Source organism: Danio aesculapii, chromosome 2 (assembly GCF_903798145.1).
Source record: "Danio aesculapii chromosome 2, fDanAes4.1, whole genome shotgun sequence".
In the NCBI taxonomy this organism is placed as follows: Eukaryota; Metazoa; Chordata; class Actinopteri; order Cypriniformes; family Danionidae; genus Danio; species Danio aesculapii.
The window spans coordinates 16,945,145-17,233,502 of NC_079436.1; the positions used below are offsets into that span (position 1 = coordinate 16,945,145).

Here is a 288,358-nt window from a genome sequence, read left to right on the forward strand (position 1 = left end):
CTACTTGCCTAGGAGTAAGCTTATCCTGGTTTAGACCTTCCCACGCTGTATGCACCTGCTGAACGCGGGGAAATGCATCTCGCAGCCCACATATCATCCCGATCATCTGATTCGTCAAGTCATTTCCGGGTTGACCTCAGCTAGGGTGGTCATGAGATGGTTCAGGACCATCCGAACCCCTAGCACCTCCGGGACCTGGGTTTCCTCCACCCTCTCGCCTATCAGCCATGGATGCCGAAAAATTTCAGAAAACAGCTGGAATCTTTGAAAACAATGAGTGTGTGTATATATATATATATATATATATATATATATATATATATATATATATATATATATATATATATATATGTATATGTATATATATATATTGTGAGTGGTTTGTCTCCCTCTCTCTCTCTCTCTCTCTCTCTCTCTCTCTCTCTCTCAATTCAATTAAATTCAATAATTGCATTATTGGCATGACAAATGTTACAAATGTATTGCCAAAGCAGTTATAAAGTTTACATAAAAATAAAAGAACATACATATTTAATAAAAACAGAGTAAACAGTAGTAGTAAAAAAAGATGTATACATATAATAATTTTAAAAATATATAAGTAATATATAATATTATTCAGTATATATTATTATTCAACATATTATTATTCAATATATCACATTATTATTCAATATATCATATTCATATCAGATTATTCATTTTAATCAATTACAGTTATTTTAACAGATTGTACATTTAACAATCAACATTTTAGGAGAAAACAGTAATAAAAACAGTAATAATCAGTTTATTTACAATGACTCAATTATAATCATCTAGGTGTGTGTATGTGTGTGTGTGCACCTGTGTGCCTGTGTGTTTGCAAGCGGTTTTTTTTTTTTTTGGTTGCGTCATCATTTTATTGGTCTGCTCTCTCTTTTTGTGACAGGCATTAATGTATTGCACCGCTAGAAGGACACAGTAAGATTTTTCCCCTAGTAAATATTGCAGTTGTGTTTTATTGTCTGACTCAATGGGTAAATGCTCTGGAATTTGGAGTAGAATGTTTCTCTGATGTGGTGATAGTTTGTGCAGCGGATAAGGACGTGCTCCTTCATCTCCACCTCTGCCTGGGCACAGTGTGGGCAGATCAAAAAAAATAACTTCAATTCTCCTGCAAAATGAAACTTTACATTCAAAGCAATGTAATTTCTTCTCAAAATGGTATTTTGTTTTCAAATGAAGCACACAAACCATCACATGAATAAACATTTATAAGAACCAGTTGATCACCCAGATAGCATATGAATGTGGGCCACTTTAGGCAGTTATGCAGCACTGGTGGTATTCATTCGGCCCAGACAAAATGAATGTGAGCCTGAAGTGGCCCACCTGTACAATGGCAAAGGGGGGCCAAAGATTCAAATTCATATTTGGGCCATTTAAGGCAAAGATTTGGCACTTATGCCAAAATGACATCTGAATGTGAGCCTAATGTGGCCCATGTGGAAGATGGTAAATTTGGCCCAAATGATGGAGGACAAATGTGGGCCACAATTGGCATAAATGTGGCATAGTCATTTACGGGTAATCTGGGTCTAAACCTAAAGTGGCTCACGTGTGTAAGTGGAAATGTGGTACAGTTATCTTAAGACATACGTGGGCCACTTATGGCAAATATTTGGCACAGTACGCTCTGGCTAATGCAGCCGTTAGCCTATAGTGGCCCAGAGAACATATGAAAAATGTGGCCCAGTTATCTTAAAACATATGTGGGCCACTTTTGGCAACTATTCAACACAGTCAGCTATGGCTAATGTGGATTTGAGCCTATAGTGGCCCAGAGAAGATATGGCAAATGTGGTCCAGTTATCTTAAAACATATGTGGACCGCATAGACTAAAGTCACCATCATGGAGAAAAGTGTGTGCTTTAGTTGGGCTCATAGCCCTGAACCTCTTAATATAAATTATCTTTTGGGCTGCTGTAACTTTTAAGAACTTTGCTTGAAAAGTTTATTCATTACAGCAAACAAGGAAATAAAAAAAATTGAATTAAGTGAGGCACAACGTGATGAAATGATATAATTGTAACGCCACGCCAGCAGAGGGAGCCCTCGCCCGAGTACTGACTCCGCTCCCTGTGCAGTCATTTCCTGTTTGTGTAGTATTTCAGTGAGAGCTAAGGCCATGCTTCCGGGCAAAGTATTGCCAGTCTACCTGCACTACCAAGCGTTCTCCAAGAGCCTTTCATGACTGCCTGCCTGTGTATGACCCTGCCTGCCTTGATCAAGTACGTTATCTGTCTTTGCCCTCTTTTGGACTGTTTGTTGTTATACTGAACCTCTGCCTGCACTCTCACTACGTTGTCTGGATTTGCCCCTGTGTTTGTTGACTGGACTGGACTGCTTATGTGTTGCCGACTTTCCGCCTGTTTACTCATTGATGTCTCTGCCTAAACCCTTTAATAAAACTTCTGCATATGGATTCTAACACAGCCTAAGCCTCCACGTTACAGAATACTTCACCTCCCTTGAATCCAGCAGAAGTTTCAAGCCTGCAAGCTACTGAAAAGTAGACCCAGCCATGAACCCAGTAGCCAAAATTTTTGATCTGACTCAAGGCCAGAGGACTATTGAGCACTATGTTGCTGATTTTTGTGAACTTTGTGGCCTGGTAGATTTTAATGAAGTGGGGTTGAAAGATATTTTTCGCAATGGACTTAATGAACCATGGAGATCAAGGCTGCCAGGGGGGAAAATACATTTTTCACCGGCCCAGTACATTGACTATGCGTTATTGATCAGTGGTTCTTCTCTCACTGTGGTCCAGTGGAAGAACACGGCAAAACCTCTGCTCCCACCACGCCAGGGCCTGTTCCAGTCACACCAGGGCCCGCTCAAGCTATGCAATGGCCTGCTCAAGCCACGCCAGTGCCTGCTCAAGCCATGCCAGGGTCTTCTATAGCTCACAAGATGGTCGTCTTCAGTCTTCCAGCTCACAAGATGGCCACCTCCATTTCTCCAGCTCACAAGATGGCTGTCTCCAGTCCTCCAGTTCACAAGATTGCTGTCTCCAGTCCTCCAGTTCACAAGATTGCTGCCTCCAGTCCTCCAGCTCAAAAGATGGCTGTCTCAAATCCTCCAGTTCACAAAATGGTCACCACCAGTCCTCCAGCTCACAAGATGGCCGCTGCCATTTCTCCAGCTCACAAGATGGCCGACTCCAGTCCTCCAGCTCAAGATGGCTCCCTGTTCCAAGTCTGTTCCTGCTATAGTTCCAGTCCAAGTTCATGTTCCTAAAATGCCATCACCTGAGCCACCAGAATGGCCACCACAACCTGAGTTGCCAACGCTGCTGCCACCACCAGAGCTGTCGCCGCCAGAGCTGCCAGAGTTGCCGCCAGAGCTGCCAAAGTCGCCGCCGTCGCCACCAGAGTCGCCGTCAGAGCTGCCAGAGTCGCCGCCAGAGCCTGAACTTCCTGATTGGTCGGTGCCAGAATCCTCTGAATCCCTCGAATGGCGGGCGCCAGACACTATTGAATTCCTTGAATGGTGGGCACTAGGATCCTCTGAATTCCTCGAATGGCAGGCATCAGACACCTCTGAAATCCTCGAATGGCCAGGGGTACGAGACCCACTTGAGTCCCACAAAAGGCCAGAGCAGTCACCTGAGTCCCATGAAAGGCCAGAGCAGTCACCTGAGTCCCACGATAGGCCAGAGCAGTCACCTGAGTCCCACGAAAAGGCCAGAGCAGTCAGCTAAGTCCCACGAAAGGCCAGAGCAGTCACCTGAGTCCCACAAAAGGCCAGAGCCGTCACCTGAGTTCCACAAAGGGCTAGAATTACCACCTGAGTCCCACAAAAGGCCAGAGCCATCACCTGAGTTCCGAAAAGGGCTAGAATTACCACCTGAATCCCACAAAAGGCCAGAGCCGTCACCTGAGTTCCACAATGGGCCAGAATACCACCTTAGTTCTACGAATGGCTGCCAGAGCCATGTGATTTCCCAAAGCTGCCTAAACTGTTTGAACCCAAGTCCCCTGATTCACTGGGGTTATACAAACTGCCAGTGTCTCCTGAACCCAAGCCTTCTGACCCACTGGAGTTAAATGAACGGCCCGTGTCCCCTGAACCCAAGCCTCCTGACCCACTCGTGTTAAATGAACTACCAGTGTTTCCTGAACCCAAGCCTCCTGACCCACAGGAGTTAAAGGAACTGCCAGTGGCTCCTGAACCCAAGCCTTCTGACCCACTGGGGTTGAATACATGCCAAGTGCCTTCTGAACCTAAGCCTCCTGACTCACTGTGGGTATATAACACGTCTATGCCTGCTGAACCAAAGCCTCCAGACATATCTCAGCTCTACTCATCAGGCCTTCACCAGATCCATGCTCCAGGCCCTCCGCAGCCCCACTCTCCAGGCCCTCCGCAGCTCCATGCACCAGGCCCTCCGCAGCTCCATGCTTCAGGTAGACCTCTGCTCCATGCACCAGGCCCTCCGCAGCTCCATGCTTCAGGTACACCTCTGCTCCACGTCCAAGGCCCGCCTCTGCTCCACGCCCCAGGCCCGCCTCTGCTCCATGGCCCAGGCCCGCCTCCACTCCACGAACCAGGAGCATGTTCTCTTCATGGTCCTGGCCCTCCATCCTACCCCCTGAACTCCTCCCTTCCACATCGAGCTTCAGGAGTCTCTCCTAGAGGGGGGGGGGGGTTTCTTTAACGCCACGCCAACAGAGGGAGCCCTCGCCCGACTACTGACTCAGTTCCGCTCCCTCTGCAGTCACTTCCTGTTTGTTTAGTATTTCAGTGAGAGCTAAGGTCATGCCTCTGGGCGAAGTATTGCCAGTCTACCTGCACTACCAAGCGTTTTCCAAGAGACTTTCATGACTGCCTGTCTGTGTATGACCCTGCCTCCTTTGATTAAGTACGTTATCTGTCTTTGCCCTCCTGCTCTGTTTTGGACTGTTTGTTTTTATACTGAACCTCTGCCTGCACTCTCACTACGTCGTCTGGATTTGCCCCTGTGTTTGTTGACTCGATTGGACTGCTTATGTGTTGCCGACTTTCTGCCTGTTTACTCACTGATGTCTCTGCCTAAACCCTTTAATAAAACTTCTGCATATGGATTCTAACACAGCCTCAGCCTCCACGTTACAATAATTCACTGATGTTAACTAATGTTTTATCCATCATTAGAAGTAATGTAATAGCATGCTTGCACATGCCACAGAATTAATAAGGTTTATAATGGCCCGTTTCCACTGAGTGGTACGGTTCGTTTTGGTTTGGTACGCTTTTATGGCCGTTTCCACTGTCAAAAAGTGTACAGAACCGAGCCATACCATACCACTTTTTCAGCACCCTTTCGAAAGTGTACCAAACATGAGAAAGGGTACCAAAAGGTGGAGCTACACATGCAGCTGAACACTGATTGGTTACAGAGATACATCACGAGCTCGTGGAGCTAGACAGAATGAAAACAAAGAAACGGCCATGTTCTAATACACAGCCGAGACATTACACGGAAATTCTATATGCAAATAATAACGAGCCATGGATGACCCGAGCTCTAACAAACCTTGTCATTGTCTTGATGTACAGACACAAAGCAAATAAGAAAAAATTTGCCATGTCCTGTTGTTGCTTTACGAGGCCGTCTAACGTAAAAGTGCGAGCGGTTTTCGCTTTCTTCCGGGAGCTCGTGATCGGATCTAAATTTGATATAATGAACTTCTTGAGCTGATGATAATGTTCGTGATTATTGAAGTGTCTCCGTCATCTGATCCAGTCAGAAAGAAAAAGACAAACGCGAGAGTGAAGCGGAAAAAAAAGAGAAGCCAGACAAAACACAGGATCAAAATTGATTCAGCAAACTGAATCACAAACAGCCATGTTTATCATCACCTATTGGACTATTATGAACTAGGAATGACAGAATTACTCACTAACAGAGTTTACATGTGCTGGTGAAGATTACAGACAGAGATGAGAGGTTTGCACTGACTGTGGGCCATATTGCGTGTGTTTTTGAACTCAAATAAGGACAAAATGTCTGCTGTTTGTATTTTATCTGTAACTGGTAACATATTGGAGACTGTAAGGGTCTGTATGTGTTCATTTATGTTGCATTTATTTATTTAATATAAGTGTAGACGTTACAGTAGGCTATTTCGCACTGTCATTGATCTGCAGTTATAATCAAACTATGTTCATGGAAAAGTTAGTAATAAACATTTATACTGAAGTATTTATGTTTATAAAGCATCTGTTTTGTGAGAAGTGCTTCTCATATGATATGTGAACGACCTGTAATGTTACAGCTTTACTGTAGACATTTGTTCGAGCAAGCATGACGTCGACTGAAACTTTCTGTCATGTACCACGCCCACCAAAAGGGTACCCTTGGTAGTGGAAACGCAAGCCTGATAAAGGTGACTCGTACCGACCCGAACCGTACCATACTTTACCACTCAATGGAAACGAGCCATAAACTAAAAAAATTCTACGGTTTAACTTCTGCTCACAGAGACATCAATAATCAGCGTATGAACCTCAACAATGGTGACAATTAACAAAATGAACAAAACTCACAAACAGGATACTAAAAGTGAAAAAATCAACAACGTCAACATAAACAGCAGAATCAAAAGCAAATCATGAAAACTGTAGCATCAATAAGCCAATAATCAATAATGTATTCATACTGTAATGCATGCTGGGATTTTTTACCTTGGCCACACCCAGCAAGTGTAAGGCCAGATCTGGGCCAGAATAAAAGCAAATTGTGGCCCAGAATAGGGTCAGTTCTGGTTCATCTGGTTGAATTCTGGCTAATATGTGGTATTGCTTTGAATTATTTGTGGCCCAGTTCTGACAAACAGGAGCGGACCGCCCTAGAGCCATCATTCCATTCAGTATGCGGTCCAGATGTAAGTGTCTGGTGTGGGCTGGATTTGAGCCACATGAATTTTGCTAGCTGGGCACTGATATACTTAATGTAAAACACTATTTCTTCTCCATTAATCATAATGACTTACTGTAAGTCTTTTTGTTCAGTGTTACACTACAGATAGTACACAGGCCTACATAAGTGCATTGTAAAATATTTCAGAATATTGTTTTATACAGAACACACTAATACACGGTATCAAATACATTTTACTGTATTTTTCCCACAAAAACAGTGTACACAGTGTTCATCCCAACCAACACAAAGTTGCACATAACGTGGTCTACATATACCATCAACAGAAGTATTTACAAAATACAGTTACAGTAAAAAAAAAAAGTGTGTATTTTGATCATACACTTTCCATCCACAGGCAGAAACAAATTCCTCAATAGGATTGAGGAATGGAGAATATGGAGTGAGATAAACAACTAAAAAACGTGGGTGGGCAATGAACTAGATGAGCTCTGATTTCTAAATTGCAAATATGTGTGACAATTTTGAATGACAGTGTGTTCCTTGTGAAAACAAGATATTTTATGCCTAAAAATTGTGCCAAATGCAGAGAATTGTGTGTAGTGTGTTTTAAACCTGCAATCTGAGTGTAAAGCATGAATTGTGCTTGTAGTTTAGCAGAATTGTAATTTACTGTCCTTTACTGCACTCAGATATGTTGCTGTCGTATAATCTCTGTTTAGGGTAAATAGCATTGAAGTTTACTTTGTTTTTTTGCTGCTTCATTCCAGTAAATCAGATACTCTTCTTTTCGTGCATTTATTATTTGATTGGGCTTAATTCTGTGGATGAGCATGTCCGTGTCCTGATGCTGCCTGCTGTTAGTCATATTTGCTATGTTGGTTTGTGTTTGTAGCTTCAGGACCAGCTGAATCAGGGAGCTTTTTTCAATGTCTATTTTTTGGGTTTTGAGGGCTTTAAAATGATAAAAGTTGGGGTCACTCATTTTTACGTTTCTCCAAAATTTGAGGGCTCGTTTCTCAATGCGCATGAGTAGAGGATACTGGCCTAATTTTGCCCTGCACCCAGCATGCTGGGTGTGTTCCTCTGTACCCTGAGGATGCTCCTACAGAACTCTGCATGTAAGCTTTCAATTGGATTCTTATCCCAATTTTCAAACTCATGAAGGAAAGGACCCCATACTTCACTCCCGTATAGCACTATAGGTTTAATCACCGACTGGAAAGTTTTGAGCCAGATTCAACCTGGAATTTCTATTTGTTTTGATTTTTTAATGGCGTAAAAGGCCCTTCTTGCTTTTTCTTTCAGTTCATTCACAGCCAAATTTAGTTTTCCATTAGCACTTATTTTTAATCCAAAGTATGTGTAGCTTGTGGCAGGTTCACTTTTTGTCATGCCAAGGGTGAAACTGTATCTTTCCCTGACATCTGGGCTTTTTCTGGAATATTAAGTTTTTGGTTTTCTTTGGGTTAACCGTCAGGGCCCAGGTCTGACAGAAGCTGTGCAGGATATCCAGCTGTTGCTGTAGACCCTCTTCTGTTGGCAACAGCAGCACCAGATCATCTGTAAACAGCAGGAACTTTACACTGGAATCGTATAGTGTGAGACCTGGCATATCTGCTTGCTTTAAGAGCATTGCCAATTGATTGATGTAAATATTGAAGAGGGTTGGTGACAGTGGACAGCCTGTCTCACACCCCGCCCCTAAGTGCAGAATTATTTTAGCTTATTTCCTATTTTAATTGCTATTTAATTTTATTTCTCTCTCTCTCTCTCTCTCTCTCTCTCTCTCTCTCTCTCTCTCTCTCTCTCTCTCTCTCTCCCTGGTTTCCTGTTTCTGTTTGTGTGCGAGTGTGTGTGCATGGAGAGCTAGCGTCTCCTTTTTGTTTGATAATTACATGGTTGTGGGAATCTTGTGTTTCTATCTACACGCATGTAAAAGGTAAGACATCATGTATTGTTCATTTGTTACTAGATACAGTAAGAATTTAGTAAAAGTGGTATTGATTGAAAATTTTGCGGCAAATGGCATCCGTAGTGATGCTGCCACTGTCCATTGGACACGGGGCTCGGTTTATTACGGAACCCGGGGCTACAATGGAAAAGACTTTGCTTGCGGTAAGTGAACAGGTTGGATATGATAACATAGTTATGCATCTAGAATGAATAAAGATACTGTTGTTTTTTTGAAAGAAGAGGCTTTTGTCTATACTCTGATTGAGAATGGGGTGTTCATCAACAGTATGTTTGTTCAAGTATCACCGTTATTGGTGCCTTCAACTAGAGTGGTTATTTCAGGAGTTCCACCGTTCATTCCAAATGAATTGATTGAACAAGAATTGCGTAGGTTTGGTAAACTTGCAAGTGGTTTTAAAACAGTGACTCTTGGATGTAAAAATGCTCATTTAAAACATGTAATCTCGCTAAGGAGGCAATTTTTCATTTTTTTGGAATCTCAGACACAGTCATTGGATGTTTCTTTTAAGATCCAACACGGAGGGGGATATTATACGGTGTATGCTACCTCATGGACTATGAAGTGTTTTAAATGCGGAGATGTGGGGCATAAACATATTTTTTGTCCTCATAGGGAACAGGTAGAGCGTGTGGAAAGATCTGATGAAAAATGAATGAAGGAGATAGAGAAGAAGATGTAGCATCAGGCAGCAGTTGTACTACAAAGAACGAACAGGCATCTAACATGGCTAATGACATGGAAGTTTACAACGCTAGCAGAGAAAATAATGTTGAACATGCAGAGCAGATGACTTTGGCGGATGATAAGGTGAGCACAAAAAGTGCTAAAAAAAAAAAGGAGCGAGAAGGAATGTTAGTGATGATGCAGGTGAAGTTGTGCCAGACATGCAGGAGACTGTGGTTGTTAACAAAGGAAGGATGTAGAAACAATGCCGATCGATATTTGAAATAATGCAAAAAATTCATCAGGTCGGTTGCATTTTTGCAAAAAACTGTCAGTCTTGATTTGCTAGATGATAAGAAACATTTGAACAAAGTCTCAAATTTAAATAGAACTCGAAAATGTAAAAGGGTCCTTGCAAAATATAAGTGATGTCTTTAGCATGTCACATGGTTTGGTATCCTTTTGTTTCTGTCTGTCCCTTTCTCTTATAATATTAATGGGTAGTTTGAGAATTGGCTCTTTAAATATTAATGGGGGGAGGGAAAAGCAGAAAAGAGAAATGGTAAAGCAAATAGTTAATATTAATGAACTTGACGTAATATTTCTTCAGGAGACATATAGCACTGTGAAAGAGGAAGTTGAATGGGATATAAATTGGGGTGGTCAAGTATTTTAAAGTCGTGGGAGTAATGTTAGTGGAAGTGTGGCTGTACTTTTTTCTAAAAGTTTAAAAGTGAATATTTTGAATTGTCTCACAATTGTTAATGGTCAGGGTTTAATGGTTAAAGCTGAAATAAAAGGTTTAAGTTATTTGTTTATTAATGTTTATTCACCTAATATTGGGACCAAAAGAGTGGAATTTTTTTTAAACATTAAAAGGGTGAGTGCAGCTAGGCTAGACAGATTTTATGTGTCACAAGGGCTTAAACCTAAATAAATAGATAGCTCTATTAGACCAGTGGGCTTCACAGATCATCATCTTATTACTGTGACTTTTCTGTTAAAGCAAGACGTCAATAGATCTTAGTGGTATTTTAATCAGTGGTGGGAGATTGGGAAAGCTCAAATTAGAGTTTTTTGCCAACAATATACCTCTTTTTCATCAGTTTTTTTTAAACAAGTTATAGAAGTGGTAATAAGAATTGAAAATTCGTTTTTAAATGATGAAGAAACTGGGCAAAATGATCAAGAGCTGCATACAAAAAGACTGGAGTTAAGCTTTCTGTTACAGGAAAAAGTGAAAGGAGCTCTTGTGAGGTCACGATATATGCAATTAAAAGAAATGGATGCTTCAAGTACTTTCTTCCTCAATTTGGAGAAAAAATCAGCGAGAGATCAGTATATGACATGTCTTAAATGTCCAGATGGATCTTTAACAACAGATGGTGAAAAGATGTGCTATAGACTTTTATACCAAGCTGTATGAAAAAGACCAATGCAATGAGCAGTGCGTTATGGAACTTTTAGAAGATCTCGCTCAACTTACTACTACGGAACAAGTTGAACTGTATACAGAATTGAGTTATGAAGAACTTACTCTTGCTGTTAATCAGCTGGTTTCTGGACGTGCACCTGGAATAGATGGATTGACTATTGACTTTTATAAACATTTTTGGGAATACATTGGACCTGAACTATCTGGGTTTAAAGAGATCTTATAAAGAAAATGCACTACCTTTCTCATGTAGAAAAGATGTTTTGACATTGTTGCCTAAAAAAGGAGATTTAACCGAACTAAGAAATTGGAGACCTGTTGCTCTGCTATGTACAGATTATAAAGTGCTTTCAAGAGCCTTGTCTAATAGGTTAAAACCTTTTATAGGTTTAATTGTACACATGGACCAAACTTATTGTATCCCAGATCAGACTGTAACAGACAACTTGTTTTTAATAAGAGATGTGATGGATGTATGTAAAGCTTATAAACAGAGGGTTGGAAATTTTATCATTAGATCAGGACAAAGCCTAGTTAGTTTACCATCTTCTATAAATGAATCACCTTTAGTTGTTTCTGCTTATGCTGACGGCATTAATATATTTATCACAAATGACAATGACGTATTTGAAACTGTTAAAGCTTTAAATAAGCATGAAAAGGACTCTTCATCAAAGGTCAATTGGGATAAAAGTGAAGCTTTAATTATACTGTAGGTCACTGGAGAGAGGAAAACATGTCTAAGTTACCAAGTGGTTTGTAGTAGGGGGAAAATGGTATAAAAATTGAAGGGGGGGGGGGGGGGGATGGGGTTCTGAGCACAGAACAATTTCAAGAAAAAAATTGGGAAGGGATAATGGCGAAGGTATCTGTGAAATTTGCTAAATGGAAATGGTTGATCCCTCAGATGTCATATCGCGGATGGGTTTCAGTAGCAAACAATTTGATTGCTTCTATTCTTTGGCATAAAGTTATGGTATTAAATCCACCTAAGTGTTTGATTGAAAAGGTGCAGAAAGAAATTTTGGATTTTTTTTGGTCAGGGTTAGAGCTGTTGTACTCTATATTCCACTCTGTGTGGGAGGTCAAGGTCTTGTTGAAACATCTTCTAGAATAGCAGCTTTTAGATTAAAAACGGCACAAAGATTTTTATATGTAAATAGTTTGAGATGGCATGAAGCCGCGAAATTGCTTTTACAGAAGGCAGGGAAGTTGGGGTATGACAGACAACTTTTTTTGCTAAACCCTGAAAAGGTACATATTACAGATCTAACATCCTTTTATGATTCAGTATTGCAGGCGTGGCAAGTTTTAAAAGTGTCAAGAGATCCTAAATTTTTTTCAGGAATGTAGATCTTTGAGGAGCCACTTTTTTTACAATGATTTTTTGAGTGTAAATTCTTTAAATTCTGCTAGTATTCATGTGGCATTGAGAGAAGCAGGCTGTACAAAGTTGGGCCATTTATTAAAAGCTACGCAGTCTTCTATTACCGTTCTGAGCCAATTGGTGAAAATAAGAGGTAACACTTTATAATAACTACACACTATAAATAATTTACTTAGCATTAGCATCTAGTGAATTCATTATTTGTTAAGCACTAACTCTACATTAATAAACGTTAGTAAGCAGTTTTTAACTGCAGCTAAAAATACTTTATTCTTGACATATAAGCACCTATATAATGTGCTTAATGATTGTATTTTCATACTTAGTTAATGATTTATTTTTCATTACTAAATTAAGTATTGCATTGTTTACAAACCAGTTGTATTTAAGAGTAGTTGAGGGTTTTTAGGGTAATTCAGAATGAGTTAGTAAATGATTAATAAACTATTGAAATCAACATTTATATATCTTATTATTCAGGCATATACTAATAGTTAACTAATATGTTAATAAATGCTTTATTAACTCAACTTCACGCAATTTTGTGACCTAATCTAAAGTGAGGACTATTTATGCTTTATAAATCCCTTATAAATGACAATTAAAGGCTCAGAATCAAATGAACAATGATCTTTGCGATCTTTTCTAAAAAATAAAATTACTGTAAAGTTTAAACATTGCTGAATTACAGGAGTATCAAAATACGACATAAAACTGGATAAAACAACAACATTTTAACAATAATTTAACACCATAATAAGATGCAATGTTTAAACTCTACAGTTATTTTATTTTAGATAAGGTTGCAAAGATTTACTTTTCATTTGAAGTACAGTTTTATTTGTGTATCTTTAAATGAAAAGAAACGAATAATGTCATTTTTCCTGTTTAGAATTTAACTGAGCCGTTGTTTATCATTTATAAGGGATTTATGAAGCATAAACAGTCCTCACTTTAGATTAGGTCACAAAACTAGATGAAGTTGAGTTAATGAAGCATTTATTAACATACATAGTAACCCTTAACATATGCCTGAATAATAAGACATATAAACATTGATTTTAACAGTTTATTAATCATTTACTAACTCATTCTGAATGATCCTAAAAACCCTCAACTACTTTTAAATACAAATGGTTTGTAAATAATGCAATACTTAATTTAGTAATAAAAAATAAATCATTAACAAATTATGAAAATACAAGTATTAATCACATTATAAATATGTTTGTAAGCCAAGAATACAGCATTTGTAGCTACAGTTATAAACTGCTTACTAACGCTTATTAATGTAGAGTTAATGCTTAACAGATAATGAAGTCACTATTTGCTAATGCTTAATAAATGATTTATAGTGTGTTGTTATTATAAAGTATTACCAAATAAGATCAGAAAGACTAGCCTTAAGCCTTGTATTAAACCCGGCCAAAATCCTATATTACACTAACAAAATTAACAACACTTCAGAAACCTGCAAATTATTTAGGATGTTCAATACTCTGCTCTGTCCTCCTCTACCACCTCATTATCAGACTATGATGATTTGGCCTTATTTTTTAGGTAGCAGGTTCTAAATCATCCATTCTATTTTCAATGGACCCGTCTGCTGCGTTTGATACAGTGAATTATTATCAGCTAGCCACTGGAGTACTCTGTTCTAGGTCCCTTATTATTCTCTATTTACACCACATAACTAGGAGCATCATCCAATCGCATGGTTTCTCTTATCATTGCTATGCCGATGACACACAGCTCTATCTTTCATTTTATCCATCTGAAGAATATCTCGGCTTGGATGAATGAGCCAGAGCCACTACCGCCAGTACTGCCAGAGCCGCTGCCGCTGCCAGAGCCACTGCCACCAGAGCTGCCAGAGCCACTGCCGCCAGAGCTGCTGCCGCCTGAGTCCCACAGAAGACCTGAGCCACTGCCTGAGTATAACGAAGGGTTCAAGCTGCCGCCTGAGTCTCACGAAGGGTCTGAGCTGCCGCTTGAGTCTCACTAAGGGTCCGAGCCGCCGCCTGAGTCTCACAAAGGGTCCGAGCCGCCGCCTGAGTCACATGAAGGGTACGAGCCGCCACCTGAGTCACACGAAGGGTCCAAGCCACCGCCTGAGTCACACGAATGGCTGCCCAGGCCTCAGGACTTCCCAGAGCTGCCAGAGCCAGGTGATTTCTCTATGGTCCTTGAATCCAAGCCTCCTGAACCACTGGGGTTGAAAAAACTACCAGTACTCCTTGAACCCAAGCCTCCTGATCCACTGGAGTTAAAAGAACTGCCAGTACTCCTTGAATCCAAGCCTCTTGACCCCCTTGCAGTCCCATGATCCAGCGATCACCAGCGATCATAAGTCCTGGATCTCACTCACAATAACTTTTGATCTACAAATCTGCCGTTTCGGGACTACATTTCCATACATGCACTTTGCTCACACACATACACACATGCTTCCTCATTCTGACTGAATACACTTGCACCACCTGAGGATTGTCAAAGACTGATTACACACACTATTTAAGCAACACACACACTCACTTCCATTGCCGAGTCTTGTTTTCTGTTATCTGTATAGTGACACTACAACGTGTTTTCCTTCTCTTGTTTTCCTGTGTATTTACCTCACCTTGTTTAATTAGTTATCCTTGTCTGCTGCCTGCCTTCCGACCTCTCACCTGTTATTCTAACTACAATTCTGAGCTGCCTTTATATATCTGTTTGCACCCGTGTTGACCATTGCTTGCCTGACCATCCAATAAACCTACATGTGGATCTGAACCCAGTTGTCTGTCACTCCCCGTGTTACAATATATATATATATTATGTATATATATATATATATATGTGTGTATATATATGTGTGTGTGTGTATATATATATATATATATATATATATATATATATATATATATATATATATATATATATATATATATGTGTGTGTATATATACATATATATATATATATATATATATATATATATATATATATATATATATATATATATATATATATATATATATATATATATATACACATATATATACACATATATATACACACACACACACACACACACATATATATATATATATATATATATATATATATATATATATATATATATATATATATATATATATATATCTACACATATATACATATATATATATACACACACACAACACACACATATTTAATTTGATGCAGACACAGCAACATACAAAAAATCACACTACTCATTAAACAATTACAAATCAAAACGCGTTTCACATATTCCTCTTTTTAATCTCATTTGTCAATTTTTTGACAAACAGAATTGTGCAACACAACACATGTTGCAACATAACAGAAGTTTAATACTGAAATTTTTTTACATAATAATACTAATAAATATAATAATAGAGATAACAGTGACTTCACCAGTGAAATCACAGTTGTTCTACAGTGTGAATATTCATCATTGGCATTACAATGACAAACATGAGTAAAAACTTAGAGAGTGAGTAAAAAGTTATAGCTTTACATTGTAACCTTAACATTAAATTGGGTGAAACTGTGGGAAACTGTAGTCAGACTTCTATAAATAATTGTCCTCCATTTATTGAAAACAAAACAAAAAAATCTTATTAACAGAAAGAGTAATCAAAAGCAAACAGAGTAGTGAGGAAAAAAGGACATGATTCGATCGATTTAATAAAGACTAATGTCAGTCAGAGTGACATGTTCACCAAATCCTGTTCCTGACCAGTAAGAACATACATCAAGAGGAACCACATTGTTTGACATAAACAATTGTGTATTTGACGTTTATTGTTCTGTGAATATTAAACGCTTATATTCTAAGAAATTAAACATGTAAAAGGGTTCAAATTTATTTGACAAAGATGTATTATAATGACATTAAAAGACAGAGGTGTTTTTTTTTTTTTGTAAATATATACAGTAGCACATTAGTTTGTTACAAATCACTTATCAGGTTAAAGTCATTAAGTATGGGAATGTTTGTCTCACATATTAAAGTAGCTTAAAAAGATGGATCTGGGATTAGAACTAGTGGTAATATCTGTTACCGCAGAAAAATATAGTTGGAATTGTCTGTTTTTTTAAGCAAAAAGCACAGCTACAATAAATTGTCTGCAACTGTAATTCCTTACTGTATTTATACAGGGGTAATGACTCTTATAATGTTAGTACAATTAAGCCTACCATACAAATGAACTTGTCATAGAAAAAAATTAATGGTTTTCTTTGGCAATCAACATAATCACCACAAATATGGTCAAATTTCTATTTACACCAGAATTCTCCTTTAAAAGAAAACTCTTTGGATCCTGTTTTTATTTAATACGACATAAAACGTCAAATTAAACGTACCAGAAGAATCACCTGATAAGAACGCCTTTTAAAAGAGAAATTATTTGTTATAAAGTACAAAGATTTTGTATTACTTCAATAAAGTATGCTGGCACAAGAATGGAATTATTCTGTTCTTCAAATTTCGGAAGACTGCATTCCCAATACACAACTGGGAATTACATACTATTGCTTTCACACATATGAAAGCAGGTTTCACACACACAGTATGATGACAGCAAAAAGGTCATAAAACACACAAGTAGAAAATAGTAGCAACTTTTTTTTTTTTACAAAAAGTCTCTTTGATGTTGTAGTACAAATCCCTCTGATAAGAGGTCCACGTTTCTTCTTCACAAAAACCATGTCAACATTCAAATTGAAGGTTAATTTGCATTGATTCTGTAGGATGTTAATTTGCTCCTTTTTTGGGCTATGTAGAATAGGCAAAGTCCCAAGACACAGTAATCCTCTGAGGGGTTCTCAGGTAGCAGGAGAATAACATTGCTCCACTTACTTAAATAAGGTCAACCAAACAGCCATTGTAGAAGCTGTTTACATGCTACGTCTCAGAAGATAAAGTAGAATGCGTCACTATCTCAACACAGTCTGTCTTTGAGAGGTTCTTGGTATCCTGCTTAGCTCCTTCCTCAACCTCTAACTCAAACTGAAACTTGTCTCCACTGGGACTTCCTGCTTCAAAGAAAGGAGGGGAGGGACTTTGTGGTATCATGCTGTAGTACCAGTTCCTGTTCTCCTCTAAAGTGTCCAGAATATCCTGGGCATCTGGATGCACCAGGTCTGCCCAAGTCTCCCACAGCGGGTGCACAATGTAATCAATGAAACCAACCTAGTAGGAAAGCAAACACACAATACATTTCTCATAGAATCAGTCTGATTAGACCAGTGCTTCTTTAAAAACGTTTTCATTTTATTAAATGTGGACGTGCCTGGCATCTTAAAAATATATATTTTAGAAATCTGTGCCAGTTCATTTTTTACAAAAAAAGAGCTGCATACCTGTGACTTCTCAACTGATGCAGTGTGTTTGTCACACATTGGGCTGATCTCCATACCACGCTCTCTCTCTCTGTCACCCTGGTGAAAAAACTCTTGCATAATGCGGTCTGTCCATTGCTTGTACAGATCTAATGGCTTTGTGGGATTACTGAGATCAGCACAGTGAACCATATTTCTTAAGACCTGCAGAGACAGAGTAAATCCAGGGTAAATTTGATGCCACCTTTTAGTTTTTTGAACTTACAGTTTCTGAATTTCTTAATTCAATTTAACATGGTACACTGTTTTAAATAGTCTGTAAGTTGACTTAACTAAAGTGTTTGCCAACTCAATAAAAAAAAAAACTTATTGTGAGCTGAGTTTGTCCTAACAATATCTTTGTAAAGACCATTATTTAGCTTCCCAGAAATCCTTGCATGATACTTCACTTTTTTGTTGACATTATTATGATTCTTTTTTAGTTTTTTCAAATCAGTCATGTGCCAGTGTCGTGTATTTGTGCTCTGTCCCGGACTGGGATATTTTAATTGTGTCGATCTTGTCATGGACTTGTGTGGATGTAGACTCGGATTTGACTCGTACTCGTACATAAAATAGTTCATGCTTACTGCTGTATGTTAATATTTCTTTAAATTGATGTTTTCTCGACATGTCTAATAATTGGTGATTGTCTTGTGTGCAACATTTTCTGGTCTCGGTTTAGACTCTCTCTACTTGGTCTCACATTCAAGTTTTATGTTACATCTAATTTTTTAAATGAAGTTTATTGCATTACTTGTGTGAATGACACTGAGCGCCTTCTAATTATTAAGTATGTCTCTCCGCTTTTGGGAAAAGTTGTCTGTGATAATCATATGACTTTCACATCCCCACATGCTTATTGTACTGCACTGTAAAAAAAATAGAAAAAGAAAAAAGTTGACTCAACTTAAAATTGTAAGGCAACTCTCTGAAGGGCTTTTTAAGTGCAGTACTTGGGTACAACTCAAAAAAAGCTCTGCAGCAAGTTGCCTTACAGTTTTGAGTTGAGCCAATTTTTTTACAGTGTGTTTTTGTCTGTGTAACAAAGTACAGTGTGTAGACTAGTTAGTACTTTAAAACATGGGTGAATAACTTAAAAAATTTATGAAATATTGAAATGTCCCTTTTTCTTTGTAAATTGTAAATTTACAGAATGTTTTCATAGTATAGATTAAGTTGTTGCGAACACAAATGTTCAAGAGACATCTTGAAAATGTATTTCAACTAAACTTTGCAAGTTCCAGTTTACTTGGTCAACTATTCAATTCTATCAGCTAAACATTTTAAGATAAAAGCAAAAAGATAACTAATTAAAGTTTTTAAAATTTTTTACAGTGTACATGGGGATTAGAGAGTACTAAAGAACCACAAGTTGTTTATAACACACAAAGGCCGGACTTACTTGTATCCTGTCTGTATAGTTGTCAAGCAGCAACACTCCTGAACTGGTCACCTTCTTGGTCTCAACCATTGTTTTCAAGTCAGCCAGTAAGCTCATGTGCTTGGACATATCTGTTGCAAGCACCTATAGAAATAGATGTGGACTTAGGGTACAATGTACAAACAAAAAAATTGGATTTTAAACCTTTTGCTTACAGATGACAATGTTGTCAAAACTATCCTCAATCACAAACATTTTTCACTACTACAGTACATGCCAGGGCAGTTGGCAATGTCACTTTGTAAATAAATGTGCTGTGTGCATGTGGACATACAGGCCTTTCTTGGTTTATTGTTAAGTAACTGAAATGCACACATTTAAAATGCAAAGTAGCAAAGTATAAATAAGTTACTGCAATTGAGTAGTTTTTCTCAAGTTTGTACTTATTGTTTGTACTTGTACTTATATAGCATTAATGCTATATTAATAGCCATTATTAAGCAGTTTATAAATACAGCTACAAAGGCTGCATTCTTGACTTATAAGCTATATAAAACTGCACACTGTAATTCATTTAAGCAAATAGTTCATTCATAATTTCTTAAGCATTAATGCTATATTAATAGCCATTATTAAGCAGTTTATAAATACAGCTACAAATGCTGCATTCATGACTTATAAGCGCATGTATAATTTGCCTAATGATTTATTTGTGATTTATTAATTATGTATTTTCATACTTTGTTAATGATTAATTTTTTATTACTAAATCAAGTATTGCATTATTTACAAACCAGTTTTTAAGAGGTTTTAAAGATTTTTCAGTATGAGTAAATAAATGTATAAACGTATAAACTTATAAACTATTTAATCGAACATATTTACAACATAAAATCCAGGGGTATAGTAATAGTTATTTTGAATGTTTATAAATGCTTTATTAACTCAACTACCTTATTCCAACTACAACTTTAGTGACCCAGTAAAGTGAGGGCTATTTATGCTTTTTTAAATCCCTTATAAATGACAACTGAAACAGAAATAATGACCAAAATATAAATTTCAAGATGCACAAATTAAACTATATCAAATGAAAAATAAATCTTTGCAATTTTATCTAAAATGAAATTACGCTATTTCTATTTTAAATTGCGCGGTGGCGCAGTGGGTAGTGCTGTTCGAGAAGAAGGTCGCTGGTTTGAGCCCCGGCTGGATTAGTTGGCATTTCTGTTCAGTTTGCATGTTCTCCCCATGTTTGTGTGGGTTTCCTCCAGGTGATCCGGTTTTCCCCACAGTCCAAAGACATGTGGTAGAGGTGAATTGAATAAGCTAAATAAGTCGTTGTGTATGTGTGAGCGAATGCAAGAGTGTATGGGTGTTTCCCATACGCAGCTGGAAGGGCATCCGCTCCGTAAAACATATGCTGGATAAATTGGCGGTTCATTCCGCTGTGGCGAACCCTGATTAATAAAGGGACTAAGTCGAAAAAGAAAATGAATGAATGAATATTGTTGTTGTTTCATCAAACTGTATGCTGTATTTTGCTGTTTTTCAGCAATGATTAAACTGTACAGTAATTTATTTTTTAAAGGTACAATTGCAAAGATTTATTATCCATTTGATACTAAAGCTGCGGTCATACTCCAGTTTGAGCATGTGTAATTCTGTAGCTGCGAAAAGGGGTGGGATTAAACAAGATGATTAGACATTTATAAAAGCAAGCGATTGGTCCATATTTTAAATTTCTGTCCAGAGAGGTCATGTTTTGATCCTCAATTGGTCTCACACAGTCAAGTGTTGCGATTTCGCAGGTCAGAGTTCACCAAGCTTGAACTTTGCTATGCATTCGCTTGCGTATGAATGAAAGTCTATGGGGAGAAAAGTCTAGTGTGAACGCAGATCTAGACTTTAATTGTTATTTATGAGGGATTTACAAAGCATAAATAGTCCTTACTTTAGAATATGTCTTGCATGATGCTGTGTTGATAAATTATTTATTATCATACAAAGTAATTATTACTATATGACTGAATAATAAGATATATAAATGCTAATTTGAACAGTGTAATAATCATTTACTTACTCGTTCTGAATGATCTTTAAAACCACCAACAACTGTTACTATGTAGTAAACTGTTACTGTTTACTATGAACGCAATAATTAATTTAGTATCGAAAAATTATCCATTAACAAAGTATGAAAATACAAACATTAACCACCTTACATGTTTGATATAGTTTCATTTGTGTATCTTGAAATTAATATTTTTGTCATTGTTTTCTCTGTTTAGAATATGAGCCATTAATAATAATAATAAGAGATTGTCATATGAGGGATTTACAAATCATAAAATATCCTCATTTTACTGGGTCACAAAACTGCATGTATTTGAGTCAATAAAGCATTTATTAACATACAAATTAGCTATTACTATTATTCTGAATATTAATATATACAAATTTGAATTTAAATTTTATTAATCATTTACTATACTCACTCTGAACAATCTTAATGCGATACTCAATTTAGTAACAAAATATTCAACATTAACAAAGTATGAAAGTACAACCATTAAGCACCTTAAACATGTTTATACATGCATATATAAATAAAACAAATGCTGAGTTAATTATTATTATTATTATTATTATTATTATTATTATTATTATTATTATTATTATTATTATTATTATTATTATTATTATTATTATTATTATTATTATTAATATTAAGTGTTACCTGGATGTTTTTTTGTTTGTTTGTTTGTTTGTTTGTTTGTTTGTTTGTTTGTTTGTTTGTTTTTTTAATGCAGCAAACATATACTGTGTGAAAGCAATTCAAAGTGTCCAAGAATGCAAAACATTGTTACATGCATTGGCCAACAGACTGCATGTCTGCAGAAATCATAAAATGGTCTTAAACAATTACTAAAAGCACTACAAAATGTTACATTTTCAAAAACATGCAATTTGTCAGTACTGCAAAAACTGCTGGACACTCATAGCTTGTTAGTCAGGGTTCAAAGTGTAAAACATAAGTGTTAACAAATCGGTAGATTTTTGCCCCTTAGGTTACACATTTTTCGCTCCGCATGTAAACGCACCAACCTGCCTTCTGTTGGCATATTATAGGTGCATATATTAATGGATTGTGATCTCACATTAATTAATTTTACATTTTAAATGTATAGTCCAAGAATGGCAAATCATTTTACTTACACTTGAAAACCATTGAACACCCTTGAATGAACTATTAAGTCACAGGGTATACAGTGGAATACAGCGTCATCCTCACTACTGTACTCACTATTCTTGAGTACATTAAGAAGGGCCATCTTTTACTCTGAGTACTTTGAGTAGTTTTGACAGACACTTTTACTCTACTTGCACTGCAATGTTTTGTCAATAATACTTGAGTATGATTTTTCAGTATCTTTCCACCACTGCATATTATGTGTATATCTGTGTATGAATATTATAATACTTATTTTAATATACTCTACTTTAAAATAAATTGCTTTTGCTACATTAACCATAGTTTAACAATATTCTTTGCAGTCAAACAGGAGTTATACAAATGGTCATGAGGTGTGGGAGGTTTATGTGAGGGCAAACCAAAACTTTTCCCAAGCAGCAAAATGTTGGCCAGCAATGCCTACCATGTCAATAACCATTTTCCTGAGAGTCTGCCGCTCCTTCTTGGAGAGGTTTTGGAAGAGATCACAGTTTTCCCCTTGCAAGAGTTTGAAACCAACTGCTAGGTGATGGTTTTCGAGAACAGACTCATCATTGTACATGAGTGCAAGCTCAGAGTCTGCAGTAAAAATAAGCATGATGTTTATAAGAAACATGAAACAGCAATAATTTTCAGTCTTTGTTCTTCCACATGATTTGAGTGCCAATGATTCCAGCTGCTTGGAGCCATAAACAAGCAATATTTAAAGGGAGGTGTAGATTAAAAATACACTTACTTGTATTAATTAGGAACTGGTTTGAGACCCCTGGGTGGTCCACATCATGGATGGCTGCTGCGAAGAGAGCTGCTTGGATCTCCAGGTCAGTAAAGACCGCCTGTAAATAACAGTAAAGGACAGTGTTACATGACAAGGTGACCATTTTCTAAATGCATTTAACTTGTTAACTGGTTTAAATGATGACCTTTAATAAAAGAAAACATTGTATGTGTTGAGATGTGGGGAAAAAAACAGTTGTTGACAAAACATTGGACAGTGTTTAGAGATTAGATGGATGATGCATGAGGAAAAAACAGCAAACAATACAATAACACAATAAACAATAAACAGAAAAAGTTATTTTATTTTTATCTTATTATATTTGTTTTTTTTATATATTTTTATTATTTATTTAAATTATTATTTTATTAGTACAGAGTGACCATTGTAAATCATTGTCAGGATTGTAGTTTTTATTCCTATATTGTTCTTTTGTTTTAAACTTTTTGATTGTTTTTTAAATGCTATTTCTCTTTTATTCTGTTAGATATACTGAAATGAAATATTTAATAGAAATATATTAAAAAGTATTAAACATTATATCTGGCACAGTGGGTAGCATGATCGCCTCACAGCAAGAAGGTCGCTGGTTCGAGCCTCGGCTGGGTCAGTTGGGATTTCTGTGTGGAGTTCTCCCCGTGTTCGCATGGGTTTTCTCCGGGTGCTCCGGTTTCCTCCACAGTCCAAAGACATGCGCTATAGGTGAATTGGGTATGCTAAAATTGACCATAGTGTATGTGTGTGAATGAGTGTTTATGGGTGTTTCCCAGTAATGGGTTGCAGCTGGAAGGGCATCCGCTGCGTAAAAACATGTGCTAGATAAGTTGGCGGTTCATTCCGCTGTGGCAACCCCAGATTAATAAAGGGACTAAGCTGAAAAGAAAATTAATGAATGAATAAACATTATATTCAATGTATCTTACATCCAGTGCAGGTGTGGACAGCAGGATGTGTGTAGATTGGGCCACATCAGCTGCATGTAGACTGTTGTGATAGGCCACGTCTGCATGGTAGTGGTCTTCAAGGGTCATCATGTATGTCACAAAGGTGTCCACTGGAATCTTAAATGTCTTCATCAAATCTCTCTCCTGGAGAAAAAAAACCCAGTTGCCTTTCATGTAATAAACACTTCTCTAGACTTGTTAGATAAGCTTTTTTGTGCACAAACCTGAAAGATGGCATACATTATGCAGGCTAGTGGGCGTTGGTGCGAGTGCTCTGCCACTTTGAAGATGTTCAAACCCCACTTGTTGATGTCCTCCAGGTCCTACAAAAACAGTAGACAATGATGCCAAAACCTTAAGCAATGCACAATATACAAAGTGTTCTGTAGTGAGCAGATCACTTCATAGTAAATGTATTACACACACAGACACCACCTTTTTGAAATGTACACTACATATACATAACATACACATGTTAACTATGTTAAATATGTTAAACTATGTTAAATATGCAACACATGTAAACTATGTATATATACTGTTCTCCCTCTACTCAACACCTTAACTCGTTCTGATTTGGATTGTAATGTAATAATGTGCACCTTTTGTGAAGCTGCTTTGGAGTGATAATTATTGTTAAAAGCCGATACAAATAAACCTGAACTGAACTGATTTGAATATTCATACAATTACACTACAATAATTGCACACAGATTCAGGAGATGGTGAATATACCTTTGAGAGCAGGTCGTCCAAGTCGGTTTTCACACCGAAGCGTGTCGTACTACAGCTGCTGGATAGACCTGATCCATGCGTGACCTTTCTCACCCCGCTGATCTGAGTCATTAGCTGCTGCTGCCTCTTCTTCCTCTCCCGTGATTTTGGAGTAGACAATGGAATCTCCAGTTCATTCTGTTTGTCTACAGACAGAAAGGTTTTTACCTTTTACTTATGTGACTGTTCTTTTCAGCACTCACACATTCAATTTACAACAGCAGTTTTGACACTTCAGACTCTATGAGTATGAGTTTACAGGTCAACTGTTGATTTTAGTTCAGCTGTTGATGTTGTGGCTTATGCTGGTACCAAAGATGGATACACACACATACAGATGCATGTGAAAAAGTTAAGACACCCTTTTAAATGAAAAAAAGAAAACGTTCCATATAAAAAATAATCTGATCTTTGGCAGGTCTTAACATTTGGAAAATAAAACCTCAGATGAACAACAACAACATACAGCATTAACACAAATATGTCAGGCAGTTTATTGATCTGGAGATTTCAGGTGTATGTGAACACAATGCCCATGCCAGAGCTAAAGTTTAGGCAAAATCTACAACAGTACTAAACCTGAGAAAGAAGAAAAATTGTGGTGTTGTAATAGTTCAGTCAAAGTGCAGAGCTCATTCTGACTGAATTGATGTAGTGAAAATCTCAAAAACTTAAAACAAGAAACATTTATTCCAGTAATTACTGCTAAGTGTGGATCTACAAGCATCTGAACCATGGGATGACCTATATTTGTCAACCAAGGCTTTTCTATTTTGGCTTTATTTTATAGTGAAACAATAATGTTGTTTAGCTGAGTTTTTATATGAACCTAGCCATTTCCCGATTCAGAAAACATATTACATTTTTCACATGCCAATCTTTTTAAAAATGAAATCATTTTATTCATGGTATGATAGTCACCATCACACTCTAATGTTAATTCTACTGTTGTCTTTCAAGAAAAACACTAAACAAAAGTGACTTTAATAATACTATGTGTGGAAAAGCAAATAAACATTCACGTCTTTTGAGATGACTGAAAAATATGTTGACTTTTCTTTTGCAGTGACATCAGTTTGAGCTCTCAGTAACACTGCATATAATGAGCGTTTGCCTCAAATCTTCCTATTGATGTCCGTATAAGTAAGTGTGTAGGCTGTAGGGCTCTGAACGACAGGGTTTGGGGAGAACAGTGACCCTGTGGCATCTGACGCAGACTGCAGTTTCATCCGTCTTTTCCCTCACACACTGATGTCAGACCAGATCAGACTGGTTTGTGAAACAGCGTTGCAGGCCAGTAACAGGCATTCCATCCTCTTTAGCTTTCATAGTTTTCATGGAGGAGCTAGAAAGCCTCTCTTACAGTGTTTTTTTCTCAATCACCTTTTAAAGTAGATCAAGCTTTTAAAAGACTCTGTGTGCACACGTATGACCTCATTACATCATAATACTGCTGTTTGTTGCTGCTCCCCCACCCCGTCTAAAATAAGTTGATTTGCGCCTGGGTATGGAAGTCAGAGGGAATTTCATTTAAAAGTTTTCTGTTTCAGGGATGGTACTGTATTTTCATTGAGTTCTTATAGACATGTTTGCACTGCGCTGAGAATTGTTCCTACCAACACAAGTAAGCTTTTCTAGCAAAAACATGTTGTGACTATTTGTTTTGTATTGCATTGCATATTTATGTATAGAAATAATATTATGTAACATTCATTTCTGTAATGTATTATTAAATTTCACAGCTTAAGAATGAGGTTACTGAAAATTTACACATATACTGCCATTAAGCACATTTATGGTTGATTTTTTCTTAAACAAATGTTTTTAAAAGTCTTTTATTTTTCATTTATTGGATCAAAATAGTAATGTTGTAAATAGTTTTTATCATTTAAATTAACATTTTTCATATTCACAATTGTGCAATTATTACTAACTGTTTGCTAGTTATTTTGCATGCTGCTTTAATGATTTGGGATTAAAGTACAATACTTTAAGGGAGTGACCTCACAGCAAGAAGGTCACTAATTCGAGCCTCGGCTATTTTATTGAATAAACTAAATTGGCCGTAGTGTATGCGTGTGGATGAGTGTGTATGGATGTTTTCCAGTACTAGGTTGCTGCTGGAATGGCATCCGCTGTGTAAAACATATGCTGGATAAGTTGGTGGTTCATTCCACTCTAGTGACCCCTGATGAATACAGGGAATAAACCAAAGGAAATGAACGTATGTACAATACTTTAAATGTTATTATTTAAAACGATTATAAATATTGCATATTTATTAAATTCAACTGCAAAATTATTGATTGTTCGTTGATGCCAAAAATTATTCAAATATTAAGCAAATATCATGCTTCATTAATACATTTAGTAAATTTCCAATTGTAAATATATAATGTTTTGTATTAGTAATATGCATTGACAAGATATTTATTTTGAAAACTTGAAAATAACTCTCTCAATATTAGATGTAACCCCCATATATCAGATTTTAAACAGTTGTATCTAGGCTAAATACTGTTCCATCCAAAGAAACCATACATCAATACAAGTCTTATTTATTCAGTTGAAATGTGATGTACCTGTATAAATCTCAATTTCCAAAAACCTATGGGACTTGTGGTTCAGAATCACATGTATGATAACATTTTCATGTTTACTTTCAACCTGTTTTTTGATTTTGAATTATCCTTTAAAGACCATGAAAAGGAAGTTCAGACTCACCTAAGAATGTATTGGAAATGAACTCAGACACCTGGTTTCCAGAGCGACTCATCTCAGACAGATGTGTCAGTTCCCGATTCAACATCCTCTTGAACTAAAACCACAAAATAGGTCTTGTTACAGAAATTCTACATAAATAGTACAAGATTTCTGTTTATATACAATATCAATCCTTGTCATGCTTCTTTTAAACTAGCATTAAAAAGAAATTTGCCATCCAAGAAAACCGATAATCACAATAATCTGTTCCGCTTCATATTTTTGACAAAAACACACACCTTAATGTAACCCCAGGAAACCGAGAACAGGTAATTGACTTCAGACATGTTGGAGGTTTTGGCTATAGTTGCTTAAAAAGTGAATTGATCTCTTCATTCAAGTTACACAAATCTTTTGTAACACGGACAAAATCCTATCACTGACTTGTCAGTCCACCGTTTTTCCTAATCCTGATCTCATCCCCCTGTATTCCCTTTCACATCCTAGCAATGTCAGAAGAAAAAAAACTGCAACCAGAATGAAAAACCAAGACAGAAATCTTCAATTTTAAAATCCAGTCTGTTTTTCCTCTCCTTTGCCATCCCTCTTCTCTCTCTCTATTCTTCTTTGCTCTCTACATCCTCTGCAGCATATATGGATTCATGTAAACACAAAAATCACACAATTCTGGCCTGCTGTTATTTTAAAAATCATCCTATTCAATAAAGTTGAAAGAACAGAGCGTTTCCATTAAAAAAAAAAGCATACACAGAAATATACATTATTAATTAGTCCTGCACACCTAATGCCAAGTCCTACATCAGTTTCTATCAACTGAATATTTATGCAATATTTTGTTCTGCTAGACAACTGTGAACAAGGTTTTGCAACAGCCCATTTTTCCTGAAACTCAAGAATTAATTAAGCATGGTGTTAGCAAAAGCAAGGTCATGGAGCTAATTCCCAGAAAATGTCAAATAAGAACGTATCAGTTACATCTTACACTTTTAATGCACTTCACTGGACTTCACTAAACAGAACTAGACACTGCTGAACCAATGCCTCTTAAATGTCATATTAAATGTTTTAAAATAAATTAAGTTAAATTGATTTATTTAAAATTGTTCTATTTAATATAAATTTAACATTTAATTGTATTAATATTTAATTAATTTAATGTCCATACTGTTCATTTTAATATATTTTTTACAATAAGTATACAGTAAAAAATAATATTAGATTACTTCAGTTTTAAACATTACATTTAAAAGTATAGTTTTTGCATACATTCAAGTCAAACTAAATGCAACATAAAAGTTGAGCAAGTGAAACTTCAGCCATATGACCATTTTAATTAAATGTTCTTGCACAAATCGAAACATATTCAAATCTCTAAAGATGTAGGAGAAAAACTAAAAGCTTATGTTCTCAACATAAAGTACCTTAGGTAACATGAATCTTAACCAAGACATTTGAAATCATTTCAGCATTATACTTGCTTTTGATTTCACTTACATATTAGTCAAAATATTAGTCAAAATTATTTCATGGAACACAAACTCACAACGAGCAGAATGTTTACTAAAAAAAGTTAGCGATGATGAATATTTTATTACAGCGCTTTTATTACAAAAGTATTGCTCATCATTAGTTAATTCATCAAGGTAACTTATGAACCTCACCGCAATGTGTCACCTTTAAATAAAACATGAAAAGCAATCTCCAATATCCAGCGCTGATTAACCAGCAATAAAAATGTATCACACAAAACTTGCACTCACTCACCTCTTTATTTAGCACACCAAACTTTCTCCTTTTCTCTGAGTAGCATAGTCCCATTGTTGCAGTGATGATGTGCTGTGCGCTACTTGTGTAAAGGCAGTGCATGTAAGCTCACTTTGACTGGTGTCAGGAAGTGCGTTAGACAAAGTGCTGACTGATTCACCACTCACTGCTCCTCCCTCTCTCTTTCTACAGCGTCGGGTACAGGCGTTATAAGATCTCACCACTCATGATCTGACTAAACTGAACTGTTGATGACGTAAACTGAGTACTTGCACTGTGTAGCTGAATTTCAGAATGTGTTGCCTTTCCAGAAAAGAAAAAAAAATGATACAAATAATAAAGTAACAATATATGGGTTGTTGACATGATGTTGAATTTTCACTGTCAAGCATGACATAAAAAAAATAAACAGTAAATGGTTAAACATTTATTTGTCCTCCATGGTTAAAAAAACTGCTGTGTTAATACATTATTTACATTTTTTAACCAAATCTCAAAACGTTCCTATTGTGCGACTGTTTCAGACATAGTTCAATAAATTACAGCTCTAATAAATTAAAAAGTCAGCTTTACAATTTGTAACTGAAAGCCATGTCCTCTGGTGTGACACGCTAATCCAATTCAACTGAAAACTTTAAGTAGTTGAAGGAACCCATTCAAGATCATGTGACCGAAGCTCCCTGTGAAGCCAATGACGTACATCGGTTCATTTGTTTGTCTTCGAATTTTATACCTCATAAATACCGGATGTCAATGGTGGTGTTTTACAATTAAAAAAAGCCTTTTTTCTAGCTGTCTATTTGCCAACTATCTTATTTAAATACATATTTTTATTAATACGTTTTAATATAATATAGGACAAAATAATTATATTAATGTCTTGGTGATTTCTGAAGGATCATTTGCAACATTGTACCACAAACCCAGTTTTATGTTGCACTAGCCAAAAACACATTGTATGGGTCAAAATGATACATTTTAAGTTTGATTTATGTCAACAATCATTAGAAAAAGTAACTCTCTCAAATAAAGGCAATATTCATGATACTAAAAATAGTTTTTTGTTCACAAATGTAAATCAACATAATCATGATGGTCTCTATATTCATCCAAACAAAATAAACCTTTCAAGAGATCTTTGTCAAATGTTCAAGCAGCAACTATAGTTGCCGGAGGGCAAATACCTTGTAAGTACATAAATCATTGGGAATTAGGAAATAATGCGTTTAAGTTTATAAATCAAGGTTATTGGTCTTGTTTAATGATTCTTGCTTTCATAATACCCCATATAAACATAACTTAAGCCCTGCTGTCCACATTAATTGCAGCCTTTTTCTACACAAAAACACAGTATTAGGTCACTGAAAACCCTTTTTTTTTAAACTCTTGTCAGGGTGAAGATTTTCAAAAGCACCAGGGACTGTGTTTTTTTTTTTTAGAAAATTGAGAAAAAAAGTGTGTACATGTGGACATGGCCTTAGGAACTCAACTGAAAACTCAATAAATCTCTCAAAATCTCAGCTCATCAGCACAAACACTCCATGAACAGAATCAGCAGCTTTACTTGTTACTAAGCTGTCTGACAATTTCTGTCAGATGTGTACAAACTGTGTGTAGTGAGATTCACTGAAAATACTTGTTTTGTTAGATGACACTATTGTGGTATTTGTTTATTTTTGTGTATTTACACCAGTATTTACTTTACTTTTTGACCTTTTGATTTTTATCTTCTTCCTTGACTGCTGTAACTCTGTAGTGTTGGACCAAATACTCTCTACCCTTGGGATTTTGCTGTGTAGGGAATAAGATATTAAAACTGTTGAAATATTTAATATATATTACTATTTGTATTATTTATTAATTATAATTAATTATTGCAATTCTTTTTCATTTATCTTTTTGACACACAGTAATCTGTTGGGAAAACTAATGTGTTTAATCACTTTAAGACAAATGGATTAGTTCTTTGTGTTTTCATATTCAATTAATTTTATGATAGACAATTTTCAAGGGGTTCATATCTAATGGTTTTCTAATTATAATCATAGTAATTATGTTTATGAATATGACTTGATCTTTTGAAAGCAGTTGTTTTGAGTTAGAATGTGAAATGTTCTCCTCCTATCAAATTTTACATTGAAGAGTTCTTACAACGTATTTTCCCATCGGCAACTATAGCAGGGTTTCTGCAGATATCGTAATGTCAAATTTAGGACTTTTTAATACATTTTTAAGGCCATTAAGTATTAAATTTAAGACCTATATCACAATATCAAAAACACGTGAGACAAAATGCAAAATCACAAAATTTGTGGTAAAATAAAATTATTTAAATTGAACAGTACTAAAGACAGGTTAGATGCACCACTGAACTACAGAAAAAAACCATCTTAAGCTGGATTTATACTTTCACCTGGTGCCGCATTGCACACCTCCGCTGACTGCGCACACACCTCACGAAACGAACGAGGCTTTTATACTTGCCCTGTTCACTGTTGTGATATTCTTCAAAATGACAAAAGAAACCCACTGTAAAGTCAGACGAATTAACAAAGAAGTAGAAAGTTTTCAGAACTTTGTCATAACATTAATAACATTCAAGATTTTTTTAATGATGATTATAAAGTTTTATAACCATTCAAGATTTTTTAACTCTAACTTTGATGCATCACTTTCTTTTGTTCATATCTCAGACAGTTCTGACTATTAAAGTTAAATATTAATGACAAGAGAAAATGGGTTGATCTACAATAATTTTTTATTATGGCAAGAATAAAAGCAAAAAACTAATTAAAAATACTGATGTTTTTTATTTTTTTATTTTGCCCACTCTATAATTCACACATTATTGTCTGGCTAGTTTCTGTCCTCTTCTTAAATGCTAAAAGGGCAATAACGGTCCAACAATCTTGTCCATTATCACCAATAAAGCCTAGAAAAACAGGGCATCAGTATACTGTAAACTGGTTCAAATATTCTATTCCATTTAACAAAGACATAATTTGTTACTTAATTTTAGTTTGTAGCTATTAGTTTTAACGGCAAAACTGTACTATATATCAGTGTAAAACCTATAAAATGGTGGAAAAACATGTTCTGTAATATTAAAACCACATGGTTCTCCACTTTTGCCATGGCATCTTTTTTTGTTTTATTTTAACAAACTTATCCCTTAGGTTTTTCCAAACTTTTACAAAAACTGTCCTCCTTTCCCACTGCAATTTTAGCCAATAATTATTCGTCATCTGGTTATCTCTATGATGATCACGCATGGAAGGATCATTAAGATGTGTGTACAGGCGTACTTGTTACAGACAAAATCTCTTCAAAGTGTTTCATATTCAACTCAAATCAAATGCACGAACTGTAACCCCAAAATCTGTTCACTCCGCCAGCCGAAATCATGTCGTGCTCACCGAATGCTAACGTCCACAAACACAGCGATGACGTAACATTCGCTGCGCGCACTGTGTTCAATAACCGAAAGCTGATTGGCTACTGCATGCTGGTCTCATTTGTAGTTGTAATACCACAAACTACAATAGGACTTGTGTAATAAAGAACTACAATGTAAAGTTTTTTTATTCAAATTATTTCATTTTATACTAAATAGAGAATAAAATAAGACATCAAATTAAACTATTAAAAATATCTATTAAATGTTTTATACAGTATAATTCTAATACTATGCTGCACTTAATAGAGATAAGATAAGATAAGATGATAAAATACAATCCTCAACTGTACTGCATTACATATATAGCACAGCCTAAGACCAGAAAGCTTCAATGTGCCAGTAATGTATTGTGTGTGTGTGTGTCTTCTATAGCTCCGTGATTTCTGCTTACATCTAATTAGATATCAGGGCAAACAAAACAATGTGGAAATGCTCAAATAAAGTTTAAAGTCGTAAACTTCACTATTCACATCATTTGACCAGTATTGACTACTCAGTACTGGTAGACCAACATGTTCTATTTTTAGATAAGCAACAGTAAATTGTAATACTGTAAATGATGCTTCAGTATTGTGTGCAGAACGTCACAAGAGGGTATCAAATCTCATTTCCTCTGTAGCTATTTACTGTATATCCCAACAAAAATGTATTATGCTTTGAATGATAAAAAAAGTTAAAATGTGCTTGTATGTCTTTCTGAGTAAGAACTGTTTAAAGACTTTTGATACATGCATTTCTTTTATGATATTAATAAAGATTGTTATAATGTTTTAAAAGAAAAAAGTACTATTTTAGTCTTTGTACTTAACTGTCACTTCATGTTTGATTCAGTGTTGTTTACTGTAATTATATGTAAAAATTACTGACAATATGTGTTAGAATGAGTTTGTTTTCAGTAAATTGTGGGAGTATGTTTTAAAGGGAAATATAATTTCAGTCCTATGTGACTGAAATTAGTGTTTTATTCAGCGCTACTTCCTGTTTCTTTGTAATTATTTGTGAATTGCAAGTTTCAGAGAAAAACCTGTTTGAGAGTATAATAATTTTTCAGTTTAAATAAAAAACATTGGACCATATTTTACTCTAAGATATTATTTGAGGACACTATTAAAGTATTTCATCAAATGTACTTCAAAATTTTACATTTAATTCAATATACCTTTTTTTGACTGCAATATTTTACACTGAACATTCTAAAGACATAAATAAAATAAAAAAAAAATCTGTATACTCATCTAAAATAAACCTCTCAAACAAATAAAGCATGAAATAAATTGTGAAATAAATTGATTATATTTACAAACATCCAGTTAGCCTTCGAGAGCAATTCTCGGGTTGACGAGGCAGTGAATGAACCTCACCTTGTTGGAAGCCATGTCACTGACAGAGCGGTACGTCTGGATGGTCTCCAGCTGGTCCAGGCACCAGTCGAGCTCCTCCATGGTCTCCAGGGCCAGCTTCTGGTAAGATTCATCTGGTAAGAGACACACAGATATGTATTTAGGATCTAGTCTCTGTCTGGTGGGAGCGATGCAGAGAGACAAGCTATGTACTTTCATGGTGGGCTGGCTTCTACTGATAGAGTCATTGTGCACTGGTACATGCTGGATTACTAGCTCACTGCTAGCTTAGCCTTTTCATCATGGAACCTACTGGGTCTCATAACTCATAGCCATGGTCGCAGTCAGTCTCTATCTGCTAACATAATGCTGGTGTGTCAATAAGCCCCAGATCCTGGACAGCTAGTGGGAGGGACTCTACTACTCATTAGAGGAGTTCTATATAATCCATTATAGGTTTTTAGAGTGTAAATTAAACATCTCTTAAAGTTGCCATTACTTCGTTTCATTTCAATAATACCTCTGAACAGTTCACCTTTGAACTGAATGTGTTTCCCATTGAACTTGTTTCACTCTGATGACACCTCATTTATGATTTTCTTTGTAGTTTTTCTTTCTTTTTTCTTTGTAAAATACTAATCAAAATGTAGTTTTAACATATTTAGAGTAGAACATCTACAAGATATTTCAAATGTATTTTGGTATAAAAGAAAAGTAATTTTGACCCATTCAATGTACACTGTTAAAAATTGTCCCGTTAAAAACAGTAAGTAACTGGCAGCATGATTGCCAGCAAGTTAATGTTAAATTAACAGCATCTAGCTGTGGCTCTGTAAATGAACAGTAAGAGCTACAATACTCAAGTGAACTCATTTTGTTCACTGAAAGCGACTGCCTCAAATTGGCCAACTGAAGTATTGTACCATATATGCTTATAAGTATATTCACAATAATTACTTATTTTAGTTAGTTAGAATTTTTTTTTGTTTAACCCAAATGTCCTAAAACTCACAGCAGCACACATACATGTAAAGCTGGAATTAACACAAAGATCAACAACTTACTGCCCCAGCAACTACTGCTTTAAAGCTAATGGCTTTAAATAAGAAACATGCAGAACAACATCAACATTTCTTTGTTCAATTTTGACTCAAATGCTGGCTCTACTCTGCTCCACAAGGGTGACACATTAAAAAGGACAGAATAAATTTGATCAGGTTTTACAGAAAAAATATTGCTTTTTCCTTGATTTCACAGTAAACTACTGGCAGCTGTGGTTGCCAGCAATCTACTGTTTTTTACAGTCTACTTCAGTAGTTTAAATTAACATTGTATTACTGTTAAAATAATAATGTTCACACTGATTTTACGTCTCACACTTTTAACCCTTTAAACGCCATTGCAAATTCCTCAGTTTTAACTGAACACTTCCAAGTGTCCACACTACTGAGTGTTCAAGAAACATAGAGCAAAGCTGAAGTAAATTTATAACTTAAATGACTAATTAAATTATAATTGAGGATTAGCGATTGTTTAGGTACAAGTTCTGATTCTTTGTTTTTTGTTTTGTCCATATACAATAACTATTACAATTCAGCACAATTCATCTAGTATGGTTTTGGTTACACAATCTGATCACTGTTGGTAAAAATTACTTCCTCTATCTTTCTCTGTAACACCGGAGTGGAATTAATCTTGCACTAAAAGAGCTTACACACGCTTGGACTGTATCAAAAAGGTTATGATTATCGTGGTTCATCATACTGACAAATGTGTCCATCATTCTATCATGTGCAATCTCTTCTATAGTAGGTAGTGCACACCCGACAACAGAACCTGCCCTTTTATAAGCTTATTTAATTTGTTTTTCTCCTTCTCCAACAGTCCCCCTCCCCAGCAGGTTACAGCAAACAGGATAACAGAAGTCACCACAGAATCATAAAAAGTTTTTAACAGTGTCTGACACACACCACTGCAACTTAATAAATGAATGCGTCTCTGACCCTTCTTATACATCTGAATTGTGTATTCAGACCAATCGAGCTTGTTGTTCAGATATACACCCATGTACCCATATGATTCACGAGGTCTGAGTGTGTCTTTGACGTAACTGAAGTGTTTTGTGTTTTAATTCTGTAAAAGAATTAGGTATTTTTCCTGTTTCAACTTGTCTTAAATAAAAATAAACATCTGCAACTAAACTATTGCATGAGGCCAGTCGTCCAGACCTTTAAAAAAACACATTTATCAGAGCAAAACTAGATTTATCTAACTATTGACTTTCCAATTATTCCAACTATTGAAAAATGTTGTATAAACTGTGTTACAGCAGTTGGAGAAACTAAATTTATGATTTCAAGAGTGAAGAGCCCAAATAAGCCAGTCCCTCACTCCATTACGATGACACACACACGCACGCACGCACGCACGCACGCACACACACACACACACACACACACAAACTTCTAAACTTCTGTTAATTCTCAATTGCGGGCAGTAATAAGTGAATCAGCTGATGTTGTTGAGTTGTTTAGTGATCCTCTGTTGGGACTAAAAGTGTTTTATTTTAGTTGACTTTATTCAATGTTAACTGAAGTCACTGTTTGTGTTTATTTCTCTTTCCTTCAGTGATTGTGATTATTAACAGCGGGTGTTCATCTGTCTGAATTCACTCATTAGTGTTCATAACTCTGTCAAGTGAACTATATTAGTGAACTAGTGTACATAATAGTGAACTTCAAATGTTGACTCTGAGCTCTGTTAATTTACAGTTTACTGGTTACTTTCTCGAAAACAAAAATATTAACCAGAATGTACTGTTTTACAGAATATCACTGTTTTATTGATAGAAAACTGTATTTTCCTGTAGAATCTGACCATTTTTTAACAGCAATTTTTTACAGTGTATTTTTGGTTATTGCCCGTGCAACATAATGCATACTTCTGTGGTCTAGGGTCACTTGTAATAATTATTCAAGAAATATATATATGTATATACATATGTATGTGTGAGTGTGTGTGTGTGTGAGAGAGAGAGAGGCCTAAAGCATAAAAGAAAGAATTATGGCTACAAATTGTGCAGAAAAATGTCTGTAATGTACATCAATTCCAATGACAGCACAACCCAAATCTCCCACCACCTTCATCTGATCCTGACAGGGCTAATGAGGTGAAGGTATGAAATCAAAGTTAGCGCTGAGTGTTGCAGGAGCAATCCGAGAGGCAAACTTTACTCCCCTTGCTGGCCAACATCCAGTCAAAGCTTGACAGGAGCCAAGCACAGTAAACGGCTTCCTCTGAGGCTGAGATGCCGTTAAATTTTGGAACAGATTTCTATGCAACTTTCAGGCTGCAGTCTTCCCTCAGGTTGCAGTTCACTTTTAATAAAGACAGAATGAAATGTTGCCTATGAATTTGTATTCCCTGCAACACCCTGGGAAATGTTGCTCTAACAGGTCAAACTGCGCTCACAGATCTGAATTACACAACTACACATATAGTATCTAATGACAGACATGCTGTACACATGTGTGAGATTGTCTGATCAGTGCTTGATTATTGCATGATCTTTACTAGCATGATTACATTTAACATATTTACCAATCCCAATGAGACCCACAAATTTTTCCCATTTTCCTATTTTTCCTACATGTAACACTGTAAAAACTAAAGGTTCCTGGACGCACTTTTTGGGGTTTTTCACATTGCCACACCGGCGGAACCTCTAGGCACCATTTCAAAATGGGCAGTTCTCTGAGAAACTTCAAGGGTTCCTGGAGGAACCCTCTTATTAACACTGTAAAAATGAAAGGTTCCTGGAGGCACTTTTTGGGGTTCTTCACACTGCTTCGCCAGCGGAACCCTCTAAAAAACCTCTAGGCAGCATTTCAAAAGGAGGAGGTTTCCTGGAGGAACCATCTTATTAAGAAAGACCAGGAACCACCTTGAGTGCTTTGAAACACCATTTTATTTTTTATCGCTTGTTTTGCCTATCCCTCCTTAATTTATGGTTTGTGCAAACATGTTTAATCACAAATTCAATAGACATCTATCTATCTATCTATCTATCTATCTATCTATCTATCTATCTATCTATCTATCTATCTATCTATCTATCTATCTATCTATCTATCTATCTATCTATCTATCTATCTATCTATCTATACATGTTTATAGATTTAAAAAAAATACAATCGCATTTTTCATAAATAATCACTTTTATTAACCATATACATCACAATTACATACACATAATATGATTATAATGTAATATACATTTTAATGCAAACAATCAAGTTTAAATAATGTCTAGCAATAACAGCCAGCAACATCTTTAGCTGTCCACTGCTTCACATTGGAGGTGTCCCTATAAAAGTAAATTAAAAAGTAGTTAACCTGAGAAGTTATGAAAAAAAAGGAAATTCACAATATTACCAGAGCCATTTTTTTACTTATCAAGACATATTCACAAAAGATATGCAGAACATTTCTGAATAACAAAAGGAAACATCAATAAAGTTAGAAATTGTCTCAATTTATATAAAAGGATTTTTTTCACTGCTTGCAGAGTGCCCATATACATCAATAAAGGCAAAATCCATAAAATGTAAACCTCTCAAATATCTGAGCACAAGCAGAAATAAGACAACACAAAAGCTGTGTCTGAAACCACTCCCTCCTTAGTGCACCCTACATATTTTCCCACTCATTCACACAGATAATGCACTATAATTTTGAGTGTACTGCATTTGCGATATTGTTATTTTATTCAGGTTGTAGTTATCAGCTTTTTTTTAATTAACCATTAGTTGATTAAAAACACATTAAATAAAGAGAAAATTATATGAGTTAAAAATTTTAATCAATTATGCATGAAGGTCAAATATTGTTTTTGGAATAAATTTAAGTGGCCTTTTAAATACAGAAATTAATATTACAGGGCTCAACAATAAGGACTGCCCAATCACCTGGGGCCAGCGTGAGAGATGTTTGGGACAGTAGAGAGAATCGTTACTGGCCCGATCAGGCCAGTGCTGCCTTGTCACAGAATTTTAATTTGCCTGCGACTATTTGTCAATTGCGTGTAAATACAGTCTTAGGTTCGAGAAACAATTTGTGCTTTTAAGTCTTTGAATGCTACCTTTTCTGTGAATTCGTAAACACTATATTGCTTTTCGGTTCCTTTTATCTGATTGGATGTTGTAAGCACGTTATTTTTTTCCACAACCTGGTAAAAACCAGAACAGTGAAGAGACGGCAACATGACAGCAACATCAAATTATGAGGCTAAAAGGAAACGTCTGTTTCTACTTTGTGGAAACAGATATTTACATGGGTACAACACGACGCAAAAAATTAAGTGATGTTTTGCATAGTTTTTTTTTTTTTTAAGTTTTTTAAATCAGCCACCTTTAGTTTTGCAATAAAATACCTGCACATTTTCTATACTGCTATATTTTACTGCTAAATATTTTAACATTTTAAAAATATTTAAATTCTAGATTCACAGACATTATTTTTGACACATTATTTCAAATATGTGGCTATTTTTTATTTTTATTTATTTATTTTGATGGGGCCAGTGAACATTTTGGTAGGACAAGTAAAAATCTGAACCGGGCCAGTAGAAAATGTCCCTAGCGTTGAACCCTGTATTAGTTGCATTTACATGCAGATGAATAAAAAAGTACAATGTAAAAACATGTGTATACAGTACTTAATAAGTGCATTGTACCATATTATTAATTTAACTTTAAGTACTGTGGTTAAGGTGCCTTAATATAAAGTTGGTCTTGTTTTTTAAAATATATAAATGAAAGTAAAGCAGTCTGTCAAGTTTACATTATTTTGCGAATTGTTTTCTACATTAATGAAAATATATATTACAAACTCGATTAATGTAACCATTTTGAAGAAAATGTCATGTTTTACTGTAGTTTTTAGAGCTAGGGTGCAGGTATTTTGGAATGTCGCTGTGTCTGACGTCACGGGGTTGGTTCCGTTCCCTCAACTGAACTGATATCGTGGAAGTAATGGACTGAACATGAAGACTGAAAAGCCTAATTTAACACAATAAGTGAAGTTGTGGACATGCATCGCATTGCTGGTACAAATACAAGGAACAGACTTGTGTCTAAAATATAAACTTTTTTTATATGTTTACTATTTTTCTTTTTTTTTTAAATACTGTTCATTTGATGTGCTTTGGTCTACTCTCTCACACTGGTACAGTGCTGCCTGGCACGGTGATTTACATTCAGACTAATTTAATGATTAAAATAATCTTTCAACATTGAATATGAAGCACGAAAAAACCTGTGAAGTGAAAAACGACACCGATCTTAGTTTGGTTTGAACATGGACATAAGTGAGTGGCTATATAGTGAAAAGTGGAAGTACCCGCCTCCATTACGTCAGGCACCAGATCTTGTTAAAGACATTGAGGGCAGTCAGGCATCATAATACAGAGAGTGGACCAAAGCACATCAATCGATCGGTAATAAAAGAAAAATTTTAAAATGTTGAATACAGTTGAAGTCAGAATTATTAGCCCCACTGAATTATTAGCACCCTTGTTTATTTTTTTTCCCTAATTTCCAAATTGTTTAACACATTTCTAAACATAATAGTTTTAATAACTCATTTCTAATAACTGTTTTATTTTATCTTTGCCATGATGGGAGAAAATAATATTTTACTAGATATTTTTCATAACACTAGTATTCAGCTTAAAGTGACATTTAAAGGCTTAACTGGGTTAATTAGGTTAACTAGGCAGGTTAGGGTAATTAGGCAAGTTATTGTATAACAATGGTTTGTTCTGTAAACTACTGAAAAAATATAACTTAAATGGGCTAATAATATTGACCTTAAAATGGCTATAAAAAAATTAAAAACAGCTTTTATTCTAGCTGAAATAAAACAAATAAGACTTTCTCCAGAAGAAAAAATATTAGAGGAAATACTGTGAAAATTTCCTTCCTCTGCTAAACATAATTTGGGAAATATTTAAAAAAAGATAAAAAATATATATTATTTAACTGTAAATGTAATGTTTGTATTTGCACCAGTGATGCACATCCAAAACTTCACGCATTGTGTTAAATTAGGCTTTCCAGTCTCCGTGTTTAGTCCATTACTTCAACTGTATCTGTTCAGTTGAGGGAACGGAACCAACCTCGTGATGTCAGACAGTGACATTCCAAAATAGCTGCACCCTAGCTCTAAAAGTTTAAACTATTGTAAAACATGACATTTTCTTCAATAATGGTTACATTAATCCAGTTTGTTTAATATATTTTCACTAAACTGGAAATCAATTTACAAATTAATGTAAACTTGACTGAGTGCTTCACTTCCACTTTAAAGAGAAATTAAAAAAATAATTCTGTCATCATTTACTCAACCTTCACTTGTTCCAATCCTGTTTAAGTTTCTTTCATCTGTTGAACTGAAAACAGAAAACCTATAACCACAATCCATACTTTTGTTATACTTGTTATAATTTATTTTTAACGGTTAAAAATTTTCAGCTTCAATCAAAATATAATGTTTTGTGCTCAACTAAAGAAAGAAAATCAAACAGGTTTGGAACATATATGAGTGGGTAATGGTGGAATATGGTGGGTAAATGATGACAAAATTTTAATTTACTTTAAACCATGTTTATTTGTGAGGTGGTATTAACTAACTCACTACTCTGTAAAAAAAGTATAATTTGGTGGACACTTTATAAATATTATTTTAATTGAACTATTAATTTTAAATGTATTACGCAAGCATTATGTTGCTTTATTTAATATTAAATATAATTTAATTAAATTCAAGTTCAACGCGGCTTCGTTTTAAACTAACATACTGTAGTCATTTTGTTTAAGCCAGGTTTCAGTAAGACATTAAGATTAGGATTATTAGTGCATTAAGATTGTTGTCTGTTCATTTACAATACGTGCTTTAGGTACAAGTGGCCTGACGTTTAGAAGACCAAACTTAAAAAAAAAAAAAAGTATTTTCACTTATTTAACATTTTTCTGGTTTGATTTTTAATAGATTTATTCTAGAACACATAGTAAATTAAATTCTTGATCTAATAATACGAGGAACAGACACAGTTTCTATGGAGTTAGCCAGATATGCATTACTGTGATTAAAGTGGGACGAGCAAAAGTCTACATGGCTAAAATGTGGATTTTCACTTACTAGTCAAAGAATCCTGAAGATGTTGTCCGACAGGAATTCAGCTCCAGTACTGCTGTGGTGCAGCCCATCAGCATGGGAAAGCCTAGGATGATCCCAGTAAAGATCCCAATTGTTAATAAAGAGCAGCTTTTGTTTTTCACACCATGTTAATAGCCATTCATTCAGAGCAAAAAGTCTACTGAACCTTTCATGTCCACAGCAGTAAGTAGAAAACTGTCCAGAAATGATGATCTGCATTGCAAGTGAAGTGCATCGGACTGTTTCAACCTGGCTCCTAAAGTCCTTCTGCTACCTGGATTTGATACAGCAAACTTTACATTTCTAGTCTATATCTGTCACAATGATTCACACCTAATATGGATACATCAGAAAAAAGCAAATGAGAAAATAAGTGAGTGATTTTAGACACTTAAAAGGTTAAAAGTTTAATGTCATTAGTTCAGTGTTACCCAGCTGGAAAATGATTATCATATAATGTTGTTTGTTAAATGAAGTATTTTTACATTTATTTCCAATTCAGTTAGTTACTAAAAAAAACTTACATTTGAGTTGACTCAAACGGCTGTTTGAGAGAGAATAGTCAACAATTTTAGGGTTTATGTGGATGTTCTGAGAAGGAAAAAAGCAGGCTTTATGTACATTATTTGTGTGAATGAATAAATAATGTATTGAAGTACATAACTTAGTGTCATGATTACCAGCGATCTCTAACCACCAGAGGTCGCTGGTAAGCACTCACCCTCACAATAACTTATGGACTACAAATCACAAGATGGCCGCTTCCAGTCCTCCAGCTCACAAGATGGCCGCTTCCAGTCCTCCAGCTCACAAGATGGCCGCTTCCAGTCCTCCAGCTCACAAGATGGCCGCTTCCAGTCCTCCAGCTCACAAGATGGCCGCTTCCAGTCCTCCAGCTCACAAGATGGCTGCTTCCAGTCCTCCAGCTCACAAGATGGCCGCTTCCAGTCCTCCGGCTCACAAGATGGCCGCTTCCAGTTCTCCGGCTCACAAGATGGTTTCCTGTTCCGAGTCTGTTCCTGCCTTTGTTCCTGCCATAGTTCCTGAAAGATCATCGCCAGAGCCACTGCTGCCAGAGCTGCTGCCGCCGCCTGAGCTTTCTGAATGGTCGCCGCTGCTGCCTCCTGAACTTCCTGAATGGCCGCCGCCGCCTGAGCTTTCTGAATGGTCGCCGCCGCCGCCTGAGCTTCCTGAATGGTCGCCGCCGCGGCCTGAGCTTCCTGAATAGTCGCCGCCGCTGCCTGAGCTTCCTGAATGGTCGCCGCCGCCGCCTGAGCTTCCTGAATGGCCGCCGCCGCCTGAGCTTCCTGAATGGCCGCCGCCTGAGCTTCCTGAATGGCCTCCGCCGCCTGAGCTTCCTGAATGGCCGCCGCCTGAGCTTCCTGAATGGCCGCCGCCTGCTCTTCCTGAATGGCCGCCGCCTGCGCTTCCTGAATGGCCGCCGCCTGCGCTTCCTGAATGGCCGCCGCCTGAGCTCCCTGAATGGCCGCTGACGCCTGAGTTTCCTGAATGGCTGCCACCGCCGCCTGAGCTTTCTGAATGGCCGCCGCCTGAGCTCCCTGAATGGCCGCTGACGCCTGAGTTTCCCGAATGGCTGCCACCGCCGCCTGAGCTTCCTGAATGGCCGCCGCCGCCTGAGCTTCCTGAATGGCCGCCGCCGCCTGAGCTTCCTGAATGGCCTCCGCCGCCTGAGCTTCCTGAATGGCCGCCGCCTGAGCTCCCTGAATGGCCGCCGCCTGAGCTTCCTGAATGGCCGCCGCCTGCTCTTCCTGAATGGCCGCCGCCTGAGCTTCCTGAATGGCCGCCGCCTGCGCTTCCTGAATGGCCGCCGCCTGAGCTCCCTGAATGGCCGCTGAAGCCTGAGTTTCCTGAATGGCTGCCACCGCCGCCTGAGCTTTCTGAATGGCCGCCGCCTGAGCTCCCTGAATGGCCGCTGACGCCTGAGTTTCCCGAATGGCTGCCACCGCCGCCTGAGCTTTCTGAATGGCCGCCGCCTGCGCTTTTTGAATGGCCGCCGCCTGCGCTTTCTGAATGGCCACCGCCAGCGCTTTCTGAATGGCCGCCGCCTGCGCTTCCTGAATGGCCGCCGCCTGAGCTCCCTGAATGGCCGCTGACGCCTGAGTTTCCTGAATGGCTGCCACCGCCGCCTGCGCTTCCTGAATGGCCGCCGCCTGCGCTTCCTGAATGGCCGCCGCCTGCGCTTCCTGAATGGCCTGCGCTTCCTGAATGACCGCCGCCTGCACTTCCTGAATGGCTGCCGCCTAAGCTTCCTGAATGGCCACCAGGTTCATATGACCCGCCGATGTCTGCTGAAAGTAAGGCTCCAGGCTCTCTACAGCTCCATGATCCAGGGCCACTGCAGCTCCATGCTCCAGGCCCTCCAGAGCTCCACTCTCCAGGCCCTCCGCAGCTCCATGCCCCAGGCCCTCCGCAGCTCCACTCTCCAGGCCCTCCGCAGCTCCACTCTCCAGGCCCTCCGCAGCTCCACTCTCCAGGCCCTCCGCAGCTCCACTCGCCAGGCCCTCCGCAGCTCCACTCGCCAGGCCCTCCGCAGCTCCATGCTCCAGGTCCTCCGCAGCTCCATGCTCCAGGCCCTCCTCAGCTCCATGCTTCAGGTACGCCTCCTCTACATGGTCCTGGCCCTCCATCCCTCCCCCTCTTCCGCCTCCGCTCCACCTCCCGCCTGATCTGTATTAGGAGTGTCTGGAAGCCACTCCTAGAAGGGGGGGCTCTGTCATGATTACCAGCGATCTCTAACCACCAGAGGTCGCTGGTAAGCACTCACCCTCACAATAACTTATGGACTACAAATCCGCCATTCATGGACTACATTTTCATACATGCACTCAGTTCACAAACACACATGCTTCCTCATTTAGACTGATTACATTTGCACCAGCTGAGGATTGTCAAAGACTGATTACACACACTATTTAAACATCACACACACTCCCTGCCTTTGCCGAGTCTTGTTTGTGTTGAACTGTAAAGTGACAATTCAACGCGTTTTCTTAGTCTTGTTTCTCCGTGTGTTTACCCTAGCCTTGTTTATCTACTAATCCTTGTCTGCCGCCTGCCTTCCGACCTCTCGCATGTGACTGATTACGATTCTGGACTGCCTATATACATCTGTTTGCACCTGTGTTGACCATTGCCTCCCTGACATCGAATAAACCTGCACGTGGATCCAAACCTCAATTGTCTCTGTCACTCCCCGTGTTACACTTAGACACAATTTGTCACACAGGTAACTGTTTAAGAAACGCAAATAATAACAAATGCGTAATATTACTCACAAATAATATGAGGACAGAATATTAGATAGCATTGCGGCTAGAAAATAATGCAAGCAACCCTGCTCAAGACACTTGCTACACACTGAATATGTAAGGGAAGACAATAAATAAATAAATAAATATATTTGTGGAAATAAGCCATCTAATAAGCAGTACGAATGTATAATGTTGTCTGTTTAATTTGAAATTAACGGTCGCTTGCAATGGCTTTCATGGAAGCTTCGTGTTCAATGACAAAAAATATTTAGACAAATCAATATTTTACATCAAATTATTTATATTTGTGTGAGGTAGACGTGAAATTGTGATTATGATAATGAGTGATTATGTATATCCAGCCGATTGTTATTGAAAAATAAATGTTTACCCAATCTTATACAACCGCAATAGCTTCGCGAGACGTTCCTAAAACAGGTTACACGACATAATAATGCGTGTAAGTGTAGATATTTGTGTGAAAATCGTATCTTATTGGTATATTTATTTTGCCAACTTACTCACCTTCCGTGTGTTAGAGATGACAGCAGTCACGAAATGGAGAGATGGAGCCATTACAAAGCGCTATTTGAAAACGCTCCTGGCGACCTGCACCTGCGCGTGCATGATGACTAGAGAGATCCAAGCACGTGTGTCCGCGTCATGTTTATATTATTTTGTTAGTTCCGGTTAATTTTTTTCTTTTTTTTGGCAACACAATTAATTCCATTCCATTAATCCAAGAAACAGATGAAAAAAAAACATTTAATTCAGAAATTTTTTTTACAAAATACTGCATTCATTAGCAAGTTATCTTTGTTGGTTTAAACAAACTGGAGGAATGCTTTTTATTAATAAACCAGAGCCCATAGCCCATATACTTAAGTTTAGGAATATCTTAAATATTTTTCATGAGTGGATTTTTGAAGAACTGTGTTATATAGTTCTATTTTTATAAAAATAACAAGAATAATAATAATAGCTTATTATTATTATTATTATTATTATTATTATTATTATTATTATTATTGTTAATATTATTATTGCAGCAGTTGTTGTTGTTATTATTATTGTTGTAAATGTCAAAATTCAAGGGTCTAATGAGTTTAAGTGACAGAAAATTGAATTAGTCCCCTATAATAATTATCATTTTCATAATTGTACACTGTGCATGTTTTTGTCTCTTTTTTTCCTCTATTGTGGCTCATTTGTATTTTATCCTCCAAAATTACTTTGACATTTTCAATTTTTTTCACATTTTCCCAGTCAGTCTCCTAACTGCAATCAAGTTAACATTTAGACTCTTATCAATGATATTCTTATGTGTTCACAGTGAGTGCCACACAAAAAAGAAAAGCACACACCAAATTTCATATCATTCTAAAAGCACAAATAACTAAGTAAATATTAAGTAAATGAACATCCATCTCATTTTCTGGTCACCACAATTGGCTATTTAATTATTACAAAAAAAATCTCTTGCTTCCTTTAAGTGCTAGCTTTTAAAGGAGAGCTCCACCAGGAACCATTATATAAGTTTATAGATCTTACAGTAACTCTTTTTTGACATTTGAGTTCCTCCAATAACTTTCAAAGTGCTTTGAGGTCTTAGTGTAAGGATACAGTGACTCCAGAACCTCAGAATTGACAAAAAGTGCTTGTAGGATCCCAGTTACAGCTAAAGGGTCCTGCAAGTACTGCAAAGACTGTCAGTGGTTCCTCAAGGAACCCCTTTTTGAGAGAAAGAGCTTTGAGGCACTTAAAATACATTTTTAAGTTCCTTGAGTACTCAACAAGGTACTTGAAGCACCTTTACTTTTTACAGTGAAGGATATTTGTGTATAATCTCAATAACAACAAAACACTGTATCTAAAATAAAGAAAACCCAGAGCAAACATATTCTCACTTTCTTTATTTTATTTATATAAAAAAGTAAACTAGTTAATTATTAGCCACATATTCAGTACTATAATATCAAATGCTGTAGTATTCCCATTAAAATTTGCTAAAATCGAAATAAAACCTAAATAGAACATGACTGCAAAGTTTTTTTATGTTGTTGTTTTTTATGTTGTTGTTTTTTATGTCAGATGCATTATTTTGCACATTAATGTTCATTTCACAAATCGACTAGCAGCTTACTTATATTATCACCACATGAAAAAATACTATAGTAATTTATAATAAATACTATACTGTTTTGATCCATACTATTCCTCATTTTCCTTCAGCTTAGTCCTTTATTTATCAAAGGTTGCCACAGCAAAATTAACTGCCAACGATTCCAACATCGTTTCCAACACCCTTCCAGCTACAACATAGTACCGAGAAACAACCAAACACTCACTCATTCACACACACACACACGCACACACACACACGCACACACACACACACACACACACACACACACACACACGCATGCACACATACACTATGACCAATTTAGTTTATCCAATTCATCTATACTGCACGCCTTTGGACTGTGGGGGAAACCCGGAGGAAACCCACACGAACACGGGGAGAACATGCAAACTCTAAACAGAACTGGCTTAGCTGGGACTCGAGCAAGTGACTTTCTTTCTGTGAGGAGACAGTGTTAATCACTGAGCCACCGTGCTACTACAGTTTTGGATCATATGTTTATTACTAGTAGTTGCTGCATTACCATAGCATTTATAGAATCACCTCAACAGATTTGTCCAAGCATTCTTCAAGTATAAATGTCAAATATAAAAATAACATGCTATATGTTTACTAAAAGTTACTATAGTGTTTTTATATGAGTTTGAAAATTTTGATAGCAGAAATTCTGTTTATTGCTCCTCTGCGGCTCAAATCCTCATTGCCTTGCACGAACCAGTGGGTGGAGCTAAAGGATCAGGCATTGTCATTATTTGGAGAAGGTAGCATTTACCCTATCTGTAGAGAACGGGAATGTGTCATAACAGCACAATACAATCTGAGTATTTAGGACAAGCTTGATTGACATTGATCTCTATTGATTTATTCGTATATGCCCTCATCAGCAACAAACTGTAAGTGCTCGTACTACAAATAATGAAAAAAATCATATCTGGAACTGTTTTCTTGCTGCAGCTCATCGATACCCTGTTACGGATAAACTCATTCATTTATTTGATCCACTCCAGGTCTGCCCTCTCTGCATCTGTGCTTAACTACTTTGGTTACACTTTACTGCTAGAGACAGAATGTTATAAAATGCATATAATCAGCTTCAATTCTTCATCAATTCTTCTGTGTATAGGATTAAGGAAAAAAATTGCTCTTATCTGAAATTAAAATCTGAAAATGCACTCCCTGTTTTTTACTTAGTTAAATTCTCAATTATGTGATTTAACATACTTAACCATGCCACCCAACTGTCAATTTTGACAACAAACAGAAATGGTGAGGAGGAGGAGGTGTCGGTTATAATAACTCTTCTAAAACCCATTTCCCAATCTTTCTAATGATATGTCTACTTTACTACATCTATTCAGCTTGCAGTAAAAAAAAAAAAGCCACTTCCAGTGTTTTCTCATTTAATATTTCATTTCTCTAGGAACTGCGTCACAATATGAAAAAAAAATTGTCGCAGCTTCCGGTTCATGTGTACTTTAATGTGTGGAGTTATTTTTTGGAGCTAATAGGTTGTGTTAAACTCATTGAAATCTGTTTTGGAGGCCAAGCACACGATTTTCTCTGCCATGGCTCATTGGCTCTTACAGAGGGTTTTTTGTAGGTTTTTTGACCTTTATTGCTCCTACGAAACATACTCAGGGGTCTTACTTTCACTGTCTTTAAAAGTGTTTTTTTTTATTTATTTCAACCTACATTTGATACTGTATCTCCGTCAGACAACTCTTTCCACACACCCCCTCTGTTTGCTGCCTTTTATTCTTCATATTTTCTCTTTTACATGTGCAACTCATCTTGTGCTTGTTTGACAGCCTCCAGAATGTACCATTGAGAGCTCTTGACTAGAAATTACTTTAGGGAAGAAACATCAGTCAGTTTTACATCTCTGCTGACATCAATGGTTATAACGCTGTGGAGGAATTTTGGTACAAATCTTTGCTGAATTGTTGTAATTAAGCCACACTGGGAGGGGGGGGGGGTCTTCATTTTGTTTTTCTTCAGCTATTTAAAAGTGGACTTGCTGGTGTTGTTGCAGTGTTACTTTTACGCCACACATTTTGAGACACATCCCTTTCAAAAATATTTGTCTTGTCAGTCCACAGAGTATTTTCCTAAAAGTCTTGGGGATTATCAAGATGTTTTCTAACAAAACTGAGACAAGTCTTTGTTATTTTTGCTCAGTAGTGTTACTACTCTTGTTACTACTCATCACTCTTAGTAATTTTTTTAATAATCAGGCCTGGGTGTGGCTAGAGAAATTCTCAGGTATGATAAGCCAGAGTTAAGATTTCATACAGGGCTATGCATTTTGCATTTTGTTTTCCCTTAATAATAACTGCATGATGTGATTCCTTGTATTATCTTTGACTGATATTTAAATTTGTTTGATGATCCGATTTGTTTAATGAACATTAATGAGTGACAAACATGCCAAAAAATTATATCTATTTTGTCATACTTAAATCTGTGTTTTTAAACTTAAAATGTTGCTTTCCTTCTGGTTTAACAACTTCATCTTGTTTGAGAATACATATAGGTTGATTTGATGATGTTTAACGTTTTTGACTTTAATAAATAGATACAATATAACAAATTAGTAAGTAGTAAGTAAAAAAAGAAACAAATAACATTTTCCTACATTCATTCATTTTCTTTTCGGCTCAGTCCCTTTATTAATCAAAGGTCGCCACAGCAGAATGAACCACTAACTTATCCAGCATTTGTTTTACGCAGCAGATGCCCTTCCAGCTGCAACCCATCACTGGGAAACATCCGTACACACTCATTCCCACACAAACACTATGGACAATTTAGCTTACCTAATTCACCTATACCACATGTTTTTGGGCTTGTGGGGGAAACCAGAGCATCCGGAGGAAACCCACGCCAACACAGGGAGAACATGCAAACTCCACACAGAAATGTAAGTGTGATTCCATTCTGAAGGGAGTGAACATGTTCAGTTGGAAAGGCATTGCATCATTTTGCAGGAAGTAGGGAGGGAAATTTATCCACCACTCATTGTCATTAATGCTATAAGAAAAAGAATGGTGATGAGGCTCTGATGCCATTATTGAGTTTAATACTATCAGATGTGAGTGGTATGTCATTGTGATCTAATTTAACAATATTAATGAAAGAACAATAAAAATAATAAGAGTAATAAGAAGATAAAGAAGAAGTAAAAGAAAAAGGTCCATAAAGTGGAAGTTAATTTAAGTTATGTTTAATACTGATTCATTTTTTATAATTTTTAATAATTTTCAATAATTTTCAACAATTTATTAAGAACAAGCAGCAAGAATCAGTAGAGGCGAGTAATTCTGGGAGTATGAACATATATTTTAAGAGAAACAGAACAGCAACATCCTCATACTGTTATTACATGCACAACAGGACTGGACGACATTTGATTTGATATACTCTGATTTCCTCTGGCTTATTTAATAGGATTATTCATCCCAAGTGAGCAGAGTATTCTACTGTTTTTCAGTGTTTGAATGTGTCTGTTTATTTCTGCTAAGAACATGAGGTATCTGTTCTTTCAAACACACAGGAAGTGAAGGTACTAGTAGGTGGGTGGTGACTGACGTCAATGAGGCTAAAAGGCCTTTGAAACAGGAACCAAAACATCCCACAATTCTTTTCCCCCTCTTATCAACCCTCAGCTAAGTAGATCAAATGAAACAAAACATAATGTCACATAATTTTGCAATGAATATGCTGTTTCAACACTCATATGAACAAAGCATCTGGCAGTCAGTTTTTGAGTTAACTAAACACGAGTGGACTTTGCATCGCAGAGCCCCTGCACATTGGTGCTCATGACAAGAATAGCATGTGTGGTTATCTTTTGACCTAATTGAGTGAATTAGGTTTAAATTGATATTTGTGCACTTTTACACATATTAATCCATCTTGCTCACATACACACAATATAATATAATGCAATTCATTTAGCATTTGAGAAAAAAGAATTACACTTCACCTATACTGCATGTCTTTGGATTGTGGGGGTAAGCGGAGCACCCGGAGGAGACCCACACGAACATGGGGAGAACATGCAAACTCCGAACAGAAACAGCAACTAGTCCAGCCAGAACTCAAACCAGTGACCTTCTTGCTGTGAGGAGACAATGCTAACCACTGAGCCACCACACCACCCTTCTAAAGGAGCTGTTACCATGAAATTGACTTAGATTTTGGTAAAAACCCAAAAATCCAAACATACAAGAAAAACAACAGAGAAAGAATTCAGAAATTAGAATGACAAGAAGACGGTACTGAACTATTGAACTGTATTTACTACTTTGTATAAAAGGCTTTTTTGGTAATGGACAGCTTAAGGATGCCTCTTGTATGGAGAATGGAGTAGGATGCATTGCTCAGGTGGGATATGTTTCCCTGTACTTCAAAAGAGTCAAAAAATGTTATGGTTCTGTGGGTCTCATTTATCAACTGATCTTTAGTTCTCATTTTCAATTGGAGTCATTCCATGATCGGCTGGGCTATTCTGGCAGGTTTATTTTCTTTTTTTAAACCAACGGAGAGTTTCTTTGGGTGTTTGGAATCATTGTTTTGCTGAAATGTCCACATTGGTTTCATATTCTTCATCCTGGTGATGTAAGTGTTGGGACTGAAGCAACTAATTTAAAGGGCACCTTTGATGCAAAATCAACTTTTGGAAGCTGTTTGGACAGAACTGTGTGTAGATTTAGTGTGTAAATGTAAAATTTCCTGACATAAAAGTAGGATCCAAACCCCAGCAATTTTGAGACTCGCTGTAACGTGATATAGAAATGTGGGTTTTACTCGACACACTGAAATGATTGACAGATGTCTCCATAGTAATTTGTATAAAAATATCCACAAGAGTGCACTTGCTGGGACTAAAAGAAAGATCTGTTAAGGTTCATTCACCACGATGGTGTTGATAAGTAATAATGGAGCTCTCTGGAATGATTGTTAATAAAAATGCATTGTTGCCTTGGTAATGCAAGCATAATGTAAACAAAAGTAACCAATAATCTAAAAGTGCTCAATTGTTAAAATGTGTTGACATAATTATTATCAGCATATGTAATTGGTTGAGACTGTTAAGTCAATATGTAAAACAGAAAAAAGGGAGGTTTAAACACTTTCTCTCTTTATTTTTCTTAAACATTTTATTTGAACATACAATTTTAAAAATACCCTACTTTTATTTAATTAATGAGAGAACATAAAAATCCACAGTAATTTGTGTGAAGCCTGTTGCATTGTCTGGTGTTTGTTACCCAATAAATATCTTTATTTTTTCTTTGAAATTGTCTGTGCTCATTTTTTCTGAACTTAACACAAACCATACCAAATAAACAAATTATGCGATTCAGGTTTTTCCCCAGTATCATCATCGGGCTGTCAGTGATCTACGTGACCTAGCTGAGGGGCCCCTGGAAGTTGAAGTCAAAATTAATGCGCGGCTGATTCAAGCCCCTGCTGGACTTTGGCAGCACAGTTAGCCTGATACAGGCACAGATCCTTGCACCCCAGATTGGGTCAAAAACCTCCTTGCCCATCACCTGTGTCCATGGAAACACCTGCCAGGAGCCCATAGTCTACCACCCCCAGATGGATAGCTGGGTGGAGCGCTTTAATCAACCCTCAAATAGATGCGGAGGTGGGTTACTGTGAAGGACAAGCATGATTGGTACTTCAAGTTGCATCTGTGTAGTCCCCCAGGCTTCTGGTTTCACAACATTCAAGGTCATCTTCGGCCCACAAACCCAGGGCCTCCTGGATGTGGCGAAGGAGGCCTGGGAGCAGCAGACTGCAGTCCATTATTCCATCATGGAGCACATAAAACAAATGAGTGAGAAGATCAACCATGTCATGCCATTAGTCTGGAAATACGTCGTCAGAGCACAACATTCCCACGTCACTATATATAACTATAACGCACACTATAACCAAGCAGTCCAACCATAGGAATTCCAACCTGGAAACTGAGTCATGGTCCTAGTCCCAAATGCTGCCTCAAGGTTTCTGGCCTTCGGGCAGGGTCCCTATGCAGCACTGGAGAGAATTGAACCTGTTACCTACCATGTATGGCAGCAGGGATAAAGAAGAACTGACCAGTTGTACCACATCAACCTCCTGAAGAAGTCATGACTAGAGAGCTTGTTGCTCTCCACCTCTGATCCCTTGGTTGTAAACATCAACCCTCATCTCTTGGCTGCTCAGAAGGGGAGCTGCAATACCAGATTGGTCAGTTTTCTGATGTGTTCTCCTGATGTGTCTCCCATAAAGACTAACATTCACCAACACAATGTCCAGACACCAATCTACTGTGTCCCTGAAACTAGTTGGCAATGAGTTGCTGGATTGCATGGAAAGGGCTTAGTACATCTTTACCCTTGACCTCACTAAAGGCTACTGGCAGGTACCACTTTTTGATGACGCAAAACACTCCAGAATTTAGTTGCCCCTTCCTGCTGCAGATGGATGCCTCCGACACAGGACTGGGAGCTGTCCCAGGAAGCTGACTTCAGACAAGAGAAACTAGACTGCAGTGGGGAAGAAAGCCCTGGCCATCAAGTGGGCAGTACTGTCTAACCAGCCATAAGTTCACCCTGGTCACAAACAAGCTCCACTAGAGTGGATAGCCAGAGTGAAAAACACTAATGCAAGGGTGCAACAGTGGTTCCACATGCTCCAAAGTTCCACTTTATTGTGTGTCATCGGGCCGGAGCCACCAGCGCCAATGATGCTGGCCTTTATAAAATCTGGGCAGCTTTTGTAGATCTGTCAGGTCTCTGTCAGGTCCACACCCGAGGAGTCATCAGCCTTGCCCTGGAAAAGAACAAGGAATACACGCACACTCTCTCTCTACAGTACCAGAAATAAGTTGTAGACTGATCACCCTGAAGCACAACATGGACACCTGGCACCCAGAGGAAGAGAGCACATCATGAACCAGAACACCACCTTTAACCTTACACTTTGTTGTTACTATTGTAAATAAATCCAGCTCCTGGGGCCTGCACTTTAATGTTCATTGTCACATGATTCTTCACCTCATAACAATATTAATATTATTACCCCATGACTATATTTATATTACAGGTATATATTTATGCACACACATACATACACATATACATCATACATACTGTCCATACATTCATATTCCTTTGGTTTGGTCTCTGATTTATCAGGGATTGCCACAGCAGAATGAACAGCATATTTTTTACACAGCAGATGCCCTTCCATCCATAAGCCATCAATGGGAAACAACCATACACTCTCTCATTAACACACTACAGCCAATTTAGTTCATCCAATTCACCTATACTGCATGACTTAGGCCTGTGGGGGGAAATAGAGCACCCAGAGAGGAAACCCCCACAAATAGAGGGAGAACATGTAAATTCCACACAGAAATGCCAACTGGCCAGCAACCAGCAACCTTCTTGCTGTAAGGTAACAGTGCTAACCACAAAAGCCACCATGCCATGATGGTACACTGATGCTACAGTTCATTACATACCTTGATTTTGAGGTCAGGAGCCATTGCCAAAATAACCTGTTTCAAACATGGGTAGAGCCAAAGGACCACACCAATGAGGAAAACAGCTGCTAAGGGTCATACCTTATGATGTGTGGTTACGGAGCATGACCCAGTTTGCATTGGTTGTAGCTAGACAGATTGGACTCTATTTTAACAATCTAGGTGCAAAGTCTAAACTGCATGGCGCAAAAGCATTAAGGGAATATCTGAATGCACTTTTGCTATTTTAAGGATAGAAAAATACGCTTTGCGCCATGGTGCATGGTCTAACAGGGTTGTGTTTATTCTCTTAATGAGTTATGGGTGTGTTTTGAGCATAACGTGCATTAAACAATCAGAATCTCCCATTCCGTTTAAGAGTCAGTTGCATCGCACCATGGTGCATTCGCTATTTACATGGCAGACTTTGTAAGAGGAAAAACAGAATGCTTCACTAGCGAGGAAACAATTAAACAGACCATCTGCAGTGTGAGGATAAAGAATGAGCCTCCTCCATTTGACCTCTTTACTTTCTCGTTCTCTTTACTTTTACTCTTTTCTTTACTCCTTTACTTTTGTGGATAAGTAAACGGTTTTGTATGCACTGCGCTGAAGACATCCATTAGCCTACATATTTAATTTAGTTTTTTAAGCACAAAGATTGTTTCAAAACTATTTCTAAATTCAGTTCTAATTTATTGCAAATGAATAAATGAACAATAATGACAAAGTGTGGTCAAAAAACAGAGTTATGTCCAAACACACATCCTATTCTTATGCCCCCATATAGTGATGCATACATCTCCAAAACCGACAGGTTGACAAATATAAACTTGTTTTTATTAAAACAAATATAAAATATAGCTGCAAGCAGCCATTAAGGGGCCAAGCACTTTACAGCCAGAATGAGCAAAGCAGTTCAGAGCCAGAATGAGCAAAGCAGTCCAGAGGCCAAAAATGGTGGCAGAGTTACAAATTTGATGTGTTGTTGTCAGTGTTAGGTGACAATGAAGAACCTAAAGTTGGGTGTCAATATATTTAAGCAATGCAGAGAGACAGCCTCAGATGCAGTTTGACATTATACCAGCACATTTGTCGATGCTTTAAACAAAAAATGTTTTGCCTATTGACATGAATTTCACAACACTTAGTTATCGTGGCCTGACAATGATCCGAGTTAAATTTGGTGATATTTCGGTATACGTTCTAGCAGGAGTTTGCAAAAGAGTTTTTTTAAACAAAATCAATAGGAAGTTTAGCCAGATATGGCATATTTGGTATCAATGTTCTCGGCATGACCCAAGGAACCCATGACCCATTTTTATGACAATAAACATATGCAGACTAAAGGTATTAGCAAATTTATGAATCATTATTGATGGTTAGTGAACGGTTGATAACTCGTGACCACTAGGTGGCGCTGTTACCAGATTTATGTGTTGGGGTCATTGTGAGTTGCCAATGACGGACCTAAAGATCAATGTCAATATGTTTAAGTATTGCAGAGTCGCAGGCTCAGATGCACATTGACATTGTGCTAACAAATTTGTTGATGCCGTAAACGACAACCGTTTTGCTAATTGATATGATTTCCGTAACTTTTTGTCAGCATGGTCTGAAGATGATCGGAGTCAAATTTGGTGAAAATTGAATCAACGATCGAGGAGGAGTTCACAAAAACTGGCGGACAGGAAGTTTGCTGTAATATGGCATGTTTAATATGTTCTCAGCATGACCCAAGAAATAATTTGATGTCAAATTTACCACATTAAACCTATGCAATCCACATTTTTTTGCAATTTTGGAAGATTCATTATTGATGGTTAGTTAAGGGTTTAGAACACACAACCACTAGGTGGCGCTGAATTTTGTTGCCAAATTTATGTGTGGTGGTTATTGTGAGGCGCCAATGACACACCTAAAGTTCAGCGCCAATATGTTCAAACATTGCAGAATTACATTCTCAGACGATCTTTGACATTGTGCCAGCACATCAACATGAATTCCATAAATTTGCATGGAACGCTCAGCATGGTATGGAGAACATCGGAGTAAAATTTGGTGAAATCGGAAAAACGGTCTAGGAGGAGTTCGAAAAATAGGTTTTCAACCAAAAACAAAATAGCGGACAGGAAGTTCATTTTCATTTTGGCATATTTGATATCAATGGTCTCGGCATGATCCAGGTAATATAAAAAGACACATGTCATGTCATTAAAGAATGTTTATAAGAGTTATTAGCATTTTTCAAAAATTTATTATAACTGTTGGCCACAAGGTGTCGCTGCTTCAGAAATTTTTGAGTACCTTCAGGGCATGATGTTGAAGATGCAAAACATGTTTTGTAATGATACGTGAATATGTTTGTGGAATATAGCATTTTTTATCAAAAATCTAAATGGGCGGTGCCCAAAATGGCTGACCTGGGAAAAATGGACATTATTCGACTTGGCATGCTCTGTCGGATGTGAGGAGAGCAGTTTTATGAGTTTTAGACGAAGGCCTGAGAAGATATAAGCAAAAAAAGCTATTTTCTGTATCTCCAGACCACTAGGGGCTAGTGCTCCGAAACGCTGCAGATAACCTCAGACCATGGTTGTCATAACTCACACCAAGTTTGGTGTAATACGTCAATGCGTTATGACGATATCTCTTCAAGTTGATTTTGCTGATTTTGTTGGTGCTAGGTGACTTCAACATTCACATTGAAAGACCTCAAGCTGCTGACTCCCAGACTCTGCTTGCATCTTTTGACCTCAAAAGAGCACCTTCTTCTGCTACTCACAAATCAGATAATCAGCTAGACCTTATTTACACTCGACATTGCCTTGCTGATCAAACACTAGTAACTCCACTACAAACATCGGATCATTTCCTTCTCTCTCTCAACATCCACATTACTCCTGAGCCGCCACACACTCCAACTCTAGTTGCCTTTCGCAGAAACCTACGCTCTCTCTCACCCAATAGACTATCCACCATTGTTTCAAACTCTCTGCCTCCATCTTGCAAACTCTCTGCACTTGACACGAACAGTGCCACTGATACACTCTGCTCCACGCTAGCATCATGTCTAGACAGACTATGTCCTCTTACTTCCAGGCCAGCCCGGGCCAGTCCTCCTGCACCCTGGCTCTCTGATGTTCTCCGTTAGCATCGCTCAAAACTTCGGGCTGCTGAGAGAATTTGGCGAAAAACTAAAAATCCTGAACAGCTCATAACATACCAAACTCTTCTGTCTTCTTTCTCGGCTGAGGTTACTTCTGCAAAGCAGACATACTTCCGTCAGAAAGTCAATAGTGCCACCAATCCTCGCTTGCTTTTTAAAACATTTTCCTCCCTCCTCTATCCTCCTCCTCCACCCGCATGCTCCACACTCACTACTGATGACTTTGCTACATTCTTTTGCACCAAAACTGCAAAAATCAGTGCTCAATTTGCTGCACCTACAACAAACACACAAGATACACCACCAACACCACACACACTCACCTCTTTTTCCCAGCTCTCTGAGTCTGAGGTGTCCAATCTCGTGCTATCAAGCCATGCAACCACCTGTCCGCTTGATCCCATTCCCTCTCATCTCTTGCAAGCCATTTCTCCTGCAGTCATACCAACATTGACTCACATAATTAACACATCTCTTGACTCTGGTCTATTCCCTACTTCATTTAAGCAGGCTAGGGTAACCCCACTGCTAAAGAAACCCAACCTGGATCAAACGCTACTTGAAAATTACCGACCGGTATGCCTGCTTCCATTTATGGCCAAGATTTTGAAGAAAGTAGTGTTCAATCAGGTCCTGGGCTTTCTTACTCAAAACAACCTCATGGACAACAAGCAATCTGGCTTTAAGAAAGGCCACTCAACTGAGACTGCCCTGCTCTCGGTCGTGGAGGATCTCAGACTGGCTAAAGCAGACTCTAAATCATCTGTCCTCATCTTGCTGGATTTATCAGCTGCTTTTGACACTGTAAACCACCAGATCCTGCTATCTACGCTGGAGTCACTGGGCGTCGCAGGCACTGTTATTCAATGGTTCAGTTCTTACCTCTCGGACAGGTCATTCAGGGTGTCGTGGAGGGGAGAGGTGTCCAACCTACAGCATCTAAACACTAGGGTACCTCAGGGCTCTGTTCTTGGGCCACTTCTCTTCTCTATCTACATGGCATCTTTAGGAACAGTCATCCAGAAACATGGATTTTCCTACCACTGCTATGCTGATGATATCCAGCTATACCTCTCTTTTCACCCTGATGATCCCTCGGTTCCAGCTCGCATTTCAGCCTGCCTGTCAGACATTTCACACTGGATGAAAGATCATCATCTTCAGCTTAACCTCGCGAAAACGGAATTGCTTGAAGTTTCTGCCATCCCGACTCTACACCATAACTTTTCAATCCAGATGGATGGAGCAACCATCACTGCATCCAAAATGGTAAAAAGCCTTGGAGTAACGATTGATGACCAACTAAACTTCTCTGACCACATTTCTAGAACTGCTCGATCTTGCAGATTTGCACTCTATAACATCAGAAAGGTCCGACCCTTCCTATATGAACATACAGCTCAACTCATTGTTCAAGCTCTTGTTCTCTCCAAACTGGACTATTGCAACTCTCTGCTAGCCGGGCTTCCAGCTAATTCTATCAAACCTCTTCAGAACGCAGCAGCACGAGTGGTCTTTGATGAACCCAAAAGAGCACATGTCACTCCGCTACTCACCCGTTTGCACTGGCTGCCAGTTGCTGCTCGCATCAAATTCAAAGCTCTGATGTTTGCTTACAAAGTGACCTCTGGCTTTGCTCCTTCGTATCTGCTCTCATATCTGCAGATATATGTGCCCTCCAGAAACTTGCGTTCTGTGAATGAACGTCGCCTCGTTGTTCCATCACTAAGAGGGAAGAAATCACTTTCCCGAACTCTCACATTCAATCTGCCCAGTTGGTGGAATGAACTCCCTAACTACATCAGAACAACAGAGTCACTTGCTGCCTTCAAGGAACGACTAAAAACTCAACTGTATAGTCTCAACTTTCCTTCCTAATCTTAACTGCCTCTCTGGCTATACCACTAACTGTACTCTCTCTCACAAAAAAAAAAAAAATTTACTAATGCTCAGCTTCTTAGACTTTACACACCTGAAACTTGTCTATAGCACTTGTTCACTGCTGCTCTTATAGTTGTGTAAACTGCTTCCTTGTCCTCATTTGTAAGTCGCTTTGGATAAAAGCGTCTGCTAAATGACTAAATGTAAATGTAAATGTGAATTTTCGCAAGCTCTACATTAGATTTGTTCGCAAGTTAAACAAAAACGGTTGGTCGAATCAACTTGAATTCCATAACTTTTGTCAGCATGGTCTGTAGATCATGTGATTTAATTTTGGTGAAAATTGGATGAACGGCCTGGGACGAGTTCGATCAAACATGTTTTGCAAAAAATTCAATATAGTGAAAAAAACATTTCATGACGGAAAATAACGTTATAGGGTGCCTTCAGAGGAAAAAAGATTTTTGACTGTGGCCCATTCGGTTCAAAAGTTATAATGATAAACATAAGTGAAACTTTGGATAAGTGGTGGCGCTAGATAGTTTGAGTTAGAGATTTCAGGTTTGCTGCTGTTCATGTTGACACTGCCTTCTATCTTTCTGCCAAATTATACAACTTTATACAACCATTACCTTCTATCTTTCTGCCATATTATACAACTTTATACAACCATGTACGGTTATATGGGCTGCCATTCAAATCCCGTGGAAGAAGAAGAAGAAGCGAAAGAAGAAGAATAATAGGAACGCATAATTCGCAGCTTTGCTGTTTGGCCCCTAATAAGCTTATAATAAATACTGCTAATAATAATAACAACATTATAGAAATGCAAATTGTCATGAATGAAATGATTAAAAGGCATGGAAGCATGAAGAAGGCATTGAGGTAGTGGTTTTTATATTTATGTAGAAAATAATAATTTTTGTAACATTTTAATCCATTAATTCATCACACCCTGTTATGTATTTAGCAATGAGTAAGCATTTGAAACTGCATAGGCGCATAACTAATGTGCTCTGCGCTGGACTTTAGACCAGCTTTCAGTTGGTCAATGGCGTGATCTATTTCAGTTTTTCAAAATAGCAACAAGCCAACAATGCGCATTAACAGACCTCTATTTTAGACCAACATGCCCATGAGTCCACAAAGTGGCACAAATGGATTTGCTATTTAAACAAGCTGGCGCAAAACATGAAAATTAGGGTTGCGCTGGCCTGAAAATTCCGACAAATCATGCGAAAACACGTCTTGTGCCTTATTGAGCCAGATGTATGATAGAGCCCATTGACTTTGAAATTAACTCACTGAGTTAGACAATTTACAATGTGTTAAAGAACAATCCTTACAGGAATTATTGGACAATGGAAACTCTATACTGAAATCGAGTTATGTTATAGATTTTGACACACTGCCTTACAGTCATTAATTGGACACTGAAAGCTGTATGTCTATGTTGAAATCAATTTTGATTAGGGGTGTAACAATTCACCTGACTCAAGATGTGATCTGATTCATGATACTTACCTCACGATTGACGATTTAGTTACAATTTTTTAACAAAATTATTTGAGACAAATTTAAGGTGAACAAGAGCACTAAATTGGAATTTTAAAACAAAATCCAAATAAAAAAAGTACATAATATAAGCTAGAGAGGATTATTTAATATAAACAAACTAAACCTTTGACTGCAACTAAATTGCAAATTTAAAATGAATTTCAAACCAAGAATGAATAATACAAATTAAAGAAGGCTCTTTAATATAAACAAACTGTGACTGTGCTGGGATTTAAAAAATTTTATAAGAAATATCAGATTTTTTTTGTCTTCTGGCATAAGCTGAGATCTTTGCACATCTACAATGTCCCTTGCTGATGAAAAAACTCTTTCACTGGGGACTGAGATGGCTGGTGAGGAGAGGAAAGCCTTTCCTAAACAAGAGAGCAGTGTGTACAGATGTGGTCAGAGGTACAGAGGTGGTCAATACGCCTTCTGCTCCAGGGCAATGGCAACTGGCATAATTTACTGATTATAATATATCATATATGATATTATAAGCAAATTATGAAAAGATACAAAAACTAAATTGAAAAGGAACAATCTAATACCTGGTTCTGTAACAGCACAGCTTCCTCTTTCAATCTGAAAAAGATTTTCACATTTTCGCTATTGATGCACCGTGTAATTTCTATACCATCAGCATTTGACGGAGCAAGCGGAGATGCTAATCCTCCAGTCTGCGTGGTTTGGCCTATTAAGAGTTTTTTGCATTTAGACGTCTGTGACAGTTGTTTGTCACTGTGCTGCATTACATTCATTGTTCTGTTAGTGTAAGTAAGTGTCTTTTTGCAGTATTTGTCATTTTAGTCTGCTACCCCACCTCTTGTTTACCGCTGATGTGCAGTTAAAGCAAGTTTGTGCCTATAAACACAGCGCCCTCTCTGTTCAAAACATGTATCGTGATTCATTCAACATTTCTACCGGTTTGAATCGTCACATATTTTAATCGATTTTCAACCAGCTTATGGTGAATCGTTGCATCCCTAATTTTGATGACTGAACAATGCCTGTTGTGATGTGAAGCAGTACCATGGAGACAGTTACTGATGGGAGTACAAGAGCGAAGAAAGCTTGCAAGTGTTTAATTAGGGTTTAATTACTAAACTGTGCAGAGTTATGGCCCTCCAGGAAATGAGTTTGACACGTGTGTGCTAAACTGTTGTCATACTCGTCTTCCACTAAACACTCACAGTATCATGAACTGTCCATCTGGACAACAAAAGACATTTACATGCATCAGTTTACACTTTCACAGGTCAACAGTTTATAGTTATGTACAGACACACTGCAACACATGCAATCCATTGCAACCTGCCACTGAGATTTTTGAACCAGACCCATTGCCACAGACATCACGGGGCTGTCATGTCATGTCATTTTCATCTGCTTATCCAGGGCCAGGTTGCGGGGGCAGCAGTCTTAGGAGAGAACCCCAGACTTCCCTCTCCCTATACACTTCCTCCAGCTCCTCCGGGGGAATCCCGAGGCATTTCCAGGCCAGCCGAGAGACATAGCCCATCAAGGAAACTCATTTCGGCCGCTTGTATCTGATATCTTGTCCTTTCGGTCATGACCCAAAGCTCATGACCACAGGTGAGAGTAGAAACATAGATTGACCGGTAAATCGAGAGCTTTGCCTTTCGGCTCAGCTCCTTCTTTACCACAACGCACCGGTACATCGACCGCATTACAGCTGCCGCTGCACTAATCCACCTGTCTGACGGTCTATTCTTCAGTCACTCATTAACAAAAGCCCAAGATACTTGAACTCCTCCACCTGGGGTAAGGATTTTCCTCCAACATTTCGCTTCAGTCACATAAATCTTTCGCCTTTTTTTTTTACATCACGGGGCTGTTGGAAAAAAAATCAGTGCAAATTACCAGTACATCTTTGTAATTGGTCACTATGCAATGAGGCATCCAAAACCATCCATTCCCCTGTCCAACTCTATATGGTAGGATTACTAGAGGGAATCTTGACAGATCAAGACACCAACTTCACCAAAACTTAAAAAATTTGCTGCAGAGATTTGTCACAGACACAGGGCGAAACTGGAACAAATGACTATGTTTTGTTATATTCACCAACAAAATACATTCCCTCAAGCCAACAGGTTTCTCACCATTTTGAACTCCTCTATGGTTAGCAAGTACAAGGACCACAGGACAGGCAGTGAAAAAGCTGAATGGAGAGTCCTGCAACCAAGAGAAAGGACAAACGCATCTTACAGTGTGTGCTAGAGATGATAGACTGTCTGAAACAGTACTGGGAACAAGCAAGAGAAACAGCAAGCACAAAAACATCGCTACATTTACATGTAAGCATGTTGCAGACAACTTTATCAAGAACAACTCACACCCATGAACCAAACACCCATAGCAGTGTGCTGCCTGCGGAGCAGTTAAGGATTCAGTGCCTTGTTCAGGGGAATCATGCCTTGATATTGAGGGTAGAGGGGAGTGCTGGAAAAGCCCCAAATCCACCTTTGAATCACAAGTCCAACTCTTACCATTAGGCCACACCATCAGCATGCAAGGCTAAACCAGCTGCTGACAAAATGACAAGGACCTGAAGATGGGATCAGTAACTTACGAGATTCACTATCCCGAGAAGTGGAACTCCAAGCAAACCTACCATGTCACCCTGCTATAAGAGTGGTAGGAATTGTCTGAATAGAAACCTTAGACTTTTGACGGTAAAAAAGTTGAAGGATGTGGAGGAAAAAATGGTGAATAATCAATGATTATTAAAAAAATAATAATTATTCATTGTAGTAATATCCTGCATGATTGAGTGACTTAAACAGCATTATACTGTATAAAAAACCTGAGGTTAACCACAATAATTACACTGTAAAAATATCTATTAATTAACAGTTTCCGTATTTTGTGTTTTCCATTTATTTATGGTTGTAAAATGCATTATAGGAAGTTAATCTCTGCTCTGTTGACTTTTGATGATGAAAATTCAACTCTGCAGTTTAACAAAGTAACTTTTATTGACGTTTCAGTAGTTTGAGACAACATATTGTTTAAGAAACAATATCGTCACCTTGGAATTATAAGGTTCTATCTGCGTTTGAACCTGCGTTTAAACTTTGAGATATTGAGCTTGAAAGTTTTTGCATTCCATACAGCAAACAATGTGTGTAACAGTTCTCTTTCACACATTAACATGACAGAGACCCTAAATGTACTCTACATGTAAAGTTCTCTTACATTTGCAAATTTGAGTAAATAAACCACGGTAAATGCACGTAGAACCTTCTAATTCTGAAAAGTCATTTTCCGCTTGCAATTATAAGGTTCTATCTTGCAGATCATTCATTGAAGCATTACTTTTCCAGAAATACAATAAAAATATATAAATTGGTGTTTTAACAATATTTTGATGCTTGAGAAAGTAAATTTTTTGCTTTCTATATCATTTATTTCATGTTTTAGGATGAATATTTTTTCTTGCACAAATATATCATACAAGGCTGTGCTAAATATTTTGTCCAGTGCAGATGTTAATTTTATCAAATCAATATGTTAATATTTATTAAATTTTATGCTTTATATTAATTACTGAATTATATTTTTTGAAAGTTAAGTATTTGTCCTTCAAGGCTTACTATCAAATTTAAAGGCTTTAAAAGAAAACAGACAATAAGCAAATGAGTTTAATAAACACTGAATGTTTCACTGACTATACATACACAAATAAAAATATTTCACACTTAATATATTACATTTTTTTAATAACTGTTTTTTTTTCAACAATGTAAAATATAACATTTCATTCCAATGTTAAAAAATGCCTCTAAATCATCACATTTACATACATCTTTTCAGTTTCAGGTTTCTTCTCAATTTTGTGTGGTGCATTATTTAGTCGACTGTGATTTTGTGTAATTTTGTCTTTCTGGTCTTTCCCCGCTGTCAATGGAGCAGTCCGGCAAAATTACAAAGAAAGCTGATCCTGATTGATCTTCGCACATGCATTAAAAAATGCTGATTGGCTAACAGACAGAACTTTATAGAACCAAGCTAGAGTTCAACTTTGTAGATAAACCGTTTTTGTTTTTTAAATAAAAAGTCTTAAAACGTAACTTCTAAAAAAAACATTCCATAATGTAAATAAGTTGTCATTTAATAAAAATATGTCAATAACTCAATTTTGACAAAAAAAATGTCAGATAGAACCTTATAATTCTAAGGTGACGATATATAGAGAAATGAGTCTGTAAAATAACAGAAAATGTACTGTCAGCTTATTACTAGGTTTTTGCAGCATAACATTAAAACACCAACCCAGACGATACATCACTTTATATTACAACATATTAAAAATGTTCATATAAATCACTTTCGCAAACATTTTAAGGTTAAAAGTTGTTGGAGGAAAGACACGATCCCATAGTGCAATTCAAAAGCCTAAATAAGTAAAAAAAAACATGAATCACAAAATATGGAAAAACTGTCAATTTACTGATATTTTTTACAGTGTATATTGCAACAATATACAAAACAACAGTGAAAAAATTTACTTGAATAAAATTATATTTAGCCAAAAAATATTTTTAATTTATAAATTGATTTAGTTTTTAGAATTAATAAGCATGCATTCTCTGGCAGATTTCATGAAATGCCTGTAGGTGGCTTTTTTACAAAAAAAAAAAAAAAACATTACTCACAGTTTATATATTAAAACAAGTTTTATAAATATATATAAAATGTGTAGTAATCTTCAATTACCAAGATGGTAACTAGGTGTGTTAAGCTATATATTATCTTTAATGAAAAAAAAGGTTTGTCTGAATCGTCAGTATTATTTTTACTTTAATACATTTAAGTTGCATTTGGGATAGGTTTCACTTGCCAAATGGTTTGCACTAGAATTACTTTACTTACACTAGAAATGTTCTGTTAACTCTGCTTTACTATAATTACGAAAACTAAACCTTATATAGGATGGCACGTTGACTGAAGAAGGTTGCTGGTTCGAGTCCTGGTTGAATCAGTTGGCATTTCCGTGTGGAAACTAAATTGGCTATAGAGTATGAGTGTGTGTGAATGAGAGAGTGTATAGGTGTTTCCCAGTACTGGGTTGCAGCTGGAGTGGCATCCTTTGCATAAAACAAATGCCGGAATAGTTGGCGGTTGATTTCACTGTGGTGACCCCTGATAAATAATGGACTAAGCCAAAGAAAAAATGACTTTAACTTTATATAAAAACTAAACAGCATGTGTTAATGCAATTAACTAAAATGACACTTTCATTTAGAGTAAATTTAAAACAAATTTTTAAATAAAACTAGTTTAAAACTATAATAACATTGACACACACACAGACAGAATTGTCTTCCTATCTTACTCAGACTTTCATTGTTTTTATTTAAGGTTAATGATACTGTCTGTGGTCAACCCCTACGCCTAAACCCAACCCTCACAGATACATGTGCCAAAGACTAGACACCAATAAAAACATATAGTAAGTCAAGATATGAAAATTACCATCCAGTGAGGACATTTCACTGGTCCTCACTGATTAAAAAGATAACTAAAGATTTGCGAGAACATAAGTGGGTACCATTGAGCCCCCAACCCAGAGATGTAGTGAAATCATTTTTAATTGTTTTGCTTCTTATAATTAAGCATGCTTGAGCACACATCACTGTACACACCCACATACACATTTTTTATGCACTCCTGTGCTGAATTAACATAGATAACATCACTGTGGTTTGTGTGTGTAAGTGTGAGAGGGGTCAAACAAGCATGTCAACTTACTCAAACTTTCATTCCTCCCCTTCAACCCTACGCCTCATTTCTCTTTTCTTCAGAGCAGTGGAAATTTTATGCTACTCAAATTGAGAGAGAGTTGTGGAGACCATCTACGTAGTGTAAGAGATTTTAAAAATTGATGGAAACATTTATTTATTTATAACACAGATCACTGTATTCCCTTAATAATGTTTTGGTATTCAACTAAATATTATGATGAGCAGCTGTGGCTGTGTAATTAGAGATTAAAGTCACATTGATGCTTACCAGCACTGCATAGGAATTTTCCACAGTGTAATATCTGTTAACAACAGTGTTGTGCAAGTTACTTCCAAACTGTAATATATTACAGATTACTTATTACTGTGATTTAAAAGTAATCCCTTACCTTACAATATTACTGTCTCAAAATTGTAATATGTTACATTACTCTTATATTACTTTTTAGTTACTTTCACCAAAATAACTACAGAATTAGAACTTAACATTCTAAAATGACTAAATGTACTGCAGAGCATTTTACATCCAGTAGAAAGCGATATGATGTAGCAGAATGACGGTGACCTATCCAGGCTACTAACAATATAGTATATATTTGGCAACGTGAAGGCTCAAGACAATGCAAGAAAGGCTAAGAGCCAGAATCACAAATGATCAAAGTCTGTTGAAAGTATGGTAAAGGTAAAGTGATTATCTGACAATATCTGTGAATAGCTTGGCTATTTTCATATTAGACACAACAGGCCTATATGTAAACTCCAATGCCATGACGAGATGCATTTTTTTCTTAATCTTGCCATTATTCTATTCACTTTAAATTCAGGTTCACAACACAAAACTGTCATGCACAAAGTGAGCATGATGAACATAGCTTTCTCAATATAATGCTCATGCATTATATTTGTACACTATTTATTAACAATAACCAAAATACTAAAATAGACTTACATATAAAAAATTTTATCGAATCCACTATAACCTTTTTTGTTGTTTGTTATATGATGAAATATTTCCAATTTCAAACACTTAAGACACAGAGAAAAGAAGTTGAATGCAAAGAATACATTTTTAAAAAACATTTATTAAACATCCAAAAGGTGCACCATACTAATCAAATAAAACAACTTTAAACAAAAATATAACGAATGCAAGCAGAAATGTAACCGATAAAAATAGGGGAAAACTTAATGAGGTATTATAGCCTACTGAACTATTCACTACTCAAATAAATCTCACTATCAATCCCATTTTATCAAGGCAACTAAAATAAATTGAACACGTCTGTTGTCTTCCACATTGCTGATGAGATTGTGGAGGACATTTTCCCTGTCATGTACAGTGTTTTGAACAGTTCTACAGTAAAGTACTTCAATTAATCAGTTGTGCTAATACTAGTTGCTATGGTAACACAAGCGTAATATAAACAAATTACCCAGTGCTGTAGTTTTTTTTTTTACAATATAGGGTATACTATACTACAATTCACCACACTTTACTGTAGTAAAACTACACTTTGTATTTCATTTTATCAGTTCACTATTCTTAATACTACAGTATGCTGAAGCATTCATTAACAAATTGTAAATAATACTAGCCTAAAACATAGGCAGTATATCTAACACTCAAAAACACAAGTATTTATTATAGAATTTATCATAACCTTTTAGTGTTTCGTGTATTGCTAATAAATACCGTAGCAATATATAAACCATATCAACATTCTTGGGATAACCAATTGAACAGGAGGATCTCTGGAGAGCAAAAGCACGAAAAGAAGAGTAAACATGAGGCACAAAATGTGAGTCTGCATCATCTGACGGAGCCAGAGCAGATCATGATGGAATGATTCGCACGTGAGCAGTCGTGTTTTGAGTGCATGCGACTGAGAAAAAAAAAATTGCGGTCGAGTTGTCCACGAACAGAGAATTACATGAATGCGCTCTTGTAAAACTGCGCTTACGACTGTTGTCAGTGAAATAACGCCATATGCACATACGTCCATCTCGCGAATGTACTGTCTTCTGCTCATCTATTTTGCCGCTCTTCCGCTGCACGTCAGGGCTTGACTTTACTGTGAACCGGGCTGAGCCAATAGCCTCGGACCTCGAGCTCAGAGGCTGAAATCATTCAGCGTTCAAAGTAAAAAAGTTCCAATAGCCAGAGGGATATTAATGACAAAACGCGCATATATTCACTAACCACGAACAGAAAATAGAACTTACTTGCGGTATTTTTTATTTGGTAATGTCTTGTGGGCGAAAAGTTTGTTGTAACGCACGCGTTACTGAACATGTACCGAGTAAAATATTACTGAAAATGTATAAGTAATGCCTTACACTACTGCGTTACTGGAAAATGTAATACATTACTGTAATACATTACTTTTGTAACGTATTACTCCCAACACTGGTTAACAATCCTAGAAAATCTTACCTGACAGGTTGACTTTGGTCACTGGTCCTTGACTGCTGATTGGTGATCTTCTGTTAAGTGAGGCAAAAAAAAAATGCATGAGGAAATAATCAGACTATCTATATGAAATATATATATATAAGGGGCTAATAATTTTGACCTTAAAATGGTGTTTAAAATTTTTTAACTGCTTTTATTATAGCTGAAATAAAACAAATTAGACTTTCTCCAGAAGAGAAAATATTATCAGACATACTGTGAAAAAAAAATCCTTGCTCTGTTAAACATAATTTGGGAAATATTTAAAAAAGAAAACAAAATTCAAAGGGGGGCTAATAATTCTGACTTAAACTATATATATATATATACACACGTCAACGACCAGAGTGAGAGGTGGCAGTAAAGAACCAAAAAGTTTGTTGTCAACCATCGTAAAACATGTAGAAGAAGAAATTATCATTCTCGCCATCATATGGATTTACCTTCATCGGCTAGACATATATATATGTGTATATATATATATATATATATATATATATATGTGTATATATATATATACATACATATACATACATACATACATACATATATATACATATGTATATACATATATATATATATATATATATATATATATATATATATATATATATATATATATATATATATATATATATATATATATATATATAATTTCTTTTCTTTTTTTCAAACATATATGAACATAGATGTAATTCCGGTGATTTAAAAAAAATGTAAACCGGGTTTTATATACACTGTTTTATATATGTGAAATTGTCAGGGTTCTAAAATTAGTGTCAAATCAATTGTAAAAAAAAAAAAAAAAAATTCGAAGAATAAGCCATATAAATTAATCTGTGCCCTCTTGTGGTATTACGTCATATTACATGCAAATGTAACTTACTTGCTTGAGGGACATGGCACGTTTGTCAGGATGCTGAAATTATTCCTAACAGTGCGAAGGCTTGCAAGTACCTGTACAAAAATCACAGGAGTAGAAATACTGCATAAAATCAGGACATCAAAAGTATGCAAACACAGTGTTTTTTGCCAAAAAGTTGCAAAAAGTTGCCAAAAGCAATTAGTAAACATACCTGAGCAAAAGGAGTGACAATCAGGTCTTCGCCATGTCTGACAACAATCAAAATAAGAAAAAAAGACAGTACTGTTGTTTACATCACACTTCATGTAAAAGACATTAACTAATATGTCAAGAACATACTGTCTCTCAGGTTCAAGCATGATACGATAAGCATTAATTCATCATTGCTTCTGTAGTTTCTCTCATTTCATTTTACAGCTGCTTTGATTTTCTTGACTTTGGGTATGTTTGCACAACAATGTTATGAAAAAGGAAAGCTTTTTCTAATGTTCCACATACAGTGTATATAGTGTTGTCAAAATGATCCTCTCTCCTCAGTCACATTTTCAGGTGCCCTTGAAAAATTTCCATTGTTTTCCCTGCTACTTACATGTGTTGTGTGAAATATTTTTTTTAAATTCACGAGACTGCATTGTGTTGCGTTGCATTGTGTTTTTTAATTTGCATCTTATTTTGCATTGTGAGAATTTGCAGCATGTTTTCTTAATGTTTTTGCGGTGTGAGAATTTGCAACACATATGCTCTCAAACTGATAAAGATCTTTTCTCAATTTGCTGGTGTTTTTTTTTTTTTTTTGGTGTTTTGTAATTGCATGTTTTCTTAAATTGCAGCATGTTACGCTCTCTCGGACACCGTATTTTTTTTTAAAGTATTAATTATAGTCCATAATTATACCTAAATATTTAAAATGATCAAAATTACTTAGCACTTCTCCATTAAGTTAAATATCAGAGCAAGGCTCCTCGTTTTTCTTGATTGAAAACAAAAACAATAAAACATTTCCACAGTTTTACTTAAATCGAGGGTAAGACATGAACGACATAAACAATCTGAACTTTGAGTGCAGCAGAAAGTTTGTTAGCAGCTTGTTCTTTGTTTTTTTTTTGTTTTTGTTTTTTTGTGTGAGTGTATACTACTGTGTCGTCTGCATACATCTGAATCTGAACTTCTGGACACACTGCAGGCAAATCTTAGTCAAATTTTAGATATGACTCCTTTCAGTTTGCAGCTTGCAGTCTCCGTAGCTCTAAATCCAAACTGCATAGAGTGTATTGGAAATTTAATTTAATTGAAATGCTCTACCAGGTGATTACAAACAACCTTTTCAAATATTTTAGAGGCAATTGATGGCCCTTTAAATTAATCAGATTAGCAGGATCACCAGTCTTAAATATGGGTGTTATTACTGCTGACTTCCAGCACTTGGAACATAATGTCTTATTGGTAAGTTAAAGGTGTACTGAAAACATTTGCATTCTTAAAAAAAAAGAGTCACATTCAAAAGCATTTTTAGCTCTAGTGACTTAAATTTTAGTACAAAAGACTCAGATACCTCAGAAATATTAAAAAAAGTCATAGTTTGCTAATATAATGTCTTTACTTCTCAATAATCCCTTGTGCTAAATCTTGCACTAAATCTATAAAAAAATTAAATACCCTAGCAATTTGATATTTTCTTGAATTAAATTTCCTGAGATTGTAATTCAAAAGTTTTATCATTAATATATGTATATATATATATATATATATATATATATATATATATATATATATATATATATATATATATATATATATATATATATATATACATATATATATATATATATATATATATATATATATATATATATATATATATATATATATATATATATATATATATATATATATATATATATATATATTGGGGCCCTAATATGCTCTAATAGTAGAGTATAGCTAATGCAAACCGGCTTTTGCTTATTAAGCAATCTCTAATAAAGTGACCAGTGATTCCTACTTTCCACTGCGGTTGGGCGATGTCGACCAATTTGGCATCGTACGATGTCTAATGTGAAACATCGCAATGGACAATGGTATCATCGTTACAGGCAGCGGTGAATTAATTATTTAGCAAAAGCGAAAATCTAAAGCGAAAGATTGATTGGGTCTATTTAAAGGTATTTCTTTTTTTAAGTGAGATTAAGTAAGAGATTTGTGCGCTGCATGTGTGCTGTGCCCTGCGTTTTCGCAGTTTAAAAACACGCACACGTCATTTCCTATTGGTGTACACAAGCCGCCTGAGCACATACGCACTATGTAAGCTTTGTCTGTAAAACCGGTAAAAGATCAAATATTTCATTTAAGTAGATGAAGTTTATTAATCTCTAAATGGCAATTTTTAATAAATGTGCTAGATTATGTCTTTAACATCATCATTCCTGCTTAAAAGCTAAAATTGATCAGGGCTTTGTGTGTGCCAAATTCTGTCGTATGGCGCAGCGAAAAGGGGCGGGATTAAACAAGATGATTAGACATTAAAAAAGCAAGCGATTGCTCCATGTTTTAAATTTCTGTCCAGAGAGGTCCTGTTTTGATCCTCGATTGGTCTCACGCAGTCAAGTGATGCGATTTCCCAGGTTCGAGTTCACCAAGCTTGAACTTTGCACCCCAGCGACATGCAAAACTTGACGCATGACCTTGCTTTTCCGGTCTGACGCATTCGCATGCGTATGAATGGAAGTCTATGGGAGGAAAAGCCCCGTGTGACCACAGCTTAAAATGTCTGTTCAGTTTGCTAGGATCATCAATCATCATCAAATGTAATCAAGAAGCATTTTAAGAGAGTTTTACAAGTTTAAAATGTTTTAAAACAGTGCATGTGTGTAATGAATTACAGCGATTTACTTCAGCTTTACTTCATCAGCACAGCCGCATGTCAGAACAATTATAAAGGAAGATGCTTCAATCTCAGTTTGTGGATGTTAAATCAGGTTTATTTTGTACATTAACATAACAGATATCCATAGAGCAGTGGAGATTAACCTGTATCCTGTCACATTCATGTGCAAAAAGAATGCAAAGCTAATGTGCGTATCATGTCCGTGCTGGGTCTGTGTGTGTTTGTCTGTGTGTGTGCGCGTGAACTTTGTAATGACATTGTGTGTGACTCATCGTTGTAACTTAACACAACACATGCATCAAATACTCATTGGTAAAGTTTTTACTGTAGTATTTCTCACAAACGCTACGTTAGATCTGCTGCCTTTATTTCTTTTTGTTGTCTGACACAGCCGAGGGAGGAGATTAAGGCATGCAAAAAGGCAATTAGAAACGGTGGGCGGGGAGGACTAGCCTTAAAGGCGCAGTACAGCAAAACAGCCACCCACTGCAAAAATGTATAAAATAGAATCTTATAAAAGTTATAATAAAAAATCTGATGGGTGTTTTAAGCTGAAACTTTACAAACACATTCTGGAGACACAAAAGATTCATAATAAATCTGAAAAAAGGGGTAACCTAGGTGCCCTTTAATGTTTGTTTCAATCATGTATGGCCTGAATGTAAGTAAATTAAAAGAAGATTTTCCTCATGCATGGATGCACTCTGGTTTGTAGAAGCACTGAGCAATTTTATTCATTAGACCAGTATTGCAGTATCATGGTGTTAGTAAAGGAGCAAAGAAAAGCTTTTGTTTTTACTTACAGTTGTTCTCCGACAAGGGAGGAGTTACGAGAAGTGGATTTGGGTGACAGGTCATAGTCACTGTCTGAGCGGTAAAGGAAAGACTCACGCCGCTGACAGTGACTGGCCATACTGGGATGCAGGATTAAACCAGAGGCTGGTGACGCTTGTAGATCCAGTGGACTGCAGCCAATAGATGGTCCATTCTCCACTTCTAGACTATACAAAAAGACACACAGAGTCTACATGGTAATTACATCAATAAAACAAAAACAAAAACAGTTATGGGACTGCAAATGGAAAACAATTACTGTACTGTATAAAAAAAAAAAAATTGAAGTGCCTTTATTACTGTTTTTTTTAGATATTATATTTCATGCACTGTGTAATAACGAGGCACCAGTCACAGTTTTCACTGTGGCAATAAATAACAAAAGTTTGTTGAAATGAATTTTTGAAGGAGTTTATTATCTGGCCAAATCTGTAGGATAGTGAGATTATCTGACTTGTAAAAAAGTATTTATTAACAAAAGAATAAGCAAAAGAAACTAAAATTTTTAAATATACAATAATGAAGTGCATAGGCATGAGTCATGAAGGTGATTAAGTTGAGGATTAACAGGCTAGAGTATAATAAAGTAAACATAATTCTAAAACAATCAACAAGTGAGAAAGTTTTTTGTTATGAATGAATATCAGATACAAACATCTAATTAGAATTAGAATATCTTATACTGAAACACATTTTGTGTATAGTGATATGTTTACGCTTCTGCTGTTAATGCAGTGGTTGGAGGAAGTTGGATCTTCCTGCAGGTCTTGATGCACGGAGCAAGCAAATGTGGGCCTTCGAGTTTTCAGAAGAGGAAATCTGACTAATCTGGAATGCGCAGATATATATATATATATATATATATATATATATATATATATATATATATATATATATATATATATATATATATATATATATACATATATATACACACACACACACACACCCACACACACACACACACACACATACACATACACACACACACACACACACACACACGTTAATAAGCAAGGTTTCATGCAGTGCAGCATTTCAAACAGCTCATATTATATATACTGTATATACATGATTGTTTAAATGTAAAGTTGGAGCAAATGGAGCGGAATATTCCATTTTGAGACCACTCCATGAGATAGAATATTTTGTAATCTATGGTCTCCAATTTTTTTTTTTTAAATGTCAAAACAGATGGTGGATGGTGGGTCTTTTTTGCTGTCTGGAACAATGTTAAAGTTGTGATCATCAAACTCTCACTTGGGGGATGGTGGGTCTCACTGGAACGGCCAGCTGAGGGTCTTTTTTGAGTGCTAAGCTAACTAAAATACACGCTTCAGTCGTTTATTCAGAGGCCAAAGTGCCAGGCCATTCCCGTCAGGCAGTCTCCGTTCCTGACTTAGGGGTTGGGATGTCCCATGCCTGGAGGTATGCGCTCTCACCCTAAATTTCTCTGACGTGCCATCGGGGATATGGAAAAGGGCTTTGGTCACCTAATCTCAATCTTCAAATTCGGCTGACTCTCTAGAGAGGGCACGGAGAAGCACCAGGTGCTCTCAAAATACTCAATGGCTCAAATGTGAGGTGAGGTTGCCCCAGAGCTAACCCCAAAATTGAATGCTTTGAGTGGTGGAACTACAAATGGTTGTTGTTCCAGAGCCAACTTGGAACTTGGCGGTAGAGCCACAAGCAGTGGATGCACCAGAGCCAGCTCGGAACTTTTAAGGAGAGGTGGTAGAACTATGAGTTGGTGCCTCAAAGGGCTTGCCACTCCAGTGCACCAATGGCACGTATAGCTGGTGTGTGCAATTAACTTTCAGAGCTTAAGTGTGTGGGGTGTCCAGGAAATGCTGGAAAACTGGTGTTCTTTCAGGGACCCCTACAGGGCTCGTGCTTGCTCCGGAGAAGGTGATGCTTTCCCGGCCAGAGTTAGGCTCAGTTCAGCCATGGAAGAAATTCTCTGGAAGCGGGGCCTTAAGAACTGTGACACGATTCCTAGTCATGCTTTGCTCAGGTGAGGTCACTGGCAGCCAAAGCAAAGCCCAGAAAGCGCGACTGGGCCCGAGCTTTGCTCGGGTGAAAGCCCTTGAAAGTTCATTCAAAGGGGGCCCTTGGAACTAAAAGGAAGATAGAGCCGGAGGCCTGTGGAGGAGCTGGGTGATGGCAGGTCTCTCTGGAAGGAAGAGACAACGTTCACTGCTTCAATCTTTCTCCCAGCCAAAACGCCAGGCTGTCTGCCAAGCGGCCCCCGTTCCCAGGTTATTTGTCAGAACGTCCTGCGCCTGGTGGTATGTGCCCTGACCCCGGTTTTCTCTGACCTCCCATCAAGTTTTTGATGATATGTAATTTCGTGGACTTACTCTTATGAATGAAGGGTCATACCATGGATCCTTTGAAAGGAAAGAATAGCCATTTCAAGTCCCACACGGCCGTCGCAGTACCTCTTCGGTCCTGAATTCAGATGTCCTGAAAGGGGGATGGTGGGTACAATGACAATTTTTTTTCTTGCTTTAGGGCACCAACAAAACTTAGTTAAACCATTCATGGTGTTTGAGGCATGTTGGAAAAGTCTAGTCTGATTGCTAGGGGAAACTGGCTTTTGCCAGATCACCTCGAGTCCAGCCCAGACATCAGTGGCGGTTTTGTGGATTCATGACGGGTTACTTGACCGCTGTGGCGTGCTCCCGAATCTGACCATCCAGGAGATCAAAACAGCCTCCAGAAGCCCGGACAGGTCTGCCTATGTCATCAACGTGAGTGTGACTCCTTGGCTCTGTGGGTGGGGGACACCAGTAGTATGCACTCACTCACTTATCTTCTCTTTCTTTATCGCACATTTATCGATATTTATTGCTATGCAGTCTTTATTGGGTTGGGCTGAAGAGCAGTGTACTCGAAACATTACACGCTTTGTGTCAGCTATTTTAATTTTTAAAAATTGCATTTTTGGAGCTTTGGTGTTGCCCACTGTCTGACTGCATTTGGGGATTCCAAGCTGTGTTTGGGGTAGAGGACCAAAGCAGGATGTAGTAGGTTAGGTTTCTAAAGTAAAGTAAAGTAGGTTTCAAATAAGCCTGATTTACTTAATTATAGTTTGATCAGGTTTGTTTAATTAGAGTTGAAACTAAAATGTGCAGAGCTGTGGCCCTCCAAGAGTTTGACACCAGTGATCTAGATGCAGAAGGTTCTGACAACAGATAGAAAGAGACATGAAAAAAGCAACGGACTGATTACCAGTCAGCGAAACACCGGCTGTATAAATAGGCACCTAAAAACACACACATCTGCACACCACAAACACACCACATAGAACATAAGGTACAGAAAAATCACACAGACCCATAAACCATAACAAAATTTGAATTATTAACTTAATATTATTACCTAAATTGATTATGGAGCCAGAAAAGGGGTCTACAGAGTATACTATTTCACAGATTTCTTGGGAAAAGGCAGAACAACCAGCAGCCCAGACAATAACCAGCAAATCACTCAAAGCTTTGGCATTAACCCTCTAGGGTCTGAGGGTGTTTTGGGGCCCTGGATATGTTCTGATGTGCTCAGACATTTGTGCTTTTTCAGTTACTTATAAACATATGAGCAGCAAAAAGTGTAATGTAGGGGATCAATGTATGTTAAAAGATAAATCAGGAATTTATTAGCTCATTTCAAGGAATCGAATCTTGAAGATTCGAATCAATTGATTCAACTCAATTGAGTCAGACTGAATCAGATTAAAAGCTTTATGCTTTATCTACCATTTGTCCAGCAAATAGAAGGCAACATATTTTACCAATTTCATTTATATTATTTACGTAGCCAATGATAACATAACACAAGTATTGGGTTAAATATTAGCAAGGTAACAAAATATACAGCTCGTGGCAATGACTTAGAAGCACATAAACATAAACACATTTCTTACGAAAATGAAACAAGGGTTTATTGAGCTACACTATGATACATTAACTTCTACACATACACACAGAGGCAGTTCAGAGGATGCAACTGTCAACCGTCCCAAATTATTCTAGTTCTAGTACTTATTACTAGATCATAGAATCACATCTGAGAAGCCACAAAAGCAGAAATTTGGCTTATCTTTAATTGATCTTGTAGCTTATATTCCTAGGGCTTGAGTGTCCACATATGTAAGTACATTATATCAAAAGATGATACTTAGGTTTGTATTCTAATTAATTTCCAATAAGCCCAAATAGCAAAGAGAAATAAAAAATGCATGTAAAAACAGTTTGGGCCTTAAGAGATTAAAGTTTTCATAATTATGTGAAACTCATCTTGTTTACTTGCTTAAAGAACATTACATTGACATTATATTGTTTTCTAAAACTGACTCTATAGCTGTTACTAATGCAGTGATTCACACCTGAGGAGACAAAGGCCCACATAATGGGCCATGTGACTGAGGAAAGAGGAGGAGGACAAAATATGTTTATTCATTGTAGGAACTCAGCCATATTCTAAGTGGAGTTAAAACCAGCAGTCATGAAAGCCTCATTGCGCCCCTTCGTCTCCTTCTTAAATAAGTATCGCCCAGAGCTTAATTCCAATACACACTCTCCTTCCAACTTTATAAAACAAAGGATGTGTTGTAACCATCGGTTAAAAATTGATGGCCCATCGGGAAAATCCGGCCATTTGACTGTCACATGACTATGTTAATTAACTTGCACCCAAAAGAAGAAAGACACACGTGTGTCTCTTCGGGCGCGTGATCCTCCCCCCTTCCCTCGTGCTGTAAAGAAGGAGATAACACTCATATTGTTTCGATACAAAAAGCCAGCACGATTTTTGGACATTCCACGTTTAAAAGTGTGCTTGCTCTAATGTTTTGTTGCTAATAGTTGTGTATGTTTTACAACGTATGTAAGCAAGTATGTTCACTATGGGGCTTCTGCGTACGTTCGCGACTCGCATGAACTCAGTCTGACCCTGTTCTGCTCGTATAACCGCTTTCCCGTGAACACTCAGACGCAGCCCCGTCCAGCAGTAGGGTCAGTCATTCAACTTTTCTGAACTCTTACTTCCTAAGTCTCGTAATTCTGCCGGAGCAGTTACCGGAGGAATTCCCATTCAACAAATTTCCCGTGTGCTGACGTCAAACTCTCCGTGATCGGGACAGGGAGTCCCACCCTTCAGAAGACGAAGGAGAACCCTCTCCAACAAAGGACATCCCCGCCACGTCAACACGCTGCAACCAATCGGCTTCGCCGGAGTTTCCCTCAACCAGCTGACGAGTGTGACTGGTCAACAAAACGCAAGTAACACTAACAACGTTCACTCCTTGCTGAAGCTGGTGTTAAACTTAAGCAGTAAACCTTAGTCAGATTCTCTGCTTGGTGGTTTTATCAGGTTGCAATGCTAAGAACTTAGCAAGTGCGAGACGTTAGGGACTCTTTGTTGTTCATCCTCTGTCATTCACCCTTTCCAGAACTGTGTGTGTGTGTGTGTGTGTGTGTATCTGTACGTTTGTCTTTTAGAGTAGTGTACTGTGTGTTTAGCTTAATAAAATTGTTTCATTTTAAGTTCCTTGTCGGAGTTGTATGTGTTTCTAAGTTACTGCCTCAGCTATATGGTCTTGTTACCTTGCTTGAATAAATACTGAAGTCCTGTTTTATATTATTATTGTTGGCCACGTAATAATATAACATAGATTTACTAAAGCTAAAATCACGCTGCTTACTTCTATTAGGGTGGACCAATAGATGACGTAAGTGTACGTGTTAACCTGTTTCTGACTTTTAGTCAGTCATTTGAGTCTTCTGATTCGAATCTCTGAGAATTAATTTGAATTAATTCGAATTTATGAGCTAATTCTTAGAGTACCGGACATAGAAAATGATGTAGTGCCTGGACCATTTAATGTTTATTATTTATAGTTTATTTACAATATATTTAGCTATTACATATAATAACTTAAAGGGTTTCTATATTACCCCTTTAACAAGATGTAAGATATGTCTTTGGTATCTTCCAAATGTGTCTAAAGTTTCAGCTCAAAATACCCATCAGAAAATTTACTATACCCTCTTGAATATGCCCATTTTAGACTCAGATGACAGTGTGGCTATTTTTGTACCGTGTGCCTTTAAATAAGCTGATTCTCTACATCCAACATTCCAATGTGCATATAGGCTACTGCATCAAACAGCACAGTGACAGAGACAGACACGGATGAACCAGATTCAGGATTCAGTTTGATTCATGAGTCAAATATTGCAACTAAATTTATTTGATATATTTGTGGTGGAGTTTATTCAAGCAAATGATGCAATAATGCATTGTTTTCTGCAATGTTAAGTCATACACAAATGCTATTACAAAGTTCAGAGTGTACACACACACACACACACACACGTTTATGGACCCAGCCAATGAAATGGGAAGTTTTTGTACATCAGCAATCCGAGGGTAAGTTTTGTTTTAAATAATTATCTATTAGTTCCATACCATTGGCTAAGCTAAGGACTCTGTTAGGTGGTTCTGTACAATTTCCAGCCAAGCAAGCAAGTTTATTTTTTCTGAAATGCCATGGATTTCCTGCAAATTCGGGGTCTAGACACTTTCTATGATGTCATCACGACACGGATTCACTCAAAATAAAGACCATGTGGATGCAAACAGCCCTCGCTAAACTATGATACTACACACATCATGATCTTAGGTGGGAGTATATACCTTTACTCTGGTCTGTAACTCTCCATTTAACAAGATGACGACATGTTAAAATGTTTAAATATGAATAAACTTAAAGTCACATTTCCTAACAAATAATACTCTGAAATACCATGAAAAATTGAGGTAAGTGAAATTAGTTGAATAAAGGTTGCAGGCACAGCACATAACACAGGCATGGCATCACGCCTCTTTCACAGCGCACATGCTAGCAGAGCAGAAAGTAGTGTGCTTTCACATCAGTGGCATCTGCAGTGCACACCTGCAGTAGTGGGTTTAGCATCTTGCTGGGGAAGGCACGGAGAGACAAACGTGCCCCAACAAAAATCATCTGCCCCATATGTTTGAAATACCATTTACTTAGTGTAGTAATTTAGAGTGGTAATCCCAGGATAAAGACGTTAGGGGCCATTCATAATTGGCATCTTTTTTACGTGCAAGTTTGTTATTCTGTATGTGCAACCAAAACAACGCTGGGGAAAGCAAACTGACGCATGCACACAAAAATGCAGAATGTGGTTTTGCACGAGTTACCTTTTCCAAGGGCACTTGACCATGACAGACCCTAACTTTTGGACTGGCTTTTGCTTTGGACTTTTGCTGGTAACAGTCTGGATGATACTTTTCTTTGTTGGTCTGGAGCACACAACATCCATTTTTCTCAATAAAATTCATAAAAATACCGATTCATCTGACCACAGATGTTTCCACTGTGTGATGATCCATCCCAGATGCCTTCAAGCCCAGAGAAGTCGACAGCGCTTCTGTACACCGTTAACATAGGGTTTCCTTTTGGCACAGTCAGTTTTAACTGGCATTTGTGGATGTAACTACGTATTGTGGTACTTGACAAAGATTTAACAAAGTAGTTCTGAGCCCAAGTGGTGATATTGCTTTAGATGAAGGATGATTCATGGTGCAATGCCTGAGGGATCGGAGATCACAGTTGGTCAGCCTAGGCTTGCGCTCTTGTCCTTTTACATGCTAAAACTCCTTCAGATTCTTTGAATCTTTTAATTATATTATGCACTGTTGAAGGTGAAATTTCCAAATGTCTTCATATCTTTCTTTTCTTTGATACACATCGTTTTTAAACATTTTAATAATTTTCTCAGGTATCTGTTGGCAAACCTCTGCTAGACTAAACCTTTCTTGGATGCTGCTTTTAAACCACATCATAAATACAATCATCTGTTAACATCACCCATTTCAAATAGGGATGGACCGATACCAGTATCGGGTCGATACTTTGTTAAAGTACTGGTATCGGGCATGAAAGGCCGATACCACGCACTGATACCACTCAACAGTAATTCACTACATGGATGTGATTTGTTGCCATACCTGACTTCAATGTCTTAATGTATTAATTAGCCTAATGTATTATATATTAATAGCTTAATATACTATATTAATAGTCCTTAAACAATCCGTTTATAAAATACATTATTAACAAATCTTTAGGCTACTGAAGAATAAACAGAATATGAAATATGATCCTTGTATAATGATCACAGCTAAACAAGCTAGCTGTAATGATTCCGCTGACAGAGAGGAATCCATATGCAGTACGTTTATTAAACAACTGATGAACAACAGAGTTTTGGCAAGAACAGTAATACTCAAGTGCATAGAAGGTTTAGACGAGGTCGAAGACGGCCAGATAATGTTTGGCATCAGGGTACAGGGTGAGATCAGGGCTGGCAGCAGAGAATCAGAGTCCAATAGCAGGCAAAGGTCTGGGCAGGCGGCGAGATGAGACAGGTCAGTAAACAGTCTGGGTTGGCAACGAGAGAACAATCAGAAGGCAAGGAATAACGCTCAGAAATGTATGCAGGGCAAAACAAGACGAGTGAGAGCTGCTTATATATGTGTGTGGATGAGGATCAGGTGCAGGGTAATCAGCGCCAGATATGGGGAATTCTGGGTGATGGAGTCTTTAAAAGAGACGGTGATGGTGACCTCTGCTGGTCAGTGAGGGGAATGGCTGGGACCGAGTCGATGACACAAGCACTCATTATGGTGGCTTGAAAAGCCAGCATATTGTTATCTATCAAAACTTTTTCTTCTTCTTCTTCTTCTTCTTCTTCTTCTTCTTTTCTTCTGAGACTAATTTCTAAGTCTCCTCCTAGGGCTTTCAAGCTACATACTTCAAACTTTCGTCAAACCTTCAAACTGGTCTGACTCGGGTTGCTATATCTTTTCTAACTGATCCGACTTTGGGTTTTCCGAAAAACGACCCAGAAAAATCCCAAAAGTCCCATTGACTTAACATTGGGTCAAACTTTGTGAGCTCATAACTCTGCATCAGACTGTCCTACAGACTTCTAACTGGACTCATTTAACTCAGTCTAGCCAGCAGCCAATAACTGATGACTTCTTAACTTACTAGCCACTCCCTAGCAACCACTTACAGCACCCTAGCAACTGTCCCATAGACCAGTGTTTCCCAACCCTGTTCCTTGAGGCACACCAACAGTTCATGTTTTGGATGTCTCCCTCATCTGACCCATTAACTTCAGGTTTTAGAGACTCTTCTAATGCAGAGTTTCCCAACCCTGTCCCTGAAGGCACACTAACAGTACACATTTTCATCCTCTCCCTAATCAAACACACCAGAAACAACTCATCAGAACATTAGAAGAGACTCCAAAACCTGAAGTTAATGGGTCAGATGCGGGAGACATCCAAAATATGTACTGTTGGTGTGCCTCCAGGAACAGGGTTGGGAAACACTGCCATAGACTTCCATTGTAAAAGACTGTCATTGACTTAACATCGGATCAACCTTTGTGAGCTCATAACTCTGCATCAGACTGTCCTACAGACTAGAGTCTGGCCTCATTCAACTCAGTCTAGCCAGCAGCCAATCACTGATTACCTTTAAACTTACTAGCCACTCCCTAGCAACCAATTTCAGCACCCTAGCAACTGTCCCAGAGACTGTGACTAGCTATTCTAACACATGCTAACAGTTTAAACTTCCAACTGACATGCTAATCTTCCTAGAAAGGTGCTAGCAACACGATAGTGACATGCTAGTCATGCTAGTAACATGCTAATTCATGCTAACAACATGCTAATTCATGCTAGAAACAAGCTGATTCATGCTAGAATCATGCTAGTAACATACTAATATCATGCTAATTGCATGCTAATATCATGCTAGTTACATGCTAATTCATGCTAGAATCATGCTAGTAACCTGCTAATTCATGCTAGTAACATGCTGGTAACATGCTAATTCATACTAGAGTCATGCTAACAACATGCTAATTCATGCTAAAAACATGCTAGTAACATGCTAATTCATGCTAGTAACATGCTAATTCATGCTAGAATCATGCTAATTCATGCTAGAATCATGCTAACAACATGTTAATTCATGCAAGAAACATGCTAGTAACATGCTAATTCATGCTAGAAATACGCTAATAACATGCTAATTCATGCTAGAATCATGCTAACAACATGCTAATTCATGGTAGAATCATGCTAGTAACATGCTAGAATCATGCTAGTAACATGCTAATTCATGCTAGTAACATGCTAATTCATGCTCGAATCATGCTAATTCATGTTAGGATCATGCTAATTCATGCTAGAAACATGCAAGTAACATGCTAAATCATGCTAGATCATGCTAGTAACATGCTAATTCATGCTAGAATCATGCTAGTAACATGCTAATTCATGCTAGAATCATGCTAGTAACATGCTAATTCATGCTAGGATCATGCTAATTCGTGCTAGAATCATGCTAGTAACATGCTAATTCATGCTAGAAACATGCTAGTTCATGCTAGAATCATGCTAACAACATGCTAATTCATGCTAGAAACATGCTAATCCATGCTAGTTACAAGCTAATTCATGCTAGACGCATGCTAATTCATGGTAGAATCATGCTAGTTACATGCTAATTCATGTTAGAATCATGCTAGTTACTTGCTAATTCATGCTAGAATTATGCTAGTAACATGCTAATTCATGCTAGAAACATGCTAGTAACATGCTAATTAATGCTAGAATCATGCTAATTTATGTTAGCAACTGCCTAGCAACCACTCAGAATACTTTAGCAACCGCCTAGCAACAACCCAGAAACATACTAACATATATGTACTTATCTATGCCGACTGTTTCAAACTTCATAAAAACTGCTTCATTTATTTACACTTTAAAACGACTTCAAACTTTTAGCCTCTGCTTTTCAAGCCACCATAAAGTTTGTCCTCAAACTTTAATATCTAGTTTTATATATAAACTATAGATAAGAAAAAATAGAAGAAAATGGAACATTATTTAAAAAAATCGAAAGACTACAGGCTGAATAAAAGCGCCCCGTCAGAGCTGATCACTTCAGTTTTCAGCTTCTGAAAAGATCCGACAGCCTATACAGATCACACAATCTCAATAAACACCATGTAAATGTATAAATATTTCGATAAGTATTGTTAATGGAATATTTATAACGATATGATCTTGCTTTTGGTGTGCACGCTTTCTCTCTCACAGTGGCAGTTGACGTGCTATAACACACTACGCAGCACACACTGGCAAAATGACAAGTGCTGAACTCCACGGGACCAGTTTTATTTGTTGCCGATTTGCGTGTTGTTCCTTTTTTAAAATGCTTTTTATTTTTTAAATCTCTCAAGTTAATATTGGCTATCGGGTAACATAATCGCCCTCAGAGATATTGGAGTTCAATAACGTGGTCCACAGTATGACTATTGACCCGTACCTCCCTGTAAGTTTACACACTGCATACACAGGCCTACAGCTCTGGTGTGTTATGAATTGCATGTTTTAAATGACAACGAGACATGCTACATTTAGTTTTTATTGTAAAATATACATTATAACCCAGTACACAGTAAAATAATATTTTTTTGAATGGCTTGCCTATTGGCGGCGTATATAACCGTTAAGATCAAATAGGCTAAGCATATTTTATTTATATTAAATCACATTAACACAAACTAGAAACCCATTGACTTTTTTCGTTTCCGTATATTTTTATCAAACGAAAAATGCAATAAATTGTTTATTTTGGTTTTCATTTATTAGAGTTAATATAACTATTATGCTACACATCTTCTCCATAACATTGGCTCCGATTGCGTTTTTACAGATCCTACAGATTGATTTTTTGGCTCAAATACATTCATGTCTGTTAATTTCAGTGCTGTATTGTGACAGATTTCGCAAAGGCTTCAGCTATTCTGTCAGCTAGTACCAGCTGCGGTTTTGCGACTTGATTTGTGTGGCGTCTGTATCGATGTCTGAATGACAGCGAGAGAGAGATGAGATCAGACCTCAGATTTGATGTGTGGCCACATGTCGCAGTTACTTTACTGCAATTTTTAATATTGGCTCATCTAAATGAACTTTTCATTCGATTAAAAGCAGAAATACTGCCAGACAGATGAAGCAATGTTCGGTTTTGGAAGAGAGCGGCTTCAGTGATAAAAGAAGCACATACACAGTATACACTCTTGTAGGCCTGTTCATTTTTTATTTTTCAACATTAAACGCATGATAATCAAGTGCAAAAAACAACAGCTGAACTTCGGAAAAAGTGCTTATGTGGTTGCCACGATGGTTGCTTTGTTTCTCTGCAGTTGGCTAGTCAATGACACTAAATTACTTCTGTTTTAATAAAATAAGATTATTTTTTATTAAACATTGTGAGTTGATGGTCGTGTGATTTTTAAAATGAGAGTATGCGTTGCATATTTATGGCTATTAATCCTATCTACCCACGACCCACCCATAGTTAAACATCAAGTAGCCGACTTGTTGATTACCTGACCTGAGGATCAAAGGCAGGACTCTGAATATGAAAGAATATGAATAGGAAAGAATCGCGCATAACAGAGTTTTATGATAAGATAAGGTCTATGGATTTGCAGGGTTGTCAACACTGTGTGTATTTTTTGGCTTGGAACAGCCTTCTGTTAAAGATTTTTGTGTTCATCCTTGCTACAGGCAAAAACAAAAAAACAAATAAACTTAATTGAAACCAAATATATAAAGTATTGGTATCGGAGAGTACACAAATTAAAATACTTGTACTTTTATCGGTTTGTAAAAAAGTGGTATCGGTGCATCCCTAGTTTCAATTCACATCATTATTTGACCAATTTACCTGATTACTAGTCATAAATTGTTCCTGTCCCAACTTTTTTTTAAATGTGTTGCAGGAACCAAAATTGGAATAAGTGTTTATTTTGAAAAAAAGAAAATTTATAAAATCATAAACAACACATTAACTCAGTTACCAGCCAACACTCTTCCTACTAACACTACATAAGCAACCTGGAGACAAAGTTTGGTTGTCAACCTGTGATCTGCTCCCCACTATATTGGTCCATTTACTATACAGAGACAGATCAACAAAGTCATGTACTAGATCCAACTCCTTTACCTCACATTTCATATTTCACTCTGTATACCCTTTTCCCCCTCTGCCACAGAAGATAGTGGAGCTGAGACTAATCCCCTCCTACTACAGTGCTGTATTAAACAATGATTAATGTTGTTGAGAATATTCTCGGAGCTTCTCACTTGGATTATTTTATCAATTTTGAAGGTTATGGCTCAAGGGAGAGATCATGAATTCCCAGTGATAAGATATCTTAATCAAATCAGCCCAAACCAGGCTCATCTACTCACCAGCAATCACCTGAATTCTGAGCACATGCACACCTGAGCACGAGGCACCAATAATTAGCACCTGTATAAAAGCACTCTATCATCACTAGCACTTTGACTGGTCTCCCTGTGGATAAGGATTCATCTCCCATGTTAACGCTACTTGCCTGCATTCCAGCTCCAACGTTTCTGATCTTATTCTTCTGTGCCTCGAGTTCCAGTGGGTCTACTTACCTGCCTTCTGCTTTTGAAACTAGCTCCAGGAAAACCCTCTTTATCATTCCATGAAATCCAGCTGTGTGTTAATTCAGAGACATCATATTAGGATTATCATCAGTACATTCAAAGACTTTACCTGGCATTACTCACCTGCTTTATTTATTATTATTATTTGCAATGATAAACATGTCTGTTTGAATCGAACCTGAAATGTTCCTGAAATGCTTCCCAAACCTCCCCAAACCCATCTCCTTGAAATGAAATATAAGTGGAATATGCATGATTCAGTAATATATTCTACCCAAAACGAGCCTCTAAACTACCACTTCACAGACCATGGGACTGCTTGATGAACCAGTGCCCAGAGATAAAAATCTATTTCCTTACTGCTCCTTAAAAGATAGTTAATGCCTCCTCTGTATTCCAGGGATACATGAATGAGGTGTTCTGGGAGTGCCTATCCCAGTTTGTGCTGGTCTACATTGATGACATTCTGGTGTACCCCCTGAACATCGCCTGCACATATCTGAGGTCATTTAACATCAAACACCAGCACAACCTCAAAGCAGAAGAGTACATTCCACCAGACTACCGTCCAATAACTAACCATCCTTCTGTCTCGCTACAATCCAACCAACTCTTTAAGATCTCAAAGTTCAGGATTTCTAGTAGTACCCAGAGTAGCAAAGTCTACTAAAGAAGGTGGAGTGTTTCTCTGCTGGAGATTACTTCCTGTATTCCAGTTGAACTGCAAATCCCAGATATCATTGCACCAATCACTGCTGCCACATCTGTCAGTCATTTGCACACACACATGCTCTGTCTATAGCAGTTGTATTGAATTCAAAGCATTTCCTTGTTTCTTGTTTTCTCATGTTTTTGACCTTTGGACTGTTTATTGTGTTTTTTTATTCTTTGCCGCCTGCCCTGAACTTTTGCCTGTCTTTGGATTACACTCTTGCATTCTCTACTACACTGTATATGCTGGTTTTCGACCCCTGCCTGCCTGACCATTCTAAAATAAAGCTGCATTTGAAACTACCCGTCTGCACATGCTCCATTCGCAACAGTTAAGCATTACCTGTACATTAACAAATGTTAGTAAGCAGTTTATAAATACAGCTAAAAATGCTGTATTCCTGATACATTATGATTTTATAAGCACATGCATATTGTGCTTAATGATTGTGTTTTCATATTTTGTTACTGATTTATTTTTCATTAATAAATTAAGTATTGCATTATTTACAAACTAGATCTTTAAGAATAGTAGGTGTTTTTTAAGATTGAGAAGTATTTTTTTTTATAAAAATTTGTTTTATCTTATTATTCAGTCATATAATAACTGTTACTTTGTATGTTTATGCAAGCTTTATTAACTTTGGATTAGGTCACAAAACTGGATGAAGTTGAGTTAATGAAGCATTTATTAACATACAAATTAACTATTACTATATGCCTCAATCATAAGATATATAAATGTTAATTTGAATAGTTTATCATTTATTTACACATTTTGAGTGATCTAGCATGTCCGGGCAGTGCTGCAGCGCCTTTTAAATCACCATCTATGCTAAATTGGAGAAGTGTGAGATAAACCAGACTTCCATGGCATTCTTGGGTTGTATGATTGGGTGTGAAGTAGTGGCCATGGACAAAAGAAAAGTAAATGATGTATTTAACTGGCCACAACCTGTCACCATAAAGGAACTACAAAGATTTCTGGGATTTTCTAACTTTTACAGTCGATTCATTATAAATATCAGCACATTAGCAGCTCCACTCTCCTCTATAATGAAAAGGAAAAGTAAATGCTTGAAGTGGACACCAGGAGTACTGCAAGCATTTCAAGATCTTAAGTCCCGATTCGCATCAGCACCCATCTTATGTCATCCGAATCCTGAACAACCATTCAAAGTAGAAGTAGATGATTGTGACACTAGTATTGGGGCAATTGTGGGCAATTGGGGCTTGTGCCTTTTTCTGCCGCAAGCTCAACTCATCAGAGAAGAACTACAGTGTAGGAAACAGAGAACTTCTTGCCATGAAGGCTGCTCTGGAAAAATGGAAACAGCATGAAGCTAAGCATGGATTATTCGTCATCTGATCGGCAAAAGGATTAAACCACTGACAAGCCAGGTCCTTATTTTTTAATCGATTTAATTTTAAGGTCACTCATCGCTCTAGTTGAAAAAAACGATGGAGAGAAACAACTTGTTCATTGCACCGGTACATTGGGACTTAATGACGGAAATTTCTCAAGTGCAATTCACATCAAGAGTATGGAGGGCATTCTGCCAAAAACTCAATATTAACATCAGACTTACAATCCGAATATCCCCCCCAATCTAATGGTCAGGTGGAGAGACTGAATCAAGAATTAACCAGCTTCCTCAGAACATACCTCAGCAACAACCAGACCAGCTGGAATCGATAATTAATGTGGGGAGAATATGCACAGAATTCTTTTTATAAGCACACCACTGGTATGTCCCCTTTCAAATGTATTGTAGGATCTCAACCACCATTATTTCCTTGGTCAGGTGACCCCACAGATATTCCAGCAGTGTACGACTGGTTATGGAGAAGTGAGGCTACATAGGATTCAGCTCACATTCACTTTAAACAAGCTGTAGGGAGATTTAAGGACAAAGTCGATCGTTATAACCATCATATGCCCAAATACAGCGCCGGGCAATGGGTATGGCTGTTTACCCGAGACCTTCGCTTACACCTACTATGCAAGAAGCTCAGCCCCAGATGTGTGGGTCCATTTAAAATTATCAGACAGCTTAACTCCAGTCTAGCCTTGCCTGCTAATTATTGCATTTCCCCCACATTTCACATGTCTCTGCTCAAACCTGCTGCTAGTCTGGTTGAGAGGGAGATGGAGTTGGTAGATGGTGCACAGACCCCAGAACCCATCCTCATCGATGGTGAGGAGACATACGGTACCATGTACATCCTGAATTCCAGACGTCGAGAGGAAATCTACAATACTTAGTAGACTGGGATGTGATCGGCCCAGATGAGAGATCTTGGGTCAGTCAGGAAGATATTTTCGATCCATCTCTAACCCAGGAATTTCACCAACTTCACCAAGAGAAGCAAGATCGTGTGGAAGACCCCGGTGTCAATCGCCTCCTTGCGTCAGGAAGACTGTCACCTTCTTGGTCCCGACTATACCCCTTACCACCCAGCAGAGGTCATCATACCCGAAATACTAGCCAGTTTTCACTGTTAGGGCCCATTTACACTAATACGTTTTAGTTTTAAGAAGAAGAAGAAGAAGAAAGAACTTTATTGCCAGGTATGTTCACACATACGAGGAATTTGTTTTCGTGATAGAGCTTCTACAGTGCAACAGTATAACAGAGACAGGACAAAAAACAGATAATAAATATATAAAAAAAAAATACAAGTAAGTAGTGAATGCAAATATACAAATTGACAAGTGTATGTACGTGTTTATTACTATATACAATGTTATATGTGCAGCTGTTATGTGCAAATTGGCATGTAAAGTGTGTTGTTAAATAAGTGTATATGTGTATAAAAGTGTATAGCAAGTAGTGATGTTGGTTCCACAATTATTATCATCAAGTGTTCATGAGATGGATTGCCTGAGGGAAGAAACTGTTTCTGTGTCGGGCTGTTCTGGTGTGCAGTGCTCTGTAGCGTCGACCAGAAGGTAAAAGTTCAAAGAGGCAGTGTGCTGGGTGTGAGGGGTCCAGAGTGATTTTGGCAGTCCTTCTGCTCGCTCTGGATAAGTACAGCTCTTGGGGAGTAGGAAGGGTTGTACCAGTGATAAGCTGAGCTAAACCAGACAGTTATTGATGTGCAGATGACTGATTCAATGATGGAGGTGTAGAACTGTTTCAGCAGCTCCTTTGGGAGGTTAAACTTCCTCAGCTGACGAAGAACGTACAGCCTCTGTTGAGCTTTTTTGACAATGGAGTCAATGTGAGTGTCCCACTTCAGGTCTTAAGAGATGGTGGTGCCCAGGAACCTGAATGACTCCACTGCTGCCACAATGCTGTCCATGATGCTCAGTGGGGGGAGAGCAGGGGGGTTTCTCCTGAAGTCCACTATCATCTCCACTGTTTTGAGCGTGTTGAGCTCCAGGTTGTTGTGACTACACCAGACAGCCAACTCCTTAACCTCCTGTCTGTAAGCAGACTCGTCACCGTCCTGAATGAGGCCGATAAGTGTGGTGTCGTCTGCAAACTTCAAGAGCTTCACAGAGGAGTCTTTTGAATTGCAGTCATTCGTGTACAGGGAGAAGATCAGTGGGGAGAGGACACACCCTGGGGGGCGCCAGTGCTGATTGTGTGGATATTAGATGAGAATTTTCCCAGCTTCATCAGCTGCTGTCTGTCCGTTAGGAAGCTGTTGATCCACTGACAGACAGAGATGGGCACAGAGAGCTGAGCTAATTTGGGCAGGAGAAGTTTTGGGATGATAGTGTTAAACGCCGAGCTGAAGTCAACAAACAAGATCCTCACATAGGTCCCTGGTCTGTCTAGGTGTTGCAGAACATAATGCAGTCCCATATTTACTGCATCATCCACAGACCTGTTTGCTCTGTACGCAAACTGAAGAGAGTCCAGTGAGGGTTCAGTGATGTCCTTCAGGTGGGCCAGCACCAGTTTTTCAAAAGACTTCATGACCACAGATGTTAGCGCCACGATGGTAGAGCGTTTGAGGCAGGAGGGCACTTCACACAGCTCCAGTGATCTGTTGAAGATCAGGGTGAAGATGGGGGCCAGTTGGTCAGCACAGGATTTTAAACAGGCTGGTGTTGTAAAATCTGGGCCTGGAGCTTTTTTCCTCATCTGTTTCCGGAAGACCTGGCGCACCTCATCTTCACTGAACTGAAGTGCAGGTATGAGGGAGGCGGGGGTGGTGGAGGTGTTAATGGTGGCGTAAAGAGCAGTTCAGAGTGGGTGTGGGGGGTTTTCTCAAACCGACAGTAAAACTCATTCAGGTCGTTTGCAAGTCGTTCATTGTCTTCAGTGCTGGGGGATGGTGACTTGTAGTTTGTGGTGTTTTTCAAGCTTTTCCACACGGGTGCTGAGTCGCTGGAAGAGAACTGACTCCTTAGTTTCTCAGAATAGTTCCTTTTTGCGACTCTGATCTCCTTTTCCAGTGTGTATTTGGCCTGCTTATACAAGGCCCTCTCCCCATTCTTGTGAGCAACTTCCTTGGCCTGACGTAGCTGTCTGAGTTTTACAGTGAACCATGGTTTGTCATTTAAATGTTAAATGTTAAAATGGCATTTTAGAATGAAAACGATCCACGTCCACACTGGTGTGTCACGCAGTGTTTCTGAACAACTCTCCATCCACACTACCTCGCTGAAAACGCACATCATGTGACCACAAACACACTCTGGCATGCACTGCAGTGATGAGAGCTGTGTATCTCAAACTGTTCATCAAGGATCTACCGCTGGATCTAATCTTACTATATTTGTTAAACGTGACAATTAATTCATCTTGTCACTATCTAACAACATATTCCCTGACTTTGGTCTTTTGAATATATTACTTGTTGCAGAGTGTTCTCTGCAACATTCTCTATAAATTGAACTAGCTACGCGACGCCTCAACATTTTTGGTGTCTGTTAAGTTGCTAATATCAAAATGAAAATTGGCAGGTATATGTATGTCCTCTGGAGTTTGTTTTCCATATCAAACTTGCGAAGTCTGAATTTACAAGGAAAGGATCCAGGACTGAACTTTGTTCGCAGCAAAACACAGCCCCGCCTCCGTTTTCAAATGTCTCTGTTTTCCCTATCTACACTAACACGAAGCAGCAGCTTTTTAAAATGAAAACTGCCTATTCCAGTGTTTAAAAAAAACTGTTTTCGGCGCTCGAAAACTCCAGCGTAGTGTGGACGGATGGCGTAACCGTAGCAAAACTTAAGCGTTTTTAAACTAAAACATATTAGTCTAAATGGGGCCTTAATGACGAAGTCATCCATTGTGCCATACATTCATTCATTTTCTTTTTGGCTTAGTCCCTTTTTTAATCTGGGGTCGCCACAGCGGAATGAACCGCCAACTTATCCAGTATATGTTTTACGCAGCAGATGCCCTTCCAGCCACAACCCATCTCTGGGAAACATCCATACACTACGGAAAAGCGACCTTCTTGCTGTGAGGCGACAGCACTACCTACTGCGCCACTGCATCACCCTCCATTGTGCCAATCAGTTTCAATTTAATTTGTCAAATCAAGTTGAAGTCTGAAGGGTTAGTAAAATAAGAAACTTATTGTAAGATGTGAGGCTGTGACTCGTGTTTTTTAAAATGAGAGTCTGCATATTTATGCCAGTCTGTAAAGATACATTTGCTTAAAACACTTTAATATTTTAGAAAAAGTAGATAAAGTTTACATAACCAATGATTAATCTTATCCAACCGCAATCAATAATTAAATATCAGCTGATGTGTGGTGTGCTTTCTAGCACAATATGACTGCCGTCACATCATCCAGGTGGATGCTGCACACTAGTGGTGGATGAGGAGATTCCTCGCAATGTGCTTTGAGTGTCCAGTAAAGCACTATATAAATGTAAGGAATTATTATTACTATTATTTTATTATCATGTAGCCTGCTTTTTGATTACCTGACCCGCGAATTAACAGCAGCACAGCGAATATCCTATTAACTGATATTTATATTCATGTGCCCTCCCGTTTTCCTCTTATTTGTCTCATAATTTGTTATATAGGTTACTTAAATATAATTCAGAATTCCTGTCTTTTTAGTTCTTTGTAGTGACTATATTCTATTTTATCTGTACTGTAACTCTCTTGTTGTTATTGCAATAAAAAACATACAATAAATAAATAATTAATCACACCATGTGATTGGTCATCATGACTGCAATAAACAACAAGCCTCGAAATGTCTCTCCGAAATCTCGTTGATCGCTGGTTGCAGCCATAGTTCATGTTGAACACACCTATTCAATAAATGAAACCTCCAGGAAGTTTGTACAGCCCACTTGAATCTAAAGTCCCACCCACTTGAAGCTGACCAGCCCATTTGGAGCTGGCTCCGACCTCTGTTCATACTTTTCTCACTCCATGAGGTTAATACCTCTTCAGTTAAGATCTACATATTTCAATCACTCATTTAACCACTCAGTGAAAATTCCATTCAACAGAAAATTAATAGCACACCAACAAGCCACATAATTTGGTTTAGTAATTAATATTGAGAGACATACAAACACAATTAGAGTAAAGCATTCAAATTTACTATACATATATTTTATGTACGAGCAATACGAATAGTGATGCATTGGTTTTCCCAGATTAAATTGTAACATTTAAAATAAGCTATCCTTGTTGTAAAATATTGCAGGGCTTTTAATTTTTAATAAAATCTCTATGTGAGACTTAATTAAAGCAAGGTTACAGCAAGATAAATTTGCAAACACAGTCTTACCAAGTATGAGACACAGCCACGGTGAAGCGCCTGCGTTGGCGGACAGTTTTATTCATCACCAGCTTTCTGAACATGCCTGAGGAGGTCTGGCCTGACTTACTTGCACCAGCTGTGAGCTCTTTCACCTCAGACTGGCAGACTGTGTCCAAATCGATCTCCATCCTCTGACTGACAGGGCTAATGTCAGCACCTTGTTTTGACTCCATGACAAAGTATCATGCGCAGAGCCTTATATCCAGTGGTTGGATTGTAATAGTGTGTTGTTATGTAGGCCAGACTCCCTTTCACATTCATTCTCTGTCACTATTAGTTTTACTCCTACCCTTTTCCCTCTATCCCTCTTGCCTAATTGTTAGATTTCTGCCCAGCACACCCTCCTTTCCCAAGAGTTCTTCTGGAACATTCTTGCAGTCTTGACATGTCAATCTGCTTGGCCTAGTTCGGATGAAGTGTGAATTTGATACGAACAGATGCTGAAAAACAGAAGGGGTGACAATTGGTAATGGCAATACCAGGTGTCAACAGCACTCTTCTGTTCGCACAGTTGATGCACAGTGTCATTTACAATGTAAAAGTTGTAAATGAAGATTATTGGAGTACAATTTATTTAGATAAAGAAAATGTTGTTTTTTATCTTCGAATTCACATTGTTGTTTCCACTGTATTTAAAATTCATTTCTTTTTGCATGTCCTAGGAATAATATTACTAATACTTTTGAGTAAAACAGTTCCAAAATTATTTTAATGTACTAGATGATATTATTTAATATAAAATATTTAAATTAAGACCTTTTTTAGTGTGAAAAATGATTACTTCATAGGCATTAAGCAATTTTGGAAAATGCTTTAGACCATAGTGCTAAACCAAGTCCCAAGTTCCAAAACACAATATTGCAGTCAGCTGTAAGGGGCGTGTCTAGTAATGAAAGGAAGAATAACTCAGTGCACAAGACTGATATTAGCAAATTGACCAAATATAGAGATGGCAGATATAAAACAACAGATAAAAATAAAGTTGATATTATCTATAAAGTTGATATTGTATATGATATGTGTTATGTATATCAATATATTATACAGTAATAGGATCTGTTAAAAAAAAAAATAGAGGGAAAAAATATTACTTAGGTTGCTCTGAATCGGGTTCAGGCGTGGTTCAATTGGGCTTTGGCGAAGTACGTTTGTAATGTGAGTGCAAAGTGCACCTAAGCCCGAAACTGAAGACAGGACGTGACTATTAAGGGACTGTTTCATATGAATTATTAATCATTCTTACTGTTCGATGAACACAAACTGTCGTAGTTTATTAAAGGGGTGGTCCACTACGATATCATATTTTAAACTTTAAATGATGTGTAATGTAGCTGCTCAAATTTCAATGGAAAGGGAGACCTTGGTTTTTACAGTTAGCTTAGCAAAGCCTACAATGAACGAATTTTGGGGATTACAAAAAATACTTCCAGGCCTGTGAGATCACAAACGTACTTTTACCACACACACACACTGCGCAGCTAAGGGGCATGGCTAATGTTACAGCAGAGGGTCCAAACGCTGCTATTTCCACAGAGTTTCTTCCGTTTCTGTATTTGGGCTTCCAAAGGACACGACACAAAGACAGAAGTGCTTACAGTTCAATATTAATTATGTTCCAGAGAATTATAAAATACATAGCAAGCAAAACACAGCTTAAAGGAACCCTCCCAGTTCAGTGCTAGATTCGGTTAAAATCTCCTCAGAGAAGGGGCAGCTCCAGCAAGCAGAAGCTGTGAACTCTGAGGCCCCAAACTGTAAGTGTTTTTATTTGTTAAAATTGATTATGACATGCACAGTGTCTAGCCTTAATGGTATGTTGTAGCAAAGATGTAAACAATGGGAAATGCTGTTTAGCACCACTAACGATTTAGCTGCAAATTCATATTTATCAGTCAAACTGCTGTAAACACACAGACACACACACACACACACACACACACACACACACACTTCACCAGCACGTGCAGTGCCTCTCTATGCATGTGCGACTGTTCAGTGTTTCTCTATAGGCTTCTTTTCTGTGGGTTTTTCTCAGATAATGAACTCGCAAAAGATATGTGAATGATTCATATTACTTTACACATGCATATTCCGGATATATGTGAAAGACGTCGTGTAACGCGTTGAGATAAAAAAATACATGAGAGCTCGCCTAACTCATGTAGCAGCAGAAAAATCAATCAAGGCTCAAACAGGTCGCATCCCACATCTTGTGCTTTATTCTTCTGTCAACATTGTCACTTTATATTACAGAACAATAACTTAATCCGAGCATCAGAGAAAAAGGAAAATAAACATTGGTCCCGCGCACATGCATTTCTCATGTTACAAGCGTCTACAGACAGTTCACACACACACACACACACACACACAGTGGCAAACTCTCTTAAAAGAGCCGCACCCCATTTTCACTCGTTACAGACACTTGTCAGATTTTATTTTAGAGAGCGGGCATGAGATTGACAGACTGTTTCCACAAAACGCGCATGCTTGTACATGACGTGGAGCCGATCCGCGAATCGCAGCACATTATGACACATGACAAATCAGAGTCACTTGAGGGCGGGCCTTTCAGAGGAACTAGAAAATATATCAGTCGTTTTCATGTTAGCTGAGTAGCTGTATATAATCAAAGTGAGATTTATGAAAAAATAACGGGATTTCCTTCAAGTGAAACATGAGCACACATTGCTTTGCATCTTATTAACACAACCAAGCCTTAAAATTACATTCTGGACCACCCCTTTAAAGACGCAAACCCCTCACTGAACAGCAACTGCACCTTCAGCAAACCTCCTATTACCTGCAGCACGAAGACTTTTATGATTATTTGTGAGCATCAAAAGCGGCCGACCTGTTCGGCGAATTATTTGTGTTACTGCATATCAAACGACTAAAATTATATAACTAAAGAAATCTCCACTGTGCTGAGCGAGAGCGCTTCTCTTCTGTTAAACTGATCAGCGCATCATCAATGGCATAAGCGTGCTCCGGCTCGGATGCAATGTGGATGCAGGCCGCCGGGGCAGAGGGGGGAAGGGGACAAGCGTGCTTTGGCCCAGTTCAAGGCAACTGTACATAGTGTGAGTTGCCCCTAGAGGCACAATATGTAAGTTTTCACTAACAGAGGACACATTTTCAAAACAAAGATTGAGGCTGTGTTCCAAATGCCATACCTTTTACTACATCTCTGGTCACACAGCACTTTTTAGCCCATAGACTTTCATTCATAAATAAATGTGGTAAAGTGGAAACGCAAGCTCGTGCGACAATTTTGCATGTCACTGCATTAGAAAGTTCAACTTTGGTAAACTCAGACCTGTGAAATAGCATCACGTGATTGCCTGAGACCAATGGAAGATCAAAATGTCACCTCTCTGTACAGAAATTTAAAATGTGGAGCAATCGCTCGCTTCATCAACATCTAATCATCTTGTTTAATCCTGCCCCTTTTTGCAGTGCCAAATGAAGGAATTTCGCAAGCTCAAACTTTAGTGTGACCGTTGCTTTGGTTGTTAGTCAGCATAGGTTTTTGTAGGGTGGTGCCAATATCTTGGAAAGCAGGGAGCCCAATATTTAGCTGATTTGATTTATTTATATTAATACACTTTTTTACACTTAAAATTAATTGAAAATGGAAAAAATTGTAAAATTTATATATATATATATATATATATATATATATATATATATATATATATATATATATATATATATATATTATATATATATATATATATATATATATATATATATATATATATATATATATATATATATATATATATATATATATATATATATACACACTTGAAGTCAGAATTATTAGCTCCCCTTTTTTCTTTTTTAAATATTTCCTAATGATGTTTAACAGAGCAAGGAAATTTTCAAAGCATGTCTGATAATATTTTTTTCTTCTAAAAAAAGTCTTATTTGTTTTCTTTCAGCTAGAATAAAAGCAGTTTTTAAATTTTAAAACACCATTTTAAGGTCAAAATTATTAGCCCCTTTGAGCTATATTTTTTTTTTCGAGTCTATAGAACAAACCATCGTTATACAATAACTTGCCTTATTACCCTAATCTGCGTAGTTAGCCTAATTAACCTAGTTAAGCCTTTAAATGTCACTTTAAGGTGTATAGAAGTGGCTTGAAAAATATCTAGTGCTCTTACTGGTGGATTGCGCAATCAATGAAGTTTGGCCAGTCACCAGGCTGGTAAAATTTAGCCATGAAACACTAAATTATATATATAGTCATTCATTCATTTTCTTTTTGGCTTAGTCCCTTTATTAATCTGGGGTCGCCACAGCGGAATAAACCGCCAGCTTATCCAGCATATGTTTTACGCAGCGGATGCCCTTCCAGCTGCATCCCAGCACTGGGAAACATCCATACACACACATACACTATGGATAATTTAGCTTACCCAATTCACCTATAGTGCATATTTTTGGACTTGTGAGGGAAAGAGGAGCACCCGGAGAAAACCCACGCCAACACGGGAAGAACATGCAAACTTTTTCTCAAATTTTTTCTTCTGGAGAATGTCTTATTTGTTTTATTTCGGCAAAAATAAAAGCAGCTTTTAATTTTTTAAGGTCCCATTTAAGGTCAAAATTATTAGCCCCTTTAAGCTATATTGTTTTTCAATAGTCTACAGAACAAACTATCGTTATACAATAACTTGTTACCTAATTACCCTAACTTGCCTAGTTAACCCTATAACCCATTTAAGCTTTTAAATGTCACTTTACGCTCTATAGAAGTGTCTTGAAAAATATCAAGTAAAATTTTATGTATAATCATCATGGCAAAGATAAAATAAATCAGTAATTAGAAATTAGTTAATAAAACTATTATGTTTAGAAATGTGTTGTAAAAGTCTTCTCTCCGTTAAACAGAAGGTCAATCTGTGTTTTTTAAAATACTATTGGTTGGGTTTAGAGAAGGAGGAGGGTGGGTCAGTCAGTCAGTCAGTCAGTCAAACAGTTAGTCAACAGTGGCCTCTGGTGGATTTATGTGAGAATAGCAAGCACAAAAGGCACTTACGAGAGAAATATGAAATTTCAAAAAGCATACACTTGGACTAAGCTGAGGGAAAATGAATGAATGTATGTATTATAGTGTTTACTAGAATTTTGGTACTGAAGTTTTTTAAATTCCCCACTAACATTTAAGTGCTGTTGAGTCTGTTATTAAACACCACTGACTTGCCATTGTGTTCATTTGCTCATGTGCATAACAGATACAGATGTTTTTTTTTTTGGCAAAATCAGGGTTGGTTAGAAGCACATTACAATGTGTTAAGCTCACCTATCAGGAGGGACTGGTGTGATATCTATACGTGGTGGAGTAACGAAGCCCAGTGATGTGGGTCTGGAAACGTTATCTTCTTGAGGACTGCGGGCCCTCTCAGCCTGTCTCCATGACAGCGGTGGCAATACAAGGGTTCCTGAGTGTCGTCTGGGACCTCGCCAGAGATCCACACCCAAAGTAGCCCCTGAAGATGTACATCCTGAGAGGTCCTTGCTGTCCTACCGTAATAAAAATAGAACAAAAATAATGTACATATATATATATATATATATATATATATATATATATATATATATATATATATATATATATATATATATATATATATATATATATATATATATATATATATATATATATATATACACACATACACACACAACACACACACACACACATTTATATATATTTGACTAGATATCTTTTAAGACACTTCTATACAGCGTAAAGTGACATTTAAAGGCTTAACTAGGTTAATTAGGTAACTAGGCAGGTTAGGGTAATTAGGCAAGTTATTGTATAACGATGGTTTGTTCTGTAGACAGTCGAAAAAAAAAAGAACTTAAAGGGGCTAATAATTTTGTCCTTAAAATGGTTCATAAAATAAAAACTTATTTTATTCTAGCTGAAATAAAACAAATAAGACTTTCTCCAGAAGAAAAAATATTATCAGACATACTGTGAAAATATCCTAGGGGGCTAATAATTCTGACTTCAACTGTGTATATATCTGTAAACATGTGTATATATATATATATATATATATATATATATATATATATATATATATATATATATATATATATATATATATATATATATATAAAACAATGTCTACAATGTGATAAACTTTACATTAAAACCACTGTGAAAAAAATAATGAATTGACACATTTAAATGGTTGTTTGTCGCCACCTATTTGTAATAATGTAATTTCTATAGATTTATTAAGTCATAATTAGTAAATATCGACTTTAGGTCATAATTTTGACTTTTTATCAAATTATTTTGACTTTGCTAAATCATAATTTAAATATCTGAGGGCATGTTTTTTCACCTGCCTAGCAGAAACAGGCTTCAATAAAAAACTAAACCACACATTCAACAGCAAAACTATGTCGCCTGAATTTGCTGCTTTTATTATACATTTCTTATGACACTTCCGCATGCGTTACTTTTCAATCAATAATCTAAATGTCGTAAACTTCATTAATTCTTTCAAAATGATTAATCTAATGAAACATGAAGTCTTTAACAAAAGAGTTAATTCATTAACTAAAAATGATATGTTAAAAATATGAATTCATTTTATATAATAAAACATATGATATATTTAAAAGTTATATAGGGACAACATGGTGGTGCAGTGGTTAGCACTGTCACCTTACAGTGCTAGGAGTTTGCATATTCTTCCCGTGTTCGCAAGGGTGTCCTCCAGGTGTTCCGGTTTCCCCCACAGTCCAAAGACATGCACTACATATGCTGGATAAGTTGGTGGTTCATTCCACTGTGGCGACCCCTGATGAATAAAGGGACTAGTAGTAGGGGCTTAGTCCCTTTTTAACCTGGGGTTGCCACAGCAGAATTAACCGCCAACTAATCCAGCATATGTTTTACGCAGCGGATGTACTTCCAGCCGCAACCCATCACTGGGAAACATCCATACACACTCACTCACACACACACATACACGGTCAATTTTAGCATACCCAATTCACCTGTACCATGTTTTTGAACTGTGTGGGGGAAACCGGAGCACCCGGAGTAAACCCACATGAACACAAGGGAGTACATGCAAACTCCACACAGAAATGCCAACTGACCTAGCCGAGGCTCGAACCAGCGACCTTCTTGCTGTGAGGCGAACGTGCTACCTACTGCGCCACTGCATAGAGGTTATTTTGCACTATATATATATATATATATATATATATATATATATATATATATATATATATATATATATATATATATATATATATATATATATATATATATATATATATATATATATATATATATATATATATATATATATATATATATATATATATATATATATATATATATATATGGAATACAAGATCATATTTGGATTTTATATATTTTTTAGATTTCTACATGGGAATAGCCAATCGTATTTAGAATATTTAGTTGAAAACCTCATGATCAGAGTAAATATTTTCCATTATTCTTTTATTCCACATAAAATATACAAGGGTTGTACAATAAAACCTAAACACTGGCCAATTAAAGCCATTCATATGCAAGACCAGACATGGAAGACCAGAAATACAAGTTCATGCGACAAGTTTCGTCTGTCACTGCGTTCGTAAGTTCAAGCTTGGTGAACTCTGACCTGTGAAAATCGCATCACAGTCAAATAAATTCATTTTTATTTCTATAGCAATTTTACAATGTAGATTGTGTCAAATCAGCTTAACATACTGTAGAAGATCTAGTAAATTGAAACTGTGTCAGTCCAGTTTTCAGAGTTAAAGTTCAGTTTAGTTCAGTTCATTGAAGTTTAAATTTCACTGCTGAAAGTCCAAACATCGGGGAGCAAATCCATCGATGCGCAGCTCCACAAGTCCCAAAGCAAGCAAGCCAGTGGTGAGGAACAAACTTCACCAATTGACAAAAATGATGGAAATAAAAACCTCAAGAGAAACCAGGCTCAGTTGGGCATGACCATTTTTCATCTGGTCAAACTTCTTGTGCAGAGCTGCAGTCTAGGTGTCGGAGGCTGGAGAATGCTGGGCGTCCATCGTGGAGAAGCTGCAGGTCTGTGTATGTCACCGGTAGGTATTCAGGCTGGCCTACGGGATCAATGCGGAGACTCGTCTGTCATTGGGATCTTTCAGGAATCAGTCTCACACTCCCCACTCCTCCATGACCACTATTGCATCTGCTCAGGATACGGCCTGGTCCAGAGTTATGGAGACCTCATGATAAGGAGAAACAGACTAACATAAGGGTAGATGCTGTTCAAATTAGAGTGGCTTTTTGGGAAGTGTTCCCGGCTCCGGTTGCCCAAATTAATGCAGCCTAATCCTTAAAAGGGGAGGATGTTAAAAGCATTTGATTTATGTGCATGCTAATGCAAAAAGATGTGTCTTTAATCTAGTTTTAAACAGACAGAGTGTGTCTGCCTCCCAAACTGTGCTAGGAAGGCTGTTCCAGAATTTAGGTGCCAGATATGAGAATGATCTACCGCCTACAGTTGATTTTGATATTCTGGGAATAATAAATGTTCCAGAATTTATTGAACGTAGTGGACGTGAGAAGCTGTAATAAACCAGGAGCTCCCTAAAATACTGGGGAAATCACATGTAAGTCACTCACGACTGATACTTCATCCATACATGCTTATTGCACGAGCTGTAATTTCTTTGCCCGGTACTTTGCAGTAATGTGAGTAGGCAGGGAGGACATCATTTTTTGAGAGGCACTCAAATAAACCACGTGTGCTGCATATGCAATGCCTATAATCATGTAAAACAATGAATTGCAAACTGAAATAAATATAATTTGATAATATGGCACGCATAGACATTATTGTTGCTTTGGCAGTTTGCTTTTTAATTCTAGTTTTGGTATAGTCTTTGTGTGTCATTTTAGTTTGTATTAGTTTTAGTCACAGTAAAATTCTTTTTTAGTCTATTCAACTAAAAATCTGAGTGTTATTTTAGTCAGAATTCCAGAGTTCCATGACTATGTTTGTCTAGTTTTAGTTGTATCCAGTTGTATCCAAACACACTTCCTATTCCTATGCCCCATATGGTGATGCATATGTCCCCAAAACCCGACAGGTGGACAAATCTAAACTAGTTTTTATTTAATTAAATATAAATATGCATATAATAAACAGTGATATGAATAATAACAATATACAAATGCAAATTGTCATGAATAAACTGAGTACAACAGAGCTGAATTGCAAAGCCCCCAGAGGTGAAGAATGCTTGGAGGTAGTGGTTTTTATATTTATGTAGAAAATAGTATTTTTTTTTTTTTTACATTTTAAACCTTTATTATTTTCATATGTAAAGATATTAGGATATTGCTGTACATCCTGTGTGTATTAAGCAATGTGTACACGTGTTTTGGACCTTCATAGGCTATACATTAATTTGCTCTTTAATTAAGGCTCTTTGTTTTCCAAAAACACTGCACCACTGACTTTAGACCAGCTTTTAGTTGTTCAATGTCACGGTTTATTTCAGTCGCCTCAAAATAGCAATGTGCCAACAATGTGCCTTAACACACCTCCGTTTCTATTTTTTTTTCCGATTTGCTATTTAATCAACTTGGCTAAAACATGAAAATGACAGTTGCACTGGTCTGACAATGGCAACAAGTCATATCCTACACACCTGCAGCCACATTGCACCCGATGTTTGATAAGACCCTATGTGTTTAATTGTGTGTCTTTAAGTGTGTGTGCTCTCACTAATCACTCAAATGTGTGTGTGCTCTTGGATGGATTAAAAGTATGTAACAAGAATTCATGATAATGGGTAAAATGGGTAAAAGGGCTCACTTCAAATGGACTAATAGTTAACATAAAAGTCTTCTTTCATTTCCATTGAAAAATATGAAAAATTGGGCTTAATAGGTGGTTTTAGCAATATGTGCTAAATATTAGGCTATATGCATTATCAAGATTATCAGAGGAAATGCAGGGTGAAATGAGAAATACAATTTATAGGAAACAAATGCAGGGTGAAATTGGAAATCTCGTTTGCTAAATATCAATTTTAATAATCTATAATCGCTATTATAAAAGTATACTACAAGTTTTATGTAGGAAATAAATACAAGCAATCAGTCAAACATGCAGAATCAATGTATGTACTTACATAAATGCATTTTGCTGAGCAAAGATTAATTACATGTACAATACAATTTATTTAATATATGTGTGTATTATATATATGTATTATTCAATTCAATTTAAGTTAATTTGAATAGCCCTTTTCACAATAATTATTGTTACAAAGCAGCTTTACTGAAGGAGCACATTATTACATTACACTCAAATTTGGAAAAGGTAAGGTTACTAGTTACCATAACTTTATTAGTTACTGATAACTTTGTTGTGTTAGGATCACCAGCGGTCTAGCAGCTGCAGATCGCAAAAGAACTACAAATACGTCATTTCATGGGCTTCATGCACTGCTTACACACACACACGCACACGCACACGCACACACACACACACACACGCGCTTCTAGACACACAGTCTCAGCTGAAACCGCTCATGATGTGATTACATGGACTATAAAAACGAAGTGAGGTTCAAAGTGTGTACACAGAGACTAAATTTAGTTATATTCGTCCTCCAAACTTTAAGTTTGGCAAAGTTACTATATGTTTTGTGTTCCACGCCATTTGAATCACATCCAAACTAAATAGCCTAAATCTGAGGTAACAAACTAAATCGAAAGCCACACCGATATTTACAACAAAAAAAAACTAATTTATATTGAAAACTGCTTTTACTCAACTACGAACACACATTTATACAAGTTTGTAATAATTATTTTAACAATGGTGCAGCATAGTAAAATTCCTGTTAACAGAACAGAAATACAACAGAAATACCAACAGAAATACCAACATCACTAGCCAGTTACATGTACCCCTGGTTAATTTTTTTCCAACAAGCGATGCATGCCTCTTTCTATGGCTCTGTGCCAAGCTGATTGATTTTTAGCAGCTGATGACTTGATGCACTAAACATTCTAATCACACCAGTGTGATTGTATGCTCTAGGGAACAGCCAATGCTGATCACATCGGTCTTATCATAAGCATCAAAAGGGCTAAAAGTGTGTTCATTTTCTTTTATTATTCAGTGATTCCTCTGCGTACCACAAGAAGGATCCCCATACCACACTTTGAGATTCACTGGCTTAAGCATATATTAGATTCAATTTTGTCTCATTGAATGGAGGTCATTGATGTAGAGATTATACCACAAAGGGATGATGTAACAGATTACTACCTCTTATTATATAAGCTGTTTATACCAAAGATCAGCCAATCTTAGCAGAAATCCCTCCCTCTTCCTCAGTTATTGGAGTTCAATAGTGCAATGTGTTACACACAAACATCCCTGTGTGTAAAGTTTGGACACTGCATAGGCCTAGGCCAGGGATGGGCAAACTCGATCCTGGAGGGCCGGTGTCCCTGCATAGTTTTGCTCCAACCCTAATCAAACACACCTGCTTGTAGCTTTCTAGTGATCTTAAAGACACTAATTCGGGTGTTCAGGTGTGTTTGATTAATGTTGGAGCAAAACTCTGCAGGGACACTGGCCCTTGAGGATCAAGTTTGCCCATGCATGGCCTAGGCCTACAGCTCTGGTGTGTTATAGATTGCATATTTTGAATGACAGCGAGACATGCTATTTAGTTTTTATTGTAAAATATATACATATATAACCCAGCACACAGTAAAACAATATTAGCCTAAGTCAATGGCTACTGGTAGCGTAGCTGTTTATCTGAATTAGGCTAAGCATGTTTTTATTAATAGTAATATAAATTACAAACTAGCCACCTTTTGAATTTTTTTGTTTCTGTATATTTTTATCAAATGATAAAATGCAGTTAATTGCATTTAGGTTTTGGGGTGGCACGGTGGCTCAGTGGTTAGCACAGTTGCCTCACAGCAAGAAGGCCACTGCTTCAACTGGCATTTCTGTGTGGAGTTTGCATGTTTACTGTGTTCCTCCAGCATGTTTACTCATGGTCCTTGGCTGTAGTGCATGAGTGTGTATGAATGCAAGAGTATATGGGTGTTTCCTTGTACTGGGTTGTGGCTGGAAAGGCATCTGCTGCATAAAACATATGCTGGAATAGCTGGCGGTTTATTCCGCTGTGATGACCCCTGATAAAGAAGGGACTAAGCCAAAGGAAAATGAATGAATAAATGTATGTATTTTGGTTTTAGTTTAGGCGATTAGAAATTAAATAGCCTGTATTAGGCTACACAACTTCTATAACATTGATAGACTCTAGTTGTGTTTTTACAGATCTCCTTAACTAGATAGACTTTTTGGCTAAAAGACATTCTATTCCTGTTAATTTCAGTGCTGTATTGTGACACATTTCATTAAGGTTATTTAATGACACATTTCATTAAGGCTGGTACCAGCCTCAGTTTCAGCTTTAATGGCTGAAAGACAGAGGATGAGATAAGAACTCATTTGATGAAGCCTATAACCGCATGTCACTGGGACTTTTCTGCTGCAAATATTGAATATTGTCTCATCTAAATTGGCCTTTCATTCAGTTGAAAGCCAAGGTTGCCAGACAGATGAAGTAGCCTAACCAGGGCTGGACTGGCCATCTGGCAATTCTGGCAAATGCCAGAAGGGCTGGACCATTTTTTTAATGTGAGCCGTATATGTAATATTTTTTTGTATATGTAATATTTTTACATGCAGGCAGCTTTTATCTCTTGCAAGATGTGATATTATGATGCTCATGATGATGATGATAATAATAATAGTAATAATAATAATAATAACAACAATAATAATAATAATAATAATAATAAAAATAATTAAAATTTTTTGACATTTGGCCCAATCGGTGACGGCCGGCTGGTTTCGAGATGGGTCGTCGCAATCACAGGTTACCCGGACATAATCACAATCTGACAAGAATGTCAAACAAACAGTAAGTGACACAAGATAAATGTCAGAGATGGACTGTAAAAAAGGAAAGGCGGTGCCGAAAAGCTCAGAAAAAGCAAAAAAAAAAAAAAGGCTCTAAAATCAGATGCTGCCAAATGCATAAAATAAACTGAAATATTCTCGAAAAGTTTAAATTTGGCTGCTGCATCGGAGGACAGTAGCACGGTAGAGGAGGTAAGAAGAAAACAGAAAAGATTCATTATACTAAGTCATTATACTAAAATATACTAGGTAATTTTCACGCTACTTCTGACAGTTTTTGACCGTAGCCTACACTGTGTTTAACAGTTGTAAGCTTAACGTAGAACTCCCGTATATTTTAAAGAGCCCATATTATGGGTTTTTGAAAATGCCCTTCCATGTAGTGTGTAACACAGCTCTAAGTGAAGTGAAATATCCAGCTAAGGCTTAAATCTGTAAGTGTACTGTGTTTAAAACTATTGATTCATCTATAAAAGAGTCGACTCATAGTGCTTCAAATGAGTCGTCTTGATAACGGGTCATTAGGTGTTTCGTGATGACGCGGCTACGAAACACAAGTAGTTAAGCGCGCAAACCCAGGAGATTTGAAACCTGCGGCCCCGCCCACTAACAAAAAAAAAAAGTCTCACACACACACACAGAGAGAGACACCGGTTGAATGAAGTCACACTGTGCAGATGGATATTATTGACAGTCTAATCAAAGATGAAACCTCAGCAATATAGCCCAGCCTTGAGCAGATCGAGTGCTTCTGAAAACTACCTGCTTACAAAGAAGACTTCATCGGTTTTTTAAAGGAAAGATCAGTAAAGATTAAAATTGTTGCCTTGTTTACTCTAGCTTGTAAATTATGTATTTAGTTGTGTTTTGTTACTTGTAACCGAGTGTACTGTATCAGGTTAACTCTTTATATACTCATATCGCGTGTAAAGCCACGTTAAAAATGCGACGCGTGCCGCTTTGTTTACGGATCATCAGCTGTTGCTACACACATGCAACGGTCAAGTTTCAAAATAGTTCAGCTCAGGTTTCGAGCTGAGGTGTCTAGATTGCACCCAGCAAGCTGAACTGGCGCTCTAGGCGTGTGTGCCGTGTCCTCGGGGAGGAGTGTAATTTGTGTGTGTGTGTGTGTGTGTGTGTGTGTCTCCTCTGAGGGTAATGTGTGTGTGTGTCTCCTCGTGTGTGTGTAACGCTCTAGGCAAAGGATGATCACGCCGCCCTCAACCCAATAGTGAAAACGAAAGGGACCTGTTAGTTAAATGAGGACCGGGGGGTGTCGCGGTTGAAATTGAAATTCGCGGATACAACTGAGTGCCGCGCCCTCTCTGTTCTGCCGCCCTAGGTCTCCTCTATGGATGCGCCAGCCCTGTGTGTGTGTGTGTGTGTGAAAGTGTGTGAAAAGAGCAAGTAGACTGTGACGGGCTAGGAGATCTCCTCGCCAGTTCTTGGACTTTTTGCTCAATAAAATAGTTATTCGTCAGTATTTTCTAGTCCATCGTCTGTATTTACATTCACTCACTGGCAGCCAAAATCCACTATTAAGCGTGTATGCACTGTGACTACTTTTATATTGTTGATTAGCAGCTGGGCATTTCACTGTCTCGTGCTGAAGCCTTGTCCGTGTCGACCAATCGCAGCAGACTGTCATCGGTCCAATCAGCGCAGATTAGCTTCGCGCTGAGGAGAGGTTTGGGAACAAATGAATCACTGAACGATTCATATGGGAGTCGCTGGGATATTTAGGTAAAAATAAATGCAGATTATAAGACCATGAAAGTGTTGTTTGACCTTGCATGCATATTAGACTGTTGTTGGAGACCCTTACAACCTAAATATGACCCTATTTCATGTATAATATGGGCTCTTTAAAATGTCATTATCAGCAGATAACGTGGGATTAGGGTATACAGACTGCTGTATGCTACTAGCAATATAGTCTAACATGCAAAAGAACCTATAGCTATAGCCATAGTACTATAGGAATTTGTAGTGAACTCTGAATCAGTGCAGCCAGAGACTGCTCTGCCAATACCAGTGCTGTGAGAAAGGATGCTATGGTAGGCCTAGCAGAGACAGGAAGGAGTGTGGTAGAGGTAGGAAAACTTCACACTCAATAAATGTTTACATATCTATAACATATACTACTGCTTATATTATTTCATTATTTATTATTTATCTGTACACCAATATAAGTAATGAATGTGTTTGTTCTTAGGTGGGGCTGTGTCAGTGTGGTAATGTGGGCTGGTATGGCTACAGTGCCAGGGCTGAATTTTTGTCCCAGTCAGCCCCTGAGCATAACTTTCAGTTTTGGAAGAGAGCGACTTTAATTGTTAAAACACTGGACACAGTTGGCAGAAAACACACACACGCACACACACTCGAAACACTCTCAGGTCTATTTATTTAATATTAAGTCCACAATAATGAAGTACAAAAAAGAAAGTCAAAGCTCTGTAAATACATTTTAAACATTGTACAGTAATTACACTATTTTAATGTTTTTGATGGACAATGTGAGAGACAACCATCAAATTCAACATATCATTATAAGTATTAGAAAATGGGGAAACGTAGTACTTATTTTTCCAGTTTGCAAAAGCTACCTTTGAATTTGCCATCGTTCTGACACCTGGTTCTTGGTGTGTGTGACTGACTGTGTGTGTGCTTGTGTGTGAACACCAGCACAACTCTGCCTCTAACTGGCAAATGATGGAAATGTACTCTATCTAAGCCAATCATCACGTTCTCAGTTACATCACATTCACAGACACACCAATCTTCATCACTGGTTTGTTATGTGTCCTACCCCAGCCCCGAACACACACACATGCACGCACCCACCCAAGAGAAATAGAGGTTCTATGGCTGGGAGAGGCATTACTCACGTAAAAAAACACTTCAGTGTTCTCAATTATAGTAATGCACATTTTATTGTCAGTAACGGCAATGGCGCTTTAACAGGCAAAACAGTAATTCATTTGATTAATGATGAGAAATTATCGCAGTTAGTAGCGCTGTTTATTTATAACGCTGTTATTCCCATCACTGGTGGTTTTTGAGAAAGTAATAATGTTGCATTTACATCAATCTGTAAACCATATGTTCTAATCAAGGCCATGTGTACACTGTAAAAAATGTCTGTGTAAAAGTCTGTACAATCTACAGTGAAAACCTGTTAAACGATTAACAGCTCATTTCAGTACAAAATACGGAAAATAACTGTAACCGATCTAACCTTTATTTTCGAGAAACTAATCAGAGTGTCTAAAATCTTACCATACACCCTCATTCACTAGTCCCTAAATTAGTCAATTAGTTTAGTCCACTAGACAGAGTGAATGACCACAAATAAGTGAACACCTGCTGTTAACAAGCACAATCACTGAAGGAAAGAACAAGAAATAAAACTACAGACACAGCCTCACACCAAACCAACAGAATTAAAACAGAGAATTAAACAATTCCATTAAATAACAGCATTAGCAGCTTCACTGATTACAGTTTGATTCAATTCTTTCATATCTGCAAGAATATTTGATAATTAACAGAGGTTTATATTTTTATTGAAAATGTTTGATTTGACCTCACCATCATGGAGATCAGAGGCTGCATTGTTTGAGCTCTTAAACATTTTCGCTTCTATTTAAATGTTTCTCTGGCTGTTATAACTGTGTTTCTGAAACTCATCAGTTACAGCAAGACAAGCGATGAAAACTTTTATGTAATTAGTGCAGAATTGATTTTAATAAGTCACAAAAAAAGTTGTAAATAATTATATTTAATTTATGTGATGTTATCTGGGACAGTAGTACAGTTTCTGGAAAGGAAGCTTTCCACAAACAAAGGAATTGTTCCACAAACAATTATGATGGAATTAATCATTAGAGTTTCATTCAGAAAACCTAGGGAGCTTAAACAACTCATCTAAGACACACATACTTCAAGAATCAGGATATGAACCTCAACCATGGTTGCTTAAAATAAAAAGCTGCTTAATTTATGCATGCTGGGTGCAAGCATAGTACCAAAAAAAAAACTCCCAGCATGCATTGCAGCATGAATAAATTATGCCGCTTTATGCTCTTAACATTTCTTTCTTTGCCTTTAATTTATTTTGTTTTTGGGGTGTAATATTTCAGTAGATTGTTTTGTATTGTTCTGGGTTGTTTTTTTATTTGATTTTTATTTTTTGTTTGTCACCATTATTGAGATTCAAAGACTAATTGTTGACATCTGTGTGTTTTCAAGTTCTGCCATAGTTCAAACGTTCTCATCATGACTGGTGTAATTAGACCTGTTAAATTGTCATTGATTGCTAAAGTTTCAGTGGTTGCATTTATGTATTGTATTCAACTCTCACACTTAATATGATATTCAACAAGAATGCAAGGGTGGCTTTGATATGATAGTTAATCTCATCACACTTAATTTTATGTTTGTTTTGGCTTTACATGCTATACAATTAGTGTGATTAACAGAATTAATTATTGCAACCAAAGTATAAACTATTTTAAATCAAGAAGTTGAAGATCCCAACTAAAGCCGGCTCTGTCACCGTCATGGTGACTTCAAATGAACAACAATTTCATTAAGAGCTTTTGCTCATGTGACAGAAATAAAGTTAAAGTTTGTTGAGTTGTTTAATGATCTCTACTGAGATCTTGAGAAATAAAAGTTTTATTGTGTAATTATTATTTTTTAATTAATTATTATTTTATTTAGTTTTATTTTCAGTTGATTTCATCTTTGATTTTGGCTGTAATTTGTGTTATTTGGTCTTGTTCTTTCCTTCAGTGATTCTGCTTGTTAACACTTGTTCATCAATAATTATTAATCCTCCTTTAATTAGACACTTAATTATCTCATTTACTTCATCCCTGTCTGAGTGTTCAACCCTCTGTAGTGAGGACACTAGTGAGGATTTTGCTCTGGGATTTGAGGGGTTAAATTTGTTTGATGAAAAATACACTGTGGAATGTAATTTTAACAGAAAAATTCTGTAGATTGAATTTACAAATGTAAAATGTTAAAAACAGTAGTTTACTGGCAACCACAGCTGCCAGTATTTTTTTGTAAAATCAGGAAAAACAACAGCAAAATACTGTAAAACATTTTTGTTTCACCATTGTGGAGGATATTAGCATCTGTGTGCAAGTCCAAGATGAACTCAGTGAATCTGATGTTATGCTGCATCTTCTTTTGTTTAAAGGTAACTGTGTAGTTACTAATGCAGTGAAAGTCTGTTTGTTAATTAGTCACACATGAACACAATAATGCATTTAATGACTTTATTTAAAAAGTTTTTGTAGTGAACTGGTGTACGATGGTTCTCAATATGCTCAGATATATTACTTGGACATTTAAAATGTTGATTTTAATGCCAGTAAATGCCAATTAAAACGTAGTTGCTTTCTGCAAATATAAATAATTAACTCAAAGGTTTGTAAATGATCATTGCATCAGTTAATGAATAAAATTTTCTCTTGCTAAAAATACAACATTTTTCTGTAAAAACAATTTTACAGACAAATTCTTTATTTTTTACAAAAAAGTTCTGGCAACCATAGCTGCCAGTATTTTTCCATAAATTTTACAGATTTTTTTTTACAGTGTAGTAATCAGAAAATAACATGGATCTTTCACACTTGAAACTGTTTGACACTGTACATTGAACTACTGTTCTATTTTTGCACATTTACAACATCAATAACATTGACTGCACATATACTGCTTGAAGCACAGATGTGACCTGATTGTCCAGCTGCAAAAAGTTTCAGACTCTGAATCAAAATACAGAGTGCAACAATTATGTGCAGGAATACTTCCTTTTTTACTTTATTTATTTATTATTCACATGCAGACAACAAAATGGTCAAACTGATTCCCGTTTACCACGAAAACAACTAAAATACTCTATTAGCCTATACATGTCATGCCTATAGACTGAACATTTAATACACATGCCCATGACACTCATAAAATCATGTATCTGTAGTTTACACAGAAATTAACTAAATCTACATTGTAGGGGTGTACCCAAATCGGGATTTAAATTGTTGAATTTAAATTTTTAAATATTCTCTGTAGTCAACTGATCGTAGCTTCATATGTTTGAGGAGTGTTTTTTTTTTTTCAATTTTGAAAGAAAAAAAGGATTTGTAAAAGATCCCTCCTAACATGTTAAAACCATAATGTACAGAACATTGCACAAAGATATGAAAGATTTTTTAGAAACTTAAAAATTAGGAAATAACTGCAGAAATGCCTCACTGAAAACAGTGCGTCTTTTATATGCTTATCATATTTAAAAGCATGTTTGGAGCACAACATCAATGTGCAGAAAAAAACGACAAAAAAAAATTCAATAAATTTTATAAATTATATTTAAATTGAAAATATAGCTACCTTTCTAATAAATAAAAAGTAATTCTAATAAATTCAGAGTCAAGCAATAAGGAAATGTGTGCAAAATATAGAAAGAACATATTTAATACTGAATAATAATTCAATTATATTAATATATAAAGTAAAAATAAAGAATCTATTAAAATTACGAAAGTATAGCCAGAATGTTTTTTTTTTTTTTTTTTGTCTTTTTAATTGCATAATTGAATGCTAAATTGTCACGGCAGTTTCTTTATACAAAATTGTGCACTCTCATTTGAGAATGATGTATCTGCCACAGAAGGGACCAGACAAGGATGGTGAGTATAAACAAATGGTGAGTATATTGCAGAGGATGGCAGTAGTAGCAGATAATGGTGAGGTTTGATGGCGATGACTGGAGAATAGCATATACAGCAATACAGCAACGGAGAAGACCAAACACAGGGGAGAGACCACGATGACCAGACATGGAAACAGGAGAAGCCACACTAGGGAGGAGAGTTGCAGACACTGGAGATCACAGGAGAACAACGAGGAAAGTAAAACAACTATTATTGATACACTGACCGTGAGGAAAGTGCAGTTCTTTCGTGTTGCAATGAGGCCGGACACTAAGTGGAGTGGGGGTTATATGGAGGAGAGGGAATGATGTGCAGGTGTGGGGCTAATTAGAAAGCTGGTGATGGCAATCGGCATGGTTGTGATGATTGGAAGTGGGGAGAACCTGGCCTGGCTGTGACATTACCCATTACATCCTTTCTGTGATGGTGAAGGGACAGACAAACATGGGACTCAATTTGCAGCAAGGCTGTCAAAGGTGCATATCTCTGGTGAAGAGTTATACCTTCTGGCTAGTTCGGTACTCTGCAGTGTTGGAAAATCGTAGATCGGCCGCTGTTTTATGCCTCCATACAGCCTTCTGAAGGTGATGGTGAGCAGAGTCCCATACACTCCTTGCTCTCCCGGAACCAGCAGGATTATCGGATGGTTCACCTGACCAGGGGAACAGAGGGGGCTGGTATCCAAGTATGCACTGGAAGGGTGTGAGTCCAGTGGCAGGTTGACGCAGGGAATTTTAAGTTCATGTGACCATGGCAGAAGGAATCACCCCACTTCCTTGATTTTTCTCTCTGTCTGTCCATTGGTTTGGGGGTGGTATCCGAGGACAGACTGACAATCACACCTAGGAGTTGGAAGAAGGCCTTCCAGACAGGGGAGATGAACTGAGTGCCTCAATCTGAAACAGATTCTTCTGAGAGATCATAGTTACGAAAGACATGATTAAACATCAACTCTGTGGTTACCATGGCAGAGGGTAACCCGAGTAGAGGACTCAATTTACAGAATTTAGAAAATCTGTTCACTATGACAAACATACAGGTATTACCTCCAGAGCTGGGAAGTTCAGTCATGAAATTAACTCCTAGATGTGACCAGGGGCTATTCGGAATTGGCAGGGGTACAAGATTTCCAGAGGGCAAATGACAAGTAGTTTTAGCCATAGCACAGTGCTTGCACCCCTGCATGAACCCTCTCATGTCCTATGCCATTCTGGGTTACCAGAAGTGGTCTCTGAGCAACTAGAGAGTTCCATTGGCCCTAGAGAGACCTGTTCTGAGTGCGGAGTGAGAGGAGTGAATTAGAGTGGAATGCATTGATTGGGTGGAACAACTAGTGGCTCTTCTGTAGAGGCTGAAAGGGTATCCCATTTGATGGGACTAATCAACTTTGGCAGAATAATGGGTTCGGGGTCCCAAGGAGCATCATCTGAACTATGGATAAAGTCAAACTGGGTGAAAAAGAGAGCCCACCTAGCTTGCCAGGGATTGAGACAGTGGGCCTATCAGAGATATTAAAGGTTTTTGTGATCTGTGAAAACAGTGAACTGATGCTTGGACCCACCAGCCAGTGCCTTTTTTCTTCCAGGGCGAACTTGATAGGGACGAGCTCACAGTTACCAACATCATAGGTGGCCTTCGCCGGGCTGAACTTTCGGGAACAAAAGGCATATGGATGGAGTCGAGGTGGTACCCTAACCGCTGTGAAAAGGATGGCCCCCATTCCTGTGGTGGAAGCAGCTACCTCTACAGTGAACGGTAGTTCATGATTGGAATGAACCAGGAGGGGGGCCTGGGTAAAGGCATCCATCAATGATTGGAAAGCTTTAACTGCTTCTTTGTTCCAGACTAGGGACTTAGGTTTTACTCAGAGGAAACTGTTTATGGTGCGAGATAGAACTGTAATTCTTGATGAATTTTCGATAGAAATTGGTGAAACTAAGAAATCTCTGGAGCTCCTTGATGGTTTGTGGTCATGGCCAAGAAGTGAAGGCTTCCACCCTCCCCTCGTCCATCTTTACTCCAATCTCATTGATGACAAACCCAAGAAATTGAACAGTGCTTTGATGAAACAAGCATTTCTCTGCTTTCAGAAAGAGATGGAAAGCGCAGAGCCAAGGCAAGACCTCCGCAACATGCTTCGTTCCAGGGTTCAGGAGAAAATCTGAAAAATAATCTCAAACAGAAACTAATGGAGTACTGCATTCATTAAATCTTGGAAGACATATGGAGCTTTCGCCAATGCATAAGGCATCACACAGTACTCATAGTGGCCACGAGGGGTGATAAAAGCCGTCTTCCACTTATCTCCTTTTCTGATCCAGAATAAATTTTAGGCACTGTGGAGGTCCAACTTGGCAAATATTTTGGCTCATCATAAACGGTAAAGAGCTGCTGCGACGAGAGGAAGTGGGTACCTGTTTTTGATGGTAATCTTATTCAGGGCATAATAGACAATTCATAAGTGTAACCCCTCATCCTTCTTGGGCAAGAAAATGAAGCTGTAAGCAGCAGGGAACGTAGAAGGGTGGATGTATCCTTGGGATAGAGCCTCTTCTACATATTTCTCCATGGCCTTCTGTCAAGAATTGAAATGGGTTAAATGCATTACATGGCTCATGGCTCACCCTCTATTAAGTCAATGGCACAGTCCCATGGCCGGGAAGCTGAGTGGCTCTCTTGAGCAGAAGATTCCAGAAATACTCCAAACTTGACAAACTGGACTTTCTACAGATGTAATACACAGTGACAATGAGTTAGGGATACATTTTTTTCTTCAAAGGAAACAATTCTTTTTCCACTACAAAATCCCCAGTGCCCCAAGAGAGCACAGGATTGTGTTTTACCAACCAGGGCCACCCTAAGATAATATCTGCAGTGGACCCCTCCAGAACCAACAGATCAATGGTTTTCTCATGTAGTAAACCAATCCGCAGATGGATCGACTCCATCACTTTATCAACATGATGGCAGTTTATCATCCTACAGGATAGCTGCTGCAAGGGTGCAAAACTTAAGTGAACTCTTGGCATGTCATGCTCACCCGAGCAACCAAATATCTCTCGGAAATATTGGGTGAACAGTGTTATTGATTCCATAGGGTTTCAGCCCATTGCAGCACTTTGCCTGTAAGCAGAGAGATCATGAAAGCAATTTTGATGCATTGGTGGGATATAGTAATGGTTGCATTTCAAACACTAGCAAACATTGCAGAAAGAAACCGTTGCACTCCTCTGTCAAGCCTGAGTAGGGTGCTGGCCAGACCCTGAGGCTGGCATTGACAGTCGGAAAAGGAATTGTGTGGAAGTGCTCCGTGGTGGTGATTGTGGTGTCAGCAAGACCTGTTTGATCGAGTTCACTGGAATTTGAAATGGGTCATTACTGCTCATCCTGGCTGTTAAGGTCCGGCCTTCTGTCACATAAGAAACCCGACAAGGATGATAAGCATGAACAGTTAATAAAGAGGATGGCAGTATAAACAGATTACCGGAGATAATGACAGGAATGTTGAGGCTTGATGGTGATGACTGGAGAATGGCATATGGTGAATAAAGCAATGGAGGAGACCAGACACGTACCAGGAGAAGTCACACTAAGGAGGAGAGAGGCAGACACTAGAGATCACAGCAGAACAACGAGGTAAAGCAACTAGTATTGATACACTGACCATGAGGAGAGTGCAGTCCTTTCAGGGAATGACAAGCAGGTGCAGGGCTAATTAGAACGCAGGTGAAAAGAATCAGTGTGATTGTGATGATTGAGAGTGCGGAGAACCTGGCCTGGCTGTGACAATATCCTGGCTCAAGTGTGTGTGTTTTTTTCTCTAAAAACCATTGCCTTCCACAATGTTCACTGACCTCATGTCAAGTGCAACAAATTCTTCAATGTTGTCCTTCATTTCTTTTTTCCTTTTTGTGAACACAGGTGGTCTTAAATATTGCTTTATTTGAGCCAGTTTTGGTGCTGCTTCAGTGCTAGATGAGCTGTTGTAGTCAGTCAGATATTAAAAGTGGATATAGAGAGAAGAGCATATCTATTTTAGTATTCTATTATAGTCAAGAGTCTGTTTGTATAAAACCATTTCTGATAATGAAATTAACGCTGATTTATAAAACACATATAAACAAAAAACAAAGGATATTCTTATGGGTATTTTATTTGTTTAAAAAAACGTTAATTAATTGTTCTTGAGTGGTGACATGAGCTAGCATAACTTACGCATTAGTATTTTTTTGCAATCTTTTACAGTTTCAAAATGTCTTCACACTTTTAAAAATTCTAAATTAATTTATAATTAATATAATAAATAATTTTACAGCATTATTACGACAGGATATATATTAATTTAATGGGAGAAAATAGGTTGTTTAATGTGAAATCAGACCCACCATATAGCCAAGATACCTCTGTGAATCTTTGATTTTTTTAGGCTCACCCATATTTCATTTCATAAAGTGCTATAGAAATAAACATGACTTGAATTGACTAGAGGGCAGCGCAGTGGCACAAATTGTCAGTTGTGTGTGTTTGTAAATGAGTGTGTATGGATGTTTCCCAGTGATGGATTACAGCTGGAAAGGCCTGGTTTAATCCGCTGCATTAAACATATCCTGGATAAGTTGGTGGTTCATTCCGCTGTGCCGGCCCCAGAATAATAAAGGGCCTAAGCCGAAAAGAAATAATGATGTATTGACTAGATCAGTGTTTCCCAACCCTGTTCCTGAAGGCACACCAACAGTCCACATTTTCAACCTCTCCCTAATCAAACACACCTGAATCCTCTTATCATAACATCAGAAGAGACTCCAACACCTGAAGTTAATGGGTCAGAAAAAGGAGACATCCAAAATACGTACTGTTGGTGTGCCTCCAGGAACAGGGTTGGGAAACACTGGACTAGATAATAGTGGTATTCATTTCTTAAACTCAAAAATGAAAAAAGTGCATGTTTTGTAATAACTTAAATAATATAAAGCAATAACATGCATGTATACATACGTACAAAATTAAATAAAGAAAAAAATTACATAAAATAATAGTCTCAGACATCCTCCTCACTCACTAGTAGTGTTTTCATCCCAAGAGTTTTGACTTTCCCCAGACTGCATATCGTAGAACCCCATGCCTGGCACTAATTATTCAGCATCTGAAATCTATCTAGTCATCATTTAAATACCAGTCAATTTCTCCAAATCAATGCTGTTTTTTTTTACCCTGCAAACATTTTGAGGGTTCAACTTCTTAATTTTCAACTCGGATCTCCGTCAATTTTTGAACATGCAATGGACCATTTGAGTCCTACAGTATCCTCATTAATCGCTTAAAGTCTACAGATGTCCAGGGACAGGCTCTACAATGGTTTAAGTCATACTTAGCTGACCGTTACCAGTTTGTGAATGTTAATGGACAGCCTTCACAAGTCAGCCCAGTAAAATAAGGGGAGCCTCAAGGATCTGTTTTAGGCCGTTTGCTGTTCACAATATACATGCTACCCCTGGGAGACATTATTAGAAGACATGGGATCAGCTTTCACTGCTATGCAGATGATACTCAATTATATATTTCAACTAAACCTGACGAGACGTCTAAACTGTCCAAGCTAACTGAGTGTATTAAAGATGTTAAAGACTGGATGACCAACAAGTATCTTCTCTTCGCTTTTATGACTTCTAGGCTGGACGACTGTAATGCACTGTTTACTGGCTGCCCAGCATCCTCTATTAATAAACTTCAGCTAGTACAAAATGCACCAGCCAGATTTCTTACCAGGTCTAGAAAATTTGCTCACATCACCCGAATTTTATCCTCCTTACACTGGCTGCCTGTTAAATTTCGTATTGAATTTAAAATATTACTTCTTACCTACAAAGCTTTAAATAATCCAGCTCCTGTTTATCTAACCAACCTTCTGTCTTGCTACAATCCAATTCGCTCTTTAAGATCTCAAAACTCAGGGCTTCTGTCGAGTAAAGGAGGTCGAGCCTTCTCATTTATTGCTTCTAAACTCTGGAATAGCCTTCCTGATAACGTCCGAGGCTCAGACACACTCTCCCTATTCAAAACTAGGTTAAAGACCTATCTGTTTAGTAAAGCATACATTCAGTGCACCACTTAGCGGGCTTCCACACAGGTTTCTGCGCCTTGTTTATACACACTATGAACAGCAGCTACACTAATTATTCTCTTTATTCTCCATTTCCACCTGGGGATACTCTTCCCAAGGCCCCCAGACTATGCAGAGTCACTGATTCAATAAAAGACCAATGACGAGATGATCCCAAGGTTTCCATATCCTGGACCCGGCCGTATCCTGAGCAGCTACTGTGGTGGTCATGGAGGAGTGGAGAACATGAGACTGATTCCTGTGTCGCTCCAGAGACAGACGAGTCTTCGCTGAGGCCAGCTTCTAGCCTCCGCCACTGAGACTGCAACTCTGCACAAGACGTTTGGCCAGCGGAGAAATTAAAATGGTCGTGCCCAACTGAGTCTGGTTTCTCTCAAGGTTTTTTTTCTTCACTTTTGCCAATTAGTAAAGTTTTTTTCCCTCTCCGCTGTTGCCACTGGCTTGCATGGTTTGGGATCTGTAGTGCTGCGCATCGTTGGATTTTTCTCTTCAGTGTTTGGACTCTCAGTAGTGATTATTATACCACACTGAACTGAGCTAAACTGAACTGAACTTCAACACTAAAAACTGAACTACACTGTTCTAATTTACTATGACCTTTTATGTGAAGCTGCTTTGACACAATCTACATTGTAAAAGCGCTATACAAATAAAGGTGAATTGAATTGAACAAAAAGAGTGGTCAATCTCAATGCACCTCTGTACATACAATTCTAAACTGAAAGTGTCTGCCACTTTCAGAGTAATCTGGCCAAAACCTGCACAATGCTTTACTTTACTGAAAGAACAAAGAATGCTATCTTTAGCTAGGCTATTATTAAATATGTATGTGTTGTTGCTTTTTTAAATTGAGACTTAATGTTATCCCTATGTAACTCAACAAATTACTTCCCAATAATTAGCCCCATAAAAAATCCACTGTATTAATTTCAGCTGATGCCCTGAAGTTAAAACTAAAAATATATATTCACCAAACATATTAAATTGTGCTCAGAAAATGTATTATACAAAATGGAAATATTTATGTTTGGCCAACGAACCTTGAAGAAAAAAATTCATGTGCCCATGAGAGCCATTGTTTGGTGCATATTCAAATTCCAGCGCAGCAACAGCAGAGATTCAATGAAAAATAATTTTCAAAAAGATTTTCCATCATCAAAGTAATGGTGAGTAACCAATTCTATATTTATTTAATCATGTTTAAAGGTACAGTAGTGATCTGCCAAAATGCTAACCATTAGCATAATAGCTATAAAAACACAGTCCCTCCCCCGCCGTTCAAAGTCATGCTTCCTGAAATCACGAACGCGCATTGTAATAATGACAGTAGACAAGCCACTAGATCATATTATTTGCCAGTTAGAAAAATTTATGGTACTTTATAATACTACAATTCCAATTGAAAAACTGTATTATATCTAGAATGTTTTCAGTTTTGTAGCAAGGAAAACTTTTCATAATGTGCAATATTTCACGCATGCAAAGATAATTTGTCTCTCTCTCTCAAGGCATGCAGGAATTACACTTATTAATAAGCCATACTTACATGCTATTTCAGACCGAATATTCAAGTAGCATGGTAAACGATATAGGGACCGCATCACAGGTTGTCTTTGTCCAAAAATCAACCAATATGAATATAAAACCAACTTCACCTCGGTAAAGTAAGCTAGGCGAAATTGCACTAATTTACTTATGCTTTGTTATTTAACTAAAAAAAATCTACACCATTGATGCTGTAAAAGGTACCTTATGAAATTCAAAAGAGTCACATCAATCTTTGACAGAAAGATTTCATATATTTACATTTACATTTAGTCATTTAGCAGACGCTTTTATCCAAAGCGACTTACAAACGAGGACAAGGAAGCAATTTACACAACTATAAGAGCAGCAGTGAATAAGTGCTATAGACAAGTTTCAGGTGTGTAAAGTCTAAGCAAAGCATTAGTAATGTTTTTTTTTTTTTTGAGAGAGAGAGTACAGTTGTATAGCCAGAGAGGCAGTTAAGATTAGGAAGGAAAGTGGAGACTAAATAGTTGAGCTTTTAGTTATTTCTTGAAGACAGCAAGTGACTCTGCCGTTCTGATACAGTTAGGGAGTTCATTCCACCAACTGGGCAGATTGAATGCGAGAGTTCGGGAAAGTGATTTCTTCCCTCTTAGGGATGGAACCACGAGGCGACGTTCATTCACAGAACGCAAGTTTCTGGAGGGCACATAAATCTGGAGAAGTGAGAGCAGATAAGAAGGAGCAAAGCCAGAGGTTGTTTTGTAAGCAAACATCAGAGCTTTGAATTTGATGCGAGCAGCAACTGGCAGCCAGTGCATACGGGTGAGTAGCGGTGTGACATGTGCTCTTTTGGGTTCATCAAAGACCACTCGTGCTACTGCATTCTGAAGCAGCTGAAGAGGTTTGATAGAATTAGCTGGAAGCCCAGCTAGTAGAGAGATGCAATAATCCAGTTTGGAGAGAACAAGAGCTTGAACAATGAGTTGAGCTGCATGCTCAGATAGGAATGGTCAGACCTTTCTGATGTTATAGAGTGCGAATCTGCAAGATCGAGCAGTTCTAGAAATGTGCTCAGAGAAGTTTAGTTGGTCATCAATCGTTACTCCAAGGCTTTTTACCATTTTGGATGCAGTAACGGTTGCCCTATTCATCTGGATTGAAAACTTATGGTGTAGAGTCGGGTTGGCAGAAACTTCAAGCATTTCCGTTTTCGGAAAGGACAGGCAGGCTGAGATGCGAGCTGGAACCGAGGGATCATCAGGGTGAAAAGAGAGGTATAGCTGGGTATTATCCATGTTTCTGGATGACTGTTCCTAAAGATGTCGTGTAGATGGAGAAGAGAAGTGGCCCAAGAACAGAGCCCTGAGTTCCCAGTGTTTAGATGCTGTAGGTTGGACACCTCTCGCCTCCAAGACACCCTGAATGACCTGTCAGAGAGGTATGATCTGAACCATTGAATAACAGTGCCTGCAACGCCCAGTGACTCAAGCGTAGATAGCAGGATCTGGTGGTTTACAGTGTCAAAAGCAGCTGATAAATCCAGCAAGATGAGGACAGATGATTTAGAGTCTGCTTTAGCCAGTCTGAGATCCTCCATGACCGAGAGCAGGGCAGTCTCAGTTGAGTGGCCTTTCTTAAAGCCAGATTGCTTGTTGTCCATGAGGTTGTTTTGAGTAAGAAAGTCCAGGACTTGATTGAACACTACTTTCTCCAAAATCATGGCCATGAATGGAAGCAGGGATACCGGTCGGTAGTTTTCAAGTAGCGTTTGATCCAGGTTGGATTTCTTTAGCAGTGGGATTACCCTAGCCTGCTTAAATGACGTAGGGAATAAACCAGAGTCAAGAGATGTGTTAATTATGTGAGTCAGTGTTGGTATGACTGCAGGAGTAATGGCTTGCAAAAGATGAGAGGGAATGAGATCAAGCGAACAGTGGTTGCATGGCTAGATAGCAGGAGATTGGACACTTCAGACTCAGAGAGCTGGGAAAAAGAGGTGAGTGTGTGTGGTGTTGGTGGTGTATCTTGCGTGTTTGTTGTAGGTGCAGCAAATTGAACACTGATTTTTGCAGTTTTGGTGCAAAAGAATGTAGCAAAGTCATCAGTAGTGAGTGTGGAGGATGCGGGTGGAGGAGGAGGATAGAGGAGGGAGGAAAATGTTTTAAAAAGTAAGCGAGGATTGGTGGCACTGTTGACTTTCTGACGGAAGTATGACTGCTTTGCAGAAGTAACCTCAGCCGAGAAAGAGGACAGAAGAGTTTGGTATGTTATGAGCTGTTCAGGATTTTTAGTTTTTCGCCAAATTCTCTCTGCAGCCCGAAGTTTTGAATGATGCTCACGGAGAACATCAGAGAGCCAGGGTGCAGGAGGACTGGCACGGGCTGGCCTGGATGTAAGAGGACATAGTCTGTCTAGACATGATGCTAGTGTGGAGCAGAGTGTATCAGTGGCACTGTTCGTATCAAGTGCAGAGAGTTTGCAAGATGGAGGAAGAGAGTCTGAAACAATGGTGGATAGTCTATTGGGTGAGAGAGAGCGTAGGTTTCTGCGAAAGGCAACTACAGTGTGTGGTGGCTCAGGAGTAATGTGGATGTTGAGAGACTAGAGTTACTAGTGTTTGATCAGCAAAATAATTTCGAGTGTAAATAAGGTCTAGCTGATTACCTGATTTGTAAGTAGCAGAAGTAGGTGCTCTTTTGAGTTCAAAAAAGGCAAGCAGAGTCAAAGTCAGCAGCTTGAGGTCTTTCAATGTGAATGTTGAAGTCACCTAGCACCAACAAGGGAGTGTCATAATCAGAAAAAGATGAGAGAAGAACATCCAGTTCATCTAAGAAGTGACCTAATGTACCCGGTGGGCGATAGATGACAACCACATTTATGTTGAAGGGGTGGATAATGGTGACTGCATGGAATTCAAAGGAGCTAATTTTTGGCAGGGACGGTCTCTGAGTGAATTTCCATTCTTTGGAAATCAGTAGTCCAGTCCCACCCCCTCTACCTGTCTGACGAGGAGTGTGGGAAAGAGAGAAATTAGTAGAAAGAGCTGCACGTGTAGCAGTGTCCTCCGGTCTCAAGCAGGTCTTAGTTAGAGCCATGAGATTATATTCAGAATGAGTGGCTATGGAGGTAATAAAATCTGCCTTGTTAACAGCAGATTGACAATTCCAGAGGCCCACGGAGAGAGAGAGTTGTGAAATAGAAGATACATGAATTGATCGAAGGTTTTGAGGGTTGCACCTGCAGCGTACCTCTCGTGCTTTGTGAGTGTTAGTAACAACAGGAATTAGTAAACACATAATAAAAGTGCAAGGAAAACGATAATGAGTGCAGATATAAAGTAAAATAATAAAGTAAAAGTACTCAAGTGCTTTGTCGGTGTCTTTGCACGGTAGAGTAGCACAGGTAGAGTCGATGGTCTTTACTCTCGTCGGTCTTCACACGAGGCGGCCTTCACACGAGGCTGCAGGCGACCGCTGCCGCGGTGATACTAGCTGCTTATATACACCCCTGAGCACTTTGCTGATTGAGCTCAGCTGGACACGCCTCGAGAGTAAAAACACCCGAAACTGCAGTGGGGGGGCGCGAAAACGTAACCAAGGAAACAGTGGGTAAACTTTCTAGTACCATACACAGATAGCTGAAAACAAGTTTAAATGTCCTACAACCATACACAACCAGCTGAAAACAAGTCTAAGTGTTCTCTAACCAAACACAGCAACTGAAAACAAGTCTAAATGTACTTACATGGTGTTGCTCTCGATGCTAAAGTGCTTCTCCTTCATAAGATTCATTCATAAGACAACACAATCTACATAAGCTTTGCGTGACTAAAATAGTTTTAAACGTACTGTAACATTACCTGTCTAAAAGAAATACTTCAGCCATGGTGTCATCATTCCTCCAGCATGCAAAAGTTACTCCAATATGGATTCAGGATTTTAAAATGTTTTGATTCAGCATTTGTTTTTACTGCCGTCACTCTTTTGTGTTTGTGAACGCGCAAACGGCTGATTTGTCTGCGTGAACAGATGCGCAAATGTACAAATCTACATTTGTTGACAGACAGTTTGGGCAACTTATCAGAATTATGGGAATTATCAGCCCAAAAAATTAAGTGGAAAAATTTTTTGTTTTGTGCCTTACCCAGAATAAATAAAAATACATACAAGTACATTTACATCATTAATTTTAATCATCACTATTGGAATGTGAAGAGACTTTCTACTAACACAACAAAAAAATGTTTCTGATAACAATCACCTACTGCACCTTTAAGTTTAACCAAGTGCAAGTCTCAGTAATTTTGGCATAAAAATTAACAGCATGGGCACCTGTAACTTTGAGGTCTAACCTATGATTTTGAACCTACTGAACAGTGACGTCATGCGCTGACTCAGGGGGAGGGCCTGGAATTTTCCGTTGCAAAGACTTTCCCCTGGACCAGTCGTGTGACGACACACTGAGACATGCACTTAAAAGAATGCAGGTCTTTGATGGGCAAAGCCTTCAGCCTGATCGGCCCCTCTCCTTTCCATATTTTGTGATTATTAACGACCCTAGACACTCAAACAAATGAAGATTCAACCCAATTATTAGTACCAAAGAGCCATCAGAAAATGCTTTTCCAGGCAGTTTATTCTAATCCTATGGCCGGACATTTAGGTCAGGCGGCCATACTAAATAACCTCATGGTCCGATTTTTCACAGGAATGTCAGCAGATGGTGCGCTGCATGCCGTGAATGTGAGCTGGTAAACCCACCGGCCACCCCAAAAGTGCCATTGTGCCCTCTACCAATTATAGATATCCCCTTCAAGAGAATTGGTATGGATCTTATCAGGCCATTAGAGCGATCCACACACAGGCACCGGTTTGCTTTAGTCCTAGCGGATTGCGCAACCCGGTACCCGGAAGCTGTAGCTCTCTGTAACATCTTGGCAAAGAGTGAAAGAAAACAGAAGCTCCGTTTCATATAATCTCCCGAGTGGGAATCCCAAAGGAGATTCTCATTGACCATGGCCCTGTGTTCCTGTTACGCATCAAGTGTGAACTGTACAGATTGTTGGGCATCAAATTGATTCGCACCAGCGCCTATCACACACAAAAAGCTGGAGTGGTGGAACAATTTAATCGCACTCTTAAATCCAAGATCCATAAGTTCGTACACGAGGATGCGAAAAATTGGGATAAGTGGTTGGAGCCCTTGCGGTTAGCTGTGCGGGAGGTTCTGCAAGCCTCCACGGGGTTTCCCCCTTTGAGCGACTCTATGGCAGACAGCCCCGAGGGGTGCTGAATGCCGTTAGAGAAGCTTTGGAGGATAAGCCTTCAAACACCAAAAATGAAATTCTATATATTCTGGACCTTAGAGCAAAACTCCATACACTGGGGCGGCTCTCGACGGAGCATTTGCTAACAGCTCAGAATGACCAACACCGCCGATATGACTAGGGCACTAAACTGCGTTACTTTTCACAGGGAGATAAAGTTCTTGTACTGCTACCCACTTCCAGCTCTAAATTACTCACCAAGTGGCAAGGGCCATTTGTGGTTACACGACAAGTCAGCAATCTCGATTATGAGTTGGTACATTCGGACAAGGCTGGTTCACATCAGATATACCACATTAATCTGCTGAAGCAGTGGAGGGAGCCAGAGGAGGTGATGCTGGCTATGCTTGTTACCAATGAGGATAACTTGGGGCCAGAAATCACCGGCCGACATCTCTCGGCGAGCCAGCTCATCAATATCCAGCACCTTTAACATGAGTATTCTGACGTGTTGTCACCCCTGCCCAGTTGTACTAACTTGATTCAGCATCATATCGAGACCGAACCAGGCGTGGTTGTTAGGACCCAGACGTATTGCTTGCCTGAACAAAAGAAAAAATTGATTCAGGAAGAATTAAGTAACATGCTGAAAATGGGTGTAGTAGAAGAATCCCACAGTGATTGCGCCTTCCCGATCCTCTTGGTACCCAAGATTAATGGCTCGGTCCGGTTCTGTGTGGATTACCCAAATTGATAAGACTGCAGCTATTGCAACCTGCCTGAGACCTAAGACCAAAAGGGAGGTGAGACAGTTTTTGGGACTGGCCGTATATTACAGGTGTTTTGTTTCTAATTAAACGGCCCTCGTCAGCTCATTGACTGATCTCACTAAAAAGGAAAAAACAGATACCATCCAATGGTCAGAGCAGTGGCAACAGGCCTTCATCCTGGTAAAATCTATACTTTGTGGGGGGCCGCTATTGCATGCTCCTGACTTTGCTCGGCCGGTGCTGTACATTAGTCAAAAACTCAGTAAGAGTGAGGTTAAGTACAGCATCATAGAATAGAGTGTTTGTCTACAAGGTGGGCCGTTATTAACTTTTCGTTATTACCTCCTGGGCAGGGAATTTGTCCTCTGTTCAGATCATGCTCCTCTCCAGTAGCTCCACCGCATGAAAGATACCAATGCGCAGATCACCCAGATGGGAGGGGCTGCAGGCCAGATGGCTTCCCGCGGGCGGTGGAGGTATGTGGAGAGGTGAGCATGATCGAACACCCAATAAGGAGAGAGAACCCGGCGGCTAATAAATAACACCTGTTTGTTCTAGTGATTGGGATTGAGAGACACATTTCTTAACCAGAAAAGATGGAGCAGCCAGGAGAGGAAAGAGCACACACGCAGACATGCACAGCTACAAGTGTTGTCGTGCCGATATTCTTTAAAAATAAAACCATTTACTTACCTGAATCGCCAACCTTGTCTTCTTCTTCCCACAACAACGAACGATATTACAATCCCATTTAAAATAAGTAGAATAAATCAATAGTCCGGTCTTATACAGGATGTCCCATACTATATGCGTATGTCATGTGAAGCCTTCTTACTGGAGCATTTTTGGAAAAATGTGTCCTTAAATTGCAATAAAGACCCCATTTAAAATAAGTAGAAAGGTCTGACACAGGACATCCCTTACTATGTGCAGACCTCATATTAAGCCTTTTTACTGCAGCATTTTAAAGAAATGTGTCTTTAAATAGCTTTCAAAACCCCATTTAAAATTTGTAGAATAAATCAATGGTCAGGTTTGATACAGGATGCCCCATAATATTAGCATACGGCATATGAAGCCTTTTTACTGCTGCATTTAAAAAACTCATTCAAAATGAGTCTAATAATAATAAACCATTAATAATCAATTAACTGTCAGGTCTGATACAGAACGGCCCATACTATATGGTTAAACCATGTTTTATAAAATTGCATTCAACAATATTGACATTTTACTTTAGTTGGCCAAGATATTCTTTCTGTTCGATCTGCTATAAAATCATTTAAAACAAAAATATGCATTTACAGAACTTCCAGTATAAAAGCACAAAAAAGTGCTAATAAAAATGTTTAATAAATATACGTAGCAGGAAAAAAAAAGAGGAAACTGAGATCTCGGTATAATATCTCTATACTGTGCGAAACGAGTGCTCTGAACAGCACTCTCCGTGTTGCTCCTGAAATTACTGTAATCATAAATATAATTGCGCAACACAATATGAACCGCAGCTACCTTGACTGTGTTTTTCCGAACCATGGCTGGCTTGACTGCAGTAAATAAACCATGACTTTCACAGAAAGTATCTTTTTAAAGCACCCCTATAATGGGTTTTTGAAAATTACCATTCATGCAGTGTGTAACAGCTCAAAATGAAAGAAAAAATCCCGCTGAGGTTTAAATATGAAAGTGTACCATGTTTAAAACTATTGATTCTTAAAGGAAAGAGTCAACTCAGAGTTAATAAATGATTCATCTTGTGTTTGAATCTTTTGCTTGCTTGTATAGATATCGATACAAGACATTGAGAAATATGAAATGCCAGGGGCAATGGCAAAAGCAAGCAGAAACTTCACAAAATGTGAATTAGAGGTGCTCCTATCGGAGGTAGACCGGAGAAAATCTGTGTTATTTGCAAGTTTATCCTCCAGAATTAATACCAAAAAAAAATAGAGTGGGAGAGTTTAGTTGACGCGGTTAACGCAGTGAGGTCTGAACATTGCACTGTGAGTGAATTAAAAAAGAAATGATCCAATGTAAAGGTGTAAAATTTTGTAGTGTCTATTTAGTCTATTTGTGCAAATAGCACACCACAGTGGAATGAGCTGGTTGAGTGATTTCCGCCCATCACCGTTTGATTGACAGACAACATAACTAAAGAGAGCGGCAAAAAGCAGCGTGAGTGGTGTAGCTAGTAAAGCATATGGCAACATGTTTTGACATGATTGATCATGAACCTGGTTCGAATCCAGCATCTGATGAACTCCATCTTTTTTCCCCACTACATATCAGATTTTGCCTACTTTTCATCACAAGGAAGACAAGTAGGAATCATTAATAAGTGTGTGTATTATGTTAAGCGCATTTGAGCATCACATATTATTTGCACATTTATTGAATGGAAATGTTTTTCAATGTGCGTGCAGTTGATTGCTCCAATTGCATTGGGAAAACCGGCAATCGCTGCAAATTGCACTTTAATGTTTGGCTGGTCAACTGCATGGTATGGAAACCTTATATACCTGCTAGATATGCGGATTATCCCGTCTCATACAGCTGCCATTGCACGGCTCAAAAACACTTTGTAGTGTGCAATTTAACATAATTGCCTCTAGGAGTCGCCAATGGAAATAAAACACACACAAGAAATGCATGTATGCCAGACATGAAGTTGGCGTGGACCAACGCACATTCTCACGTTCATTTCATCGTTAGTAAATCCAAACGTAAGCATGAAATCTGGCGTACGCAAAGTTTTTGTGCCTACGCAGCGTTGATACATGAGGCCCCACATCTGGTAAACGTAAACCAGCCCTTCCTTTAAAGGGCACCTATGGTGAAAAATCTACTTTTCAAGCTGTTTGGACAGACATATGTGCATGTATGGTGTATAGACCTTCATATTGGGGTGATATAAACACACCCAGTCCTTTTTTTTTTCAATTTAGCAACAAACGGTGGACCAATTGGAGTGGTTTTCTGATCGACACAACTTTACGTAGGAGTGCGGTCCCCCCGCCCACCGAATTGATTGATTTCACATGTTTAAAATGTTTTAAAATAAATACAATTTATACAATTTATAAATAAATGCTCATTGGTAAAGTTCTTCCTGTAGTATTTCTCACAAACGCGTGAGATCTGCTTCCTTTAAGTCTGTCTGTTGTCTGACGCAGCCGAGGGAGGAGATTAAGGCATGCAGAAATGGTGGGCGGGGAGGACTAGCCTTAAAGGAGCAGTACACCAAAACCGCCACCCAGTGCAAAAATGTATCAATAGGAATTTAATAAAAGGTATAATAAAAAATCTGATGGGTGTTTTGAGCTGAAACTTTACAGACACATTCTGAAGACGCAAAACACTTATATTAAATCTGAAAAAAGGGCTAACCTAGATGCCCTTTAAAACACTAGCAGAGTGCGGGGGGGGGGGGGGGGGGGGGGGGGGGCGATTGATCATAACGCAAAGATTGATTCACAACATTTTTCCAACAACACCTCAGTATAGCCAACCTTGAGCTGTGTTTGTTTCTGTCATTTTTCTGATGATTGATACAATAACCTACCCTGCAACGCAGGATTCGCTGGCGGTTTGCTACTAAAGGAATGATCAGAAAAGACTATTAATGTATGGGATTTAGTCAGACTTTATCAGTAACTGTTTATACAATTTATATAATGCAATTTCTTTTTCCTCCAGATAACAACCTGTAAATGTGATTAAAATGGTTGCCCCGTTTTCTGTAGTTTGCAAAAAATGTGTTTAATTGTGTGTTAAAACTTGTAATCACTCCACACAGCTTGAAATTACTTGTCTATTATAAATCAGTGCTTGTAATGTATCTCCTAGGTTAAATCTTTATGGGGCTATTCACATTTTGTCTCTAAAACCACATGGTAAATGTGACACCTACTTCTTCATTTACCATTTTAAATGCCTTTCTGACCTTGCGATCCCCTGCCGTTTGTTGATGCTATGCTGGTGTTTAACTGCATTGCTTTAATGCATTCCTGCATGGGGCTTACACATACTGTATACTGTGTACTCTGGATACTTCATAACCATGGTGGACATTTCTTTCTCTATCACGCTCAACTATGTCGAACAATCACAACAGACTGGGTCTTAGGACCAATCACCACAGATTAGCATCATGCACAGGAGGGGTTTGAAACTAATGAATTGCTGAACAAATCATATGGGAGTCATTTGGGATAATTACGTAAAAATAAGTGCATGTTATAAGTCAATGAAAGAGTCTTTTGGCCTTGCATGCATATAAGCCTGTTGTTGGAGACAATCAAAACCAAAATATGACCTTGTATAATAGGGGTTCTTTAACAACTGAGTATATGTTTATTTAATATCAGTGTTAAATACTGTTGGCTTTAAGATGCAATTTGTGTCTATAGTGAGGGCTGCCATGAGCCATGACTCGCTGTAATGCACTGTTAACCAAGTTTCTCAAGTTTACATAATTTTATGTAACCGTTATCGGTTCCACTGTAGGCTTATTCGTTTACTATAAAACAAAATATTATGTAAAACACAACTCTGCGCTATACATTTCAACTTGAAAATATTCAAAATTAATTTGGAATTCTTCTCAAAAGATTAGTTCACCCAAAACATAAAATGTACTCATTACAGTCATCTCTGGATATTTTGCGCTGGAGCCACTTATTGTGGGATCATCTGGAGTGCTTTCAGTCACACACGCATGTCTCACAGACTATCAGGAAGCTCTTTTATGTTCATAGGTTAAAGTTAAACAATGTAATAGACCTTTTTCACAGCGGAATTGAATACAGGAAGCGCCCTCCAAAGCAATGCTTCGCTGTTTCCGGTTTCGCTTACAGTCGCAGAAACATGACAGCCTCAGGACATCAGATGACATTTTCACTGTCAACTTTGCCGTAATTTGGACAACAACATGTTGTTCGCTTGGTTAATTTGTAAAACTGACGTAGCCTAAATAAATCAGCATTTAAAAGGAATTTGTGCAGAAAATGTGTCTTACACGAAGCGTTTGCAACGTTAGGTTACAGTAAGGTGTGCAGCCAACAGCATAAGATCCGCTAACTCAAGCCATTCGTTAGCAAAAATAACTATTTAACATCCAGCAGGATTATTTTTATGTTAGTAGTTGTCCGTAAGCTGTGCTAACCCCCTCCTTCTTTTGTATTCAGGGTCAGATACGGGCGAGTTGCTATCAGTTAATGCGAAAGAACGAGGAGCCCCATAATGACAGGTTGCTTAATTATCATAAGGTTTACTCAAGTCTGGAAACATAATTTAGCTCCAACTCGCCAGAAAATATAAAGATATTTGTTGTTGTGTTCAGTGTTTGAATACGATTCTATTAAAGTACTTCAGTTTTCCACTAATTACAAAATTTTAAAGCAAATATGTTCAAAACAGTCTGTCTGTAGTGTATAGGGTGTGTTTCTAAATCTTCAGCTTAAAGTTAGTTCATGTTTCAGTTCATTTTATTCATCTGCTTTGAATGTTTTTAATATTTATTTAAAAAACAGCAAATAACATTTTACAACACAAAAAATATACATGCCAGGGTGTAATTATAAATAAAATACAAATATACAAAATGTACATATGTAATAATTAAATAAATGCATTATAGAGTTAAATTTTTTTTAAGTGGGTAGGCTTCCTTGCTTTAAGAGTCTCTGATGCTGGTAATATACAAGCATATTTCAGTGATCAATACCTTAAAATTTGGTTGCTTATTAGTAAATTAGACAGTAACGCCAAAAAGTACATTTTCCCACAATGATAAAAGTGGGAAAATCGTCGTTAACACTCCCACCACCAGCTTCGCATGCCCTTATGGCTCTCCCAGCCCACTCGCTACACATACAGTATAACTACTGCCAAAAAGGTACTAGTATTATTTTTGGAAAAAAATACTGGCACTGTTTGAAGGGCAAACCTGAGCAGTTTAACAAAATTTGCCAACTTTTTTCTCTGTTACCTTGATGAAAACCTTATGGACTAATGCATAATTTGTTACTGCCAACATGCTTTTGGCAGGTATTGTAAGGCAGTGGTTCTCAATTCTGGGTTATTAACTAATATAAATTAACTCATACAAACATGTGATTTGCATAGAAATCATATCTTGTGCACATTACCTATTGAATTGAACAGGTTTTAAACAGGAATGATGCCACTTTTTGTTCAGTGGAATAAACCTCTTAAGCAGTAGGAAAAAGATGCAAATTTGTAGAGCGTGGGGCTGTGACCAACATTGAAAAAAGCTGTTCAATTGCAAATCGATTGTTTTTCAACCGTTGTCTTTCAATAAATCTTGTTTGACAAAAATTCTTATTTGCAACCAAATGCTACAAATCATGGCTCTAGAGTAATGTGGGTGACAGATGTAATAGTAGCGAAAGGTGTGAGTTTTAAAATGAAAGCACACTAATGCTAATGTAACATATACAGCACTGGCCTCTGTGCCAATTGGAGTGCAGAAGAAATAAATCACAACATAACATTAGCTCCAATTATTAAATTGAACATGCTTTTGAACTTTCAATGTCTCAGATCAATAGGTGCCATAGCGTTATTAATTAAATAAATGTAAAATATCTCACATCAACTGGTGTCACTGTCAAAACACTCCGGCTCTTCCTCATCTTCTCTGCTGGTAGCTACAGCTCAGAAGGTTTTTCTGTCTCCTGGAATTTTCTTCTGACATAAAAATGAACTTCTGCAGTGAACTGTAATCAGAAGAAAAAATATTAACATAACTTCATCAAACCATTAGCCTGATTTCCTAATAAAATGTGACTATTTTCTCAAGTTTTATGTTAATTTCCTGTAAAATAACAAAGAAATATTAAATAAAAATTAATGGTCATAACCTTCAATTTGACATTAAAAGTGTAGGTATGTGCCCCCTAAAAGAGTAAAACTGCCCACAACATGTGTTGGATATGGATAAAAATCAGTAATAACTACAAACATGGAAGCATGAGATGTTCAAAATAGTAATACACTGAGTAATTCACTGAGGTAATTTTGGGGCCCCTAGGATGTTTTGACATGCACTGACTTATTTCAGCTAATTATTACAGTATTGGCCAACATGTTTTTTTTTTTTTTTTTGTATTCAGCACAAACTGTGCTACATTAAAATATGAGAAAGATTAATGTACATGCTTTTGTTTTTAGAAAAAAATATTTATAAATATATATTATGTGTGAAAAAAGTAGCAGAAATAAGGTAAAAAAAAATGGCCTGAATTAGACTTTTGAGTAACCAGTCTTGTAGGCTAGAATATTTACTTCATAGTTACAAGAAAATTATTCTGTTCTCTCATTCAAAGAGAACATTACAATGATTTACATTTTGTAAAGTAAGTTTTTGGGTCAGCAATGCTATATGCGTGGGAGTGACCACCTGGAGAGACAAAAAAGACACTACCCCACTGGCTAATGTTCATCCATCGAGGACAGCTTAAAGAAAAAATGTAACAAGAGTCAAAAATCTTTTTTTATTGTAATTGCTCTATGTTTAGGAACTAAATGTCTCACAGGACATATTTTCCAAACTATTATACAAAAATACATAGTAAAGTCAATTTCAACTCATAGCTAATTTATTTTATCTTTGCCATGATGATAGTAAATATTATTTTACTAGACATTTTTCAAGACACTTCTCTACAGCTTAAAGTGACGTTTAAAGGCTTAACTAGGTTAATTAGGTTAACTGGGCAGGTTAGTGTAATTAGGCAAGTTATTGTATAATGATGGTTTGTTATGTAGATATAACTTGTAAATATAGCTTAATGGGGCTAATAATTTTGACCTTAAAATGTTTTTAAAAAAATAAAAACTGCTTTTATTCTACCCTAAATAAAACAAATAAGACTTTCTCCAGAAGAAAAGATATTACCAGACATACTGTGAAAATTTAGACATCATTTGGGAAATATTTAAAAAAACAAAACAAAATTCAAAGTGGGGGGGCTAATAATTCTGACACATATATATTGATTGGTTCATCTAAATTAAAGAAAAATGTTTGAATGGCGGAGACGGCAATATTAGGGATAATGAGCTCAGCCAGGTGAATTCTGAATTGCAGAGTTCATACCAGGTCTAGAAAACATGATCATATCACCCCAATTTTATCATCCTTACACTGGCTGCCTGTTAAGTTTCGTATTGAATTTAAAATATTGCTTCTTGCCTATAAAGCTTTAAATAATCTAGCCCCTGTTTATCTAACCAACCTTCTGTCTCGCTACAATCCAACCCGCTCTTTAAGATCTAAAACTCAGGGCTTCTGGTAGTACCTAGAATAGCAAAGTCGAGCAAAGGAGGTCGAGCCTTCTCATTTATGGCTCCTAAACTCTGGAATAGCCTTCCCGATAACGTCCAAGGCTCAGACACACTCTCGCAGTTCAAAACTAGATTAAAGACCTATCTCTTTAGTAAAGCATACACTCAGTGCATCACTTAGCGGTATGATACATGAATGTGCTCCACACAGGTTTCTTCATTTTGTTTATATACACTATAAACAGCAGCTACGCTAATTATTCTCTTTATTCTCTATTTTCACCAGGGGATACTCATCCCGAGACCCTCAGACCATGCAGTGCCACTGACTCGATCCAAGACCAGTGTTTTTTATGTGAAGCTGCTTTGACACAATCTACATTATAAAAGCTCTATACAAATAAAGGTGAATTGAATTGAATTTAATTTAATTTAATTGCGTTTTTTCCATACGGATTACCAAGCTAAGACAACATTTGTTTTCAAAAAGATTTGGAAAGTGGCTTTATGCAGGGTATGTTTCTTATGTATTCATAGAGGTTCTGTTTTTTCTGACGCGTCTGCCAGTTTACATGTAGCACGCGTCTCATGTGGATCATTGATGATTGTAATAACAAAGCCAAAGTAGCTCAATGGCATGGTTGCATTAAAAATAATTAGATCAGACTGAGAAACAAGACATAGTGTTGGTTTGATACTGCTTTCTTTATCAAAGAATATTTGTTTTCATCATGACTTACTGTATTTAAAAGTAGACATATTCAACTTTCTATAGATAAATATCTCATGTATGTGTGTCTTGTTTTCACTGAGTTTCAGTTCATTTTAGTGATGCGTTTATAAAAACAGATCACAGAGAGACAAAAGAAAGCACAGAGTATTCTTAGTGTCTTATGCACTGATAAGAAAAAAAAAGACACCTGGTGTTTGTCAACGAAAGTGATTGTTTGGTGGTGTTCGTTTGGGCCTATAATAATATATCTGGGGGCCCCATAACTGCATGGGCCCTTAGAATCGTCCTAACTTTCCCCCTGTAGTGGCGCCTCAGCCAGCAGCTATATTGGTATTTGCTGCCAACAGAGGCTGCGTTTAAAAAATGTGTTTTAGAATGAGAACACTCCTCATCTACACAGATTTTACTGTATTTAAGAGGAATGATCTCATCCACACTATACAACCAAAAATACCTTGACCATTCTTGTACACTGGGCTTGCACCTGCCATCTGTCAGTAGCATATTGACCATATGAGAGAGGCTTGATTAATCAGGGATAGTATAGACCAGGAGACCCAGTCAGACATCTTCATTTTCTGAAGTCATCCATCTATAGGTTAATGTCCTGTTTGTAAACGAGGTTGCCGAAAACCCAAAATAGATAGCCATTAATCTTCCAAGGCAGTCATCATTTTGACCATTTTTAAATCATATAGTTTAATAACACCTCAGTAATAACATCTCTGGATCATGAACCCAAAGCTGCATGCTCATTGCACACAGCAGGGCCACAATAAAAGCCAATATAAAGTCAGCGTCATGTCATACTTGAGTCCAGTTCTGACTTGAGAAAAGCACCATGCCACTGCATCAACAACTGCCTCCACAAATGTGCTAAAATAAGTGAATTAGCAAAAAAATTTAGGACGTTCATGCCTGCCACTCCAAGGGAGGAGGGGGGAAGTGACCTTTGTGAAGATCCATGGAGATAGGGACTGCCTAAAGGGTAGAACGTTATATTGTGATACCCAACCTCTGAACTTAGACCAAAGAAACAGTCTGATGAAGAAAAAAAAAAAAATCAAGCATTTTGAATGGCATCTTGTGTAAAAGAGCAGGAGGAATCCGCTAGTTTGCATACTTTGCCATGCCATGCAAGACATATTGTCAGAGTGGGCTATAATGCGACTGGCTGAGCAGTGCTAACCAAGCTGGCAGCAGTGGAAGAATCACTGATGCACATGTGGGGGGGCAGCAAGCTGGAGTGAGAGTGCCTGTTCCAGGAAGCTGCACAGGTGAATGTAGTATAGTGCTTACTTAGCTTCCAGGATCCTGTATGAAGCAATGCTATATGAAGCAATCTGAGAAGCAAGCATGGCTGCAGATGTCATATGCCCCTGGAGGCTCTGAAAATTTTCAGTGCATGGGACCACTGTTTTCCTGCTGGCTGCTTCAGACAGGCGATCACTGATTATGCATGTACAATAAAGTCACACTTTGTGATAGTTCAGCTCTGACCTGAGAAAGGAAATGATGTTAGTTCTTTGTATTTTGATGCCCTCACCCCAGATGCAGACAGAAAAAAAGTCTGTGATGAGGACAAATTGAGCCACAAAACCATGTGTTCTTCAAAGCAAAAGCTGCAAAGCAATCCTGAAGATGATCGTATGTGAGGATTTGCTTCTGCATGAGCATTCTGATTGGCATATTGTGTGTAATATAGCGATTAAAAAAACACACAAAAAATCTGTGATAGCTGTTGTAAGAAAATGTATTACATAAAAAATGTCAGCTGCAGGGACTGGCTTGACTGCATCTTTCATCATCTCTTCATTCAAGACAGGGGTGGCTGATGTAAACATAGAAATAAAATGCACACACCAGCAACTGGAAGCCATCTGGTGAACTCAAATCGCATAGCTAAGTCATATTTCTACAGCTAATCAAGCCCATGCAAGTGGCACAAGCAAAGAAATTACTAATGCTCCTGTGATGGGGCAGCAAGCAGGAGTGAGAGCACCTATGCTGGGAAACATGCAGTGCTTACCATGTGCCCAGGATTGAAGGTTGGAGGATTGAGAAGCTGGAGGCTTGGAAGGTAGAAGTCTGAAATGTTTGAAAAGTATAAGTCTGAAATGGTGTCCTTCCAACAGGAAAAAAGGCAGCCTTGTCAATCTTAGAGAGGCTTCATCTCAATGACACTTTGTAATGCTGCTTTCACACCAGAGGTGGAAGAATCAAGTGATTTACATGTTAGGTCAATGCAAATAGACATCCTGTGGTGCAATACGTGCAAATGGCGCAGCACGAATTAAGCGATTTGCGCGCGGACAAATCGTGCCGCGTTAACCAATCAGGAGCTTGCTCTTGTGGGGGCGTGATTTTGAAGTAGCGCCTGTTGTTGGTGTCCCGGGGGTTAATCCACCTGCCTACACCGACAAGAGTTCATCAAATTGGGCTCGGCTCAGTCAGAAGCATCGCTAAATGCTTCCGTCATCCAGGTTAAGTTTCTAGAGGAGTTTATGAGCTCACAGAGCTGGCTGCACCTCTGTAAGGATTTAGTGGACTTAGAGACTGCCTCAAAGAGTCGATGCTGTTTTTCAGCCTTCAAAAAGCACATAAACACAGTTATTTTCTCAATAAAATCCATGTTAGCCATTTAGCAACAAAGCTACAGTCACCGGGCAGACAGAAGCCCTGCCCATGACGTAAATCCGTGCCTGTTCTAAAGTGAATTTGACGTAATTGTGTGAATTTGAGTGAACTCAAAATGTTTATGTGTATATTTACGCGCAAATCAAGCGTTCTGCGTCTGATGTGAACACTGTGTCTGGTGTGATTAATACGTTGCCAGACTATGCAGTTCTGTGAGGCAGGGGCATCAACTTCTGATGGAGGACTCAAAACCATCAGTGGATGGAGATTCACAGCTGTGATGGCAGAGCAGGTGTAGACACTGCAGGTGTATGTGTAACAGTAATGTGACACTGACAACAGGGGTGCAAATCCAAATGCAGCTTTATTGAGATCAGGCGAGCAATGATCAAGACAGGAGCAAACAGATGTATAAGGGCAATCCAGAGTCGTAGTCAAAATAACAGGCAGATGGTCAAAGACAGGCAGCAGAAAACTTAAAACCAACAAATAAGGTGAGGCAAGGGTCAAAAACATGGCAAAGCAAGACGCAAAGGTAACGCATTGTAATGTCATTAAACAGGTAACAAGACTCAGCAACAACTGTGTGTTAGTGTGCTGTATTTACAGTGCAGTAATCAGTCCAAAAGCAGCTGTGAGTGTCTAATCAATGGTGACGGAGCAGGTGAGTGTGTTGCATGACTGGATCTGCAGTCCATAAACCGACAGATTTGTGGTTCGTTAGAATGAGAATGTTTTCCAGCGATCTATGGTGGTTAGATCGCTGGTGATCGTGACAGAATGACTTTGCATGGAGCTGATTACATGGTGGCAACCGGCAGCTTATGTCATCTTCTGCCACGGTAGATTGGTTCAAAGCAATGGGCTGCTACTTCACTGTTGAGAACTCCTGGGTAAAGTCCTCAGAAAAATTCTGGTATCCCAGAGTAATTAGCAAGTTTAGATTTCATGTTATTGTTGGCCCCAAAGTAATATTCCTCCTGAAAAAGCGGCATATGCTAGCAAGGTATGTATTGATGCTGGTATGCTGATCTTAATGCTGGTCTTAATACTAGGCTTGCTGCTCTCAGTGCTGGTCAGGCAATCCCAATCAGTGTTAGTCTCCACCAACATTACTATTTTGAAACTTTAATTGTATTAATAGTAATTGGTGTTTGGCTTCCCTGTTTCAAGAACAATTATTGATCAAGGTAATTCTAGCTGCTCTTATCAAGTTTATTGATAAAATTAACATTTATAAATAACTTAATTTCATTACTAATTAATTTAATTAAATTGATTTAATTAAATTGATTTTTTAATTTCATTGAAATGTATTTTTTTTCCTTCAATATTCAATTACTTCACAGCACAGTGCTCCTGGTGCTTGGTTGATGCAATTGGACAGTGAGTGACTGTAAATGAAACTAATGGCACGTTTCCTGTGTTAAGTTGGGATCGCAGAGCAGTGGGTGTTTTCAGTTCATTCATTTGGACGTTGAGCATAAATGCCCACACAGTGTATTGTGAAATCAAAAGCAGCAGACAGAAATTGTTGAGCAGCCAAACGCCAGGCCGCAACCAATCACTGTGTAGGAACTCTTAAAATCAGCAGTCATGGAAGTCTCATTGCGCCCCCTTCGTCTCCTTCTTTATTAAGTATCGCCCGGAGCTTAATTCCAATACACACTCTTCTTCCCCCTTTATAAGACAAAGGACGTGTAACCATGGGTTACTAAGTAATGGCCCATCAGGAAAATCCGCCCATTTTGTCCCTCATATGACTACGTTAATTAACATACACCCAAAGGAAGAAAGACATATGTGTGTCTCTTCAGGCGCGTGACCCTTCCCCCCCACCCCACCCACCTCTTCCTGTCCCAGGGAGATAGCATCTGTATTGTCTCGGGACAAAAGCCTGCACAATTTTTGGACATTTCACGTTTAAAAATGTGTTTTGCTTTAATGTTTTATTGCTAATAGTTGTGTATGTTTTACTACGTATGTAAGCAAGTGTATTCACTATGGGGTGCATGTAAATGAAATGTTGTGGTGTGTGTAACGCATGTAATTAACTGTATTTGATAAAGGCTATGATGTTTGATGTCAAACTGAAGCTATAAGGTTTAAGAGAACATTGGTTTAAATGATAAAACTGTATCTGCAAATAGTAGTTAATTACAGAGCTTTATTAAGTTTTGATATCAGTAAGTGAAGTTTTGTTCCACGGGTCTCCCCCTCCCTGTCGGAGACAACAGGGAAAAAGAGAGGCAAAGTCTCGCTCAGTAGCCACAGCCATTGGACAGTCACAGAGTGGGCTGGTCTAAACTCTGGCCACTATAAAACTTCAACGATGTGAAAGTTCAACACTTTCGCTTGGCTTCACGAGGGGTTTCTACACACAAACCTTACGTTGCGCGCTTCCCGTCTTTACAACATGCCTGCCGAACATCGCTCTTGGAAGAACTACCCGTGTAAAGCCTGCGTCTGTCCGCCGTTACATCACTACGGCAATGAGAACCCGTTCACAGGAGCTCAAGCTGCTTCTGTGTACGTTCGCCTATCGCATAAACTCAGTCTGACCCTGTTCTGCTTGTATAACCGCTTTCCCGTGAACACTCGGACGCAGCCCCATCCAGCAGTAGGGTCAGTCATTCAACTTCACTGAACTCTTACATTTTAAGTCTTGTAATTCTGCCGGAGCAGTCACTGGAGGAATTCCAATTCAACAAACTTCCCGCGTACTGACGTCAAACTCTCTGGGACAGGGAGTCCCACACTCCAGAAGACGAAGGAAAAACCCTCTCCAACAAAGGACATCCCAGCCACGTCAGCGTGCTGCAACCAATCGACTTCGCGGGGGTTTCGCTCAACCAGCTGACGAGTGAGACATCAAAACGCAAGTAACACAAAACAACTTTCACTCCTTGCTGAGGCTGGTGTGAAATTTAAGAAGTAAACCTTAGTCAGATTCTCTGCTTGGTAGTTTTCTCAGGTTGCAATGCTAAGAACTTAGCAAGTGCGAGAGGTTTGGGACTCTTTGTTGTTCATTCCTCAGTCATTTACTCATTCCAGAACTGTGTGTGTGTATCTGTATGTTTGTCTGTTTTTTTACGTAGAGTAGTTTAGTGTGTGTGTAGCTTAATAACTGCGTGTTTCATTTTAAGATCCTTGTCGGAGTTGTATGTGTTTCTAAGCTACTGCCTCGGCATGGTCTTGCTACCTCATTTGAATAAATACTGAAATCCTATTTCATATTATTATTGTTGGCCACGTAATAATATAACATAAATTTACTAAAGCTAAAATCACGCTGCTTACTTCTATTAGGGTGGACCAATAGATGATGTAAGTGTACATGTTAACCTGTCTCTGACTGTGAGTCAGTCATTTGAATCTTCTGATTCGAATCCCTGAGAATTAATTTGAATTAATTAGAATTTCTGAGCTAATTCTTAGAGTACTGGACATATTAGATGGTCCAAGCACTACAACTGTGAAAAGTAGACAAGATGAGATGTTTTTTGGATTACTCAGCTGAAATTACTTACACGTACACTGTAGGTTACTTTGAGAATGTTTACCTGTGTGTCTATGCATTGAGTATTTCATGTGTGACAATGCATGTATGATAAACTTGTAAACACGCTGTCTACCACCTGCTTAAAACATGCATGCTCAGCTATAAATTTGACAAGCCCCGGAGCAGTGGTGTTGTAGCATTGGCAGCAGGACTGAGAGCAGATTTCACAATGTAGTGGAAACGTACCATTATGGTGCATTTGCATTGGTATGTTGGGAGCACAGCAAACAATTTCAGTTCATTCATATGGAAGTTGAGTGTAAACTAGGCTTGGGTGGTAATATGGTATACCGCGGGATCTAAAAATAGCAACAGTGTCAGTTTCTATGCTGTTATACCATCATTAAAAACAATGCACTTAAATAAGAGACAAGTATTAAATAATAATAGCTATTATTTAATGCCTAAAAATGCGTATGCGTGATTGTCATAACGGGACAGTGTGGAGGAGAGAGAGAGTGAGAGGTGAGGTAAGATGACGAGTCGTGCACCAAGTGACCTGGTCTCGAAAAAGAACACAACCTCTGCATTTGGCAATATTTCCGGTTTCGACGAAACGAGAAGGGAGACGTAGTAAATATGAACTTAAGGTTTGCTGTCCTGCAGGAGCTGCGGGACCCAACTAGATTTCTTGCGGTGCGGGAATACATTTCCGAATAAAGCACGGGAGCGGTCGGTAACTCTGGTGTAAGTTGAACGGGAGTGGGCGGTCTAACAATATCACTCCTGAGCAAGCGAGCACGCTTTATGTTTATGGGTGTGTGTGTGTGTGTGTGTGTGTGTGTGTGTGTGTGTGTGTTTATGTGTGTGAATGAGAGAGAGAGAGAGAGAGAGAGAGAGAGAGCATGATGCTGTGTGTCGCTGGCTTGGTGCTGTCAATATGTGTGCGTATGTGTGTGTGTGCGTGCGTGCGTGCATGTGTGAATGAGAGAGAGAGCGTCCCGCACAGATCTCTAATGCAAACAAGACAAACAGGTGACCGCGGACCTGAGGTCGCATATACGGTATTCAGTTTCTGAATAGTTTAGGCACAAGCCAACAGTTTGGTGACGCTGTCTGAGCCTTACATCATAATTTTTTTTTTTATGCACGGTAATACCGGATACCTCTCTGACAGGTCATTCAGGGTGTCTTGGAGGGGAGAGGTGTCCAACCTACAGCATCTAAACACTGAGGTACCTCAGGGCTCTGTTCTTGGGCCACTTCTCTTCTCCAGTTGCTGCTCGCATCAAATTCAAAGCTCTGATGTTTGCTTACAAAGCGACCTCTGGCTTTGCTCCTTCTTATCTGCTCTCACTTCTGCAGATTTATGTGCCCTCCAGAAATGTGCCCTTCCCCTAAGAGGGAAGAAATCACTTTCCCGAACTCTTGCATTCAATCTTCCCAGTTTTGTGGAATGAACTCCCTAACTGCATTAGAACAGCAGAGTCACTTGCTGTCTTCAAGAAACTACTAAAAACTATTTAGTCTCCACTTTCCTTCCTAATCTGCAATTGCCTCTCTGGCTATACCACTAACTGTACTCTCTCTCTCTCAAAAAAAAACCTTACAGTACTAATGCTTTGCTTCTTAGACTTTACACACCTGAAACTTGCCTACAGCGCTTATTCACTGTTGCTCTTATAGTTGTGTAAATTGCTTCCTTGTCCTCATTTGTAAGTCGCTTTGGATAAAAGCGTCTGCTAAATGACTCAATGTAAATGTAAATACCGAGGTAAAATAGGGAGGAGGTTTGATGGTATCAAAAGTTGGATACCACCCAGGTCTAGTGTAAATGCCCATGCAATGCAGAAATTTGGTCTGTCATGAGAAAGTGCTGAAAACAGCAGAGAGCATCAGAATGACTGGCCATATCTCAACTTCATGCAAATGTCAAGCAAAAAACTGCAGGTGGCAACCAATTGCTGTAAAAAGTAGGCAAGATGAAGTGTGTTTCTTCATAGTTTTTGCAAAACTGGATTACTGAGTTGAAATCACTTGCATGTACGGAACTTTGAGAATGTATTCCTTTACACTTTCAGTTTACACAAACATCTTGAACCATGTTTGCCTGTGTGTTTATACATTGATCCTTTCTTGCACGAGTGACAATGCATGAGTGATAAATGTATAAACATGATGTTTTTAATTTCACTGTAGTGGAAAAGTACCTTAAGGTCGGTTTCACACTCCAAGTGTCCTAACTTTAAAAATTTAGGCGCACCAGCCAAAACTTAGTGGCTCCCACCAATTATTGCACTGTTACTACAAGTTTTATAAACAGATTTATTGCATTTGAAATCAACACTAATCAAAACTAACATATATATATGCATGCGTGAGGAAAATATGTCTCAATGAAATCCCGTTATCACAAGAAAATACATTTTTTTAACATAATTGAGTGACCAAAGGTATCACGGACGGACCGGTCACCGGCCCTGCATGCACTGTTTGACATGAATTCATTAATGAATCTGTTAACGATAACTGTGCTGTGTTCTCACGCCTGGTGTCTGATATTGCACAGATGCTTTTGCCATATACCTTATTAAATGCATATGTGGCGTGTGTGTGTTGTTGCACTAGATTATTGGCTCCCTTTTTATTATCGGAAGGGTATTTTATTTTGAAGGGCGATTTAAAGGAAATGGACAAGACGAACAATTAATTACTTTCATTTTCCTTCAATATTTTTCATTATTCATGTTTCAATGTTCAAAGTTTTGATAGTGTTTTCTTTACATCCATATGAAAAATAATATAGGTATTTATAAGTGAGTATAATCGCGTAGGCGCGAGATGACAGCTGACGTAGTTTCCGGTGCGTGCTCACTTTGTGAGATGGCGTCCGACAGACAGGTGCGTTTTTCAGCTCCTCTCATAAATACCGATATTATTACATTAATATGGATGTTTAGATTATTCAGTTTTCAATAAGGTTAAATAACGTATCATTATTGTGAGGGAAACATAATTTGATCATAATTAAGTGTAAAACGCGTCATAAAGTCAAGTTTAATGAGCGCAATGGCTAATTCAAATTAAAGTCTTTCTTTGTCTATTTTATTATTTTGTTTATTTTTTTCGTTACATATAAATTGTATGTTATATGTAAAATGTGATTTAGAGATTCAATTAAATGGGGTTGACTTTTTATAGTTATTTTTGAGAAAGTTTATGTAGCATTTCTGCATTTTCCTGTGATAACGAGAGCAAATGAGTTTAAAAATTGTGTACTGATCAACAGACATTGCTGTGCTGTGAAGGTTTATTGGACTGATGTCTGTTGCATATGCTTTTTGATGCAGGTATGTTACAAACGACAATTTAATGTACTTTATGTATTATTTTTTATTTACTTTCAACATGGTTATTGTGCCAATGATGTCACTTTGTGAGATGGCGTCCGACAGACAGACATTGCTGTGCTGTGAAGGTTTATTGGACTGATGTCTGTTGCATATGCTTTTTGATGCAGGAATGATACAATAATAAATTCCAGTTGGAGTACATTGCTGTATGGATCCTTTAATTAACACCAACAAACACAACGCAGAAGGACATCCATTACACATAGGTCATTTTAATAGCAATAACGGTCTTTTCATGAGCTGCAATATTAGTTTAATCTTAGTCAGTGCAAGCCCTTTTGCGATGGTGTACGTGGGGTTAACGTTTACATATAGCTGCACGGCTGACGTTATCTGGCGATTAAATAAAAGGATTAAACAGAACCTATCGTGCTTAAAATGTGTAGATGTGGCAAACAGTTACCTGAAAATTCCGTCCCACAGACTTTACAGTGAATGCTTTAGTTATTTTCATAACGGACTTGAAGCCAATGGAAGTCTTTTATCCACTCTTCGAAAAATGTAGATGGTGGATTAACATTCACCACGTGATCAGTAATCAGATGTGCCGTTATTTGTAGCTTTAGGTGTTTCTAAGACAAAATCTGTCAGTGTTGTTTTCATTCTCTCATCTTCAGCGCTTTACATTTTCGCGGTTGTAGTTCCTGTCATCTGAAGACAGGAGGCGTTGACTGAGTGATTGACAGCTGATTTTAGCCAATCCATTCGTGTTCAGTTCTTAGAGCAGTGGGCCAATAAGAAGAGCGCGAAGGCGGGGCAAGCGTTGCGGGCTTTGAGCACCACTTGGCTTTGTTTACTGCGGCAAGTTGACATGACAAGTTTTAAACTGTTCCTGAGCGCTGCGTTTCAAGTACAAAGATGCATTCTGCCTGAATGTGTCCGAAATGCTTTATGAATTTATCAGTAATATCTTTTAAAAAATCTGAAAATATTAGCTTTCACTTGTAATACTGAAAAATATTTATTATAAAATCACAGAAAATTACACAATTTTTAAATCACTCTCGCGACCCCTTGAAATTATTCTGCGACCCCCGCAGGGGTCGCGGCCCCCAGTTTGAGAACCACCGCTATAAACAATAGGGGTGTAACGTTATATGTATTCATCCCAAACCCTCACTGTACAGGGGTGATGGCCTGGTTCATGCGCTTACACAGTGAAGAGGCAGAAAAGACAACAGCAATGCAACTGCAGCCATTCTTAAAGATCGCATCTTTCCGTCTGAAAAAGCAAAATTCATCACTCAGAAATAGTTCTGCCATGTTGCCATTGTCCTGCTACACCTCCAAGTTCTTCTGATTGGTCCACTGTTGTGTGACTGTCGTTAGTGAGCTACAATCATGTGCAAGGTGTTGTAAATGTTTTTTGTGCGCACGTTTGTCAACTACACTTACATAAAGTGAGTGAGTGAGTGCTTTTCTCAACACACTCGTACAAGATTGAACAGTTGTTACCCAACGTAGTCACTTTTATGAATGGACACCCAGTCAGTGCTAACTTAAATATATATAAACATAAATATATATAAACATAAATATATATATATATATATATATATATATATATATATATATATATATATATATATATATATATATTCTCCTTTTTCCCCAAATGTTCTTAAAATTCTCACTCTTGAACACTCTACATATCTCTACTCTGATTGCTGGCAGACTGGTGTCACAAAAATCTCTGTGTTTGTGAACAACTGCAAGAAAATAATAAACGGTCCATTTAAATTATTACATTTAAAACAAAGGAGAAGCAGATCGGTTTGACTTCATCAGGGAAATACCTCACTCTTGTGGTGCTAAAACATTTGTCGGTATGCAGGAATGATGTGTCAGACAAGAATGATCTGCTCTCAATGCTGCCACCTTTGAGTGCTCTGAGGTGGGGGAGGGACTAACTGCATCACCCGCAGCTGGTCCTGAAGAGTAACGCTAGGAACGGTACAGCATGAACACGAGAGTCTCTAAAAAAAAATCTCCAGTAACAACTAAAAACATTGGTGCTAGGGGGAACAGTGGCTAGCAGTAATCTCTTTGATTGAAGCTTACACTTCGTGCATGTGCAATATGGATGGAACATACCATTATTCAGGGGGGCCCCCGGTTTTGAAAAGAAGTAAAAACATTAAAATCTTAACAGTTATAGACAGATTTTACAACATATAATAAAAAATATAGAAAAGAGCTATATGATTAATATAGGCTTTTTGGCATTGGCCCATAATTCCCAGGGGCCCTAAGCAGCTGCTTATTAGTTAAGTCCGGCCCTGGGAAGGACATCCTTAAAAATGTGTTAAACATGTGCCAGTGTTATGACTAAAGTTTATTTATTTATTTTTGTTGCATCTTTTTCTTTGTCCTGCCTTCATGTGTTGTTTTGTGTTATCCCATAGTATCCCATTTTAATGTTGTCCAGGATCTGATTGGCTGCTGGTCATGGAGAGCTATAAAAGGAAACTTCCAACAGAGTTCGAGGAGCTCATTTGTGGTGCGAACGTTGCTGGGAGTGGAGAGCTCCTGGATTTTCCTACTCCTCTGGCTGACGACCAAACTTTATTCTTGTACAAATGTCCATGTATGCTTGCAACTTTTTTAGAGTTTGCGCTTGTAGGGGTAGCCTGCCTATTCATTTTAATTACTTTTGACTATGTTTATGTTTAGGGAGGAAGGTAAGCTTCCTGTATTTTTTCTTTAAAGACTTTCAAGTTATTTAGTTTATTTACTTTGCAGATTATTTTGTTTGTCATTTTGACAGGTGGCCACCCTGAAGAGATGCTCACTTAAATTGGCACTTTTTTATAATAAATCCATTCAATTGCTCTCAATTGAGTATCTTTGTTTGATTGTAGACCAAAGGGGATCTTTTTCATAAGTTTTTTGCTTCCCTTGGGAAATCCACCACCAACAACCTTATTTCATTTATTGCCCATGTTGTTTTCCCCTAGACTTGGGGCGTAATAGCAAGAGTAGTTGGCGGTTAATTCACCTGTGGCGACCCTTGATAAATCAGGGACTAACCCTACACAGTTGCTTTTTAACACCGTGTAGATAGATTTAACACCAGTTGTTTCCAACAGGGGGGTCCTGGCCCCCAAGGGGGCCTCAGCAAACTTTGTGGGGGGTTGCGACTTATTTTTACATTCTTATAAGCAGTGGACAATTAGGAGAACGATAATGTTGCCTTAGTTCATTTTATCCTCTGGCTAAGCAAAAAATGGACAAATTTGTTATTCATCCTTGTTAAGTTTCACGCATGTTTTGTTTGTTTTCTTTTTTCCATGCTCTTCTCTCTCTATTCCGCTGTGTGTCCTGTGCTGTTTTAGGTGTGCAACCATTGGTCAAAGGGGCTGTCAATCACCATCGGCACGCCAATCAGAACCGGGTCCGCACCGTATAAAAGCAGTGCGCTTGCGCTGTTCTTCAGCAGCGCTTGGCTCACAGCCAGTCTCCTTACTTGTGTCGGCCGGCCTGTTCACTTGTGTTTATTTGCTTGCGATTGCTGTGTTCTAGTTTTCTCTTTATTAAGAGATTGCTTTTTTAGATATGCTTGTGCAGCTCAGTTTATTATCTAGTGAGAAGTTGAACGATCTTTATGAGAATTGGATTATATGAGATTTTGTTTTGCTAATGGCTAACAGTGTGTACTTTACGAGAATTCTAGTATTGTGAGAAGCTTAGTATATTTATTTGTTAGTTAGTTAAAGGAGGCGTTGTCACATGTGTTATTATGTTTTGAAGTTATGAAGTTTAGTTAAGCTACGTGCTGAAGATTATGGTTTTGTTTCTGCATTTTTCTTTGATTAGTCAGTTTAGTGGGTTGGGGTTTAGTTTAGATTGTTTTGTTATATTTATTTCTTTGTTTTGGCAACACTCCTACTTTCTTTGTTTAATTCGGTTATTTAAAATTACATTTACATTACATTTCCTATTCATTGTTTGACATTCACGGTTTAATAAATACTACGCAATGGTGCAGTAGGTAGTGCTGTTGCCTCACAGCAAGAAGGTCGCTGGGTCGCTGGTTCGAGCCTCTGCGTTTCTGTGTGGAGTTTGCATGTTCTCCCTGCGTTCGCGTGGGTTTCCTCCGGGTGCTCCGGTTTCCCCCACAGTCCAAAGACATGCGGTATAGGTAAATTGGGTAGGCTAAATTGTCTGTAGTGTATGAGTGTGAATGAGTGTGTGTGGATGGATGTTTCCCAGAGATGGGTTGCGGCTGGAAGGGCATCCGCTGCGTAAAAACGTGCTGGATAAGTTGGCGGTTCATTCCTCTGTGGCGACCCTGAATTAATAAAGGGACTAAGCCGACAAGAAAATGAACGAATGAACTTAACAAGCGATTGTGTCTTCTCCTTATTCATCCAGTCTGATCACTGATAGAAGATTATCCTGATGTCTTTCCTGCATGCGCCGTCACGCGAGCGCAAGCCCGTAAACTGGCTGATGCGGATGCACCTATGCACCTAGCTTAGAGGACGATGTGTTAATGACTAGTGAGAACAAAACTGATGACAAATGCAATGTTTCAGAAACGGTGTGTGATTTGAAATTGCAAGTGACTAGAGAAAAGATTATTGCAGCACAAAAAGAAGACGGCTCTCTGTGCAATATCTTCTCTTTAATTGTTCCGATGGAAGTTGCCAATAGAAGAAAAAGTGCTTTCTACATTGACAATGGTTTACTGATGCGTAAGTGGTGTCCAGATATTACGATTGAATGGGCAGTCGTAAATCAAATTGTCATTCCTTTGTGTTACAGGCAAATGGTACTCTACCTGGCTCACAATCATGATCTTCATGGACATTTAGGTATTAAGAAAACTTTCCAACGAATAAAGTTGGATACAGCGAAGTTTTGTAGAACATGCAAGGTATGTCAGTTTTCAGGTAAGCCGAACCAAGTAATTCCACGAGCACCACTTGTTCCAATACCAGTAATAGGTGAAACTTTTTCACATGTTATAGTCGATTGTGTTGGTCCTCTGCCCAAGACAAAGGCTGGGTACCAGTACCTATTAACTACCATGTGTACGGCGACGTGGTTTACCGAAGCTGTTCCACTGCGGAAAATCACTGCGCCTGTGGTGGTAAAAGCGCTAGTGAAATTCTTTTCAACATTTGGTTTACCTGAAGTAGTTCAAACTGACCAAGGTACGAATTTTCTTTCAAAACTTTTTGCACAAGTACTGAAGACTTTAAACATCTCTCACAGAATAGCAAGTACGTATCTTCCAGAGAGCCAAGGCGCTTTAGAACGGTTCGACCAGACGTTGAAGTCAATGCTTCGTAAATACTGCATGGACACAGAGAAAGACTGGGATGAGGGTACACCTTTAGTTTTATTTCCGATTGGAGAAGCAGTTCTGGATAGTCTAGGCTTTAGCCCAGCAGTTAATTTTTTCACATTCCGTCCGAGGACCGTTCAAAGTACTCAAAGAAAATATACTATCTCCGATAACAAGTGCTAAAACGAATGTTTTAGATAATGTGAGCAAATTTCATGAAAGATTACACCAAGCTTGTTCATTAGCGAAAGAGTCGTTACTAAACGCACAGACCACCATGAAAAAGAAATTCGACCGTGCATCTGTTTTGCGTAATTTCAACGGAGACCAGGTATTAGTATTGTTGCCTGTTGTTGGATCTGCTTTTTCTGCATGTTTTGCTGGGCCATACAAAGTGATAAAGAAATTGAGTGATACTGACTATGTGATTGGCACGCCCGATCACCGAAAAAAGTCCAGTGTCTGTCACATTAACATGTTGAAAGCTTACCACTCTAGAGAGTCTATTTGTACAGACCAAAAGGAAAGTGAAACTGATATTTCCACTACTGCTCTGGTATCTGAAGATCTTGATTCTGATTCTAACTCATCTGAAGATGATGGAGTGATTGTGCATCACGAATATCAACAGTGCACCCGACTTTCTAATTCTGAAGTTCTTGCTGACCTAGATTCTCATTTACATCTACCCGATTCACAGAGTAATGACATTAAAGAGTTAATCAGTTCTTTTCCAATGCTTTTCAGTGATGTGCCACCCTGTACTACAATGTTGTAACATGACATTGATGTGGGAACTGCTAGACCGATCAAACAGAATGCGTACAGAGTGAGTGCTCCGAAACGTTCCTTAATGAAAGCCGAGGTTGATGGTTTGGCAAAACAGAGTTGTAGTCCCTGGGGTTCACCATGCTTACTGGTCACGAAAACTGACGGTACTGCTTTCTTTTTCGTAAAGAGAAACAATGGTTCACTCCAACTTGATTACAGGGGCATGAATGAAGTAACTGTAAAATTTACTTCACTGCCTTTAGTGCCCTCACCTCTGAAGCAACTTTATTTAGCCAAATTCTTGGCTAAAATTCTTTGGATCTGAGCAGTGCTTATAATCGCATATGTAAGGGTGACAATTGGAAACACACATCTTCTCAAACCACTGGTCACTACTCTTACTGAGTTATGCCCTTCGGATTAGCCAAATTTCCCTTAATATTACGCACATTTATTAATTTTATTTTTCAAGACATTCTCAAAAGATGGGTCATAGTGACAATGTATATACATAGATGAAACATAGGTCTATTCTGACTCAATGGAGTCACATATCAAACTCATCAGCTCAGTTCTTCAGTGCCTAATTACTCATCAGCTGTATGTCAAACTTGAAAAATGTAAGTTCCACCAAACATCCATCACTTTTCTTGGATTTGTCATTGATATTAATGAAGTGACCATGGATGATCACAAAGTTCTGCAAATGGTCCAGACCCAATACAGTCAAGGAAATGCAGAGATTTCTTGGATTCACCAACGTTTATAGAAGGTTTTTTCAAAATTTGAGTACAATCGGAGCTCCACTTAATATTATGACAAAGGGGGTGCAATGACAAATCGTCTGTAAACCAGAAGCAGAGAGGACCTTCTCTCACTTTAAACAAAGATTTTCCTAAGCCCCCATCTTATGACATCCAGACCCCAAACATGAGTTCATTGTAGTAGTTGATGCATCCGGTACTGGTATTGGGGCAGTTCTCTGCCAACGTTATGGTGATAGAGCTAAATTACACCCCTCCACTTCCTTTTCTAGGAAACTTAATCGAGCTGAACAAAATTATGTTGTGAGTAACTGTGAGTTATTGTTTATGAAGATGGCTTTTATGTATTGGTTACACTCTCTACTCTAGTAATGTGGCATATAATCTTAGTGTGAGCACTTCACTAACTGGGAGCAGACAGATTGGCTAAACCAACTGTCTGCTAGCCTCCACAGTTTACCTAACTCAGATAATCTGCCGCACATAGAGCCACCTAGATATAAGAACATACAGACTGTGTTTGTTCCCCGAACCTCTAAATATAAAAAGCTCCCAAACCCATTCTAAGGTAACAATTTAATTGATGTTCACGAAATAAAAAATAAAGGTATTTAAAAAAATAAAACTCACATTATTGAGCATTAGATCACTCTCCTCTAAAACTCTTTTTTGTTAATGACTTGATAACCAATCTAAAGCTAGATGCACTTTGTCTAACAGAAACCTGGCTAAAACCAGAACCTAAACGAGTCTTTACCTGAAGGATATCATTATAAACACAAGCCGCATCTTAAAGGCAAGGGTGGAGGCGTTGGCATAACACAGTAATATTTTTAGTGTTACTCAGCGATCTGACGTAAAATATAATTAATTTGAAGTAATAGTGTTGTGTATTTCAGTGTGCAATTTAAACAATGAATATCAATCTAAATTTATATTAGCAACTCTATATAGGCCTCCAGGGCACCATACCAACTTTACAAAAGAATTTGCTGATTTCTTATCCGAAATAGTTCTAGCCACAGATAAAATTTTAATTGTTGGTGATTTTAAAATAATGAAAAAGATGCTTTATGTCTTGTCTTTTTAGACATACTAGCCTCTGTTTGAGTGAAACAACATGTCTCAGGGCCTACTCATTGGCATAATCATACCTTAGACCTAATAATATCACATGGTATCAATATTGATAATGTTGAAGTTAAGCAGCAGAGTGCTTCAGTTTAGAGCAGAGAGTTTCAGGTCACTATTTAATATCTTGTTTATTGTGCACAGATAGGTCTACAAATTCATCTTCTATTTATCAATATGGTAGAACAATTACCGCAAGCACTAAAGATGACTTTGTGAATAATCTACGCGATCTTTCTAATTTCCATAGCATTCCAGGCAGCCTAGAAGAGCTTGACACTGCAACTAAAATGATTGATTCTGTCCTTTCTAGCCTTTCTAGCCATGGCACAATGAGCTCACATGTGCCTTAAAGGGCACCTATGGTGAAAAATCTACTTTACAAGCTGTTTGGACATAATTGTGTGTAAGTATAGCGCATAAACTGTCATATTGGGGTGAAATAAACACATCCAGTCCTTTTTTCAAATTTAACAACATAAAAACAGTGGACCAATTGGAGCAGTTTTAAGATCGACCGCAACTTTACGTAGGAGTGTGGTCCCCCCGCCCACCAATATTGATTGACAGCTGCGCGCATTAACATGTTTGGTAGTCACCTGTATAATAATATCAACAAGACAGAATGATTGCAAAGCAACTGGAAATAAAAGGTCTGTTCAGTTCGCCAGGATCATTAATCATCATCAAACATAATCAAGAGTGAGTTTTATAAGTTTAAAATGTTTTAAAACAGCGCATGTGTGTAATTAATTTCAGCTATTTACTTCAGATTCACTTCATCAGCACAGCCGCGTGTCAGAACAATTATAAAAGAAGACGCTTCAATCCCGGTTTGTGGATGTTAAATCAGATTTATTTTGTACATTAACATAACAGATATCCATACAGCAGTGCATATTACCAGTATCATGTCACATATGCGTGTGTGTGTGTGTGTGTGTGTGTGTCTGCGCTATGTGTGTGTGTTTGTCTGCGGTATGTGTGTGCGTGTGTCTGCGCTGTGTGTGTGTGTGTGTGTCCGTATGTGTCTGCGCTGTGTGTGTGTCCTCGCTGTGTGTGTGCATGAACTTTGTAATGACATTGTGTGTGACTCATTGTTTCAGCTCCACAAAAAATGCATCAAATTCTGATGTTAAAGTTCTTACTGTAGTAGTTCTCACAAACTCACTCGTTAAGTGAGATCTGCTTCCTGAGGCAGTCAAGGACGGCAATTGCTGACAGGCACGTGGGAACGGTGGGCGGGGAGGACTAGCCTTAAAGGCCCAGTACAAAAAAAAACAGCAACAACTTTTTTCCAGCTATAATATAGACACTTCAAACAGCTATAATAAATAATGTGATGGGTGTTTTGAGCTGAAACTTTACAGACACATTCTGGGGACACAAAAGACTTATATTAAATATGAAAAAAGGGGTAACCAATGTGCCCTTTAAAAAAAGCAGCCTGAAAATGGAACGTAGATGGAAGAAATAAATAAAGCTTTTTCAGCAGTAGGTGAGGAAGTACTTTCTAAACTGATAAATTCATCCAAATCAACAACGTCTATGCTAGATCCTATACTGACCAAATTATTAAAACAATTGTTTTCAGAAGTTTCTGAACCTGTTCTCAACATTTTGAATTCATCACTACTTTTAAGATATCTGTCTAAAACTTTTAAATTAGCTGTTATTAAGCCTCTCATTAAAAAACACAGCTTGATGCCAAAGAATTTGTAAATTATAGACTCAATTCAAACCTGCCTTTTCTATCAAAGTTACTAGAAAAAGTTGTATCTGCTCAACTATGTTCCTTCCTACAAAAAAAAAAAAACATTACTTATGAAAAAATTTAACAGGATTTAGACAAATGGCCTCCTTCTGTAGTCCGATCATGGTTGCATTTCTCTCTTAGTGTTATTGGACCTCAGTGCTGCATTTGATATGATCGATTATAATATTCTCCTTGACAGGCTTGGAAATTATGTTGGTATTACAGGAACTGTATTGACCTGGTTCAAGTCTTATCTATCTGAACATTATTAATTTGTATCAGTTGAAGAGGCATCATACAGATCAAAAGTACACTGTGGGGAACCACAAGGCTCAGTTCTTGGTCCCTTCCTTTTCACACTATATTTGCTAGAGCTGGGCGATATCATTAAATAAATCATGGAGTTAGCTTCTACTGTTATGCTGACGATACACAACTTTATATTTCCTCTCAACCTGACAATTTGTATGAATTTAAAAAATTAACAGATTGTATAGCTGATATTAAAAATTAGATGACTAATAACTTTTTATTACCAAATTCAGATAAAACTGAGGTCTTGTTTATTGGACCCAAAAACAATCACCTAGAACAAAAACCTAGAACACGGTCTAACCCTTGATGGATTCTTAGTTCAGTCCTCATCTTCGGTCAAAAATTTTGGGGTGATTTTTTATAGTAACCTGTCGTTTGAAGGCCAGATTTCCAGCATCCGTAAAACTGAATTTTTTCATCTTAAACATTTTGCCACAGTTCAACATATGCTATCAATATCTGATGCGGAAAAGCTTATTCATGCTTTCATGACCTCTCGGTTAGACTATTGTAATGCATTACTAGGCGGTTGCCCTATTGACCTAATTAATTTCAGCTAATTCAAAATGCAGCTGCTAGAGTGCTTTCTAGAACAAAGAAATATGATCATATTACTCCAGTTCTTTCATCATTGCATTGCACCCTATTAAATATTGTATAAATTTTAATGACTACATACAAAGCCTTGAATGGCTTAGCTCCCCAGTATTTGAGGGAGCTCCTGGTGTATTATAGCCCCTCACGTCCACTACGCTCAATTAATTCTAGACAATTGATTATTCCAAGAATATCAAAATCAACAGCTTGCTCTTGTGGGGGCGTGATTATGACGTAGCGCCTGTTGTTGGTGTCCCAGGGGAAAATCCTCCTGCCTACACCGATAACAGTTCATGAAACTGGGCTCGGCTCAGTCAGAAGCACTGCTAAAAGCCTCCATCCTCCAGGTTAAGTTTCTGGAGGAGTTTGAGCTCACAGAGCTGGCTGCACCTCTGAAAGGATCTAGTGGACTCAGACACTGCTCCAAACAAATCGATGCTGTTTTTCAGCCTTCATAAAGCACATAAACACAGTTATTTAAAATCCATGTTAGCCATTTAGCAACAAAGCTACAGTCACCGGGAAGACAGAAGCAGCTCTACACAAGATGTTTGGCCCAACTGAGCCTGCTTTCTCTCAAGGGTTTTTAATTCTCCACTTTTGCCAATTGGTGAATTTTTTTTTTCTCGTCACTATCGCCACTGGCTTGCATGGTTCGGAACCTGTGGAGCTGCGTATTGATAGACATGCTCTTCAGAGTTTGAACTCTCAGCAGTGAATATTAAACCACACTGGACTGAACTAAACTGAAATTACTGAAAAACTAAACTGACACTGTTTCAATTTACTATAATCTTCTATGTGAAGCTGCTTTGACACAATCTACATTGTAAAAATGCTATAGAAGTAAAAGATTAAATGAAATGAAATATATTCCTAGCACCTATTTCAGCACTTTCAGCACCTATTTCGCTGTCAAACAGTCCTCAATGGTGATTGATTTATCCGGTGAGCATTTACAACCATGTCGGGCTGTTAAAGAAGCAAACCTATCTGAATCTGCCGAATTCTCGACCACTAGATAGTTAAATGTTAAAAACTAAATCTCACTTTTAAAGAAAGAGAAGGGGAAATGAATGAAAACTCACTCAAACAAGTCACCAGTTGCTCAAATGCTCACGCAGCCCTCCCAGTTACCCTGTACATCTGCACATGCGCACAGAAAAGTAGTCTCCTTGGTCTGCCACCTGATAAATCTGGATCCTGATGAATCTGGGCTCTGCTGATGGCAACATCTCAAGGCAGACAGTCCAATGGACACTGCACACCACTAGGTTCTACACAGACCAAGTAGGACACCACCTCTCCATAGAAGGCACAGAAAAGTCCGGTAAGTCTTTGCAAATGCTCATTTGCACAAAAAAGACTTTTGGTCTTCTGTTTTATGGTCAGATGAAACAAAAATTACATCTGGAGGAGTCATCAGCATCACCCTGGAAAACGAAAAACACTTGCACACCCTCTGTCCAGGCTGATTGGCACCAGCTGCAGCTCATTAGCCACAGGCTACATAAGCTTTACAAACTTGGCCAAATAGGGAGACACATTTCCATGAGACACAGACAGAGCACAGAGCACGCCTTCTCTTATTCCTCTTCCAGCAGCTGCCACCCTGGAGCCCTACATGGACACCCTGCAACTAAAGAAAGGGAGCACACCACACCACAGCACCACCCTTGACTGCACTTTTTTATCACTATTGTAAATAAATCCATCTCTGCAGCCTACACTTTAATCCACCTTGTAATGTTATTTTTAACCCTGTTACACTGGTGGAGAATGCGAGCAAAAAAAGTGAAGAATCACAGACGCACAGAAGCCGTTAACTCATATTTTAATTTTAATAATAGTTTTGTTTTGTTTGTTTTTTTAGGTAAACTCTCCTCCTCCAACATGGACGAATTTCTGAAGCAGCTCACCGAGGTTAGCATCCATATCCTCTACTTGCTAGCTGAGCACCTGGCTGCTCAACAGGACCAGATTGAGCAGGAGCTCATGGCCCTTAGTATGGCCACCACCCAATGCGTTACACTGCCAAAATTGACCCCCTCAAAACCACCCCATGACAACATCTAACCCTATCTGCAGATGTTTGAGACTACTGCTACCACGGAGGAATGGCATGTTGATGACAACTGGGCACAGGCTTTGGTGATGAGGGAGGCACAACTTACTTTTCCCTCCCCACTGCCCAGGAGCTTTTCCTTCATGTCCCGGCTAATGGCTGACCTTTGCAAGGTGTTGAGGGTGAAGCAGTTGAGGACCACAGTCTACCACCCCCAGATGGATTGCTTGGTCAAGCTATTTAATAAAACCCTTAAGCAGGTGCTGAGGTAGGTTGCTGCAGAGGACAAGCATGGCTGGGACCTCAAGCTGCCCTATGTCCTTTTTGGCCTCAACTGGTTTCACCCTATTCCAGCTCTTCTTCTGCCGGCTACAGCCCAACATTCTTTCATGGAGCACGTGAAACAAATAAGGGAGAAAATCGACTGTGTCATGCCATTAGTTTGGGAACACCTCGTCACAGCACAGCCACTATAGCCAATCAGCCAAACCGCGGCAATTACAACCTGGAGACAGAGTCGTGGTCCTAGTCCCAAATGCTGCCTGCAAGTTCCTGGCCTCCTGGCAGGGCCCCTATACAGTGCTGAAGAAAAAAAGACCATTGACCTACCATATACGACAGTCAGGAAAAAGGAGAACTAATAAGTTATACAATATCAACCTCCTAAAGAAATGGGTCAGGACTAGAGACTAGCTCACTGCCCTTACCAATTCAATGGTTGTAGACATCAACCCCAATCTCTCGGCTGTTCAGAAGGGGAAACTAAAACACCTGATTGGTCAGTTTTCTGATCTGTTCTCTTGTCGTCCTGGGCAGTCTAACATCATCCAACACAAGGCCCGGACACCACCTTGTGTCATCGTCAGGCAGCGACTCTTTCATATCCCTGAGGCTCGTGGGTAGGCTATTAAAGAGAGAGTAAAACTTTTAAGTTAGGCTCAAGTTAGGGGTGATAGAACCATCATGCACCCCATGGTCCAGCCCAATCACAATGGTCCCAAAACCTGACGTTGACATCCTCTATTGGATCTGGGCAGCTTTTGCAGATCTGTCACGGGTCACTTCTCACCCAGCCCCTTTTTCAAGATTCAGGTTGCGTGACAAGCATCTCGAGGAGTCATCAGTGTAACCCTGGAAAACGAGGAATACCTGCACACCCTCTGTCCAGGCTCATTGGCGCCAGGTCAGATCATCACCGTCAGGCTACATAAGCCTTACAAACTCAGCCAGACAGAGGGACATATCATCATGAGTAGCGAGTGAGTAGCGGAGTGACATTTGCTCTTTTGGGTTCATCAAAGACCACTCGTACTGCTGCGTTCTGAAGCAGCTGAAGAGGTTTGATAGAATTAGCTGGAAGCCCGGCTATTAGAGAGTTGCAATAGTTCAGTTTGGAAAGAACAAGAGCTTGAACAATGAGTTGAGCTGTATGTTCAGATAGGAAGGGTCGGACCTTTCTGATGTTATAGAGTGCGAATCTGCAAGATCGAGCAGTTCTAGAAATGTGGTCAGAGAAGTTCAGTTGGTCATCAATCGTTACTCCAAGGTTTTTTACCATTTTGGATGCAGTAATGGTTGCCCCATCCATCTGGATTGAAAAGTTATGGTGTAGAGTCGGGTTGGCAGAAACTTCAAGCATTTCCGTTTTCGCGAGGTTAAGCTGAAGATGATGATCTTTCATCCAGTGTGAAATGTCTGACAGGCAGGCTGAAATGCGAGCTGGAACCGAGGGATCATCAGGGTGAAAAGAGAGGTATAGCTGGGTATCATCAGCATAGCAGTGGTAGGAAAATCCATGTTTCTGGATGACTGTTCCTAAAGATGCCGTGTAGATAGAGAAGAGAAGTGGCCCAAGAACAGAGCCCTGAGGTACCCCAGTGTTTAGATGCTGTAGGTTGGACACCTCTCCCCTCCACGACACCCTGAATGACCTGTCCGAGAGGTAAGAACTGAACCATTGAATAACAGTGCCTGCGACGCCCAGTGACTCAAGCGTAGATAGCAGGATGTGGTGGTTTACAGTGTCAAAAGCAGCTGATAAATCCTGAAAGATGAGGACAGATGATTTAGAGTCTGCTTTAGCCAGTCTGAGATCCTCTACGACCGAGAGCAGGGCAGTCTCAGTTGAGTGGCCTTTCTTAAAGCCAGATTGCTTGTTGTCCATGAGGTTGTTTTGAGTAAGAAAGTCCAGGACTTGATTGAACACTACTTTCTCCAAAATATTGAATGGAAGCAGGGATACCAGTCGGTAGTTTTCAAGTAGTGTTTGATCCAGGTTGGGTTTCTTTAGCAGTGGGGTTACCCTAGCCTGCTTAAATGAAGTAGGGAATAGACCAGAGTCAAGAGATGTGTTAATTATGTGAGTCAGTGTTGGTATGACTGCAGGAGAAATGGCTTGCAAGAGATGAGAGGAAATGGGATCAAGCGGACAGGTGGTTGCATGGCTTGATAGCACGAGATTGGACACCTCAGACTCAGAGAGCTGGGAAAAAGAGGTGAGTGTGTGTGGTGTTGGTGGTGTATCTTGTGTGTTTGTTGTTGGTGCAGCAAATTGAGCACTGATTTTTGCAGTTTTGGTGCAGAAGAATGTAGCAAAGTCATCAGTAGTGAGTATGGAGGATGCGAGTGGAGGAGGAGGATAGAGGAGGGAGGAAAATGTTTTAAAAAGTAAGCGAGGATTGGTGGCACTGTTGACTTTCTGACGGAAGTATGTCTGCTTTGCAGAAGTAACCTCAGCCGAGAAAGAAGACAGAAGAGTTTGGTATGTTATGAGCTGTTCAGGATTTGTAGTTTTTCGCCAAATTCTCTCAGCAGCTCGAAGTTTTGAGCGATGCTCACAGAGAACATCAGAGAGCCAGGGTGCGGGAGGACTGGCCCGGGCTGGCCTGGATGTAAGAGGACATAGTCTGTCTAGACATGATGCTAGTGTGGAGCAGAGTGTATCAGTGGCACTGTTCGTATCAAGTGCAGAGAGTTTGCAAGATGGAGGAAGAGAGTTTGAAACAATGGTGGATAGTCTATTGGGTGAGAGAGAGCGTAGGTTTCTGCGAAAGGCAACTACAGTGTGTGGCGGCTCAGGCTCTTACAGTATCAAAGGAAACAGTGGCTAAACTTTCTAGTATTAAACACAGATAGCTGAAAACAATTTTAAATGTCCTACAACTATACACAACCAGCTGAAAACAAGTCTAAGTGTTCTCTAACCAAACACAGCAACTGAAAACAGGTCTAAATGTACTTACACAGTGTTGCTCTTGATGCTAAAGTGCTTCTCCTGCTGGCTAAACCTACTGTGCTCAACTATATAGTCTTTACCTGGCGTTTGGACAAGCCTCCAAAGTAAAAAAACACCCGAAACTGCAGCGGCGGGGCACGAAAAAACACATATATATACACATACACACACACACACATATATATATATATATATATATATATATATATATATATATATATATATATATATATATATATATATATATATATATGTATAATGTATATGTATATATATATATATATATATATATATATATATGTGTGTGTGTGTGTGTGTGTGTATATATATATATATATATATATATATATATATATATATATATATATATATATATATATATATATATATATATATATAAGAAAAGGCCACAATGACTTACATTTTACATGTGAATATGCAATTTACCATATAGCATTCTCACAGTATGAAAAATTCATTATTGTACTGTTACTTTGCTAATAATTTTGTAAACAACTAGATTCTTTCTTGAAAACACATACATTTTTGTGACTCAACAGCAGTAGTATTTTTGAAAATTTGATTAATGGCATTTGTATTAAGTTTGGGCGATGTCGACCAATTTGGCATCATACGATGTCTAATGTGAAATATCGCGATGGAAGATGGCATTGTCATCGTAGGCGGTGGTGAATTAATTATTTATGAATAATCAATTAATTTATAACAAATTAATTATTTGTAGCCTACCGTTTCAACTACTTGACCCGCATGGCCTTAGTTTTACCCATAAACAAATCATAAATAAAGTCCTGTCAATGTGATCGTTGTCATTATAATGGTGTCGACAAACTTGGTTGGTAAAAAAGGTGCACAACCAACAGGAACCAACTAACAGTATATGAGGTTTTTGCTAAAATTACTAAGTACAAGCGTGAAAGGAGGAAGATTGAAGCAGCATACTGACGCTGTGACACGTTACCTGATAGATTCAAAGGACAGAAGAGTCGTTAGGTAGAGACAAGATTCATTAAATATCACATTTAACAACTATTTTAAATGCTAGTCCAGGGGTCCGTTCTTCGTATGTGGATTACTCAATTAGCTGGATTTGGTTATTGAAGATCCAGGATCGTTTTGTTCTTCAAAACTCATCCGAGAGTTCTGATAGCTCAAATCTGCTCGGGAGCAGGTTTATTTTATATAAACAGGATTAGATTAGCTCATTTCAAGTAAATGTAATACTGAAAGTGTGTACCAAATGCTGATATTTTCTTACAGTAATAACCTATTGGTTATATACACATGGTAAAATAGTAAAATGGTTAAACAAAGTTTATTTATACACATTTATAATTTATAATAATTAATGTTATTTAATTTTAAATAATTAATCATATTTATTTACATATATGTTGAAAAATATATAAATAAAACTTATGCAATCTGCACTCTGAAATAAAAGTACAAAAACGGGGTCCAATAGGGATCAAACAGACGTTTATTAATATGGACTTTTAGATACAAATGCATATTATTTTAAGGTACTGATCCAGCTTTATTACAATTTCTGAATGATAATAGACATGCACAATATTCGACTGTTTTTGTTCGTTTGTTTGTTTGTCTGTTTTTTATAAAGGAATAATAATTTATGCAGTCATGCATTTTGACAGCTAATATGACGGTGATTTGATGCTTTGCAAAAGTTGCAGACACCTTTACAAATATCAAAATGCTTTTTTGATGCAAAACTTATTTAAATTCTTTACCCCGATTAAGAAATTAAAATAGGCCTGGGCTATTATTGTAAAGAAATTTCGATCTAAAATGTAAAACTAAATAAATAGTTAAATACTCTTGACACATGAAAGTGTAAAGCCTGTAGCCCACAACAAAGGTGTAAAGTTATTGCGTATTATATTTAACAAACTATTTACTATGAATTTTATGTAATTTTGCTCACATGGTAAATTGAATATTAATCAGATGATGTCATTACGCTGCTGTGCCATCAGCCAATCGTTGCACTGTTGATCATGATATCGAGGATCAATAGATCTGTCCTTCACAGCACAAGCAGCGATCTCAGATCAGTTCATCCTGACATTCTAATCTGATTTGCAAACTTGTTTGAAGAACCAAATTAGCCAGAGATCAGTTATCAAGATTAACAGATCCAGGATCTGTCAAGTCATCTTAGATTATTCAAGCAAGGTACGAAGAACCGACCCCAGATGGTCATGTAGTGTGAAAACATCTGTGACATGACTACTTTGAAAATCATACAGTCTGAACTTGGCATAAGCAGCAGCATGTGGAACTTTCAGAGCCCTGTCAACTACTAAATGTATGTTGTTCTGGAAGAGGAGATGGTGCTCTTCAATTTAGAAAGCTTTATCGATGCATTTTTTGGATTTGTCTACTCAACATGGTGTAAAACAATGACTTTCTAAACATGTTCATGTGGTAAATAGTAAAAGATGCAGCTTTCAAGTGCTTACACTTTTTTACTTTTTCATAACACTTTTGTGAGTTTTTTCCATTCTGTGTCAACTGGGTTAAGTATACCATTGTTTAGATTTGATGGTGTTTTTGGTGCTTTTAATATGTAAATGTATTTGATGTTTAATGTTAATGAACAGGTTTAAGCATTAAAATGCAATTTCATGAGTCCAATTTACCTTTTGTGGAATGGTAATATTCAGGTGACATTACACTAAACAATGGTTAAAGTAAGCTTAATATATATATATATTACATCTTGGTGTATGTTTTAATTTTACTTTGTAGAAATATATATATATTTTGTATATATCATTATTATCTTTCTTTTGGGACAACAGAAAATAAACAATTCAGTAAAGTTGCTTTAGCAATGTAAATTACCCAATATACATTTTTAAATTAAATGAAACCAAAAAAGGCACACTACAACAATTTAAACTATTCAATCGGGCCAATATAACATGATCAGGCAGACTTTATGGTTTTTCAATTTGCTTAACGCATTATTTCTAATTGAACCAATGTTAACAGGCTGTTAAGAGGTAAATTTTTATTTTTTTATTTATTTTTTTACGGTGCAGAAGAAATCTATTTTCAATGCAATTGCTTGAAGTCCAATTGGTCTACAATTTAAGTCACTTCAAGATTGGTGTAACAGATTGTAGTAAACAAAGTTTTTATGCTAACATATCCATGCTCCCCAATACTGCCATTATATTTACACTAGTTTTATTTGGTGCTGGTGATAATAAAAAAGAACTAATGAATGAATGAACATATCACGGTAAGTCTTAGTACATTTATAATAAACCACAGCAGCCCAATTACATTTTTCTGAAAGCATGACATAAAATTAGCAATGTCAATTAGTCATGAGAATGGATGTTGAGCTTTTTCTCAGAGCAGTATGGGAAAATGGTAGCTATCAATAGTCAACAATACTTCAATCAAGTTCAAGTTAATTAAGATTAATAACAAGCCGGTGGTGTTTCAGTTTCCTAGACATAAATAAAATACTGTTCTACAGATAATGCACACTAGCCTATTATTTGAAATATTTAATGACGTCTCCAGTCAAAACACCTTCACGACTCACTGACAATCCTATATGAGCTTGCTTTGTGAATCGTTCGAACTCTTCTTTAAACGAGAAAGGCACGAGATTTTCCAGGAGTTTGACAGAGCAGAGATTTAGCCACGCAACTGAATTATATCAGTACTTTAACAGATCACAATTTCATACATGTGCCATATGCGCGAGCTACTGTCAACACGTTAATGGATGCATCTGGCAACATACATCATCGCACTGTCACGACAATCGTAGGTGATTCAAATCTAAAGACAAATTATTGGACAGCAATGTAACGATCACCTTTGGCAATGAAGTCCACTAACTAGCGCGGCGTTGCATTGTGCAACGGACAAAAGGATGAGAAACCGAGAGTAGCGTGTAAACTTACCTTGATGCATGCGTAGACGCTTCGATATGATTGTCGACGATGGACGAATAGATAATTTATTCGTGAGAGCGAACAAATCAGTCCTTTCCGTAAAGCCCTCCTATTCGATTGGAAGTGGTGACCCATCACAAGCGAATGGGACAGCCCTCCTCCACCCCAACCTCCTCCGCCTCCCAGGGAATCTGGCATTGTTGGTGTGCAGCGATCCACCTGATACTTCTGTTCCCTCCAATTCAACCATAAAGAATAACACGAAGGAAACCACAACCAGGCATTATTTAAGATGAATTTGTTCGTGCTTCAATGCTTTGCGTTATCTATCTATATATAATTATTATTATATCATTATCATCAATTTGTTATTATTAAGAAGACAAGAACATAAGCAAATTCTTTCAGATGACTGCATTATCAAACATAAAAACATGTTTATTTATCATATAAAAATGACCTTATTGCAGCAATTTCCATTTTCATTGTGATATTTGGTGCCAGTGAAAAAGTAACGTTTTTATTCTCTTCAGCTCAATAGATGCTTTATTTGCAAATGCTTTATGTGGTATATATCAAATTAGTGCAATACATTCAAAAGTTCAGGATATTCTCTTTAAGTTACCTTATTTGTTGTGTTGGAGACACAAGTAAAAAACATTCAAATACATCTGCAGTATTTTTAGATAGTCATACACAAACTCAGTGGAACACATTGTGTAAATATGAGTTAATATATGTGTAAAAAAGAGTAAGTAAAATGTGATAAATTAAATAAACAAATAAATCAGAGAATCACCACTGTTTCCAGGCAACGGTTGTGAGGTATAGAAATCCAAGGCCACTGGAGGGCCCTTTCTTAACCCACAACTGACATTTTTAGAAGAATTATCTTGTATCTCTCCATTGTATTCAAATTATGAGTATTATAATAACCGGTCAAGAAATGTAAGAAATACATGTTTATTGATGTTTTCTTAAAAAAAAAAAGCATGCTCCCATGATTAAATGCTCATTGGTTTCATATTTTTCCATTTAGTTTGGACATATGCCATTAGAAATTAACTTTAAGGTTTATATTAATATTAAGAATTTTGTGCATTTATTTATGCCATTTTACAGTCAAATTCATAAATGCTACAAGGCCTTTATCTCCTTTAGAACACAAATGAAGATGAGGCTTCCTCCTTTTTCATTATTATCATTCAGTTGGACCTCTTTGATTGTGCTTAAAAATCTAGCTAAACTCCCCAGGGGAGGTCATTACCGAGTAGCATGGTTATCATCAGGGCCACTGTCTGCGGATAAATCATTCATTTATTTGAAAGAGAGCACAATGAAATACCCAAGGCAGGATGTCTGTTTTCAAACAAATTTTGTGTGATATTGTGATATTTAACCCTATTCATCATTAGCATAGAATATGTTTAAAACTTTAGGTATCGTTGCAAAAAAAATTGAGTATCTAATCTAATGCCTATGAACAAGTCTGGACATTTGAAATGCAATTTGGTGTATAATTTAATTAACAAAGTACATTATGTATGTATTGGTCATTGTTTTGGAACCCTTCAATATGCCTTAACAAAAAAATAGTCGACATGAGTCATGCCAGTCTGAATAATACATTTCTGTTTCTGTTTTGTTTTGTATTTTATTTTTTATATGTAAAACAGGCATGTAGTGGCGAAATGGCAAAATGGCATTTTGTATACATAGAAAGCTTATTAACCCTTGGTTTACTGTCCCGGGCGATACAAGTGCTTTTTTAAAGTCAGTGCAAAAGACACTCTAACTACTCTGTATATTTTTTACTTGCTTATTTCATAAACTGTAATCTTTTTCAAATTGTGAAACATTGACAAAATAAACACGTTATTAAGAGCTACATCAATATACAGACAAGCAAATTCTACTGTCACTTGCCAATACTCACTTGCCAATTGCCTGGCATGACAACAAATTTTTGTTTAACGATATATTGTTTCAGAAATAATTATGTTATGCAGTATGTGTATATGTGCATACAAAGTTAATAAAAAAAAAATTAAAAGAATATAAAAACATAAACTGAAGCAAATGCCAAGGATTTATTCACCTTGGATATCAGGCCCGTAGCCACCCTCGTGAAAGGAGTTGTTCCTTTTTTCCCGAAAAGTGGACATTTTTGCAGTTCTTCGCCTTATTTCTAATGAGGTTTAAATAATAAATTTTAGTGATATTTTAAGCACTTTTTTTTGCTGGCTTAGTTTGTCTGATGGTCATCATGGTCACCACATTTTGTTGTACAAAAAACATTTGCTGAATATTTAGAATAAAGAAATATATATTTTAAAAAAATTAAATACAATTGTATTATATCGTATATCATTAGAAAAAATATATATCTGTTTAAGTTTTCAATAAAAAAACAAAACTGTAGCCTATTGTCATTTATATTGTTAAATAAACTAGCCAGTACATTCAACTTTCCTCAGTTAGAATTTGGCCATCTGAATAATAATAATAATAATAATATGTAGAGCTTCACAAATTTTCTAGTCTCTTTTATAATAAAAGTGCTTTTTAAAACTCATGGATCACAAGAATAGCCTAACTGGTATTTAAATTAAGGACTTTTTCGGTACTTCACACCTTTTTATTAGTTTTTTTTCTTTCTTTTGAGAATAAGTCCAAGATTTGCACCTACTTACATTTGTGAGCTTCTTCACTGGCATATTTTATCTAGGCCTCTTTGGTCAACACAATAGTTTCAGCTAGTTGTTCCAAAGTCTCGATTAAAATCAAAAGGAGACAGGGCTTTTTCTGTTGCAGCACTTGTCTGTGGAATGGTTTGCATTTGTATATCAGGTCATGCTCTTCCCTTGGTGCTTTTAAATCTCATTTTAAAAAATCATCTTCTGTTTCTTGCATTTGATTGTAAATTTTATTTTGTTTACATATACAGAGTATAGATTGTGTGTGTTGGTTGATTTGTAAAGCATTTTGGTGAACATTTGTTTAATTTAAATGTGCTATATACATAAAGCAAACAAACAAAACAATTTTGGAATAAAATTGATAATTGTATATTTTCTTGTACAGCTGGATGTTGGAATTGTGGCGAAATAGCTCAAAGTCAATTGAAGATTAATTTAAACGGGGATTCAAAACAATTGACTCTTTAAACCTAAACAAACTAATTATCCAGCGATCGTTCGAACGGACAGTTAATTTTAATTACGGTTCTTGCTATTTCACAATAACTTTTTTGGTACAAAATGAAGCTTTATTGACTAATCTAACAGAAACAAACACAAACACACATTCATACATGTTGTAGAGAAGTGTAAGAGAAGAAAAAAATAAAAGTTTGAGAGAGTGTAATGATAGAAAAACCTCATTACAAATAAATTTTGTAAAACCAAACCAAGCGAACCAAACATAATCGATTTAACTTGTCTATAGTCATATTCCACACTGAACATCCAGTCTTTTCTGGGTAGAAGTTGACGGTGTGTTATTTGTTGAATAAAAGCAAAGTAATTATGTTTCTGATCGGCTATATTTGTTACAGGCTCATGAAAAATAGTTGTTAGAATTCATTGGAAGCCTTCTTTGATGGATTATTTTCACAGTTTATGATGGCATAGCAGTCAAAATAAGAAATTCTGAACTATTTATAAGTGTGGGGTGGGTCTTTCGAAACACCCAACTGCCTCCTGGCTACAGGCCTGGATATGGAGAACAGACAACATGACAGCATAATTTTGGTGACATTCAAAGTTCCAAATGCAGCTTTATTCTGAGTGGTCAGGTAGGCAAAGTTCAACACAGGAACAGACAAATATAATTCAAGAGAGTATAGGTATAACAAGCAAAAGTTCGAGGCAGGGAGCAAAAACAAACATAAACAAGCAAAGGGTCAAAACTGACTTTGGTTGCTATATATATATGTGTGTGTGTGTGTGTGTGTGTGTGTGTGTGTGTGTGTGTGTGTGTGCGTGCATGCGTGTGTGTGTGTGATGGTTCTCCTGTATGAAATAATATGATTTGCCTGTCTTAACTATGGATGAGTGGTGTGGAATCAGATTGAATGTTTTGTAAGCTTTCTTACACACACACACACACTCACACACACACACACACACACACATGCACACACACGCACACGCACGCACACACAGCCTAATAGTTTTTATTCTGGAGAAAGTCTTTGGCTATTTATTTTTGTCGGGCTGGAGTAAAAGCAGTTTAGGCCTAATAAGCATGGTAATATAATTAGCCCCTTAAGATTTTATTATGTCTGCAGAACAAAATTACTGTTGTCCAATGGCCTTCCTAATTTGTCTTTAACATACTTACTTTAACGTACATTAACATACACTTCTTTGACGTACATTTAGTTCTTTAAATTTCACTTTAGGCTGAATATATCTTGTATAAAAAAGTGCAAAATACGATGTAAATTATATAATATAATATTATGTAATTATAAAAAAGACTAGAGAAATTAGTTTTTAGAAATTAGTTCTTTAAACTTAAAAAAAAATCTCTTTTAAAGAACACTTACTTTTTTGATGCAATACCTTTTTTTTAAACTTCAAAAGCTGGCAAATAATTTTATCTTCAATTGAATGCTCCTTTATACCTTCTAATGCTCTTTAGAAAGTCTAAAATTACTAATAGAAAATTACTATAGAAATATACCACTTGTTCAAAAAATGCCAAATTCTAGGGACATTGCTATCGAAACAAATAAACGAACAAACATTTGTCATGACCTGTCACTCTAAAGCATATAGCTACTTAATTTAAAATATAGCCAAATTAGATTTCTTGAAACCTTTCTCGCTGTATAAGCTGTTAATTTTGACATTCTTTTAACCTTTGTTGAATATATATAAAATAATTTAAAAAAAATTCCATAAATTAAAAAAATTTAATTCTATAGTTGCTATGGTATCACAACAACTATATACATAACCTAATACTGAAAAAGATGTAAAAAAAACAAACAAAAAAAAAAAATAAAATAAAATATTAACTATGAATTACCATAGTATTTTTGGTAATTTATCCACAATAAAAAACTTGAACAAAATCTCCACCACTGGTGACAGTTACAGGTGCCAAAACAGCAAGATTTGGGAAGTGTCCAACTTCTGATGTATTTTTTAAGCCCACCTCTTACTGCAGTCACCTGCTCTCGTCTACATTGTAGTCAAGACGAGGTGCATCTCAAATGATCCGATTGATTCATTGGTTTGGTTTCAATTGTTTTATCATTAGGTGGGACTGTTACCAAATTTATATGGTGTTGTCATTCTGAGGTGACAAAGACACATAAATTAGGTGTATAAACATAATTCATATAATACAATTTGTATAAATAATATGTATTAACATAATTCACAGAAGCTCATTAATGTGGCCTGTGCTGGTTTTGAACCAACTATCTCAGAGTTGGTTTAAGGCTTAACACATTAAGCTAGTTGATCAGGCATGCTTAGGATGCTGAGGACCTGAGATCTAAGAGTGAGAAGCACAGTGTTTCCTTACCATGCTCCTGGGGGTACATTAACAGCACATTTTTGGATGTCTCTCTTATCTGATTCATTCACTTCAGGTTTTGGAGTCTCTTCTAACTTTCTGATGTGTTAATTCAGGTGTGTTTGGTTATGGAGATGTTGAAATTGTGTATTGTTGGTTTGCCTCAATGAACAGGGTTGGGAAACACTGCTCTAGCACATCAACCAGACTTTTAATAATGTATTTGAGAAGCGTTGTTTACGTGCTTCATTGTCAGTTTGTTAGTGTCTCATCAGAAACCACGTTCATCTGGTTCACTTTTGTACTCTTGGTTACCCCCGATTCCCCCGATGGATGCTTTGTACTTGTTGCTCACAGAGCATTTCTTGACTTTATATACATTGAATTTCACTTGCTATTGGATTCATCTGACTAGTGTGTTTTCCTGAACGTCACATGCATTGCTTAATACACACAGGATGTATAGCAATACAAATGAATTTCAAATTTACAAATGAAAAAGAATTAAAGGGTTAAAATATTACAAAAAATTATTACTCTCTAAATAAATATAAAACCCAATGCCTTCATGCCTTCTTCAACTAGGGGGGCTTTTTCAGTTTATTCATGACAACTTGCTTTTGTATAATGTTTTTATTATTATTATTATTATTTATTAGATGCATTTTTATATTTGTTTTATTAAAAACAAGCTAAGATTTGTCCACCTGTCAGGTTTTTTGTCAGGTCTCAAGCGAAGGGCGCAAAAGCATTAAGGGCGTGTCGAAATCCACTGTCCGAATCTCACAGTGACCATCGGATTATTGATCTCTTCCCTAACTAAGGCCCTTCTCACTCAGATAACTCAGCTGAGATGGCCAATCAGCTCTAGGAAGAGTCCTGGTGGTTCCAAACATCTTCCACTTATGGATGATGGAGGTTACTATTCTCATTGGAACTTTCAAAGCAGGAGACTTTTTTTTTTACATTGTCATTATGCAGCATTGCATGTAGAATTTTGAGGAAATAAATGAATTTAATCCATTTTAGAATAAGGCTGTAACATAAATTTTTTTGTAAAAAGTGCATGCTATGAAAAAAAAATCAAAGGGGGGCTAGTAATTCTGACTTCAACTGTATGTATATATACCGCTTTCACACAGAATTTTGCTCAGCCATGTTTACCTATAATCAGGGGCGTAACAGCCATTTTAAAAGTGGGGGGACAGCTGTATGGTCACCCAAAAGTGATTAATGATTTATTAGCAATAAAGTTTATTTAATAATCTTTTAACCAAAATTCTAAAATAATTACAAAATATTAATATTAATAATAACAATAAATAAACAGAACCACACACATTTAAATGAAGCATTACTCTGTGTGAAAATATTTTTAAATACTACAATGCAATTGCAAAATTGCAAGTTGATACTACACATATAACGTGAGATGGACATCGCCATGTGTACTTGCGGCCGATGCGTCATTCATAAAAGCAGAACACGCAGGATTCAACACGTAAATTCACCAATTACTCCCCAAATACATGCAAGTAAGTCGTTGGTGAACTTAGAGAGGAGTAGATTCAACTTTATAGTTACTTTCAGTATGTGTTTCTGATATGATTAAAACACATCGGCAAATTATATTTTAATGGATTGTTAGACTTCCTTGTGTTTTACAAACGCTAAAGTTCTTGTTTTACTAGTACTTATGTGTATTTACATGTCTAAATCATAAATTAAGCAATAGGCCGTAAAAAGGCTGCATAATTGTGATAATATAACACGTCTTTCTCAGCGGAGTAAAGCTGCGGTCACACTGGGCTTTTCTTCCCATAGACTTCCATTCATACGCACACGAATGCGTCAGACCGGAAACGCAAGGTCATGCGTCCAGTTTCGCAGGTTGCTGCGGTGCAAAGTTCAAGCTTGGTGAACTCTGACCAGCGAAATCGCATCACTTGACTGCGTGAGACCAATCGAGGATCAAAACAGGACCTCTCTGGACAGAAATTTAATGCATGGAGCGATCGCTTGCTTTTTTAATGTCTAATCATCTTGTTTAATCCCGCCCCTTTTCGCAGCACCGCACGACAGAATTTCGTACACACAAAGCCCGGTGTGACCGCAGCTTTAAGTTGGTTTTGTTTTTGGAAAAAAAACGAAAAAAATAAGCACTTTTCCGACGGTCTCTTACTGAGAGCTTAGCTCACCGCGAGCTCTCTCTGGCTAAACGCATATTGCGACTGCTCAAGCAGTGCTCGTAATATCGAGCGAAAAAAGAAAGACAGCTGTGAAACATAACTAGCTTTGTCTTATTGTAGGGAATACAGTTTAGATCTTTTTAGGGTTAGAGGTTTTTTAGTTAATGCCGTCTGTCACTGAATGTGTCAGGAATACCGAAAACAAAACCAACTTATCCCCGCTGTCTTTCTCTGGCTCAGCGCCAGACAAGACACTAGCACCAAGGACTTTACGGTTCTCACTTCGAAACGAAACAAAAGTAGGATTCTGTAACGTTAAGCTGCGGTTACACTTGACTTTTCTTCCCATAGACTTCCATTCATACGCACGCGAATGCGTCAGACCGGAAACGCTGGGTCATGCGTTAAGTTTCGCAGGTTGCTGCGGTGCAAAGTTCAAGCTTGGTGAACTCTGACCTGCGAAATCGCATCACTTGACTGCATGAGACCAATTGAGGATCAAAACACGACCTCTCTGGGACAGAAATTTAAAACATGAAGCAATCGCTCACTTTTTTAATGTCTAATCATCTTGTTTAATCCCACCCCTTTTCGCAGCGCAGCACGACAGAATTTCGCACACACAAAGCCCAGTGTGACCGTAGCTTTAGTGATTTACCGTGATTTACCCAGCTGTAGCTGTTGCTCCCTTCCGCGTCATACCTGTCTTTGACTGCAAAGGGAATGAATGAAGCTCGTGGCAGACGCTCAAGAGAATCGCGCTGTGATTGGCTGAGTGATCGTTCACTCAATTCAAGTAACAAATCAGAGGACACTTGCGGCCGCAACAGCAAGCATCAGGTCTGCCACAATTCTCAATATATATACACCAACTTATTGAACAATATATGTATGTGAATTATGTTTAATGACAAGTTATATATGTCCCATTATGTTTATATGATTATGAATGTCACCAACATTTTGCAGATCATGCTGTCATATTGACTGTTGTGCCGGCCGAAGAGGCCAGTGAAGACACTTACCAATGTAAGTAGGTGCAAATCTTGAACCTTATTTGTAAAAGAAAAAAAAAAACAATAAAAAGATGTGAAGCACCAAGCGGCCTTAATTTAAATACCAATTAGGCTATTCTTGTAATCCATGAATTTTCAAAATGCACTTTTTATAAAAGAGACTAGAAAAATTGTGAAGTTCTACATTATTATTATTATTATTATTATTATTATTATTATTATTACTATTATGTATTAATTATTCAGATGGCCTAATTCTAACTGGGGAAAGTTGAATGTACTGGCCAGTTTGTTGTTTTACAATATAAATGACAATAGGCTACAGTTGTTATTGTTGTTTTTATTTAAAACAGATTCCTATTTTTTCAAATGATATACTATGTAATAAGTTTGCTTTTTAAAAATAAGTTTTATTCTTCATATGGCTTTATTTTAAATATTTAGCAAATGTTTTGGTACATCAAAAAGTGTGGTTATGATGACCATCTGACAAGCTAATCCAGCTAAAAATAATGCTTAAAATGTCACTAAAATGCATTATTTAAACCTCATAATTAAATAGAAATAAGGCAAATAACTGATCTACCCAATAAAGCATCTACCCAGCCAGGACAGAGGTCATGGAGACCTTTTGCGTGAACCTGGACTCTTGAAGAATTGAAAACAACTTTTTTTTGAGTTATTTGCCATTTTGTGTGTTAAATCTTTTAACGTTAATTTCTTTGTATATACGCTTCCAGTCTGGATGTAGATTGTACCAGTTTTGATAAGATAGCTGAGAATAAACTTAGCCTTGGGTAAGAAACAGATTGTACATTGAATGTGTGTACTATTCCTTTGTGGACCACTTCACAGGTCTGGGGTCAGCTCTGAACAGCCTAATGGCTACCTAACATTTGTATGCTTGAGATATTGAGATATCCTTTAGAGTAGTATGCACGCAAACGTGTAATTTTTTTTCATTAATCTGTATTTTAACCAATCAGATTAAAACACCTATATGATGGAGTTATTGACATTATATAAGAGTATAATTGTTGTTGTTTTAAGATTGTAAGCCTACGAACTTTTTGCGAGTGTTGAAGCTGGCTTCTGCTGAAGAAACTGCAAACTATCTTCAGTAAACTTCCTTTTTAATTGAATCTCCATTAAGTCTCCAGCTCTTCTTCATCTGACAGACTGGTAATTTTTGGGTTAAAACTGCATATATCTCCTACACCTGACCCATAGATTCTGTTTTTTGGAAAAGAAAAAAAAATGTTTCAACCTTTTTATTAATAGTTGATCGAGAGCAGTGGTGCATTTACCAAACAACGACGTAACTCAGCCACTGAACTATCGTAGTACGATGCATCGTTTGGGAAAATCTCTGTCGGGATTCATTGTTTGAACCACGTTAGTTATAACTTATAACGCAAATTATATTGTTTTACATGCACACACATTTAAAAAAATCCTATATTAGTTTTGGTAAAAGCATGCACTCATTTTCCATATAAATTGAAATATATGTAAATGGCAAATACAGGGCCAATGTTTCCTTTACAAATATTATTGAGAATATTACATATTCTATTATAAAAAATAAAATCACTTACAAAAACACGTATTCTAATATCATATATAAATCATATAAATAAATAAATAAATAATGAGGCTATTTATTAAGAAATGAAATTTAATATTTAATATTTATTAGGAAATTTAAAAAAATCCTACTTTAATAATAAGTTTATATTATTATTAAAGTAGCATTTTTTCAATTTTTCATTAATGAGGATGATGATGATGATGATGATGATGATGATGATTATTATTATTATTATTAAGTAGGATATAGTTTATTTATTTTTTAGGTAACACTTTATTTTGATGGTCCATTTGAGTATTAGGAGACTGCCTGCTTAATATCTGTTGATACAGACATTTAACTGATTATAAGAAACTCTGCAAGTACATGTCAACTTACACTAATCTTAACCCCAACCTAACAGTCTACTTATAATCTAATGAGAATTAGTTGGCATGTAGATGCAATGTAACTTAAATTACATTTTTTTCCTTTTTTGAAAAGTCTACTTTTACAATTTGACACGTGCAAACCACTGCAGAAATGTTCTAACCAACAGGCCCATGTCATATACAGATACATTTCTTAATAAACAGCCTACTATAAATTAAAAGTATTAATGTATGCTATGCTTTTGTTTTCACAAGCATGAAACGGAGACGTAACATTAATTCCGCTTTTAAATAATAGGTCACCTATAGCTTTCATCATGAGCCATGGCTGTGTTCAAAATGACATCAATGTTTTCAAAGTGCACTGCAAAGGAAGCGCAATCGTAAACATGAAGATCGCTAAAACTGAACTGTAAAAATACTTTGAAATCAAATTACACCCGAAAGCGATGACTTTAATGCTTTTTTTTATAATACCAAGTTTAAATGTTAGAATGTTCTAAATATATAGGGCAGGGGGATAACTGGGAGTAGAAAACAGCCAGGCTGACAACAGCTCCAGAGGTGTAGTTGTAAGCATACAAGTTTGCGACACAGTTTGCAAATGTTCATTGGAACAATGGATTTGGGAAACGCCTAATCAACAAAATATGTTTGTAACGACGGAACGTGCAACCTTAGTTGGCTAACGATGGTTTTCAGAAACACACTCCAGTACGGGCTGCATTAAGTTGTTGGGACATCCTCTGGAAGATGACATAAAATAACATAAAATTGACAAATTGATTTCAGGAGTTATTTTAATTTCTATAATGGTTTTCCACTGCTGTTTGAGAAACTGCATAAATTTAAGCCACCACTGTCTACTATATGGATCTCTATAAGGTGAACAAACTTGAATGCAAATGTACAGAGAACATGAAAAAAGATAACCACATCGAAGAATAAGGACGATGTCGAAGAATAAAAAGAAAACTAAAGCAATGTGCGTCTGTTCGCGCACATACACCCACATACATACACGCGCACACACGGATACACGCACACATGCACACACACACACACCCACACACACACACAATATCTTTGAAACACCCTGCATCATATTACCCCAACGCAAGATAAATATGTTGGGTGAAAAATTTATTTTACTGAGGCGCAAAAAACGTCCTTACCATCCGTCCTTTCACATATGTATCCCATGAAAAAAAAAAAAAAAACAGACTTTCAAAGTTCATAACTAGATTAAAGAACTTTCTTTTTAGCAAAGCGTACTCACAATGCAATACATAATGGTATGATGCATGAGTGTGATCCATGTAGGTGAGTGGGCTTGACAGGCACCTGTAGGACACACTCCTCCTGTATTAATGCACCAGACATTTTGTTAGAAATACTCAAATGCTTTACATGCCATTGATTGACCTGTGCAGAGATGATGCCAACCATCGAGGACCTCAAGCTCCAACACATACGAAGTGATGATGCCAACCATAAAGGACTTCTAGAGGTCTCCATAATATTGGACCAGGCCGCATCCTGAGCAGATGCTGTGGCAGTCAAGGAGGAGTGGAGAGCATGAGACTGATTCCTGAACACCCACCGGTGACCTACTCACACCTGCAACTTCTCCATAATGGATGTCCAGCGTTCTCCAGCCTCCAGTGCCTGGACTGCAGCTCTGCACAAGAAGTTTGGCCAGAGGAGAAATGGTCATGCCCAACTAAGCCTGGTTTTTCTTGAGGTTTTTTTCCTTCACTTTTGTTAATTAGTGAAGTTTGTTCCTCACCACTGTTGCCACTGGCTTGCTTGGTTTGACACTTTTGGAGCTGCGCATCGATGGATTTGCTCTTCAGTGTTTGGACTTTTAACGGTGAAAATTAAACCACACTGAACAGAGCTAAACTGTACTTCAACTCTGAAAACTGGACTGACACAGTTTCAATTTACTAGAACTTTTATGTTAAGCTGCATCTACACAATCTACATTGTATAAACAAACACTTTATAAATAAATATTAATTGAATTGAATTCTTTCAATCCTATTATAGAGATGTTATCTCGTCTGCTGCGATTTTTGGCATCTTCTCCAAGAGGGAGACCTTTTCCAGTGCCGTAATCTTGCTTTGAAGTCTGGCCACGTTGTCCTCAGTCTGGGAAACACGACTGATCATATAATGATAAATACTATAGAATCAAGCAGACCAATTTACCTGTTACATTAATAACTTGAATAATTATTCTATTTTTGATATTATGATTTAGAGATAAAGGCCCACCCACATTTAGATTGGTCTCAACAATACTTTTGTGTTCTAAATAGAAAAACACAATATTGGTCTACAAACTGTAAGTAAACGTGACTAATGCCAATCTGTTAGTCAGAGCACTAAGAACATCTCATTGTGTGCCACTCTGCTCTATCTATCATGTTTTAGTCCATTACTAACCTCAGTAGGGGCTTGTGGTGTAATGGATTTAGCGTAATCAACTACAGTTAATAATACAAAATTAATTAGAACAATCTGAAGCATAATTTATTAGTCAGGTAAATGTGTATTATGCACATGTATTGTGTGTATTAACTATTCAGTCAATTCATTAACAATCAATACAAGACATCAAATTCTCAAATATAAATCTAAGGTCAAAAGATGCATTCCTGACTTTGTTGTGGATTTCTGGATTTCAAAAATATTTTGTAAGTTTTAAAAAATAACTTCAGGACTTCTGGTTATGACAAGCACTGGCTAGTCATGCTAATTTGAACTGATGTCAACTTTGTTCAATTTAATCCTAAAAAGTTTTCCAAATCCAACCCATAAGTGATATACAATAAAGGAAACACTCCTGCAAGTATGCCGCCAAAAAATATAAAGTCAGGACAACAGGCAAAATTGCAGCCACAAACAGGCTCTGACAATATGGAACAAGCGAGCAAGCTAACCGCTGATGGGAAAGACTCAATTCAATTCCTTCAGCCATACAGACATTAAAGGATGAAATGACTAAACATTCAGCCGGCATGCTTGAAACTATTAATGGGTTGAAAACAGAGCTAATGTCAAAAATAATCAGCAAAGTCGAGGACAGGATATCGCAAACAGAGGAAGAAGTCGCTACCCTTCATCAAAAGGCTAAGAGACTGGAACAAACAGTTGAGACATTAACCAACAAAATCCAAGACCTAGAGGATCATGGACATCATTCAAATTTAAGGATGGTCGGATTACCCAAAAAAGCAGAAGGGACAGACAACTGTGCTTTTCTGGATGAATGGCTCCCCAAAGTACTGACAGATTGCTTCACTACAACTCCTACAATCAAGCGAGCACAAGTTGGACAAATGAATGTGAATTGTCCCAGGCCAATCATAATGAAGTTCCCGAATTTTAAAGGCTGCAAAAAAACCAAACACTATGAGCGGCCAGAAAAGTATAAGAACTCCACTATAAAGGTCAGTGATTTTGAATTTATCAGCCAGGACATGTCAGCGCCAGCGATGCTTTGATAGAGTAAAAGCCCAGCTGAAATCCATGAACATTAGATACAGAGTGCTCTATCCTGTTCACTTGATGGTGACCCACGCAGACAATAATAGTAATAATATATTTTATTTATAACGCGCTTTTCTAAAACCTAAAGCGCTTACAAGTAAGTAAAAAACAACAAAGCACAGTAAACAATAAAAAAATAAAATAAAATAATACAATAAAAAACACAGTAAGAATAAAAGAGATATCACAAATTAAAAACAGTCCTAAAAAGATGAGTTTTAAGTAGCTTTTTAAAAGCGTCCAATGAACTAGCATTCCTAATATCAGTGGGAAGAGCATTCCACAGTTTGGGAGCACGGAAAGAGAATGCCCTACCTCCCATGGTGCTGAGTTTGCAACGAGGCTGAAACAGCGTAGGACTTGAGGCAGAGCGTGGACAGCGAGAGGTAAAGGAAATGGATATCAGGTCACAAATGTAACCTGGAGCAGAACCATGAATCGCTTTATATGTTTGAATCAATGTTTTAAAATCTTGACGGGCAGCCAGTGAAGCTGTTGGAGTATGGGAGTGATGTGCGACCGAGACGATGTATGTGATGCATCGTCTGATGTGCAGCAGAATTTATGTATTGTAATATCTCGAGAGAATTTGCTGGTAACCCTCCGAACAGAGAATTGCAAAAATCCAAGCGAGACGTGATAAAAGCATGGACGAGTCTTTCAGCATCAGGCCTCGAGAGAAAAGGACGTAAGTGGGCTATATTACGAAGATGATAAAAGGCCGTTTTAGTTACATGTTTAAAATGAGGCTTCAGACTAAGCTGAGAGTCAAGGAGAACACCAAGATTACGCACCTGCGGAGATGGTGATAAGACAGACCCATCAACCCATCAACCTCAAGTTCACTACACCTCTTAATGTTAGAAGGAGTGCTAACCAATAAAATCTCTGTTTTTGAACTATTCAGTTTAAGATAATTATGTTGCGTCCAAGCTATAATTTCAGTTAAGCAAGCGTTAAGCGATGACATTGATGCCGATGAATTGGGAGAAGTGTTAATATAGATTTGTGTGTCATCGGCATAACAATGATATCTAATCCCAAATTTTTGCAGGATTTGACCAAGAGGCAACATATAAATACTAAAGAGAAGTCGAACAAGTACTGACCCTTGGGGGACACCATGATATAAAGGAACAGTACGCGATCTGTGACCCCCATATAGATAAACTGTGAACGTCCAGAAAGATAGGAATTAAACTAATTTAGCACAATCCCATCCACACCAACCCAGTTATGAAGTCTGTCCAACAGTATGCTATGAGAAATTGTATCAAAAGCTGCGGTTAAGTCTAAAAGTACTTAAATACCACTAGCCCCCGAATCAGCAATCAGGAGAAGGTCATTTATAACCCTAACCAAAGCATTTTCTGTGCTATGTCCTGATCTAAAACCCGACTGAAATGCATCAAACAAAGCATTTGCTTGCAGGTGTTCTTGCAGTTGCCCCACGACCACCCTCTCAAGAACCTTCGCCAGAAAAGGTAGATTAGAAATAATATATTTCTATTAGTCAGATAATTAGTCAGATCAGAGGAGTCACTGCCAGGCTTTTTTAAAATTGGTGTAACAGCAGCAGTTTTCAGAGCAGTTTCAATAAAACCAGTGCTAAGTGAAGCATTCACAATAGTGGTAATGTGGGGCACGAACACTGAGAGACAGTTCTTCAGAACAGAAGTTGGGAAAGGATCAAGAACACAGGATGAAGAGTTCAGTGACATACAGTAGGTGAGAGTTCAAAGTGACTATTACCGCCGTGCCTTATACCGCCGCCGTTTGAAATAACTGCTGCTCTGTTTTTAGTGTAGGACCGCAGTTTGTGAAAAAGCCGCCAGGGGGCGCAAAGGGACGGGATGCGAACGGAAAGAAATAGCCTTTACAGCAGCTTTAAATATGCTACTGTGCTTGTAAATGATATTAAACAATAGGTCAAAGCATTATAAGTCCTTCATTAATCATTTAAAATTTGTTAACACACTTTATTGTAAACTTTTTAAGTGCAAAGAGGACTCGTTTTGGAATTGAAGAAATAAAAGACAACTAACATGAAAGCACAAACATTTAGTACAATAAGAGGTCTTAAATAAATAAATAAAGCAGTCTTTTAGCCTGCTTTTAGTGTTTGCCGTTTTGATAGGACTAAGACAAGACTTTTTCAATTATGTTTTTATTTATGTTTTTATTTACATTTTCATTGTTGATTATATTTTATTTTATGTCTGAATTATTGTACATAATAATAAACGAATAATGAAAATAAATGAATAATGAAAATATGCCTAAATAAATAATTTATTTAAAGATATTGCGGCGAAACACTGAGAAATGGTCAGGGGCATGGTCTAAAGAGCTTAAGTTGAATGCTGCTTCATCAAAAGCAAAAAAAATAAATTGACCTACCTTAAGCAGATCACTAAAAGTATAATAAAAATAATTTTTTGCTCGCTCTCTCTCTCTCTCTCTCTCTCTCTCTCTCTCTCTCTCTCTCTCTCTCTCTCTCTCTCTCTCTATATATATATATATATATATATATATATATATATATATATATATATATAATTTTGTATTTAATTAATTATATATAATTATGTATTTATTTAATTATATATAATTATAAATATATTCTTAATAAACTTCCCAGCCATAAATATTAAAAAAACACAACTTGTATTAAAACTGGGCGAGGATTAGAAAGAATACGATGCTTGTTATATAATTTAAAATGTTATTCCTCTTGTCCAATTTCTTTATGCATATTTTTTCACTCGCTACTCTGCCAGGAACTTCGCCGCTAGAGAGCACCTTCAAAAATCTCAATCTCATGGCTCATTCTTCACGAATATAGAATTAAAATAATGGCGCGTTTCATTGTGCATCCCGCGGGTGCAACCAACAAGAGTTGTGCATTTTAGTTTAACTTTTTGAGCGTTAAAAGCAGTTCGGTGTTAGTTTTTATTTAAATATATCAAGCCGAAACTAAACAGCGCATTCTCTCCGCCTCCTCGTTCATAACCAGCGGGACCGGGACGTACTGCTGAAGCAGGCAATAGAGAAACTCCGTCATTCATCATAATCTTAGCTGATGTTTCGGAGTCGAAAGAATATATTAAAGAGAAATGTTCTTGTAACAGTCCCTATATATTTAATCTTTTTCTTTCTTTTTTTCCTGTCATTTCTCTTCAGCAAATTATATTTTTTAAAGCTGCTTGATTCTTTTAAAACCGAAAGCAGAGCCCGTCAATTGGTGTTTTTATTATCTACGATAATTTATCCTCTGATCATTTTGCATAAAGGTTTTAATAAAAAAAAACAGGTCACTTAATTACTTTCGATGTGCTAAAATATTTGTTAAACGAATGTTATTTAAAAAAAGCATATGCACATATTACAATTGTAAAATAGTCTAAAATGCATGGTCTAATCAGAAATAAAGGAAATTAGTTATATTTAATGCATAAAATAGGCTAGCCTTTTTATAAATTGAGTTTAATTGATTTGAAACTTTTAATTGCATTTTAACGTCCTGTATAAATAATAAAAGTTGCATCAGATTGACGAAAAAACGAATATTAATACCTGCAAACAGGGCAACGGTTACTTTTTTTTCACTGACTGGCATGACTGGCAAACGCGTCAGAAAAAAAACTGCTGAATCTCTGCGAATATTTGGTTAACTTATAAAACAAATGTCTGGTTTAGTGATGTTAGTAATGCATAGAAAAATGCAAAGCAGAATTCTCCTGAGCTCAATAAACCACTGATGACAGCGACGGAATCACTGGCCCACCACGTTCTTATGAACATATTTTATTTATTAAAGGTATTATTTCATTGACCTGAACATAATCAGTTATAATATAATTACTAACCCATCGTCATAGTCATCACCGGTGTGACATTGCACCACGACATGGATTTTCTAATACCGTCAATACCGTAATAAATCAATTATGCGCCTTGAACGGCTGCATTTACATCAATAATAGCTAATTCTAAATAATAAGGCATTCCATTCAACGTTCAGTTGTGGTCTGAATACATGTCCTTATACTACAGGGCTCGAAATTGCTACCATTTTGGTCGCATGAGCGCCCGAAATTTAATCTATGCGCCCTCATAATATATTTGAGAGCATTTGTGTGTCTGAATATAATGAATATAATGAACAGGGAGCTTTTGTTACTGCAGGAAATGCAAACGGCTGAAGAGTGAAAAGTGCACAGGTTTGCAAACCTCACCTAAAGTTATAATAATAATAATAATGGCGCAGATGACAGCGATCATGACATGAGGTAAATGTTGATCCGCCAGCTGAGATCAATCAAGTGTTTTCGGAGAAGGTGCCCGAATCTTGATGCGTTGCATTCACCGCGTGTTCAGCGCAAATGTCCGCTAAATATAAAATCTAACACTGTACACATCATCGCCAAAGAAACTCACCTTTACTAAGTTTACACTGAAACTACGGCTCATAACAAAGACCGGAATTGCGCAGGTGGTCATCGCGAGAATCCTGCTCTGTCTGTTCATAAATTGGTGCGGCTGACTCGCCTGCTTTATTCCACCAACACAGAGAAATGAAGATCAGCTCATAACGAGACTGAGCATTTACAATGACCCAAACCAAAACTTTTAAAGAGTGATAGAAGTGAGACTTTCTTTTGTCCGTTCTTCCTTAAGATGTATATTATTTTGCTATTGAAAGTAATACCATGATATTATGCCATCACCGTTCAAAAGATGAAAAATACCGTGATATTAATTTTAGGTCATATCGCCCACCCCTAACAGGTAGCCTAGTTCAGTTCAGAAGTTGTTGTGCATAGAAACATTCATTTTCATAAGGCCTCATATTTAATGCGGTTTCGTTTTTAAACGCATAGGTTTTGTTACGCCATCCGTCCTATGTCGGAGTTTTGGATTTTGTGTATTCATGTTTGTGAAAAACACTTAAGAGTGGAGACCCCTTCCCCCTTCTCATAACCAAAAGCTTGTCTGTCAGGTGTTAATGGGCATCAGTGAGGCCGAAATCATGTCGCGTTTTCACTGTCGGGCTAGCTTGCAGCTCGTCACGCAAACCCTGCCCCCAGAACTTCCCCGGAATTAGATGTTGCATATTATTCTGTGATCTTAAGGAAAGTGTTAAGTAGACTATTTAAGTGTCTTTAATATGGTGTATAGATTATTATGCGTTATTGAAACATCAAGGGGGACGCAGCAAAGTCACTTATAAATTAAAATTGTATTATTTTATGCAATTTTATTATTTTATGCAACAGCCTTACATTTAAAACGGAAACTTAACGGCGATTATAATCAAAAAGAACTCAGCCTATAAGGCTAGATGTTTTCTTTCCCTTATTTATTAATTTATTTGTTCATGTGTTTGGCGCATGTAACTCGTGTGCCATCGGAAAACTAGTGTAATGACGGCAAGCCATCTTTCCCAGACTCGGGGCAAAGTCCGCCTCTCCTTTCACTCCGTCCCGAAGCCCCAGCTGGCCCTCCTGACATCCTCTGCGTAAAACATATGCTTGATAAGTTGACGGTTCATTCCGCTGTGGCAATTACAGACTAATAAAGGGACTAAGCCAAAAAGAAAATGAATGACGAATGAATAAATGAATAAATAAATGATAATAATAAAATAAAAATAAGGTAATAATCTTTACACACAGATGCCGCGTAAGTGGCCTTTTTTAATTTAGAGATGGTACATTTGAATTGCCTCTGCCACTTCTTCCCCCACCTCAAACCTGAAAGTTGAAGAGAGAACTATAGCCTATTTACACCTTGATGCCTCAGCCTCAATAGCAACAGTTCACAGCCCATTTACGCCAAGACAGTGCAAGTTTAGCGGAAGAATGTCAAATCAAAATCACGCAGATGAAGCACATCAGCAACTACTATCATGAAACTATTAAAATGGCATTGGCATAACTAAAATAAATGTTTATTTGCAGCAGCTTTTTTTCGCGCAACAGAAATGCGGCGTTGGGAAGCATTTAATAAATAAAAGCAGGGTTAATAGTGACGTGATTCAAATGATGGATCTGCGACAGAGAAACTAAGGGTTTTGGGAAACACTCATCACTATATTCTTTCCCCCCCAAAACTATGCATAGTTCACCTGCAAGTTACTGTACGTCTTTGTTTGGGAAAGCACAGGTCCGCTGGTGCCTCGCGCCTCTTTCTCTGGGCCAAATCGAGGTGATTTTAAAAATATTAAAGATATAGATTAATTAAATATTCAGCAAAAGAGACATTTATTTAATATTTCACTATGCATTTCATCTGATAGGCTAATCTTTATAGCTTAATTAAACACATATTGTCAAAACCCACACATGTATGAAAATGAAAATGGCATTTATTTTATTATTAGACTCCGATTTGTTATTTGTTGCCTAGGCTATTTTCACATTTGAGGTGCTTTATTGGCATGACAAATAACTGTACATTCGTATTGCCAAAGCAGTGCAGCGTCACTGCGTACAAAGACAGTGCAAAAAGGGCAGTAGTGCAAACAATTATGGATATAACACAAAGAAAATAGAATAATAAAAATAAAAATAGAATCAGGATAAAGGTAATGATATAGCCTATTATCAAAAGTAAGTCCACAAATAAAGAGTTCGAGTATTTGTGTGTTGTAGACAGTGGAGCGGGTATTGCTGGTTGAACGCACAACTAACAGCGCTCTGTGCTGGACTTTACACCTGCTTTGATCTGGTGCAGGCATAAATGCGCATGCGGTGGAGGCGCACTCTAAACTCACACTGGAGAAAACTGGACTAGTGGATATCACGAAGACACGCAGCTTAATTTATTTCATGTTTTGCTTAACTAATTCTTTGAATAAAACTATTGAGCTATAAAGGGAAAAAACGCAGAAGAAATTTGCCATTATATTAATTTTAGCACAGCTGCCAGTCATTTTAACATTAGTTTTTCAGTTAGGGATTAATATTAAAGTAGCCTAGTAAACATGTCTATACTATAATATTATAATTTGTTATATCCATTATTATTATTATTATTATTATTATTATTATTATTATTATTATTATTATTATTATTATTATTAAGCTATACAATTGACAAAACGCAGAACCCTTAAAAAAAATTGCTTTCATTTTGACATAGCTAAAGCACACGTTTAAAGTTATGTAAAAAAAAAACATCCCATTCTACAGCAGCAGTCAAGTTAGGACACTTAAAAATGCCTTTTGCGTTTGAAGATGATCGACCTGCGAAGTTATGTTTACAGTGTTATAAAAGTAAAAGGTAGGCTATTTAGTGCATGTGGATTTACCGTAGACAGGCTTTCTGTTTGGCTAATGCCTAAAAATGTAACTAAGTAACACATTAATTTTAGCAAATATTTTTAAATGGCATTTAAAATTTAAATTCATTTTTTTTATTTAATTTAACATTTAAATATAATTTAATTTAAAACATTTATTTTTTCCTCGCTGATTTTGGTTGGGTAATAAAGCGTGATGACTCAGATATGATCTAGTTTAGCTTGCATGTTAGGGCATATTTTGACGTCTTTACCTAAAACTTTAAACATTTATAATATTTAAAATAAAACGGAAAGAAATAAGGAGACTAACATAATTTAAACCACTTGTTTGGTGCTTAAACCATGATCTTTCTGCATTAATGTAAACAGTATCATTGCCTTCATTAATAAAATCGGTAATAGCGAAACTGCATTATTATTACTATAAAAAGTAGGACTATATCGGTAATGCAAAGTAATGAATGAATAAATAGCCTAAATAAAAGGAACAAGAAGGGACCAAATTCAGTCATCAGGTCAAGTGCAATGGGATTGCGCCCTTGCGCCCTCATTTATGATATCCTGCCGCCGGGCCTGCTATAGCAAAACTTTATTGTTTGAGAAGAAACAAAAACGGAAACTGTGCATGAAAACCTGGCTGGGAAGACGGCGATAACATGAATTTTCTGTTCTTCAACGAGAAAAAAAAAAATCGCAGACAAGACACAATGACGGCGTTAATTATACAACGCAGTGTTTACGATCATATTAACAACTAACATTAATATCAATAACTCCTCTGGCTTTAGACTTTACCTTTTAGAGCTTGTTCTTGTCGGCGCAATATAAGTTTATTGCATGTATAGCTACGAATCAGATTATGAAGAATGATTAAGAGCATGCTTTTCCTTTATTTCATCCTTTTCCGTAAGGTGTTTTATTTATTTATTTATTTATAATTTTTTAAATAATGATGACAATATTCACTGTCTAAGCATTCCTCTGTATACTACTAACAAATTACGCCCCTGTACCCAAGTAGCCTACCTAAGTTAATTTACATTTCATGTAAAAAAATAAGAAATCAAAAAAGACCAAAGTATTATGCTAAATATCCGTACAAACTAACATGTTTGTTGTTTAACTTTCGTTGATAAAACAACACAATACAGCCTATAATAATGTAGGCTAGTTAAATAGAAATAACTTTAACTGCTTGAAACAGTAAACGTTACATTTTAGAAACTTCACAAATACTAATCAATAATAATATAAATAGTAACGAAGAACAAAAATATTAGCCTAGGCTTGTAACAACATAAGTCAGATGTTTAAAAAAAACTGCGTCTCTCCGCCTTTTGTTTTCTATTCATATTTTAAATTCTTTGCCAGAAAAACTAACATGTTGACTTTGTTCGGTTTAAGCGGAGACTTATTTGAGATTACAATGTTTCCAGCAGCACTGAGACGGTGTGCCTGTAGCGCATGCAGATACTTTTTCACAACCGTGGCAAAGAGGGTATCTTGCTCCGCCGCCTGCATTTCTCGGAAACCAGCTCTACATCACAGAGCGGCGCGTTCTCAACTACCAAATATGCTGCTCCATTTCTCATCAACGTCTACTATTTATCAGTTTCTCTTTTTTATTTGGCCATTTTTGAAAAGGACTCTCTGCCATACCTGGCTGGACTAGCTGGGCATTTGCGTTCAGTAAATGACACCGGAGCTGGCTCCGCATTTCATGGGCTGGGGGACATGACCGCAGCTCTGGAGGTTCGACGTGTTTGTCCATTTAACACTTATTTTTGTAAACAAGCCCAACAAATAGCTTCATCCTAATTATTAATTCGCTTTTCTCGTTCGCCACGAATCCAAAATGTTTCCAGATTGGCGATGTAATATAAGTTTTCCAGCGAGGTTCATGGCTGAACTTGAACTTGCTGTATCACGTCTAAGTTAACGTTATATTCATAAATGTATAGGCTCCTTGGCAACAAAACAGAAAATGTGTGTTCTAGAGTGATTGTCATCACGGTGACCGTCACAGCCCTTACATATGACATTGCATACATGTTTCATAAGCTATAAAATTAAAGCCTCAGTTTGGTGCGGAGTTATCATTATACCAAAATCAAGAAAATCTTTGGATTTGTTTGATTCGTAGATTGTAGGCTATTTTAAAAGCTGATATTATATAAGAACTATTAATAACTGTAATTTTCAAAAAAATAAAATAAATAAAATAAAAAAGGGGTTTGTTGGTTGTAGCCCACCCTAAATCATCAACAGCCTGCTTTTTAAGTTTATAAAGCGGCTCCAGACAGCACAGAGGTGATCTGCATTAGCGCTGGTTAATGTCAACTCTGTGTGAAACTGTGACCAGAAATATCCTTCTTTCAATTTGCTTCTTTGGCAAAATGCGTCTGTAGAAACGTGTGTTTGCATGTGTTACCATCCAAAGAGTTAACAAATATTTGTTGTACATTTAGTGGCCGATCGCAAATGCGCACGCCTTTACGTTCCAAAAACGCAGACACATTGAAGTAAGTAACATCTGTAACAGTTTTCGCAATAAAATCATCATCGATGATTTTGATATGAGAGTAGTATTCCCTTTTCGCGACCATCAGCGCATTATGATATTCCGTGAGATGTTGCTCAAACATAAGTTTGTGTATCACAAGCCCAGATTTATTATATTTTTTCTCCAATTGCCTGTTAACAGCCTTCATTTTTCTTAACTCCTGCGTAAACCAGGGTGATGATCTTGTAAAAGAAACGGAGCGAGTTTTCAGTGGAGCAATATCATCAAGAAGTGACTTAAAAACAGAGTTGTATTGGGCCACTGTAGGCATAATAGGCAAACCCTCAATCTGTTGACTAAGTTGGTCAAGGTCAATGTCACCAAGTTTCCTAAAAGTAATTGTTTAAAAGCGTTTGACAGTAGTCTGAGAAGATGGTGCACTCAGATCGAACGTAATGAGTTTATGGTCACTAAAAGGCACCATAATTGCTTTGAGTGACTGAATATTCACTCCTGTGGCACAAACCAAATCCAGCGTGTGACCACATTTATGCGTAGGAAAGTCAACATGCTGGATCAAGTTAAAACAGTCAAATATGTCCAATAAACAAGCAGCTTGAGCACAGTCCACATCCTCAACGTGAAAATTTAAATGACCAGTAAGGAGAAGAGAAGGACAGAGCGCACTAGCCACCGTCAATAAATCGGTAAGTTTTGAGAAAAATTCGGAAGCAGGTTTTGGAGGACAATAAATGTTCAATACTAACACAGGAGAAGTGCCGGTCAATTTAAACGCCAAGCATTCAAAGGTAGTAAAACATGGCAGAGTTACTTCGATTACAGTCACATCAGAGTGGAAAATAACTGCTAAGCCACCGCCTTTGCCTGTGGAGCGAGAGCGCTCGAGATATGTGTAGCATGGCAAAGCACACATATTTAAATTAGGTCGCACGGACGCTCGGCTTCCTGGCCGTCTGGTTCCCGTTCCTCTTCTGCCACTTTCCGACGCTTCGTTCGTCCCATGACCTCTTTCCTGGCCGAGACAGAGAGCTCAGCGTGCTGCTTCAGGTGTCTGTCTAGGCGGGCCGGCGTCCTTCGACAGCTGGCCACCGGACATACCGTCTTCCGCGTGTCCACCCGGCCAGCAGCAAGCACCAGCAAAAGCTTCTTCTCGTACGCGTTTGACACCTTGTGGACCGCGGACAGGTGCAGCGAGAGCCGGCGGTAGACGTTGAAGCAGAGTGCACATTCGGTCATGACCGTCCAAGACCAAGGCTGGAGGGAGAGAGACCCACACGCTGTGTGGAGCGATTTAAAAGATGGCGGACGAGGCATCCACTTCCGCGTCATTGACTCTGGTAACCCCTCCCTCTTAAAGGGGAAGACCGATACCTTCGAGATCACTTTGGTCCAACTCACACGTATATTTAGAAGCAGTTGTTATGACTTTTGGTGGATTTTTCTCCAAGGAACAATGCACCATTTTAGGCAGCTTTACTGTACTGTGTTAATTTCCCTTTTCACACACAAAGGGATGGCATGAGCCCCGTCGAACACGCACCGTTTTGGGCAGCTTGAACTGTGCCAGCCGTAGGGGCTTTTTGCATAGCTTTTTATTTCCCTTTTCCCACACAAAGGGATGGCATGAGCCCTGTCGAACACGCACGGTTTTTGGGCAGCTTGAACTGCACTAGCCGCGGGCGCTTTTTGCACGGCTTTTCCCATTTTCAAAGCGGTTTCGCAGAACCCCATCGAACAAGCACTTTTTCGGGGCTCACCGCATCATGAATCGCAACCATCAAAAGGGAGGGGCCAGACCGTAACCTCGGACACCACTGACCCTGGCTTGTTTCACCTCGCCGGAGACTACTAGCGGCCACCCTCCACCACCACCACCTACCCCCACACACCTCCGGGAGAGAGGAGGGGGGGGGCTGGTGGAGCAGGGGGGACCGCCGAGGGCCGGCAAGGATAAACCCGCACTGGTCACGCGCGCACACACACAGGGGCTGTTGCCGGCACCAGCCCATACCCCACGCAGCCCCTGGGCTCGATTCACCATGTTAGAGACTCTACCAAGCCCACCAATCATCCCCAGCCCTTGTCCAGGGCGAGGGGGGCGCGGACTGAGAATCAGTAGGGGGGGGCCTTCCCCGAAAAGCTGATGGCAGGTCAGAGACAATCGGCATCGGACACGCACCTCTAGGCGCGGGACGTCCCGGAAAGGCGGTCTCCCGTCGGGCATGGCTTGGCGGGCTGGGGCCTGGGTCTAATCATCTCCACCGGTGAGCGTCACGTCGCCACGGGCCGTTCCAGAGAACACGCATCTTCTTGATGGCCTTTACCAAGACCCACCATCCCCCCAAATGCTGACTGCCACCCCCTCTCCCCGGGCACCTATGCCCTTCCCATGGGGGCAAGCGCCCATGTTAGAGGGGCTGGAGGACCTGACCTCCAGAGCCACCATTGCCACCCCCTCTCCCCGGGGACCCACACCCTTTCCGGGGGGCAAGCGCCGGCCCCAAAGGGTCTTCTAGATTGACACCTCTTCTCCAGCAGTGCTCGGGCACCCCACACTTAAGACGCTTAACCGCTTGGGTGAGGCGGTACCCCCGTCCTCCATGCCCACCAGCGCCCACCAGCTCGCCCGGATTCGGGGCACTGTCTGTAGGCCAGCCTTTAATGTTTGAACCGCTTGAGTGAGGCAGTACCCCCATCCTCCATGCCCACCAGCGCCCGCCAGCTCGCCCGGAATCGGGGAACTGTCTGTGGGCCAGCCTTTAATGTCTGAACCACTTGGGTGAGGCGGTACCCCTGTCCTCCATGCCCACCAGCGCCCACCAATTCGCCCGGAATCGGCGCACTGTCTGTGGGCCAGCCTTTGATGTCTGAACCACTTGGGTGAGGCGTCCTCCATGCTCACCAGCGCTGGCCGGGATCGGATGCACTTTTGTGGGCAGCCAGCCTGGCTATTGACCCCCTGGTTCGTTCAACCGCGAAGCCGTCAAAACCTAAGTCCACTTTTTCTTGCCTTCCCCGAAAACCTGACGGCAGGTCAGAGACAATCGACCCACCAACCCCCAAATGAGGGTTTGTTGTTCCAATCAATTTTTTTACTTTATTTAATACAAGCTTACACTTATATGTTAGACCTAAAACTTAGTAATTGGAATGTAAGAGACTTAAATAAAGTTGTAAAATTGAAAAAAGGTATTAGATACCTTGACACACACACACACACAGTGCGCATGCTCGAGTGACGTCACTGTCACTGGACGATAGCTTCGCTGCGTTTGTTTGGAGTTCGCTGCGTTTGTTTGGAGTTTAGATTCGCAATTTACATTTTTATCATAAAATACCTCCTCATTCACTAAATATTTATCTCTCCTACTTGGGGTGAACAATCCCCTAACACACTCATACAAACAAATCTACTTTTAAACGTTCTGTCTCTCGAGCATCCGCTTGGTGTTTGTAGCTTTAGCCTGCTAGCACCGCTGGTCAGCTAAAGCTACCAACCTCTTTCACTCATTTATTTTCTCACTTTCTGGCTTTGCTCTTCACCTTGTACAATGTCGCTTGCGTGTCTGTCCTTGAGTGCAGGAGAGGCATCGATGGGGGCGCTGGAGCTGGAGCTGGAAGCGGTGGAGTCCCAGATTCGCTCGCTGGAGACGAAGCGAGAGGGCATCAGGGCTCTGCTCTTAACCCGTACTCGCTCGTCTGAGGTAAGTGTCCGATACAACGACAATCTCCCAGTTTCTTCAACCCCGCTTGTTTCTCTGTCCAGGCCCAGCGCACCGAGGACGCGGTGCACCCAGGCGTCGTTCACGCCGACTCCCGGCTACCACGGCCCCTGGGTGCAACCGCGTAAGGTGCTTGCCAGGTCCCGGGGCAGAACGTCTCCTCCTCCGGTGTTCGAGATCCCCACGGAGAACCGCTTCGCCCCTCTCCGCGAGACGGGTCGCGATGTTGCCATCATTGGCGACTCAATCGTCCGCCACGTCCGCTCCACTTCCTCCAAAGGTAACAAAGTACGCACTTTCTGCTTCCCTGGTGCCCGAGTTAAGAATATTTCTGCACAGATACCTACTATCCTGAGCGCTGCCGAGAGCCTCGGTGCCGCCGTCCTCCACGTGGGGACGAACGACACCGGGCTCCGGCAGACGGAGATCCTGAAGAAGGACTTCAGGAGCCTGATCGAGACGGTTCGACGCACTTCGCCCGCCACGCAGATCATCGTTTCTGGACCGCTTCCTACCTACCGCCGAGGAAATGAAAGGTTCAGTAGACTTTTTGCTCTGAATGAATGGCTATTAACATGGTGTGAAGAACAGAAATTGCTCTTTGCCAATAACTGGAATCTTTTCTGGGAGCGTCCTAGGCTTTTCCGCGCTGACGGGCTGCACCCCAGTCGAGCTGGAGCTGAACTCCTGTCGGACAACATCTCCAGAATACTTCGCTCTATCTGACTAGTAAGTAAAAATTCACAATTTAGCCACACAGACTCCTATTCGTCCCACATAAATAACAGTAATGCATACCTAACTAACCACATAGAGACTGTGTCTGTTCCAAACAAACGTACTGTGTGCTCCAGAAATAATCTATTAAGAATTAAACCAGAAAAAACACTAAAAAGTGAAAATACAAATTTCATGAAGCTTGGTCTCCTAAACATCAGGTCACTAGCACCTAAAGCACTTAACATAAATGAAATAATAACAGATAACAATCTTAATGCACTCTGTCTCACTGAAACCTGGCTGAAACAAAATGACTATATTAGTTTAAATGAGGCAACTCCTCCAGGATTCTTATATAAACATGAGGCTCGTCAAACTGGTCGTGGTGGTGGAGTCGCGTCAATCTTTAGTGATATTCTTAATGTTAATCAGAGAAACGGACTTATGTTTAGCTCCTTTGAAGTACTAGCGCTTAATGTTGTCCTTCCAAACACTATGCAAAAACCTATGTTATCTCTCGCTCTAATCACCATATATAGACCTCCAGGACCCTATGTCAATTTTCTAAAAGAGTTTTCTGATTTTATCTCTGACTTACTAGTTAAAACTGATAAAATACTAATTGTAGGAGACTTTAACATCCACATAGATGACGCTAACGACACATTAGGGCTCGCGTTTACGGACTTGCTGGTCTCACTAGGAATAAAGCAAAATGTTATTGGTCCAACTCATCGCCTAAAGCATACACTAGATCTAATTCTGTCTTATGGAATTGAGGTCAATGATGTAGACATTATACCACAAAGTGATGATATTACAGACCACTACCTCTTACTATATAAGCTGTGTTTACCTGAAATTAGCAGATCCGCTCCGATATATCGTCCTAGTAGAACTATTGTTCCATCCACTAAAGATGAATTTATAAATAACTTACCTGATCTTTCTCTACTTCGAAATGCACCCGCAAACGCAAATGACCTTGATGTAGTAACCAGCAGTATGGATGCCATCTTTACTAGCACTTTAAATACTGTGGCACCCATCAAACTAAAAAAGGCTAGAGAGAATAAAACTACACCGTGGTATAATAGTCATACCCGCGCTCTCAAAACAGCAACCCGTGCCCTGGAACGTAAATGGAAAAAAACTAATTTAGAAGTCTTTAGAATTGCATACAAAGACAGTATGTCCAGCTATAGGAGGGCTTTAAAATCTGCCAGGGCTGAGCACCTCCGCAAACTGATAGAAAATAATCAAAACAATCCTAGATTCTTATTTAACACCATCGCTAAATTAACAAATAATCGGTCATCTTTGGAACAAAACGTTCCACCGCAAATTAGTAGTGATGACTTCATGAATTTTTTCAGTGATAAAATAGAAGGCTTTAGACAGAAAATAGGAGATATTAAACTTTCTGCACCGCCTTATACTTCAGATCCAGTAAACACGCCTCTGAATCTAAATAACCTACAGTGCTTTAAAATCATAGAACAGGAAGAGCTAGACAAAATTATAAATAGCTCTAAATCAGCTACGTGTATATTGGACCCAATTCCAACAAAGTTACTGAAAGAATTGCTACCTGTTATAGGAGAACCTCTTCTTAACATTATCAACTCTTCTTTATCTTTAGGCCATGTTCCAAATCCCTACAAGTTAGCTGTTATTAAACCTATTATTAAGAAACCACAACTGGAACCCAGCAACTTAGCTAATTATAGGCCTATTTCAAACCTTCCATTTATATCTAAAATACTAGAAAAAGTTGTTTCTGCTCAATTATGCTCCTTTCTGCAGACCAACAATGTTTTTGAAGTGTTTCAGTCAGGTTTCAGAGCTCATCACAGTACAGAAACTGCATTAGTGAAAATAACCAACGATTTACTCTTAGCTGCTGACCAAGGGTGCATCTCGCTATTAGTTCTACTCGATCTTAGTGCGGCATTTGACACCATTGACCATGGTATCCTTATTAATCGCTTAAAGTCTACAGGTGTCCAGGGACAGGCCCTACAATGGTTTAAGTCATACTTATCTGACCGTTACCAGTTTGTAAATATAAATGGACAGCCTTTACAAATCAGCCCAGTAAAATACGGGGTGCCTCAAGGATCAGTTTTAGGCCCTTTACTGTTTACAATATACATGCTACCCCTGGGAGACATTATTAGAAGACATGGGATCAGCTTTCACTGCTATGCAGATGATACTCAATTATATATTTCAACTAAACCTGACGAGACGTCTAATCTGTCCAAGCTAACTGAGTGTATTAAAGATGTTAAAGACTGGATGACCAACAATTATCTTCTCTTAAACTCAGACAAAACAGAATTATTACTTATTGGGCCTAAATCCTGTACACAGCAGATTTCACAACTCGATCTACAATTAGAGGGATACAAAGTTAGCGTTAGTTCTACTATAAAAGATCTGGGTGTCATATTAGACAGCAATTTAACTTTTAAAAATCATATTTCCCATGTCACAAAAACTGCTTTCTTTCATCTGAGAAATATAGCTAAGTTACGAAGTATGCTATCCATCTCAGATGCAGAAAAGCTAGTCCATGCTTTTATGACTTCTAGGCTGGACTACTGTAATGCTCTGTTTGCTGGCTGCCCAGCATCCTCTATTAACAAACTTCAATTAGTACAAAATGCAGCTGCCAGAGTTCTAACCAGGTCTAGAAAATTTGATCACATCACCCCAATTTTATCCTCCTTACACTGGCTGCCTGTTAAGTTTCGTATTGAATTTAAAATATTGCTTCTTACATATAAAGCTCTAAATAATCTAGCTCCTGCTTATCTAACCAATCTTCTGTCTCGCTACAATCCAACTCGCTCTTTAAGATCTCAAAACTCAGGACTTCTGGTAGTACCTAGAATAGCAAAGTCGAGTAAAGGAGGTCGAGCCTTCTCATTTATAGCTCCTAAACTCTGGAATAGCCTTCCTGATAACGTCCGAGGCTCAGACACACTCTCCCAATTCAAAACTAGATTAAAGACCTATCTGTTCAGTAAAGCATACACTTAGTGCACCACTTAGGGGGCTTCCACACAGGTTATGCATCTTGCTGATATACACTGTGAACATCAGCTACGCTAATTATTTTCTTTATTCTCCATTTCCACCTGGGGATACTCTTCCCGAGGCCCTCAGACTATGCAGAGTCACTGATTCGATCCAAGACCAACGACGAGATGATCCCAAGGTTTCCATATCCTGGACCTGGCCGAATCCTGAACAACTACTGCGATGGTCATGGAAGAGTGGAGAACATGAGACTGTTTCCTATGACGCTCCAGAGACAGACGAGTCTTCGCTGAGGCCAGCTTCCAGCCTCCGCCACTGAGACTGCAGCTCTGCACAAGACGTTTGGCCAGCGGAGAAATTAAAATGGTCGTGCCCTACTGAGCCTGGTTTCTCTCAAGGTTTTTTTTCTTCACTTCCGCCTTTAGTGAAGTTTTTTTTCCCTCTCCGCTGTCGCCACTGGCTTGCATGGTTCAGGATCTGTAGAGCTGCGCATCGTTGGATTTGCTCTTCAATATTTGGACTCTCAGTAGTGATTATTAAACCACACTGAACTGAGCTAAACTGAACTGAACTTAAACACTACAAACTGAACTACACTGTTCCTATTTACTATGACCTTTTATGTGAAGCTGCTTTGACACAATCTACATTGTATAAGCGCTATACAAATAAAGGTGAATTGAATTGAATTGAATAGATAGAATTAAACAATTGAAGATAGACATGCTATTCCTATAAGAAATGCATCACCTCAATTCTCAGCCACCAAGGATCCCAAGGGCCAAGGATCCACCATCTATGTCCAGACAGCACATCACTTCACTCGCTTCATCCTACGCCTCCTCCATCTCTTCAATCGACATCCACAACAGACTCGCCATCCCAGAACTTCACAAACTTCTAGCTGATGCCGGAATCAACGTCCCCCACTCCCTCCAGAAACAGGAACTGCTTGAACTGTACTACAATTAGTTCTAACAAAATCCCCCTCCTACGTCAACACCAGGAGGAAATCCCCGGAACTCCAGTACACGTCACGCCCTGTACCTACAGCCTACACATTCTTCGCTGGCAAACACTACAAAAAAGAAAGCTTCTAAAAAAAGCCACGCCCCCTGACATTAATCCACCCTTCCAGCTCCCAACTACAGGAAATTCAACCAGACTATACAAGATCACCAAACTGGCCACTAGCCCCCTCCTCCTACTACACTGACCCTCCTTCAAACCCAAAACTTCTCTCTTCCTTCTAACCCCCTAGCTCAAACCCATTCTTTTCCACCTAAACCACCACTTGTTTTTTTTTTCCATCCCCAGCGGCTCACTTTCTCTAGCTAACATAGCTGGAGGCCCACCCCCTGCAGCTAACACATTCTAGCTTTCCTTCCTCCTATCCTCCCTTTTCACTTTCCCCTGCACTCACAAGCACAGATCCTTCTCTGCATCCCACACCATTTTCCACCACACGCCACCATTCATCCTGTCCACTGCCACACCCCTCCCTCCTCCACCTAATGCATTATCCCTGGAACCTCCTCCCGTCTCCAACACAGCACGAGCACAGATGCTTACAGGTGTTGATATAGATCTTGTCTTAGCTGATATAGATCATTGAACCTCCCTCGGCAGAGCGACAGGTTGATTGTGGCAAATTTTCCATCCACCTCAAACCACCCACTAACACACAATCCCATAGGAGGCGCGAGTTAAACGATTATATGGTCATCATCGCAGAGCTTGCACTTTCTTATGGCAAAACTCTCCTCCACAAATTGCACCCTCTGCGTTACTCAGTGGAACCAGTGTCCTTGTTGGGGGGCACTGGACACTGATCTCCACAACAGAATATTTTTAGGTTGTCGCAATCTATCCTGCATAGTCTGCCGTTCTTCCCTCCACCCTACCACTTCATGTCTGTTTGTCACTCCCTCCTCTGATACAGCTCGTCTAGCTCTCAGATCCACTAGTTATGTCTCTCGCCCTCTCTTTCAGCACCAATCTCCCCTTTCTCCTTCCCTCTTCTTTTTCTCTTTTCCCTCTCCTAGCCACAAAAATAAACTGCCAAATTTTTCACTTAGGCAGGTGCTTTAGGAATCCATGTAAATACCTGCATTTTTGCACCTACTGCGATGGTGTGCATGCTCGCACCGTCTGCCCCGTCCCCAGAGCAAATACATTTTTGTTTTAATTACTTATCGACTCCTGTAAATATATCTCAAATGTCTTTTGAATTACATGCTCACCCTAATCCTAACTTTTCAGATTTTCTCATTTCAGGTCTGTCTCACGGATTCCACCCTGACATTTCAGCTCTCCCTTCCTATAATCTAGTCTGCCCTAATCTTCAATCCACAACTGCTGAGCCCGAAATCGTAGATCAATTGATCAAAAAAGAAGTTGAAAATAACTTCATGATCAGGACTTTTTCTGCTCCTCTGTTAAGCGTCTATCAAATTAGCCCAATAGGCATCGCTGCTCAAAAATTATCCACTAAAAATGTCTAATCATTGATCTGTCGTCTCTCCATAATTCATATTATCCAAGCAATAGACCTATCCACAACATAGACCAAGTCAAAATCTAATCAAAATTGCCAGTCGCAATGCCTGGCTCGCTAAAGTAGACATCACTTCAGTGTTAAAAATCATGCCCATGCACCCCGATGCTCAGAGGTGGGTAGTAACAAATTACATTTACTTTGTTAAATTTACTTGAGTAAAATTGTTGGGTTATGTGTACTTTTTGAGTACATTTAAAGATGTGTACTTTTACTCAAGTAAATTTTTTGAGAAAAATCATTACTCTTACATCGCTATATTTGGCGGCCTTCCCCTTTTACTGTCAAATGATAATAAATATGATTCATATGACTTGTTTGCAAATATCGTGAGGCGCCGCATTGGAGAAGTTGTGTCGCGAGGGGTTGCTACAGAGAAGTGTCCCCCACTTTCGGTTAGAGCGTGCGTGCCTGTGTTGGCATCATGGCTGAAGTCGAGGAAGATGTGCGAGTTTATACTGCGGTCACGCAATGCCATCTGTGGTTTCGAGAAGGATGGTCACGCTGTCTACACAGTGAGTTTATCGGACCAGGTCACATCTCGGCCTCAAGTTCAGTCTCTGTTTTCACTCCAAGAAGTCAACAAGAATAGTTTGATAATGTGATGCATGCTGTACATCGAACTGACAGCACAACAAATAAATTACAGCTCCTACCAGAAGAAACACATAGTGGTAAGTGTTAAAATTATACCAATTTAAACCTTATTAATGATATGGGATAACTAAAGAAACGGCTGCTTAATGGAATAACTGATTAGCCCTGCACATATTAGTCATTCACATTGTTAACCATTAAAAATATAACATTCAAACATTATTTTTAACATAAAAATGGTGTTTATATAAAGTCCGAATTTTTATCCCTCCTGTAAATTTTTCCCCTAATTCTGTTTAACAGGATTTTATCAGCACATTTCTATAGTTTTAATAACTAATTTCTATTAATTGATTCCTTTTGCGTATCATTCAAAAAGGATACCCCTTCATTACGCATCTCCTCCAGCTCACTAATTCAGTCAGCGGTTTAGATGACATTATCCTTCTGTCTAATGCTGACCGTGACGAGCTTAGTTTATCGATATCCTTCCTTACCTCTTCCCCATGTATATTAAATGATCCCCTCAGTCAGGTTTAGGGCATTTTACCAGGGATGCTGGTTCGCTTCTCCCTGGCCCCAACAAATGATTGACATTGACCAAAACGTATTCTCATCCACCCTATTCAAATTATATACCACAGTAGTCCCTGCTATTTTATGGGGTGATGAATGGACTGATTCTAGCATCCTAATACATTGTGATAAAGAAACAACCATGCAATGCATTAATAAAGGGCGTTCCCACTCCCCATCGCTCATGCCATTATTAAGGCGGGTCATTTAGACTGCAGCCAAAAAACAATTCATTACAACTACTAAAGATGTACCAGGTATTAAATACCAAAAAACTGACTCTCTCTCTTGTTTCTGTTTCCAGAGATTTTGGCTGTTGGCTCCAGAGGCGGATCCTCACCCAACCCCAGTGCTTCATTATTCACACCTGATAATGCCATAAATCACCCCCTTTATAAGCTTCATGAAACCTCATTTTCCCTCATTTTACAAGCTATAGCCCCCAGAACCCTCCTGTCATATCCTACAGCCTGGAATACATATAAACACTTTCACTCCCTATATAAAGCTCAATTTCCAGATTTTTCTCTCCTCTCCATCACTTTATTTATCTCTTACTTACACTCCACAAAGAATATTCAAGCCAGCTCCATTAAAAGCTATTTAAGCAGCATACACATTTTATGAATTAATTCACAAAGCTCCTTCTGACACTAACACTCAAACTAGCCTTCATATCAAAGGCATTCAAAAAGCCCATCCCTCCTCCCCAGATTCCAGACAACCCTTTACTCTCAGGATACTTACTAAATGCATATCTACCATTCGCACAGGCTATCAGTCCTTACACACAGCCCGCACCCTCAATGCCATGTTCAACTGATTTTTCAGGTGCTCTGAGATAACTATTACTTCCAATTTCAACCTAACTTTGTTGGATAAAAAAACCTTCTCCTTCTTTTTTAAACAAAGTAAAATTGTCCAGTTCAGAAGATGACATTTTATTTACATATTCGACCTCCCCTCCCTCACAAGTCCCTTACAAACCCTCCTAGCTTTTTCTCACTATAGGAAAAATCTAAATTCCAACTCCCTCTCCCCCCTCTTTGTAGATGATGCTAATCATCCAGCTATACGTTTCTGGATCCAAAAGCACCTTAAACCTTTCAGGTTTCCCCCCAGATTCTTTTCGTCCAGCGCAGAGTGCTCCGCTTCCTTTTAGTGCAGAGTCCCTCCGCTTTTCTTTTCTTTTTCATTCCAGCTTTCAGTCCCTCCACTACTTTTCTTTTTCTAGCAACAAGTTCTGCAGCTACTTAGTCTTCTTTCCTCATAGGCCCCCATTCCCCAGCTCTGACTCCCGCAGGAGATCCCCTGAGCTCTGACTCCCACAGGAGTCCTTGCCCCAGCCCCATTCCACAAGAGTCTACACAGCCCTCTCCTTTTCCTGCCTCCAGCGGGAGATTAGCCCCACAGCTCTGTTTCCTGCAGTAGTGCTCCCGGAGCTTCGACTCCTGCAGGAGTCAATCACTGCCCCCACCCAGTCTGGGTGTTCTTCTCCGAGGGCTCTCTTCGAGGATAGCATGCCAAGCACGCGTTATATTGAATCATCAGCTAAGTGTGAACTCTTGAAGTGAAGTTTATTTATAAAATATTTATGAGAAGACCACATGCTTATGATTGTGAGGGGGTCTTCCCTCATCAGCTAATGCATGATCCACCAATTAGACAATTCCTAAATTGCTATAAATAACCAGAGCATCTTACCTTAGCCATCTTCGTCTTGAAGAAACCCCCCTTCCACCCCTACTCATCCCCTTTTCCTTGACAGGGTGGCCCTGTGGTTAGAAATGTGGCCTCACAGCAAGAATGTCACTGATTCAAGTCTTTACCTGGCCAAATGGACATTTCTGTGTGGCGTTTACGTGTTCTCCCTGTGTTTGTGTAGGTTTCTCCTGGAATCTCCGGTTTCCTCCCACAAGCCAAAGACATGTGACAAAAATTGACTAAATCAAATCAACACCATAGACGAGCACTTAATCACTTAATCAGCAATGTATCTCTCTATAGTAATTTCTAAATTGCATTCGCTATAAACAAGCAGGAGAGTTCTCAAGACCTAGCTGAGCTCAAACTCCCCTCTCGGCCTGCAGACGGGAGGGAGCCCCAGGCTTAAGGATCTTATGAGCTCAGGGCTTTCTTCTGGGACAGCATGCCAAACACACTTTATAATCAATCATCACCTAAGTGTGAACTCTTGAAAAGCTTATATAAGAGGTGAAATAATGATCTACACAAGAAATAAATTCTAAGAATATTATAAAAACTTGATCAACAAATTTAAGAATTGGAAATACAACTTTTTCGAAAATAACAATGAAAATAAAAATAAAAAGCTCCTCTTATTAAAAGTGCAATACATCAAGTTGACTAGCCACAAACCCAATGTGGTTAAACAATTATACTATGATCAAGGTGATAACCCAGGAAAGCTATTGGCTTGGAGAATAAAAAAGATACAAACAATTAAATCTTTAAATTGTATCATGTTAGATGATGGACAAACATTGACACATCCATTGGAAATCAGCAATGCTTTCGAATTATATTATGAAAAGTTATACAACACAGAATGTTTAACTACAGTAGTAGATCAAAATGATTTTTGTGATAAACTTGAATTTCCCTAATTGGCAGAAGATGTTAAATTAATTCTAGAAAACAATTTAAGTGAGGAATTGATGGATGCAGTACAAAGTATGAATGGTGGAAAAGCACCATGACTGGATGGTTTACCAATTGAAATTTACAAGACTGAAAAAAAAACTGAGCCCCACCTTTTGAAAATGTATACTGAATCATATGAAACAGGAATATTACCCTGATCACTAAGGTCAGCACTAATCACTCTTGTGTTAAACCAGGTAAATCACCAAAACATCGGCATCTTTCAGACCTATCTCCCTCATGTCCTGTGATACCAAAATATTATGTCAAGCTTTGGCAAAAAGAAATGAAACTCATATACCAAACATAATAATAAAGGATTGGTCTAGGTAGACAGGCCTTTAATAATACTCATAGAGCCCTAAATATATTATATAAGAAATAAAATTCTAACATAGTTAAACGTTTAATGACATTATACAGTGAACCTAAAACACAAGTTATAACTAATAATAATACTTCTAACTTATTTAACCTGAGCAGGGATGACAAGACAAGGAAGCCAAGACAAGGATGCCCGCTATCACCTATATTGTTTTTATTTGCAATCGAACCCCTGGCTATGACTATTAGGAAAAGTCCAAAATAAAGGGTATGAAGATAGAAAACATTTTTTTTTTAACTAACTTGAAAAAAATCCATCCCAGTGCTTACCAATATTATTGAAAATTTTGAAAAATCCTCTGGTTATAAAATAAATAATAGTAAAAGTACTCCTCAAAGCCACCTCAAGTCATAAACAATTCACCAATGAAATGAATGGTTTCTCTTATTTAGGGATTAAAATTATGCCCAATATAGACAATGTAGCACCCTTTTATTAGCAGAGGTGGGTAGAGTATCCAAAATCTATACTCAAGTAAAAGTACAAGTACTTGGGGAAATTTTTACTCAAGTAAAAGTAACAATCTTAAAAGTTACTCGAATAAAAGTAAAAAAAATTATCTGATGAAAAAATTACTCAAGTAAATAGTTACTTGTCATTTTTTTATTATCATTTATCATCATTTATTTTATCATTTATTTTTATTATCATTTATTATTAAGAGTACATATATATATATATATATATATATATATATATATATATATATATATATATATATATATATATATATATATATATATATATTATAAAATATATATTTGAAATATATATACTATATATATATATACAGTTGAAGTCAGAATTATTAGCCCCCCTGAATTATTAGCCCCCTGTTTATTTTTTTCCCAATTTCTGTTTAACGGAGAGAAGATTTTATCAATACATTTCTAGACATAATAGTTTTAATAACTCATTTCTAATAACTGATTTATTTTATCTTTGCCATGCTAATAGTAAATAATGCTTTACTAGATATTTTTCAAGACACTTCTATACAGCTTAAAGTGACATTTAAAGGCTTAACTAAGTTAATTAGGTTAACTAGGCAGGCTAGGGTAATTAGGCAAGTTATTGTATAACAATTGTTTGTTCTTTAGACTTTCGAAAAAAAATGCTTAAAGGGGCTAATGATTTTGTCTCTAAAATGGTTTTAAAAAAATTAAAAACCTTTTTTTAATAGCCGAAATAAAACAAATAAGACTTTCTACAGAAGAAAAAATTTTATCAGTTATACTGTGAAAATTTCTTTGCTCTGTTAAACAGCATTTAGTAAATATTTAAAAAAGAAAAAAAAAAATCAAAGGGGGGCTAATAATTCTGACTACAACTGTATTTATATATATATATATATATATATGCTGATATATTAGTGTGAATGACTAATATTTGCAGGTCTGATCAGTCATTCCATTAAACAGCAGTTTAATTATCCCATAGTTACTATTAATTTAAATGTGGATAATGTTGACCCTTACCACTAGATGTTTTTTTTTTATGTTGCGATGTCAGTTCAATGTACAGCATGCATCGCATTATGAAACTATTCTTGTTGACATCTTGAAGTAAAAACATAGACTGAACTTAAGGCCGGGTGATCTGGTCCGATAAACTCACTGCACAGACAGCGTGACCACAGATGGCGACATGGCATGACAGCAGTATAAACTTGCACGTCTTCCTAAACTTCAACCATTATTTCAATATAGGCACGCGCCGCGCGCGATCCAACCGAAAGCGGTCATATGGTCATAACAGGTCATATGAATCATCTTTATTGTCATTTGACAGTAACGGAGGAACGTCGCCAAATGTAGCGAAGTAAGAGTAATGATTTTTCTCTAATAATTTACTTGAGTAAGAGTAAAAGTACACATATTTAAATGTACTCAAAAAGTACACGTTACCCAATAATTTTACTCAAGTAAATGTAACCTGTTACTACCCACCTCTGCTTATTAGGATCCTATACTAAAAGCAGTCATGAAATCTTTGGACAAATGGAGTGCAATGCCCATTTCTTTAGCAGGACTTATAATTAAAATGTCAATCTTACCAAATTTGTTTTACCTTTTTCAATCTAATCCCTTTCCACTAACTGATGCTTTCTTTTCTACCCTCAAAAAAACTTTTACGAGATTCATGTATAATAATAAACGACCCCGTCTGCGTTTAACTCTTCTCTACCTACCATACGACAGAGAAGGGCTTCAAGTGGCAAATATAAAAATGTGCTATTTGGCGACACAGTTCCTAACTGCTATGTATTTTTTTCCACATCCTGGGTTGATATTAAAAAAGAAGAATTGTCACTCCCTATACAGTCATATTTACATTCTGCCGATGTGAAAATACTTAAGAAGTCCACTCTCAATCCCTTTCCTAGAAACACCCTATCTGTGTGGCATGAGGCCCATTTTTACTTAGATGAGGAAATATGCATCTCTCCATTGTTGCGAAATTAGCTCAATTTATGAATATTAATGATTAATAATAACAAGTTAATATTAATTATGAATATTAAGGATTAACTTATAGTTAATTTAACATAATAAGTATATAATGACTTCGCCCACTTGTCTAAGCGGACTCTGTAATTATTTATTTATTTACAAAAGGAATTATATATACTTCTTGTGAAGTAGATGAATAGTTTAGAAGTTTTAGTAAACTTGATAAGCTTGTGGCAAGGGTCTATCTTTAAAGTGACTTTTTCTGTGAGGCTAAACAAAAACAATCCAACATGGATCTATAGCGTGATTTATTGAATAGTCTAACATACAGCGCATCTGGAAAGTATTCATAGCGCTTCACTTTTTCCACATTTTTGGAAAATGGATTAAATTCATTTATTTAAAACCTTAAAAATCACATGTACATAAGTATTCACAGACTTTGCCGTGAAGCTCTAAATTGAGCTCAGGTACATTCTGTTTACACTGAATTCATTCAATCTTGAGATGTTTCAGTAGCTTAATTGGAGTTCGCCTGTGGTAAATTTAGTTGATTGGACATGATTTGAAAAGGCATACACCTGTCTATATAAGGTTCCAGGGTTGATAGTGCACGAGGCACAAGGCTGGGGGAAGGTCACAGAAAATTTCTGCTGCTCTGAAAGTTCCAATGAGCCCAGTGGCCTCCATCATCGGTAGGTGGAAAATGTTTGGAACCATCAGGACTCTTCTTAAAGCTGGCCAGCCACTTAAGCTGAGTGATCGGGGGAAAGGGTCTTAGTCAGGGAGGTGACTAGTCAGGATAGAGGGAAAGATTTACATTTACATTTACATTTAGTCATTTAGCAGATGCTTTTATCCATAGAGACTTACAAATGAGAAAAAGGAAGCAATTTACACAACTATTAGAGCAACAGTGAATAAGTGCTATAGGCAAGTTTCAGGTGTGTAAAGTCTAAGAAGCAAAGCATTAGTAATGTAATTTTTTTTTTTGAGAGAGAGAGTACAGTTAGTGGTATAGCCAGAGAGGCAGTTGCAGATTAGGAAGGAAAGTGGAGACTAAATAGTTGAGTTTTTAGTCGTTTCTTGAAGACAGCAAGTGACTCTGCTGTTCTGATGCAGTTAGGGAGTTCATTCCACCAACTGGGCAGATTGAATGCAAGAGTTCGGGAAAGTGATTTCTTCCCTCTTAGGAATGCGAGTTTCTGGAGGGCACATAAATCTGCAGAAGTGAGAGCAGATAAGAAGGAGCAAATCCAGAGGTCGCTTTGTAAGCAAACATCAGAGCTTTGAATTTGATGCGAGTAGCAACTGGCAGCCAGTGAAAACGGGTGAGTAGCAGAGTGACATGTGCTCTTTTGGGTTCATCAAAGACCACTCGTGCTGCTGCGTTCTGAAGCAGCTGAAGAGGTTTGATAGAGTTAGCTGGAAGCCCGGCTAGTATAGAGTTGCAATAGTCCAGTTTGGAGAGAACAAGAGCTTGAACAATGAGTTGAACTGCATGTTCAGATAGGAAGGGTTGGACCTTTCTGATGTTATAGAGTGCGAATCTGCAAGATCGAGCAGTTCTAGAAATGTGGTCAGAGAAGTTTAGTTGGTCATCAATCGTTACTCCAAGGCTTTTTACCATTTTGGATGCAGTAATGGTTGACCCATCCATCTGGATTGAAAAGTTATGGTGTAGAGTCGGGTTGGCAGAAACTTCAAGCATTTCCGTTTTCGCGAGGTTAAGATAAAGATGATGATCTTTCATCCAGTGTGAAATGTCTGACAGGCAGGCTGAGATGCAAGCTGGAACCGAGGGATCATTAGGTTGAAAAGAGAGGTATAGCTGGGTCTCATCAGCATAGCAGTGGTAGGAAAATCCATGTTTCTGGATGACTGATCTTAAAGATGTTGTGTAGATGGAGAAGAGAATTGACCCAAGAACAGCACCCTGAGGTACCGCAGTGTTTAGATGCTGTAGGTTGGACACCTCTCCCCTCCAAGACACCCTGAATGCACTGTCAGAGAGGTAAGATCTGAACCATTGAATAACAGTGCCTGCAACGCCCAGTGACTCAAGCGTAGATAGCAGGATCTGGTGGTTTACAGTGTCAAAAGCAGCTGATAAATCCAGCAAGATGAGGACAGATGATTTAGAGTCTGCTTTAGCCAGTCTGAGATCCTCCACGACCGTGAGCAGGGCAGTCTCAGTTGAGTGGCCTTTCTTAAAGCCAGATTGCTTGTTGTCCATGAGGTTGTTTTGAGTAAGAAAGTCCAGGACTTGATTGAACACTACGTTCTTCAGAATCTTGGCCATGAATGGAAGCAGGGATACCGGTCTGTAGTTTTCAAGTAGCGTTTGATCCAGGTTGGGTTTCTTTAGCAGTGGGGTTACCCTAGCCTGCTTAAATGAAGTAGGGAATAAACCAGAGTCAAGAGATGTGTTAATTATGTGAGTCAGTGTTGGTATGACTGCAGGAGAAATGGCTTACAAGAGATGAGATGGAATGGGATCAAGCGGACAGGTGGTTGCATGGCTAGATAGCACACGTTTGGACACCTCAGACTCAGAGAGCTGAGAAAAAGAGGTGAGTGTGTGTGGTGTTGGTGGTGTATCTTGCGTGTTTGTTGTAGGTGCAGCAAATTGAGCACTGATTTTCGCAGTTTTGATGCAAAAGAATGTAGCAAAGTCGTCAGTAGTGAGTGTGGAGGATGCGGGTAGAGGAGGAGGATAGAGGAAAATGTTTTAAAAAGTAAGCGAGGATTGGTGGCACTGTTGATTTTCTGACGGAAGTATGTCTGCTTTGCAGAAGTAACCTCAGCCAAGAAAGAGGACAGAAGAGTTTGGTATTATTATGAGCGGTTCAGGATTTTTAGTTTTTCCCCAAATTCTCTCTGCACCCCGAAATTTTGTGCGATGCTCACGGAGAACATTAGAGAGCCAGGGTGCAGGAGGACTGGCTCGGGCTGGCCTGGATGTAAGAGGACATAGAGGACACTGTTCGTATCAAGTGCAGAGAGTTTGCAAGATGGAGGAAGAGAGTCTGAAACAATGGTGGATAGTCTATTGCGTGAGAGAGAGCGTAGGTTTCTGCGAAAGGCAACTAGAGTTGGAGTGTTTGGTGGCTCAGTAGTAATGTGGATGTGGAGAGACAGAAGGAAATGATCCAATGTTTGTAGTGGAGTTACTAGTGTTTGATCAGCAAAGCAATGTCGAGTGTAAATAAGGTCTAGCTGATTACATAAGTAGGTGCTCTTTTGAGATCAAAAGAGGCAAGCACAGTCTGGAAGTCAGCAGCTTGAGGTCTTTTAATGTGAATGTTGAAGTCACCTAGCACCAACAAGGGAATGTCATAATCAGACAAAGATGAGAGAAGAACATCCAGTTCATCTAAGAAGTGACCTAATGTACCCGGTGGGCGGTAGATGACAACCACATTTATGTAGAAGGGGTGGATAATGGTGACTGCATGGAATTCAAAGCAGCTGATTTTTGGCAGGGACGGTCTCTGAGTGAATTTCCATTCTTTGGAAATCAGTAGTCCAATCCCACCCCCTCTCCCTGTCTGACGAGGAGTGTGGAAAAAAGAGAAATTAGTAGAAAGAACTGCATGTGTAGCAGTGTCCTCCGATCTCAACCAGGTCTCAGTTAGAGCCATGAGATTATAGTCAGAATGAGTAGCTATGGAGGTAATAAAATCTGCTTTGTTAACAGCAGATTGACAATTCCAGAGGCCCACAGAGAGAGAGAGTTGTGAGTTAGCAGATACATGTATTGATCGAAGGTTGTAAGGATTATGCCTGCAGCGTCCCTCCCGTGCTTTGCGAGTGTTAGTAACAACATGAATTAGTAAACACATAATAAAAGTGCAATAAATACAATAATAAGTGCAGAGATAAAGTAAAATAAAAAAGTAAAGTACTTAAGTGCTTTGTCGGTGTCTTTGCTCGGTGGAGTCGCACAGGTAGAGTCGATGGTCTTTACACTCGTCGGTCTTAGTCACGCAGGTAGAGTCGATGGTCTTTACACTCGTCGGTCTTAGTCATGCAGGTAGAGTCGATGGACTTTACACTCATCGGTCTTCACACAAGGCGGCTGCGTTGAGACTAGCTGCTTATATACACCCCTGAGTGCTTTGCTGATTGAATTCAGCTGGACACGCCTCGAGAGTAAAAACACCCGAAACTGTGCGATGTGTCGAGCACAGACGGGCGCAAAACCGTCCGTGCTCGACACACAAGCTTTTACAGTAACCAAGGAAACAGTGGGTAAACTTTTCTAGTACCATACACAGACAGCTGAAAATAAGTTTAAATGTCCTACAACCATACACAACCAGCTGAAAACAAGTCTAAGTGTTCTCTAACCATACACAGCAACTGAAAACAAGTCTAAATGTACTTACACGGTGTTGGTCTCGTAGCTAAAGTGCTTTTCCTACTAACTAAACCTACTCTGCTCAGTATATATAGTCTTTACCTGGCGTTTGGACACACCTCCAGTGGGTAAACTTTTCTAGTACCATACACAGACAGCTGAAAACAAGTTTAAATGTTTTATAACCATACACAACCAGCTGAAAACAAGTCCAAGTGTTCTCTAACCACACACAGCAAAGATGAATGCAACAATGTACAGAGACATCAGCTGTGTCTCAAATGACACACTATACACTATTCACTCATGCACTATGTACTATGTTTCCCTGATGACGTTTGACGGTTGCCAAATCAGTGAGATAAATGACCAAACTATGAATTAATACCTGCCATGAGTATAACTGCATTCACCATCGGGAGGTGCTATAACCACTCTCGTAGGAGAATTTTGCTTTCACAATCCAAAAATAAATAAAGTTATTCAACATGTGCGCCTGATAGCTCCGCCCCTTCCGCTACGTGAGCAAACCTGCGGTCGTTGAGTGCATCATCATTACACACTTCATTTTACCGGCTGAATGAGTGCATCATCCAGGTAATTAAAGTGCACTTATTATTTTTAGAGTTTTCAGTGTGAACGCACTACTTACACTATTTATACTACAAAATGGCATAGAATACTGCATAAGTACACGATTTGGGACGCAACTTTCCTGAATCAAAAAAACCTGCTTCAGAGTGCTCTTCCAGCAGGACAATGACCCAAAGCACACTGCCAAAATATCAATGGAGTGGCTTCACAACACCTCGGTGAATGTCCTTGAGTAGTCCAGCCAGAGCCCAGACCTAAATCCTATTGAACATCTATGGAGAGATCTGAAAATGGCAGTACAACATCACTTCCCATCAAACCTGATAGAGCTTGAGAGGTACTGCAAAGAGGAATGGGCAAAGACAGGTGTGCAAAGCTTGTGGCATCATATTCCTTTCACATTGTCATTATATGGGGTATTATGTGTAGAATTTTAAGGAAATAAATAAATTTAATCCAAACATAAAAAAAGAAAGCGAGGAAATAGAGAGTTTAGATAAACAAATGGCAAATCTAACTCAGTTCCAAACAACTATTAAGAACCACCAAACTATAAAAACACCTTTTTGATAAAGGGGCACAGCATAACGCACAACTAAATGCTTGAATTTAGTGGCTCTGTCTCTCTCTTGTTGTGCAATTTTCTCTGATGCTTGAAAGATTAAGTCTTTTAAGAAGTCCTTTGCGAGACGCAAACATTAAACTGAGTTTAATTTGCCGGAAAATAAGAAACATGGACACACCTATTCTCTACTGACTGAACAATGGTTTCATGACAAAGTTTGAGTGGGACATTTTCTTTGTCTCTGTGCCACTCATATGCATAATAAGGATCCACCCTGAAGGAACATTAACTCAGCGCATTAAAGAACGTAAGCTGTATAAGTTATGATCATGCACTCTGCATCATGTGTTGTAAAATAGCAAGAGAAACGTAACGGTATAAACATGACACTCATCAAACACACAATAAACAGCATCTATACACTTCTACACTTTGACACAAAAAGGGGTCTATTGTGCATGCATAAAATACTTTAACTACTCTTGCTATAGGGTGGAGTATATAGATTGCAATCAAACACATTATATACCATTTGAAGTGAGTTTTGAGTTTAATGGGTCCGTCTCAATAGTGTGTGTGTCCTTGGGTGTGTGTGTCGAAAAAAATTGGGGGGGGGGGGGGGGGGTCCCCTTTGCAATGTGTTTGGGTTGCAGAGATGTAAGAGGGAAAGTTTCTCACCCACCATCTGCAATATAGATTGAAGAGCAAGGAATGGACCCCAAGGGCCGACCAAGCAACCTGGGTAAACAAGGTGTAATGATTTTTGGGGCCAGACTTCCTGGCACCTACGGTGATGAATGCCACACCAATAAGGAAAATTGTATTTTTAAGGGCAATTCCATTCTTCAGCTGCAGCCCGTATGTTTCACCATTTACACCAATATGGGGAAATAACTGTTTTATCCCTGGAAAAAATGACAGGGTTTAAAAACTGGCAGATGAAAGGATTAAGTATGGTAAAAGACCTATATAAAGGAGGAACACTTACAACCTTTTTAGCAGTTGGTTTCAAAATACAATCTTCTCCAGAAGCATATTTTTATTCACCTTCAAATTAGAATTTATAAATTCGAAAATTAAAACCTACTTATTTTAAATGACATGAATGATAGAGGAATGATATGCTTACTTTATAAGACATTACTGGATAGACTTAATGGAAATTCCTTATACCTTTCAGCATGGAAAAGAGACCTTCAAGTAGATATTACTGTTGAGGAACGGGAATGTGCATGTCTTTTAGCTCAAACTCAAACCATTAATACCAAATGTGGAATACTGCAATACAAATGGATGAGGACTTACTGTAAAATTCCATCTGATTAATGCTAAAATTCTAGACTATTGCACAAAAAAGAAATTGGATCTCTGTTTCACTGTATGTGAGTGCAGAGAGCTGCAGTTGTTTTGGAAGGAGGTGTGGTCTGTGAAATGGCTGGAGAAAATGTTTCTTACACATGTTACATCTTACACACCAACTTTGTTTGACCTGAGGATGTGTGTGATTATACTGTTACGCAAGAGCGTATTGGTATTGGGTTGTTTCTGTGCCACTGTGTGTGTGTGTCTCTCTCTCTTTCTTTCTCTCTCTCGTCCTGTCTCGTTCCTGTTTCCAGGTCGCCCCGCCCTAATTGGACGTGCTGCGTGCGTACGTGCTCTGTGGTTGGTGCTCGGAGAACGCAGCATCTTTTGAAAAGGAGACCGATGTAGTCAGATTGCGGGGGAGGAATGGAGAGCTTTTCAATGTGGTGATCTTGTTTAAAACCTGTTGAAGTGTTTGTTGTTAATTATAAATTGTAAAGTTTAAGGTGCTCTTCAGCTTTTTCCTCTCCCCTCCATATTTTGTGACTGTCATACATATATTTTGTCTGATAAGCTGTAAGCTGAGCGCCGTAGGGGCTGAATGCCATTTACTTTGACACTGATTTTCTCCTGTTTTTTGGTTTAGTTAAGGAGTAAGGGCAGTATTTGTAATTTATTTTCTGCATTTGTTTTTGGTTCATTAGGTAAGTTATCTTCGGGGTGGAGTTAGTTAATGTTTTGTTTATTATTTTGGCCTTGCTCAGCCCTGAAGCTATTTTTGTTTGCGCTCATTTTCTTTGTTTCTTGTAAATACCAACTTTTTCCGCCTTCTCACAATAAAAGAAACTTTAAGGTCATTTAAATCATAAACCTGCTAACTGTTTATTTATTTATTTATTTTTCTTTAACTTATGTTCAACCTCAGCCCTAGGCATTTGAGGTCGTAACAATACTTAGGTGTGTGCATCTCTCTTTGACTTGGAGCCAGTGAACTTAAAAAGATACAAATCAGGCAAATGAAGATGATAGAATTTTCAATTCAATTCAAGCAAGGTTTTGCTGTATTTGTGAGTATCCAAAAAACAGTTACTGTTTTGAATGATGTTTTTCTCTTATCTTTATGACCAAAATGACAGAACATCTGAAGGTTTTCACTGCCAACAGAAAAAAAAACCATGAGAATATAAGCATACCTGCGTGTTTGTCATTATCACAGGTTGAAGCCAAAAGTAAAATTTATAAATGCTGATTGTCACAAAGTTGTACTCAAGTGAACAATCAATTGCTGTCCTACCCATTTCTCTGATACTTTGGCAACTGCCTATAGTTTTCTATATCTGTTGGTTTGCCCGTTATAAAATTTGGTGTCACTATGGCTGATTTCCAAGCATCTGGGTATATACCTTGTGTAACAGAAAGATTTATTAGATGGGTGATAGGACCAGCTAGTATATCCTTGTATGTTTTTAAAAATACAGAATGTAATCTATAATTGTAGCCGGGGCCGGTCCTAATGCTTGACTATGCCTGTGTTGTGTTGTGTTGTATTGTATAATAAAAACTGGAGTCTGTCTGCGGGTTCAGCTGTCTTATTTATTCAAGTGCTGCACAAACAGAGAACATGCAGTTCTCATTCTACTTCTCTTATAATTCCCTCTAGGCTGAATGTAAACAAAGTCATGCCCCATGAGGCTGAAGTCCCGCGAGGATAAAAGCAGGGTTTACTTCCGGCTCTTCCTCTTACCTTGAACGGCCCAGACTTCCGAGCGACAAGGATTAGTGACAGGGTTGTACAGGGTTAAGGATGTCAACAGGGTTGCGAGGAACTTCAGAATTCATTTACTTCTCTCTGGAAAACATTAAAAGGTGTTGCACTAGTGACATCACTTCTGTTAAATTTGGAAAAAGTGCATGGTGTAGACCAGTGGTTCTCAAACTTTTAAACCCGCGACCCCCATTGTAAGATCGTCAAGAACTCGCGACCCCCCACTACCAAAGCATATACAAACAATAAAAATAGCTTTTTTAAGCTGTTCACAATATTTTAACTATATTTACTATAGATTACAGGGCTCGAAATTAACATTTTTGCTTGGTAACACTGGTGCTTCGAACTTTAAAAATGTAGGCGCACCAGCCAAAATTTAGTGGCTCCCACCAATTATCGCACTGTTACTACAAGTTTTATAAACAGATTTATTGCATTTGAAAATCAACACTAATCAAAACTAACAAGCAAAAAAATAAATATGCATGCGTGAGGAAAATATGTCTCAATGAAATCCCGTTATCACAAGAAAAGACATTTTTATAACATAATTGAGTGACCAAAAGATACACGGACGGATATCCCAAAAGATATCCCACAGACTTTACAGTGAATGCTAGTTATTTTCATAGCAGACTTGAAGCCAATGGAGGTCTTTTATCCACTCTTCAATAAGTATAGCTGGTGGATTAACATTCAGCACATGATCAGTAATCAGATGTGCCAATATTTGTAGCTTTAGGTGTTTCTAAGACAAAATCTGTCAGTGTTGTTTTCATTCTCTCGTCTTCAGCGCTTTACATTTTCGCGGTTGTAGCTCCTGTCATCTGAAGACAGGAGGCGTTGACTGAGTGATTGACAGCTGATTTTAACCAATCATTCGTGTTCAGTTCTTAGAGCAGTGGGCCAATAAGAAGAGCGCGAAGGCGGGGCAAGCGTTGAAGGCTGTGTTTACTGCGGCAAGTTGACATGACAACAGTTTTAAACTGTTCCTGAGCGCTGCGCTTCAAGTACAAAGATGCATTCTGCCCGAATGTGTCCTAAATACTTTATGAATCAGTAATATCTTTTTAAAAATCTGAAAATATTAGCTTTCACTTGTAATACTGAAAAATATTTATTATAATCACTGAAAATTACACAATTTTTAAATAACTCTCGCGACCCCTTGAAATTATTCTGCGACCCCCGCAGGGGTCGCGACCCCCAGTTTGGGAACCACTGGTGTAGACCATGATGCTGCAGCACAAATTTCCTCCACTTGAACTCCCCGCAGCGCAGCCCAAGAAGTTGCCACACTTCTAGTTGAATGGGCTCGTAATCCTTTCAGCACTAGCAGCATTTTTACTGTATAGGCCTGAGAGATAACTTCAACCAACCAGTGAGACAGTCATTGTTTTGAAAGAGACAATCCAAGCCTAGTTTTGCCATAACAAACGTAAAGCTGAGAGTGAGTTTTTCTTAGGGGCTAAGTAGCACATATATAAGTGTGCAATATTCTTACTGGACATAAGGTAGATAAATCATCTTGTGTTGTCTGTAAGGGAGGTTGAAATTGGTCCAACTCTATTACCTGATTCCTAAATTGAGGACTAATCACTTTTGACAAAAATTAAGGATTTTGCCAGAGTGACACTCCCCTGCCATCAAGTTTCCAGCATAGACAGTCTCCGCTGACTGACAGAGCACAAAATTCTCCAACCCTTTTAGCAGAGCAAACAGCCAAAAAGAACGCTGTTTTTAGTGACAGATTTTTAATGTCCGCTTCTGCTAATGGCTCATAGGGTGACCTTGTGAGAGAGTCCAATACAAGAGGTAAATCCCAATTAGGTGCTTGTAAAGTGCGATTCAGCATCATGCAACGGACCCCTTTTAGGAACTAGCATACTAAGTGCTGTCAACCTCATGGTTACCCAGCTAGAAGGGAATGTTCTCTCAACTTTGGCTAACATTCCCTACAGGTTGTGTTAATGTTTTAAAGAAAACATTTCAATGTAATATCCAATGAATATTCAAAAAATGTTTTTTCCCAAAACAAGAACATTCCAGCAATGTTTTGAAAATGTTGGTAAGGGACCAGATTAAACAATGTTCTCTTAGAAAACATTTTCACAATGTTTCTTAAAAATCAAAGTAAGAACATTCTTAAAGTCACATTAGAGAAATGTTTTAAGAACATCATTGAGATGTGAGATGTGGAATGTTCTTTGAAGAATGTTCGAGCAATAAGACAGTTGAACAAAGCTAGCACATTTTATCTGCAACATTTAGAAAACATTTTAAGATTATTGAAATGGCACCAGATTAAACAATGTTCTCTTAGGAAACGTTTTCACAATGTTTTATAAAAACCAAAGTAACAACATTTTCAGTCACATTAGAGAAATGTTATAAGATCATGATTTCTTTTCAATAACGAGACAGAAAGACAATTAACATATATATTTTCATAAGTACAGGTTAAAATTAGTAACATGTCATGTTCAAAAACTTATTGCAGACAAACAAGTAAAATCTAGTGGTTTAAAAATTAGTGGCAAACCATACTAATTTGTGAAATTAATAAAATATGTGTCAGCAAATTATTCTTGTTTTAAATATACCTGATTTTTAAAATTTCTTTTTTGTTTTATTTGTTACATATGTTATACAATGAGCACAAGAATGTAAGAAAGTGCAGTGCTTTAAACTTTCTTTTTCACATTGCTACATTAAATTTTAATATTTTAAATGGCTATAGAGAGTGTTTTGTGTCTGTCATATCGTCACTGTATATTTTGAAAACAAAAAAGAAAACAAACAATGTTATTAACAAACATGTAGAATATTTAGAGAATATTATCCTGACTTTATACGCTTATTTCAAGCGGCCGCCATTTTACAGAACCAAAGCGAGGCTGCGGTTGGAAGAAACCCGGAAGTATAGGACCAGCACTGAAAACATTGCAGTAACATGCTGTGCACTACAAACCTCCGGCTGTTGCCACGATTTCAAAATGCAGAAATGGTGTAAACATCACTTTAATATCATTGAGTAAGTTTAATTTAAGTAATTAAAAGCAATTTAGCATCAAACAACATCACAATCTCTGTAAGAGTAATATGCTTAAGTGTCCTCCTAGGCTTCAGTTCATGGCAGCAGGTAAACACAGTGGGGACGCTTTCCTGTTTCAGCCTATGTAACCTGGTGAGCGATAAAACACTGCAGTCCTCTGTAGCACACCCTTGTGTTGTCTGTAATAGTGTTGTCCCAGTACTGAAGTTTTAAAACTGTCCATTTCCGCTTTGAAGCACAGCTGAGCGTGGATGACTCGACTGATCTTCACGGCTGCTTCGCGCTCCAGTCTCCGTGTATCTGTGTTTGCACTCAGTTTTCCGCTCTTCACCCAGTGCAAACACAGATACACAGAGAATGGAGTGCGAAGCAGCCGTGAAGATCAGTCGAGTCATCAAGCAGATCGCTCGTCTGTGTTTGTTGTGCTTGGTAAACAGCGGAAGGTGAACTGATAACCTTCTCGGCCAATCACAATCATTTCTGTCGAGCACGTGAACACAATGGCAAATCAGCGCTGTTATAAGAAAGCCATCAACAGTGTCTTAAATGTTAGCGGGAAATTGATGTTTTTTCTTCACATTCAGTATCGTGACAAGTCTAATATAGTGAAAGAATCATTAACTTGAGTTTGATAAATGGCATCTAAAACGTGTGTTTGGGAAAGAGAACGTTAGCTAACTAGTGCCAGTTCCCTTAACTAAGCTGAAAATGAGGTCTGATATCCCTTTTTATTTTCATCTTTCATTTAGAATGGACCTTTGAGTCACTGGGAAGGCAGTGAAATTATACATTTATGTCACTTTCTATTCACTGATAAGATATACAGCCAGGAACATAATGTTCCTATGTAACTCCCAACCATACTTACGGGTTTCTTCCCACCGCAGCCTCGATTTCGCTTTTAAAAATGGCAGCCGCGTGAAATCAGTCTATAGAACGCTTTCTGGGAACTAGAACAAAATACCTGCTGAAAATGTTAGAGTATAATATTTTAAGAATGGTACCATAAAACGGGATTAGATTGTTTTCGAGAACATTTACCTGTCTTTTAAGAGAATGTTTTGGGAAGGAAAATAAAACAATACGATGAAACGTTATAATAAAGTATAATGTTGTAGCAACACTGTTAAAAAAATCCGTTAAATTTACGAAAAAAAATACCGGCAGCTGTGGTTGCCAGTAATCTACTGTTTTTAACATTTTACATTCGTAAATTCAGTTTACAGAATATTTCTGTTAAAAATACATTCCACAGTCTGTATTTTTCATCAAAAACATTTAACCCCTCAAATCCCGGAGCAAAATCCTCACTAGTGTCCTCACTACAGAGGGTTGAACACTCAGACAGTGATGAAGTTAATGAGATAATTAAGTGTCTAATTAAGGAGGACTGATAAATATTGATGAACACCTGTTAACAGCAGAATCCCTGAAAGAAAGAAAAATCACAAAAAACAGCCAAAACCAAAGATGAAATCAACTGAGAATAAAACCCTAAATAAATGAATAATTAATTGAAATAAAACAAAATTACACAATAAAAATGTGAAATCACCCTTACCTACTTGTGCAATCATTTAATATCTTGTTAATTATAAGTGAGAGATGAATACCACATGTAAATGAAACCACTTGACCTACAGCAGTCAATGACTGTTTAGCAGATCTAAATACATCACTCACAATGAGATGTTGGATTGTGAGTTGGAATGTTTGATCTATGGCAGAACTTAAAAACACACAGACATCAACAATTAGTCTTTGAATCTCAATACTGGTGACAAACAAAAAAATAAAAATCAATCCAGAACAGTACTAAACAACCTACTGAAATATTACACCCCCAAAACAACATAAAATAAGAGATTGTAAGAACTTTAGGCTGCATAATATATTCATGCTGCAATGCATGCTGGGACTTTTGTACTATACTGGCACCCAGCATGCATTGCAGCATGAATGATTTAAGCAGCTTTTTTTTTTAGCAACCATGGTTGAGATTGAAATCCTGATTCTTGATGTCTGTGTGTCATAATGTGCAGCTGGAGATCTCAAGGTTTTGTGCATTAAACTATTACATTTTAATTTCTTATTAATTCCTTGATAATTGTTTGTTAAACCTCCATGGGAAGCTGTAACATATCCCAAACAATATCAAATAAAGCTGTTTTTTATGGCTTAACTTATAAATAACTAGAGACCATATCTGTAATGATTAAGTACACACAGTTTAGTTTCTCACTGCCTTTCATGCTAAAACTGATGAGTTTCAGAAACACAGCCAGAGAATCATTAAGATAAAAGAGTAAAGGTTCAAGAGCTCAACTAAAGCAGCCTCTGATATCCATGATGGTGAGGTCAATTGAAACATTTTAAATAAAAATATAAACCTCTGTTCATTAGTAAACATTCTTGCAGATACAAGAGAATTGAAGTCACTGTAATCAGTGAAGCTGCTAATGTTGTTATTTAATGGAGTTGTTTAATCCTCTGTTTTAATTCAGTTGGTTTGGTGTGAGGCTGTGTCTGTAGTTTTATTTCTTGTTCTTTCCTTCAGTGATTGTGCTTGTTAACAGCAGGTGTTCATCATTCAGTCATTTTGGTCATTAAAGCTGCGGTCACACTTGACTTTTTATCCCATAGACTTCCATTCATACGCACGCGAATGCGTCAGACCGGAAACGCAAGGTCATGCGTCAAGTTTTTGCAGGTTGCTGTGGTGCAAAGTTCAAGCTTGGTGAACTCTGACCTGCGAAATCGCATTACTTGACTGCGTGAGACCAATCGAGGATCAAAACAAGACCTCTCTGGACAGAAATTTAAAACATGGAGCAATCGCTCACTTTTTTAATGTCTAAACATCTGGTTTAATCCCACCCCTTTTAGCAGCGCAGTACGACAGAATTTCGCACACACAAAGCCCGGTGTGACCGCAGCTTCACTCTGTCTAGTGGACTAAACTAATTGACTAATTTAGGGACTAGTGAATGAGGGTGTGTGGTGAGATTTCAGACACTCTGATTAGTTTCTCGACAACAAAGGTTAGATCTGTTACAGCTATTTTCCGTATTTTGTACAGAAATGAGCGGTTTTCACTGTAGATTGTACAGGCTTTTACTGTTAAAAATCACAATTTTTTTCAGTGAATATTACTTTGAAACGTATTTAGAATGTTTCTAGAGAATGTTTTCCTACCATTAAAGAGAACATTCTGGGAACTTAAAGAAAACTACCCATCAATAATGTTATAAGAATGTTAGAATATAATGTTCTAAAGTTGTTACCAGCGAATGTGGTTAGAATGTTTTCCTATCTTTTAAGAGAATGTTCTGGAAACTAAAACAAAACTACCCACCAAAAACAGTAATGCAACATTGCTGGTAATATTCTCAGAACATGTAGAGAACTAAAAATTTCTTGCTGGGTGGCCATTGACTCCTTCATGAAATGCCAAAATAGATGAGGTTAATTGTACTAGCTGCTCTGCTCTTGTCTATCTGAGACTGTAGAAAAGAACAAGAGGCACTGAGCAGGATACTGGGTCAATGTTCTCATTAAGGCACCCTTCTGGAAAAAATCTTCCATTTGCTAGCATAGTTAGAGCGAGTAGATGGGGCTCTAGCATTGTTCACCGTTTTATCTAATTTCTGAGAGATGGGCTTCATAGGGGCCATACCCACAAGCGCATGGTCGTTGGGTTCGAATGCCAAATTTGGCCTTCCACCTGAGACAGGAGCTCCTCTAGTAATAGTAGTTGCCACGGATGACCACAGATCATCTGAACCAATTCTGAAAACCATGGTTTCCCTGGCCACCGTGGAGCAATTAGCAAGACCTCGTAGTGACCTTGCCTGATTCTCAAAAGGACTTGATGAATTACAGGATTGGGGTATAACAAGTCTGTCGGCCACTTTTGTGACAGAGCATCCAGACCTAAGCTGCCCTCCTGATCTGTTAGGGAATATCATTTCGGGCAATGAGTTGTCTCCCTGGACGCAAAAAGATCCACCTGTGGAGTCCTATACCAGGCCCAAATTTGGGCTATTACCTCTGTGTGTAGCCGCCATTGCCCTGAGAGAGGCCTGGTCCTGGGCAGCATATCGGCCACTCTGTTTGCTGCACCCTGGATATGGGTTGCCCTCAGTGTAGGTAGCTGCGGCCATGCCCATGTTAATAGGTTTGTTGCTACCTGGAGGTTTCTCAATGATCTCGTTCCTCCTTGGTGGTTTATGTGATATACTGTATAATTGGTAATAGTGCTGTCAGAGCAAGATGAATAGCCCTCAGTCCTAGCATATTTATATGTTCTGTCGACCAAGGGGGTCAGAACTTTACTGAACTTACTTCCCCTTTACTGACAAGCCTTCCCAAACAGCTCCCCACCCTGTTAATGAGGCATTTGTTGTAATTACTGACCTCCTGTGAGGAACATTGCTGAGTGGGCTTCCTCTGCAAAGAAAGGATTTGTCTCTCCATGGAAGTAATGCTCGTCTGCAGGTCATTGAAACCGAAAATTTCTGGTTTTGTTGCATTAAAGGACCTTGATATCAAACGGTCAGTTTTTGCGCACTACTTCCTTGGGCACCTAAAGAAGTCCATTCAACTATCGCCTGTTCAACTGGTGGCATGTCCCCCAAACCAGTTTCCACTGGATATCGTGCATTGTCCAGCTGTCTACACCCTGCACTAAACTGAAGTTTCTGATATGATTTCTTCCAGGCTGTTCTTAGGATTGAAGTAAAATCATCTGCTTCTGGAATACAAGATGCAGCATTAATTTGGGTTATACCCTCCCATACTCCACCAATAGGGGTTGGATCGGGTTATGGTGATTTCAGGCCAACAATCATGGCTGCACTAAACACTCAATGACATTATGTCAATGACATTATTTTGATGTATATCCTCCTTTAATGTTGGCTCATCGTTGACTTCTGCTGAGTCTGAATGCGTTCCCCCATACTGGCTTCCTCCTGAAAGTTGTGTCTTTTCACAATTGAGGGGTGAAAAGAGATAACACATCAGCCTCCTCTGCAATATTCCTTTGATAGGGCCGCTGCTCATTCATCTGTACGCTTTCCTTTACAGGTGGTAAAGATAAGGAAGTCAAAGATTGAAGTGTTTCAAACTGATCCATCCTCCTTGACAGGTTTTGAATAGCTGCCAAAATATGTAATTGTGTGTCTGTATTGCCACTACCTGTAGAAGTCGGCATCTTTTCAGTAGTAATCTTACGGTTTGCTTTTTGAGGAGAGTCATGGTGATCACGTGAGTGTTTACATGAGCGTTTATGGCTGCGCCTGTCCGGCGAGTGTTCCCTCCGTCTTGCATGCTGAGGGACAGGACCAGCTGCCCTATTAGCCCGACAAATTTGTTCCTCCTTCAGTAAGTCAAGTACTGCAACACGGGTTGTCTACATCCTCACTTAAATGCGCCATCCCCAAACATGAAGGGCATTCTCTATGCCCGTCACAAGGGTCCATTGTTATATAGCAATATCTGCAGCATTGACAAGCCATCATGCTCCTATACTGCTGTTAATCAAATTTAAACACTGACTGTGAACAGTGGTGTAATAATCTAGTTCATACAATTTATATGGTCTGCACCAGCATGCAAACGTATCTAGCAGATCTTCATTAATCTTCAAACGACTGTGAACAGTGATATAAGGTATAAAGTTTCAATACTCACCAATATTGGCATGAAATTTTCTGGTGAGCGCTCTGAAAAAAACAATAAACAATAACAAGCATTTATAAAGGAAACACCACAATTCTCAGGGACACAAGGCACCTATACCACTTAGGTTAACAATTGTATGGTGGTTGTTGTCTTTCCTGTCTGCAACCTTTACGGTCCTTTCCAAAAAAAAGGCGAAAAAAAAAAAGAATTGTATGGCATAACATTTTTTTTTCTTACGTAAAGAGGAAGAGCCGGAAGTAAAAAAAAGTTCTTCCTGTTTAAAACTCATTTTTGCTGCGTCACGCCGATTAGATCCCTGTGTGTATCCAACGTGTAGACTGGATGTCTGTACCTGGTAGTACATCATGACGTCTCCGAGTGTGCTGCATTCATTTATGAGAAAGACTTGGTTCAAACCAATCAGCGTGCTCTATTGTGTACATTAATATGCATGATAGCTTCGAAGACTGTTTGTACCTGTACAGTGTTCAGACGGCAGAGAGACTCCCTGTTGTGTTGCCAAAACAAGTGGGAGAAGAAGAATTGTTTGGAGATACGGGTCGTCAGTGTTGCTTTTATAATTTGCTGCATCGAAGGTTTTGTTTTCATTTTCCCACTATGAGAGCGCAGCTGGACTCACTTGTGGATTACAGTGCATGCGATGCGTGACAGAAATACGTGTCTACGGAACATTTTTTACCCGAGAGCTTTTCTTCTCATCTGGAAATGGTGAAATGGGGATTTGCTGCTCACCTCCTTTTAATAAAGACGCATCTCCAGTTTGTGTTGATTGTCCTGTCTCTACAGATTTGGTAAGCGATCAGTGTCTTTGTTTGTTTATTCAGATGGCAGAGTTAGTTCGTATTGTCAGCAGTACTCTTTCGGTGTTTAAAGATGGACCTTAGTCAAATGATTTCTAAGTTACAGTATGTTAATATCACTACAATATTATGGACTGAAAGATCTGCTGTAAATGCTGCTCTCCGAGTGTGAACATGTAAAGATCGCAATCAAACTATTACCGACGTGTAGGATTTTCGCCGCATTTTGTGACAAGATAGTCTATACACACACGGCTTTCTGACGCTATCTACCGAGTGCATCTAAGTTTCCGAGAAATGCTGAGTTTTTTTTCTCTCATTCGCCATGCGCTATCAAACATTGCATTAAAAATACACGCTTCCAGCAAGTCCTCAAATCAAATATCTCATTTGTCACGAGGGGAATGAATGAAATTGTGCCAAACTGCAATTAAAGTCCACCATTTAATAATTTGTCAGATAATATGATTACTGATATCCATGTAAAGACAGTCACTGTCTTTCTGCCCTGTGTCTGTGTGCCTCTGTGAAAATCAGCGTGCCCAAATCGAAACTCCCATTTTTATGCAAATTTTTATGCACCTTCCCTCTTTCCCTCCTCCAACACTCCCCCCTAAACAGAGCTGGACACGCCCACTTTCCTGACTTTTTCCCAAACTAGAGGTGTGAAAACACCCTGCTGAAACAGAGGGGTTTCATGACCCTTTAAAGGCATTTTGCTATATCCAAAATGTGTCAGTTTATTTTTAGTAAATATAAAACATCAAAATACATTTTTAAACAATGTTTTTTTTTAAAAGTTTAATTTTGTGTAAATGCACCTTTTCCATTTACAATAAAGAATATATAGTCAATCAAAAGATCCATTTTTTGCTAAACATTTCACAACACTTTTCACAAAAATATTACAGGAGTACATTCCCCCATGTACAATATAAAAAAAAAATTTCTCCAATTTTCACACAATACCTTTCCAGTATTATTTATTTTCATAAATGTTTTGATAAAGAAGTTGACCAACACTTAATGTTCCTTCATTTCAATTGTACCATAAATGGTACAGAACAGTATCATAACAGGACTTTTCTGTACCGTATAAGGTACAACTTTTACCAAGGTACAAAACTGTTCCTTAAAGAACATTACTTGTACCACCGTGTACCTTTTTTTCTGCAGCAAAAGACGCCAAAACTCCACCAAATTCCAAACACCATTGTTTCACTCCCGCCTGCAAGCACACAATGTATCCACCTCTGATCCACCAGCCATGAGACATCTTTATGCAAAATGGCTTGACCTTTTTTAATTATTATATTAGTGAAGCAAGGTTTATGACAATGTTGATCTTTAATCGCAGTTTAAATTTAAAACAACAGCTACGCAAGGAATGTAGGATTAAAATAAGGGTATAACACAGTGCCGTCATTCTTTGGACAACACCTGACAACGTGAACCGCCGGTGCCTGTTTCATTTACTTATACCATTATTGGAAGTGCAAGTGTTGTTCGAGAAAAATCCCAGCAGCACATGTCCCTACTTGCTGTGCATCCGCCATCTTGCGCATGAATTGTGTGTTCTCCACGGCACAACAAAAAATGTTTCTGAAGACAATTGAGAAAATGAGAAAAATATTGAGAAAATAATGAGAAAAGACATAATGAGAAAAAAGCCTTTAGCGGGGTAGAAAATGTACTTATTTTGCTCACCTGGCTAAAGAGAATTAACTATTTCTCCTCAACTTTTTTTTTCTTTTTCGACCCGATTATGATATTTGCTCAGATGACGCATCAAACAGACACAGGTGCTTCTGCCAAATTTCCACTAGTTTTTCCTCCATCTCTTAGGTCCAAATAAACTGAAAATGAACGCTTTTATCTTCTCCACAACCTCCCGCTGGCTTACAAATACCCCTACTACTTGATGCTGCTCTCTCATTGGCTGTAGGTAATCGCCAATGTTTTTTCAATCAAACACATTTCACACGACATGATTTGAATCGCCAACAGGTGCAGATATTTAGCAATCCAAATATCTCACTGGTGTTGGCAACTCATCGCAGATTCTCTCAGATTGTGTCTTTGATAGTTCAATCTGTGTGATTGTTATGTGAATAAGCACCGATTCGTCTGTGATTTCAGGCATTTGTCACGATTTCTCAAAACCTGTCAACGAGTCAAAATTGGGGCTAAAATCATGCAGTCTGAACTCAGCATAAGTATTTGCAGTAATCTTCATGATAAATTCATTCCCCCTGTGTGGCATGAATGCCCACTGGTCACATTTAAGACAATGTGACGATTGAATTAGTTAAAACATCTTACCTCATATGTTTCTGTTAATTTTCTTAATGATAGTACTGGGAGTTCCCAGATTGGTGGGTGAGAGAGGCATTTATCAACTAGTTACCTGATTGGCTCACATCAGGTTTTACCCATACTTGCATCAAGGTGCGGTCACACTTGACTTTTCTTTCCATAGACTTCCATTCATACGCACGCGAATGCGTCGGACCGGAAACGCGGGGTCATGCGTCAAGTTTTCGCAGGTTGCTGCGGTGCAAAGTTCAAGCTTGGTGAACTCTAACCTGCGAAATCGCATCACTTGACTGCGTGAAACCAATGGAGGATCAAACAGGATCTCTCTGGACAGAAATTTAAAACATGGAGCAATCGCTGGCTTTTTTTTAATGTCTAATCATCTTGTTTAATCCCGCCCCTTTGCGCAGTGCCGCACGACAGAATTTCGCACACACAAAGCCCGGTGTGACCGTAGCTTCACTCATTCTGTAGTGCATAAAGGTGCGGTCACACCGGGCTTTGTGTGTGCGAGATTCTGTCGTGCTGCGCTGCGAAAAGGGGCGGGATTAAACAAGCTTATTAGACATTAAAAAAGCGAGCGATCGCTCCATGTTTTAAATTTCTGTCCAGAGAGGCCCTGTTTTGATCCTCGATTGGTCTCATGCAGCCAAGTGATGCGATTTCGCAGGTTAGAGTTCACCAAGCTTGAACTTTGCACCGCAGCAACATGCGAAGCTTGACGCATGACCCCGCGTTTCCGGTCTGAATCCGTATCTAGGCGAATTTCATTAGGCTCTCTGTACTATGATGTGCTCTGAAACCAGACTGAAAATTGCCTAAACATCCTTTGGAGGTTAAGAGTGTGATAAGCTGATTGAAAACAACCTTTTCAATGATTTTGTCAATGAAAGGGAGATTTGAAATTGGCCTGTAGTTTCTCAATATGGTGTTATCCAGGTTGCTTTTTTTCAATAGGGGTTTGAAAAAACTGCAGTTTTAAGTGAGTTTTGAAAAGTCCCTGAGTGAAGTGAAGCATTAACCACTTTTAGGAAATCCATTTCAAGACGGTTAAACAGCGTTTTGACGAATGATGTGGGGAGTGTGTCAAGACTGCAGGTTAATGCTTTTATAATCTGTAAAATCTTATCCAAGATTTAACCATCAATTGCCTTAAATTCAGACATGTCTAATTTCTTAAGGTGTTGTTGAGCCTGTCTGACATAGACACAACTTGGCTAATTCGATGAGCAGATTGCCTTTCTAAGCCAGGAGGACCTGCTTAAACTAGATCAAGCTGTGCTTTTTCTGTTATCCTGGCTTTCTTGATTCCACTTTTGTGGAAAGACTTTATGAATTTTTTTTAAATGCAATATTTATGATATCAGAGATAAAATAAGCACCATCAATCTGTCTCCTATTTCTACGTTTGATCCTGTACTGACCAATTTATAAAAACAATTGTTCTCAGAAGTCGCAGAACCTGTTCCGAGCATTTTAAATTCATCCCTACTTTTAGGATATGTGCCTAAAACCTTTTGAACTAGCTGTTAAGCCTCTCATAAAAAAAACACAGCTTGATCCTAAAGAATTAGTAACTTATAGACCCATTTCAAACCTGCATTTTCAATCAAAGATACTTGGAAAAAGTCATGTCAACTTAATATTTGTGAGAAATTCCAATTTGGATTTAGAGCATTCCATAGGACAGAAACAGCTCTCCTGACAGTTATGAATGGCCTGCTCTTTTTGTCCGATTGTGCTTGCATTTTTCTAGTGTTGCTGGTCCCAGTTCTGCATTTAATATTATTGACCATAACATTCTCTTTGATAGACTCAAAAAACTATGTTGGTATTACCGGAACTGCATAGGTCTTACCTACCTATCTCCACATAATCAATTAATGAAGAATAATCGGTTAATGAAGAATAAATCAGTTAATGAAGATTTGTCATACCAATATATCAAAAGTACACTGTGAAGTACCACAAGCCTCAGTTCTTGGTCCCTTACTTTTTACATTATGCTACTGCAAGGCGATAAAAATAAATAAATTTTAAAAATACAGTTTTCACAATTATGCCGATGATACACAATTATATATCTGCTCTCAACCTGATCATTTGTTCAAATTCACAAAATTAACAGATTTTATAGCTGATATTTATAAAACTGGATGGCTAAAAACTTCTTATAACTAAATTCAGATAAAACTGAGGTCTTGCTTATTGGAACTAAAAACCTCTCGGGCAAAAAACTAGAATACTGTCTAACCCTTGATGGATTTTCAGTTCAGTTGTCAAATTTAGTTAAAAATTTGTGGGTGATTGTTGACAGAAAGCTGTCGCTTTCAGCAGTGATTACATTACACGGAAACAAACTAAACTGAACTTTAACTGTGGCAACTGAACAGAAACATTTTAATTTAAAAGAACTTTACCTATGTTAAAGATGAATTAAACAATTTAATAAAATTATTTTTGCTCAGCAGTGGTTTTCACCCAGGCTATTTATTGAGAAGGGTATAAATAATTTTGGACATGCCACTTTTTGTTCAAATGAAAATAAAAGCAAATAATAGAACTATGTTTTTCTCCACAATGATTATTTATTTGAAAATCCTTTGATAAAACAAAACAGACAGCTTGAAGTGAGCAGAATATATGATAATCTTACAATCCAAAATCCTTTATACAATATAAATGCAACAACAGTGGTGTGAAACTGTTTGTCAGTAAACCGGATCATCTTTACTTTCAGGTGAAACTTAATCTCAAACATTGCAATTCATTTACAATATGTGATAAAGTGTTATACGCAGATGAATAAAAAGTTTCTGTAAGTATATGAATTATTGCATTTTAATGAAAAAGTAATTACTAAATATTAATTATTGAAGGGTTTGGTTGATTGTATTTTTCATGCATTTAAAGATTTTCTTCCCTTGTCCAGACCAACATGACAACTCATAAAGTATATGAGGAATGAAAGTGCAGAACAGCACAAAGATGTCTACTTTGTTTACCTGACATAAATATAGTTAAAGTTTAAAGCTTAAGGTTTTGTTCCATAATAAACATTAGTGACTTTGCAAAAGAAAAGAAAAACTAAACAAAAAAAATATTTTAGAGTGCCATGGTTACAGCACTTCTCTTTTGAAACACAACTTGCACCTTAAAGTCTAAGCTGTACTTTGTGTTGTTAGAAAGTTAATTATGCCCGAAAACTGCTAATCTTATATCAAGTGTAAATATTGACATTTATTATTCAAAGAAAAAAAAAGGAGAAACATATGTGAATATATACTTTACATTTAAGGACATCTAAATCTTTATCTAAATTAGTTAGCAACAACTACAGAAACTGAATCATTTTAATATTTATAGAGTTTTCAACAAATATTAACTTGATGTATGAATACATTGTAAATTTGTATTATGTTAAAGAGATCATGTATGTTAATAAAGGTATGTGAAACAAATATCTTAGTTTTAAGGAGCATATTGTAGGTTAAAAAACTATTTCAAAAAAAGGTAGAATCATTTGTAAAAATACTACACTGTAAAAAATCCAACTTACAAATTGTTAACTCAAATCAAAATTTTAAGTTGGGTGGACATATTTTGAGCTCAGTGTTGAGTTTACTTTTAAAAACGAGTAAGCTGAATGTTTAAAACTGGTTTGTTCAATGAAAGTAAATACTTAAGTTGAGCAGACTTTACATTTTGAGTTCTTCACTGGAGCGTTTACTTCCTGCCTTTGCGCATGCTCAGTCTGCCGTCGAGCGCCATTTTGCACGAGGTGTCCTCTTACCAGCAGCAACTGCCATCCCCTGATTCAGGTAAGCTTTGTTTTAGCTTTATTTTCAAAATTAATCTAATTAGCTTGCAAATCTAAAGTAAAATGTGACGTTATGTTCCCAAAAAACTAAGTTACATCGTGTGGGGATAATTTCTGACAAGCTCGGGCTGTTCTTTAGCGACCTGTGAAGTTTGCTTCATTTGAAGGACTGTTTAACGTTAATTCACTTGTTGAACTGGAAGGGATATATGGTGGGCATGTTAATAAAGAAATGTGGAGTGTTCACATTAGTAAAATGAAGTGTATTTATGTAGATTATGCTTTGTAAACAATATTATGTAGTGCATTACAGTTAGTATGTTTTGAATATAATTTTTGATATTGCCAGACTTAAGTGGGCCTATAACTAAGAATCGTTCAGCATTCAAGAAATTAATGATGCATATTAAATCCATATGGCTCACAGTTTGTCCTGTATATGCAATAATGCAAAAATTAATAATTATTTTTGCAGTAGTTGTTGGTTGTATCTTGCTGCAAACAGACATATTTGAGCAATCACCACTGTATTCTTAACCCTGTTGTGTCTGTATTAAGACAGCAATGCAGTAACATTATAACCACTTCAAAAATATATTTGGTATACCACATCAAATATACAGTCACTAGTAGCATATATATGGTATTTCAGGAGCTTATGGTTTTTATGATTATCTATTTGGCATATCTTAACCGTTTACTAGTTAAGTAACATACATGTATGTGTTAATTAAATCTTCTCTTTTCATGTGTGCAATATTTATTCAAATTGTGATTTTTAACAACATCAGTTAAGTTTATGAAAACAATTTGACCTGCAATCTTACATTTTTATTAACTTTTTTATAGGTGTGGAATGCAGTGTAAGATTTGCTAATTTATCAACAGTGGCTGAGAAGTTCTCCTGAAATACTACAGACTACATCGCTATCGAGGACCATCCAGGCAGCAGCCTTGTTTGTTCACTGACTGCATCTGCATTTTCAAGACTGCAGGTGCGTTAAAATCACAGTTGACAAGGGCACACAAACAGCCTGCTGCGGTTACTGACAATTACAATTTTTTTAACCTCCTGTAGCTGATGTCCAAAAACAGTGGCCTGCATGTTTCTGGGAGATCAGGCAAGTTTGCATTTGAGATTATTTATTTCAAAATGTATAACCCTTGTTCACAATTCATACTAATAATTTTTTTATGGTCTGTTTGTAGATCTATGCTGAGTTTTACAGGATTGCTCAAATCAACCTCAGGAGTACCTTCTCTTTTTTGGATGAATACACTATCAAGTTGTATCGATCATGTGGTGGGCAATATGGAGGACCCTCCTGGACCAACTGGACAATCAAGTAATTCTTTAGCATTTAATCATATCACTGATTTAAGGGGCTATATTAAACTTTCTTTGTTTGTGTGCAATGTTGGTATTCATGCAGGTAATTAGTCTTTGAAGTTACAAAACAGTTTGTTTTCTAAAAGAAAAGTTTGTAGCACTGTTTTCACCACTGTAGAGGATGCTACTTTTTCATCACTTTGTCTTTAGTAGAATGACCATAACTGAGTCCAGTGGACCAGGGAGTGGAAACAGGTGCTGCAACAATAATTATAAAGAAAATTTCAATTTTAATAATTAAAACATGTTGGGGATTTCTGATCAAAATTACTAACCTGTGAATGACCATAATAAATGCCCTTCAATGGTAAAGTTGTGCCACCTGTCTTCTCTTAAGGTCTGAGCATCTGGTTGAATGTGACAATAGCTGATGACCTATATTTTTTTGGTATCTTTCAGAAGTCTAATGTGCTCGCTCAAAGGAAGGCTACAGCTCTGAAAGGTCTACTTTGTTTATGAGGGAAAAGTTCCGGAAGGCTTACCTAGTAAGTGTGTGATCAGTCTGTTATCAGCATATATACCCCTAGCTGAGGACATGACTTGGGTGTCAGTCCTAGATTTAGGACTTCTAAAGTTTTGATCCAAGCGTATTTCACAAAGACCTTTAGCAATAAACTACCTTCTAGATAAGTTAAACATTAAGAGTAATGAAGAGGACATTTATGTCATTAAAATCAAACCACACATTGTCATAATGCCTGTTGACAGAAAGCTGCCTTGGATGGTAAATATTCTAAAACATTTGATCACAATGAACGTTTATTGTTATTGTGTTAATCGGTAATTAGTGTAATTATGCCACTCTGGAATATAATTAATAATTCTGTAATATATATTATATTACTAAATAATAAAAATAGATGTTAATTTAACTCTACATAAATAGATGTTAGTAAGCAGTTTACAACTACAACTACCAATGCAGTGTTCTTAACTTAAAAGCACATGAATAATATGATTGAGGATTGTGTTTTCATACTTTGTTAATGATTCAATTTTCATTACTAGAGTAAAAATTGCATTATTTACAAACCAGTTATTTAAGTATAGTTGGTGTTTTTTAAAGGTCATTCAGAATGCTTAAGTAAATGATTAATAAACTATTCAAATTAACATTTACATATCGTACTATTCAGGCATATAATAATAGTTACTTTTTATAAATGCTTTATTAACTCAACTTCATCCAGTTTGTGACCTAAAGTGAGGACTATTTATGCTTTGCATATCCCTTATAAATGAAATGTAAGGCTTAGTATCAACTGAACAATAAATCTTTGTAATCTTATGTAAAATTAAACTATGGTGAGATTTAAACATTGCTGAATAACACAAAACAAGAGAAAACAACAATATAGTAATTTAACAATACATTTTGATACATTTCAATGTTATTTAGAGATGTTTAAACTGTGCAGTAAATTTAATTTAAATAATATTGCAAATATTTATTTTTCATTTTATAGTTTTATTGATACAACTTGAAATAAATATTGAAATTAATACAACTTGAATAGAAATTAATAAATGTTTCTATTTTAAATATAAGTGAGCCTTTAATTGTCATTTATAAGACATTTATAAAGTCTAAATAGTCCCCCCTTTATATATTAGGTCACAAAACTGGATAAAGTTGAGTTAATGAAGCATTTATGAACATGTAAAGTAACTATTACTGTATGCCTGAATAATAAGATATATAAATGTTAATTTGAAAAGTTTATTAATAATTTATTTACACATTCTGAATGATCTTAAAAACACCAACTACTCTTAAATAAGTGAATTGGAAACAATGCAATACTTAATTTAGTAATAAAAAATTAATCATTAAAGTATGAAAGTATAATCATTGCGCACATTATAAATGTGCTTATGTGTAGCTGTATTTATAAACTTCTTACTAATGTTTATTAATGTAGAGTTGATGCTTAACGGATAATGAATTCACTATTTGCTAATGCTTAATAAATGATTCATTATTATAAAGTGTTACCTGATAAGCTTTATAAATGGAAGGTTTATAAATGACTGTGTTACTGACATTACTACCTTTAGTTTCCAAATGAAGTTGCTTTACCTTTACTTTTTACCTTGCTTTTTGTTTTTGGAGATGTTTGTGATTAAGCAGTAAAAGTAGATTTTCATCCTGTTTTATGTTTCTTTTGACTGCAGATCACAGAGCCAGAAGATATTTGCACAAATAAGATGGAGATGGACATCTTTAGCATTGTTGAAGATGATGTTGCCACTGTTCAGACCAACCCAAATATAAGGTGCCAGTCTGTGGTTCTGGAAGAGCAAATCGACAGCTGTCATTCTCCTCTTTGGTTTGATTTATTTCGTCAATATGAACTACCCCAAAGAACTGAAACACACCTTTGAAACTATTCAGAAAGTGTGTATTGGCCTTGACCCTTAGTGCTCAGCTAGAGTCCAATCTTTCAAAAGCAAAATGTATTTGTTTGTACACTGAAATCCTGTTACTCTTGGTGTTGTCACAATACTTAAATTCAGTTTTGTTTATTTACATTTTCAAATTTTAAAAACATCCATTTCCCGCTAATTGATAGATTGGCTGTTGTGTTCAAGTGCTCAACAAAAATGACTGTGATTGGCCGAGAAGTTCATCATTTCACTGCTCTTCGCTGATGTTCATGGAGTGCAAACACAGATACACACACACACACACTGGAGTGTTTCAAAACTGTGCCGATCAGTCAGCGTAACACTTGTATGTCAGCTTATACACAGACCAGTTGATAAATGTGAAATGCTTAAGTGTCCTTGTAGCTGTGGTTACAGTCAGTAAACAGCAGTGAGTCCGGTGAACTGATGTCCTTCAAGCCCAGTTTTTTTTTTCGTTTGAGCATGTGAACACAATGGCAAATTAACAGTGTATAAAAACATGCTCAACAGCGCTCAAATGTTAGCAGGAAATAGACGTTTTTAAAATTTCAGAACCGATGGGTAACAAAATTAAAGTATCATGACAACACTAACTACTCTTGCACTTTGAAAAAAAGTGTTGATAGTGCTAGCACTTTAAATATTTTTTTTGTTTTACTCGAGCACTTAAAAGGCATTACAGGATTTGAGGATTGAATTTTTTCCTCCTCTTTTTCTTCTTTGGACTGCATTTCATTTGGACAGAAAGCTGTTTGCAAAATTGTCAATAAATATTTTCTTTGATATTGTGTTTTAATAGTGTGTTTTGTAATCTGCTAACTTTATTCTTAGAGAGAGTCATACAGATATCTGTTTGAGATACGCAGGTATTAGATTTACATTAAATTATTAAAAAAAAAAAAAGATTGAATCAACTTAAAAATTTAAGGCAACCAGCTGCACATCTTTGAGTTAACTGAACTTCTGTTAAGTTGTGCCTACTCATTTATCACAGTTTACTCAACCCCTGTTTAATTTCAGGCAAACTTATAATGACAAGTTAGATGAACTTAGACTTGAAAGTTGTCTCGACTCAAACCAGCCGTTTCAGTCAACTTAAAAAAATAATTTGGCATAACTTCAACCACTGAAGTTGAGTAAACTCAAAATTTCTTTGCAGCCGGTTGCTTTAAAATTTTAAGTTTACTCAACTTTTTATTTTTTACAGTGTACATACCATAAAGTACCATATTAAAATGTTTTGCGAAGCACAAGGGCAAACATTTTTTAAAAAATGTGTCTTGTTTTTCTCCACTTCTGGAAAACCCGCTTTTTTTTTTCTAACCACTCCGGTGACGTCGAGAGGGACCTGGTGCAGTGCAATATGTGCTGATGATTGTACTAAAAAGCAATCATCATTATACCATTATACCATTAAAAAGCCAATGCTTTTTAATGGGTTCACCTAACCCCACCCCTAACCCTACCCCTCACAGTGACATCACTAGCTCCATTGAGTGCATTGTGTCTGACATTGCATCGCTGAGTGATGCAATCTCAGCTTGCATCATAAAGGCTGCATACAGATACTTTTGGTGACATCAGACTGGGGACTTATTTGAAAAAAAAAAAGAACCGTACACGGTAAGACAAACCATTTTTCTTTTATATTTGTCAACTTTCAAATCAGTAAGCATGATTATTTGCGTAATCAGAAGCAACACAATGTGTTTATGTTGGAGTAGCCTACTGTAAAGTACAGCACTGCTGCTAACTTGTAACGTTAAGCATATTAAATATACTTTTTTTAAACCATGTAAAAATGTAACTATGGTAACATTATGTCTTGTATAGTTCCTTATATATACTTATATAGTTACTGCTCAGCTAATTAATAATTTATAGTCATGTGGTGTGTTTATAAGGCTTTGGGAGACTCATCTGCAGCAGTGATGCTGTCCCGGAGCAAAAGGCTTGTGTTTTTTTTATGGATTGTTGCCAAAATGGGATCCAATACGGATTATCTTAAAGCCATGGCAAAAAAAGACAAAAAAGAAATATTATTTTAAACCTTATTTTAATTGTATTTATTTGATGTTGTTTTTATTTCAATACAAAAGCTCTGAAAACTTTTTGTATAATAAAAAGATTTTCAAGTTCCTTGTTTACATGTTTCTGCATTATTCCAGACGTTCAGTATTATTTGTGTTTTGTATTCACTTATCTACACTTAAAAAATAGGGACAATGTAGCATAACTCTGCTAAATGCTCAGTTTCTGTTACTGGTAAGTATTAATACTTATAGATGATCAATACTAGCTTTGCTATTGCCAGATAACGTTCGTTATCCAGCATATCTGTCTGTGAGCTAACACTGCCTTCTCATTAAGAACCTGCAGCTTACAGCTCAATTACTCTTCTTTGACTGCTGTTCTGTCTGCTGGTCTGTCCACAGGTTCATAATTATATGGCTGTGGTCCGTCGTTTCTGTGAATATCTCAGAATATCTTATCTCGGCATCTAAATGCGCACCACGATCAGTTGTCTTCATACTGTTTGTTTTTTATTTTTATTGTGCATTAATAATTTACAAACACAGCAAAACAGGCAACAAACAAAAAATCCAAAGATAATTAAAAAAACAAAAAACAAAAGGAAGACATTCAAAGGACGCCAAAAACATTCATAATAACTTACAATAGACAGAGCTTTTACATTTTTTACAGCTTTGAGAGACTTCATTAACAGAATAAGTTCATTGACAAAAACCTTGTATAAAGGAGGAGATTTTGAAAGTCTACATTTGTGGATAAAGAATTTGCCATTTAAAATAATAAAATTAACAACATTAATTTATCACCATTTTCAAAATAACAAATAATTTCTTTTGCATTCAATGTTATCAACATATTATTTTTTGCAGAATAATCAGAAAAACAGTCTTTCCAAAATAATTGCACACTCTGACAATTAACAAATAAGTGACATAAGGATTCCTCACTGTTTTTACAAAATGAATATTCTTCCTCAATATCTGAAAATTTGGAAAGTAACATGTTGGTTGGATATATTTTATGTAAAATCTTTAAATGAATTTCTCTTACTTTATTTGAAATGCAAAATTTGTATGGTAGCAGCCATGCTTTTCTCCAATTAACCTCCCATAATAACGAATTCCAATAAATTTCCCTCTTGGAATAACTCCATTTTTACCATTAAATACTTGTCTTTGTTAATACATTTTTTGTCAAATATATTTTTACCATTTATCAGGAAATTACATTCTTTATTTTCTATCTTATAATAGGTTAAACGACTGCACATTAAATTAACGAGTACCGAGGGGATAGCTTTGATTACTGTTGAAAATTCTTTAAATTTAACAGGAAAATTGAACTTGGATAAAAAAAGATTCATATGAATAGATCTTTAAAGATTAATTAAATAAATCACTTACATATACTAACCCATGTTCCAACCATTTCTCCAAATATAAACTCTTACCTTTAACAGTAATCAATTCGTTATTCCAAATTTTCATTCTGTGAGGAGAAAAATTATGCACAAAGCAAAGTTTCCAAGCCAAGAGTGCTTGTTCATGAAATTTAGATAATTTTACTGGTAATTTAGATGGTAAAAAATTGCAAGTCAAAAGAAAATTGAGACCGCCTACCTTCTTAAAGATACTGTGTGGAATAAAAAACCATAATGAATCCGGGTCAACTACACATTTTTTCATCCAATTAATTTTGAATGTATTGTTCATAACTATATAATCTAATATCTCAAAACCTCCATTGCATTTCTTCTCTGCCAATACTGAATTTTTAAGCTGGTGATGTTTGTTTTTTCCAACAACTGGACAAGCCTTCTATTTTTGTTAATAAAATTCTACCTAAAAAGGAAAGATCCCTTCTTAACCAGTTGTCAAAAATCATTTTTGTTTTCTTAATTTTGTTGTTAAAATTAAGTTGCTGCCTCACTAATAAGTTTTTGGATATAAAAATTCCTAAATATTTAACACATTCTTTAACAGGAATATTAAACAACAATTAGTCACCAGAATCATGCACCGGAAGAATCTCACATTTTTTAAGATTTAAATGAAGTGAGGCATTTGAAAAAACTTTAACTAAATCAATTGCAGTTTTAGTTTGACTTTTATCTTTCAAAAATAGAGTTGTATCATCCGCCAATTGCGATATTTTTATTTCTCTATCAAATATAGTTATGCCATTCAAATTTGGATTTTTAATTATACTAAGTGCTAATAATTCCACGACAGTCAAAAACAAAAATGTAGAAATTGGGCAACCCTGTCTCACACCCCTATTGATAAAAAATCTTTTAGTTGTATTGTTCTGTACTATAACTGAACTGTTGATGCCTTTATAGAACATCTTAACAGTCTGAATAAACTTATTTCCAAAACCAAACATCTGTAAAGCCTGTAACAGAAACTGGTGCTCAAATGTGTCAAATGCCTTTTAAAAATCAAGGAACAAAATAAGTGCCTCTGAATTGACAAATTGTTTATAAGCTAGTACCAGTCTTATATTTGAACTAATATGGCGTTTTGCCATAAAGCCAGTTTGGGATTCATTTATTATGTCACTTAAACCACTTTTTAATCTAGTAGCATATACCAGGGCTAATATTTTATAAACAACGTTTAATAAAGTGATTGGTCTCCAATTGTCTATTATTAAAGGATCTTTATCTGGTTTTTAAATTAAACTAATAACACATTTTTTCATTGTTGAACTTAACTCTTTCTGTTTTAAACATTCTTTATACATATTGAATAAAACATTTTCTGTCAGGTCCCAAAAAGCACACTAAAATTCCACAGTTAATCCGTCTGTACCAGGGGATTTTCCTTTTTTCATGGAGGAAAGCGCTTTAGAAATCTCCGATTTGGAAATATCATCTTCACAATATTCCCTGTAATCATTAGAAACTGTTGGAACTGTTTGTTCAACTGTTTGTAAAAAGTGACTTATTTTTTCATTATCAGTATTAGAAGTATAAGGTGTTTCATAAAATGTAAAAATAAAAGATGCTATATCTAAAAGGTTATTTGAAGTACTTTCATTTATTTTCAGGGATGAAATAGAATTTCTATTATAATTCCTTTTCTTGAGGGAGAAAAAGTAGCTAGTATTTTTTTCACCTTGCTCTAGCCATTTGGCTCTTGACCTCATATAGGCACCTTTAGCTAATTCTGTGTACAGTTTATCTAATTTTAAATTTAGAGAATATCATTCAGATTTTTTGTCATCTGATAGAGAATTTTGTTTAATAAAAAAATTAAGTTTATCAGTTATTTCTGTAATTTTTTTGAGTTTGTTGTCATATATAATTCTTTACCTCTTTTCATAGCAATTGTTCTAACTTTAAATTTAAAAAGTTCCCACTTTTGTGTAAAATTTAAACTATTATCTTTAAAAATTAGCTAACAGTTTAACTTGTTCCACAAAGTAACTGTCAGAAAGTAGGGTGTTATTAAATTTCCAATATCCACGAATTGAATTGCCTTTACACCCATCAAAGGATATCGATATTAATTTGTGATCTAATTGAGGGGCACAAATTATTTTTGTTTCTGAAACATGTGGAATTAAATCATGTGAAATTAGCCAAAAATCTATTCTTGATTTTTAAGAAAAATAATTATTACTCCAAGTATATTCAAGGGAATTGGGGTTCAAATATCTCCATACATCTAGAATTTGCAAATTGTCAGTTATAAAGGAATGTAAATCTGAAAATCTTGAACTAGTAATTTTACAGGGGAAACGATCAACAGCATCATTTGGACCATCGTTAAAATCACCACCTATAATTATCTTTCCGTCTTTGTACTTCTTCTTTAGATCTGTTATTGTATCACCAATCTTTTTAAACAGTTCTAAATTATGTGTTCTGACGTTATATCCGTAGGCATTGCAAATTATTAATGTAGAGTTGTCCAATTTAACAGTCAATATACTCCATCTTCCACTATTTAAACGAATAGTTTCCAAAACTTTGCTTTTAAACTTATTAAAGAAAATTGCCACACCTGCTGAATGATTTGATCCATGACAAAAAATGGCATAATCTCCCCATTGAGTTTTCCAGAAATTCGAATCAGAGTCACATGAATGAGTCTCTTGAAAAACTTGAAGCTTCTGTGTGTCTTCCAAAAAGAAAAATAGCCTTCCTTTTAACAGCGTCGCGAATGCCTCGAACATTTAAAGAAATTAACTTAAACTTCCCGAACCTGTAATCAGAAATCGCTAAATAGAACTAATTAACAAATATAAAATAGAATTACCTTTGGATAAAACGTGTAAAATTGTGAAAACATGAAACATCAATTTCTTCAAATTTTAATTAGTTGCATAGTTCCCGATTAAGATTTGACAGCCGTGGCAGTTGTCATCATCTCAGGTGTCAGGGACACAGACGCGCACTCCTTCGATGAAGGCAAACCCTCCTTGGAAGCCGGCCTTCTTGCCCTCTGCTTTCGCTTGTTTCACCAGTGGCCATGCTCTTTTCCTTGCGGTTCGTTCCTCTGACGACAAATCTTCCTTGATTTTTAGCTCGTTTTCTTTCAAGAACAAATTTTCTTTAGCATCTCTCCACACTGTATCTCGGTAGAGATGCATGGCGAACTGTGCAATTATCACTCTAGGGCGACCGTCTCCTCTTTTTTGTCCCAGTCGGTGCACCGAATCCACGACATCTGGGATTTTGTGCGCGATCTTTGGCGATACTTTGGAAAATATCTTGATAACTGTCTCTTACATCATTCTCCTTGTTCGGCCCAATTTCTTTTACACCGTAAATCCTGAGGTCCCATCTCCTTTTGTAATTCTGCATCCCCATGCATGTATCTTTCAACTGCTTGTTTTCTTGTTGTAACATAGTGACATTTTTTTTCCAACCGTAGAACCTTCTCTTTGTGCGATGTACTCTCTCTCTGTAATTTACTTACAGTAGTAGAAAGAGTGGTGATAGAAGATGCAGTGTTCTCCAAAACTCTCTCCATGGACTCCACTCTTTGAAATGTCCCATCACTTTTTGATGTGAGTTCAGAGACAGCGTTAATGAGTGAATCAATTTTCTCGTCAATGTTCATTTTTACCTTTCCTTATTTACCCGGTGGGCTTTTGGTCGGAGTGTAGATAAGAGATGCATCTGTTATTTCGTCGTCCGTTTCGGCACCCCTTGTTCTGCCTTTCTCCTCAGTTGCCATTTCTATAGCTTTAAACACTACTTTAGCTCTATTTCGTTTTTTACCCATCTGAGCATGACCTACACACGACATAACAAGTGATAAGTTCAAGTTCTTTCGGGATTTTTGAGTTGTTTCATGTTAATTTCTGAAAAGCCTGACGACACCGCTCAAAACGTGTCCGTTTGGATGAACGCCATCTTGGCCCCCTCTCTTCATACTGTTTATTTGCGCGATCTCCCTAGTCTGACGTCACTTCCGGTCTAGCGATTTTTCAGATGCGGAAGAACATTTCTGTGCCTAAAAATACTTTAACATGTATTTTAAAGAAAAATCTAGTTCCTACTTTTACGCACATTGACTCAATGGAGTGTCTAACCTACAATATTCTCTTTAACCTAATTAAACAAATGTAGTTATGGCTTTACTGTCTTGTGTAAATAATATCATACAACAATTGATCCTATAATCATGAATCGGGTGAACACATTTCAAATGAAGAAAATTTATTTTTATGACTTTTTTGATGATGATAATAATAATACAATAATAATGATGATGATAATAATAATAATAATAATACAAATCCAACAAAATAATGTGTCAGTTATTTTTTATAATGTTTATTTTAGTAATGTTTAAGATAAGTATTTTAGTAAATGTATGTTAATATTGGGATAGGAGGTAGGAAACAATCTCAAATTAAAATGAATGCTAAAAAATAGGCTTTATTTTATTTACAGAAAAAATTGTACTTAAATGTTTTTCCTTTGATTCGACTGCAAAGAAACAAAAATACTGTACATTACAAATTCCCCTTTTTTCTATTAAAACAAGTTCCTATAATTGGAACTGTTACCTATTTTATTAATTTACTGTTTTTAAGCAAATCACCATAAAGATGCAGTCATAAACATTGAACATAGCAAGCGAGCCAAATAAAAGACATAATTAGAGTAACAGATCAACCTATGCCAAGGCCTGTGCCAATAAACTATAATTCATAGATTAAATTTTAATGATGTTCTTCATCTTGATGGGTTTACCACTGTTCCCAACTGAAGTCATCTCCACCTCCGAATATCAGGAAGAAACCCAGAATGGTCAGAAAAATGACACAATTTCCTGCCATTACCAGACCAGCGGCACCCCATTGAATCTGCGGAGGGAGATAGCCTTTAGTTTCATTCATGGTGACACAATTCATTCTGTGTAAAAACCTATTTTCTATATTAGAAAGATATTTGTGCCTGAACAGGCTTTTAAGACATTTTGTATCCATGTGAACATTAAATGCAGCTTGAACAAAAAAAAAAAAAGTAGAAAACAAAAACAAAACACAAAAAACAAAACAACTGTATACATTGATTTGTTTACTTCCTCTTTACAGAGGAATAATCTTCCCTATATGTAGTGTCTGTGCAAGAGATTAGTTCAAATTTAGATTCTGGCTTCCAATGACAATGAAAACTGCAGATTTCTGTTTTTCTTTAAATCCATGTACTGTTAAATGAATAAATACACAGAAACATGTATAAATGTTAGTCTTAAGTAGCTATGTCTTAAATCACTCATAACTATGAATAACCATCATAACATTAATTATGATAAACATAAAAAGTAAATTAAATGTATTCTTTGAAGAGAAAATATGATGGGATTTAATAACTTGATTCAAGTTCTGTGTAGTAAGCTGCCGTTTTTAATCAAATAAAATATTTCATTAAAAACATTTTCAGCACAATGACTATGTCCATCAGTCCACACTTCATTTAACTGGTTGTAAAAGTGCATCATCTGGGTATTTAAAGTACACTTATTATTTTTAGAGTTAGAGAACGCACTACTTACACTATTTATACTACAAAATGGCATAGAATAGTGCATAAGTATGCGATTTGGGACGCACCTGAAGTAGAAGAAAGAATGTGTCTTGTGAAATACATTGCAGACTGAAAAGGAAGCAAATGAATCAACCGGGTTGATTTACCTGGTTTACATTTAGCAAAAGTTTACAACATGATTTACAGTCCTGTGTTTTGCATATATAAGGGTCAGTCATTCTCATGAAAACTTGGTTTTAAAAATTTCAAACTTTTTTTTTTTTTGGTTGTTTAAATAAACTTTTTTTCTTCCAGGCATAAGAAATAAAGTCTGGAACATTTGTAAAAATTGCTTAAAAAAAAAAACTTAACATTTACCAACTTTTGAACATTTGAATTTCCAAAACAAGTGACAATATATATTCTTAACTTAATATAAAATTAATATTTTTAATTAAAAAGTAATTTTTATTGACTTCTCTCATTTCCATAACATCTTACACAACTGACAACTATTCTTAAATATATTTTTATAAAACCTGATATATTTTCAAAATGATGGACAAAACTGAAAGAACATAACAAGTGGATTCTGCACATGCAATGAAAAAGAAACATTTATGTTTTTGTTAAATGAAATGTAACTTAAATGAACATTGTTGTGTGCATGATACTTCAGAAATTAGGTTTATTTTAAGTTGTTTTTAAGTATACTTTTTATGATATTTTGCTAAAAACAACAACAGAAAAACAATTTAAATATTATGTCTCACAACATGACAAAAAACTCATATACACATCAAAATATAGAACTGAATGTTTATTTTCTTTCTCTTTTTTTCTTTCTTTCTTTCTTTCTTTCTTTCTTTCTTTCTTTCTTTCTTTCTTTCTTTCTGTGTTTGTGTCTGAATTTGTGTGCACTGGGGTTTTCAATTGTGAGATGGGATGAAGCATAATTTTAAATGAATTTATCAGGCATGTGATCAGCAAAGGACAATAAAAGAAGGAAGTCGAGACCCCATATATATTTGTGTGTGTTTTTAAATAATAAATTGAAATAGAAATATCTAAAAATAATATTCTTTTTATGAATATTTGATATTGGCCACACAATTTAAATTTTTGTTTTATAAGTTTAAATGTTTAGCAGTTTAATAGTCACTCAAGTAATATTTAATAGGTGTATAGCCAACTTTGTACCTCAATGTTGGGATAGATCCACACATTAACTCAACTAGTTCTTATGTGTCCACAGAACGTAATTTTTCCTCTAATTTAGTAGACACTTTATTCCATGTGATAAATAAACTACTAGGTCAGTCAATAACTTGAACTATAAAAATATTAGGTCAGTTGAACTAAGTAGCCTAATTTACTTTTAGCATTCCATCCTGAAAGAATACCATAAATTGTTAAAAAAAGTTTATCGTTTTCCATGGTTTTTAATAGTTTTAATTAATTATAAAATCTTTATAAATCTGTAATATCATCTAAAATTACGAAACTTTAAGGTATTTTAGCTGCTAGGCTGTAGCACTGAATAAATGAAGATACAAGGACAGATGACTTGCAGAGGATAATAACAAATGTGCATCCTGGCTTTATTTATAATGTAATGAGCGCACATGGTTGTGACATGACACAATGAACCTGACTGAGACTCCCCCACACCCCTGCCCCTATAAATTAAAACTTTGGATTTACACAAATTACAGAGGTTGCCCCATTGACCAAAATATGGAAATTTGTATTTATACGGAAGAATCACATACCTGATTTAGAAGAACAGGAAAAAAACAGGGAAGCACAAATCATTTAATTTAACAACAATTTATTTATTCATTCATTCATTTTCCTTACTTAAATTTAGGGGTGGCTCAGTGGTTAGCACTGCCACCTCACAGCAAGAAGGTTGCTGGTTTAAGTCCCGGCTGGGCCTAGTGGCATTTTTGTCCTGGATGTGAATAGTCATTGGAAAACGGCACCGATCACTTCAGACGGGTTCAGCCTCAGTATACTCACCCCAACCCTGCAAACTTCTTTATGGCTTTACGGCTGACAATGTGAGATTTTCCTATCTCTGTCCTGTTTTACTAAATACATCCCTGGAGAAAATCCACCCACGGACAAATGGCTTCCCTATCCCTTTTACGCAAAACACTCCCAAAGTCTGGTAAACACTCGTTTTATTTGAAATAAAACATTTGTACTCTTATGACATCATTAAAACCAAAGTGCTGGATTTCTTCTTCATGAGAGAAACCTGGCAGAAACTCTGGATAAATGTTGGTCATAAGGAAATTCAAATGATGAATTATACATTTATTAGTTTGCCCAGACTTTCAGGCTGCAGCGGTGGACTTGCTGCTGTTTTTAGAAAGCATTTTTCTGTTGGACTGTAAATGTGGAGTCTTTTTCTTTTTTTGAACTGCAATTGTTGTTCTCTTTTATTGTATTTTAATTGATCACCCTCCTGGTTCAAACAGCTCCTTGATTTTAGGGATTTTCTATCCTCTATTATTAAGCTCACAAATATTGTGATTGTCTGTGACTTCAACATTTATATTGATGACGTCTCTAATAAATATGAAGCTGATTTTATAAATGCCCCTGATTTTTTTAATCTTATCCAATATATTACTGGTCCTATTCATTCAATTCTCACCTGCTTTTGACAAATCTTACAATAACATGTCAATTAGATATGTTTGATCAAGTGCAATCATTGAAGTATTCATTCAGTATTAGATGACGTTGCGCCTGTGAAGTCCAGAACTGTTAGTCTGGTAAGTTCCAACCCGTGGATTAATGAGAGTATTCGATCTTTCAAACGCATCTATCGTAAAACAGAGCGCTTATGGAAATGCTCAAGCCTAAAAGTTCAATATCAGCATTTAAAAGACCATATAGTTTATACTTATAGTTATAATTATATTTATACAATAGTTACAATAGATATTTATACATGATCAAACTAGTGTGCATCTTAAGCAAAACTGATACTAAAATAGTTTTAAATTTGGTTTTATAGTTTGGGCCCAAACAAATATTAGTTGCATTTTTTTTATCGTTTAAGTTCATTTGATTGACTATATAAAAATCAGTGGATTTTATAGATGCTTTTTTGGGGTAAAATTCTCACTTTTTACAGTCATTCAATGTGTTTTTGGTCATTATCAATGCACTGTCACTTTAATTGAGTGTGAGCAGCGGGAAAAAATAGACCCAGCACCGAAATTATCACGGCACTGCTGCTTCAGCTCTTCTCATGTCCCACACTGCACGTCAGGGGTTTTGTGTACGGTATGAGAGCTCTGATCTGTTAACACGGACACTGAAAAAACACATGCTGCTCATGCAGTTTGAAAGAGGCATAAAGATAGAAAAAAAAAAAAAGGGGGGGGGGGGGAGGAGGATGAAAGGATGATAGTCAGCCTTCAATGTTTTCTTTTGTTACAGTTCATTCTGTTGTTACAATTCATTCTGAATAAACAAACAATGCAGTTTACATCCTTCGTCCTTGTTGCATTACTCATTTCAAGAGTTTATACTTGGCTGATGCTTGATTGGGCAAAAGCGTATTTGACATGATGTCCCAGGAGAGAGCCCTGAGCTTTGAAGATCCATGAGCCCGAGGCTCCCTCCATTTAGACATCTCCCCTGCTATTGGATTAGGAAGGAGTCATGGTGGAAGGGGGGTTTTGTAAAAAAAAAAAAAAAAAAAAAACAAGGATGGAAATGTAAGGAAGCCAGACTATTTATATGCATTTGAATGCATCTGATTGGTTGGTTAGTGATTGGTGATGCGAGACCAGTCATGGTCAATCATAGGCACATGATCCTCTTGAAATTTGTTGATAAAACTTCACTAAGATAAATCTAAACAAATTTCTGTAACTCAGAATTGTAGTTGAGAATGTCATTACAGCCCAAGTATTAAAAAAATAGTCAGGTTTACAACAGGCTTGGGTTCATAATTAGAGTTAGGGTGCTTTCACACTTGATTCAATTACCTGGACTGAACCCAAGTTTGATTGTCTCCCCTTGCCACCTTCTCAGCTGGTTTGTGTTCATACTGTTTTCATACCGGTGAACCCCGGTACGCTTGCGTCATCAAGCTGCCGTTTTGTGTACAGCTGTTGCTAGTTGACGGCCACGAAAGCAAAGCACTAAAATGGAGACTGCTTTATTACTAAAACCAAAATACAAAGAGCCACTTGCGTCTATCTGCCGCAAAAAAAAAAAAAAAAAAAAAAAAAAAAAAAATTTCAGAGCATCACACAATGTCTGCAGAAGTCATTTTTGGTGTAGACAAGAATGATCTGTGCTTGCACTGAGTCAGTACCGCTTGTCACCAAGGTAGGTGATAGACAGACATACACACATGAATGAACCTTATAAAAACTAAAGTTTGTTGTACAGTTGGCAGTTCACTTCCATTATTTGGTACGATTGCATTCATATCAATTCAATTCCCCTTTTATTTGTATAGCGTTTTTACAATGTAGATTGTGTCAAAGCAGCTTCACATAGAAGATTTTAGTAAATTGAAACAGTGTCAGTCCAGTTTTCAGAGTTTATGTTCAGTTCAGTTTAGCTCAGTTCAGTGTGGTGCAGGGGGGGTCGCTAGACCCAATTCACTGGGGCACGTGCCCCAGTGAAAATCTTAAGTGCCCCAGTAAATGCATTGAGATATGATTTACTTCATATGCAAGTGTATTTATTAAGAAAGTTAATTCCGAAATAAAGACGTTATTCTCTATGTGCAACTAAACCAACGCTGGTGAAAGCAATGTAATCAAAAAGCAAACTGACGCATCTCCGCGTGTGCGCAGACAACACGCGCGCCTCTCGCATGCGCTGCTCGCGCACACGCTGCTCTTCTTCTGAGAGTCCCGGTAGTTAACATGCGCGCCAAAAAAGCAGGCTGCTTGTTACGCGCCGCTCATGCGTTGTAAAACCAGCGTAACAGCCTTTTTTGTTTTGCAAGTGGACAAAACTAAAGTTTAAACAATATGATGGTGATCTTACTAAGCATGCCTCCTGATAGATTTTTTTGTATGAAGCAAAAAGGAGGGAGGAGGAGTCAGGAGGTAAGACTTAACAAACCTAATTATCTGCCATGTGTCAAGTCTACAACAGATAATCCTATAACCCATCTTATTTTTAATGTATTTTATTGAATTGTCTATAGAATTTCATTCAAATTAAATTAATATTTATGCAAAAGTAATTTCTTAAATGATCTTAGCATCACTCCAGTTGTCTTAACATTGTTTTCCAGTTACATTTATACAATTATTCTTCAAAATAATAGTGTGTATATATATATATATATATATATATATATATATATATATATATATATATATATATATATATATATATATATACATATATATATACATACATATATATATATATATATATATATATATATATATATATATATATATATATATATATATATATAATTTATATATTATTTTTTTTTTTTGAAAAGGGGGGGGGGGAGAGGGGGTACGTGCCCCAGTAGAGCTTTATGTCTAGCAACGCCCCTGGTGTGGTGTAATATTCACTACTGAGAGTCCAAACACAAAAGAGCAAATCCATCGACGCGCAGCTCTACAGGTCCCTGGAGTGTCACAGGAATCAGTCTCAGGAATCAGAAGTGAACCACACCAGAGTTCGCACAAACCGTACCCCAGACCACCTCATTCAGGTGAACTCGGGTATAGTTCACAGGTGTGCACCCGAGATCAGAAGACATGTTCATACTAGTTAAATGTAATGTACTTTGATGTCAAACAAACCCGGGTGCAGACCAAAAGTGCTAGTGTGAAAGCACCCTTAATGTGTCGGACTGGGTCAGGCTTGGACAACAGGTGCATGAGCTTGGGTTACATTTTTTGGGCCCGATCTTAGCTCTACTTTAAAAGCAGATGAAAAGGAAGAGGTAGTTGAGCTCAGACTGTAAGAAAGACTAACGCTTTTTTGTTGCTTCACACAGATTCGAGCAACTTATGACTGGCAACCACACTGCACACCCAGTAAGGAACACTCACCACTCTGCACGGAGCACACTTGCAACACTTCGTGGATTTGTTTGCACGCCTGCACACTATTTACTACCATTCACTTGAACTTTCAATAAACACCTTCCAGGGATTATTGTTCACTTTTACACCTTGTGAACATATTTTCATTCTCCCTTGTGACATCTGGTGGAAAATGCTGGCATTGCTTGAATAAAAATGCACCACATATAGTGATAACTGTTTACATCTGTTCCAGACAACAACTCCCTTTTTCTCCCTTCCCGCCCACCAGTACCTCACCATACTCAGTAACCTGGACAATATAGAGGCTATCTACATACCTTTATGGTTACTGCCACCAAGTAGAGCTGTGTGCTATGGGCACTTTATCTCTGTTTCAGGGGGCAGGTGAGCATGAGAAACCCTATGATCATTGCAGAACTGGTGACAACAATGGAATTGGTGGGTGCCGTTCGCTCGTGACACTGGAGAAAGATTAGGCCCCTTTCCCCAGAGGGTGAACCCAGATTAGCGGCTGCTGGAGGGCACCTCGCGACTTGTGAGTAGACCGGCAGTCCCCAGCGCCAAGGATGAACCAATGCCCATCAAACCAGCCCCTTGTGCAGCTCCCACTCAAACCATCCAGGTAGAAGGACAATCGGGGACGGTGATGCTGGATTCAGGAAGTTCTATCACTGATTTCACTGCTTCAGCCAGAAATGGTGAGACCCTGAGCGGATAGCAAAGCCACAATACCTAACACATGCATCTGTAGAGATACCCGCCAAGTGCCAGGTCGTCGCATTATGATCTCTGCGTCACCCAGTGCCTGGCCCATTAAAATGAGAGTGGTGTGAGACCACTTTTTAGTGTTTGATTGACTTCTCACCACCACAATGCAGCCAGTTACTGGAATGAGACTATGCAGTTGTAGCCAAGCCCGAGAACCTGGGGACCACCAACCAGCATTCCTGACCTAGGGGAGCAAAGGGGTAAGTTTGAAATAATAATATTAATAATGTCCCAAATGTCTATCTGGCGGCTCTTTTGGTCGAGAGCAGTGCAAAGACGATTGCCTAAAGAACTGCTGGTCTCAAGTCCATGTAATGGAGAGAGCGGTCTGGCTGCCAGCACCTCTCGAGAGCTCCTCTCATACTTCACAGTGGAAAATGGTCAGCTTTACTGGGTTGCCAAATGGCAGGGGGAGGAAAAAAACTGCTAGTAGTCCCGCATCCCACAGTTGGTCATGGTGATTGAACGGTGATGGAACATAATCTCACCCCATGCCAGGATATCCCCCTTTATGACTGGGACTGGGACTGGGACTAGGATATCCCCCTTTATGACTGGGATTGGGACCTCATGATCCCGTATGTGCTCTTTGAAGTTAGAGATGTACCGCAAGCATCAACAGGCTTCATCCAATTTGAACTCCTGTTCAGTCGACAACCCCATGGCAAAGCCCCACCACACTACTATCAAGCATGAATGGGACATGAGAGAGAAAATAGAGTGAATCACACCCAGCACACCCAGGAACAGTTTTATGATAGGCTCACACAAGCACATGAGATCCAACCAGGCAATAAAGTATTAATCTTAGTGTCCAACTTAAGTTTCTTGCATTCTGGCAGGGACCCTGTACCATCATAGAGAAACTGGGCATGGCCACGAACCACGTTCACAGAAGGGATGAAAATGGTAAAAGCAGATTTAACAGCTCACTTGCTAAAAAAAAAAAAGAACCCCACCATTGGCCGGTATGGTTTGTCAGTTCGCAGATGTGTTCACGGAGCAGCTAGGGTTCCTATGTTTTGTTATATATATATATATATATATATATATATATATATATATATATATATATATATATTTATAACATATATGTATATATATAGTGCGATGTGGCTGTATATCGGCACTGGTGGGAGGCGTGCATTGGCACGAGGCTGCAGGCACAATGGCACAATATACAGCCACATTGCACTGCTACGAGTGTGATTTTGCATTTATACAACAGATCGACGGCATAGTCATATATATATATATATATATATATATATATATATATATATATATATATATATATATATATATATATATATATATACACACACAAAAGAGTCTATCAAAATCCTTTTGTATGAGGAACTTCTTTCTTCCACCATTCATTCACATCTACAGCTGACGTCAGGACAGCAAAAACCATTGTTACCTCACTGTCATTTTAGAGCTAGTATTTAAATAATTCTCTAGTGTAATATCTAAAGTGATGACATTTTAAGATTATAAGGCTGAACAGCATGAAATGCAAACAGTCTACAGAGATTTCCAAGTATTTCTTTGTTGCAATCGGGATATCACAATAATTAACCAATATCTAAACAATAACTACAGCACTACAACAAACAAAAGAGAGAGATTGACCCAGACAGTCACTTACTGTACCAGTTCAAATTCCATATTCTAAAATTCAAAACCAGAAATTTACATTGTGAAATTCAAAAAGTGCAGAAAGTAGGTGAAATGTCATCAACAGGGAAGAGTAGATGATCACGAAAAAGTCAAACAAAGAATTTTGGCCAATTATAGAGTGGCGTGAGTTTGCTGGCGTATGTGCGGCCCAGTAGGACGTCATTCTTCTGCAAATGACTATGCGGGCATCAGCTATTTTCAGTAGTTTCTGTAATGATTATACATGCTTCAGTGAACCAAATTTAGTTTTCTGTGTTTTGAGAGATAATGAGCTGATTCTCGCCTATACAGCTTTATAGTTTAGGAAAAGGCTGCTTTCGGTTTTGGGTCGCATAAAACAAACATTATGTTGAAAACTCATCAAGTGACTTTCCCTGTACTTTATTGACAACAATATAGATATTTACACCTTTTGTGTTGATACTTTTAAATCAAAAATCTAAATGCATTACCGTTAAAGCTCTTAACATATGGTGTTAACAAGAAATCTTTGAGCAAGTCATTCATAGTGAGTCACTTAATTCATTTATAAATGAACTGTTTTGAACGAATCTGAATGAACAATTCAGTGACAAAGACAGAGATTTGGGCCACCCATTTGACATTTTGCTTTCAATTTATTTTAGTTCATACTTTAAAAAATGTAATATTTCAATATATATGGAAAAGTCTGATCATTAAAATAAAAATAAATATAAGGTTAAATATGATTTATAGCTTGGATCTTCAAGCCAGTGAACAACGTCCACGCATTTTTTTTCCACCACTGCTTTAAAATGACCGGTGATAGTGCTGAAACCCGCGCCAACACAGGGAGAACATGCAAACTTCACACAGTAATGCCAACTGACCAAGTCAGGACTTGAACCAGCGACCTTCTTGCTGTGAGGTGACAGTGCTAACCACTGAGCCACCGTGTCGCTGTTTATATTTTATGTAAAAGAAAAAATACATTTTTACATTTTATTTAAATAGGATTATGATTTTATTTAAATGTATTTATTTAATAATAATAATTAACAATTTAGAGAGATAAATTACTATGAAAGCAATATTTTTGCATTTTCAATCAGTTTCAAGCACTTTATCTGAAAAAAAGCACTTTTGAAACCTTTGGATTAAAATGTTTTAAAATTCAACCATTTTTGAAAATTGCCAGAACCTGATTGCACCCTGCAGACATGTGATTCTCAAAGAAAACCTTTTTTAATATATATAAAATGACTAATTTTCCCAAACAGTGAGAAGTTTGCATTCTTGCAGCAATAAAATGATAATTATGAATGACTGTGCTATTAAATTCCATGTGCTATTAAAATAGATAAATGTTTAAAATTACATTAGGCTATAGGTAGGTTAAACAATACATCATGTCGCCTGCCCTGTTGTTGTCTATTAGAAGGAAAGCGTCAATAGAGCCGCCATTTTAGTACAGGGTAGCCCTCCTTTGAAATGAATGTGGGACCAAGCTGCAGTGGAGGAGTGTAGCCATCCAGAGCCAGAGATATATACATATACACATATATCTATGATCGGTTTTCCTGCTGGTCAGTACGCATTATTTTTTTTTTTTTATTAAATTACGAAAATTATAATTCTACATAACTTTTCTACATTGATGGATCAGTGACCGCATGGCCATTGCTGACAAAGAGTGTGTGTTCATGTGCATGTAAATGTATTATCATTCCTCCTGTTAGATTTGGTCTAATCCGTGTCCTGAAACACACCCCCTCTCCTGCTTTCACTTCTCATACTGACAAAGGGAGAGATTCGTTTGTGAATGAATTTCCGTTATAAACAACTCGTTCACTTAGCTGACCTCAAGTTTCTGGCACTGCAGCGTCTTGTTGTCATATTTCTTTTGCATTGTTTGCTTATGCTTTATTTGCTTTATTCAACAAAACTAACATAAGCCTAGAATTTAGTGCAAGTTGGTGTTACTTTTCTTTAGGATGAAAGCAGTAAGTGTCTGTTTTATCGTCAATAACTTTACTTGTTGAGCACAAAAGTTCACAACATATAAAAACGTAAAAAACTAAATCTTACTTTGTCCGTATGCGATATCTAGTGTTTATATCTATGGTAACTAATTATACCCAATACTGCTGCCAATTCAATCAATTAATATTTTAAGAAGAAAAGAAAAGCTGATGAAACATGGACTTAATGCCTTAATCTCCTCCTTCGGCAGCGTCAAACAACAAACAGACATAAAGGAAGCAGATCTCATGTAGCGTTTTTGAGATATACTACAGTAAGAAGTTTACCAATTAGTATTTGACGCATTTGTTGTGTTAAAATGAGTCAACTTAACGATGAGTCACACACAATGTCGTTACAAAGTTCACGTTCACACACACAGATACACACGCGCACACACACAGCACGGCACAGCAGACACACACACACACACACACACACACAGACAGACAGACAGACAGACAGACAGTGCGCGCGTTTAGCTTTGCACTCTTTTTGCACGCATTTGTGACAGGATACAGGTTAATCTCCACTGCTGTATGGATATCTGTTATGTTAATCTACAAAATAAACCTGATTTAACGTCCACAAACCGAGATTGAAGCATCTTCCTTTATAATTGTTCTGACACCCGGCTGTGGTGATAAAGTAAAGCTGAAGTGATTCGCTGTAATTCATTACACACATGCACTGTTTTAAAACATTTTAAACTTGTAAAACTCACTCTTCTTGATCACATTTGATGATGATTGATGATCCTAGCAAATTGAACAGACCTTTTATTCCAGTTGCTTTGCGCTCGTCCTCTCTTGTTTATATGATTATACAAGTGACTACCTGGACACGTTAATACGCAGCTGTCAATCAATTCGGTGGGCGTGGGGACCGCACTCCAACGTCAAGTTGCGGTTGGTCTGAAAACCGCTCCAATTGACCCTTCACTAAGGCCCGCCCTCCTTAGTTACTGTTGATACGCCTGTCAAGCTTTCGTGCCTGGCACGGCTTTTACAATGTGTCTGCGCCAGTGTCACACATTGCCAGGGATATAATGTCATTTTTGGTGAACAGGTGAGATATCCGAGAAAGCTAGACAAAAAAGTACTGCAGTATGCATTACAGGGGTATATTATAGGCATAATAGGCAACCGATTAGAGAATAATTCAATCAAAATTTAAGCTAGCTTAGCCTAGCCGCCTCATATGCTAACCATTCAACAGCTTAGCTTATGCTCAGCAGTAGAGGTAAAATTTTAAAATAATCTAATAACAACAAATTAAACCGTAATTTCTCTTTTTTTAGCCAAAAAGCCTGATAGATTAATTGTTGTGCAATGAAATATAGTGTTAACAACCGACGAGGAAACACGGATGGACAGTGCTTTTACATAGTGCATTCATAGAAAGAACAGCCGGAAATGGGAAATTGGTGGATTTGTGCCGAAAATTTGCATCATTCATATGTATATATATACCCATATCAATGTACAGTAAGTTACCTATTACTGTCAGTATGTTTGTGTGCTCTTTATAAATGAATGAAAACAGCTGCTGGTAAAGTATATTGATCGCAAGTGCTCAGTTTGTGATCATATCTCGGTTTTGTTCTGTTGATTTGTAATTTAAATGTTCGTAGCTCGAAATAGATGGAAATATAAAGTTCAGTAAAGTTAGCAACAGATTCGCAGATTTGTATTTTCCAGATCAATAACTCATCATGACCTATTCGCTATTAGTATGACTAAGGTAATATAGCGATGGCTTAAACAAAGCATTACTCAAAATATCGAGCGAAAAAAAAGAAAAAGACAGCTGTGAAACTTAACCTGCTTTGTATTTTTGTAGGAAACACAGTTTAGATCTGTTTAGGGTAAGAGGTGTGTGAGTTATTGCCATCTATCACGGAATGTGTCAGGAATATCAAAACAAAACCAACCTAACTCCGCTTCTTTAGCGCCCCTCACACAGCTTGATCCACACTGGCATTTCTCCTCTTGGGTTTTTGGTTTTGAAAAGGAAAAAAAATTCCACCATCCCGTCCAAACTTTAAGGATACCGGGTATCAGATTTGCACAATCCATATGTACAACGCTTTGGTCTGTTTCCCTCGCTCGAAAGCTTGATAGAGCCCCTGCGCGTAGCTACGGTTGCTAAGCCACGATTAATGGATGGCGGTTTTTGGGTGTGGCTTAGCGAAGGGTCAATCGGTCCACCGTTTTTATGTTGTTAAATTGAAAAAAAAAAAAAAAAAGCACTGGGTGTGTTTACATCACCCCAATATGACGGTCTATACACTATATCTACACATATGTCTGACCAAACAGCTTAAAAAGTAGATTTTTCACCATAGGTGCCCTTTAATATTACTGAAGCAAAAAGGAATTGCCTGGACAGAAAAATAGATATGACTGCCTAAATAAGAAATAACTCAGGGAAGTGCTGAAAGAGGTCACATTAAACACTTTTTTTAAGTAACTTTGCATGCACAGACACACACACACAAACACATACATTCATACATTATATACAGGGATTGAACAATGAAACTGATATACTAGTTTAGTGTTGGAGTTCTCATGGCTAAATTTGACCAGCCTGTCAAATCGATTGCACATTCCACCAGTAAGATCAGAGTGTGAAGGTTTAATTAGCAGAGTAAAAGTAGTTTTTTCTTAAAATGGTGCAATCCACACAACATTACGGGTGACAAAAGAGGACAAAATATTGGTGCATGTCTCGCTGGCGCACCTGTGACTAAGACACCAATTCTTTGTGATGTATTAAGAAGAAGGACGAACCACATCCAAAAGGAGGAACTGTGGATGCAAGAGGTAGCTGTCTGAAAGGGATGTCCGGGTGCTAACTGTTCATCGGGTTCACCACAGGGTTTTTATACATGGCCGGGCTGCTATAGCCAAACCTTTGGTCACTCATGCCAATGCCAAACATCGATTACAATGGTGCCAGCAGCAAATACCTTGGGCTGTGGACAATGTGAAACATGTATTGTTCTCTGATGTTTCCACCTTCACTGTCTTTCCCTCATCTGGAGAGTTGTGGAGAAGCCCCAAAGAAGCGTACCCATACTGTTGCATGCCTAGGTTTGGGCTGCGTAATCATGGAATCCTCTAGGCCCAATACTTGTGCTAGATGGGCGCATCACAGCCAATAACTACCAAACCATTCTGGAGAACCATGTGCAACTGCACCCATTGGTTCATACGTTGTATTCTGATGATGATGCCATGTAGCAAGACTGATGACAGAGTGGTTTGATGAACAACAATGGTCAAGGTTTTTTTTCCCCTTCACTTCGTCAATTGGTGAAGTTTTTTTTCCTCACCACTGTGACCACAGGCTTGCGTGGATCGGGACTTGTGGAGCTGTGCTTTGGTGGATTTGCTCTTCATTGTTTGAACTTTCAGCAGTGAAACTTAAAGGAGCAGTAGGTAATTGTCTTCAGAAACATTTTTTGTTGTGCTGGTTGAAAGTCTCTTCACTTTCCAATAGTAATGATTAAAGTAAATGATCTAAATGTATTTATATGCATTTTTTTTATTCTGGGTAAGGCATAAGATTAAAAAGTGTTCCTCCAATTAAATTTTGTCAGACCAACAAATAACTCAATTACAACAGATATCTCAAACAACAAATTTAAATTTGAATTTCTGCACAACCTCTTTGAGCAGACAGATACGTTACTCACGCATTCAAGTGAAGCACGGATCTACTGCTGACAGAGAGGCATCATCAGGCAAACTCTGCGTCAACCTGAACCTCTTTCTGAAAGACCAATGTGGCCTTATATGCATGAAAAGAAAGATTGTTTCTGAAAGGGCCAAAACTGCAGAATCAAAACTTTTTTAAACCCTCAATCAATATTAGAATTACTTTTGCACGCTGGAGTGCAATGATGTTATGCAGTTCAAAACAACGATCAGAAGGATGACAATACGGCTGAAGTATTACTTTTAGACAGGTATGTTTTAAAACTATTTTAGCCATGCAAAATTTAAGTAGGTTGTGTTCTTGTTTATGAATAGGTTTATAGGGTTGTAAAAGGGTTGTAAAATGTTTAAGCTATTATGCTAATGCTAGCATTAACTAGCATTAACTAAACTTAACTGAACTTTAACTCTAAAATCTGGACTTTACTAGAACTATGTTAAGCTATTTTGACACAATCTAAATTGTGAAAAGCACTATATAAACATGAATTGAATTGAATTAAATTTAATTGAATTGAATGAGAAAGCGAAGAAGAACAAATCCCATGGCCTGCACAGTGACCAGATATAATTATTTTACGCCAACAGCACCATGTAGTGACCTGGCCACTATTCTGTTCAAAATCCCTCTGTCCACTGTGCAGGACTTGGATGGGTCATTCCCAAGACACGCTGGTGATGGCCACAAAAGGAGGCCCTACACCAGAGGTGGGCAAACTACGGCCCGCTGAACAAGTGTTCAAACATCCGGTCTGCGAGAGAGTTTTTAAAATGCTGCTTCTGAGTAATGGTTTGGATTTAGAATTAGTAAACTTGGATACATAACAAAGACTAAGATTTTTATTAACAATAAAAATAACAAAGACTTACATTTTATCTCATAGTTTTTTCATGAAATTTTTTCTATCAGACAATATCTTTTCTATTCTCCACTGTAAAAATTATTACATTATTATTATTATATTTTATAAGAGATTATTTTATTGTTTTATGATGATTGATAAGTGATAAATATAAATAGCAGTGCAAATTCATTTGACTTGTAAATTTGACTCAATAATAAATATTAAAAAATCTGTTTTGTGTAAACGTGACATGTTTCTGTCCGATATGGGCCTTTTTCACACTTCCTGGTTCCGGTAAGCGAAACAGCGTATCACAAAATCCGGTTCCAATGCAACAGAGTAAGATAGAATGGCAGAGTCGCCTCGTCGCTGTTATTGCAGCGTTCCCGGCTGCTCCAGCTCAAAAAAACGACATCCTTACCTCAATTTCCACGAAAAGACAATAGACAGAGTAAATCATGGGTGAAATTAATTAGACGGAATGAATGTCCTTCGTTTCAAGTTATATGCCAGAGTACCCTCATGTGCAGTATGCACTTCAAAGCGGAGATCATTATGTTTTATCAAATATTGGTGGTCTTAGTTTTATTTTGATGTGAAATTATAATGTAGACAAAATTCCAGTTAAGTTATCTGCCTTCCACAAACAAGTGCTCCTATCAAGGTCATAATATATAAGCATCATTTTCCCCACATTGGAATAATAGACAACTAATACAAATGCAATTTTTTTATTGGTTTTACAACAAAATTAATTTGGTTAGTCAGTTTTATAATAAAGCTGGTATACTTTTCTTACAATGAATTCCTTTCTCATTACAATATCTCAATAACCCTGCAAGTTTTCAACTGTTATTGGTTCAATTTTTCCAGAGACCCATATGTTATTTAGTGGTATTAATCAAGACCATCGTCTTTTGATTTTACTACATCTTATGTTGGCAAAACTTGTTTTACAGTAAATACCAAGAGTAAAAATAGAGCTTTTCGAACTCTTTTCCAAAAAGAAATCACTACTGTTCCTTATATACAATTTTATTGGATGTCTTTATTAAAGGGTGATTGGATTTGCTAAAAAAAAAAAAAAGTGTGGCTGTTACCACAGAAATATCAAGTTAGAAACAAAATTAAAGAAATATCCTATAAACTTCTCCACAGATTTTATCCAGCAAAGCATTATTTACAAAAATTTAAAAGTGCAATTGATGTAAATTGTATTTTTGTAATGAATACGAGGAGACGGTTTTACACTTATTTTGGCATTGTACATAGTCAAAAGGCAGAGGTGCAAAAAATTATAAAAAATTTTCAGTGTTCAAAACCTTTTTTATCATTGTGGGAAAATGTACTTTTTAGCTTTGCTGTCTATCCTTATCAAGAGGAAAATTGTTTTTATTTAATTTACTTTTATTGTTAACAAAATTGTACATTCATAAATGTAAATTTACTAATAAGCAACCAAATTTTCAGATATTGATCACTGAAATATGCTTGTATGTTACCAGCATCAGAGACTCTTTAAACAAGGAAGCCTACCCACTTTAAAAAATTGTGAACTCTATAATATATTTATTTAGTTATTACATTTTGTATATTTGTATTTTATTTATAATTACCCCCTGGCATGTATATTTTTTTGTGTTGTAAAATGTTATTTGCTGTTCTTTAAATAAATAATAAAAACATTCAAAGCAGATGAACAAAATGAACTGGAACATGAACTAACTTTAACCTGAAGATTCAGAAACACACCCTATACGCTACAGACTGACTGTTTTGGAGATGTTTGTTTTAAAATTTAAAAATTTAGTAATTAGTGGAAAAGTGTTTTAATAAAATCGTATTCAAACACAGAACACAACACCAAATATCTTTATTTTTTCCAGCGAGTTGGAGCTTAATTATGTTTCCAGACTTGAGTAAACCTTACGAGCATTAAGCAACCTGTCATTATGGGGCTCCTCGTTCTTTCACACAGACCAATACGCTTATTTCACGTGGCCGCCATTTTAAAGAACCAAAGCGAGGCTGCGGTGGGAAGAAACCCGGAAGTATAAGACAAGGACTGTACACATTACAGTAACATGCTGTGGAGTACACACTGTTGCCGAGATTTCAAAATGCAGAACTGGTGTAAACATCACTTTATTATCATTCAGTAAGTTTAATTTAGAAAATTAAAAGCAATTTAGCATCAAACAACATCACAATCTCTTTAAGAGTAATATGCTCAAGTGTCCTCCTAGGCTTCAGATGGCAGCAGGTAAACACCGTGGGGACGCTTCCCTGCTTCAGTCTATGTTACCCAGTGAGCGATAAAACACTGTAGCACACCCTCGTGTTGTCTGTAATAGTGTTGTTCCGGTACTGAAGTTTTAAAACCATCTATTTCCCGCTGAGTTAACATTGAAGCGCCGCTGAGCGCAGATGACTCGACTGATCTTCACGGCTGCTTCGCGTTCCAGTCTCCTTGTATCTGTGTTTGCACTCAGTTTACTGCCCTTCACCCAGTGCAAACACAGATACACGGAGACGCGAGCGCGAAGCAGCCATGAAGATCAGTCGAGTCATCAAGCAGATCGTTCGGCTCGTCTGTGTTTGTACTCGGTAAACAGCGGAGGGTGAACTGATGACCTTCTCGGCCAATCACAAGCTATTCTGTTGATCACGTGAACACAATGGCAAATCAGCGCTGTTTTAAGAAAGCCATCAACAGTGCCTTAAATGTTAGCGGGAAATTGATGGTTTTTCTTTTAATTCAGTATCGTGACAAGTCTAATATAGTGAAAGAATAAGTTCATTAACTCGCGTTTGATAAATGGCGTCTAAAACGTGTGTTTGGGAAAGAAAACGCTAGCTAACTAGTGCCATTTCCCTTAACTTAGCTGAAAATGAGCTCTGATATCCCTTTTTATTTTCACCATTCATTCAGAACGGACCTTCGGGTCACTCGGAAAGCGGTGAAATGATAAATTTGTGTCACTTTCTCTTCGCTGATAAGATATACAGCAAGCTACACAACGTTCCAATGTAACTCCTAACGATACTTCCGGGTTTCTTCCCACCGCAGCCTCGATTTCGCTTTTAAAAATGGCGGCCGCGTGAAATCAGTCTATAGCAACTCGCCTGTACAACAACCTCGCTGTTCACTATATCTGACCCTGAATACAAAGGAAGGAGGGGGTTAGCACAGCTTACAGACAGCTACTAACATATAACTAATCCTTCTGGATGTTAAATAGTTATTTTTGCTAACGAATGGCTTGAGTTAGCAGATCTTATGCTGTTGGCTGCGCACCTTACTGTAACCTAACGTTGCAAACACTTCGTGTAAGACACATTTTCTGCACAAATTCCTTTTAAATGCTGTTTTATTTAGGCTACGTCAGTTTTACACATTAACCAAGCGAACAACGCGTTCATGTCCATATTATGGCAAAGTTGACAGTGAAAACGTCATCCAATGTTGAATTTATTCAACTCACTTGTACCACATGTCTGTGGGGGAAACAAGAGCACACGGAGAAAACCCACGCCAACATGGGCTGTCATGTTTCTGTGACTGTTAGCGAAACCGGAAAAAGCGATACATTGCTTTGGAGGGCGCTTCCTGTATTCAATTCCGCTGTGAAAAAGGCCTATTACATGTTTCATGCATACTGCCACTATAAATAAGTTTTTTTTTTGAAGGATTTGACATGTGGCCCTTCACTTGGTTTGCAAAACTTGATGTGGCCCTCGGGTCTAAAAGGTTTGCCCACCACTGCCCTACACCATACTAATTAATAATTGTGGTCTAAAACCAGGCATTTCAGTTTTATTGGCCAACCCCATTATATATATATATATATATATATATATATATATATATATATATATATATATATATATATATATATATATATATAAATATATATACATATATACATACATACATACATGCATACATACTGTAAAGTCTTCTGCCAGTCATAATATATTATCAAATGTTAGCAAATGAGACCTTAAGGTGTTACTATTTTTATTGTTTAACCAAGTAAACTACATCATTAATAAGTTGTTTACAGCAACCAAGGTTTATTTGAAGAGGGACATAGTCTACTTACCACAGCTTTTCGAGCCAGCACAACTGGGAGACCATAAGCTGACACCACAATACCGGTGGTTAAAAAGTATGCAAGTTCCCGGCATGCATTGCTTGACTCAGTGTCATCTGCATGCCGCCTGGCTATTAGATTTGGTATAGGTGACAAGATGTAGAATATCAGAACAAACATGGGCCAATACTGTCTGTGAGGATAGATAGAAGCATACAGATGTTTTCTTGACTTTTTAAACTTCAGACAACTAAAAGTCATTAAAGATAGCAAAAATCAAGTACATACCCAAACTGTTCCAGTGCACATCCCAAAAGGAGAAATGTCAGTCCAAGTGCACCACTGAAGGATAACGCAACAAGAGCTAAATAAAAAGAGGGGAAGAATAGTTTAGGCGTTTCCAACTGAAATCTGACGTGTTGCTGCCCTCTTGCAGCCACAGCTCACTACTGCAGAGGTGACGTAGTTGAAAAAAAAAGACTATGTAAATGTATGTAATGTCAATATTTATAATTTGTGTGATTTTGTTTTTAAGGAACAAGATCATTTGTTAAATCTTTTTTTAGTTAATTACTGAATTGGCGGAGGAAAGAGGCTGGCGTCTCTTTCATAGACACACATAACTTAGTAATGCATAATTTATGAAAACGTATCATATTGAAACAATATAATTTAATCGGTCTGAACTATGTTTAACTATATTTTAACTTTGATGTAAAGTGGCACGAAACAACCAGTTATTAAGTATCATCGAAGTTAACTTCGAAAATTAAATTTACAGGACATCAAGGTCCAATCGAAATAGGAAAAAAACTGATGCACTCGTTTCCGAATCGGAGACAATTTATTTCTTACTATCAAAAGTTGAACTGCTCAGAACATGTAGTGCACTTTAACTTTACCTTTTATTCCTGCCATCATGTACAAATGCCTTTTGTTTTTAGTCTTTGTGGTAATTGTAGACTGACTTCCTATTTCCTCAAACTACCGACAAACTCTTAAAGGTGCAGCACGACAAAATCACAAGGCAATAAAGCGCTCGAAAAAACAACAACAAACCACAACCACTACGATAATAATAATAATAATAATAATAATAATAATAATAATAATAATAATAATAATAATGAGGCACAAAAATGTCCTAAAATGTGTTTCCAACGCTTAAAGTTATTAGGTCAAGGGTTCTTGTTTACATGATATATTATAAAACATTATTATATAGCATTCTTTTTAAAATACTTTTTCATGATTACATAAAAAATTTCACGTCCGTCCTGACACTGCATTTGCACCTAAAATATCATCAAATTACTTTTTTTACTCCCAAACTTTATTGTTTTCAGGTTAATATGTGTGTCTCTATTGCCATAAGATATATTCATTATATATATATATATATATATATATATATATATATATATATATATATATATATATATATATATATATATATATATATATATATATATATATATATAAATAAATATATATATATATATATATATATATATATATATATATATATATATATATATATATATATATATATATATATATTTTTTTTTTTTTTTTTTTTTTTTTTTTTTTTGTAAATATTTCATGATTTGTGTGCATCCCTCAGTTACACCCTGTCACACTAACTAATTTATACTTTTGTTTTAAATGACAACACAAAAAAAGAAAGAATCTCACATGGGCCCTGCACCCTCCAAGACTAAAAGCAGGAAAGTACTGAAATTCTTTTACATTTCTTTTAGTTGTTTTTGTTTATATTAGACAGGGTTCGTCAACCCAACCACCTCACCATGCAAAATAGATAGAGTAAACTTATTTTATTATTATTGTTATTATTATTATTGTTATTAGTATTATTATTATTGTTGTTGTTTTACATTTTTAAAACAAAGAAGAGTAATTTTCAGATTGATTGAGTATGAATGTGGTATGAATCACCCTGTCATTTTTTATTATGATGGCGTGGTAAGGGTGATGAGGTGGTTCTACATCTCATTTGAATGTGAGGATGTATGAAATCAAAGATTCTAATATAGGGCTAATCAATTAATTCTGTAATTTTCTGTTAATGTAACCCTGTTTGGTCTCTCACAGACATCCTTACTTTCTCTTTTACACAATCATTTTCAGTCATTTACTCATTATCCTTCGCTGGTTTTAGTTCCAGCTGGGCCAGTTGGCTTTTCTGTGTGGAATTTGCATGTTCTCCCCATGTTGGCGTGGGTTTCCTCCGTGTGCTCCGGTTTCCCCCACAGACATGCGGTACAAGTGAGTTGAATAAACTAAATTGGCTGTAGTCTATGAATGTGAGAGTGTATGAGTGTTTCCCAATACTGGGTTGCAGCTAAACAGGCATCCCCTGCATAAAAAAAATATATATATATGCTGGATAAGTTGGCGGTTCATTCAGCTGTGGTGATGAATAAAGGGACTAAGTTGAAGTAAAATGAATAAATTAATAAATGAATAATACAAATGAACGAAATTCAAATTGTTTGGGCGTATTTTAAGCTTCAATGGTGGACTGAACTGGAAGGACGAATATAATAAGCCAGAACGAAGCTTAAGTAAAAACAGCAGATGGTAGTGATGCCAGCTGAAAGAAGAAGACGAAGAAGAAGCAGCAGCTGCGGAACCGTTTTTGTCAGTCTGTGTTTCCGTCAGAACTCTGATTCACGAACGCTCGTAGGGTGCTTGGTGCTTTCCACATGTGAATTGTTAGGTTGTTGTGAAGTGTTCTGTTGTCGTACGCACGTTTGTATTTTCATTACATATTATTTGACTATGATAGAAATAGATGAGGATCCCCAGTTGGGGATGCATTTCGACGAAGACGACGATGAATTATCTGACGACGAGGTAAGAGTATGTTCAACTTCACACGTGTTTATTCCGGGCATGGTAGAATAGTTCTTCTATTACTTTGTCATGCTAACATTTTGAGGTAAAGTTGTTTTTATATCTGGACGTTCTCATTAACAGTATAATTTCAGAAAATAATTCAAAATAATTAAGAAACGTTTTCAGATTGTAATAGACATGTCGTATAATGCTCTCTGTTCAGCTGCAAGAAGCTTTCGCTAAGGGATTGCTCAAACCTGGATTGAACATCCCTCAGGATGAACAAAAGAAGACCATCAACAATGCGGTGAGTTGATCAGAGCTGCTTTTACACTGTTTAGTTAATGATAAGTTTAACAGTTATACTGAAAGTCTTTATGCATGTGTAAAAAGGCACAGTTGAAGTTGAATTATTAACCCCCCTGTTTAACCCCCCCACCCCCACAATCTCTGATTAGTGGAGATTTTTTTCCATCACATTTCTAAACATAATAGTTTTAATATTCTGACTTCCACTGTATATATTTGATTCGCTTGAGCACAATTTTATGTTTTGTTTGGGTATCAAATAAACTTATTTGCTGTATTTGACTCTTAAACGGAATCCGTAAGCTCATTTCCTGGAGGGCTGCAGTTTAGTTCCAACCCTGCTTCAACGCACTTACCTGTAGGTTTCAATCAAGCCTGAAGGACAAAATTAGTTTGATTAGGTGTTTAATTAGGGCTGGAACAATTAAACACACATGTTTATTCCGGGCATGGTAGAATAGTTCTTCTATTACTTTGTCATGCTAACCTATTGAGGAAAAGTAGTTTTTATATCTGGACATTTTCATTAACAGTATAATTTCAGAAAACATTAGATTAATTGAACGACAGTCAAAATAATTAAGAAACGTTTTCAGATTGTAATAGACATGTCGTATAATGCTCTCTGTTCAGCTGCAAGAAGCTTTCGCTAAGGGATTGCTCACATTGGGTACATTAATATTGTAGTGCCAAAGAGCGATTGTCCCCCATCCCCTCTTCCCCTCGGCCTGCACTCACATTGCGTTTTTACCAGAGGTCGCGTTAGACTTTCTCTTTGTTCGTCATTTTGAAGGAGAGGGTTGTAAAAATTCCGTCATAACCTATTATTGCCCGTCATTTAATTAGCATATTGTCTAATCACTTTTTTCATTCATATTTTAATCATGAACTTGCACAACGAGCATATAGGCTAAATTTTTCATTTATTTATTTGACAAATGAACAAAAACTCCATCAAATTTATTGTTAAACAGTTTCATGTGTTTTTTTGCACTGAGAGTGGAGGGAATTGAAATATGACCATTTGTGCCTGAACACAAGCAGATATAAACAAAAAAAAAACATATTATAAAATATAATTCCGATTAATATAAGAACATAACTTGAAATATAATTCAGACGATGTTCTGTAGGACTATTTGCCTTAACTCATATCTTCCTCCTGGTCCGCGTCGACCTGAACTGGGTGCTTGCCTATGCGTAATCAAACGCATAAAGGGAGACTGATGCAGAGGCAATTGTCATTAAATTCTGTGTCTTTGCCTCTGAAAGTCAGCTTCTTCTCGTGACAGTTTTAATTTTGTTCTGGAGGCTAAAGCCGCGTTCTGCTGCCACACTGGAGACCAGAATTACTAGCGCCACTTCAGCCAGCATTTTGTAGTCAGGAAACATTTCTCCTAAGAAAGTGATAAGAAGTTTGCAGGATTCTCTGAATGTGGGATTTCCCGATCCTGCAAGCACTCTTTTCACAGGGCAAAAATCCTGCAGCACGCGCTCTCTCTGCACCAGGGGCGCGGCTGCACTCCTCTGCGTTCCGTAGTGCTCACAAACGCGCTCCAAAGCATCCAGTCCATAGCTCTTCAACGCGCTGTCAGTGGTTGGAAAGCGAGATGCATTGAGTATGGTGTCGAGGTCAGCGATGAGACCCACATGCTCCAAAGGAAATCTTTTTGTGATAGATCTGGTGAGCTCTGCTATGTACTCTGTGCGCAAAACCGAAAATTTCTGCGCATCTGTCTGTGTCAGCGTAATGCTACAGAACTTGTCATCTTGTAATGCCTTGTTAAATTCTGTCTCCGCATTGCCTGGTCCATTCATCAAATCCTGGAGGCTAGCAAGGGTCATGTTCACAACAGGTTGAATGTGTGAGATGTTAACATCCTCTTTTTGGAACGTGAGATTCATGCAGTTCACAACGGCCAAGACATCAGACAACTGATGAGTTAAAGCAGGGAATGTGTAAGTTTAAATGCGCTTTCTAATACCTTTAGTTATCGGGCAGTTTCTCGAGTTCTCCTTCTCCAATTCCATTATCAGTGAAACTCAGTTGGCACGTATGCCTTTTACTGCCCTCTCCAATGACAGCCAGCGTGTAGCCGATGGTTGTTTTAGTCTCAACAGGTCGTTTGCCACCATTTTGTTTTGGAGTTCGTTTAATCGGTTTGTTCGAATGGGGGAATTCTTGTAGTATGTGTATATGTTATTAACAGTGGTGACATATGCACTTATTTCACGCACAGCATTGGATGCATCACGAGCAGCCAGTGCCGTTCTGTGCGCACCACAGTGAATGTTTATGAGGTAGGGACAGTCATTCTGACGAAGATGCTGCGCAACTCCAGCCTTTCGACCCACCATAACATTCGCTCCATCACTTCCCAGTCTAACTACCCGATCCATATCGACATCACGTCCCAACAACACATGCTTTATTTTTGCGGCGATGCATTCTGCAGTGGCAGATAGTATTGCATTGTTTCCAATGAACACGGTTTCAGGGTCCCCTCTTTGCTGAATTGTCAGGTATGTGATCAGCATTTTCTCAACAGTGATATTAGTCATTTCATCAACTACTATCCCGATGAATCTGCTGTTGGTGATGCGATCATCAACAGCGCTAGTTATAGTCATTGCTATAGCCTCCTCCATCTGACTGACAGTGTAGTGGTGCGTGTGTATGTTCAGATTTGGACACCCAGCGGACTGTAAGAGGTGTATTAGGTCAGGATATAGGTGGCTCGGGGTGTTTATGTTTGCCATATGCAATACAACTTTAAGCTGTGTTTTTAATGCTTCGTTACAGGCAACCTGTGACTTTTCGACATGCTTGACCATTGCCACGCTGGTTGAGCACTCATAAAGCTTCATTGTGGCTAAATCCGTTACTCATTTTAGCTTTTCTACAGATGTCGCAAACCATTTTGCCGCCTTCCCTCCTCAGCCACGTAAACTCCTGCTCCCACTGAACTCTGTATTTCCGCCTGACCTCCTTGCTGCCGATTGGTTGGCCTGTAACAGCTGTCGGCGACTGAGGATTCTTGTCTATTTGTTCTTCATTGTCCACTGCATCACTTCCTCTTTTTTCACCCTTAATAATAATATTACAACTATTTGGCCGTTTTAAGAAACTTCTAACACTCAGCTCCCGTGACATTTTTGCAACTGTATGCAGCGGTGACAAAGAGGAGAAAAAACAAGACAATTACTAATTAATAAGAGCAATCGCCATCAGCTGGACCGGAGTGGGAATTACAGTTATCTACACATTACAATAGATCGCCCTCAGCATAATCCGTCAAAATGAAGGATCACCTTCAGATTTTTTAGTCACTGCTGAAAAAAATCTGTCATTGACGGAAAATATTCGGTTAACGCGATCTCTGGTTTTTACCTACCGGACCTGAGCACTTACATCATCGATGATGCGACTGTTCCGTTTAACAAGAAGAGAAGTGCTCTCGCTCAGCACAATGGAGATTGCTTTAGGTTTATGTTTTGTATTATTTTTTTGTCGCTCGGGATGCAATGACACGCAGTCAAACATTTTGCCGAACAGATACACCACTTTTGACGCTCTAAAATGATCATAAAAGTCCTCATGCTGCAGGTATTATGAGGTTTGCTGAAGGTTTAACTGTTGTACAGCAAAAGGGTTTGCATCTTTAATAATCTACGACAATTTGTATTCATTGAAAATGATTGATTGATCCATATCAAACAGTGCCCTTAAAGGTACATTGCGTCTGCAGTTTCAGGCTCAGGTGCACTTTGCACTCACACTACAAGCATACCGCGGCAAAGACCAAGTGAACCGCGCTCTGGCACACCTCGTCCAACTGAACCACGCTTGAGCCTGATTCAGAGCACTCGCACTTCTCAAACGAATCAGGAAACGCACCTGGGCACAGTTCGGATAGCATAGTGTGAGTGCACCCTTAAAGGCACAGGCTACTTTGACCCTTGAAATAAATTTGATGAGATGGCTGATTCATTAAAAATGACTGCTGTGTGTTGCTCAAGGACAGTAATGACAATTCAGTGTTCAGTTCTCTCCACTGATTTGCCAATTTGTGCAACTAAATACCTTTCAAATGCAGACAGGTATTAATTTTTAGCCCTTCTGCATATCAAATATTTATATTATTTTTCCATTCAGGAGGGTTTGAATAGATGTCTAGCTGAGTTCAAGAAAAACCTGCCATGGGTTGAAAGACTGGACCTCACCAATCACCCTGCTGTTAACATCATTGCAAAAGCAGAGGGCCGAGCACAACAACCTGAAGGCAGTAAAGAAATAAATGCAGAAGATGACTTTCAGAGGGAGATGTACTTGTAAGTGAAACTTTATGTATAATAAACTTGTGGCTTAATTTGTTTACTTGGCCATTTTGTATCACCTTACAGTGGTATGTGAAATTTTGGAAACCCCATGCAGAATCTGTAAACATGTAAAATTGTCAAAATGGTCATAGTGAATGCATGTTTTTTATTTTTTATACCTGTTCTAAGAAACCTGTTTTACCCTGCAGGGGTACTGAACTTGGGTCAGAATTTGGCATCAACAACATGAAAGCATGGATCCATCCTGCCTTGTATCAATGCTTCAGGCTGGTGGTGTAATAATGTGGAGGATATTTTCTTCGTACACTTTAGGCCCATTAGTACCAATTGAGCATCGTGTCAACAACACAGCCTACCGAAATATTGTTGCTAACAATACTCCGGTAGGCTAATGCAGAAAGACTGGTCTCCCAGCCTGTTTTTGCGTTCATAAGATTTCATGGGAATTTGATATTTAGCTTAAAGTGGGAACCCTGAATAAGACTATTTTATGAAGCAAAGGCTGTAAACACATTGGTACATTTTATTCTTCTTTTCTTTAAATTTGCATGGAGTACAAAATAGTTTTCACATTGTCGTTGTGGGGTATTGTTTGTAGAATTTTATGGAGAGTAATGATTTCAATCACTTTGGAATAAGGCTGTAACATGAAATAAAATGTGGAAAAGTTGCTGTAAATTCTTTTTAGCTGCACTGCATTAAATGTTAATGTGTTTCAGCTACCGGCAGGCCCAAGCAACAGTTTTAGCAGCGTTACCAAAGTTGCAAAAGTTTAAGATCCCTACCAAGAGACCTGACGATTACTTTGCAGAGATGGCCAAGACTGATCAGCACATGCAGAAGGTAAAAAAATGAGCATAATGACTTGGTGACTGGCAACTTGACAAACTATAAAAGCAGCAGAGTCAGTAATCACCAGTGTTGTAATAATTACTGAAAAAATTAACTAGTTAGAGTTAACTTGATTACTTGGTCAATTACTTAGGTAAAACATAAAAAAATACGTAAAACGTTATTAATACGTTTTTAAAAAATCACAGCGTTTTCTGAGCAATATAACACTATACATTTTAAATAGTAAATGTAAAAGAAATATATCACTGTCTACTGAAATATTAAATAGTTTTGTTGTACAGATAACAAATGTGTGCTTATTTATTTGAAACAACAAAAAGTTCTAGTTGGCAAGGACCTAAATGAATGTTTAAGTTGAACCAGTGGTTATACTGCATGGAAAGAAATCTCTCAAACCATTGGTCAACAGTTTGTTTCTCTTTGGAGAGAAGACCAGGCTGAAAACTCTCTCAATTGTTGCAATAGATGGATTAGCTGCATTTGTCTTCAGATAAATTTTCTTTATTGTGGGAAATTGATTAAGAATCTCCATGCCTGTTTTGACTGTTTTCAAGTAGGTCATTACTTCAGTTTCCACAGTGCTGAAGTGAGGAAAGCCTCCTCAAACCAGAAACAGTCCTACATATTGCAGGAGCTCGAGCCTGATGCAGTCAGTCTGAACAGCAGCGCGGCTGTTCAGACTGAAATCGACACAAGGATTCATGGTGTTAATTGTTTCTTTTAATGACAACAGTAAGCTAAAAATTAACATTTTTGTCGGTGCCAGTGGTGTAGTGGTGTAGTGGTTCGTGAGTCGACACATGCACTCCGGTGTTCACGCCGACCAGAGTTCGATTCCCGCCTCACGGTCCTGTGCCGATGTTTCCCCTCTCTCTGCTCCCCATGCTTTCCTGTCAATACTCCTTTCGGTCCTATCTAATATATGTGAAAACCCCAAAAAAAATAATTATAAAAATAAATGTAATTTTTTTTATATATCTTATTTTATCCACAAAGTGCGCAGCTTTTGTCACTGCAGTGTATCTTATTTACTTCCTAAATAAAGTATACTTTAAACTTGACCTTTACTTAAGTATACTACTTTTTCCTAAGGGTGTATTTACTGACTTAATAAGATTAATAAGATACAGCCAGGGGGAGTATTGCCGCTCTGACAGCCAAGTTGGGTCAAAGCTAGGGATGTTCCGATCAGGATTTTTGCAGCCCATTCTGAGAACTGATTCCTTGTCATGGTTATCGGCTGATACAGAGTACCGATTCTAATGCCTCAAGCTTCATAATGCATTGAGCACATTTTCCCTCTAAGTATGAACCGTAAGAGAAGATCTTGCCTTACCTAAGAGAATAAATCAAGGATGCTGCATATAATTATTTAAACACGTCTCTTATTACCAATTGGTGTGAACGTGTCATGGCCAGAAGCAGCTTTACAGAAAATAATTCATCCATTCATTTTACTCTGGCTTAGTCCCTTATTTAATGCCACAGCGGAATGAACCACCACAAAAAATTATATAACACAGATGTAAAAATTGTTATGAAAAATTACAATGCAATTTGGAAACAATGCAAATGATGAAAGAAGAATTCAACATGTCTCAACCACGAAAGTGAGTGCACATTTGATGCAAAAGAAGTTAAAATGCACACCTATAAATCTAATTCTGCTTTACTAAAAGAAAATAGGCATATAAACTACTGTTTATAGCAATGAGTGTATTACAAGAATCTATATTATTAAATATTAATTTAAAAAATTAAGTTTAATTTATCTAATAATTCCAGCCAGCTTTTGTTGACTTTGCAAAATTGTCAAAACAGAACTTTCAGTTGTTATATGTAAATAGGCCTAAATACATGCGAGACCATTCAAATATTTTGCTCATCTACAACTATTGACAGCAGATCCCTCAATGTCATAGAGAGGGGGGATTTGCACTCGCTATATCTTGACTGCTCTATACATTTAACCTAAGAAATGTAATTCTTAGAACATCACTGTGCCTCTTGCGATCTATTATCTTGCTCATTCGCTCTCATTGCCATTATTTCCAGGTATTTTAACTCATTTTTGGGGATCACGGGGCCGATTATAAATTTGCAAGAGACTCGCGGTGCTTCCGGAAGAGGTCATAAGGTCGGATTAGACGCTAGATAGGAGCGAGTGCTCCGCTCGCGTCACAGCAGCTCAAAACACTGGAAATACAATGGCTGCACTTGCAACATAGAGATCAGTCGCGCCAATAAACTAAACAGGGGTCCCATTGCATCTGTATATATTTTAGCTGCTGTGACGCGAGCACATTACGCCCCCTAATATAATGGTAGGGAAAACACTGAATATCATACGTGTCTACCCTTGATCCACCCTTAGTGGTGTTTATCCAGTGAGCTGTCATGCCAAGGAAGCTTTTGTTGCAGAGCTAATCAGTAAAATGTGAATAATATGAATGTCAGCTGTCAACTGTAGACAACCACAGTGAAACACCCACAATTTTATTTATTACTTCTTCAGGACACAAAGTAGTAAAACAATTTTGACTTATTTGTAGTGCACCCATGTAGACATTTGAAATCTTTATTAGACAAATGCTGACAAGTACATACCAACTTCAACAGGTGTTTTTGCCATAATATTTTATAAGATTTGTCCCTAAAATTCCTCTATTTGATTTTAACAGATTAGGAAAAAGCTTCTTCTCAAGCAAGAGGTGATGGAGAAATCTGAAAAAGCCAAAAGGCTCAGAGAACAGAGAAAATATGGCAAAAAGGTCAGTTTTAAAATAACTTCTTAATACTCTACGAATATTCAATTCAGTATATCATGTATTTAAATATGTGGCTCTACAGGTTCAAACGGAGGTGATTCAGAACAGGCAAAAACAAAAGAAAGCAATGCTGTCTGCTGTGAAGAAATATCAGAAAGGTATAGTTGAATTAGTCAAATAATCTTTGTAATAAAGTTATATATTCTTTACTCCACAATATTTTACTCTGTCTGTGCCCTGCAGGAATGACAGATAAACTTGACTTCCTGGATGGAGATCACAATCAAGGACAGAAAGGATCCTCAACAAAGAAGCAAATAAACAAAAAAAAGTAAGCAATATCAATATATTTACTATATTTTTCAATACTTTACTATATCCGGTTTTGATATGTCACATCAGTCTTATCAGGCTTGCATTACCAATGGTCCCCTTTTGGTGGGCGTGATGTACAAAAGCAAGTTAAAGTCGGCATCATTGTTGCTCGAGCAAATGTCAAAGTAAAAATGTACGGGTCGTTCACATATATGAGAAACACTTCTCACAAAACAGAGGTTTTTTACACATAGACACTTGATTATAAATGTTCATTACTAACCTTTCTATGAACATGATTTGATTTTAACTGCAGATCAATGCGAAATAGCCTACTGTAACAACTGCAATTATATAAAATAAATGCAACATATTTGAACACATACAGATCCTTACAGTCTCCGATGTTACCAATTACAGAAGAACTACACACCGGAAGCACTTTGTCCTTACTTGAGTTCAAAAACAACACGCAACATATAGCCCAGTCAGTGCAAACCTCCCATCTGTATCTTTAATCTTCACCAGCGCATGTAACCTCTTGGTAGAAAGTAATTCCATCATTCCGAGTTCATAATAGTCCAAAAGGTAATGATAACCATTAAACATGGCAGTTTGTTCATGTTTTAGGTTGCTGAAGGAACCTTTTGCTCCTGTGTTTTGTCGGGCTTCTCCTTTGTTTTGTTTTTTTGCTTCACTCTCGCGTTTGTCCGTTTCTGAAAAGATCAGATGTCAGAAGCACTTCAATAATCACACACACGTTATTATCTTCAGCTTAAGAAGTTCATTATTTCAAATTTAGACGCGATCACCAGCTCTCTGGAAAAAGTGAAACCGCTCACACTTTTAGACGGCCTTGTAAAACAAAAACAAGTCATGGCAGATTTTGTTCTTTTTGGCTTTGTGACTGTCCATCAAGATGATGACAAGGTTTGTTTGAGCTTGGGTCGATTATAGCTCATTATTATATGTATATAGTATTACGATGTAATGTCTCAGCGGTTTCTTTATTTTCATTCTCCTGGCTTGTGTATGCGCTAGTGATGTTTGTCTGTAAACCAATTGCACTCAGCTGTGAGTCTAGCACTTCCTTTTGATACCCTTTCGTCGTGCTAGGAACCCTTTGCCAAGAGTACCCAAAAAGTTATGGTACGATTCACTTTATGGTACCTATTGACAGTGAAAACGGCATAAAAGCGTACCGGACGACTCAGTAGAAACCGGCCATTAAATCATTCATCTGGTCTCTCTTCAGCTTTTGGCTTCAAGCCAATACTATACTCCCTCCTTTTCCCAACTTTTCCTAGCTTATTTCTGATATCTCTTCAAAGTATTAGCAAGTATGGTATAGTCAGCCTTATGTCTCTGGCATTTACATTCATAATCAATTGAAATAGTTTGAATGCTTTCGGGTTTTGTTCTGTAACCCTATGGGGGACTGACTTGCTGCTGCTCCTCCCTCCTGTCTTTTAATGTATGCATGAACTGGCTCATGGAGTTTTGCGAAGAGTAGAACCATCCTGCCAACAATAACTATCTCTAGTTATTTTACTAAAGTGATCAGGACTTAAGTTCTGTTTCGAAAATAAAAGGCCATTTTAAGCTTTACACATTGGTTGATGAATAAGTTTAACATTTCGTCAACTGTCCAGTAGAATGCCTAAGTATTTATAACTTCCAACATTCTCTGGGAAGATGTAATGTCTGGTAAATTATTTGGTGTAACATTTAGAATTAAAAAAAAGAATTAGAGTTATTTTTATTTAAAGGGCCATGAAACCCCCTTTTCCAGTTCAAGTCTACCTCAGAAATAAAAAAATGCTCTGAGATGGGCGTGGAGCAACGCTGTGAGCAAAGGGTGGAGTGGGTGTGGTCCACAGTGCAGGGGAAAAAGAGTGAAGCGAACTGTCAGTTGGTTCACAAAATGAGACACAAACCATGAGGAGACTGATTTTATAGTCTACAAAGTTAAAATGTAAAGAAATAAACAGTAAGTAATGTTATGCCCTGCTACATTTGTCATTCGTAATTTCATATACAAATAACCCCAAATTGTTCTGTCATTATAATCGTGTTTATATAAACACCATAAATGAGGAGGACTTCTCTCCTCCTCAATCCCCGGGTCTGAATGCAGACACAGTGGATAGCAATACAGTCTCCTGCCCTGTCTATTCCAACCATTAACACTGCCGGTAATCTGGAAGATTTTAAACATAGGTGAACACAGAAGCACAAATAAAGGCTATGTTTTTCATTGGTAACCTTATGGTAACGAACTCCTCTTATAAAAGACAAAGTCCACCACTCCCCAATTCTCGTACAGCTCTTCCGACAAACATTCTTGCTGCAAACCAACAGCTTTGCTGTATCGGGCCTGACAGCATTGCGGGGAAAAACATGCAACACACCCCGTGGATGATGGAATCAAACACATACGAATGCCGTCTCACCCAGTCACTGGGTCTCACAGTTTGACAGGTCTGCTTTGCCTTTGAGAATCACTGCACTTTTGAATAATTAAGAACCAGGCTTTTCTCATAGGATAAGAAAACTCCACTATGAATAATAATAATGAGAAACTGACGCATCATCACTGCACTTGCAGTTTTGCGCTACGTCACAGATTTTGATCCCGGCCCAAAAATTATTTTAAACCCGGAAGAAGAAATTAGCTCACAAAAGCTCAAAATTATCCAGTTTTTCCCCACAATTAAAGCTAACAGGTGCTAACATTGTCTTAACTGATGTTCAACACACACAAATATGTTAACATCTCAAAAAAAGTACTCCAGGGTTTCTTGAACCTTTAAAACCAGCTTAACTCTTGTGCATTGTTCAAATCGACTACCCTTTCGTTATGTTAGTGGCAATTTTTGCGCTATTCACATCGTTATATCAATTACATCTATTCACACACGTTATATCAAATTGTTTTGATCGTAAAGCCTTGCGTTCTTGATTGTTGGTGGTTTTCCCAGTTGGGAAGAGTTACAATTTGTAATTTTTACTGTTGATCACCAGCGGGCACCAATAACTATGCAAGTCTGTTCCCACCACTGAATAAAAATTTTAAAAAAAGATTATTGTGACTAAGTCAGAATTCTCATACATAAAGTCAAAATTGTAAGATAAAATGTCAGAATTCTGAGTTCTTGTTGCAATTCTGAGAAATAAAGTTGTTACTGTGTGATATGAAGTCAGAATTGCGGGTAATAAAGGAGTTTTGGTGTTATGGTGACTGACCATAAGTAGTGTTAAATACATGGACTAATTGCAATAGCTCATATAATGGAAATCTTAATTTTACACTTTGAGGAATCTACCTGTTATGGTTTATCACTCCTTTGAAAAGGAAATGTATGAACTAGGCTGTCATCAGAGGGCCTTAAACTATTGAGGACTGTCATTCCTCAATGCCTAAAATTAAGATTTCTATATTATCTATCTATTATATGTGTTACACCTATAGGATTTACATTTTGTTGAAGTGAATTCTCATGAATTCAGCAGCTGTTATTTATTTCTTGTTGTAAGGGTGCCCTCATGTGGTGTACTTGGGAGCTGCCGACATGTATATCGTACATAGACATAATAATAGAAATATGTCTATGGTATCCAGTCTTTGATGGTATCATAGATGATGCTACACAGTGGTTGCTATGATACATGCATGCCAGGGATTCTATGTCTGCTGCAGATGTGTCAAAAATAAGTCAAAATAAGTGTCAAAATAAGACTCTAAAAATCATTCCTTTTGCTGAAACACAAAGTTGTGGCCAGATCACTTTGATTTAAAGCACTTTGATTTACCATTGTGTATAAAATGTGCTATATAAATAAACTTGCCTTGCCTTGTTTTACTGCAATGGAGTGCCCTCCTTTAAAAAGATGAAATACAAATAGGGATGGGTATTGTTAAGGTTTTAACGATATTACTACTTTTATTGATACTACTAATGGGTTCTGTAATTTAACGGTATTTTTATTGGTACTTTTTGTAGTTTTTTTTTTTTTTTTTTAAATCAACACTTTTTTATTATTACGTTTTTACTGGGGGAAAAAAACAATAATTGTAAAACATTTAAATAATTTTTGCTGTAAAACAATGTACAATTGTTTGAAGGAAAATGACTCAGTTTTTTACCATTCTTCTGGAGAAAAATCAACAGTTTGCAGAAGTCGATATATTTCTTGGTTTATTTTGCTCCCTGCAGTTGAAAATATCCTCTTTGAGTTGCAAAATGTAGTTAAATAATCAGATAATATTTAAGATTTTTCATTAACACATTCACAAAAAAAGTTAACAATGTTTTGAGAGTTAACAATGTAAAAATAAGCTATTTATAATTTTTTAATAAGCATAGCTTATTATTAGCTGTTTATAGGCTATATTTGTAAATACAGTAATGTAAAAGCATTTTTAATTTTTAAGATTTGTTTAGGCTAACGCAGAAAAGGATACTGTTTTCAATGTAACCGAATGTGTGTTTATTAAACTAATATTATACTTATTTAGAGAGACCTTATGTGATTGACTGCTAGCAGCATAATGATGTGGAAGGATGTACCTTTAGCTAGGCAGTCAAAAGCTTTTCATTTGTCTTTCTGCAGTTAATGCACTTTTGAAAGATGCTTAGCCAAACTTGTTGCAGTTGTTGCAACGGGCATTGTTGGTCTCCACTCAGGAAATGAAACCCGTTTAGTTCTCTCCGCCGCTTAGTGTGCGCGCACAGCTGAGAACTGTGAAGCCTTTTATACTTGACGCGCTCGCTGAAAACACAGGCATTTCTCAGTGAGATTGCCAATTGTGCAGACGAATATCAAATATCGCTAATTAGAAACGGTTGGTCAGTTAAATTATGCAACTGTTTCTAATGTTTGTTCAGCAGTAATTATCCAGTAGGTATAGCAGAACCGTTAACGTCAGAGCTTATCAATATTTCGGTCTTTTATCATTAAGCAGCAATACCAATCAATTACCAAGTTTTGGTACCCATCCCTAACTACAAAAGCAGATTACCAAATCTTTGGCATATCACAATGGAAAATAAAATGAATAAATAAAATTAACGGTTTAGCAATAAACATAGTTGCGATCCTTAAATAAAATGGTTTTATATGTGATGTCACTGGGTTTCCAGAGATGGAAAAAATTAACAAAACAGAGTACCTGAAGAAGTAAAAAAAAAAAATTATTAATCTTTTATTCTGCAGTTATTGGGTGGTTTTCCACCTGGTATTTTTATGCCCAAATTGAAAAGCTTTCCCAAAATTTTGGTATAATGTTACAGAAAACCTTTTTAGAAAACAAAACCACATCAAAAGTGCTAAAAATGATTAGTCTGTACTATAAACAAAATGCCCCTAAAATGAGTCACTTAGAAAGTAGAAGTATCTCGTGCCCTGTCTGCTCCAGCACCCTGCAGACAATTATGGTCCAAGCGCTTGCTGAAGAATTAGGCTCTTGTCACATTTTGACCTCTTTTGTGTAGTGACATTCTGACATTTGTTAACTAGGTCATTAACCTTATATAAAATGTGTGTATTAAATCTTAACTCCGTTGTCTTCAGTCACAATGCTAAGAGGAAATATAAGGACAAGAAGTTTGGATTTGGAGGCAGGAAAAAGGGTAGCAAATGGAACACCAAAGACAGCCACGATGATGTATCAGCATTCAGGGCAAAAATGGCCCATGGGAAAGGCGGGGGTAAAGTCGGCAATAGAGGCAAGATGAACGTAAGTGTTATCTTTTAAAAAATTTTTTATTGTTGTTCTAAAATATTTAAAGGCACCCAGATCTGATGTTTTTTTTTTTTTTTTTGCTCTCTCTCTCTCTCTCTCTCACACTCACTCAAAACAGAAACGGCCAGGAAAAGAAGCAAGAAGGAAAATGAAGGCACGGAAATGAGCTGTATCTTCCTATTGAAATTAATTGTGCCATTAAACATTTTTTTTTCTTTTTTTATTATTGTTATTAAAAATCTGAACTATTACTTCGGTGAAGTTTTGACTCTTTTCTTTTTCCTGACAGACACCTTTTGTGTTTTTTACAAGTATACATTTGAAGAATGTTTAAAAAAAAAAAGTAATACAAAACATTCATAAAACCCTTTAGGATGGTGCATCAGCATCATTTAGATTTATTTATTTTTTTGTAATTGTACAAGAAATCAGTTGAGATTTTTTAAATGTATTTGTTCAGAATCAAATACCTCTTGAACCCAAATAAATCAATAAGAAATATTTAAGCAAATTAGAAGTGTTCTTCTAGAGAGAAGAAGGGAAAGTCTCAACTCTGTGGCCAAGCATGGTGACACTTGCAGTTTGTGTTATGTACGCACACATCAGTGAACAGACACACATATTTTCGAACAAAATCCTGCATTACAACACCATCTGATTTTCTGTTATGGAAATATTATCCACAAAACATGTCCGTTTTTGGTAACCGTATGCGCTGACTAGTGGGTATGGCCAAAAAGAATCTGCAGACATTTTTTACTATTTCTGCTGATAATTTTGTAAAAAAAAAACATGTATCATGACTATTACCTTTTTAACAATTGTTTACAATGCAAATTGTAAATTCAATTACTCATTTGGTAAACAAAGCAAGTCTCCTATTATATCTACTAAAAGATTCTGTGTGGGCCTACTAATGGGCATGCCATAACATTATTTTTTCATAAGTTCTCAAAAAGGGACAAGTAGAGGTCTAGATATTCATATTTTAAATAAATTTTCCAATAATTCAATTAATCTTTATTTCTATAGCACTTTTACAATGTAGATTGTCAAAGCAGCTTAACATGGAAGATTATAGTATATTGAAACAGTCAGTCCAGTTTTCAGAGTTCAGTTTAGTTCAGTTCGGTGTGGTTAATTTTGTCTGCTAAAAGTCTAAACACTGAAAAGCAAATCCATCAATACGCAGCTCCACAAGTCCTGAACCATGCAAGCCAGTGGCGATCAGTCTGTGTACAGCATCATCTGATGTCTTGTTATAGAAATATGACCCACAGAACATGTACACTGTTTATGGGCTGTCATGATCCATAATTGTTTTGAATTAAAGGGCACCTATGATGAAAATAAACTTTTGTAAGCTGTTTGAACAGAAATGTGTGCAGTGTGTCTACAGTCATATTGAAGTGATGGAAGCAGAATAAGTCTCTTAAAATTTCCTTGCGTTAAAATAGGAATATCACTCCCATTTTAAGGGCCATCGCAACTCAAAATAGGTGTGCGGGTTCCCCGCACATGGAATTGATTGAAAGCCGCGTATAAATATGTATCCTTAGTAATGCATATAATCATATCCACAGGATGTGCATAAAGCAACTGGGATTAAAAGATCTCATCTCTCTGTGATCATCTGCGCCTCAAAAATTAGTTTTACAAGTTTAAAATGATTTAAAACTGCATGTTTGTAATTGTAGCAAAGTTCGTTGTTAAGGGAAGAAGAAGACAGGGTCGGCGATTCAGGTAAGCAATATATTTTTATTTTTTCCTCAGGTAAGTGCACAACACCCTTAGCGTGTGTGTGTGTGTGTGTGCTCTCTCCCTCTTCTCCCGGCTGCTCCTTCTGTTCTCCTTAAGAAGGTTGTCTCTCCGGCCCAATCACTAGAATAAACAGGTGTTATTTATTATTTCTGATTGGCCTGCTGATTAGCCGCCGGGCTCCAAGCCTGCTCTCCCCCCTCATTGGGTGTTCGATCATGCTTACCCCTCCACATGCCCCCACCGCCCGCCTCAGGCCGGGGAGCCGTCCAGCCTGCAGCCCTCCCCCCCCGCCCTGGAGAGGAAGTCGGCCACAGCCATCTGCGCCCCCGGCCTGTGGACCACCTTGAATTTAAAAGGCTGTAACGCTAGATACCAACGGGTGATCCGCGCGTTGGTATCCTTCATGCGGTGAAGCCACTGGAGAGGAGCATGATCTGAACAGAGGACGAATTCCCTGCCCAGGAGGTAATAGCGGAGAGTGAGAACGGACCACCTGATCGCCAGGCACTCCTTCTCTGAGTTTTCAGCTAATGTACAGCACCGGCCGTTCCACTCCTGCCACCTCCTGGGAGAGAACCGCCCCAGACCCCGATCGGATGCATCCGTCTGTAACAGAAAGGGGAGAGCAAAATCAGGAGCGTGCAATAGTGGCCCCCCGCAAAGTATAGATTTTACCTTTGAGAAGGCCTGTTGACACTGCTCCGACCATTGGACGGTATCTGGTCCCTCCTTTTTAGTGAGATCAGTCAATGAGCTGACGAAGGCCGAATAATTAGGGACAAAACGCCTATAGTATCCCGCCAGCCCCAAAAACTGTCTCACCTCCTTCTTGGTCTTAGGTCTCGGACAGGTGGCAATAGCTGCAGTCTTATCAATTTGGGGCTGCACCTGCCCGTGGCCTAAGTGGAAGCCCAGATACCTTACTTCCACTCGCCCAATTGCGCATTTCCGTGGGTTAGCCGTGAGCCCGGCCCGTCTCAGCGCCGACAATACTGCCCTCAGGTGTTGCATATGCCGCTGCCAGTCATTACTGTAAATGATGATGTCATCTAAATAAGCAGCGGCATATGCCACGTGAGGGCCGAGTATTTTATCCATCAGACGCTGAAACGTTGCCGGTGCCCCAAACAGCCCGAACGGAAGTGTCACGAATTGGTGTAATCCAAACGGCGTTGTGAAAGCCGTTTTTTCGCGGGATATTGGAGTCAAGGGGATCTGCCAATAGCCCTTTGTTAAATCCAAAGTCGAGTAAAATCGAGCAGCACCTAACCGGTCGAGCAACTCGTCAATACGCGGCATTGGATAGGCGTCGAATTTCGACACCGCATTTACCTTGCGATAATCCACACAGAACCGGACCGAGCCGTCAGTCTTGGGTACCAAGACAATCGGGCTGGCCCAGTCGCTGTGGGACTCTTCTACTACTCCCATTTTCAACATATTACTCAATTCTTCCTGAATCACTTTTTTCTTGTGTTCAGGTAGGCGATACGGCCGGGTCCTAACGACCACGCCCGGTTCGGTCTCGATATGGTGCTGAATCAGGTTAGTACGGGTGAGAACACATCAGAGAATTCACGTTGGAGGTGCCGGATATCGAGGAGCTGGCTCGCTGAGAGATGATCCCCTCCGGTGACCAGAGCGCCCGGCCGTTCCCGGCCGGGGCTCTCTGGCCCCAGGTCATCCTCGTTAGTAACAAGCGTAGCCAGCGCCACTTTCTCCGGCTCCCTCCACTGCTTCAGCAGATTAATGTGATAAATCTGACGTGAATCAGCCCTGTCCGAACGAACCACCTCGTAATCGAGATCACAGACTCGTCGTGTGACCACAAACGGCCCTTGCCACTTGGCGAGTAATTTAGAGCTGGAAGTGGGTAGCAGTACAAGGACTTTATCTCCCTGTGCAAATTTACGTAGTTTAGTGCCCTTGTCATATCGCCGGCGTTGGTCATCCTGAGCCTTAAGCAAATTCTCCGTAGAGAGCCGCCCCAGTGTGTGGAGTTTTGCTCTAAGGTCCAGAATATACTGAATTTCATTTTTACTCTTAGAAGGCTCGTCCTCCCAAGCCTCTCTAATGACATCCAAAACCCCTCTGGGCTGTCTGCCATAGAGAAGCTCGAAGGAGGAAAACCCCGTGGAGGCTTGGGGAACCTCCCGCACAGCAAATAACAAGGGCTCTAACCACTTATCCCAATTTTTCGCGTCCTCGTGAACGAATTTACGGATCATTGATTTAAGCGTGCGATTAAACCTTTCCACCAGCCCGTCTGTTTGTGGGTGATAGACGCTGGTGCGAATGGATTTAATGCCCAATAATCCATAAAGTTCGCGCATGGTGCGTGACATGAACGCGGTGCCTTGATCAGTGAGAATCTCCTTGGGGATTCCCACTCGGGAGATTATACGAAACAGAGCTTCCGCAACACTTTTTGCTGAGATGTTACGGAGCGCTACTGCTTCTGGGTAGCGGGTTGCATAATCCACTAGGACTAGTGCAAACCGGTGCCCGCGTGCGGATCGCTCTAATGGCCCGATGAGATCCATACCAATTCTCTCGAACGGCATCTCCATAATTGGTAACGGGCGCAAAGGCGCTTTTGGGGTGGCCGGTGGATTTACCAGCTGACATTCACGGCACGCAGCGCACCATCTGCTGACATCCCCGTGAATGCCCGGCCAAAAGAATCGGGTCATGAGGCGATTTAATGTGGCCGCCTGACCTAAATGTCCGGCCATAGGATTAGCATGAGCCGTCTGGAAAAGCATTTCCCGGCGGCTCTTTGGTACTAATAATTGGGTAGTATCTTCTTTTGTCTGAGCGTCTTGGGTCACTCGATACACCCTGTCATTAATGATCGCAAAATATGGATAGGAGAGCGGCCGGTCAGGCTGAAGGTTCTCCCCATCTATCACCTGCACTCTTTCGAGTGCGTGTCGTCACGCGACTGTTCCAGGGGAAAGTCTTTACACCGGGAAATTCCCAGCCCTTCCCCTGAGACAGCGCGTGACGTCACCGCTTGGGATTCCCCCAGCTGAGCGACACACCCCCTATCCGGCGATTTCTTCTTTCAAGACACACCTGCACATAAGACCCCTAATAATCTATTAAATCCAGGCCAATTGGTTCCCAGAATTAGCGGGTGTTTGAGGTGCGGGTTAACTGCTACCTCAACGCTATGCTTTTCACCCCGGAATTGAATGTCTATCGCTGTTAGCGGGTAGTGAATTACATCCCCGTGCACACACCTTACCCTTACTGTGCGGCTCGTATCCAATGCCGGGTCTTGAAGCAGGCTTTGGTGGATGGAGGTTTGGTTGCACCCCGAATCCACCAAAGCTTGATATGTACCCCCTTTTATACTCACTGGTATCCGGTATAGCCCGTCGCGACCGGGGGCGACGATTGGCGTGGCGGGGACCCGAATCAGCGCACTCACCTCCTTCATGGAGCAGATTTGTGGTGTGCTATTCTCGCCCCCGCGGCGCCAATGCATCGGCCCAGCCCTTCTCACTATACCCCCAGGGCCAGCAAGACCAACCGATTGAACCGGAGAGAGACCTGGCGCTGTCTGGATATGGACCCGCCCCTCTTGGGACGCTCGGCCGATCCGCCTCGGTGCACCGCCATCTGGGTGCTGGTGTGGGCGGTCCCCGCAGTCTGGGCCTGGGAACAGGAGGAGAGATAGGGAAAGGGGGAGAAGAGAGAGAGGTTATTTCGCCGACCCTGGACCTCGCCACCAGGTGATCCTCCGCCAGCCGGATGGCTGTCTCCAGATCCTCTGGCCGGTGGCACTGGACCCACTCCGATGTTCCAGCACCACGGCATCCACCAGCTGGTCGGTGGTCCGGCCATCCTTCACCAGCCATCTGCGGCAGGCGTCACGGAGCTGCTGAGCGAACACGAAGGGCCGGCCACTGGCAGTCAGCTCCATGGAGCGGAAGAGCTGACGCTGCTCTTCCGGATTGCGGCCGGCCCGCTGGAGAACGGTTTGCTTCAGGCGAGCGTACTCCAGGAGATTCTGGGCCGGTAGCTGCTGCACTGCAATTTGGGCTTCGCCTGACAGCAGGGGGATAACTCTTACCGGCCACTCGGCCCGCGGCCAGCCACACGCCTCCGCCGACCTCTCGAAGAGGTTCAGGAACGCTTCCGGGTCGTCCTCCGGTGCCATCTTCTGTAGCGAGATGGGAGGGTGGGCGGCAGATGTCGGAGCGGGCCGGATCTCCTGGGCCAGCAGACTCCGGATTAGCTCGCGGTCCTCCTGCTGGGCCTCTACGAGGACTTGGAAGCGTCTTTCCAGATTTTCTCTCAGGTCCCCCAGCGCATGGTGTTGTTGTTGGTGGAGGGCCGCGAGCGCCTGGATGACTTCCGCACTTGGACTGGCAGACGGAGTAACCATTCTGGCAGCAAAGTTTCTTCTTCTTCCCGGGTTTCGGCACCACTGTAGCAAAGTTCGTTGTTAAGGGAAGAAGAAGACAGGGTCGGCGATTCAGGTAAGCAATATATTTTTATTTTTTCCTCAGGTAAGTGCACAACACCCTTAGCGTGTGTGTGTGTGCTCTCTCCCTCTTCTCCCGGCTGCTCCTTCTGTTCTCCTTAAGAAGGTTGTCTCTCCGGCCCAAT

The 288,358-nt window shown here is 37.9% G+C and overlaps 4 protein-coding genes and 2 long non-coding RNA genes across 9 annotated transcripts; 4 read left to right on the plus strand and 2 right to left on the minus strand.

Moving 5' to 3' along the window:
• Window positions 1–15,654: 15,654 nt before the first annotated feature.
• Window positions 15,655–167,794, minus strand: pde4bb (phosphodiesterase 4B, cAMP-specific b). Of its 3 annotated transcripts, XM_056473778.1 has the most exons (17): window positions 167,706–167,794; window positions 135,827–135,952; window positions 101,120–101,340; window positions 74,706–74,903; window positions 71,230–71,266; window positions 71,040–71,110; window positions 70,136–70,185; window positions 34,185–34,297; window positions 27,603–27,696; window positions 24,840–25,024; window positions 24,329–24,427; window positions 24,084–24,248; window positions 23,119–23,218; window positions 22,807–22,961; window positions 19,169–19,291; window positions 17,746–17,928; window positions 15,655–17,575 (listed from the first exon to the last, which is right to left on the minus strand). In XM_056473778.1, the coding sequence occupies exons 2-17, from the start codon at window positions 135,866–135,868 to the stop codon at window positions 17,288–17,290; spliced, it is 2,124 nt and encodes a 707-aa protein (XP_056329753.1). In that variant the 5' UTR covers window positions 135,869–135,952; window positions 167,706–167,794; the 3' UTR covers window positions 15,655–17,287. The 3 variants fall into 3 exon arrangements, with proteins under 3 accessions (XP_056329753.1, XP_056329767.1, XP_056329761.1); XM_056473792.1 differs by lacking the exon at window positions 101,120–101,340; XM_056473786.1 differs by lacking the exons at window positions 101,120–101,340; window positions 135,827–135,952; window positions 167,706–167,794 and adding an exon at window positions 95,773–95,993.
• Window positions 167,795–195,360: 27,566 nt separating this feature from the next.
• On the plus strand, window positions 195,361–199,856 carry LOC130241837 (uncharacterized). 2 transcript variants are annotated; one of them, XM_056473811.1, is made up of 3 exons: window positions 195,361–196,044; window positions 196,147–196,237; window positions 199,395–199,848. In XM_056473811.1, the coding sequence occupies exons 1-2, from the start codon at window positions 195,380–195,382 to the stop codon at window positions 196,232–196,234; spliced, it is 753 nt and encodes a 250-aa protein (XP_056329786.1). In that variant the 5' UTR covers window positions 195,361–195,379; the 3' UTR covers window positions 196,235–196,237; window positions 199,395–199,848. The 2 variants fall into 2 exon arrangements, with proteins under 2 accessions (XP_056329786.1, XP_056329778.1); XM_056473803.1 differs by having other exon boundaries at window positions 195,361–196,237; window positions 199,395–199,856.
• Window positions 199,857–232,728: 32,872 nt separating this feature from the next.
• LOC130235691 (uncharacterized) lies at window positions 232,729–233,918 on the plus strand. Its single transcript, XR_008838413.1, has 3 exons — window positions 232,729–232,798; window positions 233,647–233,792; window positions 233,876–233,918. It is a non-coding gene; the product is annotated as an uncharacterized LOC130235691 (long non-coding RNA).
• Window positions 233,919–234,010: 92 nt separating this feature from the next.
• LOC130235680 (uncharacterized) lies at window positions 234,011–237,332 on the plus strand. Its single transcript, XR_008838412.1, has 3 exons — window positions 234,011–234,143; window positions 234,587–234,672; window positions 236,363–237,332. It is a non-coding gene; the product is annotated as an uncharacterized LOC130235680 (long non-coding RNA).
• Window positions 237,333–244,506: 7,174 nt separating this feature from the next.
• On the minus strand, window positions 244,507–265,773 carry LOC130241853 (leptin receptor gene-related protein). The gene is made up of 4 exons (XM_056473821.1): window positions 265,687–265,773; window positions 265,073–265,148; window positions 264,794–264,977; window positions 244,507–244,957 (listed from the first exon to the last, which is right to left on the minus strand). The coding sequence occupies exons 1-4, from the start codon at window positions 265,703–265,705 to the stop codon at window positions 244,841–244,843; spliced, it is 396 nt and encodes a 131-aa protein (XP_056329796.1). The 5' UTR covers window positions 265,706–265,773; the 3' UTR covers window positions 244,507–244,840.
• A 1,687-nt stretch (window positions 265,774–267,460) lies between these two features.
• ebna1bp2 (EBNA1 binding protein 2) lies at window positions 267,461–282,228 on the plus strand. Its single transcript, XM_056473831.1, has 9 exons — window positions 267,461–267,661; window positions 267,867–267,950; window positions 272,109–272,284; window positions 273,013–273,136; window positions 275,830–275,919; window positions 275,999–276,074; window positions 276,160–276,247; window positions 281,806–281,971; window positions 282,096–282,228. Exons 1-9 carry the CDS (start codon window positions 267,587–267,589, stop codon window positions 282,141–282,143), a joined length of 927 nt encoding a protein of 308 aa, XP_056329806.1. The 5' UTR covers window positions 267,461–267,586; the 3' UTR covers window positions 282,144–282,228.
• The last annotated feature ends 6,130 nt before the right edge of the window (window positions 282,229–288,358 follow it).

Bases quoted from the DNA above. Each gene is read 5' to 3' on its own strand.
- pde4bb (XM_056473778.1), bottom strand. From the start codon at position 135,868: ATGAGGAAGAGCCGGAGTGTTTTGACAGTGACACCAGTTGAT. The intron at 101,341-135,826 runs GTGAGATATTTT...TTATTACGGTAG, and splicing joins TGACAGTGACACCAGTTGAT to GACAGCAAGGACCTCTCAGG. The intron at 34,298-70,135 runs GTAAGATTTTCT...GTCTCTTACCAG, and splicing joins GACCAAAGTCAACCTGTCAG to ATGAATCTTACCAGAAGCTG.
- LOC130241837 (XM_056473803.1), top strand. From the start codon at position 195,380: ATGGGGGCGCTGGAGCTGGAGCTGGAAGCGGTGGAGTCCCAGATTCGC.
- LOC130241853 (XM_056473821.1), bottom strand. The intron at 264,978-265,072 runs GTATGTACTTGA...CTATCCTCACAG, and splicing joins TGTGCACTGGAACAGTTTGG to ACAGTATTGGCCCATGTTTG. The intron at 244,958-264,793 runs GTAAGTAGACTA...CTCCCTCCGCAG, and splicing joins TGCTGGCTCGAAAAGCTGTG to ATTCAATGGGGTGCCGCTGG.
- ebna1bp2 (XM_056473831.1), top strand. From the start codon at position 267,587: ATGATAGAAATAGATGAGGATCCCCAGTTGGGGATGCATTTCGACGAA. The intron at 275,920-275,998 runs GTCAGTTTTAAA...GTGGCTCTACAG, and splicing joins AGAGAAAATATGGCAAAAAG to GTTCAAACGGAGGTGATTCA. The intron at 276,075-276,159 runs GTATAGTTGAAT...TGTGCCCTGCAG, and splicing joins TGTGAAGAAATATCAGAAAG to GAATGACAGATAAACTTGAC.